A 288358-nucleotide genomic window follows, 5' to 3' on the forward strand; every position below is an offset into this window, starting at 1 on the left:
AAAATGTATCATATGTTGAATGAAATGAGCAGCAAATAATTTTACAGGTTAGTATTTGAAAATAAAAAACCCGCCATTTTTTAAAATTGGATTGTCCTGAAGTATGAGTGAATGTAATGATCCTGAAGTTAGCAGACAATTAAAATTTTTTGGATTTTCGTATTTCAATAAATCAATTGTAAAAAAATAAACTAAAAATATATGATACTGAAGTTAGCAGACGTCTAATAATTTTTGGATTTTCTTTTAGATGGTAAATTTGCAAAAAAAAAAATTTGAAAAAATTGCACCTGTAGTTTTTTAAATTTTCTACATGTGCATATTTTTATGTTATTTTTTTGCAATTGATTTATTGAAAAACGAAAATTTAAAAATTTTTAAATGTCTGCTAACTTCAGGATCATTAAAAATATGCATGATCCTGAAGTTAACAGACAATTTATAATTTTAAGAATTTTTTTTGCAACAAATTTATGAGAAAAAAAAAAAACTAAAAAAATGCACATGTAGAAAATTCAAAAAACTATATGTGCAATTTTTCAAAATATTTTTTTTTTATGTTTTATCATCTAAAAAAAAAATCCAAAAATTATTAGACAACTGCTAACTTCAGTATCATAAATATGCTCATGTAAAAAATTTAAAAAACTACAGGCGCAATTTTTTCAAATATTTTTTTTTTATCTTCTATCGTCTAAAAAAAAATCCAAAAATTATTAGACGTCTGCTAACTTCAGTGTCATGTGAATGTAGCAGTCATGAGACAATTTATAAATTTTAAATAAATAAATAGGGAATTAAAAAATGCGCATATAGATTTTGCATTACCTAAATATCCATTTTTTTATTTTTACTCTGCTTACATTTTATTCATTTATTTTGAAATTTTAAAAAGTGACATATAAAGTATCAATTTCAAATAAAAAAATTAATATTATCAAATAATCAATATAAAATCAAAATGACTTAGAAACAATCATTTTCTATTGAAAAAATATTAATTTATTTAAAACCGTAAGATAGACAAAGGAGTTTGAAAAGTTCATCTATCGTGGAAAATTGTCTGCCTGGTTAGGATTTGAAAATCTTTCATGTCTATCATATGAAATATCACCGAACACATTAAAGTGTCATGGTCAATCTTTTTCTATGATAAATAAGCAATCATTTTCTATAGAAAAAATATTAATTCATTTAAAACCGTAAGATAGACAAAGGAGTTTGAAAAGTTCATCTATCATGGAAAATTGTCTGCCTGGTTAGGATTTGAAAATCTTTCGTGATGTCTATCATATGAAATATCACCCAACACATTAAAGTGTCATGGTCAATCTTTTTCTATGATAAATAAGCAATCATTTTCTATAGAAAAAATATTAATTTATTTAAAACCAAATTGATTTGCTTATGTCAGCAAGACAAAGCCAGGACGAAACGTGTCATCGTTTTCGATATTCCTGGCCTCGAGGGACTGGAGAGTCGAACAAAATCGAGTCAACCATCGGTAGAGACGAGGTGGATTTCATCGGTAACGTCCACCTTCATGCAGTATGTAAGCCAGCGTCAAGAATACTACAAGTTCCAACAATTGCGGTCGATGATGCAGCTCCAAAATAAAAGAAACGGTGAAAAACTGAAAATAATATTCGAAAAAGAAAAATGTGACAATGTTTAATTATTGATGAGTTGTGATGGTTTTTCTTTTGGTAATTAAGTGATAATATTTATTGATATCACGATTCATTAATTTTTGAAAAAGAAGAGGAAATCGGTGTACGATATCGTGTAATATTACACATGTCACCAGAAAATTTAAAATTTCAAAAAATCATCCAGAAGATATAATTGAAAAATGGGAATTATATCTTAAAGAAAAAAAGTAAGAGGAAAATATCGACCCTCATAAATTTTCAATCTATGAAAATTATATTTACAATTTAAAACATATACTATGTCATCATGAAAATAGATAATTTTCATTCTGACAAACAATAGATAATTAATTACGATGAAATTGCATCCAACATTGGAATATATAAACTCTGAAATAAGTATCTCACCAGGGACACCACAAATGGTGGGCGCGATCTAGTGGCGAGCATCGAACTATACACATATATGTCTTTACTCAAAAGTTATTCTGATTATTTTCAGAATAATGTCCGAGTGTATGTATGTATGTATGTATGTATGTGTGTGTGTATGTGTGTGTGTGTGTGTGGTATCATCAGATTCTTTGACATATAATTTTTTTTTTTTAAGTACAATTTTTTTTTATCAGATTTTAATTCAAAATTATTATCTTGATAATCAATAATTTTCAATTATTAAATTTTACTTAAATTACTAATTAATTAATGAAAAAAAAAAAAAAAAAAATATCGCGGCCTGGATTCGAACCAGGAACCTCCGAGTTGACCAGGCAGGCAATTTCCCATGATAGGTGAACCCTTTCACTCCACCGTCCATCTTACGGTTTTAAATAAATTAATATTTTTTATCATTGAAATTTAATCTTTATTCATCATAGAATATGACTCAACTAATGGATGAATTAGCGAAGTCCATATAATATGAAATGACACCATAGAAGATTGCCAAATCCTATGGTCTCGGCGCCTTACCAATTCGGCCACCGCGACTTCTGACAAAATCGTTTTCTAAATATCTATATAATGAAAATTTCAATAGTAATTTAAAGAAAACGTAGATGTCAGCACTCCTTCTTTGAACTCTGAAGGCATAAGGCAAATAATAAGTGCGAAAGAGAGGAGACGTCAGCTAACTATGAGCGTGAATGATGATACTGAAGTTAGTCGACGTCTGATAATTTTTTGATTAGTTTCAAAACGATAAATTAATGATGCTGATGTTAGCAGACAATTAACAAATTTTTGATTTTTTTTTCAACAATTTAATTTTAAAAAAAAGAAAACTAAAAAAATGCACAAGTAGAAAATTTAAAAATCTATAGGTGCAATTTTTTCGAATATATTTTTTTTTTATAATTTATCGTTTAAAAAAAATTCAAAAATTATTAGACGGCGACTAACTTCAGTCTCATAAATTATAAAAAAAAAATATTTAAAAAAATTGCAATTGTAGTTTTTAAAATTTTCTACTTGTGCATTTTTTTTTTTTTTTTTTTTTTTTTTTTGTAATTGATCTGTTGAAAAAAAAATTCAAAAATTGTTAATTGACTGCTAACTTCAGGATCATGCGTAATGTAGCTGCTGTCAATTTTTTAAATTTTTATGTAAGTGAATTAAATGTAAATCGAATAAAATTAAAAAAATGCGCATGTATAAAATTTAAAAATCAGTATGTGTATTTTTTCAATTTTTATATTTTAAATTGTTATGACAATAAAGTTAGCAGACATTTAAAAATTTTTTGATTTTTTTTAACAATAAAACAAACATTAAAAAAAATATTTTGAAAAATTGCGCGTATAGTTTATGAAATTTCCGACATGTGCATTTTTTTAGAATTATTTTTTTTTCATTATTTATCTGTTAAAAAAAATTTTTCTTAATTTCAAATGTCTGCTAAATTTACTATCATGAAAATATGACAATAAAGTTAGCAGACATTTAAAAATTTTTTGATTTTTATTAACAAAAAAACAAACATTAAAAAAATATTTTGAAAAATTGCGCGTATAGTTTATGAAATTTTCGACATGTGCATTTTTTTAGAAATATTTTTTTTTCATTATTTATCTGTCAAAAAAATTTTTTTTTTAATTTCAAATGTCTGCTAACTTTACTATCATTAAATTGTTTAATTAATTTATTTTTAATTTAAAGTTTGTTTCATATTTACTACATTACACTCATCGGCTATCTTCAGTACCATTGAATTGGTGGCCTTATTTTGAACCAGCTGTCATTTCGCGCGCAACTTCATTGTAAATAACAGCAGTAATGTGTCAGTTGTCGATCTAAACAATGGATCAAGTGTTTTTGCTTGATTTTATTGTTTATTTTATTGTAATGTTTAATTATTGATGAGTTGTGATGGTTTTTATTTTGGTAATTAAGTGATAATATTTATTGATATTATTAATGATGAATAAAATTTATTGTTTTTATGGTTTATGCCAAATTATCATGATTTTGCAATTTTCACGTGAGTCATTTTAATTACAAATTATTATTATTATTAAAAATTTATTTAAAAATTATCTATAATATCTGGATATTTAAATTTAATAAAATATCCCGCGAAAAATATTATTTTTAAATAAATTATTTTTAAAATTTTTAATGAGAAATTAAAATATAATTACAGGAACTTTAGACCAAAATCTTAAGTATTATGAGACACTTAATGTCCAGCACCTGGACCACAAAATAGTAAAACGCGGCACCGAGCACGGGAGCCATCCGTACAACAAAATAAACCAGGTGGAATTTTACGCCCACGGTCGTCACTTTCGTCTGATTCTGACCCCGCGAAAAGAAGTAATCCACTCAAAATTCAAAGCATACGAAGTAAATGCAGACGGAGAAGAGAAGTCCGTTCACCTGGACCACGAGAGTTTCTACCACGGGCGCGTGTTCGGGGAACTGGACTCCCACGCCCAGGTCCACATTGACGAGGGTGTCATTACTGGCAGCATCACAATTTCAGACGAAACTTATCATATTGAGCCATCATGGAGACACCTCCCGCAGCTGGGCAACAAGTCGATGATCATCTACAAGGCCTCGGATGTTAAACTGAGCTGGGAACACGTCGAAAACGGGCAGGGACATACTCACGGTGTCCCGAAAACCTGCGGCTACATAAAGGCATCAGCAGATGATCCAGGTGACGACGATGACTCTGATTATGTCGATGAACTGGAGCTCACTTCTGATGACCTGGGAATTTATGCGAATGAGTCAAGACCATCAAGAGTTAAAAGACAGACGGAAACGTACGAATACACGCCAACGAAAACTCGATGCCCGCTGCTGCTGGTCGCTGACTACAGATTTTATCAGGAAATGGGGGCGAGCAGTACCAAGACGACGATCAATTACCTGATAAGTTTAATTGATCGTGTGCATAAAATTTACAATGACACTCTCTGGCAGGATCGTCTCGAGCAAGACGGATTCAAAGGCATGGGATTTGTCATCAAAAAGATTGTCGTTCACAGCGAGCCGACGCGTGTACGTGGGGGTGATACTCACTACAATATGATACGGGAAAAATGGGACGTTCGCACACTTCTTGAAGTGTTCAGTCGCGAGTACAGCCACAAAGATTTTTGTCTCGCTCATTTGTTCACTGATTTGAAGTTTGAAGGCGGGATACTTGGTCTTGCTTACGTTGGCTCTCCGCGGAGAAATTCAGTAGGTGGGATTTGTACTCCGGAGTATTTTAAAAACGGGTATACGTTGTACTTAAATTCAGGATTGAGCAGCAGTAGGAATCATTACGGTCAGCGGGTGATAACGCGAGAAGCTGATCTGGTGACAGCGCATGAATTCGGACACAACTGGGGCTCGGAGCATGACCCGGACGTGACGGAATGCAGCCCTAGTGCCAGCCAAGGAGGATCTTATTTGATGTACACCTACAGCGTCAGCGGATATGACGTCAATAACAAGAGATTTTCCCCATGTAGCTTGAGGTCCATCAAGAAAGTCCTGCAAGCTAAGTCTGGGAGATGCTTCAGCGAACCAGAGGAGTCGTTCTGTGGGAATCTTAGGGTCGAGGGGGACGAGGAGTGCGACGCAGGACTGCTGGGCACCGAAGACAACGATGCGTGTTGTGATAAAAATTGCAAGTTGAGGAGAAACCAGGGGGCTGTTTGCAGTGACAAGAATTCTCCTTGCTGTCAGAATTGTTTATTTATGCGGCTTGGCACCAAGTGCAGAGATGCTCAGTACGCGACTTGCGAACAGGAGTCGAGGTGCACTGGAGCTTCGAGTGAATGTCCGAGGTCGCCACCGATGAAAAATGGAACCGCTTGTCTGGAAAGAGGACAGTGCAGATTAGGAAAGTGTGTTCCTTATTGTGAGACTCAGGGGCTGCAGAGTTGCATGTGTGATACCAGTATGTATATTTTTAAATTACGCGGGAAAAAATATTCATATATGATCAGATATTTACATACACGATAATTTATGATCATACATGTGCAGAAATGATGAAATATGCGTACGAATAATCATGTATGCTTATATAAGATCAGATATGAACATATATGTGATCAATGATCTGCTTCAACTTCATATATGATCATATATAAGCATACCTTAAAATATTTTTTCATATTTGAGTATTTTTCCTTGGATTAGCTAAACTATTACCATCATATATGATCACATATTAATATATATGATCATCTATGAGTATGTGTAAATTTTAACCAGATATGGACATTAGAGTGTCTCAAAAAAATTGACTTTTTTTTTTCTTGAAGAACATTGAAAAATCGACAGAGTATCTCTAGACAAAGACCCTGTTAAAATATGAGACCTTAATATTAATATTTAAAGGTGACGATTCACGATTTTCTATTTTCCATTTAAATAACATGGGAAAAAAAAAATTTTAATTTTGGAATTTTATACCTCGGCGATGGCTTATTGAACAGATAAGTTCAGAATATATTTTTGTAGGGAATTGAACGCTCTACAAAAAAAGTCTCTTATCATTTTTTGATAAATCCATCTGTTCAAAAGTTATTGGAGCTCGAAGTGAAGTTAGAGTAAATTTCGAGATCTTTTTACTTTTCCGGCGATACTATCGGACTTATCATAAAATGTCATGAGATCTTTTTTGTAGACAATTTTATTTCCTACAAATTATCATTGATAAATTTTTTTCAAATTCTGCATTGTTTTCTAGTTATTTCCATTTTTATGCCAAGCTTCTAAAAAAGTAGTGTTCTGATCGATTTTAAGAGCTTGGCATTAAAATGGAAACAACTAGAAAACAATGCAGAATTTGAAAAAAATTTATCAATGATAATTTGTAGGAAATAAAATTGTCTACAAAAAAGATCTCATGACATTTTATGATAAGTCCGATAGTATCGCCGGAAAAGTAAAAAGATCTCGAAATTTACTCTAACTTCACTTCGAGCTCCAATAACTTTTGAACAGATGGATTTATCAAAAAATGATAAGAGACTTTTTTTGTAGAGCGTTCAATTCCCTACAAAAATATATTCTGAACTTATCTGTTCAATAAGCCATCGCCGAGGTATAAAATTCCAAAATTAAGATATTTTTTTTCCCATGTTATTTAAATGGAAAATAGAAAATCGTGAATCGCCACCTTTAAATATTAATATTAAGGTCTCATATTTTAACAGGGTCTTTGTCTAGAGATACTCTGTCGATTTTTCAATGTTCTTCAAGAAAAAAAAAAAGTCGATTTTTTTGAGACACTCTAATGGTCATATATGGACTCATTCTGATCATATCTGAACATATTTTGTAATACCTGAGTATTATTCTGAGTATAAAAATAAAATGAATTAATAAAATTACAGTTGGCGACGCTTGTAAAAGATGCTGCAGAATGAATCTTAATGAAACATGTTTTCCAATTGACCCACCTGACCTCCTACCAGACGGTACTCCATGTATTCAAGGCTTTTGCAATAAGGTAGAGCTAAACTAATAAAAATAACGATTATAAAAAATTATTATCTTGAAACCCGAGCACTAACTCGATAATTTTCGCAATATTTCTGCAGGGAATATGTGAAAAAACAATTCAGGATGTCGTTGAACGTTTTTGGGACATAATAGAGGACATAAACATAAATAAAGTAATAAGATTTTTGAAGGACAATATTGTCGGGGCCGTTATCATCAGCACAGCAATAATATGGATTCCCGCGAGCTGTGTTGTCAGTTACATCGACAGCAGACGCGTTAAGGAAAATGACAAGAAATGGAGATGGAAAAATACTGATCAGCTGATACACCCGGATGATCAGAGACAAGTGATACATGTCGGGTTACCGAGACGCTTGGAGCAATCCAAAGTTACCTAATTAATTATTTAAGTTTTTTTAAAGAGGGAGAGAGGGAGAGAGTCTAGTCAAGCCTCTTGCAATATTATCTCTCAATGTGTTCATATTAAATTGAATTTTGTACTTAATTTTAAACCAAACATTCCTTGCCATCTAAATTAATAAGACGTAATTTTAAATTATCTTTCAATTAGACATTCCAAATTTTTTTTAATGCCAACTTTTTTATTTGTTGATTTAAAATCATGATCTCCGTCAGTTTTTTTAAAAAAATTTTTTACTAGTCAACATTGTTACCAGCATTTTTTTAATCGAACAAATTTTTTTTTGTTTATTTAAATGACTAATGGGTTTTGCATTTGTAATTTTTTTTTCAAATTACATAATTATTAGTATTAATTATTGTGTAAATAAAAATAACAAATATATTGAATAAATAATTGAAAAATTTTTTAATTCAATTAAAAAAATATTTAAGGGGGATAGCCACTGTGAGGATCGAAAAAATAGGTAATTTTCGGGAATTTTTTTGACTGGAATAATAAAGGAATTTGGGGATCGGGTTTTTTTTGTTTTCTAAAGTATACATTGAAGATAATTCTCCTAAATTTTCATTTAAAAATATCATGCTGTTACAAAGTTATAAGCATTTTTGTGGAGCAACAAAAAAATTTCCCCCACCACGGTGTCATCTCTAACTCAAAAACGGATTATCAGAAACAAAAAAACCAAACGGCGTTGTAATCTGTATGCATGTGGTCATCGTTGCACATGAGGGATTTTGAAAATTTTGATTTGAAAAAAAATGGCGACATATTAAAAATTTTTTCGTTATTTTTTCTCATTTTTTTGGATTCAAACAGCCCTGAAAAATTTTCAAAATCAAAATTTTCAAAATCCCCTACGTGCAACTTTAGCTGCTGAATAGACGAATACGGCAAAAAAAAAAGTTGCGAATCGGTTGATATTTATGCAAATTACAGATGCCACCAGTTCAAAAAAAGTAGTTTCGAGAAAAATGCGTTTAAAGTTTTTAGTCGATGCAACAGTCAGTTGACGCACTGTCACAAAAATGACTATAACTTTAAAAATATTCGGAATTTTCATATAAAACTCTAGATACATATTTTTGAACATATACACTTTGATTCAATAAAAAAAAAAAAATTTTTTTCTTTTAAATTTCACAGTGGCTATCCCCATTAAACTAGACAATCTCGCCATTTATTGGTAATTTTTTTATTCCTCTCTTAGACTTCCCCTTCTTTTAATAAAATACTCGTACCACGAGCACTAGACAGTATTTATACCGGCGATCGCGATTATTTGCGCGCTAGTTTCTAGTAACTACAAATAATAAAATGTTCGGTGTACTAATTACTATTTTAGTTTTTCAGAGCTTCTGTACTCACGCCCAAATCTTCAGGTATTTATTTTATTTAATTACATTTTTTTTAAATATTCAAATTTTTTAAATTTCCCGCCTAAATATTTTTTTTATTTTAAAAAATTTTTAAGTCAATTGTCGGAATTAATTAGTAGAAAAATTCAATGAAATTTTAATTAATTTTTTTTAATTGTCAAAAATATAAAAATTTTTTTTTAAATTTACAATTTCCATTAAAAATTTTAAGTGATAAATTTTTATTACTTAGAATTTTACTTAAAAAAAAAATAAATCTAATAAATTTTGAAAATAAAATAAAATAATTTTTTTTTATTAGAACAATATTTTGAAAGCTGTTCAAATAAATTTAAAATTACAAAAATCAAAATAGTTCCCGCTCATTATTTTTGTATTTAACAGATTTGACCTTGATTTTGTTTGAATTAATTATAATTATCACATGTGGGAAGTATTCGTATCAAATAATTTTTCATAAAATAATTAGATAGTACTCATATCTATATATATATATATATATATATATATATATATATATATATATATATATATATTTATAATACAATACTCTAAGCATCTGAGCAAAGCATAATTAGCATGATAAAAAAAATATTTAAAAATCGTATCACACATGCGCGCATGTGCTAACAATCAATTTATTTATCTACTAAAATCAAGGATTAATCAAAACTCATTAATAAATTTACTTATACTATATATTTAAAATATATACAGATATAATTATCACTTAAAATAAATTTAAAATTACACGTGTCAATAAAAAAAAAATATGGCCATACATCAGATACTTAATGATTTCTTTAAAGAAATACGGCAATTTATTACAAAAGCGGATTTTATTTTTTTTCTAATTACTGTCATTAAATTAATTAAAAAAACTTCTTATCATTAACGACATTAATCCATTACTCATCAATACTTTTAGCTCGCCATGGAATTACAAATGTACTAATGGACAGTGCGTTAAATTCGAAAAAATTAAAAACGAGTCGATATCTTCTTTGGAAGCTTGTCAACTTATTTGCGGCGATGGCGGATTGTGGCCCAAACCAACAGGCCCTTATTATATCGGCAACTCTTTGGTTAACTTGAATCCTAGTAAAATAAAATTACATATGATCAACTCGACTTCAGTTGCCGGAGTTCTGCTTAAGCGCAAAGTCAACGCGCTCAAGATAAACCTCAAGAAATTGGTCCGAAACCCGCGAAGACTCGGGGGGTTGGGTCTTGATATATATATCAAAGGATTGATAAATTCCAGCGACGTGACTCTTAGGCTAAGTACCAAAGAAAATTATAAATTGAAAATAAATAAGCGCAGAAGTTCAGTGAGCGTAATAATAAGAGGGGAAAATTACTTTGGAGTCCGGAATGCCCTGGAGACTTTGTCCCAGCTGATAGTTTTCAATGACTTTGTTGATAAAATTCAAATAGCGACGAATGCTTCTATAATTGACGGTCCAGTTTACCCCTATCGCGGAATTTTACTGGATACGAGTCGTAATTATATCAGCAAAGAAGAAATATTAAAGACTATTGAAGCCATGGGAATGTCGAAACTTAATACATTCCATTGGCATTTGTCAGACTCACAGAGTTTCCCTTACGTCAGTCGATCCCGGCCGAATATGTCCAGATACGGAGCCTATTCGTCGAAAAAAATCTACACTGATAAAGATATCAAGGAGATCATTAACTTTGGGATTTATCAGGGCGTCCGTGTGATTCCGGAGCTGGATGCCCCGGCACACGTTGGCGAGGGCTGGCAATGGGTCGGCGATGATGCTCTGGCTTGTTTTCGGGCCGAGCCTTGGCCGTCATACTGCCAGGAACCACCTTGTGGTCAATTGAATCCCGCTAGCGACAGAGTCTATGAAGTACTGGAAAGTCTTTACAAAGATTTGATGGACGACTTCAAGCCGGTGATCTTTCACATGGGCGGGGACGAAGTGAACATCAACTGCTGGAACTCATCGGAGTCTATTAGAAAATTTGTCAGCAAAAAAGGATGGAGTTTAGACGCATCTGGTTTTGTAAAACTTTGGAATTTATTCCAACAGCGCGCGTATGATAAATTAAAATTGGCTGGTGGTGGGGAAGAAGTCAAAGCTGTTTTGTGGACGAGTAAACTCACTGATGAAAATAATATTGAATATTTGGACCCTGATAAATATATAATTCAAATATGGACGGCAGTTTATGATCAAACGATCCGCAGACTTTTGCAGAATGACTTTCAAGTCATTTTTTCAAACTACGACGCGCTTTATCTCGACTGCGGGTAAGTCGAGCGTTCTGATGATTTGCTAATTGACGCGGTCAATTAAATCGCTAATGATTTTAACTTTTTATTTACAGCTTCGGAGCTTGGATTGGCGAAGGGTCCAACTGGTGTTCGCCTTACAAAGGATGGAAAAGAATTTACGAAAACTCTCCTCTGAAAATCGTTGAGAATCACGGGGTTGAAAATAAAAAACATCTGATTCTTGGTAAATATCAAAGATTTTATTTTTACTCCAATGACTTTGTCCTCAGGAAAAAAAATTTCTACTTTGGTATCAAGTCTGTAAAATTTCTTATCAGTGAAATAGTTTTCGGTTTTTATTTCCACTCTAGGTGTTCTTAGTCGGTCCATTATCTCGGAACTGCCCCTGAAGTTTGACCCCCACTACGCGCTACGGTCTCCCACCCGATAAATTTATCTATGCGTCATTCATATAAATGTAAGAGCGCATGGGCTGTAGATTACTTTTTAAAGAAAGAGGGGCAACCGTTAATTCGGAAATTTTATTTCTTCTGTGGACTAACTGTCCGAGATAATGAAATTCTACTGTCCTAAATATCCTCCCACTTTTCCTTACGCATCCGAAATTTGTGTAGAAATAATCGGCAGTGGAAGTGATTTCCGGGAGAAGTTCCCGGGTAAAAAAAAGTCCAAAAAAGTTCCGCATGTGGAACTTCTAAATATGAGACAGATTTGAACTTCGAATGGAACTTTTTTGAAACGTTACACGGAAAGAAAATATTGGAAGTTTTCCTATGCATTATGGGAATGGTTCCCATAATGGTATGGGAATAGTACCTATACTACTATAGGAATGGTTCTCATATATTATGGGAACCATTCCTATATCATTATGGGAACCATTCCCATAATGGTATGGGAACCATTCCCATAATGGTATGGGAACCATTCCCATACTATTATGGGAATCATTCCCATACTATTATGGGAATGGTTCCCATATTGGTATAGGAACTATTCCTATAATATTATGGGAACTATTCCCATAATGTTATGGGAACCATCCCTATAATATCATAAATTTTTTTTTTTGCACAATAGTGCAGAAATTTCCCAAAATTTGAATTTTCTTGAATGTTTTGTGCTGACAAAAAATTCTTGTTAAAAATTTTAATGTTTTTTTGCCAAATACGATTTTTTTTTTCAATGTTTGAATTTTTGTTTTTATGTTTAATAATATTTCTGTGTATTGTAGAAGTGATTACTACACTTCTTTAAATTAATTTTTTTATGATAATATGGGAACCATTCCCATAATATTATAGGAATGGTTCCTATAATAGTATGGGAACTATTCCCATAATATTATGGGAATCATTCCCATAATATTATGGGAATGGTTCCTATAAATTATAGGAACCATTCCCATAAATTATAGGAATGATTCCCATAATATTATAGAAAGTATTCCTATAAATTATAGGAACTATTTCTATAATTATAGGAACCATTCCTATAGTGTTATGGGTATCATTCCCATAATTATAGGAACTATTCCTATAATTATGGGAAACATTCCTATAATTATAGGAACCGCTCCCATAATTTATGGTCGTAATTCCTATGATGGTATAGGAAAAAATTTCACAAAATTATGGGAACCGCTGCCATAATTTTCTTTCCGTGTAGTAATTTTGATGGTAAAAAAAAAGTTTTTATGAGAAAATTTAGATTAAAAAAAAGACGTTCTTGGAACTTTTTTTTAATTCTATAAAAAATTCAAAAGTAGTGATTTTGGAACGTTTTGGAATGTCTTTTTTAGTCGATGAAAAAGTTAAAAGTGGTGATTCTAGAACTTTTTCGGAATGTCCATATAAAATTCCAAAGAAGTTCCAAAATCGTCCTTTTTTGACTCTAAATTTCCTCAAAAAACTTTTTTTTTACCATCAAAATTACTAACGTTCCAAAAAAGTTCCATTCGAAGTTCTAATCTGTCTCATGTTTACAAGTTCCACATGCGGAACTTTTTTGGAATCTTTTTGGAACTAATTTTTTTTACACGGAATTTCGGGGGCTAAAAAATCTTCCGAGGAAATTCGTCTTGTGCATTTTTCCGAAAGCTGGAAAAATCGCTGTAATGATAATCAATTAATAAATAAATATAAATCTAAAGTTCGATGATTTTCTGAGTACGGCCCAGCCTCAAGCAAGACTAGAAAAGTTAAAATTGAATGAATGATTAAATTTACAGGTGGAGAAGCTGCGCTGTGGACGGAACAAGTTGACAGTACTTCAGTAGATTCACGTCTGTGGCCCAGATCAGCAGCTCTGGCCGAAAGATTGTGGGCGGAGCCATCATCATCATGGAAAAACGCAGAATCCCGCATGCTCCGTCATCGCGAACGTTTAGTAAACCGCGGAATTTTAGCTGATAGTTTGGAACCCGAATGGTGCAGACAAAATCCAGGGAACTGCACTTAGAATTTTAAAAAATCTACACATTTAATTTATTTTTTCACAAAAAAATTGACCGATAATTTCGATATCAATAATAAAAAAATAGTCCGGTAAAAAAAAAAATCATTACGCGCCTAAACTTTTCAAAGACGTCCACAATTAATTGGTCTTATCTGTTATTAATTAATTTTAATGAGTTTATTTTTTCTAGTTTGACGTAGATCATTAACTTCTGAGAAATAATTGACGCTGGTAGTTTAATTTATCAGTAAATTACGTGACATATACCCACGTTAAATCAATCCCCCCAAGTTAATAATAATTAGTTTAAAACCAGGTTTTATTTAAACAAGTCTTCACTCAACAGTCCGAGTTTAACTGCTGCGTATTAACGATACTAGTAATTAATTATAAATATTTAAGATGGCGAGCAAGTGTTATATATTTGAAATACTATTTGTGTGCATACTGTTACAAGTATTCAAAACTGCGACGTCATCATCACGAGTTTTATATACAACTACACTTCCGAAGGATAATCAAGAAGTCCAATACTTCACTAAGGAGGCTTTGAAAACACTTCCGGCGTATCGAAAAAGTAAAAGGGAGATGATAGTTTTTAAAACCTTCGACACATTCTTGGGTCTCACTTCTGATGAAAGGCAGTATGAAATTTTTGTTATATATAAAACAACTGGGTGCCCGAAAGGAAAATTAAGCGATTCTTGCTTGGAAAAAAGATCCGGAGTTCGAAAACAGTACTGCAGAATTAAAGTTTTTACGAAAGCTGCTGAACCTATTACGTCTAGATGTAGCAGCCAAATGGATTTATATTTCTATGATAAATTATTTGTTCGCCCTGAAGAATAAATTTTTACTGACTGTAATTATCTCGCACTACATTGTCAATAATAAGATACTACTTTGTCTTCGATGCATGTCTTGAAATTTCTTTATCAAGGAGATTTTCGTCTGAGAAGAGTTGAAATAATTATTGGATTGAAAACGAGTTTTTAAAATTTTATTTTATCTTGAAAGCTGAAAGTGTCGAGTATAAAAATTTATAGAAAGGATTGAAAAGTCGAATTTTTTGTTTTCCAGAAAATTATTAAAACTCAGCAGAAATTTTCATGAAAGCAAAAAAAATCTTTTTCGGTAACTTAATAATAGACTTAATTTTATTAGATTTATCAGAATTTTTGAAAAAATTTTTTTCATTTTCATGAAAATTTTCTGTCAATTTAATAATTTTTCTGGAAAATGAGATTTCCAAAATTTTTATCCTGACTTCTCAGAAGTTATAAATTTAGTAAAATTTTGGGTTTTCCAAAAAATTATCAAAAGTTGAGTAGAAAATTTTCATGACAGTAAAAAAATATTTTTTCGGTAACTTAATAATAGACAATTTTATCAGAATTTTTGAAAAAATTTTTTTTATTTCCATCGAAATTTTCTGCCAATTTTAATAATTTTTCTGGAAAATAAAATTTCCAAATTTATTTTTTCCTGACTTCTCAAAAGTCATATATTTAGAAAAATTTGTAGTTTTTCAGAAAATTATCAAAAGTTGAGTAGAAAATTTTCATGGCAGTGAAAAAATATTTTTTCGGTAACTTAATAATAGACAATTTTATCAGAATTTTTGAAAAAATTTTTTTATTTCCATGGAAATTTTCTGCCAATTTAATAATTTTTCTGGAAAATAAGATTTCCAAATTTTTTATCTTGACTTCTCAAAAGTCATATATTTTGAAAAATTTGTAGTTTTCCAGAAAATTATCAAAAGTTGAGTAGAAAATTTTCATGGCAGTAAAAAAATATTTTTTCGGTAACTTAATAATAGACTTAATTTCATTAGATTTATCAGAATTTTTGAAAAAAATTTTTTTCATTTCCATGAAAATTTTCTGTCAATTTAATAATTTTTCTAGAAAATGAGATTTCCAAATTTTTTATCCTGACTTCTCAAAAGTCACATATTTAGAAAAATTTGTAGTTTTTCAGAAAATTATCAAAAGTTGAGTAGAAAATTTTCATGGCGTAAAAATTATTTTTAAAATTCCATGAAAATTTTCAGCCTAAAGTTTAAAAAATTTTTCTGTAAAATAAATTTTGAAATTCTGTTTGAATTAATTTTAAATCTCAAACTTTTTTCAGACAAAAATTTCCACAAGGACTTCAACTAAAAATTATAAAATTTATTTTCATTTAAATATTTAAATTTTATGTACTTCACCCGCGCATTTTCAAATTCACATTTCATTTATAAAAAAACTATTGTGTTCATAAATTATTATAATTGTAAAAAAATAAAAAAATTATAATTATTAATTAAATAAAAAATAAAAAAACATTTATAAATTACTTTTTATTACTCTAATTAAAAATAATAATAATATCCTCTTTATAATTAAGTATTTTATTATCAAATTATAGATTTAAAAAATTTTTTAATTAAATAATTAGACCTAAAATTAAAAATTAAAAAAACAAAATTTTTTTTCCACAAAAAGTACGCGTATAAATTTTTCTAAACTCTAAACTGGTAATCAATCAATTTCTGCTTACGTATGAGGTCAATTACCAAAATAATTAATTTTATTTTTTATCAACAAGTCAACTGATAAATTTTCAATTTCGTCTCTCCGTAAACGCAACCCGTCAAATTAAAATAATTGCCGTAAATTAAACCAGCGCTTGTTACTCAACAGTGACAAAAATTGCGCATTAATAATTGCCAGTTAATTAACAATTACGCAATAGCCGATAAAATAAATTGTAAGTATTACAGATAATAAAAATATAAATAACAACAATTAGCAGGTACATAACCTCATGTTATTGAACCGGTACAATTTTCAGCGGGTGAATTATAAAAAATGCGGGAAAAATTGCCCGAGACGATAAACTTTCCCCAGGAAGAAGAGAAACTTCTTAAATTCTGGGCTGACAATGACGTTTTTCAAAACAGCCTGCAATTGTCAAAAGGTCGCCCGCGGTTTTCATTCTACGACGGGCCGCCTTTTGCTACGGGTCTGCCCCACTATGGACACATACTAGCCGGCACAATAAAAGACGTGGTGACACGATATGCCCACCAGGACGGCTACTACGTGGAGCGACGTTTTGGTTGGGACACCCACGGCCTGCCAGTCGAATTCGAGGTAGAGAAAGCGCTGGGCATCAAAGGTCCTGAGGATGTCGCGAAAATGGGCATCGATAATTACAACAAAGAGTGCCGTAGCATTGTGATGAAGTACTCTGGGGACTGGGAGAAAATAGTGGGACGTATGGGCCGTTGGATCGACTTCAAAAACGACTACAAGACTTTGTACCCCTGGTTCATGGAGTCTGTCTGGTGGGTCTTCAAAGAACTGTACAACAAAGGGCTGGTTTATCAGGGAGTCAAGGTGATGCCCTTCTCCACGGGCTGCAACACTCCTCTGTCCAACTTTGAAGCGGGTTTAAATTACAAAGAAGTTATTGACCCGTCAATTTACGTGGCCTTCCCACTTAAAGACGAGCCGGGCGTATCACTGATCGCTTGGACGACAACTCCATGGACATTACCCAGCAACTTGGCGCTCTGTTGTAATCAAAACTTCGAGTACGTGCTGGTAAAAGACAAGGTGTCACGCAAGACTTACATTCTGCTGGAGTCTGCGCTGGCTCAGGTCTACAAGTCTGATGATCTTTACGAAATAATCGGCAAGAAAATGGGCTCTGAGCTTAAAGGAAAACGATACGAGCCGCCGTTCAATTACTTTGAGCACTTTAGATCCCAAGGAGCTTTCCAGGTGCTCAATGACTCGTATGTTACTGCCGAAACTGGTACTGGAATTGTCCATCAGGCTCCGTACTTTGGTGAGGACGATTACCGGTGCAATTTGCAAGCTGGCATCATCACCAAGGATCAGAATCCCATTTGTCCAGTTGACAGTTGCGGTAAATTTACTGAACAAGTAAAAGACTTTAGCGGGATGTATGTAAAAGATGCAGATAAAGAAATTATCAAGGTTCTGCTGGCTAATGGCAAGTGCCTCAAGTACGCGGGATGCAGTCACAGTTATCCGTACTGCTGGAGATCAGACACTCCGCTGATCTACAAAGCCGTGCCCTCCTGGTTCATCAGAGTCGAGAGCATCAAGGACAAGTTGCTGTCAACGACAGCCGAGACTTACTGGGTGCCGGATTATGTAAAGGACAAACGTTTTGGAAACTGGTTACGCGACGCACGTGACTGGGCTGTCAGTCGCAATCGTTACTGGGGCAATCCGATGCCTCTTTGGATCTCTGATGACAAGAAGGAGGTTGTCTGCGTGGGAAGCATCGCCGAGCTCGAGGAATTGACTGGTACCAAAGTGACGGACATCCATCGCGAAAGTATTGACCACTTGACAATTCCATCAAGACGTGGCCCAAACTTCGGAGTCCTCAAACGTATTCCCGAAATATTCGACTGCTGGTTCGAATCGGGGTCGATGCCGTACGCCCAGATGCACTATCCGTTTGATAGAGTCAAAGATTTCGAAGAAAGTTTCCCAGCAGATTTCATTGCCGAGGGTATTGATCAAACCCGCGGGTGGTTCTACACACTCTTGGTCATCTCTACAGCTCTGTTTGATAAGCCGCCGTTCAAAAATCTCGTCTGCAATGGATTAGTCCTGGCAGCTGACGGACAAAAAATGTCCAAGAGTAAGAAAAATTATCCTGACCCCATGGAAATTATCAACCGTTTCGGTGCCGATGCGCTGAGATTATATTTGATAAACTCCCCGGTCGTAAGAGCAGAAAATTTACGTTTCAAGGAGGAAGGAGTTCGCGATGTCATCAAAGACGTTTTTCTCCCCTGGTTCAATGCCTTCCGGTTTCTAAATCAAAATATCGAGCGATTTGAGACTGAAGAAAAGTGTAAATTTGTCTTCCATGATGACGAGATGATCAAGGTCTCGGATAACATCATGGACAAGTGGATTCTGTCGTTCACTCAGACGCTGCTGAAGCTCCTGAAAGAAGAGATGAAGGCTTACAAGCTGTACAACGTTGTCCCGAAGCTGGTTAAGTACATCGACAATCTGACCAACTGGTACGTGCGCATGAACCGGAAACGTATCAAGGGCGATGGCGGAACCAAAGACTGCGAGCATGCTTTGAACACACTTTTCTACGTGATCTACACGATGGTGCGTATCAACGCTCCATTCACGCCGTTCCTCAGTGAATTTATGTATCAGCGACTGCTGCCCTGGTTGCCCAAGACGAAGAACAACGAGAGTGTGCACTACCAAATGATTCCAGCCCCGCGAGAACAATTGATCAATGAGGAAATAGAACGTGCTGTCTATCACATGCAAACTGTTATTGATCTCGGTCGCATTGTACGTGATCGCAAGACCATTCCAGTAAAGTATCCACTGCCAGAGGTAGTCATCATTCATCAGGATCCGCGGATTCTCGAGGAAATAGTTCGGCTCAAGTCGTACATCCTGGAAGAGCTCAATGTCAAGGAGATGACTGTGACGACGGACAAACAAAAGTACGGAGTCGTCTTGCGTGCTGAGCCGGACCACAAGACTCTGGGAGTCAGACTACGAGGGGAATTCAAAGCTATGATTAAAGCCATCAAAGAACTTACTGATGATCAGCTGCAAGAGTTTCTGGTGAAGAAAGAGATCGTTGTAAACCAGCATGTACTTGAAGAGGAAGACTTGAGGCTGATGTTCAGTTTCTCTGGACCGACTGCCGATCAACTGTCCCAGAGGTACGAGGCCCATAGCGAAGGAAATATTTTGATTCTGCTGGACATCACGCCGGATGAGTCAATGCAGCATGAAGGTATTGCCAGAGAAATAATTAACAGAGTACAGAAATTGAGGAAGAAGGCCCAGTTGGTACCTACTGATGCTGTTGATGTCTACTACGAGATAAAAGACTCCTCTAGCATGCTGAAGAAAGTCATTGACAGCTACAAAGAATTTATTGAGAGCACCACCAAGACACCGCAGCGTGAGTTGAAGGAGATGGCCAGCGATGCTGATGTTATTGTTGAAGAAATGCAGAAGATCAAGGGAGTGGACATGAACTTGGTGTTGGTCAAGAGAGCCGGCAGTGGAAGAAAGAGACGGAGCGACTCGTTCCTGAAGTTTGTTAATGTCAAGCTCGTTGACGTCCAGTCAGCTGATGCCAAGTCTGGCGAACTCGGAGTTGTTTTGCTCCAGAGTCCGAGAACTGGTGGCACCATTGGCTATCAGCAGCTCCGAGATGAGATTCGCGTCCTGTTTGGACTCTATGACAAAACATTCGAGCTGTATGATGAAAAGAACTCGCTCTCTGAGACGACGGATTTGTTGGCGCTGCACCGGAAGTGTATTCTGGTGGCCAACTCGTCAAAAACTGATGCTGGTGACGAGAAGGCCAGTGCTCCAGCTTGCGCGTTCGTTAACGTCAAGTGTGACAGCAAACAGATCACGGTGATGTTGGAAAATCCCCGAGGAAAATATCCAGTCAGCTCGGGGCAGCTGAAGAAAAAATTGGACTCTCTGTTTTCGGGATTTGAATTTCGGGTTCCTGATGCTGATTCTCTTGTTGCTCTGCTTGACGGATCGGTCTTGGAGCCTTCTAAATAATTTTTTCTTGGGTTTGTAAAAAAATATGGCGGATTTCTATATATAGAGAAGAAGAATTGGGAGTTTGTTTATTTAAATTTGAACGAGGTATCAAATAAATTATTTATTACTACTTTAAAATAATTTTACAATGAAAATAATATTAATTAAAAGAGTCTTATTTAATAAATTTAATTTAAGAAAAAAAAAAAAAGAAAATTAATCTAAAATAACGGTGACGTAATAATTTTTTTTTAACTATTTCTTCATAATTAACAATTATTGTTCAAAAATTACGTGACTTTTTCGTATAGATGGATAGTAGTACGAATAAACAATAAAAAATACAACATTGTTACATATATATATTAATTTTTAATATAACTATTTGAACATTATGATGATAATTTATGTAGTGTTGATGACCGGACAAACTCAAACTTTTGCATAGATTTATTTGTAGTTTAATAATTAATTTGGCCAGTAATTATTTTAATTAATACAGATTATTATTTTTCGACTCATAAATAAACATTTCAATAGATTTATATAAATTACTCAATAGCTTTTTTTTACAACTAAGTACAACAAAACAAATTTGTTTTATTCAATCACATAAAATATTTTTTTTTCTCTCTATTTTTTATTTAAATGCTTTAAGCAAAAAAAAAAAAATTACAAGAAAGCTGTCAATTGACAATTATATTTTCTGATTGTCTTCAGGAAAAAAATTACCTGATACGATCATATAAATGGTCATTTATATCTGATCAAATATTGAAAGTTTCCCTATTTAATTATTTATAGACATGATTATATATGACCATATCTGATATATGATAATATCTGATATATATGATCATATGTCAGGTGTGATCATATATTGCTATATATACGGTCACGTATGGGTAATTCTATCTGATCAGATATTTGAAATCCCCCTATCTGATAATATTCACAAATACGTGATCATATATGATTCTATTTGATATTAACATGGTTCTATCTGACATCATATGTGATCATATATAACATATTTTCATGGATATAATCACATATGGTAATTTATATCTGATCAAATATTAAAAATCGCCCTATTTAATTATTTATAGACATGATTATATATGACCATATCTGATATATGACCATATCTGATATATGACCATATCTGATATATATCATATCTGACATCTGATCATATCTTGCTGAATATATGGTCACGTATGGGCAATTATACCTGATCAGATATTTAAAATCGTTTTATCTGATTGTTTATATAGACATGATTAGATATGACCACATTTGATATATGATCATATCTGATATATATGATCATATGTCAGATGTGATCATACATTGCAATTTATATGGTCACGTATGGGCAATTATATAAAACCATATCTGACATCTAATCATATATTGCTAAATATATGGTCACATATGAGTAATTCTATCTGATCAGATATTTTAAATAACCCTATCTGATAATATTCACAAATACGTGATCATATATGATCATATCTGATATTAATATGGTTCTATCTGACATCATATGTGATCATATATAACATATTTTCATGGATATATTCACATATAGACATTTATATCTGATCAGATATTCAAAACGTCCCTATCTGATAATATTCTTATAGACATGATCAAATATGGTCACACTTGGTGTCATATATGGGCATTTATGCCTGATCAGATACTAAAAATGGCCCTATGTAATAATATTTATACAGACGTGATTATATATGATCATATCTGATATCATATAATCATATCTGACACATATGATCATATATTTCCACTACATATTCAAATATTGACATTTATATCTGATCAGCTATTAAAAATAATCATATCTGATATCATATATGATCATATCTGATACATAATCATGTATTGCCCCTATATAGTCACATATTGACATTTATATCTGATCAGATACTAAAAATGGCCCTATGTATTAATATTTATACAGACGTGATCATATATGACCATATCTGATATCATATGATGATATCTGACACATATGATCATATATTTCCACTACATATTCAAATATTGATAATCATATCTGATCAGATATTAAAAATGATCATATCTGATATCATATACAATCATATCTGATACATAATCATATATTGCTTTATATAGTCACATATTGACATTTATATATGATCAGATACTAAAAATGGCCCTATGTATTAATATTTATACAGACGTGATCATATATGACCATATCTGATATCATATGATAATATCTGACACATATGATCATATATTTCCACTACATATTCAAATATTGATAATCATATCTGATCAGATATTAAAAATGATCATATCTGATATCATATACAATCATATCTGATACATAATCATATATTGCCCTATATAGTCACATATTGACATTTATATCTGATCAGATATTAAAAACGTCCACATCTGATATTATATGTGACCATATCTGATATTACGTATAACACGATCACATATATCAGATATAAAGCTATATCTACTCCTGTGACTTCATATATGACAGTAAATCAGATCAAACATGATTAAATATATCAGATATGATCATATATAAATTATTTACTAAAATTTTCTTGAGAACAGTATTAGTAAATAATTTTTTAAATACAAAAACTGTCAACTGACAGCTCAAATTGACACCAAAAAATTAAAAAAACAAAATCAGTCGTGCAGCTGGTGCCTCGATACCGACAAATGATTTAAACATAAAAATTTATAATTCCACGACAGCAAATTGTTCATAAAAAAAAAAAAATTAAATAATTATTTATTCAACTTCTCTCAAGCTCTCTTGATCAGGAAAAAAATTACCAAAGAGAGCCAGAGTAAACAATGCAGTGAGTGCATACAACGCCATGGTAGTTGTTACTGTAAATAGTTGGGCGTAATGATACCGTGAGTACCACGCGATAGCCAATACCAGAGTTAAAATACTGACTAATAATCTACTTAAATCCCACTCCTGGTGCAGTGAACTGATACCAGGACCATCACCGCCCGGTAAATTTTGAAATGACTGATTACTGTTACCGTTACTTGAATACCGCGATGAACTTGTGCTCGATTGTGTCGATGTCGGTATCAGTGGCTGATGAACAAGACAATGGACAACACAATTATGAAACAGTCCACATTTTTCCAGTGTCTCACTGTCTGGTTGTAATACTTGTCCATTGAATACTAAGCGCACCCGCTTCTGGGCATCCAATTCAACTTGAAAATGTCGTCTGCAATAAATAAATTAATTTATTAAAAATTCTAGATCATCTACTAATTACTCTGGACTCGTCACCTTTTAAATTCACTCAACATTTCTTTCAAACGTCCGGTGACTATTTTCTGATCATCATTTATAAATTTCAACTTAATCGTTATCTCATTGTCTTCATTGCAAATATCCTGAGGGGAGTCACCAGCTAGCGCTGGTTCAGGTCCTGACTGTTCAGCTTCGTCAGGTTTATCGCTATCACTGCTCGCTGATAACTTTACGGGTCTGTGCAATAAATTGCTGTCATCATTCAATGAATCCATAGCTTCTATAAGTACTTGCTCTGAAGTTGCTGTCCCTGTTGCCAGCGAACCTGTGGCTTCTGCCGTAGCTTAAATAAGAAATAAATTCAATCTGCTGTCAAGTTTACACCAACAATGAGCGCGAATTTTACTGCAGGTCAATGTAAATTTACTAGCGCAATTTGAAGTCAAGTTGACATAAATTTTAAATTAAGCGACGTAGAAAAAAAATCAACAGCAGAAGTTACTTTCATATTGACGTCATTTAATGTTTAAGTAAAAATTTAGTAGTCAAATTGCGGCAGTAAATTTACATCAACTTTAAGATGGAAAATTCTTCAGAATGAGCGAAAATTTTACTGCAGATCAACGTAAATTTACTGGCGCAATTTGAAGCAAAATTTAATTTTTAAATCTCCCGCAAATTGACGTCATTGAATTTTGAAGAAAAAATTTAATAGTCAAATTGCACCAGCAAATTTACGTCAATTTTAAGCTGAAAATTTTTCAGAATGAGCGAAAATTTTACTGCAGGTCAACGTAACTTTACTGGCGCAATTTGAAGCAAAATTTAATTTTTAAATTTCCTACGAATTGACGTCATTGAATTTTGAAGTAAAAATTCAGTGGTCAAATTGCACCAGCAAATTCACGTCAATTTAAGGCTGAAAATTTTTCAGAATGAGCGAAAATTTTACTGCAGGTTAATGTAAATTTATTGGCACAATTTGAAGCAAAATTTAATTTTTAAATCTCCCGCAAATTGACGTCATTGAATTTTGAAGTAAAAATTTAGTAGTCAAATTGCACCAGCAAATTTACGTCAATTTTAAGCTGAAAATTCTTCAGAATGAGCGAAAATTTACTGGTACAATTTGAAGCAAAATTTAATTTTTAAATCTCCCGCAAATGGTAGTCATTTAATTTTGAAGCAAAAATTTAGTCAGATTGCGGCAGCGGATTTACGTCAACTTGACATTCCACATGACTGTGATTAATTACCTTGTTGATTATCAACAGGACAATTTTCCTCGGGCTCATTACTGCTGCTATTACTTGGTACGATCGTTTCTTCACTCGACTCTTCTGCACTCGAATTTCTGTTATCAATAATTCTACTTGATGAATTATTGGCACGTAATTCAGCTATACGTGTACGTGTTCTATGCTGTAATATTAATACTGTACGTATCAATGGTTGTTCGGATATATTTGTTGAACACCATGCTATCCAACCAATTAATATCACACCAACAACAATGAAAAAATCTGTCACTTCATCACCAACTCCTTCAATTAAAGTCATTTTTCAGTTTATTATTTTTTATCTGTAACAAATTATACTATCAATTTTTATGACAGTAAAAATATTTGTTTTATTATTAATAATGATAAATATAAAAATATGTTATTGATATATGTAATAAATTTATTGGAAAAAAAATAATAATAATAATGATTTAATGAAAGTATTGAAAAGTGGAAACCTACTTACTGGTAATTGCTGTTATATATTTTGTAATATCAATATTGTAGAGAATAAATATGAATAATTTAATATTTTATATTTATATTATAGATTTTTATTTATATCTGACACTTACAACTAGAACGTAATATAATTTTACAAACTATATTTATTTTAACTGATAAATAATGATATATTTGGTTATTCTTATATATTATTACTCTATGGTCATAGATTTTAATTTAACATGACATGCGTCATCGCTTATTATTATTTTTAATTACAAATTCTACCGCCATTGCGCTCTTTTTAAAAATTCCCGCGCTTTTTTTAATTTTAATTTTTAAATAAATAAATTAATTAATTAATTAATTGATTGACAGCTGGTTAAAAATTTATCACTCATTATCATATTTGATTAAAAATTCTGTCACCATTGCGCTCTTTTTAAAAATTCCCGCGCTTTTTTTTTAATTTAAATTTTTAAATAAATAAATTAATTAATTAAATGATTATTTGGCAGCCGGTTAAAAATTTATCACTTATTATTATTTTTGTTAAAAATTCTGTCACCATTGCGCTCTTTTTAAAAATTCCCGCGCTTTTTTAAAATTTTAATTTTTAAATAAATAAATTAATTTAATAAATAATTAGTTGGCAGCTGGTTAAAAATTTATCACTCATTATTACATTCGATTAAAAATTCCGTTGCCATTGCGCTCTTTTTAAAAATTCCCGCGCTTTTTTTAAATTTCAATTTTTAAATAAATAAATAAATTAATTAATTAAATAAATAATTAATTGACAGCTGGTTAAAAATTTATCACTTATTATTATTTTTGTTAAAAATTCTGTCGCCATTGCGCTCTTTTTAAAAATTCCCGCGCTTTTTTTAAATTTGAATTTTTAAATAAAAATAAACAAATTAATTAATTAAATAATAAATTGACAGCTGCCTAAAAATTTATGAGAAATTTTTCTATTTAATAAAAATATTTGCAATTAAAATAATTGCGCGAAAACTTGCGCGCATGCGCGGGAAAAAAGTAAAAATACCACAACCTAAAATTCTTAATAATTAAATAAAAAATCCACTTGTGATTATTGTAAAAATTTAAAAAAATAATTAAAAGTACGTATGTAATTATAATAATAATTATAATTAAGTAATTAACTATTAATAAATGTATCCATTAATGAAATTAATAAGCAACAAACAATTAAAATTGTTACTACGAAAATGTTCAACTGCAGCAAAAATAAATAATAATAATTGTAAAAAATATTTACCAGAAATAGAATTAATAGGCCGCAAATATAAAACCGATGAATGGACGAATTTGACATCTAAAATAACATCAAAGTTAAATAAAAATCTTCATACAACTGAGTACCACCCGCTGTCACATGTCCGTCAAAAAATAGTCAATTACTTCTACAAAAATTACCGTAATAAATGTGGGAACCCATTATTCAGCGTGTGCGATAATTTATCACCAGTCGTAAGTGTCCAGCAGAATTTCGATTCCCTCTTGATACCTGGGGATCACATCAGTCGCAGCAAGAATGACTGCTATTATGTCAACAGCGAGACAATTTTGCGAGCGCACACGACAGCACATCAAGCAGAACTGATAGCGATGGGTCTCGATAATTTTTTGATAATCGGTGACGTTTATCGGCGAGATGAAATAGATGCCACTCATTACCCGGTCTTCCATCAGGTTGACGCTGTCAGACTCTGCACGCGGGACGAAGTATTCAAAAATGTCAATAACTCGGACAATCTGCAGCTGTTTGAGTCAAATGGCCGAGAGAGTGATGAGAAGCAAACAGTCCATACTCTGGAAGCTGTCAAAATAATGGAACACGAACTCAAAAGTGTTCTCGTCGGTCTCGCTCAAGCACTTTTTGGTCAAGGTGATTTTTTTTAACATCAATCTGATATTCTTGTAGCTGATAAAATTCCCAGTTGAATGAGTACCCACAACAATATATTTTGATCAAGTAATTGGTCACTTGTTAGTATGACTAAGTGACCAATTACCCCAGGATATTAATTCCCAAAGCAAATATATCGATGTTGGTACTCTTTCGAGAGGAAATTTCATCACGGATTCAAATGTCCTGTCAATTATTTCCAGATGTCAAATACCGTTGGGTCGTTCAGTATTTTCCATTCACTCACCCGTCGTGGGAGCTGGAGGTGTTTTATAACGACCAGTGGATCGAAGTCCTGGGCTGCGGTATCGTCAGACACGAAATTTTGAAAAACTGCGGAGTTACTGATCGCATCGGTTGGGCATTTGGTCTAGGTCTTGAAAGATTGGCCATGTGCTTTTACAATATCTCGGACATCAGGCTCTTCTGGAGCCAAGACTCTGGATTTTTAAATCAGTTCAAGTTTGACGATCCTGATACGCCAGTTAAATACAAGGTACCAGTTAATAGACTCATTTTTTTATATTTTTATTTACTTTGTAATTTTTTTAGCCCATCAGCGTTTACCCGCAACTTGCTAATGACATAAGTTTCTGGCTACCGGACAATGAGTACTCGCCGAACGATTTCTACGACCTAGCCCGCGAGCACGGCGGTGATATAATAGAGCAAATAACGCTGATAGATGAATTTACTCATCCGAAAACCAAAAAAGTGTCGCATTGCTACAGAATTATTTACCGGCACATGGAACGAACTCTTACCCAAAAAGAAGTCACTTCTGTACATAAAAAAATCCAGGAAGCTGCTGCTAGTGAACTCAACGTCACTCTTCGTATTAAATAATTATCGGTTACTGTAAATTACATTCGTTATTTTATTTTAATTGAGAGGTAGATTAATAAAAATTATTTTATTTAATATAATACTTTATTAATTGCAATTATTAAGAACAATAAAGCAAATTATAATATTTTATCTATATAAAAAAAATCAAATTAATTATAATTATAATTATAATTTAACAATAATTTTTAGTTTTATTTTTTATCACATCTATTACATTATTATTTTTACATTCAGGTATGAAAAGTTACGTAAAAAAATACATGATAAAAATTAATCAAAAAAAAATTTATCATTAGATAATGAATTATTAAAAATATAAATAAATATCATGTACTTTTTATTTATTTCCGGTATTTACAATGTACAGTTTAATTATTTAGCAATTAGTTCATTGATTAATAAATTTATTAATTAATCTGCGACAAAATGGCTGTTGAAAAAACAAAATGGCGGTCTCGCAAACCGCCAAATTAATTCCCAGCCCCCCCCCCCTCCACACTTTTTAAAAATATTTAATTTTGCCAAAATATGAATTTGAAAAAAAATTAGTTATTAATCCGGAGTTAAAATTTTCGTCTTTTACCCCCACTCTGAGTGTTCTCTATACGAAATATTCTCCCACTTTTCTTAGCGCATGCGCAGTTCAAAATAATTCAGTAGTGGGGGAGACTTTTAGTTCATTCCCTCTCTGAGCGAAGTTCACGCAACAGTAAATAAATTTCCGTAAAATTTTCATGTCAACAGTCTGGGACTGCTCTAGTTAATTAATAAATTTATTAATTTTAATGAATGCATTTATGAGAGCTTAGAGTAACTAGGAGGTGAAAATTTCTTTCTTAAAAATTTCAAAATATAAAGAGGCAAACAAGACACCAGAGTAATGACCAGAACCTTCCATAGAAAATCTGTCGTTGTTATAAAATCCGAGTCAAAGTCTTTGAGAACAAACAGAGAAAGTAAATAAAGCGCAAGTGATAAAAATTCAGCCAGCACCATAATATGGTGCCATGTACGTATCGTAAGTGCGACCATTATCAACTCGGTCAGTACCAGTGCTGAGAAACTTATCGCGACAATATGAATGAACTCATCCTCAAACATAATTAACGCGCCGTACATAATTATGCCTCCCTGATAAATGCTAATTAGTACCCACATAAAAAATGTCTTGTAGGACAAACTTCTGCCTTTGCTCAACTCTTTGTACAGCTCGGGAAATCTCAAGGCCACGTCGCGAGACACGTCTTTGTCCAGAACAAGTGAAAATACCGGGAACATTGTGAATACAGTCGCGTAACCCACCATCAAAAATCCCTGATAGAGGGCGACAGAAGACAGATAAAATACCGCTGAGAAAACCGCTTGCATGGTTGATATGATCAGCCCGCGGTGGATGACGAATTGACTTAGCGCAGCTGAGCGTTTGTAGCTGCGTCGGCCGTGGACTATAAGCAGGTTCGAGAGATGACTGAATTGGGGAATGGAGAAGTCAGCAGCCAGCGAAGCTTGACGGCCTTCGAGCCCTTCGATCCCGATTCCTGCATCAGCAGCTTGGATCATCGAGACGTCGTTGCCTCCGTCGCCAACGGCGGCTGTTCTCTTTCCCGTGTGACTCTTTATCAGGGTCACGACTTCGGCTTTTTGAGTCGGGGAACAGCGACAGCAGACAACTGCCGGTGATCCGCATGCGAGTTCCATAAATTCCTGCTGGTAATATTGAAGGCATACTTCTAGGGAATCCCCGCTGATTACCAGAGCGCAGTCTTGTTTTTTACGGAATGTATTAAGCTCTAGATGAGCATCAGTACGTGTGACAACGGGTTTAAATACATGGAGGCTTTGAGTCCGCGATACGAGTCTTGATGACTTGGCAATACAGGTTGCGGTTTCTAATTTATCACCCGTCAGCATCCATATTTTAATCCCAGCATTTCTCAGGAGTTCTAGAGTTGGTCTTACGCGGTCTTGCAGACGATCTTCGACTCCAGTAACGCAGATCAGTTCCATCTCACGCTCAAGAGACTCAATGACAGCAGCGACTCGCGACGGGCGATCATTTGTCGCACATCTGGCGGCATTGTACCGGGTCTCGAAATCCTGATACTGTTCCTCAGTGAGATGTTTCTTGGCAATCACCAGGGTACGGAAACCCTCACGCGCCATATTCCCGCACTCCTCATCCAGCCAATCATTATACTGAACTATTCCCGACATGACGACATCCGCGCCTTTGAGATAAAACGTTATCTCACTGTTAGCCTCGTCCTTGACAATAATTCCCATGCGTTTCGTCTCAGAAGTAAATGGAAATACTTGCAAAATAGTGTAAGATAAAATCTGGCTATTATTAATCGCTTTGAGTTGGATGGTAGTGCGGTCGCGTTTAAATAACGCGAGTCCTACATCCTCAGTCCATTTAACCAAAGCCACTTCGTCTGGGCTAGATGCCTGGTAATTGCGCTTCTGTTCTGGGTAATAATGTTGGTCTGATTCCGTCTGGCTCTGTATTGATCCCGTCTCAGTTGTCTCTGTTTCAACGCTGACGCTGTCCAGCTGTTTGTTATTAACACTATTAACGTTATTCATGTCGTCATAAACCGGCGTTACGTTGTGACATAACGCGAGAGCGTGAATAGCTTCGTAGATACGCGTGCTTTCACTTCTCCGTACCTTGCCGCGATTCAAAGTAGTTTTTGTCGGTGAATTTTCACCACCAACTGGATAATAATTTTTTAAGACACTCGTTATTTCGTCAAAGGTTTCTTGGCCGTAGGATGCGGTGCCCAGATGAAGTTTTTTGAAGACCATTTTGTTCTGAGTAAGTGTTCCAGTTTTGTCACTAAGTAGGTAAGAAATACGTCCCAGTTCTTCGGGAATTGTCGTGGTCCGGACTACAGTCCCTGCTATTTCTTTGTCCCGCTGGATGCACCCGGCGTAGAAAAATTTACCCATGTCGAGATTTATGCGCAAGCTGATGGGGATGATGTAGGAAAACAGAAGAACGAAGCGGAACATGTAGATGTACCAGTGGCCATTGAATCCTTTCAGACACATCATCACCAAGGAGAGACCGATCACCGCGCAAAAGAGGACTTTGGTGAGTTGGTTTATCTCTTTATCTAGAAGACCAACTTTAGACCGTGGCGCCGAATGATTCATCAGCGATCGCGTCTCGTGGCCGGTGTAGACGACGATTCCTAGCGCTGATCCGGATGCCACTGCGGTGTTGGCCCACAGAGTGTTGTCGACACCCAGACTTTCTTCGCTATTAACCTCGTCCTCGCGCGTGAACGTACCGATGAACCCGTGGATGTCTTTCTGCGGTTTCTCAACATACAGACTGGCCTTTATGTCGAACAACTGGCTGTCGTGATCCAATTTCTGCGTCAACGGCACCGCGAGTCGCAACTTCCAATCCGTCTCTCCGTCCAGCTGATCCGTCTGGACGAAACATGCACCGGATTTCTCAGTCGTTCGGAGCAGGACCAGGTCCGCGGGAACCCTCTGACCTTTCTCGACAATTATCATGTCCCCGACTTTAAGTTTTGAGCTGGGAGTCAATTCTGGCTGATCTGTACCGCGGATCAGACGCTGGTACTTCTGTCCGTTAACTTCTTTGTCCCGTTTGTACCGGCGGTAATCGTCGACGGCTTCTCGACATGTTGTTACTGATAGTACGAAGCAAAGTGGTCCCCAGTAGGTGTACAAATGACCTATTTTCATATCTGATATAAATTGTGAGCTGGCCATTATAAGAAAGTAGAGATTCAGAAAAAATTTAAATTGTTGATATAGTACCTGGTGATAAATATCATATATTTATTTATACTTGTCATTCATTTTTAATCACAATTAAATAAAAAAGCGTCTGGTTTAAAATCTTTTGAAAAAAATTTCAAACTCGTAATAATCCTGGGATTTAATGATCCCGAAGTTAGCAGACAATTTTTAAATTTCCAATTTTTTTTCCAACAAATCAATTACAAAAAAAACAAAATCTAAAAAAATGCACATGTAGAAAATTTAAAAAACTACAAGTGCAATTTTTTCAAATATTTTTTTTTTTACAACTTATTTTTTTCAAAAGAATCCAAAAATTATTAAACGTCGGCTAACTTATGATCCTGAAGTTAGCAGACAATTCAAAATTTTTTGATTTTTTTTTGAACAATTAAATTTGAAGAAAAAAAAAACTAAAAATATGCACATGTAGAAAATTTAAAAAACTACAAGTGCAATTTTTTCAAATATTTTTTTCAAAAGAATCCAAAAATTATTAGACGTCGGCTAACTTATGATCCTGAAGTTAACAGACAATTCAAAATTTTTGGATTTTTTTTTGAACAATTAAATTTGAAGAAAAAAAAAACTAAAAATATGCACATGTAGAAAATTTAAAAAACTACAGGTGCATTATTTTCAAATATTTTTTTTCTTCTGGATCATCGTCTAAAAAAAAATTCAAAAATTATTAGACGTCTGCTAACTTCAGTATCATGCTAACTTCAGTATCATGGGATTTAAAATTTTTTTATTTGATTTTTAAACTGGACGCTCATAAAATAATTTTTTTACAAACTTACCAATGGTAAAAAAGTAATAATGTTATATTTCTGATTCCTAATGACGTTTGTAGGAAATTTTTCCGTCATTGGCATGCCGATTATTATCGTCCTTGACTGATATTCTCTTTCACGGCAGCATCTTCTCCACATCCACGTACAGCACCTGAATAAATAAATTAATTAATTAGTTAAATTAAAGACAACAATTAAAAACAATAACAATAACTGTCAAAAAAAGTAAACTGAAGCTGTCATATTTTGACATGACCGATTTAAAATTTTAAAAAATAATTCACCTGCTCCATGATCCAGAATTACGTGGTTTTGTTATCAGAGGAATGTCTTCCTTGGACATTCTTATGACATTACTTTGATTTTCCATTTCTATATTTATTTTTACTCCAATACTTTCTTTTATTACATTACTAATTTTATTATTATTATGAAACTCAATAAATTAAAAACAAAAAAAAACACTAATTAAGAATTTAAAACGTCACAATTGATGACTAAAATAAAACAGAGTACTTGCGATATTGAATTAGTAATTTTTTTATTGACAACTGACGTAAACTAACACAATAATTTATATATAATATATGCGACATTTTCTATACATTATATATATATAAATATATTTGTTCTGTGAAAATAACATGCGTCATTTCAACCACAATCGATTGTATGAACAAACGATACTTTGTAAATCGATACTTACATATTTATTATTTATAAAATATATATATATTTTTTTTAATTAATTAATTATCGTAATTAATAATTAAAGAAAGTTATAAGTAAGTAAAATTAATTTACTGAGGAATTGGAAATTAAATTTGACAGGGCGGGAAATTTGAATTTGGAAATTTAAAATGCGAATAAATAAAAGGAAAATGACTTACCCGCAAAAAAAACATTTAAGAAAATGTGTGCAGGCATTAAGTCGACGGTTTCGTTTTAAAATGGGACGAAAATTTTCATCAGAAGGTTGAATTAAATAATCGGTCTCCTCGTCCATGTCAAAATTACGATCCTCTGTTGTCATTCGCAATGGCATCTCTTCTAACCTCATACTGCCAAAACAATTGAATTTTTACATACCATCGAAATGCCTTATCAGCTTTGATTTTTTTTTTTTTAATTAGAACACTGGTCGTTAATTATTATTTTAAATTTTTATTTATTAAATATTAATAATTTAAATTTAATTGCCGTCACTTTTCGATGGGAAGACTAAAAATTTTTTTGGAACTCAAATTTATTTTTATTTTATTTATTAATGTCTTAATTAATTAGGAAATTGATTAGTTTTAATTACAAGTTACTTTTTCGTGGAAGATTACGATAATTTACTGATAAAAATAATACTAAGTACTACGGGGGCCGCCATATTTGTTTTATATTTTTAAATTACGCCATTTTGTCGGCGCATGCGCGCTAATTATTTTAAATAATTCACGAGTTTTCAAATAATTTCAATTTTATTTTTTTATTTTTACATTCAATTTACCCCTGCCTCTAATAATTTACTAAAAAATATTAATTATTAATTAATTCGTGTGAATTTAAATTTTAATTCAAATTTATTTTAAATTTGTCGCTCAGTTCAATGAAATTTATTGAACTATCAGGAATTAATTTTCCAAACAATTGTTTACATATAAATTTATCATCCTCACTCATAAATGTTACTGTCAATTTAAATCTATTGCACTGAGTTATTTTATTGAGAATATCGATGACAGCTGAATTTTTTCCCGCCAAATTATTTAAACAAATAATCAAAAATTCATTGAGAATTTCCACTGGTAGTTCAATTTTGAATATTTCCGGTAACTCATTTCTGAAATCAATTCCATATTATTGACTTATTAACTTTTAATTAAATTAATCATTACCTTTTACTGTACAACAAATTAAATTTATCAGTTTCATTTAATTGGACCCATTGGCAATAAAATTCTTTGCCATTTTTAGACAATTTATCGCAATAGGAATTTTTAATTTCACCTGAAGGCGATTTATTGATATTTTTATTTAATAAACTCGGGGCCTGTCTGTCAGAAAGATTCCAAGGAATTTTTATCTTTTCCATTTTGTCTTTTGGTCCCAATGGTTTCAAATGGGCGCCATTAACCTAAAATTAATTTATTAAGCAATTTAATAAATTAAGATATTAATTATAATATTTCATAAGATTTTATATGAAATATATAATAAATATAAGCACCATTTGTCTGAAGTCTTCATAAGTGGGTACACTTTGTTCAATGGCCCTTATCTTTGCTTTGTTTCGTAGTTCGTATAATGAATCTTCTTTTAATGCCTCTTCAAGTTCTTCTTCTAGACCCTCGTGATCAATTTTATTTTTTAAAACACTCATTGTATATTTTAATTGTTTTATATTAATTTTTAATTCAAAACTAAACCACTACATTACTCTGTAATGTAAATATTTAATCGATTTATTTATTGTTGCCATGGCAACCCCTGATAAAAAACTCCAATTAAATTTGATTGGAAAAATCTAATCAGATTTAATTGGAAATTTCAGAGTGAACAGAGTTTCGATCTATTCTACAAGTGCAATAAGGATAAAACAAAAAGTTTAAGACGTAGCCCATCACATTTTTCGATTTTCGATTTAAATAACATAGGAAAAAATTACAGTTTAGAATTTTATCACTCACCAGGGAATTAGTGCAAATTGAAACAATATTACATTTTCTTGTTTGAATACAATAAATTTTCTCAGAGTCGGTACTATTTGTTAAACGGAAAAATTTTTGTATGTTCCAACCAAGAAAAAAAGCGTAAACTAAGAGAAAAATAACTTTTGAGTAAAGATATATATGTGTATATGTAGGAAAGGGAGGTCACCAGTGATATAAGCAGCAGCGGAAGTAGTTCGATGCTCGCCACGAGATCGCGCCTACCAGTGCTAGTGTCCCTGGTAAGAAACTCATTTCAAAAGTATTATATTTCGATGTCATAATCAATTTTGGGAATTTTGATCTAATGGTTTTTTTCAATTTTTTACCACGATCACCCTACATATCTAAAATAACTATAATAGAAAAATATAAAGTGAATATAAAAACAATTGGTAGAGTTCCACAGGAACAGGAACAATTTATATAAAGCTACAAATTATAAAACATATGTAAACCATTTGTATGGATTTATTAATAGATATTTTAAAACTGAAACAAACTGAATTTTGGCAATATTAAGTTTAAAAATATACAATTGTTTAAGACATGGAGAATAGAGTCTTTATTCTCGATGATTCAAGAGGAAAACGTGAACAAAGTTTCTATCATTTCCACAAGTGTATTAAGGAAAGAACCGTTCGTCGACTTGAGTATGAAAAAAAGAAAAGAGCTCTGGGCCCTATAAAGTTTTTTTAAAAACCATTTGTCTCTCTTTGACTTTCTCAGTCGCCGTTTCGTTTTATCTCTGGCGCATTTATTATTCGCCTTATGTCCGTAGCTTTCGGAGGTCAATAAGGAAGTGCTAACGTCTATGATTTCTTTCAATACTATTGAAATTTCTATTATATAGACTATGGAGACTATATACTACATTTTTTTATTGTATCTATTTAATTAATACAATCAAATGTTTATTATATCGACATAATTCTTGATGGTAAAAAATGTACCGACAGTTTGATAAATAAAATTTTTTTATAGAATTTCCAGTTGCTTACTTTTAAAAACTAAACGATGATTTGTTAGTTCTTTCAATATCTCCATACTTTACACTTTTAGTTATTAATAACTCTTATATTTGAGAATGGCAAGAGCTATTGGACTTAAAATAACAAAATTTTAGTCTTCGCCGAAAAACTGAAGTTTGTTTACGAAGGTCTTGATCCTACACACAAATTCTGTTATTATTTTATTTAAGTATAATAGAATTTTATAAATAAATTCACGTTAGTGATTTATCTTTTTCAATCCGGGCCATACGTTTTTTGTATAACCGATCGTGCGTACGTTTCATTTCTAATATTTCCTTCATTTCTTCTTTATCATCTTCCTGAAAGTGAAATAAATTTATCATTCAAGATAAAAAATTTCAATTTAAAAAAAAAATAATTACGGATTGATGTAATCGAAGAACTAAAGCTCGTCGTCCGTCAGACATTGGCTGAGAATAATCCATAAGTTTTTTCAATCTCTCAGCAGGACTGACCCCTCGTTCAACCACGAGAACAATTCTCGCCCACTAGAAAAAGATTTTTTTTTCACTCTGAATATCATTAGAAAAAAAATTAACGTTTTTATCCCCGAAATTTTAGTATTTAAGTGTCCCGTTTTCCCCCTCTGTGGTATTTTTATAACAAAGAACCAAAATATTATGAGGAAATTTATTTGAAGTCGCGTAATGGGAACAAATGCCATAGAATTTAAATATAAAAAAAATTAACCAAAAAGATCCGCGACTTTTCATCGCGAGCTAACAATAACAAGATGACAAAATGCACTTAGAGAATTGAGTCATCATCGTCATCATCATCAACATCAACCTTATAAAATTACCGTGTCCATCAAGTGAATTTAGTTTAGCGAATACTTCAGCGTGCCAACATGTGATAAGTTTTTTAAAATCTGTCCTACATTACATTACTGAAGTTTACGTAAACTAAGTGAGTTCTACTTTCACACAATGAACATAAAGAAAAAAGTTTATTGTTATTACAATGGAAAGTTATATTTTTATCGGCGCATGCGGTAGATGTTTATATTTAATCATGAACTTGCAATATAAATATATTGTTATTTATAAATTTTAAAATCCGCGGTTGATTTTTTATGTCAATTACCTGTCGCTGCCACTCGTTGCGGGTCTCAGCTATTTTTTGATACGTATTTCCCATCATAGCGATCAACATATTTACTAATAATATTGCCACGATCGCCATGTAGACTACAAAGAGACACTGGAATTTATTTATTTTTTTATTATAAAAAATTACTGATAAATTTTATATTTTTTTACCTTCGCTTCGAGTTCATAAGCAGTGCGCTCAAATGTACTGTAGTAATCACCGAAATTTGATAAACTTATTAAAAACATCGCCATTATACTTTCCATTGGTGAGGGCATCGGATTACTTACGGTGTCATCTACACCCTCGGGTGTTTGTGGATCATCGAATGATAAATATATTATATAATAAGCTGTAATTATTTATTTTTTAATTAATTGTGGAGTAAAATGACCACTGGAAATTTTTTTATCTGGTCCATTTTACCCCATAAGAAATATTTTTGTTAAATTTACAAAATTATTTTTAAATTAATAGTCAAATAAAATGGCCACTAGAAATTACTTTATCTAGTCCATTTTGCCCCACAAAAATTTTTTTGTAAAGTTTATAAAATTATTTAAATTAATAATGGGGTAAAATGACCATCCAAAATTTTTTTTCCGGTCCATTTTACCTCATAAAAAATACTGACATAAAATTTACAAAATTATTTTTAAATTAATAATGGGGTAAAATGACTACGCATAATTTTTTTTCCGGTTCATTTTACCCCATAAGAAATATTTTTGTTAAATTTACAAAATTATTTTTAAATTAATAGTCAAGTAAAATGGCCACTAGAAATTACTTTATCTAGTCCATTTTGCCCCACAAAAATTTTTTTGTAAAGTTTATAAAATTATTTAAATTAATAATGGGGTAAAATGACCATCCAAAATTTTTTTTCCGGTCCATTTTACCTCATAAAAAATACTGACATAAAATTTACAAAATTATTTTTAAATTAATAATGGGGTAAAATGACTACGCATAATTTTTTTTCCGGTTCATTTTACCCCATAAGAAATATTTTTGTTAAATTTACAAAATTATTTTTAAATTAATAGTCAAGTAAAATGGCCACTAGAAATTACTTTATCTAGTCCATTTTGCCCCACAAAAATTTTTTTGTAAAGTTTATAAAATTATTTAAATTAATAATGGGGTAAAATGACCATCCAAAATTTTTTTTCCGGTCCATTTTACCTCATAAAAAATACTGACATAAAATTTACAAAATTATTTTTAAATTAATAATGGGGTAAAATGACTACGCATAATTTTTTTTCCGGTTCATTTTACCCCATAAGAAATATTTTTGTTAAATTTACAAAATTATTTTTAAATTAATAGTCAAGTAAAATGGCCACTAGAAATTACTTTATTTAGTCCATTTTGCCCCACAAAAATTTTTTTGTAAAGTTTATAAAATTATTTAAATTAATAATGGGGTAAAATGACCATCCAAAATTTTTTTTCCGGTCCATTTTACCTCATAAAAAATACTGACATAAAATTTACAAAATTATTTTTAAATTAATAATGGGGTAAAATGACTACGCATAATTTTTTTTCCGGTTCATTTTACCCCATAAGAAATATTTTTGTTAAATTTACAAAATTATTTTTAAATTAATAGTCAAGTAAAATGGCCACTAGAAATTACTTTATTTAGTCCATTTTGCCCCACAAAAATTTTTTTGTAAAGTTTATAAAATTATTTAAATTAATAATGGGGTAAAATGACCATCCAAAATTTTTTTTCCGGTCCATTTTACCTCATAAAAAATACTGACATAAAATTTACAAAATTATTTTTAAATTAATAATGGGGTAAAATGACTACGCATAATTTTTTTTCCGGTTCATTTTACCCCATAAGAAATATTTTTGTTAAATTTACAAAATTATTTTTAAATTAATAGTCAAGTAAAATGGCCACTAGAAATTACTTTATTTAGTCCATTTTGCCCCACAAAAATTTTTTTGTAAAGTTTATAAAATTATTTAAATTAATAATGGGGTAAAATGACCATCCAAAATTTTTTTTCCGGTCCATTTTACCTCATAAAAAATACTGACATAAAATTTACAAAATTATTTTTAAATTAATAATGGGGTAAAATGACTACGCATAATTTTTTTTCCGGTTCATTTTACCCCATAAGAAATATTTTTGTTAAATTTACAAAATTATTTTTAAATTAATAGTCAAGTAAAATGGCCACTAGAAATTACTTTATTTAGTCCATTTTGCCCCACAAAAATTTTTTTGTAAAGTTTATAAAATTATTTAAATTAATAATGGGGTAAAATGACCATCCAAAATTTTTTTTCCGGTCCATTTTACCTCATAAAAAATACTGACATAAAATTTACAAAATTATTTTTAAATTAATAATGGGGTAAAATGACTACGCATAATTTTTTTTCCGGTTCATTTTACCCCATAAGAAATATTTTTGTTAAATTTACAAAATTATTTTTAAATTAATAGTCAAGTAAAATGGCCACTAGAAATTACTTTATTTAGTCCATTTTGCCCCACAAAAATTTTTTTGTAAAGTTTATAAAATTATTTAAATTAATAATGGGGTAAAATGACCATCCAAAATTTTTTTTCCGGTCCATTTTACCTCATAAAAAATACTGACATAAAATTTACAAAATTATTTTTAAATTAATAATGGGGTAAAATGACTACGCATAATTTTTTTTCCGGTTCATTTTACCCCATAAGAAATATTTTTGTTAAATTTACAAAATTATTTTTAAATTAATAGTCAAGTAAAATGGCCACTAGAAATTACTTTATTTAGTCCATTTTGCCCCACAAAAATTTTTTTGTAAAGTTTATAAAATTATTTAAATTAATAATGGGGTAAAATGACCATCCAAAATTTTTTTTCCGGTCCATTTTACCTCATAAAAAATACTGACATAAAATTTACAAAATTATTTTTAAATTAATAATGGGGTAAAATGACTACGCATAATTTTTTTTCCGGTTCATTTTACCCCATAAGAAATATTTTTGTTAAATTTACAAAATTATTTTTAAATTAATAGTCAAATAAAATGGCCACTAGAAATTACTTTATCTAGTCCATTTTGCCCCACAAAAATTTTTTTGTAAAGTTTATAAAATTATTTAAATTAATAATGGGGTAAAATGACCATCCAAAATTTTTTTTCCGGTCCATTTTACCTCATAAAAAATACTGACATAAAATTTACAAAATTATTTTTAAATTAATAATGGGGTAAAATGACTACGCATAATTTTTTTTCCGGTTCATTTTACCCCATAAGAAATATTTTTGTTAAATTTACAAAATTATTTTTAAATTAATAGTCAAGTAAAATGGCCACTAGAAATTACTTTATCTAGTCCATTTTGCCCCACAAAAATTTTTTTGTAAAGTTTATAAAATTATTTAAATTAATAATGGGGTAAAATGACCATCCAAAATTTTTTTTCCGGTCCATTTTACCTCATAAAAAATACTGACATAAAATTTACAAAATTATTTTTAAATTAATAATGGGGTAAAATGACTACGCATAATTTTTTTTCCGGTTCATTTTACCCCATAAGAAATATTTTTGTTAAATTTACAAAATTATTTTTAAATTAATAGTCAAGTAAAATGGCCACTAGAAATTACTTTATTTAGTCCATTTTGCCCCACAAAAATTTTTTTGTAAAGTTTATAAAATTATTTAAATTAATAATGGGGTAAAATGACCATCCAAAATTTTTTTTCCGGTCCATTTTACCTCATAAAAAATACTGACATAAAATTTACAAAATTATTTTTAAATTAATAATGGGGTAAAATGACTACGCATAATTTTTTTTCCGGTTCATTTTACCCCATAAGAAATATTTTTGTTAAATTTACAAAATTATTTTTAAATTAATAGTCAAGTAAAATGGCCACTAGAAATTACTTTATTTAGTCCATTTTGCCCCACAAAAATTTTTTTGTAAAGTTTATAAAATTATTTAAATTAATAATGGGGTAAAATGACCATCCAAAATTTTTTTTCCGGTCCATTTTACCTCATAAAAAATACTGACATAAAATTTACAAAATTATTTTTAAATTAATAATGGGGTAAAATGACTACGCATAATTTTTTTTCCGGTTCATTTTACCCCATAAGAAATATTTTTGTTAAATTTACAAAATTATTTTTAAATTAATAGTCAAGTAAAATGGCCACTAGAAATTACTTTATTTAGTCCATTTTGCCCCACAAAAATTTTTTTGTAAAGTTTATAAAATTATTTAAATTAATAATGGGGTAAAATGACCATCCAAAATTTTTTTTCCGGTCCATTTTACCTCATAAAAAATACTGACATAAAATTTACAAAATTATTTTTAAATTAATAATGGGGTAAAATGACTACGCATAATTTTTTTTCCGGTTCATTTTACCCCATAAGAAATATTTTTGTTAAATTTACAAAATTATTTTTAAATTAATAGTCAAATAAAATGGCCACTAGAAATTACTTTATCTAGTCCATTTTGCCCCACAAAAATTTTTTTGTAAAGTTTATAAAATTATTTAAATTAATAATGGGGTAAAATGACCATCCAAAATTTTTTTTCCGGTCCATTTTACCTCATAAAAAATACTGACATAAAATTTACAAAATTATTTTTAAATTAATAATGGGGTAAAATGACTACGCATAATTTTTTTTCCGGTTCATTTTACCCCATAAGAAATATTTTTGTTAAATTTACAAAATTATTTTTAAATTAATAGTCAAGTAAAATGGCCACTAGAAATTACTTTATCTAGTCCATTTTGCCCCACAAAAATTTTTTTGTAAAGTTTATAAAATTATTTAAATTAATAATGGGGTAAAATGACCATCCAAAATTTTTTTTCCGGTCCATTTTACCTCATAAAAAATACTGACATAAAATTTACAAAATTATTTTTAAATTAATAATGGGGTAAAATGACTACGCATAATTTTTTTTCCGGTTCATTTTACCCCATAAGAAATATTTTTGTTAAATTTACAAAATTATTTTTAAATTAATAGTCAAGTAAAATGGCCACTAGAAATTACTTTATTTAGTCCATTTTGCCCCACAAAAATTTTTTTGTAAAGTTTATAAAATTATTTAAATTAATAATGGGGTAAAATGACCATCCAAAATTTTTTTTCCGGTCCATTTTACCTCATAAAAAATACTGACATAAAATTTACAAAATTATTTTTAAATTAATAATGGGGTAAAATGACTACGCATAATTTTTTTTCCGGTTCATTTTACCCCATAAGAAATATTTTTGTTAAATTTACAAAATTATTTTTAAATTAATAGTCAAATAAAATGGCCACTAGAAATTACTTTATCTAGTCCATTTTGCCCCACAAAAATTTTTTTGTAAAGTTTATAAAATTATTTAAATTAATAATGGGGTAAAATGACCATCCAAAATTTTTTTTCCGGTCCATTTTACCTCATAAAAAATACTGACATAAAATTTACAAAATTATTTTTAAATTAATAATGGGGTAAAATGACTACGCATAATTTTTTTTCCGGTTCATTTTACCCCATAAGAAATATTTTTGTTAAATTTACAAAATTATTTTTAAATTAATAGTCAAGTAAAATGGCCACTAGAAATTACTTTATCTAGTCCATTTTGCCCCACAAAAATTTTTTTGTAAAGTTTATAAAATTATTTAAATTAATAATGGGGTAAAATGACCATCCAAAATTTTTTTTCCGGTCCATTTTACCTCATAAAAAATACTGACATAAAATTTACAAAATTATTTTTAAATTAATAATGGGGTAAAATGACTACGCATAATTTTTTTTCCGGTTCATTTTACCCCATAAGAAATATTTTTGTTAAATTTACAAAATTATTTTTAAATTAATAGTCAAGTAAAATGGCCACTAGAAATTACTTTATTTAGTCCATTTTGCCCCACAAAAATTTTTTTGTAAAGTTTATAAAATTATTTAAATTAATAATGGGGTAAAATGACCATCCAAAATTTTTTTTCCGGTCCATTTTACCTCATAAAAAATACTGACATAAAATTTACAAAATTATTTTTAAATTAATAATGGGGTAAAATGACTACGCATAATTTTTTTTCCGGTTCATTTTACCCCATAAGAAATATTTTTGTTAAATTTACAAAATTATTTTTAAATTAATAGTCAAATAAAATGGCCACTAGAAATTACTTTATCTAGTCCATTTTGCCCCACAAAAATTTTTTTGTAAAGTTTATAAAATTATTTAAATTAATAATGGGGTAAAATGACCATCCAAAATTTTTTTTCCGGTCCATTTTACCTCATAAAAAATACTGACATAAAATTTACAAAATTATTTTTAAATTAATAATGGGGTAAAATGACTACGCATAATTTTTTTTCCGGTTCATTTTACCCCATAAGAAATATTTTTGTTAAATTTACAAAATTATTTTTAAATTAATAGTCAAGTAAAATGGCCACTAGAAATTACTTTATCTAGTCCATTTTGCCCCACAAAAATTTTTTTGTAAAGTTTATAAAATTATTTAAATTAATAATGGGGTAAAATGACCATCCAAAATTTTTTTTCCGGTCCATTTTACCTCATAAAAAATACTGACATAAAATTTACAAAATTATTTTTAAATTAATAATGGGGTAAAATGACTACGCATAATTTTTTTTCCGGTTCATTTTACCCCATAAGAAATATTTTTGTTAAATTTACAAAATTATTTTTAAATTAATAGTCAAGTAAAATGGCCACTAGAAATTACTTTATTTAGTCCATTTTGCCCCACAAAAATTTTTTTGTAAAGTTTATAAAATTATTTAAATTAATAATGGGGTAAAATGACCATCCAAAATTTTTTTTCCGGTCCATTTTACCTCATAAAAAATACTGACATAAAATTTACAAAATTATTTTTAAATTAATAATGGGGTAAAATGACTACGCATAATTTTTTTTCCGGTTCATTTTACCCCATAAGAAATATTTTTGTTAAATTTACAAAATTATTTTTAAATTAATAGTCAAGTAAAATGGCCACTAGAAATTACTTTATTTAGTCCATTTTGCCCCACAAAAATTTTTTTGTAAAGTTTATAAAATTATTTAAATTAATAATGGGGTAAAATGACCATCCAAAATTTTTTTTCCGGTCCATTTTACCTCATAAAAAATACTGACATAAAATTTACAAAATTATTTTTAAATTAATAATGGGGTAAAATGACTACGCATAATTTTTTTTCCGGTTCATTTTACCCCATAAGAAATATTTTTGTTAAATTTACAAAATTATTTTTAAATTAATAGTCAAGTAAAATGGCCACTAGAAATTACTTTATTTAGTCCATTTTGCCCCACAAAAATTTTTTTGTAAAGTTTATAAAATTATTTAAATTAATAATGGGGTAAAATGACCATCCAAAATTTTTTTTCCGGTCCATTTTACCTCATAAAAAATACTGACATAAAATTTACAAAATTATTTTTAAATTAATAATGGGGTAAAATGACTACGCATAATTTTTTTTCCGGTTCATTTTACCCCATAAGAAATATTTTTGTTAAATTTACAAAATTATTTTTAAATTAATAGTCAAGTAAAATGGCCACTAGAAATTACTTTATTTAGTCCATTTTGCCCCACAAAAATTTTTTTGTAAAGTTTATAAAATTATTTAAATTAATAATGGGGTAAAATGACCATCCAAAATTTTTTTTCCGGTCCATTTTACCTCATAAAAAATACTGACATAAAATTTACAAAATTATTTTTAAATTAATAATGGGGTAAAATGACTACGCATAATTTTTTTTCCGGTTCATTTTACCCCATAAGAAATATTTTTGTTAAATTTACAAAATTATTTTTAAATTAATAGTCAAGTAAAATGGCCACTAGAAATTACTTTATTTAGTCCATTTTGCCCCACAAAAATTTTTTTGTAAAGTTTATAAAATTATTTAAATTAATAATGGGGTAAAATGACCATCCAAAATTTTTTTTCCGGTCCATTTTACCTCATAAAAAATACTGACATAAAATTTACAAAATTATTTTTAAATTAATAATGGGGTAAAATGACTACGCATAATTTTTTTTCCGGTTCATTTTACCCCATAAGAAATATTTTTGTTAAATTTACAAAATTATTTTTAAATTAATAGTCAAGTAAAATGGCCACTAGAAATTACTTTATTTAGTCCATTTTGCCCCACAAAAATTTTTTTGTAAAGTTTATAAAATTATTTAAATTAATAATGGGGTAAAATGACCATCCAAAATTTTTTTTCCGGTCCATTTTACCTCATAAAAAATACTGACATAAAATTTACAAAATTATTTTTAAATTAATAATGGGGTAAAATGACTACGCATAATTTTTTTTCCGGTTCATTTTACCCCATAAGAAATATTTTTGTTAAATTTACAAAATTATTTTTAAATTAATAGTCAAGTAAAATGGCCACTAGAAATTACTTTATTTAGTCCATTTTGCCCCACAAAAATTTTTTTGTAAAGTTTATAAAATTATTTAAATTAATAATGGGGTAAAATGACCATCCAAAATTTTTTTTCCGGTCCATTTTACCTCATAAAAAATACTGACATAAAATTTACAAAATTATTTTTAAATTAATAATGGGGTAAAATGACTACGCATAATTTTTTTTCCGGTTCATTTTACCCCATAAGAAATATTTTTGTTAAATTTACAAAATTATTTTTAAATTAATAGTCAAATAAAATGGCCACTAGAAATTACTTTATCTAGTCCATTTTGCCCCACAAAAATTTTTTTGTAAAGTTTATAAAATTATTTAAATTAATAATGGGGTAAAATGACCATCCAAAATTTTTTTTCCGGTCCATTTTACCTCATAAAAAATACTGACATAAAATTTACAAAATTATTTTTAAATTAATAATGGGGTAAAATGACTACGCATAATTTTTTTTCCGGTTCATTTTACCCCATAAGAAATATTTTTGTTAAATTTACAAAATTATTTTTAAATTAATAGTCAAGTAAAATGGCCACTAGAAATTACTTTATCTAGTCCATTTTGCCCCACAAAAATTTTTTTGTAAAGTTTATAAAATTATTTAAATTAATAATGGGGTAAAATGACCATCCAAAATTTTTTTTCCGGTCCATTTTACCTCATAAAAAATACTGACATAAAATTTACAAAATTATTTTTAAATTAATAATGGGGTAAAATGACTACGCATAATTTTTTTTCCGGTTCATTTTACCCCATAAGAAATATTTTTGTTAAATTTACAAAATTATTTTTAAATTAATAGTCAAGTAAAATGGCCACTAGAAATTACTTTATTTAGTCCATTTTGCCCCACAAAAATTTTTTTGTAAAGTTTATAAAATTATTTAAATTAATAATGGGGTAAAATGACCATCCAAAATTTTTTTTCCGGTCCATTTTACCTCATAAAAAATACTGACATAAAATTTACAAAATTATTTTTAAATTAATAATGGGGTAAAATGACTACGCATAATTTTTTTTCCGGTTCATTTTACCCCATAAGAAATATTTTTGTTAAATTTACAAAATTATTTTTAAATTAATAGTCAAATAAAATGGCCACTAGAAATTACTTTATCTAGTCCATTTTGCCCCACAAAAATTTTTTTGTAAAGTTTATAAAATTATTTAAATTAATAATGGGGTAAAATGACCATCCAAAATTTTTTTTCCGGTCCATTTTACCTCATAAAAAATACTGACATAAAATTTACAAAATTATTTTTAAATTAATAATGGGGTAAAATGACTACGCATAATTTTTTTTCCGGTTCATTTTACCCCATAAGAAATATTTTTGTTAAATTTACAAAATTATTTTTAAATTAATAGTCAAGTAAAATGGCCACTAGAAATTACTTTATCTAGTCCATTTTGCCCCACAAAAATTTTTTTGTAAAGTTTATAAAATTATTTAAATTAATAATGGGGTAAAATGACCATCCAAAATTTTTTTTCCGGTCCATTTTACCTCATAAAAAATACTGACATAAAATTTACAAAATTATTTTTAAATTAATAATGGGGTAAAATGACTACGCATAATTTTTTTTCCGGTTCATTTTACCCCATAAGAAATATTTTTGTTAAATTTACAAAATTATTTTTAAATTAATAGTCAAGTAAAATGGCCACTAGAAATTACTTTATTTAGTCCATTTTGCCCCACAAAAATTTTTTTGTAAAGTTTATAAAATTATTTAAATTAATAATGGGGTAAAATGACCATCCAAAATTTTTTTTCCGGTCCATTTTACCTCATAAAAAATACTGACATAAAATTTACAAAATTATTTTTAAATTAATAATGGGGTAAAATGACTACGCATAATTTTTTTTCCGGTTCATTTTACCCCATAAGAAATATTTTTGTTAAATTTACAAAATTATTTTTAAATTAATAGTCAAGTAAAATGGCCACTAGAAATTACTTTATTTAGTCCATTTTGCCCCACAAAAATTTTTTTGTAAAGTTTATAAAATTATTTAAATTAATAATGGGGTAAAATGACCATCCAAAATTTTTTTTCCGGTCCATTTTACCTCATAAAAAATACTGACATAAAATTTACAAAATTATTTTTAAATTAATAATGGGGTAAAATGACTACGCATAATTTTTTTTCCGGTTCATTTTACCCCATAAGAAATATTTTTGTTAAATTTACAAAATTATTTTTAAATTAATAGTCAAGTAAAATGGCCACTAGAAATTACTTTATTTAGTCCATTTTGCCCCACAAAAATTTTTTTGTAAAGTTTATAAAATTATTTAAATTAATAATGGGGTAAAATGACCATCCAAAATTTTTTTTCCGGTCCATTTTACCTCATAAAAAATACTGACATAAAATTTACAAAATTATTTTTAAATTAATAATGGGGTAAAATGACTACGCATAATTTTTTTTCCGGTTCATTTTACCCCATAAGAAATATTTTTGTTAAATTTACAAAATTATTTTTAAATTAATAGTCAAGTAAAATGGCCACTAGAAATTACTTTATTTAGTCCATTTTGCACCACAAAAATTTTTTTGTAAAGTTTATAAAATTATTTAAATTAATAATGGGGTAAAATGACCATCCAAAATTTTTTTTCCGGTCCATTTTACCTCATAAAAAATACTGACATAAAATTTACAAAATTATTTTTAAATTAATAATGGGGTAAAATGACTACGCATAATTTTTTTTCCGGTTCATTTTACCCCATAAGAAATATTTTTGTTAAATTTACAAAATTATTTTTAAATTAATAGTCAAATAAAATGGCCACTAGAAATTACTTTATCTAGTCCATTTTGCCCCACAAAAATTTTTTTGTAAAGTTTATAAAATTATTTAAATTAATAATGGGGTAAAATGACCATCCAAAATTTTTTTTCCGGTCCATTTTACCTCATAAAAAATACTGACATAAAATTTACAAAATTATTTTTAAATTAATAATGGGGTAAAATGACTACGCATAATTTTTTTTCCGGTTCATTTTACCCCATAAGAAATATTTTTGTTAAATTTACAAAATTATTTTTAAATTAATAGTCAAGTAAAATGGCCACTAGAAATTACTTTATCTAGTCCATTTTGCCCCACAAAAATTTTTTTGTAAAGTTTATAAAATTATTTAAATTAATAATGGGGTAAAATGACCATCCAAAATTTTTTTTCCGGTCCATTTTACCTCATAAAAAATACTGACATAAAATTTACAAAATTATTTTTAAATTAATAATGGGGTAAAATGACTACGCATAATTTTTTTTCCGGTTCATTTTACCCCATAAGAAATATTTTTGTTAAATTTACAAAATTATTTTTAAATTAATAGTCAAGTAAAATGGCCACTAGAAATTACTTTATTTAGTCCATTTTGCCCCACAAAAATTTTTTTGTAAAGTTTATAAAATTATTTAAATTAATAATGGGGTAAAATGACCATCCAAAATTTTTTTTCCGGTCCATTTTACCTCATAAAAAATACTGACATAAAATTTACAAAATTATTTTTAAATTAATAATGGGGTAAAATGACTACGCATAATTTTTTTTCCGGTTCATTTTACCCCATAAGAAATATTTTTGTTAAATTTACAAAATTATTTTTAAATTAATAGTCAAGTAAAATGGCCACTAGAAATTACTTTATCTAGTCCATTTTGCCCCACAAAAATTTTTTTGTAAAGTTTATAAAATTATTTAAATTAATAATGGGGTAAAATGACCATCCAAAATTTTTTTTCCGGTCCATTTTACCTCATAAAAAATACTGACATAAAATTTACAAAATTATTTTTAAATTAATAATGGGGTAAAATGACTACGCATAATTTTTTTTCCGGTTCATTTTACCCCATAAGAAATATTTTTGTTAAATTTACAAAATTATTTTTAAATTAATAGTCAAGTAAAATGGCCACTAGAAATTACTTTATTTAGTCCATTTTGCCCCACAAAAATTTTTTTGTAAAGTTTATAAAATTATTTAAATTAATAATGGGGTAAAATGACCATCCAAAATTTTTTTTCCGGTCCATTTTACCTCATAAAAAATACTGACATAAAATTTACAAAATTATTTTTAAATTAATAATGGGGTAAAATGACTACGCATAATTTTTTTTCCGGTTCATTTTACCCCATAAGAAATATTTTTGTTAAATTTACAAAATTATTTTTAAATTAATAGTCAAGTAAAATGGCCACTAGAAATTACTTTATCTAGTCCATTTTGCCCCACAAAAATTTTTTTGTAAAGTTTATAAAATTATTTAAATTAATAATGGGGTAAAATGACCATCCAAAATTTTTTTTCCGGTCCATTTTACCTCATAAAAAATACTGACATAAAATTTACAAAATTATTTTTAAATTAATAATGGGGTAAAATGACTACGCATAATTTTTTTTCCGGTTCATTTTACCCCATAAGAAATATTTTTGTTAAATTTACAAAATTATTTTTAAATTAATAGTCAAGTAAAATGGCCACTAGAAATTACTTTATCTAGTCCATTTTGCCCCACAAAAATTTTTTTGTAAAGTTTATAAAATTATTTAAATTAATAATGGGGTAAAATGACCATCCAAAATTTTTTTTCCGGTCCATTTTACCTCATAAAAAATACTGACATAAAATTTACAAAATTATTTTTAAATTAATAATGGGGTAAAATGACTACGCATAATTTTTTTTCCGGTTCATTTTACCCCATAAGAAATATTTTTGTTAAATTTACAAAATTATTTTTAAATTAATAGTCAAGTAAAATGGCCACTAGAAATTACTTTATTTAGTCCATTTTGCCCCACAAAAATTTTTTTGTAAAGTTTATAAAATTATTTAAATTAATAATGGGGTAAAATGACCATCCAAAATTTTTTTTCCGGTCCATTTTACCTCATAAAAAATACTGACATAAAATTTACAAAATTATTTTTAAATTAATAATGGGGTAAAATGACTACGCATAATTTTTTTTCCGGTTCATTTTACCCCATAAGAAATATTTTTGTTAAATTTACAAAATTATTTTTAAATTAATAGTCAAGTAAAATGGCCACTAGAAATTACTTTATTTAGTCCATTTTGCCCCACAAAAATTTTTTTGTAAAGTTTATAAAATTATTTAAATTAATAATGGGGTAAAATGACCATCCAAAATTTTTTTTCCGGTCCATTTTACCTCATAAAAAATACTGACATAAAATTTACAAAATTATTTTTAAATTAATAATGGGGTAAAATGACTACGCATAATTTTTTTTCCGGTTCATTTTACCCCATAAGAAATATTTTTGTTAAATTTACAAAATTATTTTTAAATTAATAGTCAAATAAAATGGCCACTAGAAATTACTTTATCTAGTCCATTTTGCCCCACAAAAATTTTTTTGTAAAGTTTATAAAATTATTTAAATTAATAATGGGGTAAAATGACCATCCAAAATTTTTTTTCCGGTCCATTTTACCTCATAAAAAATACTGACATAAAATTTACAAAATTATTTTTAAATTAATAATGGGGTAAAATGACTACGCATAATTTTTTTTCCGGTTCATTTTACCCCATAAGAAATATTTTTGTTAAATTTACAAAATTATTTTTAAATTAATAGTCAAGTAAAATGGCCACTAGAAATTACTTTATCTAGTCCATTTTGCCCCACAAAAATTTTTTTGTAAAGTTTATAAAATTATTTAAATTAATAATGGGGTAAAATGACCATCCAAAATTTTTTTTCCGGTCCATTTTACCTCATAAAAAATACTGACATAAAATTTACAAAATTATTTTTAAATTAATAATGGGGTAAAATGACTACGCATAATTTTTTTTCCGGTTCATTTTACCCCATAAGAAATATTTTTGTTAAATTTACAAAATTATTTTTAAATTAATAGTCAAGTAAAATGGCCACTAGAAATTACTTTATCTAGTCCATTTTGCCCCACAAAAATTTTTTTGTAAAGTTTATAAAATTATTTAAATTAATAATGGGGTAAAATGACCATCCAAAATTTTTTTTCCGGTCCATTTTACCTCATAAAAAATACTGACATAAAATTTACAAAATTATTTTTAAATTAATAATGGGGTAAAATGACTACGCATAATTTTTTTTCCGGTTCATTTTACCCCATAAGAAATATTTTTGTTAAATTTACAAAATTATTTTTAAATTAATAGTCAAGTAAAATGGCCACTAGAAATTACTTTATTTAGTCCATTTTGCCCCACAAAAATTTTTTTGTAAAGTTTATAAAATTATTTAAATTAATAATGGGGTAAAATGACCATCCAAAATTTTTTTTCCGGTCCATTTTACCTCATAAAAAATACTGACATAAAATTTACAAAATTATTTTTAAATTAATAATGGGGTAAAATGACTACGCATAATTTTTTTTCCGGTTCATTTTACCCCATAAGAAATATTTTTGTTAAATTTACAAAATTATTTTTAAATTAATAGTCAAGTAAAATGGCCACTAGAAATTACTTTATTTAGTCCATTTTGCCCCACAAAAATTTTTTTGTAAAGTTTATAAAATTATTTAAATTAATAATGGGGTAAAATGACCATCCAAAATTTTTTTTCCGGTCCATTTTACCTCATAAAAAATACTGACATAAAATTTACAAAATTATTTTTAAATTAATAATGGGGTAAAATGACTACGCATAATTTTTTTTCCGGTTCATTTTACCCCATAAGAAATATTTTTGTTAAATTTACAAAATTATTTTTAAATTAATAGTCAAGTAAAATGGCCACTAGAAATTACTTTATCTAGTCCATTTTGCCCCACAAAAATTTTTTTGTAAAGTTTATAAAATTATTTAAATTAATAATGGGGTAAAATGACCATCCAAAATTTTTTTTCCGGTCCATTTTACCTCATAAAAAATACTGACATAAAATTTACAAAATTATTTTTAAATTAATAATGGGGTAAAATGACTACGCATAATTTTTTTTCCGGTTCATTTTACCCCATAAGAAATATTTTTGTTAAATTTACAAAATTATTTTTAAATTAATAGTCAAGTAAAATGGCCACTAGAAATTACTTTATTTAGTCCATTTTGCCCCACAAAAATTTTTTTGTAAAGTTTATAAAATTATTTAAATTAATAATGGGGTAAAATGACCATCCAAAATTTTTTTTCCGGTCCATTTTACCTCATAAAAAATACTGACATAAAATTTACAAAATTATTTTTAAATTAATAATGGGGTAAAATGACTACGCATAATTTTTTTTCCGGTTCATTTTACCCCATAAGAAATATTTTTGTTAAATTTACAAAATTATTTTTAAATTAATAGTCAAGTAAAATGGCCACTAGAAATTACTTTATCTAGTCCATTTTGCCCCACAAAAATTTTTTTGTAAAGTTTATAAAATTATTTAAATTAATAATGGGGTAAAATGACCATCCAAAATTTTTTTTCCGGTCCATTTTACCTCATAAAAAATACTGACATAAAATTTACAAAATTATTTTTAAATTAATAATGGGGTAAAATGACTACGCATAATTTTTTTTCCGGTTCATTTTACCCCATAAGAAATATTTTTGTTAAATTTACAAAATTATTTTTAAATTAATAGTCAAGTAAAATGGCCACTAGAAATTACTTTATTTAGTCCATTTTGCCCCACAAAAATTTTTTTGTAAAGTTTATAAAATTATTTAAATTAATAATGGGGTAAAATGACCATCCAAAATTTTTTTTCCGGTCCATTTTACCTCATAAAAAATACTGACATAAAATTTACAAAATTATTTTTAAATTAATAATGGGGTAAAATGACTACGCATAATTTTTTTTCCGGTTCATTTTACCCCATAAGAAATATTTTTGTTAAATTTACAAAATTATTTTTAAATTAATAGTCAAGTAAAATGGCCACTAGAAATTACTTTATCTAGTCCATTTTACCCTACAAAAATTTTTTTGTAAAATTTATAAAATTATTTTCAAATCAATAATAGGGTAAAATGACCAGCTTAAATTTTTTTTTCGGTCCATTTTACCCCATAAAAATTAATTTTGTAAAATTTATAAAATAAAAATTTTTTAAAAATGATCTAAGATATGGCGGGAAATAAATTAAGTATTTAAAAAATAAATAATTTGTTTAGTAAATTGCGCGCATGTTAATTCTTTTTACATGACATTACATAGAAGCTGATTCGTATTGACAGTACGCGATTATTACTAATCATTAATTATATATAATTATATATATTGATATTTAAATACTTGTGTACTTTTGTTGACATTTATTTATGCCACTAAATAATTTAATGAATTAAAATTTTAAATATTTATGACTATATACACATACATAAATTACTTAAGTGTAAATAAAAAAATGTCAACGCAAAATTAAAAAAAAAAATTAACCAATTATTAATATTAATGACAACAATAAACAGCAACTTGCACAATATAGAATAAAATGATAAAGATCATCTGCCACATTCCTTATAATTTGTATATACTTCTAACCTTGGCACAGTAGAAAAAAAACTTACGTTATATTCCGCAATCGAATATTATAAATCGTATCATACTTTTGCGTTATTGTCATTCTAATATACATATATATACTAATAATAATAATAGCAAACATAAATATAAGCATGTCAATGTTAATCATAGAGACTTAGATCATAATTGTCATGACAATGACTGAAGACTGATCAATAATTACCTCATAAATTATACTACTTTATGACATATATATACATAATATACAATGATATCATTTATTCGAGATTGTAGATAAACAAAACACGTGTAAAATATATTCTCCAAAACCGTTATATTGTGTGCTAAGATCCAGTGAACCTTGATCTTTATGGTTTCTCTACATATTTATTATTCACGGTACTAAATCAATATATGTATAGTTTATATTTATATAAGAACCATGATCTAACTCAACACCGCCTTTGGTAGTTTAAAAAGGATTTAACGGTTTGACGTCCAATGTCGCGCTAATGTGGAACCTTTTAGTCTTGCTCTCTACTCAACAATTCCACCCTCGGGCGCAGTAATAAATATGTTGGTTTAAAATATCTTGACCTAAATATCAAATGATATGCAGTCACCATCACCGATATTTATAAATATACTAATGCAGGGTTTTATGAGAATTTATGTTGTCTATCGCGGTAATAACCAGCAATTGTACGTACGAACTAAAGATTTCTATGAATTAGAATATTAAATAATATGAGGACGGCTGTTTTATACGCGGGATAAATTAGTCGGTCAATAGATCAAGTTTAAGTTGTGCTCTGGTTTCCCGCTTTATTTTCCGGGTTATTTATATATTATATAGCGTGCACTTATGGTATCAGGGTGTAAAAACCTTGAGAAAATCCCATTACGAAGACTAGATAGATTGAGACGAAACGTAACAGGTCTCCCATTATCATGCGGTAAATCATCACGACGAATGGCCCGACTGTTTTGAATCCTCGGCAAAAGAAGAGGAAGTACGGAGCCGTTGTCAGCATCACTGCTACAGCGAGAATGTCTTCGACTTTGTCTTCGCACGCGAGACGGAGGAATGGAAATGACAGGAGGATGCAGCAGGAAAAGAGAAACATTACGCGCGATGGTGCGGTCATCTGTAATTTATTTATTTGTTAAGGGGGATAGCCACTGTGAAATTTAAAAAAAAAATTTTTTTTTTTTTTATTAAATCAAAGTGTGTATGTTCAAAAATATGTATCTAGAGTTTTATATGAAAATTCCGAATATTTTTAAAGTTATAGTCATTTTTGTGACGGCGCGTCAACTGACTGTTGCATTGACTAAAAACTTTAAACGCATTTTTCTCGAAACTACTTTTTTTGAACTGGTGGCATCTGTAATTTGCATAAATATCAACCGATTCGCAACTTTTTTGTTTGCCGTATTCGTCTATTCAGTAGCTAAAGTTGCACGTAGGGGATTTTGAAAATTTTGATTTTTAAGATTTTTTAGAGCTGTTTGAATCTAAAAAAATGAGAAAAAATAACAAAAAAATTTTTAATATGTCACCATTTTTTTTCAAATCCAAATTTTCAAAATCTCCTATGTGCAACGATAACCACATGCATACAGATTACAACGCCGTTTGGTTTTTTTGTTTCTGATAATCCGTTTTTGAGTTAGAGATGACACCGTGGTGGGAGAAATTTTTTTGTTGCTCCACAAAAATGCTTATAACTTTGTAACAACATGATATTTTTAAATGAAAATTTAGGAGAATTATCTTCAATGTATACTTTAGAAAACAAAAAAACCCGATCCCCAAATTTCTTTATTATTCCAGTCAAAAAAATTCCCGAAAATCACCTATTTTTTCGATCCTCACAGTGGCTAACCCCTTAATTAGAGTGATAGCTCTGATTAAAAACTCCGATCGGAGTTTTTAGTAGGGGAATTAAAGTAGAATGTAATTTACTTACGAGGTTTTCAATAAACATATTGAGACCTAGAAATCGCGCCTCGCGTAAAGCTGCCGCGATATACAAAATAGCGCCAAATTCCATGAAAACTTCGGCAGTCAAACGAATTTTAGCGGTTGAACTTTCTAAGTGCATTAGTCTGCATTCTTCAGTTAAATCTTCCCACCTTAATTTAAATTTTTAAAAATAAATTTAAAAAAAATCAAGATTTTTTATTTTTCCTATTAGTCCATAAATAAATTAATACCAATTTTCAGTAAAACCCCAGCCAGGTAAAGTTGGCAATAAATCGAGCAACGATTCCGTCACAGCACTTTTGTCATCAAATTCTTTTAATTTGCCAATTTTATTGTCATCCGTATTATTGTGGAGGGAAAAAAAATCTGTTGGATTTTCTTTTGAAGTATTAAAAGTCCCGCTCAAAATTGCGCTGGCATTTGAAGACATTTGGGTCAGAAAATTTTCTAATTCTGTAGACGTTAAATTGACGTTTGCAAAGTTAGACGTCAAAGAAGTTGCCAAAACGTCTATTAATTGCGACAATTGAGAAGAATCTTGAGTAGTTGCATCGGTCGTAACTGATGTGTCGATGTAAGAAATTGTTGACTTGGTGGAATTTTGAGCTGATGACGAAGATGAAGGACCTGGACGCAGCGTGAAACTTATTAATGACAAGACGAAGTAGAAGCAGAATAAAAAAAATTGACGGTAAAATCGTGATTTTATGAATGTATTCCATTTAGCATTTAATAAGTCGACTAATACGCCGTCCATTAGTTCTAAATGCTCGTCTTTGTCGCCAAACACCACGAGATTTAGCGCTGAGTTATTATTTATCGTTCCGGTATTTACGTCTATCGTGTCAACTTGTCCGAGTGGGTATGCTGCGCATGTTATGCTGCCTATTTGCCAATATATTTCACGTTCTATATTCATTATATGAAAAAACATTTCGATTCTCGCTAATTTTGCCGATAATGTTAATGGTGTTAATTGCTGATTATTGCGTATCGGCAGAGAGGCGCCTACTTCGTATGCCATGTCAAAGGTTGCCTGAAAATTATATTATTAAGATGTTAATTTATTTATAGATAAGGATTTTATTCAATTATTGCGGTGATTCATTTATTTGATAATAATTAATTACGTAAGTGGACTCTTACTTTTTGCGAGAGAACTATTGGATTTGAGAAAAAAAATATAGAGATGTTTTTTGTAGAGAATTGAATTTCCTACAAAATTAGAACTTATAAATTTTTCGATAAAACCAGCGGTTTTAAAGTTACGAGCTTTTAAAAGTGTATATATAGTTAGGATTCAAAAATCCTGCTCCAAATTAATTATAGTAGGTTTTATGGCTATAACTTTTGAAATATTGATTTTTCCGGGAAACTTACACTGAGAAAAAAATTCTCTTTGGACAAGTAAATTGGTTTTGTTGAATTCTATTAAACTAAAATTTATTTGGGACAACTAAATTTTATTACGTCAATATAATCTATTTTATCGTTTTTAACAAATGATTTAATAGACTTTATTTGGTTGACATTAATATTTCTCTCTCTAAGATAATAAAATCATTTGGTAAAGTTAAGAAAATATTTATTTAAGGGACAACTTAACTATTGTGTAGTGCCAACAAATCAAAATATTTAAAGCAAAATATTATTATATTAACTCTAATGAATACTAACTTAAACTCAAAAATATATATTCATTTAGAATAAATATATATATTTGTTCGAGGTTAATAAATATATATTTGAACCTAATGATTATTGATTTAAAAGTTATGGTATTAGGCAGCAGCAGCTGGAGTAGTTCGGTGCTCGCCACTAGATCGCGCCCACCATTTGTGGTGTCCCTGGTAAGAAACTCATTCAGAGTTTATATATTCCGAGCTTGAAGCATTTATGGGACGAGATATCCGCTGAAAATTTTTGATAATGATGTAGAGGTATATTGTATTACACTATGACATTAATGTTTAATATTAATATTTTTCTTGAACAATTTTTGTCACAGTTGAATAAATATTCTGTTATTTCAAAATAATATTCAATTATTATTAATAACTCGTTCTCTATAATGATCTCTTATACATTTCATTATGACTTCTTTATAAACTCTACAGGTAATCAATTTGATTTTATGCTTGCTACTAAATGCGTATAAATCTTTACCAAATATTTTATAGTTTCTAATAATTTGTTTTGTTGGTGGATTACAAAAGATTTAGTTAAAACAAGCAAATATATGATTGGCAATTGGCAATCAAATCATTTTCTTGTCATAACTAAAATTTAGTTGTCAGGAGAAAATTTTTTTCTCAGTGTATAAGACCCTCTTTTGTAAAGAATAAAATTTCCTACAAAATTAGTTCTTATAAATTTTTCGATAAAACCAACGGTTTGAAAGTTACGAGCTTTTAAAGATGTATAATATAGTTAGGATTCAAAAATCCTACTCCAATTTAATTACTGTAGGTTTTATGGCTATAACTTTTGAAATATTGATTTTTCCGGAAAACTTACAAGAACCTTTTTTGTAAAGAATAAAATTTCCTACAAAATTTGTTCTTACAAATTTTTCGATAAAACCAGCGGGTCAAAAGTTACGGGCTTTTAAAGATGTATACATAGTTGGGATTCAAAAATTATGCTCCAATTTAATTATAGTAGGTTTTATGGCTATAACTTTTGAAATATTGATTTTTCCGGAAAACTTACAAGACCCTTTTTTGTAAAGAATAAAATTTCCTACAAAATTTGTTCTTATAAATTTTTCAATAAAACCAGCGGTTTAAAAGTTACGAGCTTTTAAAGATGTATATATAGTTAGGATTCAAAAATCCTGCTCCAATTTAATTACTGTAGGTTTTATAGCTATAACTTTTGAAATATTGATTTTTCCGGAAAACTTACAAGACCCTTTTTTGTAAAGAATAAAATTTCCTACAAAATTTGTTCTTATAAATTTTTTGATAGAGTCATCGGCTTAAAAGTTGTGTGGAATCGAAACAAGTTTCATAATAAATAAAACTCACAAGTTTTTGGTAAATAACAAGCATATGAAGCACAGTATTGCCATTAGTGTCTTGTTTGTCAGGATCAGCACCTCTGGCAAGCATCAAACGATAGCACTCTTCTTGACCTAAGCATGCAGCAAAACTCAGCGGATATTCACCCCAGTAGACGTATCTATTAAACGCAATGAGTATAATTCAACCATATACACTGCGCATATTTAACGATAGTTTTACATTAGCAATGCGACTGGTCATGTGGTTAAATAATCATGTAATGCAACACAACACACAACCCACTCTCGGAAAGTGATTCATAACATAAATAATTATTTTTTATATTCCTGATAATAAATTATTAGTCATACCCATCGTAATTTGTTTCCACAGCAACAGAAACCCATTCATGATCCAGACTATCAGTCCGTGATGCTTTTTGGTCTTCAGGGCACATGAAATTGCCGAAACAACGTTCGTGTACATCCGCCCCACTGTCCAACAAGTATTTTACCATCGCTGGATCTTCATTTACTATCGCGATGTGTAAAACATTCTCACCTTTAAATTTGATTAACAATAAGCTCCACATACCCTCTGCTATATTTAATGCGCAATAAAAACTAATTGTTGATATAAATATGAGTAATGTATAATAATAATAACCATAATACTCATCGCTGATGTAAATATCGTTAATGAGCTTTGGATAAAAACGTAATAATCGTTTAGCAAGATCAGCATGAAGCGCCGTTGCATTCAACATACATAAATGTAATATTGTTTCACCAACAGCACCACGTTCACTTAAATTCCAACATACTTCTCTATATTTACTTTTATCTAATTGTAAACAATAAACCCATTAAATTCATCATTTTTTTAAATACTCTATTGTTTTATAGATAAATTTTTTAACGCTGTATATATATATTAGGGTGTTTCAAAAAAAAAAAAACAATTTTTTATTTTTTTTATGGTATCCAAAAATTGAAAGTATAACAAAAAATAAAAATTTTGGTACTATTTCGAACTCTTAATAATGATATTAAGGTTTGCCTCAATCCATTTTTATATTTTCCATTTAAATAACACGGGAAAAAAATTTTTTTTTTTTAGAATTTTCCAGCCCATAAACCAATCAACGGATTTTTATGCACAAAAAATTTTTTTGTAGGAAATTGAACGCTCTACAAAAAAAGTCTCTTATCATTTTTTGATAAATCTCATTGTTCAAAAGTTATTTAAGCTTCAAGTTAAATTTATAGTAAATTTTGAGATTTTTTTACTTTTCCGGCGAAACTATCAGTCTTATCAAAAAATATCATAGGAACTATTTTGTAGATAATTTTATTCCTTACAAATTATTACGAATAAAGTTTTTCGAAATTCTGCGTTGTTTTCAAGTTCTTTCCATTTCAATGTCAAGCTCTCAAAAAAATAGATTTTTGATTAATTTTAAGAGCTTGACATTGAAATGACAATAAATTGAAAACAATGCGGAATTTCGAAAAATTTTATCTGTAATAATTTGTAAGGAATGAAATTATCTACAAAAAGTTCTTGTGATATTTTTTGATAAGACTGATAGTTTCGCCGGAAAAGTGAAAAGATCTCAAAATTTACTATAAATTTGACTTGAAGCTCAAATAACTTTTGAACAGTGGGATTTATCAAAAAATTATAAGAGACTTTTTTTGTAGAGCGTTCAATTCCCTACACAAAGTTTGATTGCACATAAAAATCCGTTGATTGGTTTATGAGCTGGAAAATTCTAAAAAAAAAAAATTTTTTTCCCGAGTTATTTAAATGGAAAATAGAGAAATGGATTGAGGCAAACCTTAATATTATTATTAAGAGCTCGAATTGGCGCCAAAATTTTTATTTTCAGGTATACTTTCAATTTTTCAATACCAAAAAAAAATTTGTTTTTTCTGAAACACCCTAATATATATATATATTTTTTAAATTCAATTTTCAAAAATATTTTGGAAATCATTAAAATAAAAAATTTTTTACAGACGATTTTTATTTGAACTTGCTGCGCGTTTATTTAAAATTTTTCAGCTGGAAAATTTTCGCGCCAAAAGGTAAAATTTAAATTAAAAAAGTTAAAATTCTTCTTATAAATTTTCAAAATACTGTTTAATAAATTTGAATTTATAATATATTTTGCGTAATAAATTACCAATTTTACTGCCATCGACGATACTATCGTCAATTTCTTTAGTTACGTCATACTCTGACGGATTTTCCATAGCTTTCAATACAGGCAACTAAAAATAAATACTTGTGTAATTTTAAATTCTATTAAACTGACAAATAAAAAAAATAAATGAATCACATAATTATAAAATGAAATTAATTACCAATTTATGTCGCGGGCGTTCTTTATTTCTTAGTAAAACAAGTTTAGCAATAGGTATCCAAGCACCTTTGCCTTTATTGTAAAGAAAGGGTTCAACTTTAGTTCTTATCGCATGATCTAATTCTGCATATTGTTTCGTTTGTGTTGCCCTTTTCATCATATCAACTAACAAACCTCCACCTATTGCATTAAAAAAATTTTTTATAAACTATTTCCAGAAAGAGATTGTACTTCAATCATTCCCACTACCATGAGAAGTACGATCACTTGATTGGACAATTTTAACCTCCAAGTGCAATTTATCTACGAAATATGAAAACACATTTTTTTTAAAGCGAATTATAAAAAAAAAATATTTCAAAAAATTGCACTTATAATTTCTCCAATTTTCTACATGTGCATATTTTTATTTTATTTTTTTTTTTAATTGAATCGCTGCAAAATAATCCAAAAACTGTTAATTGTCGGCACGGAAAAAAATTAATCGTGAATGCAACATGATGCAGTCTTGGTAAATAAACATGATGAAATCATGTTGCATTCACATGATTTGTCATGTTTCGGTTACATGATAATCATGTTTCGGTTACATGATAATCATGTTGCAGTAACATGAGAAAATCATGTGGCATTCACATGATTTGTCATGTTTCGGCTACATGACAATATGTGGCAGCAACATGATTTTCATGTAGCCGAAACATGACAAATCATGTGAATGCCACATGATTTTCTCATGTTACCACAACATGATTATCATGTAGCCGAAACATGACAAATCATGTTAATGCAACATGATTTCATCATGTTTATTTACCAAGACTGCATCATGTTGCATTCACGATTAATTTTTTTCCGTGGGCTAACTTTAGAATCTTTAAATTAAAAATTTTTCTCTTTCAAAATCCGTAAGAAAAAATTATTTCATAGTATTGAGGTCAGAAAATGCAAGCAAGGGCTTGGGAAATGTTACCAATAAATAAAACTGAAAAATATCGGAAGTGTCTGTTATTTTTTTACCATTAAAAATGTAATGAATGTTAAATGATTGCGTCACGAGACGGTCAATTATTTGTACGGCTAAAATTAATTCGTGCACTTGTTAATGTTAAGGTACTTGACGTATAAAAATTAGCAGATGACTCATTTTAATGTGTGTAATACCCACATATACAATGTAATTGTACATATACCCGAACAAATATTTGTTATGTAAATAATCCAATTGTCATTTAAACTGGCGTTTTAAGCTTTTTATTTCAACATTTTATTAAAACTTGTAAAATTAATGCTAATAAATATTATACTTAATGACGATTACGTAATGTTTTAGTTTTGCCGATTAGATAATTTTGAAAATAATAATAAACTTCGCGCTGAATTGTAGGAGTGGTAATTCAGTGTTACATTACTTGCAAGTATTTATTTATTTTAAATAAATTTGAGTAATCAATTAATTAGTCAGTAATTACTGTCACGTTAAGAAGACGTAATTATTTACTGGGGTGTAATTATGGCTGTATGATAAAAAATTATTCAATTATTTTTGCTTACCTTTAAGGTCAACTAATTTGTAAAGTAAAATTGACGAGGTGTCGGTCTGTTTTTTTACCCCACTCGTAACATTACTCTCAGTATTTCCCATTATTTGTTTATTTAATTATTCAAATATTATAAATTATTTATTTGTTCGTTTAAAATATTTGTTAATTATTTAAGAGCATGTTTTAAGAAAGTAACTATGCTTATATCGATCAAACAATCGTGTTATTTTAAAATATATATTACACAGGATATCCTGTTTTTTATTCAAATATTTATTTTAACCACTGAATTTATCATTATTTTTTTTATTTATCTTAAAATATTCAGATTAAAAATTAAATATAATTTTTTTTATAAATAATTTAATTTTTTAATTCAATTTTGTATTTAATACTCAGCAAATTTTTCGTGGGGAATTTAAATTTTTTACTTGAAGTCAATTAAGAGTAAAACAAATTTTACTGAAAATAAATTTAAAATAGTTATATATAAATATGTAATATATTTATAAATTTTTTATAGTCGCAGTTGCATGTAAAATGTGTAATATATTTTTTTTACGAGGTCTTATTATTGAGTACCAGATAATTTAACGATTTTTAAAAAACGAAAGTAAAAAAAAATTTTATGTCGGATTAAGAGATTAGACTGATGATGGGGTTTTTAAATTTAACAACTCCGTGTGAAACAACGTGTTGTTTTGACGCTAAACGTGTTAACGGCGGCGACTAGACATTTATATATTATTTTACATATATACATATATATACACACATATGTCAATGTCTTGGATCAGTAACATGTGTATTTATTTTATTTATTTTTTTACCCGACATAAAAACAAATTTTTTTCGACTAATTAAATTTATCTCGACTTTTTTTTATTTTAAAAATAAATTCAAAAATTAATTACTTGCATTTTTGATTTTTTTCGCGCCAATTTTTTTTTTTTTCAACTCAATCTTTACTTGTAACCAAAATATCTCGGTAATTACCGAAGATATGAAAAAATGTATAGACAATAATTTTGTAGGAAATTAAATTTTCTACAAATTTGATAAGAACAAAAAATTGCGTAGGATCGATAGTTTTAAAGTTACGGTGGTTTTATTTAAACGATAACGAGAGTAGAATCAAATTTGATCGTGTTAATTTATTCTTTGAATTTAAAATAACTCATGAATTATTGGGTTTAAGTGAAAATTTTTATAAATCAATTTTGTAGGAAATTCAATTTTCTATAAAATTGATAAGAACAAAAAATTGCGTAGGACTGATAGTTTAAAAGTTACAGCGGTTTAAAGAGAAGGGTAACGAAAGTCTAATAAAAATACGCGGGAAATTTTTTTCCTGATTTATTAAATTTTTGAAACTTAAGTGAATTATAAATTTTTAATTTTTCAGTAATAAAAACTATTGTAATTAAGAATAAAATAAAAATAGTATAAAATTTATTAGCCATATTTATGTTTTTTTTAAACCAACAAACTCTCATCCAATAAATTTATTAAGCAATTAATTATTTTCACAAATGGGTCAAGATTATTTTAAATTGTATATGTATAACACCCGAGAATAATTCATCGTTAAATTTAAAATAAAATATAAAGTTAGTCATGATTATAATTATAATCACAATGATCGCGATCCAGTGAGTCGTTACTCGAGACGTGTCCGCACTGAGAGAAAAATTCTCTTTGGACAATTAAATTGGTTTTGTTGAATTCTATTAAACTAAAATTTATTTGGGACAACTAAATTTTATTACGTCAATATAATCTATTTTATCATTTTTAACAAATGATTTAATTTGGTTGACATTAATATTTCTCTCTCTAAGATAATAAAATCATTTGGTAGAGTTAAGAAAATATTTATTTAATGGACAACTTAACTATTGTGTAGTGCCAACAAATCAAAATATTTAAAGCAAAATATTATTATATTAACTCTAATGAATACTAACTTAGACTCAAAAATATATATTCATTTAGAATAAATATATATATTTGTTCGAGGTTAATAAATATATATTTGAACCTAATGATTATTGATTTAAAAGTTATGGTGTTAGGCAGCAGCAGCTGGAGTAGTTCGGTGCTCGCCACTAGATCGCGCCCACCATTTGTGGTGTCTCTGGTAAGATACTTATTTCAGAGTTTATATATTCCGAGCTTGAAGCATTTATGGGACGATATATTCGCTGAAAACTTTTGATAGTAATATCGAGGTATATTGTATTACACTATGACATTAATGTTTAATATTAATATTTTTCTTGAACAATTTTTGTCACAGTTGAATAAATATTCTGTTATTTCAATATTATATTCAATTATTATTAATAACTCGTTCTCTATAATCACTTATACATTTTATTATGACTCCTTTAAAAACTCTACAGGTAATTAATTTGATTATATCCTTGCTACTAAACGCGTATCAATCTTTACCAAATATTTTATAGTTTCTATTAATATTTTATAATTTGTTTTGTTGGTGGATTACAAAAGATTTAGTTAAAACAACCAAATATGGCAATGGGCAATCAAATCATTTTCTTGTCATAACTAAAATTTAGTTGGCAGGAGAAAATTTGTTTCTCAGTGCGGCTTTTGATAATCGCTATTTTAAATTTCCGTAAAATTATAGTAATTCTTTATGTGTTTTATTTAATAGGGCGTGAACTCTCTTTCTTCCTCTATTATATACACACTAAAGTTATTCTTTAGAGTTTCGAGTTATTAATACAACTGTTTGTATTCACAATAGTTTAGTGTAGTGTGTGATTCTTTTATAAGTCGCTGGAATGCCGGTTAAGTCTGTCGTAGTTTTAAGACCTACTAAAAAGAATCCTGAAAAAAAACTACGTGTGTATGTATGTAATAATAACTAACAATAAAATATAAAAACAGGAAATTGAAGTTGTTTTAACATTAAAGAGATTTAAATTTAAAATTTTTATGTTACTTTTGTGGTACACATAAAAATCAGAGGTTTATTTTTAATTTAAATTGACTCTGGCACTCTGATTATGCAGTTTTAATATTTGAGTTAATTTATATAAAAAAAAAAATTAATATAAATATGAATTTCTACTCCTTGTATTTAACTCCGCAATTTTAATATCAGTTAAAAATTTCTACTTGGAATAAAAAAAGCATCGAATCCGCACAGGTTCAAATTGCCCCCATTGGATCCACTCTCACTCATAATTTGCACTCCAGTTAATCCTTATTGACTCCGTAAAAATTTTTGCAGAGTAAATTTGCAAACGGAAGCTGTCAGTTGAATTTAAAAATAATTAAGTGGAATGACGGATTATTGTAATGCAGTAAGTAAGTAAATGCAAATAAAATTAAACGACAAGTTGTTTATATATTTACACTATAATATGAACGAGGATTTAACTATTAAAAAGCTCATTAAATGTACATTAAATTAGTGGCCTTGTCAGTCACAGTGAATTTTTAAACTCCGTCATACCTTTACGCATATTTTGTTTAACTTGTACAGATGTGTATGTATGCAAACCTTAATGCGACATACTATATCATCTATATCTATAGCTACGAGATCACTGTTTGCATAATTCCGTGACAAATTTAATTGCCGTGTGCTTTGAATGACTGTTAAATTGTACGTGGATTTATTATTAGTTATATTTGTCATTGTCGTTGATTTCTTTTATTTTGTTATTGTACAAATTCAATAATGCAATTCAATGGGTTTTTTAAACTAGCTTTGTTATTTAAATTAGTTTCGATTTATTAGAATTTTTTTTTATTTTTAAGATTTTCGTTAATTAAATAATAAAGATTTTTATCAAGTATAAAAAACTTTTATTTCTTAAGTATTTTAAACTTTATCGATTTTACAGCAATTTCGTTCAATTAATTTAAATTCATTTTTAACATAAACTTTAAATACATTTGATACTTCCATCTTACATCAATATTCGCATAATTTAGTATCCACATCTTACAGCAAGCTTTAAAATTATATACCTATCTTACGGCATTTCTTTGTCGCTTTGATTTCATCTTACAGCAATTTTTGGCATTTTTTTTACTACACTGAGAAAAATATTTTCTCCTGACAACTAAATATTAGTTATGACAAGAAAATGATTTGATTGCCCGTTGCCAATCATATATTTGGTAGTTTTAACTCAATATTTTATAATACACTAACAAAACTAGTTTTTAGAAACTATAAAATATTTAGTAAAGATATAAAGTAAAGCTACGCGTTCAGTAGAAAGAATAAAATCAAATTGATTACCTGTAGAGTCTATAAAGTAGTCATAATGAAATATATGAGTGATCTTTAGAGAATGTGTTATTAATAATAATTGAATATTATTTTAAAATGACAGGATATTTATTTAACAGTTAACTAAATGCATATTTAAAAGAATAATTTATTTCCTTGCCACGTACTTTTTCGCACTATGACCAAGATTGTTCAGAAAAACCTTAGCATGAAACATTTAAGTCATAGTGTAATACAGGATACCACTATAATCGATAATATTCCACGGATAATCCGTCCCATGAATGCTTTAAGCTGGCGAATATAAGAACTCTGAAATAAGTATCTTACCAGGGACACCATAAATGGTGGGCGCGATCTAGTGGCGAGCACCGAACTACTCCCGCTGCTGCTGCCTAACACCATAACTTTTTAAATCAATAATCATTAGGTTCAAATATATATTTATTAACCTCGAACAAATATATGTATTTATTGTCAATGAATAAATTTTTTTGTATCTAAGTAATGTTTATTAGAGTTAATAAAATAATACTTTACTTTAATATTTGGATTTGTTGGTACTATAAAATAGTTTAGTTGTCCATTAAATAAATATTTTATTATCTTAGAGAGAGAAATATTAATGTCAACCAAATAGAGTCTATTAAATCATTTGTTAAAAATGATAAAATAGATTATATTGACGTAATAAAATGTAGTTGTCCCAAATAAATTTTAGTTTAACAGAATTTAATAAAACCAATTTAATTGTCCAAAGAGAAATTTTTTCTCAGTGTATACCATCTTACAGCGATATTTGATCTGTATATTACTTCCATCTTACGGCATTCATTTGCCACTTCGATTTTCATCTTACAGCAATTTTTGGCATATTTTTTACTACCATCTTACAGCCACCTTTGGCATGTAAATCGCTTCCATCTTACGGCATTTATTTGCCGCTTTGATTTCCATCTTACAGCAATTTTTGGTATATTTTTTTACTACCATCTTACAGCGATATTTGACCTGTATATTACTTCCATCTTACGGCATTTATTTGCCGCTTCAATTTTCATCTTTCAGCAATTTTTGGCATATTTTTTACTACCATCTTACAGCCACTTTTGGCATGTAAATCGCTTCCATCTTACGGCATTTTTTTGCCGCTTCGATTTTCATCTTACAGCAATTTTTGGCATATTTTTTTACTACCATCTTACAGCGATATTTGACCTGTATATTACTTCCATCTTACAGCAATTTTAAAAAATAAAATTCGCCAAAAAAAATTATAAAAATTTTAATTTAAGAATGCAAGTAACTAAATCTAAAAAAAAAAACAATATTAAATATACTTCCAAGGCTTTCTCATCCCCACCATCATCTTACAGTAAATATGCACCGACCATTACGTACATCAATAACCAATTATTCCGACACATTTAACCCGAAATATTCCCCTCCACCTCAGACACCTCATGCCACTTGATCCTCTTCAGAGACTTATCAGTCCCAAGTAAAAAAAAAACAATTACCAATATTAATTACTCCTCACGACCAATACGATGACCTCACCAAAATAGTCACAGTAAAGTTCCCAGTATGAATAAAATAAAATAACCGAGAAAACAATGATAATTTCATTGAAGAAAATCCAATGAATCATTTAAATATATAATAAAAAAATACTGATAAGACGTCATACATACAAATGGCATGTCACTTAAAAATTAATTCCATATAAATATACAAATGATATAATCAATAAAGAATTTTATCTTTATCGATATATATATTTATATTATTAATTTATTATCGATCGTTACCCAGTATGACGAGATGATTTTAGTTTTGATCAGACGTTCTCCAATAAAACTTATTCTCTCTCATATATTTATATATATACATATGTGTATTCATACCGCGATAATATATATAATAATAATAACAAGAGTGTGTGATATTACATATATGACGCGCGGGAAGAAATGCCTCGACGTCGACGAGTTTAAATCGAATACTTAAAGTTTAGTTTGATAGTTTACCTCCGCTACTGTAGATCATAGTCAGTGCGGCTCGTGATTTCAACCCGCTAACATCTCGATCATTTAAATTCTTTTTTATTATTTTTTTTTTTTTTATTAATTTATTTATTAATTAATTATTAGAAGAAAATTTTTTTAAATTTAAATAAGTGATTTTCGAAAATTTTGCTACTTAATTTTTTTATGTAAGTAAAGTAATTAATTATTGTGTACACTGCTTAATTATTAAACAATTAACGATTTTTTAAAATTTAAATTAATTTACTTTCGGAGTGAATTCAGTCGAGTTTTTACTGGCGAATGCAAATATCTTGTTAATTATTAAAGATACGTAAAAAATTGTTGGGAGTAATTTTGTAGGAAATTTCATTCTCTGTAAAAATGATAAGATCTAAAAATCGCGTGGGATCGATAGTTTAAGAGTTATGGCGGTTTTATTTAAACGATAACGAGAGTAGAATAAAAATTGATTGTGTTAATTGATTTTGAATTTAAAATAACTCATGAATTACTGGGTTTGAGTAAAAATTTAAAGAGATCAATTTTGTAGGAAATTTAATTCTCTATAAAATTGATAAGAACACAAAATTGCATGGGATCGATATTTTAAAAGTTATGGCGGTTTTATTTGAACGATATCGGAAATAGACTCAAAATAGATTGTTAATTTATTTTGAATTTAAAATAACTCATGAATCATTGGGTTTGAGTAAATTTTATAGAGATCAATTTTGTAGGAAATTTAATTTTCTATAAAATTGACAGAGACACAAAATTGCGTGGGATCGATATTTTAAAAGTTATGGCGGTTTTATTTGAATGATATCGGAAATAGACTCAAAATAGATTGTTAATTTATTTTTAATTTAAAATAACTCATGAATTACTGGGTTTGAGTAAAAATTTAAAGAGATCAATTTTGCAGGAAATTTAATTCTCTACAAAATTGATGAGAGCACAAAATTGCGTGGGATCAATATTTTAAAAGTTATGGCGGTTTTATTTGAACGATATCGGAAATAGACTCAAAATAGATTGTTAATTTATTTTGAATTTAAAATAACTCATGAATTACTGGGTTTGAGTAAAAATTTAAAGAGATCAATTTTGCAGGAAATTTAATTTTCTACAAAATTGATGAGAGCACAAAATTGCGTGGGATCAATATTTTAAAAGTTATGGCGGTTTTATTTGAACGATATCGGAAATAGACTCAAAATAGATTGTTAATTTATTTTTAATTTAAAATAACTCATGAATTACTGGGTTTGAGTAAAAATTTAAAGAGATCAATTTTGCAGGAAATTTAATTCTCTACAAAATTGATGAGAGCACAAAATTGCGTGGGATCAATATTTTAAAAGTTATGGCGGTTTTATTTGAACGATATCGGAAATAGACTCAAAATAGATTGTTAATTTATTTTGAATTTAAAATAACTCATGAATTACTGGGTTTGAGTAAAAATTTACCGAGATCAATTTTGTAGGAAATTTAATTCTCTATAAAATTGACAAGAACACAAAATTGCGTGGGATCGATATTTTAAAAGTTTTGGCGGTTTTATTTGAACGATATCGGAAATAGACTAAAAATTGATTGTTAATTTATTTTGAATTTAAAATAACTCACGAACTTTTGAGTTTAAGTAAAAATTTATAGAGATCAATTTTGTAGGAAATTTAATTCTCTATAAAATTAATAAGGATACAAAATTGCGTAGGAGCGATAGTTTTAAAGAAATCGCGTAAATAAAGTAAACGTTAATGAAATAAAAAATGCAATTAAGGTTTTATTGATGTTTTTTTTTAACTCGCGAGTCATAACGTTAATTAAAAACAAGATCTCACTTATCAATTAGCGAACAATTTATAAATATTTGCATACTAAATATAATTTATATCATTTATCATTTTATCATTTTAACGGCATTTTATCAAGTAAACATTAGCAATGTTATGAAATAAAATGGAGTATTTAATCTATTTTTTTTTTTTTTTCTAATTCCATTTCGACATCGGCACATTGTTTAAATTATTCAGTCAATAAATAATAAAAAAAAAATATAAATAAATAAATATCCTGGTTCAGCGCGTCCTCGTAATAAACCAGTTATTAAATTACTAATTGTTTAAAATTTTTCACCCAAGGATTTATTTTTTTTTTTTCGCTCTGCAGCCCAGCATTTTTTTTTTACTGTAGAATTTTTTATCTGACTTTTTTTTCTTTACTTAACTTTCGTCTTACTGCTGATTTTGTATTCATGCTTTGCAAGTTGTCACTGAATTTGAATCGTGTTTTTAAAACTAAACCGCAATACCGCAATATAAATATTTAACTTTTTTTTTTTTTATGTAAATAATTTTTTTTTTATTTTATTAATTTTTTTAAAAATTTAATTTCACATTTAAAAAAAATTTTTTTTATTTTTATTTTTATTAAAGAATTTATATTTCGTAAATGATAAATATAGAAAATTGTTATCATTTACTAAAGAATGCGGAGATTTATTATGTCAATATCTAGATTAATTACGATAAATCACAAGGTCACTGAATACTTAAAATTTTTTCTATTAAATCATAATTAATAAAAAAAAAAAAATATTTTAATTGCCAATCAATTTTTTATTCATCCAAAAAAAAGTAGATAAGAACATAAATGAATAATTATCTAATTATTAAATCCATAAGTGATACATAATTTAATTGGAATGTTAATTGACGATCGGATGAATGAGTGTATGATCAAACGTACCGATTATCTTATTACTTACTATATATATAAATATGTACATATATGTAGACACTAAAGTACTAGAGATTAGACAATATTATATCATAGAGCAATAAAAAGAGTCATTTTTTAAATTTACACGATGACTTAATCCTGGTTATCGACATCGCGGAGCCGCGAAAGGGCGGGAGGGGGAAATAAGCAAACTTGTAATCGGTATTTTCTTTTATGCTTGTACACAGATTACTATTACCGGATGTTCTATTAAATTATTTATACGGTCTAACTAATAAATGCTTGTAAATTTTATTTTTTCAAAAATAACAGACTACAGGTGAATTATTTTATAATTTTTTAATCGTCCGTGAGAATTGTCCGGAAACGGTATCGTGTTCAAGTATCATATCAACAATCCACTTACTTATTGTAATTTAATATGAGTTACTTACATTTTTTTATTATTATCATAAATATAAAATTAGATTTTTAATTTTCTTTTAATTTTAATTAGGAATTTTATTGTTTTTTTGTTAATTTGTGACGTCAGCGGGTAAGTAAAAAGTGCGAGAAGCCGCGCTTTAATTTCTAGCACAGAGAAACTATAGAGAGCTTTAATTACGGGGTAATTAGACAGATCGGTGTCATCGATAGGCGGGAATTTTTTTTTTTTTTTTTAAGGAAAAGATTTTAGTATTTTAATTTTTGCATGGAAAATATTAACTCTAGGGGAAAAGACCATAGGACCTTTTTTGTGGGAAATTTAATTCTCTAAAAAAAAGTATCTATACATTTTTATTGTAACTGTGATACTTTTGATGAAATTTCAATCCAAAGACCATGGAAGTAAAAAAATATTTATTTTAAAAAAGTGAATCTGACTTTTAAATAAAAATTGCACGTGAACTGTCAACTTTACAGCAAAAGTCGATCATAGACTTTTTGTAGGAAATTTAATTCTCTAAAAAAAAAGCATCTATACATTTTTACTGTATCTGTAATATTTTTGATGCAATTTCAATTCAAAGTCCATGGAAGTAAAAAATCATTTGTTTATTCATTAAAAAAAATTAATTATAATTCCATAGGAAATAAAATAATCAATTTTTATTAAAATATTAATTATTCATACGCTAAACAATGTGCGATAAAATTACAGATTAAAATTAAACCGCGCAGTTCACTAAATTAACAACAGAAAAGTTTCTTATGACCCAGTGTTCAAATTGTATAGCCGAGAACAATTAGCAAAAAAAAAAATGCAACGTAAACATATCTATTGACATTGCTGAGTACACTTACATATAACTTGTTCCTTATTTTAATTGTTTTAATACTTAATCTCTTATCTGACATAATAGGGTAGATTAAGTCACTGATAATAAATAAGAAAAACAAAATTACCCAAGTGTTAGTCAACAAGTTTATGTCTACATATAATATACATTAGGGTGTTTCAGAAAAAACCATTTTTTTTTGAGTATTCAAAAATTGAAAGTATACCTGAAAATAAAAATTTTGGTGCCAATCCGAGCTCTTAATAATAATATTAAGGTTTGCCTCAATCCATTTTTCTATTTTCCATTTAAATAACATAGGAAAAAATTTTTTTGTTTTTTAGAATTTTCTAGCTTACAGACCACTCAACGAATTTTTATGCGCAATGAAACTTTGTGTAGGAAATTGAACGCTCTACAAAAAAAGTTTCTTATAATTTTTTGATAAATCCCACTGTTCAAAAGTTATTTAAGTTTCAAGTCAAATTTATAGTAAATTTTGAGATCTTTTCACTTTTCCGGCGAAACTATCAGTCTTATTACAAAATGTCATAGAAACTTTTTTGTAGGAAATTTTATTCCTAACAAATTTTTACGAATAAAATTTTTCGAAATTCCGCATTGTTTTCAATTTATTTTCATTTCAATGTCAAGCATTAAAATTAATCAGAAATCTATTTTTTTAAGAGCTTGATATTGAAATGGATATAACTTGAAAACAACGCAGAATTTCGAAAAACTTTATCTGTAATAATTTGTAAGGAATAAAATTATCTACAAAAAAGTTCCTATGATATTTTTTGATAAGACTGATAGTTTCGCCGGAAAAGTAAAAAAATCTCAAAATTTACTATAAATTTGACTTGAAGCTTAAATAACTTTTGAACCGTGAGATTTATCAAAAAATGATAAGAGACTTTTTTTGAAGAGCGTTCAATTTCCTACAAAAAAATTTGTTGTGCATAAAAATCCGTTGATTGGCTTATGAGCTGAAAAATTCTGAAAATAAAAAATCTTTTTTCCCGTGTTATTTAAATGGAAACTATAAAAATGGATTGAGGCAAACCTTAATATCATTATTAAGAGCTCGGAATGCTACCAAAATTTTTATTTTTAATTATGCTTTCAATTTTTGGATACCATAAAAAAAAACAAAAATTGTGTTTTTTTTTTTTAAACACCCATATATATACATACATACACAAAAAAAGACTTCTTAGCGCAAAAATATTTTGCATTTTGACATGAACACAAAAAATTTCTCAGCCCTAAAAATTCATTTTGGCCCTAAAAAAATTTTTTTTTCGCGCCTAGAAAATTTTTGTGTTCAATTCATACTACAAAAAATTTTTTGCGCCCAGAAATTCTTGTTTTCTGTGGACATTAAACATAAAAATACCGGAAATAAAATCGATGAATTATTAATTGCATTCATGAATACATATATGCATTGAATATATATATATATAGATATATATACAGATGACTAGATAAATATATGACTAAATGATGATGAAGTGCATCATCAATAAATTAACGTGGGCGTTATATTTATATGCATATTTTATAAAATGCATCACAACAACGCGTGTCCACCGCCCACTTGTCGTTAATGAAACTAAATGGGTCAAGAACAATGTATGTAGTGTAGTATATATATGTGATGAGTACATAGTATATAGTATTTGCTATTATGCCAACAAATAAAATCGGCCTGAGCTGGTTTGACTGACACGAGGTTTAATTGATTGCACATTTTCTGCGCCAGATTAAATTAGCCGCTAAAATTTTCTATTTAAAATATCACCAGATGGAAATACTTTATTTCAAAATCAAGATCAAAGGCATTGTAATTGTAGTTATTATTGAGAATTATGTGTACGGGTTTATTAGTGATGATGTGATAGCGATTACGAGGATGATGTTGACGATGATGGAATGCTATTACGTGGCATCGTTGGATAAATGCCAAAAATTAAATCATGATTCATGACAAATATACTAAATGTCTCTTAATTCCTCACATATTTTTTTTTTTTTTTTTTTTTTAGACAAATTGATTTTTTTTTAATTACAAAATAAAAATTTTAAATTGATTTTTTTTTAAAGCTGACATTTAAATCAACGTAATGAATTTAAATTACCATTTTTATTTTCGTAATTCAGTCACTTTTTTTATTTACTATCAATAAATTAATTAAATTATTGATCAGTGAAAATAAAAAAATTCTAATTTAAATTTTAAATAAATTTTTGCCAAAGTTAAAATAGCGCGTAAATAACTGAGTTTACGTGAAAAATGAATCAGATGTTTTATAAAGAAAATTCAATTCTCAACAACAATGACCTGATACATTTTTATCGTATCTCTAAAAATTGGCGCGTAAATGCGATTTTAAAATACGCGGTAAACTTTTGTCTTGACGTTCGCTTTAAAGGGAAATTGCGTCTAAAGCAAGCGAGATATGATAAAAATGTATGAGAGCATTTTTTTAGATAATTAAATTTCCTACAAAAAATATGTTATTGACGTTTTACGTCAAGTTGACAGTTTGCTCAGAATCTTCATTCAAAGGTTACTCATTTTTTTTAACTTTTAAATAGTTGTTTTTTTTATTTCATAATATAAATATATATAATATATACATATATATGTGTATGTTTTAATAATCTAGTCTATAAATAAAAGATCAAAAGTACATTGCCTTGATATAAATATAGCCGGTATTAAAAGTTTAAACAAAAGAGATTAATTGGCCCTAGGATTAGTATCTTATGTGCATACAATACTAATAATAATAATAATAATAATAATAATAATAATAATAATAAAGTATGTTTGATGTTGCGTAAAAAATGGCTCCGAGATTTTTAAAATAAACCTCATACTCAATAATATGTATATATATATTACGCATGTTATAAATTATCGTAGATATAAATCTATATGTTCCAGTCTAGTAAACTGCCATAAATATATAAACATATATACTTCTAATATAAATTGTTAATTAATTTATAATTTTTTTTCTTTAGAATGCAGTCTATTTACAACTACAGCAATATGCGATACTACTTATCATTATTTATTGTCGTCCATTTTTGCGCGATCGCAATATACGCGATTCCGAATTACGCGGGGCTTCCCCCGGGACCCTACTGCGCTAGTCGGTTCAACAACGGCAAATGTTGTCCCGGAAGACATGACGATTGCAGCGCGCCAATTTTACAAACCACTTGTTACTGTGACGAATTTTGTAACCGGACACGAGAGGAAGACTGCTGTCCCGATTACTGGTCTCATTGTCACGGGATAACTTTGACGACACCGTCACCGGATTTTGAAGAATTTAGACGTAATTATTCTTAAATAATAAATATGAGTTCTAGTAAAATTCTAATTTACTCTGAGCGTAAAAAATATGAAATAATATGATACTGAAGTTAGCAGACGTCTAATAATTTTTGGATTTTTTTTTAGACCGTAAATTTTGAAAAAAGAAAAATTTGAAAAAATTGCATAGATAGTTTTTTAAATTTTCTACATGTGCATTTTTTTAGTTTTTTTTTTTTTCTTAATTAAATTGTTAGAAAAAAAATCCGAAAATTTTGAATTGTCTGCTAACTTCAGGCATGATACTGAAGTTAGCAGACGTCTAATAATTTTTAGATTTTTTTTTAGACCGTAAATTTGCAAAAAAAAAAAATTTGAAAAAATTGCATAGATAGTTTTTTAAATTTTCTACATGTGCATTTTTTTAGTTTTTTTTTTTTCTTAATTAAATTGTTAGAAAAAAAATCCGAAAATTTTGAATTGTCTGCTAACTTCAGACATGATACTGAAGTTAGCAGACGTCTAATAATTTTTGGATTTTTTTTTAGACCGTAAATTTTGAAAAAAAAAAATTTGGAAAAATTACACATGTAGTTTTTTAAATTTTCTACATGTGAATTTTTTTAGTTTCTTTTTTTTCTTACTTAAATTGTTAGAAAAAAAATCCGAAAATTTTGAATTGTCTGCTAACTTCAGTATCATGTCTGAAGTTAGCAGACGTCTAATAATTTTTGGATTTTTTTTTAGACCGTAAATTTTGAAAAAAGAAAAATTTGAAAAATTGCATAGATAGTTTTTTAAATTTTCTACATGTGCATTTTTTTAGTTTTGTTTTTTCTTGATTAAATTGTTAGAAAAAAAATCCGAAAATTTTGAATTGTCTGCTAACTTCAGGCATGATACTGAAGTTAGCAGACGTCTAATAACTTTTGGATTTTCTTTTAGACGGTAAATTTGCAAAAAAAAAAAATTTGAAAAAATTGCATAGATAGTTTTTTAAATTTTCTACATGTGCATTTTTTTAGTTTTTTTTTTTTCTTGATTGAATTGTTAGAAAAAAAATCCGAAAATTTTGAATTGTCTGCTAACTTCAGACATGATACTGAAGTTAGCAGACGTCTAATAATTTTTGGATTTTCTTTTAGAACGTAAATTTGAAAAAAAAAAATTTGAAAAAATTGCACTTTCAGCTTTTTAAATTTTCTACATGTGCATATTTTTAGATTTTTTTTTTGTAATTTATTTTTTTAAAAAAAAGTCCGAAAATTTTTAATTGTCGGCTAACTTGAGGATCATAAAATAATCCGCGTTTACGAAAAAATTTTTTCACTTAAATTTTTGTATTTTTAAAAAATATATTTTTTTAGGATGTACCTTCAGGGGAAAATATTACAATCATGGACAGACGTTTAAATTGAATTGCAATGTTTGGTAATTATTCAGTTTTTTTTTTTTTTTTAAATAAATTATTATTATTAATAAAATTTTTAAAAAATAGTAAATGTTCGTCAATTGGACAACGTGCTGACGTACTTTGTGAAGAAAATCGTTGTCTGATAGATCAAGATTTACTGAGCTCACTATATTTGGAATCAGAAAGATTGGGATGGACGGCAACAAATTACTCTGACTTGTGGGGACGAACCCTCGACGAAGGTATCAAACTTAAATTGGGAACTCTTGACCCTGCGAAATCGGTAGCTATTTTATTTACAATAATTTACTAATGAGAACTTTAATTAATGAGTAAAAATAAACAGATTCACAACATGAATCCCGTAAGGAGGATCTACGACCCCGAGGCACTGCCCCGGGAGTTCGATTCGCGGTCGCGGTGGCCTAGAGATATTTCTGGTGTCAAAGACCAAGGATGGTGTGGGGCATCTTGGGCCATCTCCACAGCAGACGTTGCCTCAGACCGGTTCGCTCTGATGAGCAAAGGCTCTGAAGACGTCGATTTAAGTCCGCAGCACCTGATTTCCTGTAACGTTCGCGGTCAGCTGGGATGCAGCGGCGGTTACTTAGACCGCGCTTGGCACTTCGTACGCAAATTCGGGTGAGTAAATTTTTTAATTTTCATTACTTGGAGACGTAATTAATTTATTTGTTTAATTAACAGTCTCGTTGACGAGGAATGTTACCCGTGGTCGGGAAAAAATGACAAATGTAAGTTACGTAGGAAGACAAATTTAGAAAACGCTGGGTGTCGTGCTCCGAAAAATCCATTGAGGACAGAACTATATAAAGTTGGACCCGCTTATAGACTTGGCAATGAAACAGATATTATGCAAGAAATTTTAACATCTGGTCCCGTACAAGGTATTTGATTCAATTAAATAATTATTTTAATTCTTTTTAAAAAATTCTTGATTAGTCTTAAGGGGCCACTGTGAAATTTAAAAAAAAAAATTTTTTTGTTTTTTATTAAATGAAAGTTTATATGTTCAAAAATATGTATCTAAAGTTTTATATGAAAATTCCGAATGTTTTTCAAGTTATAGTCATTTTTGTGACTTCGCGTCAACTGACTAAAAACTTTAAACGCATTTTTCTCGAAACTACTTTTTTTGAACTGGTGGCATCTGTAATTTGCATAAATATCAACCGATTCGCAACTTTTTTTTTTGCCGTATTCGTCTATTCAGTAGCTAAAGTTGCACGTAGGGTATTTTGAAAATTTTGATTTTTAAGATTTTTTACGGCTGTTTGATTCCAAAAAAAATGAGAAAAAATAACGAAAAAATTTTTAATATGTCGCCATTTTTTTTCAAATTCAAATTTTCAAAATCCCCTATGTGCAACGATAACCACATGCATACAGATTACAACGCCGTTTGGTTTTTTTGTTTCTGATAATCCGTTTTTGAGTTAGAGATGACACCGTGGTGGGGGAAATTTTTTTGTTGCTCCACAAAAATGCTTATAACTTTGTAACAACATGATATTTTTAAATGAAAATTTATGAGAATTATCTTCAATGTATACTTTAGAAAAAAAAAAAACCCGATCCCCAAATTCCTTTATTATTCCAGTCAAAAAAATTACCGAAAATCACCTATTTTTTCGATCCTCACAGTGGCTATCCCCCTTAAAAATTTTTGAATTTTTTTTTCAATTAAGTTAAAAAAAAAAAACTAAAAATATGCACAGGTAGAAAATTTAAAAAACTGTAGGTGCAATTTTTAAAATTTATCGTTTTGAGAAAAATCCAAAAACTATGAGACGTCCACTGACTTCAGTATCATTGTTTCGAGCGCTTCGGCGCTCTTGAAAACTCGTTCCTATTTCGAATTTCAGTTTCAAATTTTCATAGTAGTCTCAATATATTATATTGTACTTTGGAATCAAGCAAATTAAATTTTTAAATCCAAGTTACCAGACTACCACCTTAAATAAAATAAAAAATTGGAGTAATTAACATTCATTTTTTTTTTTACAGCAACAATGCGAGTGTACCAAGACTTCTTTACTTACCAAAGCGGAATTTACAAGCATTCAACCCTAACAGCAAATTATCCTAGCGGTTATCATTCCGTCAGAATACTAGGATGGGGCGAAGAACTCCAAGGAAATTATCAACCGACAAAATACTGGGTAAGTAAAATTACCACCCGCTATTTTTCATCCAAATAATTAAATAATAAATTAATTTCCAGCTGGTCGCGAACTCCTGGGGAAGAAATTGGGGCGAGAACGGACTTTTCAAAATCGTAAAAGGAACAAACGAGTGCGAAATAGAAACTTATGTCCTTGGAATATGGGCAAAAACAATGTAGCCAAAGTTAAACTTATTTATACTTAATAAATATTAATATTAATAATATATATGTATAATATAAAGTGTAATGAAAGCATTTAATGAATCTCTTGTTGTTCAATTGGTCTACTAAATTTATTATTATTATTATTATAAAGTAATAATAATAAAGTCAATTAAATAACTCAAGAGATGTGTGATTCAGTGCTCGCGTGTATTATTTTTTTAAAATGTATGTGTTAATTATTTATGTAGTTTACCGAATGAGTAATTCAATAATATGATTGTATGTATAATAAATATACCAACTAATTATTAAAATCTTAGATCTAATAAATTTATATATATATATTTATAAGGTATCGCCAAAATTTCTCCCTACGGGTGACTGCCATTCTGTCAGACCGGGAAAAATTAAAAAAATTGTTTAGCAACCGAGTTGAGCAATTGAATGAATTAAAATAAAAGCTAAGCTTGAAAAGTAAATAAAAGTTAATACGATACCGGATGGAATGGAGTTTGTTTTTTATTAAAAAAAAATATTTAACTGTTTAATGGTTTTATGTAGTATATTTATCGGCATCATATCAATTTTAAAAAGATTATTATCGTTTTCTACGGAGAGAAAGCGAATTTCTTCTGAGCCAAGCGGCACGTCGTGATCCACCAATGGTTTGCGAGAAACGATGTCCCTTGCCAAGACCTCGGGAGCTTCTACCGGCGGATGTTTTGCCACGAAGTTCACGGTGCTTGTGGACTGGATTGCAGAGCCAGTTTACTTTAGGGTCGTTACGTATCGCCTGTAATTTTTTAAAAATTTTTATTACTTACGATTCTTATGTCAGTGGAGTAGTAAAAGATCTAGAACCTGATCAGCCAACTATCCAATCACTCCATGAATTTTTACATCGATACTTAGAAAGTAAATGAATGAGTGATCGGGTATTAGTTCCCTGATCAGGTACTGGGTCTCTCCCTTACTTGGAAGTTTTATTATTCAAATTTTATATATATATTTATTAGGGTGTTTCAGAAAAAACAAATTTTTTTTTGGCATCCAAAAATTGAAAGTATAACTAAAAATAAAAATTTTGGTGCCAATCCGAGCTCTTAATAATAATATTAAGGTTTGCCTCAATCCATTTTTCTATTTTAGAATTTTCCAGCTCATAAACCAATCAACGGATTTTTATGTGCAATAAAACTTTGTGTAGGAAATTGAACGCTCTACAAAAAAAGTCTCTTACCATTTTTTGATAAATCCCACTGTTCAAAAGTTATTTAAGTTTCAAGTCAAATTTATAGTAAATTTTGAGATCTTTTCACTTTTCCGGCGAAACTATCAGTCTTATTACAAAATGTCATAGAAACTTTTTTGTAGGTAATTTTATTCCTAACGAATTATTACGAATAAAATTTTTCGAAATTCCGCATTGTTTTCAATTTATTTTCATTTCAATGTCAAGCTCTTAAAATTAATCAGAAATCTATTTTTTTAACAGCTTGACATTGAATTGGAAAGAACTCGAAAACAACGCAGAATTTCGAAAAACTTTATCTGTAATAATTTGTAAGGAATAAAATTATCTACAAAAAAGTTCCTGTAATATTTTTTGATAAGACTGATAGTTTCGCCGGAACAGTAAAAAAATCTCAAAATTTACTATAAATTTGACTTGAAGCTCAAATAACTTTTGAACAGTGGGATTTATCAAAAAATGATAAGAGACTTTTTTTGAAGAGCGTTCAATTTCCGACAAAAACATTTGTTGTGCATAAAAATCCGTAATTGGTTTATGAGCTAGAAAATTCTAAAAAAAAAAAATTTTTTTCCCGTGTTATTTAAATGGAAAATATAAAAATGGATTCAGGCAAACCTTAATATCATTATTAAGGGGTAACGGTAACCGATTTTCAATTAAACTCAATTCACGGACAAACACTGGAAACCTAAAATAGAGAGTCTTTAGCGTTTTTTAAAACCTTAACAGAGGACTAGAAATCTCGTATTTTCAAAAATTCTAATTCGTCTCCGAGAAAAATTGTTTTAAAATTCTCATTTACTCTACGAGTGCAACAAAGACAGTCCTGTTTATTTTTCAGAGTGTGAGAAAGAGGTCCGGTAGCGTATCCCCTTAAGAGCTCGTAATGGTACCAAAATTTTTATTTTTAGTCATACTTTCAATTTTTGGATACCACAAAAAAAAAAAAATTGTTTTTTTTCTTAGAAACACCCTCATATTTATATGTAAATTTACCTTGTGGGCTGGATCAACGAGAATGACCTCATAATATTTGTACGACGAGTCTTGGGCGACCCAATAACTGTTGAGAACTCTCAAGCCTCCACACCGTCTTCCAACTCGTTCCTAAAATAAATCATTTCATAATTAATTTCTCATATTTATAACTTTTTAAAAATTCTACTCCAGATTATTTAAATTTTCAGACATCCAAGGAAGTTATACATCAATCACTGAATGATCATCGATATAAAGGTAATTGTCATCATTGTAATGTTTAAATTTTAAAATTTATCCCGGGAATTTTTAAAAATTTTACCTCAGCGACTGATTGCAGTTTGCGTGTTGGTTTCAACTCATTTACTCCATGACTTTTAGGTTTGCCGAAGGTCGCTCCCTTGGGTACTGGACGTTTTCTGCCACCACGACGTACACGGATGCGGTAGATAACGAAACCTGGAATCAATTTAAAATAATTAGTGACAGAGTTCATTGCACTTAAAATATAAACTCAAATAATTGTAAATATATCAGTCGGACATAATCTCCATTATTTCGTAAGAGTGGTGCATGTTACAGTTCATCATTTAAATTTAATTCCTCTTCCAATCGAGTTAATTAATTAATTAAATAAGTAAATGAAAGCTGATATTTATTGATACCTTGCTTAGCTTTGTATCCTAGACGACGAGCTTTGTCAGGACGCGATGGTCTAGGTGCGCGATGTAATTTGGTAAGTTGACGGTATTGCCAGCAACGGACACGAAGAACAAAACGCATAACATCGCCTTGTTTTTTGCGGTACAGCTCACTCATGTAACTGTAGGCTCCCATCGTGAACGCCTGTAAATAATTAACAGAAAATTAATTAATCAATAAACGATACAAACAATATGATCTTGACTGATTGTCAAGACGTTGATACACGTGGAGGTTAAGTCGGCAATTTTTATTGATAGCGGGGATTTTAAAAAACTGTGACGAAAATCACTGGGTAATTAGACTGATTGTCAATTAATTAGTTTTTATAGCAAAAGGTTTAAAGTTTGGGAATTGCGATTGCAATTATTTATGAGGATTAATAAATTTTGAACTTACGGTGCACGATGCGGCTACAAGGCTAGAAAGAAAAGAAACAGGCTATGATTTTGTTCTGCGCCCTCTCTAAAGCCATTAATTTAGTAAACATGTAGAAGGTATGCGCGCAAGTTACTTTTTTGTAATTTAACACTAGCGCCATTTTCAAATTTTTAAAATGGCGGCTGTCAGATCAGAAATTTTAAAATGTTGTGTTTTTAATTTTTATTAATTAATTATTTAGTTGGGTAGAGTAAAGTTTTTTGAATATAATCGAGATAATTCAAGTACTATAATTACTAGGGGTGTGCGAATATCGTTCGAATCGAATCGAATCGAATATTAATATAAATTCTCTATAAAAAAACTTGTAGAAATTAATTTCGAGAATTTTAAAATATTTCATGTGTAACCTTTTTCTTATTTATTTTTTTTCAAACGGAAATTAATAATTATAAAAACCAAAATGAATTGAAAAGATCTCTTGCCAATAATAATATCTAGATTTTTTATGTTACTAACAGAGATGAACATACATTGAAATTGAGCAATTGTTTTCTCCGGATAATTGATTTTTAATCAAAAAGTATACTATTATTCGTAAGTAGAATATTTTGATACACGATGTAATGGGATTCAAATTAGAAACAATAGAAAATCCAGTGATATTTCGATAATTCGCGAATTGTTCGAACTATTCGCGAATTATTCGAAAATTTTCGAATTATTCGTGAACTTTCGAATTATTCGAATTTTTTCGAATTATTCGGGAACTTTCGAATAATTCGGAAATTCGAATTATTCGATTCGGATTTCGAATCGAATATTAATATTCGATTCGGAACGAATAATTCGTAAGTTCGAATTATTCGCACACCCCTAATAATTAGAATTTTCTAATTTTGTCGGTTGGAATTTATTTGTCAAATTTGTTTGACTTACCAATTCAAAACAACTGTCAGTTATTTTCATTTATTTATTTATTTATTAAATTTTCATGCCAAGGCATAGGCCAAATGGCAAAGTAAAATCATGCAGATGATCTTACAGCAGTAGAACAAATTTGAAAATGATCAAACAACAACAATACTATTTATTTAAATTTGAATCAATCATATAGACAAAAGCTAAAATAAAAAATAAGAAATGAAAAATTCAACGATATACCGTTACAAATTTCGTCAATTAAAATCTTGATTTAGTAGATAATCACCCTGATTAAACAACTGAATTCGATCGAATTAAACAGAATTAAATTTTTAAATGATACTGAAGTTAGCAGACGTCTAATAATTTTTTTATTTTTTTTTTAGAAGATAAACCAGAAGAAAAAAAATATTTGAAAAAATTGCACCTGTAGTTTTTTAAATTTTCTACATGTGCATATTTTTAGTTTTTTTTTTCTTCAAATTTAATTGTTCAAAAAAAAATCCAAAAATTTTGAATTGTCTGCTAACTTCAGGATCATAATTTTTAATTCTATTTAGTTCAGATAAATTCTGTTAATTCGGTACGTAACTTAAAAATGAATTCTGTCTAATTCGGCAGGAAAACCCGAATTTGTCAAAATTAAAACGAGTTTAAATAATTCTATTCGATTTAATTCTCATTAATTCAAAAGTAATTCTCCAATTTCTGGTTCTGAATCCGAATTAAACTGAATTAAAATGAATTTGAAATTTTTAAATCGGTTTTATTCTGTTTAATTCAAATTCAAATTTTCAATTCAGTTGAATTCTGTTATGCAGAATTTGACAAAATATAACAGAATTAAAATTTTTAATTCGGTCGGATTCAGTTGTTTAATCAGGGTGAATATCTAGTCACTCGCACTCGGTAAATTAATATTACGTGAATCTGTACGTCCACGTAATTAAAAAATAGAATAAGGCCCAAAGTCCCAAAAGTTCAAAAATCCACCGAGTACAACCAAAACATCAAAATAGATTTCAAAAATGGCTGCAGCTATGGATCCCGTATGTGAAAAATCTGTTCAAGATGATAGAGAAAAACTAATGGAACATAAAGAAACTGAGTCACCATTAAAAGAAAGTACGTATATTATTTTATTTACTTTTTTTCCATTTTCTATGACTAATCCAAAATAGTTTTGGTTCCTAACCTCACAATTTGGATCATGATTCTGTAAATTTTCAAATTTACTGCACATGAAAACAATTATGTGACATAAATACAATTCGTTGAAGTATTTAAAAGTATGTATGATAAAATTATTTATTGATTTTTAGATCTTGAAGATTCGGAGGATCTTGACGATTCGGAGGATCTTGAAGATTTGGAGGATCTTGCCAATTGGCTTAAGCAGTATGACGAATCAGAAAATGAATTTGAAGCCGAAGAAAGTGAAAGCCAGGTGAGTAGTTCAGATTTAGTTATTTATTTTGTCTTTAAAAAAAGTATAATATTAAAAATTTTATTTTCAGACCGTGGGAGAAGCATTGGAAGAGCCGACTGACCATGAAAGTAAGATTTAAATAAAATTTAATGATTAAATAATACACGATTGCTTGATCACGTTTGTAAAAATATAAATTTGACTATTATGCGGTATTTACCCTGTAAAATTAATCCTCTGATATTCAATATGTCCATAGAAGAGCCTGGTAATGTAACTTATGCAGATATTGGAGGACTGAGTGATCAAATTCTTGAGCTGCAAGACGTCATAGAGTATGATTTAATACGTTCTAAATTCTTCAAGCGATCAAAGTGTATGATTCCAAAAGGATATCTTTTATATGGACCTCCTGGAACGGGAAAAACACTTTTAGTTCAAGCTCTTGCCAGTCAACTTAAGGCTAATTTTATCAAAGTTGTCTCGAGTGATATACTTGATAAGTCCGTCCGTGATCCATCTGGATTTATTTATGAAATATTTACTTATGCTATCCGAAATCAGCCTTGCATTATATTCATGGATGAAATTGATGCTATTGGTGAATATTATTTAATGTTATATGCATTAGGGTGATCCAAAAAATAACAATTTTTTTTTTTTCTCGGAAACAGGTTCAAAAGTTTCATTGAGATAAAAAACGACGCCTGTGAAAATTAGAGCTCTTAATATTAATATTAAGAGGTTCCTCATCGCACTTTTTTATTTTCCATAAGAATAACATGGAAAAAATTTTTTTTACGTCTTCTGATTTTTACAAGTAGCTAACGATGCGTCATAGGAACGATTGGCAGGCATATTTTTGTAGGGAATTGAATGCTCTACAAAAAAAGATTCTTATCATTTTTTGAAGAATCTATTTGTTCAAAAGTTATTTGAGGTTGAAGTCGAATTCATATTAAATTTTGAGATTTTCTTACTTTTCCGGCGAAACTATCAGACCTATTACAAAATATCATTGGACTTTTTTTGTAGACAATTTTATTCCCTAGAAGTTTTTCTTATAAAGTTTTTTTGAATTCCGCATTGTTTTCTATTTATTTTTATTTTAATGTCAAGCTCTTAAAATCGATCAGAAGACTATTTTTTTTATGAGCATGACATTCAAATAAAAATAACTAGAAAACAATGCGGAATTCGAAAAAACTTTATTAGAAATAACTTCTAGGGAATAAAATTGTCTACAAAAAAAGTCCAATGATATTTTGTAATAGGTCTGATAGTTTCGCCGTAAAAGTAAGAAAATCTCAAAATTTAATACGAATTCGACTTCAACCTCAAATAACTTTTGAACAAATAGATTCCTCAAAAAATGATAAGAATCTTTTTTTGTAGAGCATTTAATTCCCTACAAAAATATGCCTGCCAATTATTTCTATGACGCATCGTTAGCTACTTAGAAAAATCAGAAGACGTAAAAAAAATTTTTTCCATGTTATTCTTATGGAAAATAGAAAAGTGCGATGAGGAACCTCTTAATGTTAATATTAAGAGCTCTAATTTTCACAGGCGTCTTTTTTTATCTAAATGAAACTTTTGAACCTGTTTCCGAGAAAAAAAAAAATTTGTTTTTTTTTGGATCACCCTAATATGCATGAGTTAATAATAATTAATTTGAATAAAAATAATATTTGTATAATGATTTTTTTTTTTTTCAGGTCGTCGAAGATTACCTGAGGGTACTAAGACTACTAAACTTGATCGTAAAAATCACAGAACGCTTATGGAGTTATTGAAGCGAATAGACGGTATTGGTAACCGGCATCGAATTCTAATAATTGCGACGACTAATAAACTAGATACTCTTGACGAAGCTTTATTATCATCGGAAAGATTATCCAGGAAAATTGAAATCCCATTGCCAAATGAAGAGGCGAGATTAGAAATTTTGAAAATTTATGCACCGAAAACCGCTAAAGAATTTGGTAAGGAATTTTAATTATAATCAATATGTTAAATATGAAATATTCAATACAATATTATTGAGATTATATTTTTTTATTTTAATAAGTTTTTTATATTGACAGTTTCATTAGTAAATCTCTTAGTTTTTTTTTTTTTAAACATTTTGATTACATTAAATATTGTAACATGATTTTTGGAAATTTTTGAAAATTATAGTTAGAGGGTCTCGTGATGAGGTCGCAGATGTTTTAGTCGCCTTAAAAATAGCATCTACTTTATAATATTTATAAAATTTCAGTTAACTATTTAAAAATATTTGAAAGTTTGAAATTTCTGGGAATTCAAGATCCTTAAAATTAGGTGTTACAATATTTAAATTTAAAAAATTATCATTTTATTGTCTTGAAATGTTATTTCAACAAACAAAAAAAAAACAATATTCAAAATCATTTTTATTGATTGCTCTCCATTCAGGGGTTATCAGATATTTTCCGCTGGATTTTTTTCGGAACCAAAATCTCTCAATTCAAAACACAGACCGCACTTTGATGCATGACTGTCTAATAGGGTGGCCCAAAAAAACCGACTATTTTTTTTTTTTAAGTCTCTAATGAAAATTTGTTGGTTTAAGATGTTTCAAGACGCCTCTCCAAAAATTAGTTCGATAAAAAATTTTCAAGAGGTCGCTCACGAATTTTGAAAATATCAAAAATGATCGAAATTAGGATTTTTTTGTTCTAAATTTCTTCTTTTTCGTGGCAGCTATAGTTTATATTTATGAAATCATGACTACCCTGAAAATTTCAGCTCAAAATTGAAATATTTAAACGTCGCTCAAGAATTTTGAATGTTTCCGAGTACTGTCTCTTGGATGTTTTCGAGCGACCCTTGAATATTAATAATAAACCTTCTCAATTTTTTTACCATCAATTTGTATCATAATAAATAAAAATACAACCCGAGAAATAGAAATAATAAATTCCCGTGTAAAAAAAATTCGTTCCGAAAAAATTCCAAAAAAGTTCCGCACATGGAACTTCTAAACATGAGACAGATTAGAACTTCGAATGGAACTTTTTTGGAACGTTAGTAATTTTGATGGTAAAAAAAAAGTTTTTATGAGCAAATTTAGAGTCAAAAAAGGACGTTCTTGGAACTTTTTTGGAATTTTTTATGGACGTTTTTTTTTAGTTCTATAAAAAATACAAAAGTAGTGATTTTTGAACTATTTTGGAAGCTTCTGGAACGTCTTTATTCTACAAAAGATGCAAAAGAAGTGATTTTGGAAAGTTTTTGAACGCCTTTTTTAGTCCATAAAAAGTCAAAAGTGGTAATTCCGGAACTTTTTTGGAATGTTTTTGGAACATCTACTTTAGTTCTATAATAAGTTGTAAAGTAACGATTTTTGAACCATTTTTTTGAATGTTTTTGGAACGTCTTTTTTAGCTTTCGAAAAAGTCCAAAAGTGGTGATTATGGAACTTTTTTTGGAATGTCCATTTAAAATTCCAAAAATTTCTAAGAACGTTCTTTTTTTACTCTAAATTCACTCATAAAAACTTTTTATTTATCATCAAAATGACTAACGTTCAAAAAAAGTTCCATTCGAAGTTCTAATCTGTCTCATGTTTAGAAGTTCCACATGCAGAACTTTTTTGGAATCTTTTTGGAACAAATTTTTTTTACACGGGTTATTTACATACTTTTTTATTTTTTAATTCAATTTTTAGGTTTTTTTGCTTATTCAAATCTTACCCAATTTTATTGTTTAAGACTGTTCTGTATATTTTCGGTTATGCAAAAGTTATATTTAAGTGAAATGACAGTAATTGAGTTATAAAAAAATACAAAAACTAATTCAAAGTATGAGTTACATATTATCAGTTAATATTCAAAATTCTTGAGCGCCGTTTAAATATTTAAATATTGGGCTGAAATTTTCAGCATAGTCATAATTTTACAGATACAAAATATTGCTGCCACGAGGAAGAAAAAATTCAGAAAAAAAAAATTCCAATCATTTTTGATATTTTCAAAATTCGTGAGCGACCTCTTGAAAATTTTTTATCGAGCTGATTTTTGGAGAGGCTTCTTAAAACATCTTAAACCAACAAATTTTCATAAGAGACTCGAAAAAATAAATAGTCGGTTTTTTTGGGCCACCCTACTGTCTAATCTAGCGAAGTGCGCTTTAATTGTTTGATAATATTCGTTTGTTTAAGAGAAAAACTCGGCCAAAGTTTCCATTTACTGTATACATAAGTGCAACAAAGATAGTACAGTTCGTGGGTTTGAGTGTAATAGAGAGAAAAGTGCGAACCTCTGTTAAGAAAAAAATTTTTTTAATCAATATTTCATCAAAGTTGAAACCGGATTTTTTTTTTAATTTTCACAAACTTTTGTATTGAATTTTCTTTACCTTTAATTTAAATAAAAAAGTAAAAATCGTTAACACAAAATATAATATTACCCAAAAAATAGTCTGTACCTTTATCATAACCGCTACTTATTATAAAAAAATTGCAACATGATAATTCGGAGGTTGAAAATTTGAAAATAATTTATTAAACTTAATATTAAAAAATAATAATTTATTGCAGATTATGAAGCTATTGTTAAACTAACAGATGGATTTAACGGAGTTGATTTAAGAAATGTATGCACAGTGGCAGGATACTATGCAATACATTTACAACACAGTTGCGTTACTCAGGAAGACTTTATGAAGGCGATTATAAATGTATCTGGTCCTAATCCTTATCTGGACTAATCATACAACAAAAAAATTGGAGTCGAAATTAAATGACAAGCCAGTTTAACTTTTTTTTTTTTAAGTTTTCTTATATTATATCTATGCGTTTTATTATAAAAATAATTTAAATAAATAGTGAATTTACTATCAACTTTACTTACCAACCCGAATTAGTTTCTATATTACTCAAATTAATCATTGTATCATTAATTTGTAGTGTATGTTGATAATTTTTATTGGAAGTAAAATAATAAATTTCATAAATTAAATAAAAATTTGTTAATAACTTCGACAATTCCTTAAATTATTGTTATTCATTAATATATACGCTTTGTGGAAGCAAATAAATTATCAATAATTTTTAATTAAATTAACAAAAATTTAATTTATTAGCAATAATTACAGTAGTATTAATTTTAGTATAAAATAATTAACAATCATCAGTCCTTATATGTGGGGCATTCTAGTCAAATCGACCACTTTTGACCCCGACCCCTTTTTATTTGGCTAAAAATTTTTTTTCCTTTTCTACCCCATTAAAAAAATTTTTCAGGAAATTTTCAAATTTTTTTACTCAACCCAAAAAAAGTTATGAGTTTTTCAAAAATAAAGCTTTTATTTTATCTAATAGCTATAACTTGTTCAAAATTGACTAATTGGGATGTTTTTTTTTTCAAAATTTTTGTCTTTGAATGTACTTTTCAAAAAAAAAATACAAAAAATTTTTAAGATAATAAACTCTATGAAATTTTCGGCTTTTTTGAGAAAAACTATCATTTTCTCAAAGTATGTCATTTTTTAATTTTTTTTTTTATTTTCTCAAAAAAAACTTCAATCAATTCTGCAAGTTTTCCCGCCAGTCCCAGAGTGGGTTGACTTTTCCTTCTATTTTTTTTTATCAATTGAAAAAAATATTTTTGCCCAGTTGGACTTATTTTACAAAACATCACTCAGGAAATTTTTGAGGATTTATAGATGACTTCAGACTTTGAAGAATTGAGACGGAAAAATTTATTGAAAGTCGTAAACCTCGAAAAAATTTTGATTTTTTTCAAAAAGTGAAAAATAAATTGAAGATAGATTTGGTTCATTTTTGGCCAAGTCACAGACTTTCGAAAAATAAATCTAACGCCCCTCGCTATTTCAAAAGCCTGTGACTTGGTCAAAAATGAACCAAATGTCAACTTTTTTTTTCATTTTCTTTGTTTTCAGGTGTAGTTTAAAAAAAAAATTACAACAAAATTATTTGTAGGTATCTTCAATTTTTTTTTCACTTTTTTGAAAAAAATCCAAATTTTTTCGAGGATTACGACTTTCAATAAATTTTTCCGTCTCAATTCTTCAAAGTCTGAAGTCATCTATAAATCCTCAAAAATTTCCAGTGAATGCAGATCATAAATTTCTAAGTGCCGCGTTTTTAATTTTAATTAATTAATTAAGTAAAATAAAATTTTTAAAAAGTAATTTAAATAATTTACTGACTTAAACTTTTGAATATTTAAATTTATCGACATTTAATAATTGCCGCCATCAGAATTAAATTTCTTTTATCGTGTCCATAAGTTACCATCCTGGGATATAGATTTTTACTTTCAAAAGTGTGAATGTAGCCGACAATTGGAAATTTTTTTAGTTTTTAAATAAATAAATAAAATTTAAGAATAAAAATTTAAAAATTCGTATTTAAATAATTTAAAAATTAGTGCGCGCTTTTTTAAAATTAATTATTGATTTAAAATTTATAAGTTTTCTTATATCTGCTACATTCACACTCGTTCTATTTATCAGCTGTCATTTTCTTAACCTATTTCATTTTTTATCATCACTGACATAAAAAAAAAATGTCGTGATTCAGTCATCAGTTGTGACAAATAATAAAAATCACTACTCCACCTCTCTCATAATAATAATAAATAAATTAATTAATTAATTAACCGTACCACTGACATTAAAAAAATAATGCCGGTAAGTAAAATCTCAAGTGACAGTTCCCTAAATTTAAAAAAATATTAAAATTTTTAAATTATAATAAATTTTTTCCAGGCTTATCATTCAAGTTTCACTAAATGCGATGCATTACTTGGTAACACAGCATTGTTGCCATTAAAAACAAGTTTCCGAGGACCAGCACCAACTTGCCCACCTGATACTGAGCTTGACATCATTGACGAAGCCCTTTACTTTTTCAAAGCCAATGTGTTCTTCAGAACTTATGAAATTAAGGTGAGTCCGTTGAAAAGTTTATCAAACGTCATTTTAAGGGTAATAGCCACTGTGAAATTTCAAAAAAAAAAATTTTTTTTTTTTTTTAAATGAAAGTGTATATGTTCAAAAATATGTATCTAAAGTTTCATATGAAAATTCCGAATATTTTTAAAGTTATAGTCATTTTTGTGACAGCGCGTCAACTGACCGCTGCATCGACTAAAAACTTTAAACGCATTTTTCTCGAAACTACTTTTTTTGAACTGGCGGCATCTGTAATTTGCATAAATATCAACCGATTCGCAACTTTTTTTTTTGCCGTATTCGTCTATTCAGTAGCTAAAGTTGCACGTAGGGGATTTTGAAAATTTTGATTTTTAAGATTTTTTAGGGCTGTTTGAATCCAAAAAAATGAGAAAAAATAACGAAAAAATTTTTAATATGTCGCGATTTTTTTTCAAATCAAAATTTTCAAAATCCCCTATGTGCAACGATAACCACATGCATACAGATTGCAACGCCGTTTGGTTTTTTTGTTTCTGATAATCCGTTTTTGAGTTAGAGATGACACCGTGGTGGGGGAAATTTTTTTGTTGCTCCACAAAAATGCTTATAACTTTGTAACAACATGATATTTTTAAATGAAAATTTATGAGAATTATCTTCAATGTATACTTTATAAAACAAAAAGAAACCCGATCCCCAAATTCCTTTATTATTCCAGTCAAAAAAATTCCCGAAAATCACCTATTTTTTCGATCCTCGCAGTGGCTATCCCCCTTTAATTATTTGGTGACGTCATGGTAATTTTTGTGGTTAATTTCAGAGTGAAGCTGACAGATTGCTGATTTACATAACTCTGTACATTACTGAATGTCTGAAACGCTTGCAAAAATGTGCGACTCAAAATCAAGCATTAACGGAAATGTATTCATTGGCAATATCGAAATTTGATATTCCTGGTGATCCTGGATTTCCATTGAACTCCGTTTATGCCAAACCCAATAGTCCTGCTGAAGCTGGTAATTATTTTCTTAATCTAGTCAGGTCCGATTCAACCCCAGATAAAGACCCCATCTTATGATCGTCAAGAAAAAGTTTAACCCTAGCACTTGACATCACTCAGATTAACTCAACACTTGAACAAAGACCTGTATCCTGATAGCAAGACTTTTTGCTCAGAAAGTTGATGTCAATTAGTTGCGGTCAAGTTGATGACAATTTTCAGCTTTTGTAACTTTTGACAAGTCATCAATTTTCTGAGAAAATTTAAGGCAACTTTCCCTCAACGAATGGAATGCGGCCAACTTGGTAACAAGTTGATGCAGTAGGTCACTATGCTGTCAACTTGGCTATCAGGACAACTAAACCTGGATCAGTAGTTAAATCAAGCGCCTAAACCTAGCTGTCAAAATTAAAAAAACCACTGGATAATTTTTTTATCAATAAAAACCTAAACTACTTGACATCTTATAGAATAGATTGTATTTTTCCAATGATAAATTTTATTTTTCAGATCAAATGAGACACTACTTACAACAAGTGCGTCAAGAAACATCAGCAAGACTTGTAGAAAAAGTTTACAGCGACAATGGGAAGCCAAGCAAATGGTGGCTGTGTTTTGCCAAAAAGAAATTCATGGACAAGTCTCTCTCTGGACCCGGTCAATAAATAATTAAATTGTTATCAACTATTACTTCTAATTAATCATTTTTTTTTAAATGTTGAAAATACTTGAATTTTTTTTTTTAAAAACTTCAACTGCCAGTTCCTTTTTACCATAAATAAAAATAATTTTTATTAACATTAAATATACAGTATAAAAAAAAAAACTTTTTACAAGGACTTAGATTTTTGGTAGACGGTAGAGTCCTCCAGAGTAAAGCAGCTGGTGCTCGCGTACTTTTTTATCAAGGAACTGCCTGAGTTCCGGGAGCCCGCACTCAACAGCACCGGGTCCTTGGGAGGCGAACATTTTTAGCATCTGGTGGATCCGTTCGAGCGGCATCGAGTCGAGATTCGTCAGCATCCCGACGATGTACGACCAGAAGACCTGGAGTTCTTCTTCCCGCTGGTCGCTCGCTGAGGCCATCGCACTCTCAACTTCTTCTTCTTCGATTATTTCCGCGACTGACCGGTTCTTAGTCGTGCTCTCTTCCTGCAAGTGGAACACGTCAGTGGACGTCTGCTTCAGCAGACCCTGAGAAACCCAGAATGTTATCTTGCGACGAATTACTGTCGCCGGAATGTGCATCGCTTCTGATAATTCTTCAATAGTCCACTCATCTAAATAATTAATTTATCATATAATATATTTACATGTATATTATATTTATGTTTATAATATATACATTAGGGTGATCTAAAAAATAATAAATTTTTTTTTTTCTCGGAAACAGGTTCAAAAGTTTCATTTAGATAAAAAAAGACGCCTGTGAAAATTAGAGCTCTTAAAATTAACATTAAGAGATTTCTCATCGCACTTTTCTATTTTCCATAAAAATAACATGGAAAAAATTTTTTTTACGTCTTCTGATTTTTATAGGTAGCTAACGATGCGTCATAGGAATAATTGGCAGGCATATTTTTGTAGGGAATTAAATGCTCTACAAAAAAAGATTCTTATCATTTTTTGAGGAATCTATTTGTTCAAAAGTTATTTGAGGTTGAAGTCGAATTCATATTAAATTTTGAGATTTTCTTACTTTTCCGGCGAAACTATCAGACCTATTACAAAATATCATTGGACTTTTTTTGTAGACAATTTTATTCCCTAGAAGTTTTTCTTATAAAGTTTTTTCGAATTCCGCATTGTTTTCTATTTATTTTTATTTTAATGTCAAGCTCTTAAAATCGATCAGAAGACTATTTTTTATATGAGCATGACATTAAAATAAAAATAACTAGAAAACAATGCGGAATTCGAAAAAACTTTATTAGAAATAACTTCTAGGGAATAAAATTGTCTACAAAAAAGGTCCGATAATATTTTGTAATAGGTCTGATAGTTTCGCCGGAAAAGTAAGAAAATCTCAAAATTTAATATGAATTCGACTTCAACCTCAAATAACTTTTGAACAAATAGATTCCTCAAAAAATGATAAGAATCTTTTTTTGTAGAGCATTCAATTCCCTACAAAAATATGCCTGCCAATTATTTCTATGACGCATCGTTAGCTACTTATAAAAATCAGAAGACGTAAAAAAAATTTTTTCCATGTTATTCTTATGGAAAATAAAAAAGTGCGATGAGGAACCTCTTAATGTTAATATTAAGAGCTCTAATTTTCACAGGCGTCTTTTTTTATCTAAATGAAACTTTCGAACCTGTTTCCGAGAAAAAAAAAAAAATTATTATTTTTTGGATCACCCTAATATACATCATATTCGTCATCATGCACGGTCCCTATAATTATTTGAAAGCTTCAACAGAACTTACTTTTATCTTGGAACAGTACGATGATAGTCGCGTGTATCGGAGCAACATTGAGATCGAGCTTGCGATCCTTCAGTTCAATTTCCAGATGAACGTTACCCAAGTGCGGTTTCCAACACAGTGTCCTGTTGCCTTTCAAGGTTTCAAAAGCTTTTACATACTTGTCCAAGTGGTCCTGAACAAATTTAGGCAGCTGCAATTTCCACTCTTCTTTGAACGGCGGCCAGAATTGCGCGGAAAGTATCAAAGCCGAGGTTGCAAATGGGGGTTTTTCTGTCGTGTAATTAACATTTGATTGGATCAATCCATCAATGCGCTTTGAGTCATAAATATCTTTGAGCATAACTTCACAGAAGTGCAATTGGTTTTCTCCAAACCGACGTTTCAGTAATTCAAGATGTCGAACTTCACGCTCAGTATGATAATTTAATTGTGATAACAAACGATCCGCTAATTGCGTGCGGTACTCGTTGACAAATAAATCTTGACTGCCGTAAACATTAACGAGCATTGATATTATATCCGACATTCGTCTCTGAGTCGATTTAGCTGTTGACGAATAGGAAAATTAAAATTTATATAAAATGGCGGTAAATAAAAAAAATAATTACCGGGATCAGCATCAACTGGATCTGGCATCCATTTTTCCCAGTCCTCATTCTCTTCATCGACTGACCCGTCGTCCAGTTGCAGAGACTCGCCTTTGACCAATTCGTCGGCTAAATCGCTTGGAAAATCGTCGAGCAATCCGCTGACGACACAACGTACGGTATCACTACGACTGCGTAAATACGATTTTATTGGCTCTGATACTGTTTCTAGCAGAACACCAGTTGGATCCAATTGACGCAGTGCTTTTATCGCTGCTATATAAGCGGTCAGTATGTCTGGGGTATTGACACCCGCGTGCAGCAATCGGGTCTTTAATGCGTTTTGCAAATTAACGATCAAAGCTTTTTGTAAATCGGTCCTCTCTAAGCAAATCCGTAGATCATCGATCGCTGGTTGTGAGTCAGGATACTCTGATTTATCAATTAAATTTTTTATTAATAAATATTCAAGTTTACTTGGCATTCATTGATTACTTACCGATTATTATATCAAATAATTGTTCGATTCTTATTTTAGTATAAGTTTCATATAAATAATGGGATAGTTTTCTTTTGAATTTGAAAATTGCTTCGCGTATGTTTTCGCTTAAACTTTCTGTTTTTGATGAACCGCCGGAATATATTCTTGTTAACCAGCTCAATACAACTGTTTCAAGCCACTAGAAAAATTTATATTTTCAAGATAAAATATTTAATTCAAGTACTTTAGTTACTTGAACAGTGCCAAGTAATTATTTTCCTCAATGAACTAAAATGATTTATTCAAGTATTTTATTTATTTAAATAATGCCAAGTAATAAAATCATTTAATAAAGTAAAATAATTGATTCAAGTATTTTTCTTACTTAAATAATGCCAAGTAATTATTTTCTTTAATTAAGTCAAATAATTGAGTCAACAACTTGACTTACTTGAATAGTGCCAAGTAATTTTTTTTTAATGTAGTAAAATAATTGAAACAAGTATTTTATTTATTTAAATAATGCCAAGTAATTATTTCCTTTAATAAAGTAAAATAATTGACACAAGTATGTTATTTACTTGAATAATGCCAAGTAATTATTTTCTTTAATTAAGTCAAATAATTGAGTCAAGTACTTGACTTACTTGAATAGTGCCAAGTATTTTTTTTTTAATGTAGTAAAATAATTGAAATAAATATTTTATTTATTCAAATAATGCCAAGTAATTATTTCCTTTAATAAAGTAAAATAATTGATTCAAGTATTTTTCTTACTTAAATAATGCCAAATAATTATTTTCTTTAATTAAGTCAAATAATTGAGTCAAGTACTTGACTTACTTGAATAGTGCCAAGTATTTTTTTTTTAATGTAGTAAAATAATTGAAATAAATATTTTATTTATTCAAATAATGCCAAGTAATTATTTCCTTTAATAAAGTAAAATAATTGACACAAGTATTTTATTTACTTGAATAATGCCAAGTAATTATTTACTTTAATTAAGTCAAATAATTGAGTCAAGTACTTGACTTACTTGAATAGTGCCAAGTATTTTTTTTAATGTAGTAAAATAATTGAAATAAATATTTTATTTATTTAAATAATGCCAAGTAATTATTTTCTTTAATAAAGTAAAATAATTGACACAAGTATTTTATTTATTTAAATAATGCCAAGTAATTATTTCCTTTAATAAAGTAAAATAATTGACACAAGTATGTTATTTACTTGAATAATGCCAAGTAATTATTTCCTTTAATAAAGTAAAATAATTGACACAAGTATTTTATTTACTTGAATAATGCCAAGTAATTATTTTTCTCAATGAAAAAAAATAATTGAGTCAAGTATTTGACTTACTTGAATAGTGCAAAGTAATTATTTTCTTTAATAAAGTAAAATAATTGATTCAAGTATTTTTCTAACTTGAATAATGCAAAGTAATTCTTCTTTTTAATGAAGTAAAATAATTGACACAAGTATTTTATTTACTTGAATAATGCCAAGTAATTATTTTCTTTAATAAAGTAAAATAATTGATTCAAGTATTTTTCTTACTTGAATAATGCAAAGTAATTCTTCTTTTTAATTAAGTAAAATAATTGATTCAAGTATGTTATTTACTTGAATAATGCCAAGTAATTATTTTTCTCAATGAAAAAATATAATTGAGTCAAGTATTTGACGTATTGAATAGTGCAAAGTAATTCTTCTTTTTAATGAAGTAAAATAATTGATTCAAGTATGTTATTTACTTGAATAATGCCAAGTAATTATTTTTTTCAATGAAAAAAAAATAATTGAGTCAAGTATTTGACTTACTTGAATAGTGCAAAGTAATTCTTTTTTTTAATGAAGTAAAATAATTGATTCAAGTATTTTATTAACTTGAATAATGCCAAGTAATTATTTTCTTCTATAGGAGTGTGCACATAATTCGAACTTACGAATTGTTCGTCTCGAATCAAATCCAATAATTCGATTTTTTAAAATTTCAATATAAAATTTTCAAATAACTCGAAACTTTCAAAATAACTCATAAGTTTTCCAATAATTCAAAAATTTTATTTTCAACGACTTAAAATTTCAACACTCTTTCCAATAATTCAAATTTTTGTCTGAGGTAAATAGAGCTCAGACACGAATCTTTAAAATTATTCGCAGTTACTTTAAAAACTAATATCAGTCCTCCATTAAATAAAAATTTAATATCTGAAAGCTGATCAGAATTTTCTCATTCAAAAATTCAAATTATTTTATTCGATTCGACCACGACTCGCACACCCTAAGAATCAGCATTGGAAATTAAAAATAAATAATAAATTTCCCTAATTACTTACATTATCCAGCGTATTAAGCTGAGACACATCAAATAATTTATCACACATGCGATGTACATGTTCTTTAATTCGTATATGAATCAATGACGTAAGTACATTACCCACTAATCTTTCGAGTAATTCCAGTTCTATTAATTTTCTATTAGTGTCATGAAACATAAATACAATTGACTGGCACTCGCAATTATCCAGTTCTTTACTGCAGCCGCGACATTCTGATCCATCATCATTTGAATCTGTAATTAATTATTTAATAAATAAAATATTTAATTCCCTAATGAGAAAATAATTACCAGAGATGTCAGTGTTACAGAAAACATTGAACGCGACTTTGTAAAATAATTCGATGATGGTCTCGTGTGACAGCGGCAACTGGTTTGACAACGTGGCGCGCAAAATTAATTTGAATTGCGCTAAATGATTTGTCTGCCCGTATAATAAGTAATTGGACTCGTTGACGTCAGTCAATTCTTCCAATCGTTTTAGCAACGGCAAGAATTCAATTGAATCTGAGTATAAATTATCAACAGCGCGTTTGAATCTTTCGAATCCAAACTTTTCTGCATCGACGTCAGTCTCGATGGACCGAAATTCCTTCCAAAATTTGGGGACTATTTTTTCCCGGATGTGACGTTTCATCTCCTCGATGACTAATTGTTTTATGTGACGGGTCACATTGAATGCCTTTAATTCGCTTGATATTTTGATGAATTCTTCATCAGTGCAGTCGGAATTTATCTGAGGAAATTAAATTATTTAAATTTTTATAATATTGAGGGTAAGTAGAAAAATTATTACCTGGCCATTGAGGATTGGAAATGCGTATTCTATTTTATTTACGACTTCGTTGCAGCAGAATAAATCAGCCATTATTTTTTTTACTGGTTTTTAGGTGAGGAAAGAAATATTTTTGCTGCTGGATCCTGGATGTTGATGTTTGTTGTTATGAGAATCATAACCTATTACTCGTGTCATGTTTTTATTTAGGTTATTATATGCTGGTAAGATGGACTTCTGCTTGTGAAATTTTTTGACACGTGCGCATGACTTGTGGAGCCGAGGATAGAATCTGAAAGATAAGACGGCGGTGCCTCCAGAAAATTGTGAAGAATGGCATAAAATGTCTGATCTGGAGGAGATAACTCAGGAATATTAACGTTTTCTGTTCATTATGATGTCCTTTAGGAGGAGAAACCCAAAAGAGTCAGGAGAAAAATTATTTCTTTGAATTATGATGGCACCTTTGATCAGAGAGGATGCAGTCCATGATTTCCTATGAAGAGTGGCCTGTAACTTTGCTTCCCCTAGCGGTTTCACCGCGACGGTGAAAGCACGGTCGAATTACGGTGTTTTTACCGTGAAAACACGTCTTCCGTGTTTTGACAGTGAAGCGGCGGAGATTCGACGGTGAATTTACGGTGGTTTCTGTGCAGTCACGCTACTATGTACCGACCGAGTCCACACTGTGTTTTTACGGTGGTTTAAGGGTGTTTCGAAAGCGAGTTCACAGTGTTCTGACGGTGAATTTCCAGTGTTTTCATAGTGGTTTCACAGTGGTTGGCAGTAATTTCCACGGTGAGCTCACGGTGGTCCCACGATGGCCTCACAGTATTTTCGCGTGGATTTTTCAGTGTTTTCTCTGTGGTAGTTCAGTATTTCCTCGTTGTTTTCACGATGATTTCATGGTGTCTTCACCATTGATATATTTTTTTCTTATAGTTTCCAAATCTCTGTCAATCATATTTTCTTATTTTCTCAGTACTTTTGATAATTATCTTTTCTAAAGTGTATTGTTAAATTATTAAAATGAACAAAGCTTATCATTTTAAGTTATCTTATCAATATGAGTACACAGAAAAAAGGAATTTCTTGGCGCCAAAAAGTTGCACTCACCCCAAGAAAATTTTGACTTGCCCTAAAGAAATCTAAGCATAATGAATTGAAAACAAAAATTTTTTTGTGGCGACAAAGAATTTTCTGAATTCAAGAAAAAATTTTTTTAGGCGAAAATAAAATGTTATTGCGTCAAAAAATTTTTCTAGTCCCGAAGTGAATTTTGTTTTTATTCAATAATGCAAAATTTTATATAATTGAGTTCTAGCAAATTCTATTTAATAGCGATTTCTGAGTAAATATGCCGCGCAGGTTTGTGAATCATTATATTTTGTAATATACTTTAGATACGACTAAATAATGTAACATTATTCGAAAAAAATGATTTTACAATGATTCATAAATCTTATAAAGTCTATGAAATTTTTCAATTTACCGCATTCATAAATGTTGTAAAGTACGCAAACTTTTTTAAAATTTTTGAAAATAAGCTAATAAGATCATTAGTGAGATAGTTAAGGACATTTCGATGTTTGAATAATGAATTTAGTTATAAAAAACTTAGATTTCAAATTTAAAATATTGTATGGTTAAGTTTGAAAAATTTTAACTTCTCATTTACATAATTTACCAAAAAAAGTATTTATTGCCCCGCTACTAGTGGGTATACCGGTATTGGTCTCGTTACCCTATAAACAATTATATAATTGAATGTAATACAAATCAGAAAATCAATCATTTATTAAATATCTTTAATTTTCTAAAGTTCATTTGTGCTTATATAAATACAATCAATCCCCACAATCAAGGGTGTGATTTGGCACAGTGGATAGCAGATCAGACTTTGAATGCGAAGGCGCTGGGATCGATCCTCCGAGTAGGCGTTAATTTTTTTTTTTTTTTTTTTCGCTATAAAATTTATGGACGCATCATGAAACGATGAGCTGACTGTGGAAATACGGTGAATTCATGGTTAAAAAACCGTCAAGCCATCGGAAAGCCGTTGTAAACTCACCGTGGATATCGCTGAAAACCACTGTGGAGCGCACCGTAGTTTTACGGTGGTTTCACCGTAAAACCACCGTGAGATTACTGTGACCTTACGATCGAAACACCGTGGAAACACTCTTTAAGTGCAATGGAAACGCGGTCGGAATACAGTGGCGTGACTGCACAAAAAATACCGTGATTTCACTGCATTACAACCACGTTTTCACAGTCGTTCCACGGTGTTTTAACGGTGTTTTTACTGTAAGGTCACCGTGGCGCTAAAATCGCCAGGGTCTGTTGGGAATAACTCAGCACAATAGGGGAGGGTGGGGCAGAGCGGCCCCCCTGAAATTTTGACCAAAAAAAAAATTTTTTTTTTTCGACTAATTACTATAAATCCGATATGTTTGCGCATTTTTACCCCTACGCATGACATTTGGGGCAAAATGGACAAGCCCAAAATTTTGAAAAAGCGATTTTTTCATATTTTTATCGTCAAATTAAAAAAAAATTGTTATAATTCCACATTTCTAGCTCGCGCATAACACCTGGGGCAAAATGGACCAGCCGAAACTTCCGAAAAAATTATTTTTTCATATTTTTCGGCCGTTTCTCGATGTAAGAGGCAAATTTGGTCACTAAAAATTTATAAAAATTAAATTTTTTTTTTTAGTTGATAAATTTTTGAAATAAAGTAAAATTATAGAATTGATGTTTTTTTTTATTAAATAACAATTAGTAATTAAGGTAATCGAGAGTGAACGATTTTTTACGCTTTAAAAAATTTTTTTCGAGTAATATAAAACCAAAAATAGTTGTCAAGAGAAAGAAATACATTCTTAATGATGCAAACAATTTAAAAAAAGAAAAAACGAAAAAAAAAATTTTTTTTATCACTTTTTGAAGGGGGGCCGCTCTGCCCCACAAAACAAAAAAATTTTTTTTTCAGAATTTTGGCAAAATGTCCATAAATTTGTTCGAAATAGGACAAAAGTATAAGTGATCTTATGGTTGAAAGCCACAAAAAATAATTATTGGCTTAGGGGGGCCGCTCTGCCCCACCCTCCCCTATAAACATTTTTTGTCCCTAATGGTGTCCTTTAGTAGGAGAAACCATGAACAGTCCTCAGAAAAATTTATTTTTTTAGTTCAGACCCATATGAGGCGGATGGACATGGGTGGAAATGATTCTCTATGAAGAGTGGCCTGTAATTTTGCTCCTGTTGGGAATAACTCAGCACAATATAAACGTTTTTTGTTCCTAATGGGGTCCTTTAGTAGGAGAAACCATGAACAGTACTCAGAAAAATTTATTTTTTTAGTTCAGACCCATATGAGGCGGGTGGACATGGGTGGAAATGATTCTCTATGAAGAGTGGCCTGTAATTTTGCTCCTGTTGGGAATAACTCAGCACAATATAAACGTTTTTTGTTCCTAATGGTGTCCTTTAGTAGGAGAAACCATGAACAGTCCTCAGAAAAATTTATTTTTTTAGTTCAGACCCATATGAGGCGGATGGACATGGGTGGAAATGATTCTCTATGAAGAGTGGCCTGTAATTTTGCTCCTGTTGGGAATAACTCAGCACAATATAAACGTTTTTTGTTCCTAATGGGGTCCTTTAGTAGGAGAAACCATGAACAGTACTCAGAAAAATTTATTTTTTTAGTTCAGACCCATATGAGGCGGGTGGACATGGGTGGAAATGATTCTCTATGAAGAGTGGCCTGTAATTTTGCTCCTGTTGGGAATAACTCAGCACAATATAAACGTTTTTTGTTCCTAATGGTGTCCTTTAGTAGGAGAAACCATGAACAGTCCTCAGAAAAATTTATTTTTTTAGTTCAGACCCATATGAGGCGGATGGACATGGGTGGAAATGATTCTCTATGAAGAGTGGCCTGTAATTTTGCTCCTGTTGGGAATATCTCAGCACAATATAAACGTTTTTTGTTCCTGATGATGTCCTGTAGTAGAAATAAATGCAGAGCCTACAGAAAACAATTTATTTTTTGAGTATTTGATGTCAGGCAGATGACAGTTTCTATGTATTTTTAAAAAACTAACCCGTAACTTTACTCCTGCTGGAAATATCGCGACAAAATACGAAAATTTTCTCTTCTTTAGTGTTCTCTGCCTACAGTAATTCCGTACCTGGGAATTCGTTTCACTCCCAACATAAATCACTCCAATTTAAATTTATTTTCCAAAAAAAAACCATTTTATACTCCGCGCGCGAAATTCAAACGGAGCGCTTAATTTAACACTAGCGTCATTTTCAAATTTTTTTAAACGGCGGCTGTCAGATCATAAATTTTTAAATGCCGCGTTTTTAATTTTAATTAATTAATTGAGTAGACTAAAATTTTTAAAAAATGATTAAAATAATTTAAGTACTACAATCAAGATCTTCTAATTTTGTCGGTCGAAATTTATTTATCAAATTTGTTTCATACTCAATTGAAATTAACTGTCAGTTATTTTTATTTACATCTTTACATCGGTGGAATTGGAAACTACGTTTTTTTTTGTTTTGTTTTTTAATTAATGTCCTCTAATTGTTTACAAAATTTATTTATTAGAAATAATTACAATAACAATAATAATAATTTTAGTATAAAATAATTAACAATCGTCAATCCTTATCTATTTAAGTCTACAATTTTGACAACTTATCTTTTTATCAATTTTTTTTACAAGTACAGTCTCTACTTTTATTAGAATTTAATTTAAATTATTTTTTACATTTTTACACTCAGTAGGATTGGACTCAATTGACTTGCATACTTTATTTATTTCTAATGGTAGTTTACTTTCTTTAACTTCCAGATTTGAATTAATTGAAGTACTCTGATTTATTAAATTAATTTTAACAATGTCAATCAGTTTAATACGTTTTTATTTTTTTTAATTTTAATTAAAAAAAAAAATCTAAAATTTACTTGTCGCATTATTTGTTTTTTTTTTTTTTGACCCAACAGGTGTGACCACACATGTCGCTAACATTTTAGACAGCGCCTGTGCTGGAGTCACTTGAAGAAATGGGTTTTCAATCATTGTTTCGTAATATTTACGACGTTTATCTACAGATATAATAATAAGTATATAATTTACACAAATAATTATAAATTATTAAATAGTATTAATAATCCAACTTTCTTGGAATCATAGTTCAGCTTAGCAGTACCATCAGACAAAATATCAACAACTAATTCCCAAATGGTGATTCTCATTGTCCTTATCTCCGGTTGCATTGATTGTAAATGAACTGGACTACCAAACGTTAGTCTTTGAACCTGTTTCTTTTGACTGTTAGTTAACTGGTTCTTCAATCTAAATACTGATACTACAATAAATTTACTCATGAATTCATGATGATCTGAAGACGAATGATTCAAAAAACTTTTGTCCCCCCAGATGTTTATCATTTTGATGACTAAATCAACAAGCAGGTTTTTGTCACCAACTGACGATAAATAGTAGACGATATTTTTGATAAGTTTATCACTGTCATGATAAGACAGCAGTGGAATTTTAACAGTCAGGACATAACGCCAGTGATCATTTACCAGAAGGTTGCCGAGTATCAACTCAACATTACTCGGGTTGCTGATTCTCTTTAGGAGTAAAGTAGCAACTGCTTCAACGGATGATCTCTCCAGGTTGCATAAAATTTTGTGAATAAATTTCCTTATATTTTTTGAATTTTTTAAAGACCAGGACATAAAAATATCTAACAGGTGGACGAAGTGACCAGAGCCGAGGCTGCTGATGCTTTTGCTGATCAGCAGAGAAATTAATTTTACATTCAGGCTGATGTTAAATTCTCTGGAGACGTCATTTAAAAATTTGACAGCACGCGCTGTGTGATAAATAATTATTTTTGTGTAAACGTCAAGAGAAAAATACTTGCTAATATTTCCCTGAGTTTTGTTTGCTATCAATGGTGGCAGTGAGACCAAAAGCTGTAGGAAGTTGCGCCAGTTTTCATCAAATACAGTTTGCTCGATGGCTGTCAGAGGTTCTGGTCTGCAAGCTGTCACTATTGACGAGTACAGAGTCTCACTTTTTATTATTTTTTCCAGCAATGATGTGATTAAATTGATGATATTTCTGTCTGTCGACTTTTTCAAGTGATCTGTCAGCACTTGGAGTGACTCGTACAGCATCGGATATAACGGCGAGAGGCGAATTTGCCACATGAGAAAATGCAATTTCTTCTGTGCTGCATGAAGCGCCTCTACGTAAGGGCAAACGTGCTTTCGACAATGCAATTCATCCATTCCAAAGATAATTACGCGTTTAGTAGAAAGCATTAAATCAAATTAATTACCTGTAAAGTTTATAAAGTAGTCATAATGAAATATATGAGTGATCTTTAGAGAATGTGTTATTAATAATAATTGAATATTATTTTAAAATGACAGAACATTTAATTAACAGTTAAATAAATGCATATTTAAAAGAATAATTTATTTCCTTGCCACTTAATTTTTTTCGTACTATGACAAAAAATGTTCAGAAAAAACATTAATATTAACCATTAATGTCCTAGTCTAAAACAGGATACCTATATAATCAAAAATTTTCAGCAGATATTTCGTCCCATGAATGCTTCAAGCTGGCGAATATAAAAACTCTGAAATAAGTATCTTACCAGGGACACCACAAATGGTGGGCGCGATCTAGTGGCGAGCACCGAACTACTCCCGCTGCTGCTGCCTAACATTATAACTTTTTAAATCAATAATCATTAGGTTCAAATATATATTTATTAACCTCGAACAAACATATATATTTATTCTGAATGAATATATTTTTTAGTATCTAAGTAATGTTTATTAGAGTTAATATAACAATACTTTGCTTTAATATTTGGATTTATCGGGACTAGAAAATAGTTTAGTTGTCCCTTAAATAAATATTTTCTTAACTTTACCAAATGATTTTATTATCTTAGAGAGAGAAATATTAATGTCAACCAAATAGAGTCTATTAAATCATTTGTTAAAAATGATAAAATAGATTATATTGACGTAATAAAATTTAGTTGTCCCAAATAAATTTTAGTTTAACCGAATTTAATAAAACCAATTTAATTGTCCAAAGAGAAATTTTTTCTCAGTGTAGATCTTTATATAATTTTAAGCGATTTTGAATGAATTTATGCAAATGAAAGGGATTTTCGTTTAATAATTATATAAGAATGTATAATAAATTAACTGCAATGTTCCTATGAGGTTTTATATGGAAGTAGTCATCACATATTATTTCCAGAGATTTTGAATGAATTTATAAGATTGAAAGGGATTTTCGTCTTATAATTATATGAGAACGTATAATAAATTAACTGTAATGTTCCTATGGGATTTCATATGAAAGTAGTCATCTTATATCATTTCCAGCGATTAATCGTTTTCATTATTAATTCCATTATTATTTCATATTAATTCCAAGATCATAAAAATAATAATCTTCTAACCGATTTTAAGAGCTTGACATTAAAATAATAATAACTAGAAAACAATGTGGAATTCAAAAAAAATTCATTCAAAATAACTTGTAGGGAATGAAATTGTCTACAAAAGAGGTCCTATGATATTTTGTAATAAGTCTGATAGTTTCGCCGGAAAAGTAAAAAGATCTCAAAATCTAATATGAATTTGACTTCAACCTCAAATAACTTTTGAACAAATAGATTTATCAAAAAATGATAAGCAACTTTTTTTGTAGAGCATTTAATTTCCTACCAAAATATATCTGCCAATTATTCCTATGACGCATCGTTAGCTACTTATAAAAATCAGAAGACGTAAAAATAATATTGCAATTCCTGGTCCCGCATGAAGATTAAAAACGATCCATGACAATTTGAAATTTTCATCGTCATCTATCGTTTTTAATCGTAAAATAATAACTCATCTCTTGACGATTAGAAACGATTAAATGTGAAAAACCATGACGGTTATGACTGTTAAAAACGATTGATGACGATTAAATTTTTAATGGTTTTTAATCGTCACAAATTGTATTTTCTAATCAGGGAACATATACTTGGCGTACTTTTTTACAGATGAAATCTGCTTTTTGACTGATTAAAATCTACTATTACATTTAGCTCTACATCACGAAAGCTTATCGAGAAACAAAAGAATTACAAATTATTTTTGTAAATTTTATAATCACATCGTCCTATTGATCTTCAAATTCAGAACCGGTTGCTCAATATGTCTGTGAAAGTGAGGGGTCGGGCCGATAAAAACCCCCCGAAACTTGCGCACGCATCGAGTTACTGAGAATACTCTGACGTGGTACAATTGTACGTCGTAATGGTTTAGTATAGAATGAATATTCAACCGTGCGTATTCGACTTTCTTAAATTTACAAATGAGAAAACAATTTTCTGATGGAAAGTTTTTTAAATTTATATTTTTATGTCCTAATAAATTCTTGTTTCACAGCTATAAATATACCAAGTGGTATACTCATATAGCTGTGAAATAGTGTATATACACTATTTTTAAGTGGTTTCCACTGTTCCAGATTTAGAGAGCTTATAGCTTTTCTTGTTTTTGTGAAACTTGAATTATCAAGTTGGAATATTCAAAGTACTGTGCTGCTAAATACGCAAAAGAATTTCATAAAATAATAAAATCAGTAAGTAATTAATTTTAAATAGTAGTAAAATTATCAAAATAATTGTCTTAGGTCAGAGTTTAAACTCTTCAAATCAGTAAGCTTATGACTCAATATTAAATACTATAATAATGAAAATAAATTGCACAGTTCAATTTTATTCAATATAGATTTTTCAACGTAAAGTATTTAAATAGCTAAGCTTGAACATCTGGCAAATATAGTGGCAACGCTGGAACAAAATTATCACAAAGTTAATATTGATACTCATAGGCTCACTGCGGCGTTGTTGGGTCTAGTGGGGTCTAGTGAGTGTCAGGTAGATTTTGTATCATAGATATGTCGGAAAAAAATTATAAGACATAGGTACAAGAAAATTTTTGAAACACAAATTTTACAAGAATTAGTTGTAAAGAGAAAGTTTGGGAAAATACGTCGACATTTTAATGTTTTAAATTCACAGTCCGGAAAAAATGATTATAGACGATGTCACAAACAAGTTTGATCTTATTAATTAATAGCATTCATTAGACCTGCTACTTGCAAATGCAGGGTTGTAAATTTGTTAATTAAAAAAAATTTCAATTATTATTATTGGCTACCCCCCTTTACATCTCAGAAATAACATCTCGAGACAATAATATCTCAACAATAAAATCTTAGACAAAAATATCTCGGTCCAAAAATATCTCAGACATAAATGTCTCGTTGCAAAAATATCTTTGACAAATTGTTCTTCCTATCATTATCGGAAATAGGCTAACAAAAACGCGCGTAATCGTGTTGCGCCTTTTTAACAAGATTTGAACGTATTTTTACTCGAAAACAGTCTAAAACGTGCGTTTAAGGAAGTTAAACATCAAATAATGCATATATCATATTGAAATTAATATAGCGTGCTAGTCATCATATAGTCGAGTCTTTAAAAAAATTACAAACAATATAATATTTCTTTTCATTATACCGGCATAATAAAATTTAAAAAAAAAATATTTTTAATGTGGGGGTCTTCGCCCCCCAACCCCCACCGAGGCTTCGCCTCTGAACCCCAGCTACCCCTTTTTACATCTGAGAAATAAGATCTCGAGATAATAATGTCTTAACAATAACATCTCAGACATAAATGTTAATTCTGGAGATCATACTAGCTGAGAAAATAATAATTGAGATATTTTTATACAGAGACTTTTTTGTTCGAGAGATATTATTAACAAAGATAAGATTGATGAGATATTATTTCAGAGATATTATTGCAAGAGATATTATTGGGGGTCACCATGTAAATTATATTAATGAATTATTTTGTCCAAAATTGTTAATTGAAACGATTTAAATGATTAATTTTTTCAAAAATGGCTAATTAAAAGTATTTCAATTTTTAATTTTTTGAAAAATGAATATTTAAAATTATTTCAATTTTTAATTTTTTGAAAAATAAGTAATTAAAAGTGTTTTAATTTTTAATTTTTTGGAAAATGGATAATTAAAACACTTTTACTTTAGTAGTCTTGAAAGGACGAATCGTTCAACTATTCATTATAATAAAATATTGATTATTTAATAGAAAAAAAAAACACACTTTACTTTTTAGAAATTAATAATTAACATTAAAAACATTTTTTAAGTTAAGCTTTTTTTATTTTTATACAAATTTAAGAAATATATATAAAATGGAATTACAAGTTTTGACAACAAATACACTTGTATTCAAATTGAATTTCAAAGTTACAGACAATTTATTGTCAACTTAAGGCTCGGCCGTACCTAGAGAAATCTCGAATTTAAGAATTCGAATTACTTTTTGAATATTTATGGGATTTGGATGATGAAAATCTTCCGAGGAAGTTCATCTTCTGCTTTTAGTCGGAAGCTAAGAAAATTGCTGTTATGATAATTATTTAATAAATAATTAGAATTCTTAAATTCGAGATTTCGTTAGGTGTGACCCAGCTTTAAAGGTAACTGCTTGCTCTCCAACACTTTCCTGTGAGTTGGCTTCAGAATACGGCAGTAGCTAGCTTGTTAATTTACGGTTAGGATGGCTATCAGGATCTGATTATCTGGGTATCTTCGATGGATAACTCTCGCGTCTTGACCCGGAACTATTTTATCTTCAATCAATACTATCAAATTCTTCAAACAAAACACTTACCCTACCCTGATAGCCACCTTAATCACTCTGATAGCACGAGTTACCCCTGATTATGGAGGGTAGAGGTACCTCTACCCTCCATAATGTACTCTAATAGCAAGGCTTGCTTAGCAAAAATTTACTTAACATAAGTTTCCTTGAATTTTTTATGTAAAATTCTACCATTAATTTTACTAATTATTAATTTATTACGGTTGGTTTAGTCGCGTGACCTATTTGTACCAATCAGTGCTGCCAGATCGTGGGATATTTTTACCCCTTCCCGCGGTAAAATAGCATGGAGTGTAAGGGCAGGAGGGGGTAAAAATATCCCACGATCTGGCTGCACTGATTACCAATCGCCAAATGGTGGCGTTTATTCCGATGAAATATAACTATCGAAAAAAAATTCAAGTTTTATCATGCTACAATTTGAATGACTTCGGCAATGACTCATGAAATTTGATGAATTTTAGTCATGAATATGCAGTTCATTATTCTTATTTGCTAGTAGCTTAACTCTAACAAAAAATTTACAGGGAACTAGAAGTTGCACTCTGGCGTAGTAAACTTTTCACACACTTCCGGTCGACTAGACCATCCTGAAAGTCGTTTAAACTGGTCCCAGTAAGAGAATACACCTCGGAAATTGCCCCTACCACCGAACATTTATGAACTGCGCATGCGCACAGAAAAGTGGGAGAACATTTAACACATAAAACATCCAGAGTGGGAGTAAAAACCGACGACACCCGAGGTGCATTCTCTGATATGAGTGCTCTAGAGTATAGACTGTGGCCGCGGTAGTTTAGCCATCCTCCGTTTTGAAGACCCCAAGAATATTTGAATGATATATTGGCGGGAAAATTTAAATTTTTTCTAGAATTAGTCGTGTTTCGAGACGATTCTTGTGTTTCAAAAGTATTTTTTAAGAAAAACCGAGTTTTGAATAATAAAATACTGAAAATATTACAAATATATGTATTTTAAACATTTGATTTTGAGAAAAAATATAAAGTTTTGAGAATTACATTTAATCGTTTTCATAGATATGTACTCTGGTTAAAATATCGAATTAGTCTTAAAACTCGCTACTTTTAGCAGAAAATTCAATTTGCTATAAAATTTTAATTATCCATTTTCAGTACACTATTTTTTGTTGTAGCACTTAAATTTTTTGAGTACGCGTATCGATTGAATACGATTGAAATTTAAAATTCGTGGTATAGAAAATAGATTTATGGTTTCGATTTATTCTTAATTATTTATTTTTCAGATTACACTCATTGCAAGATTGGATGTCGGGCGAGACGGAAAAATGGGTCAAAATATTTTTATTTTACAGTCAAAAATGTTAGATCCAAGGAAAGATTTCTAATGATCTTTTGTTATAAAATATTAAACTTTCTCGTGAATTTCTCGTAAAATTTATGACACTAACATAATAAATTTAACGCGACTTTTCTTTTCTTTGTAAATTCAATATTGCACGAATCGTGAAATTAATTTTTGAAATATATTGTCAACTAATTACCAATACCAATGCTGCTAAAAAAATATAAAATAAAAAATACAGTGTTTTGTGTTGATATTCTCATATGTTTCTATCAATTATCTTTAATAGTCTTATATGTATATACAAAAACGTATAGTATAAATATTAAATGAAATTGATAAAAACATATATATGAGAATATCAACACAAAACACTGTATCTTTTATTTTATATTAATTTTATATTTTTTTAGCAGCATTGGTATTGGTAGTTAGTTGACAATATATTTCAAAAATTAATTTTACGATTCGTACAATATTGAATTTACAGAGCAAAGAAAAGTCTCGTTAAAATTATTATATTAATAATATAAATTTTACAAAAAGTCTTATAACTACTTATCTAACTTAATGAACATTTATCAGGATATAAAATAAATAAAAATACATCTAATTTTCCATAAAATTAAAATCCATGCGGTTTACATTTATTACACACAATGATACATCAAATAGTTTTTTATTTTATTAAAACAAAAAAAATATAATTTATTGTTATTCGTAAGTGTGTAATTTATTATCAAACGTAAAAATAGTTATGCATACAAATCTCATTAGCATAATAATATTAAAATCAATAAGAATAAAGATTTTCACAATCACACAACCCCATAAAACTCAACTGAATAATTGACACTTGCTAAATAAAAAAGATGCTTCTTGAATTCCCGCGGAGTACTGATCAGAAAAATAACCAAATAAATCCGAACATTCAGAACGAAAGATTATTTTGTTTAAACACCGTTGTAAAAATTACTCAAAGACAAACAAAAATTATTGTCAAAAAATTATAAATAGCTGTAATTCAATGAAATTTTATTAAATGGGTGTAAAGACTGTTATTAATTATTTAAACTTTAATGATTTTCTATAAGTGTTGTTCCTCAACTGAGTAAATATCAGTTTAAATTTAACAAATTTTATTATGCTGGCACGAGAAATTTTGCATTACTGATAAAGTAGAATTTCTACCGATCATATAATGAAACTTATCAACTGACAAAACTAAAAGTTTTAAAATTTTAAGAATTTTTATTATGCTAGCTTTAGAATTTTCAATTGAATCAATGTTCGAGAATTTATACCCAGTAAATAATAACAAAAATTGAAGTAAATATAAATATCATGACAAAATCTGTAAATTTTTTTATTCTATTGTGGCAATTATTATTTTTAGTTCTTATTAATTCTTGTGTGATTAAAAATTATAAAATTTATATAATATAAAACAAAAAAACCATTTTTTCATAGAAAAAATTTTACACAGGAGTTTAAAATCTGACGGATGAATATAAAGCGGACTGCCACTTCTTTATCGAGGATAATGTTTTTAAAGGACTTTTTTTTGCCACACCAGAGATGAAGTCAGCCATGGACGCATATCCAGAATATGTTGGGATAGACGCGACATTCAAATTATTAAATATACGTGCACCAGTCTATTTAATGATAGTAGAAGATCCCAATGGCTGTACGGAAATTGTTGGAGTGAGCATATTAATTAATGAAAATAAAGTATCGCTTGAATGGATGATGGATAGCTTTAAAAAGTGCCATCCATCGTGGGAAAAAATAAAATGTGTTATGACTGATAAGGACCTCACCGAAAGAGACGCTATCCGAAGTAGCTTATTACCTGTCGAAGTTAATTTAATTATGTGTGCGTTTCATACTTTGAGGACGTTCAACAGGGAAATTACGACAGAAAAAAGAAGAATTACACCGACAGAAAGAGATGAAGCAAAAAGAATTTTACAGCAAATGGTGTATGCTGAGACAGAAGACCGTTATAATGAGCTGTACGATGAATTAAGACGCTTGCCAAAATCAATTCTGGATTATTTCAATGAAAACTGGCATGATTGTCGGAATGAGTGGTCCTTGTCAAGTGATTACATGCAACATAACTTTGGTAATGACACAAACAATCGTTTGGAGTCAATAAATGCCAAAATTAAAAAAGATCTTGATCGTTTCATGTCACTGGAAGAATTTATTAAACAGTTTTTAACTTTTCTGGAATGCTCACAAAGAGAACGAGATCATAAAGCTGCTTCAGATTATCAGAAGAGAAAAGTGTTGAGTTATTCCAAAAATTCTCCAGAAAATTGTTATGCTAATTATTTAACGAATTACGCTTTTAAATTCATAATAAAAGAATTTAATAAAATAGATCACTTGGAGCTGGAATACAATGATAAATTAAATATTTATGAAGAAATTATTTCGCCAACAGTGAAAGTATCTTCCACTTCCACTTCCTGCAGTTGTCTGGAGCGAACATCAATGAACTTGCCTTGCAGGTAAATTTTTTTAATTGTTTTATTTGACAAAAATACTGAATATTTTTTTAATATTTATTTAGACACATATTATTGGTTAGAAAAATAGAGAAAAAAAATTTATTTGAAGAAACTTTATGTAATGAAAGATGGACCCGCAATTATTATTTTGAGACTCAAAGAGTTTTTAAATCTTCCGATGAACAAATCCCTGTTCCAGAATCCATTATTTCTTCCATTGAATATAAAAAAAAAATTTTGTCGGAAAACGAAAAATTCAGAAAAGCAAATGAAATAGCTAAAAAATTACCGAGTCTAGCCGCAGAAGTTGGTACGAAATTGTTCACAAGTAGATTTAAAGTTCTAGTTGATTTATTAGAAGCGTGGCAAAATAATGAAGAGGTGGAAATAATAAAAATAACAAACAGAAATAAGCAAAAAATTAATAATTCTAGACTAAGTAGAATAAACCTACATCACGACAGCAATAACAGCAACAACAACGAGAACGATACAATTATTGAGGATAGCGACTGCGATAATAATAATAATAATTTTAATAACAATAATAATAATAATAATGATGATGATAATAGTGAAATGCTAAATCAATTAGAATCTTCAAAATCAAGTGATCACGAATTTATAGATAATAATACTACTGGTGGACTTGATTATCATGATGTACCAGAGACCAATTTATTGAAAATTAAGGTAATTAATGAAAAATCAACAAGAAAGAATTATGATCTCCAGAGAGACTCAAGTAATGACGATTCCGAGTCTATGAAAATTATGGTTCATGAACCACCACAACCAAATAATAATTATGCTGACAGTTCTGATGATGATGAAGATGATATTGATCGTTACTTGAAATTAAAAAGACATAAAAATTTGTTACCAGACAGTTCAGAAGATGATGATCAAATGATAAATAAAAATGATGAATTGAAAGAAAATGAAATAAATTTAAACACATTAGATCGGTGCAAAGATAATAGTTTAAATAAATCGCCACTCGAAAATAGGGTTTCAACTATGCCAAAAATTTTAAATGAAACGAAAACTTCCTCAACGATAAGAAAAGATATTAATGTCCTTTCAAATATTATAGTACAACCTTCATTAAAGCGAAGAGGACGGCCGAAAGGCACTGATAAGACTGTTATTGGACTGCCCAGAAAAGTAAAACGTGCTAAAAAAGAAAAAGAAATTCCATTTATCGAAAAGTCATCAATCGAAAAATCAAAAATTATTTTAAAATGGTTGATGCCACGAAATAATATTGATGAAATATTAAATAACCAAAGAAGAATAAGTGAATCGGACGTAACAATATCGATTAACGAATTATCTTTTGCAATTATTGATGATAAAAATATCAATTTATCATCAATAAAACAATATTTCACCAATGAGGGGTGGGAAAAAGTGAATCATTTGTGTGATCAAAAAAAAAAAATTGAATGGCAATGTAAATATTGTAAAATAGATTTAAATAAGACGGTCGATAATGACGATGACAATGATGGTGGTGATGACATAGACGAAATAAAAAAATTTAAAATAAGCATAGGATGTGACTATTGTCTTGAATGGTACCATTTGAAATGTGCTGGTCTGGTGAAAAAACCCAAGTACCGATTATGGATGTGTGCTGGCTGCAAGAGCACACGATAATTGTCATAATTTATTGCACTTTATTATAGTTGATATTTTTCCTTGATAATAATACACTTTTTCCTGTGAATTAAAATAAATAAAAATCGTTAAAATTATAATTATAACCTATAAGTTTTTTTACTTAATTTTATATAAACATAAATTAATTATGATACTGTCCTCTTAGAGCTGTGATTTCCAAACTTCGTTTCAGGATCCATGGTAACTCATCAAAACTACAATTAAAATTTATTGGGTATAACTTTATGCATAAAAAAATATTTTATTATTTTTTTTTATACTGTTAGCAAATTATTTTTTGTAAATAAATTATTAAGTTAGATAGTATAATACTTACTTTATTAATTATAAAACAATTATTTTGATTTTTAACTAAATTTCAAATTTTTTTATAACCATAATCAATTTATTAATTTTTGAATAGTAATTTTTACTTTTCATTAACTTTTTAATTTTTTTATAATGATAAATAATAAGATATGAATTATTATTTCGGGTGTGTTTACACTGTAAAATCTTGTAAAGCTTATAAAAGCAGTTTACATTAATGGGGAAGTACATGACCCAACCGTGTGAATTAGTACATAAAATAAATCATATTTAAATAAAAATTTTCTATTTTTTAAAGCGATATGATAAAATTTTAGTTTTAAAATTAACGGACGAATAAAATAAATTAATCATCCGATTATTGGACGAGAATAAAAAATTAATACTCCGATTATCGGACGAATAAAATAAATTAATACTCCGATTATCGGACGAATAAAAAATTCATGCTCCGATAATTGGACGAATAAAATAAATTAATACTCCGATTATCGGACGAATAAAATAAATTAATCATCCGATTATTGGACGAGAATAAAAAATTCATGCTCCGATTATTGGACGAATAAAATAAATTAGTTATCCGATAATTGGGCGAGAAAAAAAGTTAAAGATAAGATTATCGTAGAAATAAATATTAGTAATGACTGTTAAAAAATCGTACAAGTTATTTTAAAAATTTTTAAGTCATAATATCGGACGAATAAAATAAACTAATTGTCCGATTATAGGACGAATAAATATTTATCATTCATACGATTAGCGGACGACTAGCAACAGCCTTTTGAATTATTCACAAAAAAATTCTTGAAACGGATTGTTATAAATTATTACCTATAAGTATTTTATTTATTTATTAGTCGAAAGCACTAAAAATTAAAACGATGAACAATAACAAATGTCACTGATGCTTTGGCTACAAAGGCTACGTATTATTATGAAGCATAACCTACATCTTAGATAACTCATGAAAACACACGTTGAAGTAAAACTTACCAAGTAGCGTGATAACAAAATGATTGGAAATATATTTTTCAAACAAAAATTATAATATTTCATTAAAAAGCTGAAGATTTAACCGAATTAATTAATTAAAAACAAAATTAAAAAACAATTTTTTAGTTCGACTAATCAGATATAGGTGGCATTTATTGTCATGAAAAGTATTTAGAAAAAAAAAAATTCAAATTTAATTACTTAATTTTTTAAATAACTGGGGAAAATTCACTAAATCTAATAATTGCAATAAAAAATATAAATTGAAAATATTATTGGAAACTTAAGAAATAGTATTTCCAAGCTCGATCATTTACTTTATAGTCGTCAATTTGGACATATTTAAAGTAAAATAAAACCTTGGTACAGTCATGTGACCATGTTTAAATACTAATCACCAAAATGGTTGTAGTTATTCTCACAAAATAACAATAGAAAAAAAATTTGAATTTTTCAAACGACGATTTGAATGACTGACATAGAAACAGCTAAATTAATAAAATTGTAATTAAAATTGTATAATGATAATTGCTGGTGACAACTTTACAAGGGAAATTAAAAATAACTGGGAGTAAAACTCTCGGCGTAGTGATACATCCTGAACATACTTCCGGTTGTCTCGATTATCCTAGAAGATGCTTAGTACAGGCTCAGACGATACTCAGTATTCATACAGAGCACTGTGTTTCATCTTTTATTTGCGACATTTTTTATTTGCGACATTTTTTATTTTTTTTATTAATTAAATTAATTTAGATAGCTTAATTATAAGTAGATTTAAATTTACAGTAGTTTATTACTTAATTATTATTAATTAATAGGATTAGAATTTTAATTATTAACAATTTAATTGTACCTTTGGGATAAAAACGACGCCAACAGAAGATATTGAATTCAACTCGGAAGATGGCACAGCAAAATCACGTAAGTTAAAAATTTTTATATATTTTTTTTTAACTTCCCGCTAAGAAAATCGACGGTTTTCGAAAAATTGGGAAGTTATTGTTTTCACCCCGATTTTCGAAAGTCGAGTTTTCATCAGATGACATGTTGAGAGTAGAGCAACTACCTCAACGCTTCGCTTATGAGGCGTGCAAAAGTCGTTCGTCGCTGTATCATCGTATTAAACCTTCATCACCCGCGCTATGAGTTTTTTTCTCACACCTGACTTCAAATATTTTTTTCTGAGTAATTTGAAATGGAATAACCTAGTGAAATTTTTTCTATCTTAATAAAATTGTATGCTTTTTATGATTTTTAAATTTAAAAATTATTTCGAACATGAAAAATATTTTTAAAAGATTTATTTTAAAAAGCCCTGAGACTTTTTCTCATCACGCGAACAAAGTAAAGCGTAAAAATTAATACGGTTCGGCTCAGTTCGGACAGTTCCGAATCTTTTCGGCAATCATCGCCATTTTTTTTAGCCGTTACATCTGTCATTACTTACAAAGTTAAAAAATAAAAAACAAGTACATACTAGAAAATTTAAAAATAAAAACAAGCGAAATATTTAAATAAATTATAATGACGTCATTACTGGGAAAGTGTATAATATTTTTGTTTTATTTAACTCAAAATTTATGATGCGCCAAAGCGTGGGACTTTTTCTCATCACGCGGGTAATGTTTTACGTTGCTCTAACGCGGGTGCTGAAGGGTTAACCCTTTAGAGTCAGAGGTCAGAGGATCTCGAAACGTCTCCGTGTGAGACTAGTGGGGAGAGCGTGAATCATAGAGTCCCGTGAGCATGTATAGTATGAGTGACATGTGAAGTAGTAGTGTGTCTGTGAGTACCCTTCCACTCGTTTGAATCTCGCGTTGCTTTCATCAACAGTGCCGTAGTTAGTATTGTTGACGTGAGGAAAAATTTAAAAAAGTTTATACATCGCTAGGTAATTGCAATATTGCTTAATTATATTTATAATGAAACCAAATATTGTTCTTACTGTGAATTTAAGTCCTTCGATATTTATTATTCAATAAATTAAAAAAATAAAATAAAATAATTTTTAATTCCCGCTTAGGTGAAATTTTTTCTCTTATAATACGGCCCTGTCAGATGTGTTTCGCGCTCTTTCTCATTCTATCGGGCTCTGCTAGACCGGAAAGTGGGGTTTCAAGGTCAGACACTGAAGGGTTAATATTCGAACTAAAACGTAAACCAAAATTAATGATGATCCTGGAGTTAGAAAACCGTTCACGATTTTTAGAGTTTTTTTTCCACAATTGAATTTAAAACAAAAAAAAAATTAATAAAAATATACTCGCGCAGAAAATTAAAAAACTATAGGTGCAATCATTTAGAATATTTATTTCTTTTATAATTTATCGTTTTTCAAAACTCCGAAAATTATTGGATGTCGGCTAAATTCAGTATCGTAAATTAAAAATCGATACTGAAAAAAAAAAAAAAAATTTTAAAAACACCATTTAGAAATTTTGAATACATTGGGACACAATTTTTAAAAATAATTTAATGATTTTTTCTATTCTGCGATATTTATCACGACGACGCCACAAAAACTAAAAAAATTTATGGAAAGTTAAAAATGGTTTAAAACGTTTTTTTTTTTTTTTTTTTTCCGAAAATCATGGCATACAAGAGTATTTTCGAGTTCGAAGGGCTTGAAAATCTATTGATTCACATCAATGTCTTCGAGTTAAAAGAGCTCAAAAACAGCGGAAGTTTTTGAGGCTGGCCCGCAGGGTCAACTGATCGACAGACTTTTGTTCTTGATTTCCTTAAATTTCGACCCTCTACTTTTTCTAACTGCGTAGGTTTCAGTTCTGTTAATTTCCTTTAAATTACAACCATGTACTCAGAAAATTAAATAATAGGAGTTACTGTCTAGTTGTGGTAAAAATTTCTACCATCAATCAGATAGTATTGAATATTATCTAGATGATTGTATAATTCATCTAGATTGTAATATTCACTATATTTATGATAATTTTTACGATCCTGTATGTTAACTAGAGTTAATTAGTATTATTATTCTAAATAGTTATATTTATAATCTAGATGATAACAGTTATCATCAAAAATTATAAATGTTACCATCCTGATAGTAACTGTTACAAAATTTATTGCAGAAATTATCATCCAATAATTATTGATCCTATTAAAAAATACTATAACACTATTTTTGCATTGAAAAACGTTTCAATCATTCTACTCTCTAACTTGAAATAGTTAAATTTTCATTGTTTTTTCCAGTGATCAACTAATTCACTGGAAAAGTGAATTTTACGTATAAATAGCGAAAATTTTACTTTTTACACAGTAGATTTAAAACATAACTCATTAATAAGTAATTATCATTAGAACTATTTACTACAGTGAATTTCAATGTTTTCATAAGTGCATCATTTCACTGGGTATATGAGTGTATATGCACTAATTCTAAGTGGCCGAGTTTAGCTGTGGCAAATAGTGAATACCCGGGAAAAAATATTCTGATCAGGCTTGATATGAGCTGATAAGGCCATATCAAAATTTTTGATATATTCATATCTGGCCTGATATGATCTGATATGTCCATATTTGATTTTTGATAGGTCCTGATCTGGCCTGATATAAAAATTGGCCATATCAGGCCAGATCAAGCCTTATCAATTTGATATGTCTATATCAGACTTGATATAACTTGATAAGCTCATATATAATGTTATATTTATTTCTAATAGGTCCTGAAATGGCCTGATATAACCTTATAAAGTTATATATATACTTTGATATACTTAAAAAAAAAATCCCTAATCAGGCTTGATATAACTTGATATGACTTTATATAGTCTGAAATATATATATATATATATATATATATATAAATTGATATACCTGTGAATAAAAATCCTGATCAGACTTGATATAATTTGATAAGCCTTTATAGAGGTTAAAAATATCAAGTTACCTCAAATTGTATTCGAAAAGATGTGTCATGAAAGTTGAACACGATAGATTTTTTTATACACAATAAAAATTTATTGATATTTATTTTTTACATATTTTTTTTAAATAAATTTGGTCTGATATATAGTCTGATATACTTATATCAAAGCATATATAGTCTGATATGGCCAATTTCCATATCAGGTCTGATATAGTCTGATCAGAATATTTTTTCACGGGTATACACTGTGAATTAGTGATAATTCACTATTTCAGGTTTAGAGGGTAGATGATTGGAGTTAAAAATTTAGCATAATAAACACAATTACTTAATTATCTGAGTGTAGGTAGTCTGTATGACCCAAAAGTTGAAATTTCTATTTCTCGTCTTCTGACTGCTAGGCATGTTTTTTTTTTTTTGACAATGAAGTGTTTCCGATATAGTTTAGTTTTTTAAATTGCAGTTTTGAAAGGTTGTATCTACGATTACGCAAGTCTTATTTACATTTTCGTACGTCAACTGCGTCTAAAATAGGTTTTTACAGCTATTTACGTTTTCAAAGGTATAATTTACGTTTTCAACGTCGAGTACGTTCGATGATCAACGATTTAAATTTCGACTCGGGAGACTTAAAAAATTTATACGTCTCATATTGTCCTTTTTAGCTTTCGAATTATTTAGAAGATTTGTTGCTAAATACCCAATTTACAAAATAAAGAACAAAACTCTTTTCCGAATTTTATTTACTTTGAAATTGATGATTTTTTTTTAAATTTTAAGAACCGTGGACTTAAAAAATTTATATTTTCCAAACTATTCACTCTAGACATGCGAACCACTTACCAAATTTGTTGCTGAATACTCGAGTGACGTAATAAAGAAAATCTCTCTTTGAAATTTTAATTATTTAGAGAGTAATGATTTTATCAGAAATTCCGAATTTTTTTTGTCTTCGCGTTTTTTATTCCAACGACTCGTGGTCTTCTAAAAACCGTATTTTCCAAACAATTTTAATTCAGACCTGCAAGCCATGAACAACTTTGTTCTGAACGTCTGCAGCAATTAATATGGAGCAACCTGACTTTTGCATTTTCGAGGATGCCGAGGTGATGATATTTTGGAAAATTTCAAATCTCGTCCTTATTGTACAGAAATAGGCGTTGGCTCCATTCATATTTTAACTGTATCCACTTCAGATATCTGAAGTATATACAAAATTTTCTTTTATAAATCCCCGTTTCAAGTATTAGATAAACTCCATCTTTCTATAATAACTACACGGAGAGAATTTTCCGATAAAATTTACCCTGCAATTTGAAGTAAACTTAGATCGAAAACAAAATAAAAACAGAAAGAATAAGAACAGATTCGTTTTGTTTTATTTTTTATTCTTATTTATTTAAAAATCATTGAAAATTTGGTATTTTTAGGGGTGTGCGAATACTCGGAACTTCGAATTATTCGAGGCGGATCGAATCGAACAATTCGATTCGAGATTCGCCTCGAAGATTCGACATGTTCGAATAGTTCGAGAGGTTCGAAAGGTAGTAAATTGATAGGAATTAATAATTTTTTTTCTGTCATAGAAAATCGATAGAAAATTAATAGTAAATTGATAGAAATTAATAATTTTTTTTCTATGATAGAAAATCGATAGAAAATTCATAGTAAATTGATAGAAATTAATAATTTTTTTTCTATGATAGAAAATCGATAGAAAATTCATAGTAAATTGATAGAAATTAATAATTTTTTTTCTATGATAGAAAATCGATAGAAAATTCAAAGTAAATTGATAGAAATTAATAATTTTTTTTCTATGATAGAAAATCGATAGAAAATTCATAGTAAATTGATAGAAATTAATAATTTTTTTTCTATGATAGAAAATCGATAGAAAATTCAAAGTAAATTGATAGAAATTAATAATTTTTTTTCTATGATAGAAAATCGATAGAAAATTAGAGGTAAATTGATAGAAATTAATAATTTTTTTTCTATGATAGAAAATCGATAGAAAATTAATAGTAAATTGATAGAAATTAATAATTTTTTTTCTATGATAGAAAATCGATAGAAAATTCATAGTAAATTGATAGACATTAATAATTTTTTTTCTGTCAAAAAATCGATAGAAAATTCATAGTAAATTAATAGAAATAAATAATTTTTTTTCTATGATAGAAAATCGATAAAAAATTCATGGTAAATTGATAGAAATTGATAATTTTTTTTCTATGATAGAGAATCGATAGAAAATTCATAGTAAATTGATAGAAATTAATAATTTTTTTTCTATGATAGAAAATCGATAGAAAATTCAAAGTAAATTGATAGAAATTAATAATTTTTTTTCTATGATAGAAAATCGATAGAAAATTCATAGTAAATTGATAGAAATTAATAATTTTTTTTCTATGATAGAAAATCGATATGAAATTCATAGTAAATTGATAGACATTAATAATTTTTTTTCTGTCAAAAAATCGATAGAAAATTCATAGTAAATTAATAGAAATAAATGATTTTTTTTCTATGATAGAAAATCGATAAAAAATTCATGGTAAATTGATAGAAATTAATAATTTTTTTTCTATGATAGAAAATCGATAGAAAATTCATAGTAAATTGATAGACATTAATAATTTTTTTTCTGTCAAAAAATCGATAGAAAATTCATAGTAAATTAATAGAAATAAATAATTTTTTTTCTATGATAGAAAATCGATAAAAAATTCATGGTAAATTGATAGAAATTAATAATTTTTTTTCTATGATAGAAAATCGATAGAAAATTCATAGTAAATTGATAGAAATTAATAATTTTTTTTCTATGATAGAAAATCGATAGAAAATTCAAAGTAAATTGATAGAAATTAATAATTTTTTTTCTATGATAGAAAATCGATAGAAAATTCATAGTAAATTGATAGAAATTAATAATTTTTTTTCTATGATAGAAAATCGATATGAAATTCATAGTAAATTGATAGACATTAATAATTTTTTTTCTGTCAAAAAATCGATAGAAAATTCATAGTAAATTAATAGAAATAAATGATTTTTTTTCTATGATAGAAAATCGATAAAAAATTCATGGTAAATTGATAGAAATTAATAATTTTTTTTCTATGATAGAAAATCGATAGAAAATTCATAGTAAATTGATAGAAATTAATAATTTTTTTTCTATGATAGAAAATCGATAGAAAATTCAAAGTAAATTGATAGAAATTAATAATTTTTTTTCTATGATAGAAAATCGATAGAAAATTCATAGTAAATTGATAGAAATTAATAATTTTTTTTCTATGATAGAAAATCGATAGAAAATTCAAAGTAAATTGATAGAAATTAATAATTTTTTTTCTATGATAGAAAATCGATAGAAAATTCATAGTAAATTGATAGAAATTAATAATTTTTTTTCTATGATAGAAAATCGATAGAAAATTCATAGTAAATTGATAGAAATTAATAATTTTTTTTCTATGATAGAAAATCGATAGAAAATTCAAAGTAAATTGATAGAAATTAATAATTTTTTTTCTATGATAGAAAATCGATAGAAAATTCATAGTAAATTGATAGAAATTAATAATTTTTTTTCTATGATAGAAAATCGATAGAAAATTCATAGTAAATTGATAGACATTAATAATTTTTTTTCTGTCAAAAAATCGATAGAAAATTCATAGTAAATTAATAGAAATAAATAATTTTTTTTCTATGATAGAAAATCGATAGAAAATTAATAGTAAATTGATAGAAATTAATAATTTTTTTTCTATGATAGAAAATCGATAGAAAATTCATAGTAAATTAATAGAAATAAATAATTTTTTTTCTATGATAGAAAATCGATAGAAAATTCACAGTAAATTGATAGAAATTAATAATTTTTTTTCTATGATAGAAAATCGATAGAAAATTCACAGTAAATTGATAGAAATTAATAATTTTTTTTCTACGATAGATAATCGATAGAAAATTCATAGTAAATTGATAGAAATTGATAATTTTTTTTCTATGATAGAAAATCGATAGAAAATTCAAAGTAAATTGATAGAAATTAATAATTTTTTTCTATGATAGAAAATCGATAGAAAATTCAAAGTAAATTGATAGAAATTAATAATTTTTTTCTATGATAGAAAATCGATAGAAAATTCATGGTAAATTGATAGAAATTAATAATTTTTTTTCTATGATAGAAAATCGATAGAAAATTCAAAGTAAATTGATAGAAATTAATAATTTTTTTCTATGATAGAAAATCGATAGAAAATTCAAAGTAAATTGATAGAAATTAATAATTTTTTTCTACGATAGATAATCGATAGAAAATTCATAGTAAATTAATAGAAATAAATAATTTTTTTTCTATGATAGAAAATCGATAGAAAATTCACAGTAAATTGATAGAAATTAATAATTTTTTTCTATGATAGAAAATCGATAGAAAATTCATGGTAAATTGATAGAAATTAATAATTTTTTTTCTATGATAGAAAATCGATAGAAAATTCACAGTAAATTGATAGAAATTAATAATTTTTTTTCTATGATAGAAAATCGATAGAAAATTCATGGTAAATTGATAGAAATTAATAATTTTTTTTCTACGATAGATAATCGATAGAAAATTCATAGTAAATTGATAGAAATTAATAATTTTTTTTCTATGATAGAAAATCGATAGAAAATTCATAGTAAATTGATAGAAATTAATAATTTTTTTTCTATGATAGAAAATCGATAGAAAATTCATAGTAAATTGATAGAAATTAATAATTTTTTTTCTATGATAGATAATCGATAGAAAATTCATAGTAAATTGATAGAAATTAATAATTTTTTTTCTATGATAGAAAATCGATAGAAAATTCATAGTAAATTGATAGAAATTAATAATTTTTTTTCTGTCATAGAAAATCGATAGAAAATTCATAGTAAATTGATAGAAATTAATAATTTTTTTTCTATGATAGATAATCGATAGAAAATTCATAGTAAATTGATAGAAATTAATAATTTTTTTTCTATGATAGAAAATCGATAGAAAATTCACAGTAAATTGATAGAAATTAATAATTTTTTTTCTATGATAGAAAATCGATAGAAAATTCACAGTAAATTGATAGAAATTAATAATTTTTTTTCTACGATAGATAATCGATAGAAAATTCATAGTAAATTGATAGAAATTGATAATTTTTTTTCTATGATAGAAAATCGATAGAAAATTCAAAGTAAATTGATAGAAATTAATAATTTTTTTCTATGATAGAAAATCGATAGAAAATTCAAAGTAAATTGATAGAAATTAATAATTTTTTTCTATGATAGAAAATCGATAGAAAATTCATGGTAAATTGATAGAAATTAATAATTTTTTTTCTATGATAGAAAATCGATAGAAAATTCAAAGTAAATTGATAGAAATTAATAATTTTTTTCTATGATAGAAAATCGATAGAAAATTCAAAGTAAATTGATAGAAATTAATAATTTTTTTCTACGATAGATAATCGATAGAAAATTCATAGTAAATTAATAGAAATAAATAATTTTTTTTCTATGATAGAAAATCGATAGAAAATTCACAGTAAATTGATAGAAATTAATAATTTTTTTCTATGATAGAAAATCGATAGAAAATTCATGGTAAATTGATAGAAATTAATAATTTTTTTTCTATGATAGAAAATCGATAGAAAATTCACAGTAAATTGATAGAAATTAATAATTTTTTTTCTATGATAGAAAATCGATAGAAAATTCATGGTAAATTGATAGAAATTAATAATTTTTTTTCTACGATAGATAATCGATAGAAAATTCATAGTAAATTGATAGAAATTAATAATTTTTTTTCTATGATAGAAAATCGATAGAAAATTCATAGTAAATTGATAGAAATTAATAATTTTTTTTCTATGATAGAAAATCGATAGAAAATTCATAGTAAATTGATAGAAATTAATAATTTTTTTTCTATGATAGAAAATCGATAGAAAATTCATAGTAAATTGATAGAAATTAATAATTTTTTTTCTGTCATAGAAAATCGATAGAAAATTAATAGTAAATTGATAGAAATTAATAATTTTTTTTCTATGATAGAAAATCGATAGAAAATTCATAGTAAATTGATAGACATTAATAATTTTTTTTCTGTCAAAAAATCGATAGAAAATTCATAGTAAATTAATAGAAATAAATAATTTTTTTTCTATGATAGAAAATCGATAGAAAATTCATAGTAAATTGATAGAAATTAATAATTTTTTTTCTATGATAGAAAATCGATAGAAAATTCATAGTAAATTGATAGAAACTAATAATTTTTTTTCTATGATAGAAAATCGATAAAAAATTCATGGTAAATTGATAGAAATTAATAATTTTTTTTCTATGATAGAAAATCGATAGAAAATTCATAGTAAATTGATAGAAATTAATAATTTTTTTTCTATGATAGAAAATCGATAGAAAATTCAAAGTAAATTGATAGAAATTAATAATTTTTTTTCTATGATAGAAAATCGATAGAAAATTCATAGTAAATTGATAGAAATTAATAATTTTTTTTCTATGATAGAAAATCGATAGAAAATTCATAGTAAATTGATAGAAATTAATAATTTTTTTTCTATGATAGAAAATCGATAGAAAATTCATAGTAAATTGATAGAAATTAATAATTTTTTTTCTGTCAAAAAATCGATAGAAAATTCATAGTAAATTAATAGAAATAATTAATTTTTTTATATGATAGAAAATCGATCGAAAATTCATGGTAAATTGATAGAAATTAATAATTTTTTTTCTATGATAGAAAATCGATAGAAAATTCATAGTAAATTGATAGAAATTAATAATTTTTTTTCTATGATAGAAAATCGATAGAAAATTCATAGTAAATTGATAGAAATTAATAATTTTTTTTCTGTCATAGAAAATCGATAGAAAATTCATAGTAAATTGATAGACATTAATAATTTTTTTTCTGTCAAAAAATCGATAGAAAATTCATGGTAAATTGATAGAAATTAATAATTTTTGTTCTATGATAGAAAATCGATAGAAAATTCATAGTAAATTGATAGAAATTAATAATTTATTTTCTATGATAGAAAATCGATAGAAAATTCAAAGTAAATTGATAGAAATTAATAATTTTTTTTCTATGATAGAAAATCGATAGAAAATTCATAGTAAATTGATAGAAATTAATAATTTTTTTTCTATGATAGAAAATCGATAGAAAATTCATAGTAAATTGATAGAAATTAATAATTTTTTTTCTGTCATAGAAAATCGATAGAAAATTCATAGTAAATTGATAGACATTAATAATTTTTTTTCTGTCAAAAAATCGATAGAAAATTCATGGTAAATTGATAGAAATTAATAATTTTTGTTCTATGATAGAAAATCGATAGAAAATTCATAGTAAATTGATAGAAATTAATAATTTTTTTTCTATGATAGAAAATCGATAGAAAATTCAAAGTAAATTGATAGAAATTAATAATTTTTTTTCTATGATAGAAAATCGATAGAAAATTCATAGTAAATTAATAGAAATAATTAATTTTTTTATATGATAGAAAATCGATAGAAAATTCATAGTAAATTGATAGAAATTAATAATTTTTTTTCTGTCATAGAAAATCGATAGAAAATGAATAGTAAATTGATAGAAATTAATAATTTTTTTTCTATGATAGAAAATCGATAGAAAATTCATAGTAAATTGATAGAAATTAATAATTTTTTTTCTATGATAAAAATCGATAGAAAATTCATAGTAAATTGATAGACATTAATAATTTTTTTTCTGTCAATAAATCGATAGAAAATTCATAGTAAATTAATAGAAATAAATAATTTTTTTTCTATGATAGAAAATCGATAAAAAATTCATGGTAAATTGATAGAAATTAATAATTTTTTTTCTATGATAGAAAATCGATAGAAAATTCATAGTAAATTGATAGAAATTAATAATTTTTTTTCTATGATAGAAAATCGATAGAAAATTCAAAGTAAATTGATAGAAATCAATAATTTTTTTTCTATGATAGAAAATCGATAGAAAATTCATAGTAAATTGATAGACATTAATAATTTTTTTTCTATGATAGAAAATCGATAGAAAATTCAAAGTAAATTGATAGAAATCAATAATTTTTTTTCTATGATAGAAAATCGATAAAAAATTCATGGTAAATTGATAGAAATTAATAATTTTTTTTCTATGATAGAAAATCGATAGAAAATTCAAAGTAAATTGATAGAAATTAATAATTTTTTTTCTATGATAGAAAATCGATAGAAAATTCATAGTAAATTGATAGAAATTGATAATTTTTTTTCTATGATAGAAAATCGATAGAAAATTCATAGTAAATTGATAGAAATTGATAATTTTTTTTCTATGATAGAAAATCGATAGAAAATTCAAAGTAAATTGATAGAAATTAATAATTTTTTTTCTATGATAGAAAATCGATAGAAAATTCATAGTAAATTGATAGAAATTGATAATTTTTTTTCTGTCATAGAAAATCGATAGAAAATTAATAGTGAATTGATAGACATTAATAATTTTTTTTCTGTCAAAAAATCGATAGAAAATTCATAGTAAATTAATAGAAATAAATAATTTTTTTTCTATGATAGAAAATCGATAGAAAATTCATGGTAAATTGATAGAAATTAATAATTTTTTTTCTATGATAGAAAATCGATAGAAAATTCATAGTAAATTGATAGACATTAATAATTTTTTTTCTGTCAAAAAATCGATAGAAAATTCATAGTAAATTAATAGAAATTAATAATTTTTTTTCTATGATAGAAAATCGATAGAAAATTCATAGTAAATTGATAGAAATTAATAATTTTTTTTCTATGATAAAAATCGATAGAAAATTCATAGTAAATTGATAGACATTAATAATTTTTTTTCTGTCAATAAATCGATAGAAAATTCATAGTAAATTAATAGAAATAAATAATTTTTTTTCTATGATAGAAAATCGATAGAAAATTCATAGTAAATTGATAGAAATTAATAATTTTTTTTCTATGATAGAAAATCGATAGAAAATTCATTGTAAATTGATAGAAATTGATAATTTTTTTTCTATGATAGAAAATCGATAGAAAATTCAAAGTAAATTGATAGAAATTAATAATTTTTTTTCTATGATAGAAAATCGATAGAAAATTCATAGTAAATTGATAGAAATTGATAATTTTTTTTCTGTCATAGAAAATCGATAGAAAATTAATAGTAAATTGATAGACATTAATAATTTTTTTTCTGTCAAAAAATCGATAGAAAATTCATAGTAAATTAATAGAAATAAATAATTTTTTTTCTATGATAGAAAATCGATAGAAAATTCATAGTAAATTGATAGAAATTGATAATTTTTTTTCTATGATAGAAAATCGATAGAAAATTCATAGTAAATTGATAGAAATTAATAATTTTTTTTCTATGATAGAAAATCGATAGAAAATTCAAAGTAAATTGATAGAAATTAATAATTTTTTTTCTATGATAGAAAATCGATAGAAAATTCATAGTAAATTGATAGAAATTGATAATTTTTTTTCTATGATAGAAAATCGATAGAAAATTCATAGTAAATTGATAGAAATTGATAATTTTTTTTCTATGATAGAAAATCGATAGAAAATTCAAAGTAAATTGATAGAAATTAATAATTTTTTTTCTATGATAGAAAATCGATAGAAAATTCATAGTAAATTGATAGAAATTGATAATTTTTTTTCTGTCATAGAAAATCGATAGAAAATTAATAGTAAATTGATAGACATTAATAATTTTTTTTCTGTCAAAAAACCGATAGAAAATTCATAGTAAATTAATAGAAATAAATAATTTTTTTTCTATGATAGAAAATCGATAGAAAATTCATGGTAAATTGATAGAAATTAATAATTTTTTTTCTATGATAGAAAATCGATAGAAAATTCATAGTAAATTGATAGAAATTAATAATTTTTTTTCTATGATAGAAAATCGATAGAAAATTCATAGTAAATTGATAGAAATTGATAATTTTTTTTCTATGATAGAAAATCGATAGAAAATTCAAAGTAAATTGATAGAAATTAATAATTTTTTTTCTATGATAGAAAATCGATAGAAAATTCATAGTAAATTGATAGAAATTGATAATTTTTTTTCTATGATAGAAAATCGATAGAAAATTCATAGTAAATTGATAGAAATTGATAATTTCTTTTCTATGATAGAAAATCGATAGAAAATTCAAAGTAAATTGATAGAAATTAATAATTTTTTTTCTATGATAGAAAATCGATAGAAAATTAATAGTAAATTGATAGACATTAATAATTTTTTTTCTGTCAAAACATCGATAGAAAATTCATAGTAAATTAATAGAAATAAATAATTTTTTTTCTATGATAGAAAATCGATAGAAAATTCATGGTAAATTGATAGAAATTAATAATTTTTTTTCTATGATAGAAAATCGATAGAAAATTCATAGTAAATTGATAGAAATTAATAATTTTTTTTCTATGATAGAAAATCGATAGAAAATTCAAAGTAAATTGATAGAAATTAATAATTTTTTTTCTATGATAGAAAATCGATAGAAAATTCATAGTAAATTGATAGAAATTGATAATTTTTTTTCTGTCATAGAAAATCGATAGAAAATTAATAGTAAATTGATAGACATTAATAATTTTTTTTCTGTCAAAAAATCGATAGAAAATTCATAGTAAATTAATAGAAATAAATAATTTTTTTTCTATGATAGAAAATCGATCGAAAATTCATGGTAAATTGATAGAAATTGATAATTTTTTTTCTATGATAGAAAATCGATAGAAAATTCATAGTAAATTGATAGAAATTAATAATTTTTTTTCTATGATAGAAAATCGATAGAAAATTCAAAGTAAATTGATAGAAATTAATAATTTTTTTTCCGTCATAGAAAATCGATAGAAAATTAATAGTAAATTGATAGAAATTAATAATTTTTTTTCTATGATAGAAAATCGATAGAAAATTCATAGTAAATTGATAGAAATTAATAATTTTTTTTCTATGATAGAAAACCGATAGAAAATTCATAGTAAATTGATAGAAATTAATAATTTTTTTCTATGATAGAAAATCGATAGAAAATTCATAGTAAATTGATAGAAATTAATAATTTTTTTTCCGTCATAGAAAATCGATAGAAAATTAATAGTAAATTGATAGAAATTAATAATTTTTTTTCTATGATAGAAAATCGATAGAAAATTCATAGTAAATTAATAGAAATAAATAATTTTTTTTCTATGATAGAAAATCGATAGAAAATTTATGGTAAATTGATAGAAATAAATAATTTTTTTTCTATGATAGAAAATCGATAGAAAATTCATGGTAAATTGATAGAAATTAATAATTTTTTTTCTACGATAGAAAATCGATAGAAAATTCACAGTAAATTGATAGAAATTAATAATTTTTTTTCTATGATAGAAAATCGATAGAAAATTCATAGTAAATTAATAGAAATAAATAATTTTTTTTCTATGATAGAAAATCGATAGAAAATTCACAGTAAATTGATAGAAATTAATAATTTTTTTTCTATGATAGAAAATCGATAGAAAATTCATAGTAAATTGATAGAAATTAATAATTTTTTTTCTATGATAGATAATCGATAGAAAATTCATAGTAAATTGATAGAAATTAATAATTTTTTTTCTATGATAGAAAATCGATAGAAAATTCATAGTAAATTGATAGAAATTAATAATTTTTTTTCTGTCATAGAAAATCGATAGAAAATTAATAGTTAATTGATAGAAATTAATAATTTTTTTTCTATGATAGAAAATCGATAGAAAATTCATAGTTAATTGATAGACATTAATAATTTTTTTTCTGTCAAAAAATCGATAGAAAATTCATAGTTAATTGATAGAAATTAATAATTTTTTTTCTATGATAGAAAATCGATAGAAAATTCATAGTAAATTAATAGAAATAAATAATTTTTTTTCTATGATAGAAAATCGATAGAAAATTCACAGTAAATTGATAGAAATTAATAATTTTTTTTCTATGATAGAAAATCGATAGAAAATTCATGGTAAATTGATAGAAATTAATAATTTTTTTTCTACGATAGAAAATCGATAGAAAATTCACAGTAAATTGATAGAAATTAATAATTTTTTTTCTATGATAGAAAATCGATAGAAAATTCATAGTAAATTAATAGAAATAAATAATTTTTTTTCTATGATAGAAAATCGATAGAAAATTCACAGTAAATTGATAGAAATTAATAATTTTTTTTCTATGATAGAAAATCGATAGAAAATTTATGGTAAATTGATAGAAATTAATAATTTTTTTTCTATGATAGAAAATCGATAGAAAATTCACAGTAAATTGATAGAAATTAATAATTTTTTTTCTATGATAGAAAATCGATAGAAAATTCACAGTAAATTGATAGAAATAAATAATTTTTTTTCTATGATAGATAATCGATAGAAAATTCATAGTAAATTGATAGAAATTAATAATTTTTTTTCTATGATAGATAATCGATAGAAAATTCATAGTAAATTGATAGAAATTAATAATTTTTTTTCTATGATAGAAAATCGATAGAAAATTCATAGTAAATTGATAGAAATTGATAATTTTTTTTCTATGATAGAAAATCGATAGAAAATTCAAAGTAAATTGATAGAAATTAATAATTTTTTTTCTATGATAGAAAATCGATAGAAAATTCATAGTAAATTGATAGAAATTGATAATTTTTTTTCTATGATAGAAAATCGATAGAAAATTCATAGTAAATTGATAGAAATTGATAATTTTTTTTCTATGATAGAAAATCGATAGAAAATTCATAGTAAATTGATAGAAATTGATAATTTTTTTTCTGTCATAGAAAATCGATAGAAAATTAATAGTAAATTGATAGACATTAATAATTTTTTTTCTGTCAAAAAATCGATAGAAAATTCATAGTAAATTAATAGAAATAAATAATTTTTTTTCTATGATAGAAAATCGATAGAAAATTCATGGTAAATTGATAGAAATTAATAATTTTTTTTCTATGATCGAAAATCGATAGAAAATTCATAGTAAATTGATAGAAATTGATAATTTTTTTTCTGTCATAGAAAATCGATAGAAAATTAATAGTAAATTGATAGACATTAATAATTTTTTTTCTGTCAAAAAATCGATAGAAAATTCATAGTAAATTAATAGAAATAAATAATTTTTTTTCTATGATAGAAAATCGATAGAAAATTCATAGTAAATTGATAGAAATTGATAATTTTTTTTCTATGATAGAAAATCGATAGAAAATTCAAAGTAAATTGATAGAAATTAATAATTTTTTTTCTATGATAGAAAATCGATAGAAAATTCATAGTAAATTGATAGAAATTAATAATTTTTTTTCTATGATAGAAAATCGATAGAAAATTCATAGTAAATTGATAGAAATTAATAATTTTTTTTCTATGATAGAAAATCGATAGAAAATTCATAGTAAATTGATAGAAATTGATAATTTTTTTTCTATGATAGAAAATCGATAGAAAATTCAAAGTAAATTGATAGACATTAATAATTTTTTTTCTGTCAAAAAATCGATAGAAAATTCATAGTAAATTAATAGAAATAAATAATTTTTTTTCTATGATAGAAAATCGATAGAAAATTCATGGTAAATTGATAGAAATTAATAATTTTTTTTCTATGATAGAAAATCGATAGAAAATTCATAGTAAATTGATAGAAATTAATAATTTTTTTTCTATGATAGAAAATCGATAGAAAATTCATAGTAAATTGATAGAAATTAATAATTTTTTTTCTATGATAGAAAATCGATAGAAAATTCATAGTAAATTGATAGAAATTAATAATTTTTTTTCTATGATAGAAAATCGATAGAAAATTCATAGTAAATTGATAGACATTAATAATTTTTTTTCTATGATAGAAAATCGATAGAAAATTCATAGTAAATTGATAGAAATTAATAATTTTTTTTCTATGATAGAAAATCGATAGAAAATTAGAGGTAAATTGATAGAAATTAATAATTTTTTTTCTATGATAGAAAATCGATAGAAAATTAATAGTAAATTGATAGAAATTAATAATTTTTTTTCTATGATAGAAAATCGATAGAAAATTCATAGTAAATTGATAGACATTAATAATTTTTTTTCTGTCAAAAAATCGATAGAAAATTCATAGTAAATTGATAGAAATTAATAATTTTTTTTCTATGATAGAAAATCGATAGAAAATTCATAGCAAATTGATAGAAATTAATAATTTTTTTTCTATGATAGAAAATCGATAGAAAATTCATAGTAAATTGATAGACATTAATAATTTTTTTTCTGTCAAAAAATCGATAGAAAATTCATAGTAAATTAATAGAAATAAATAATTTTTTTTCTATGATAGAAAATCGATAGAAAATTCATGGTAAATTGATAGAAATTAATAATTTTTTTTCTATGATAGAGAATCGATAGAAAATTCATAGTAAATTGATAGAAATTAATAATTTTTTTTCTATGATAGAAAATCGATAGAAAATTCAAAGTAAATTGATAGAAATTAATAATTTTTTTTCTATGATAGAAAATCGATAGAAAATTCATAGTAAATTGATAGAAATTAATAATTTTTTTTCTATGATAGAAAATCGATAGAAAATTCATAGTAAATTGATAGACATTAATAATTTTTTTTCTGTCAAAAAATCGATAGAAAATTCATAGTAAATTAATAGAAATAAATAATTTTTTTTCTATGATAGAAAATCGATAAAAAATTCATGGTAAATTGATAGAAATTAATAATTTTTTTTCTATGATAGAAAATCGATAGAAAATTCAAAGTAAATTGATAGAAATTAATAATTTTTTTTCTATGATAGAAAATCGATAGAAAATTCATAGTAAATTGATAGAAATTAATAATTTTTTTTCTATGATAGAAAATCGATAGAAAATTCATAGTAAATTGATAGACATTAATAATTTTTTTTCTGTCAAAAAATCGATAGAAAATTCATAGTAAATTAATAGAAATAAATGATTTTTTTTCTATGATAGAAAATCGATAAAAAATTCATGGTAAATTGATAGAAATTAATAATTTTTTTTCTATGATAGAAAATCGATAGAAAATTCATAGTAAATTGATAGAAATTAATAATTTTTTTTCTATGATAGAAAATCGATAGAAAATTCAAAGTAAATTGATAGAAATTAATAATTTTTTTTCTATGATAGAAAATCGATAGAAAATTCATAGTAAATTGATAGAAATTAATAATTTTTTTTCTATGATAGAAAATCGATAGAAATTTCATAGTAAATTGATAGACATTAATAATTTTTTTTCTATGATAGAAAATCGATAGAAAATTCAAAGTAAATTGATAGAAATTAATAATTTTTTTTCTATGATAGAAAATCGATAGAAAATTCATAGTAAATTGATAGAAATTAATAATTTTTTTTCTATGATAGAAAATCGATAGAAAATTCATAGTGAATTGATAGAAATTAATAATTTTTTTTCTATGATAGAAAATCGATAGAAAATTCAAAGTAAATTGATAGAAATTAATAATTTTTTTTCTATGATAGAAAATCGATAGAAAATTCATAGTAAATTGATAGACATTAATAATTTTTTTTCTGTCAAAAAATCGATAGAAAATTCATAGTAAATTAATAGAAATAAATGATTTTTTCTCTATGATAGAAAATCGATAAAAAATTCATGGTAAATTGATAGAAATTAATAATTTTTTTTCTATGATAGAAAATCGATAGAAAATTCATAGTAAATTGATAGAAATTAATAATTTTTTTTCTATGATAGAAAATCGATAGAAAATTCAAAGTAAATTGATAGAAATCAATAATTTTTTTTCTATGATAGAAAATCGATAGAAAATTCATAGTAAATTGATAGACATTAATAATTTTTTTTCTATGATAGAAAATCGATAGAAAATTCAAAGTAAATTGATAGAAATCAATAATTTTTTTTCTATGATAGAAAATCGATAAAAAATTCATGGTAAATTGATAGAAATTAATAATTTTTTTTCTATGATAGAAAATCGATAGAAAATTCAAAGTAAATTGATAGAAATTAATAATTTTTTTTCTATGATAGAAAATCGATAGAAAATTCATAGTAAATTGATAGAAATTGATAATTTTTTTTCTATGATAGAAAATCGATAGAAAATTCATAGTAAATTGATAGAAATTGATAATTTTTTTTCTATGATAGAAAATCGATAGAAAATTCAAAGTAAATTGATAGAAATTAATAATTTTTTTTCTATGATAGAAAATCGATAGAAAATTCATAGTAAATTGATAGAAATTGATAATTTTTTTTCTGTCATAGAAAATCGATAGAAAATTAATAGTGAATTGATAGACATTAATATTTTTTTTTCTGTCAAAAAATCGATAGAAAATTCATAGTAAATTAATAGAAATAAATAATTTTTTTTCTATGATAGAAAATCGATAGAAAATTCATGGTAAATTGATAGAAATTAATAATTTTTTTTCTATGATAGAAAATCGATAGAAAATTCATAGTAAATTGATAGACATTAATAATTTTTTTTCTGTCAAAAAATCGATAGAAAATTCATAGTAAATTAATAGAAATTAATAATTTTTTTTCTATGATAGAAAATCGATAGAAAATTCATAGTAAATTGATAGAAATTAATAATTTTTTTTCTATGATAAAAATCGATAGAAAATTCATAGTAAATTGATAGACATTAATAATTTTTTTTCTGTCAATAAATCGATAGAAAATTCATAGTAAATTAATAGAAATAAATAATTTTTTTTCTATGATAGAAAATCGATAGAAAATTCATAGTAAATTGATAGAAATTAATAATTTTTTTTCTATGATAGAAAATCGATAGAAAATTCATTGTAAATTGATAGAAATTGATAATTTTTTTTCTATGATAGAAAATCGATAGAAAATTCAAAGTAAATTGATAGAAATTAATAATTTTTTTTCTATGATAGAAAATCGATAGAAAATTCATAGTAAATTGATAGAAATTGATAATTTTTTTTCTGTCATAGAAAATCGATAGAAAATTAATAGTAAATTGATAGACATTAATAATTTTTTTTCTGTCAAAAAATCGATAGAAAATTCATAGTAAATTAATAGAAATAAATAATTTTTTTTCTATGATAGAAAATCGATAGAAAATTCATAGTAAATTGATAGAAATTGATAATTTTTTTTCTATGATAGAAAATCGATAGAAAATTCATAGTAAATTGATAGAAATTAATAATTTTTTTTCTATGATAGAAAATCGATAGAAAATTCAAAGTAAATTGATAGAAATTAATAATTTTTTTTCTATGATAGAAAATCGATAGAAAATTCATAGTAAATTGATAGAAATTGATAATTTTTTTTCTATGATAGAAAATCGATAGAAAATTCATAGTAAATTGATAGAAATTGATAATTTTTTTTCTATGATAGAAAATCGATAGAAAATTCAAAGTAAATTGATAGAAATTAATAATTTTTTTTCTATGATAGAAAATCGATAGAAAATTCATAGTAAATTGATAGAAATTGATAATTTTTTTTCTGTCATAGAAAATCGATAGAAAATTAATAGTAAATTGATAGACATTAATAATTTTTTTTCTGTCAAAAAACCGATAGAAAATTCATAGTAAATTAATAGAAATAAATAATTTTTTTTCTATGATAGAAAATCGATAGAAAATTCATGGTAAATTGATAGAAATTAATAATTTTTTTTCTATGATAGAAAATCGATAGAAAATTCATAGTAAATTGATAGAAATTAATAATTTTTTTTCTATGATAGAAAATCGATAGAAAATTCATAGTAAATTGATAGAAATTGATAATTTTTTTTCTATGATAGAAAATCGATAGAAAATTCAAAGTAAATTGATAGAAATTAATAATTTTTTTTCTATGATAGAAAATCGATAGAAAATTCATAGTAAATTGATAGAAATTGATAATTTTTTTTCTATGATAGAAAATCGATAGAAAATTCAAAGTAAATTGATAGAAATTAATAATTTTTTTTCTATGATAGAAAATCGATAGAAAATTAATAGTAAATTGATAGACATTAATAATTTTTTTTCTGTCAAAACATCGATAGAAAATTCATAGTAAATTAATAGAAATAAATAATTTTTTTTCTATGATAGAAAATCGATAGAAAATTCATGGTAAATTGATAGAAATTAATAATTTTTTTTCTATGATAGAAAATCGATAGAAAATTCATAGTAAATTGATAGAAATTAATAATTTTTTTTCTATGATAGAAAATCGATAGAAAATTCAAAGTAAATTGATAGAAATTAATAATTTTTTTTCTATGATAGAAAATCGATAGAAAATTCATAGTAAATTGATAGAAATTGATAATTTTTTTTCTGTCATAGAAAATCGATAGAAAATTAATAGTAAATTGATAGACATTAATAATTTTTTTTCTGTCAAAAAATCGATAGAAAATTCATAGTAAATTAATAGAAATAAATAATTTTTTTTCTATGATAGAAAATCGATAGAAAATTCAAAGTAAATTGATAGAAATTAATAATTTTTTTTCTATGATAGAAAATCGATAGAAAATTCAAAGTAAATTGATAGAAATTAATAATTTTTTTTCCGTCATAGAAAATCGATAGAAAATTAATAGTAAATTGATAGAAATTAATAATTTTTTTTCTATGATAGAAAATCGATAGAAAATTCATAGTAAATTAATAGAAATAAATAATTTTTTTTCTATGATAGAAAATCGAAAGAAAATTTATGGTAAATTGATAGAAATAAATAATTTTTTTTCTATGATAGAAAATCGATAGAAAATTCATGGTAAATTGATAGAAATTAATAATTTTTTTTCTACGATAGAAAATCGATAGAAAATTCACAGTAAATTGATAGAAATTAATAATTTTTTTTCTATGATAGAAAATCGATAGAAAATTCATAGTAAATTAATAGAAATAAATAATTTTTTTTCTATGATAGAAAATCGATAGAAAATTCACAGTAAATTGATAGAAATTAATAATTTTTTTTCTATGATAGAAAATCGATAGAAAATTCATAGTAAATTGATAGAAATTAATAATTTTTTTTCTATGATAGATAATCGATAGAAAATTCATAGTAAATTGATAGAAATTAATAATTTTTTTTCTATGATAGAAAATCGATAGAAAATTCATAGTAAATTGATAGAAATTAATAATTTTTTTTCTGTCATAGAAAATCGATAGAAAATTAATAGTTAATTGATAGAAATTAATAATTTTTTTTCTATGATAGAAAATCGATAGAAAATTCATAGTTAATTGATAGACATTAATAATTTTTTTTCTGTCAAAAAATCGATAGAAAATTCATAGTTAATTGATAGAAATTAATAATTTTTTTTCTATGATAGAAAATCGATAGAAAATTCATAGTAAATTAATAGAAATAAATAATTTTTTTTCTATGATAGAAAATCGATAGAAAATTCACAGTAAATTGATAGAAATTAATAATTTTTTTTCTATGATAGAAAATCGATAGAAAATTCATGGTAAATTGATAGAAATTAATAATTTTTTTTCTACGATAGAAAATCGATAGAAAATTCACAGTAAATTGATAGAAATTAATAATTTTTTTTCTATGATAGAAAATCGATAGAAAATTCATAGTAAATTAATAGAAATAAATAATTTTTTTTCTATGATAGAAAATCGATAGAAAATTCACAGTAAATTGATAGAAATTAATAATTTTTTTTCTATGATAGAAAATCGATAGAAAATTTATGGTAAATTGATAGAAATTAATAATTTTTTTTCTATGATAGAAAATCGATAGAAAATTCACAGTAAATTGATAGAAATTAATAATTTTTTTTCTATGATAGAAAATCGATAGAAAATTCACAGTAAATTGATAGAAATAAATAATTTTTTTTCTATGATAGATAATCGATAGAAAATTCATAGTAAATTGATAGAAATTAATAATTTTTTTTCTATGATAGATAATCGATAGAAAATTCATAGTAAATTGATAGAAATTAATAATTTTTTTTCTATGATAGAAAATCGATAGAAAATTCATAGTAAATTGATAGAAATTGATAATTTTTTTTCTATGATAGAAAATCGATAGAAAATTCAAAGTAAATTGATAGAAATTAATAATTTTTTTTCTATGATAGAAAATCGATAGAAAATTCATAGTAAATTGATAGAAATTGATAATTTTTTTTCTATGATAGAAAATCGATAGAAAATTCATAGTAAATTGATAGAAATTGATAATTTTTTTTCTATGATAGAAAATCGATAGAAAATTCATAGTAAATTGATAGAAATTGATAATTTTTTTTCTGTCATAGAAAATCGATAGAAAATTAATAGTAAATTGATAGACATTAATAATTTTTTTTCTGTCAAAAAATCGATAGAAAATTCATAGTAAATTAATAGAAATAAATAATTTTTTTTCTATGATAGAAAATCGATAGAAAATTCATGGTAAATTGATAGAAATTAATAATTTTTTTTCTATGATCGAAAATCGATAGAAAATTCATAGTAAATTGATAGAAATTGATAATTTTTTTTCTGTCATAGAAAATCGATAGAAAATTAATAGTAAATTGATAGACATTAATAATTTTTTTTCTGTCAAAAAATCGATAGAAAATTCATAGTAAATTAATAGAAATAAATAATTTTTTTTCTATGATAGAAAATCGATAGAAAATTCATAGTAAATTGATAGAAATTGATAATTTTTTTTCTATGATAGAAAATCGATAGAAAATTCAAAGTAAATTGATAGAAATTAATAATTTTTTTTCTATGATAGAAAATCGATAGAAAATTCATAGTAAATTGATAGAAATTAATAATTTTTTTTCTATGATAGAAAATCGATAGAAAATTCATAGTAAATTGATAGAAATTAATAATTTTTTTTCTATGATAGAAAATCGATAGAAAATTCATAGTAAATTGATAGAAATTGATAATTTTTTTTCTATGATAGAAAATCGATAGAAAATTCAAAGTAAATTGATAGACATTAATAATTTTTTTTCTGTCAAAAAATCGATAGAAAATTCATAGTAAATTAATAGAAATAAATAATTTTTTTTCTATGATAGAAAATCGATAGAAAATTCATGGTAAATTGATAGAAATTAATAATTTTTTTTCTATGATAGAAAATCGATAGAAAATTCATAGTAAATTGATAGAAATTAATAATTTTTTTTCTATGATAGAAAATCGATAGAAAATTCATAGTAAATTGATAGAAATTAATAATTTTTTTTCTATGATAGAAAATCGATAGAAAATTCATAGTAAATTGATAGAAATTAATAATTTTTTTTCTATGATAGAAAATCGATAGAAAATTCATAGTAAATTGATAGACATTAATAATTTTTTTTCTATGATAGAAAATCGATAGAAAATTCATAGTAAATTGATAGAAATTAATAATTTTTTTTCTATGATAGAAAATCGATAGAAAATTAATAGTAAATTGATAGAAATTAATAATTTTTTTTCTATGATAGAAAATCGATAGAAAATTCATAGTAAATTGATAGACATTAATAATTTTTTTTCTGTCAAAAAATCGATAGAAAATTCATAGTAAATTAATAGAAATAAATAATTTTTTTTCTATGATAGAAAATCGATAGAAAATTCAAAGTAAATTGATAGAAATTAATAATTTTTTTTCTATGATAGAAAATCGATAGAAAATTCATAGCAAATTGATAGAAATTAATAATTTTTTTTCTATGATAGAAAATCGATAGAAAATTCATAGTAAATTGATAGACATTAATAATTTTTTTTCTGTCAAAAAATCGATAGAAAATTCATAGTAAATTAATAGAAATAAATAATTTTTTTTCTATGATAGAAAATCGATAGAAAATTCATGGTAAATTGATAGAAATTAATAATTTTTTTTCTATGATAGAGAATCGATAGAAAATTCATAGTAAATTGATAGAAATTAATAATTTTTTTTCTATGATAGAAAATCGATAGAAAATTCAAAGTAAATTGATAGAAATTAATAATTTTTTTTCTATGATAGAAAATCGATAGAAAATTCATAGTAAATTGATAGAAATTAATAATTTTTTTTCTATGATAGAAAATCGATAGAAAATTCATAGTAAATTGATAGACATTAATAATTTTTTTTCTGTCAAAAAATCGATAGAAAATTCATAGTAAATTAATAGAAATAAATAATTTTTTTTCTATGATAGAAAATCGATAAAAAATTCATGGTAAATTGATAGAAATTAATAATTTTTTTTCTATGATAGAAAATCGATAGAAAATTCAAAGTAAATTGATAGAAATTAATAATTTTTTTTCTATGATAGAAAATCGATAGAAAATTCATAGTAAATTGATAGAAATTAATAATTTTTTTTCTATGATAGAAAATCGATAGAAAATTCATAGTAAATTGATAGACATTAATAATTTTTTTTCTGTCAAAAAATCGATAGAAAATTCATAGTAAATTAATAGAAATAAATGATTTTTTTTCTATGATAGAAAATCGATAAAAAATTCATGGTAAATTGATAGAAATTAATAATTTTTTTTCTATGATAGAAAATCGATAGAAAATTCATAGTAAATTGATAGAAATTAATAATTTTTTTTCTATGATAGAAAATCGATAGAAAATTCAAAGTAAATTGATAGAAATTAATAATTTTTTTTCTATGATAGAAAATCGATAGAAAATTCATAGTAAATTGATAGAAATTAATAATTTTTTTTCTATGATAGAAAATCGATAGAAATTTCATAGTAAATTGATAGACATTAATAATTTTTTTTCTATGATAGAAAATCGATAGAAAATTCAAAGTAAATTGATAGAAATTAATAATTTTTTTTCTATGATAGAAAATCGATAGAAAATTCATAGTAAATTGATAGAAATTAATAATTTTTTTTCTATGATAGAAAATCGATAGAAAATTCATAGTGAATTGATAGAAATTAATAATTTTTTTTCTATGATAGAAAATCGATAGAAAATTCAAAGTAAATTGATAGAAATTAATAATTTTTTTTCTATGATAGAAAATCGATAGAAAATTCATAGTAAATTGATAGACATTAATAATTTTTTTTCTGTCAAAAAATCGATAGAAAATTCATAGTAAATTAATAGAAATAAATGATTTTTTCTCTATGATAGAAAATCGATAAAAAATTCATGGTAAATTGATAGAAATTAATAATTTTTTTTCTATGATAGAAAATCGATAGAAAATTCATAGTAAATTGATAGAAATTAATAATTTTTTTTCTGTCATAGAAAATCGATAGAAAATTAATAGTTAATTGATAGAAATTAATAATTTTTTTTCTATGATAGAAAATCGATAGAAAATTCATAGTTAATTGATAGACATTAATAATTTTTTTTCTGTCAAAAAATCGATAGAAAATTCATAGTTAATTGATAGAAATTAATAATTTTTTTTCTATGATAGAAAATCGATAGAAAATTCATGGTAAATTGATAGAAATTAATAATTTTTTTTCTACGATAGAAAATCGATAGAAAATTCACAGTAAATTGATAGAAATTAATAATTTTTTTTCTATGATAGAAAATCGATAGAAAATTCATAGTAAATTAATAGAAATAAATAATTTTTTTTCTATGATAGAAAATCGATAGAAAATTCACAGTAAATTGATAGAAATTAATAATTTTTTTTCTATGATAGAAAATCGATAGAAAATTCATGGTAAATTGATAGAAATTAATAATTTTTTTTCTATGATAGAAAATCGATAGAAAATTCACAGTAAATTGATAGAAATTAATAATTTTTTTTCTATGATAGAAAATCGATAGAAAATTCACAGTAAATTGATAGAAATAAATAATTTTTTTTCTATGATAGATAATCGATAGAAAATTCATAGTAAATTGATAGAAATTAATAATTTTTTTTCTATGATAGATAATCGATAGAAAATTCATAGTAAATTGATAGAAATTAATAATTTTTTTTCTATGATAGAAAATCGATAGAAAATTCATAGTAAATTGATAGAAATTGATAATTTTTTTTCTATGATAGAAAATCGATAGAAAATTCAAAGTAAATTGATAGAAATTAATAATTTTTTTTCTATGATAGAAAATCGATAGAAAATTCATAGTAAATTGATAGAAATTGATAATTTTTTTTCTATGATAGAAAATCGATAGAAAATTCATAGTAAATTGATAGAAATTGATAATTTTTTTTCTATGATAGAAAATCGATAGAAAATTCATAGTAAATTGATAGAAATTGATAATTTTTTTTCTGTCATAGAAAATCGATAGAAAATTAATAGTAAATTGATAGACATTAATAATTTTTTTTCTGTCAAAAAATCGATAGAAAATTCATAGTAAATTAATAGAAATAAATAATTTTTTTTCTATGATAGAAAATCGATAGAAAATTCATGGTAAATTGATAGAAATTAATAATTTTTTTTCTATGATAGAAAATCGATAGAAAATTCATAGTAAATTGATAGAAATTGATAATTTTTTTTCTGTCATAGAAAATCGATAGAAAATTAATAGTAAATTGATAGACATTAATAATTTTTTTTCTGTCAAAAAATCGATAGAAAATTCATAGTAAATTAATAGAAATAAATAATTTTTTTTCTATGATAGAAAATCGATAGAAAATTCATAGTAAATTGATAGAAATTAATAATTTTTTTTCTATGATAGAAAATCGATAGAAAATTCATAGTAAATTGATAGAAATTGATAATTTTTTTTCTATGATAGAAAATCGATAGAAAATTCAAAGTAAATTGATAGAAATTAATAATTTTTTTTCTATGATAGAAAATCGATAGAAAATTCATAGTAAATTGATAGAAATTAATAATTTTTTTTCTATGATAGAAAATCGATAGAAAATTCATAGTAAATTGATAGAAATTAATAATTTTTTTTCTATGATAGAAAATCGATAGAAAATTAGAGGTAAATTGATAGAAATTAATAATTTTTTTTCTATGATAGAAAATCGATAGAAAATTAATAGTAAATTGATAGAAATTAATAATTTTTTTTCTATGATAGAAAATCGATAGAAAATTCATAGTAAATTGATAGAAATTAATAATTTTTTTTCTATGATAGAAAATCGATAGAAAATTAGAGGTAAATTGATAGAAATTAATAATTTTTTTTCTATGATAGAAAATCGATAGAAAATTAATAGTAAATTGATAGAAATTAATAATTTTTTTTCTATGATAGAAAATCGATAGAAAATTCATAGTAAATTGATAGACATTAATAATTTTTTTTCTGTCAAAAAATCGATAGAAAATTCATAGTAAATTAATAGAAATAAATAATTTTTTTTCTATGATAGAAAATCGATAGAAAATTCAAAGTAAATTGATAGAAATTAATAATTTTTTTTCTATGATAGAAAATCGATAGAAAATTCAAAGTAAATTGATAGAAATTAATAATTTTTTTTCTATGATAGAAAATCGATAGAAAATTCATAGCAAATTGATAGAAATTAATAATTTTTTTTCTATGATAGAGAATCGATAGAAAATTCATAGTAAATTGATAGAAATTAATAATTTTTTTTCTATGATAGAAAATCGATAGAAAATTCAAAGTAAATTGATAGAAATTAATAATTTTTTTTCTATGATAGAAAATCGATAGAAAATTCATAGTAAATTGATAGAAATTAATAATTTTTTTTCTATGATAGAAAATCGATAGAAAATTCATAGTAAATTGATAGACATTAATAATTTTTTTTCTGTCAAAAAATCGATAGAAAATTCATAGTAAATTAATAGAAATAAATGATTTTTTTTCTATGATAGAAAATCGATAAAAAATTCATGGTAAATTGATAGAAATTAATAATTTTTTTTCTATGATAGAAAATCGATAGAAAATTCATAGTAAATTGATAGAAATTAATAATTTTTTTTCTATGATAGAAAATCGATAGAAAATTCATAGTAAATTGATAGACATTAATAATTTTTTTTCTGTCAAAAAATCGATAGAAAATTCATAGTAAATTAATAGAAATAAATAATTTTTTTTCTATGATAGAAAATCGATAAAAAATTCATGGTAAATTGATAGAAATTAATAATTTTTTTTCTATGATAGAAAATCGATAGAAAATTCAAAGTAAATTGATAGAAATTAATAATTTTTTTTCTATGATAGAAAATCGATAGAAAATTCATAGTAAATTGATAGAAATTAATAATTTTTTTTCTATGATAGAAAATCGATAGAAAATTCATAGTAAATTGATAGACATTAATAATTTTTTTTCTGTCAAAAAATCGATAGAAAATTCATAGTAAATTAATAGAAATAAATGATTTTTTTTCTATGATAGAAAATCGATAAAAAATTCATGGTAAATTGATAGAAATTAATAATTTTTTTTCTATGATAGAAAATCGATAGAAAATTCATAGTAAATTGATAGAAATTAATAATTTTTTTTCTATGATAGAAAATCGATAGAAAATTCAAAGTAAATTGATAGAAATTAATAATTTTTTTTCTATGATAGAAAATCGATAGAAAATTCATAGTAAATTGATAGAAATTAATAATTTTTTTTCTATGATAGAAAATCGATAGAAATTTCATAGTAAATTGATAGACATTAATAATTTTTTTTCTGTCAAAAAATCGATAGAAAATTCATAGTAAATTAATAGAAATAAATAATTTTTTTTCTATGATAGAAAATCGATAAAAAATTCATGGTAAATTGATAGAAATTAATAATTTTTTTTCTATGATAGAAAATCGATAGAAAATTCATAGTAAATTGATAGAAATTAATAATTTTTTTTCTATGATAGAAAATCGATAGAAAATTCAAAGTAAATTGATAGAAATTAATAATTTTTTTTCTATGATAGAAAATCGATAGAAAATTCATAGTAAATTGATAGACATTAATAATTTTTTTTCTGTCAAAAAATCGATAGAAAATTCATAGTAAATTAATAGAAATAAATGATTTTTTCTCTATGATAGAAAATCGATAAAAAATTCATGGTAAATTGATAGAAATTAATAATTTTTTTTCTATGATAGAAAATCGATAGAAAATTCATAGTAAATTGATAGAAATTAATAATTTTTTTTCTATGATAGAAAATCGATAGAAAATTCATAGTAAATTGATAGACATTAATAATTTTTTTTCTGTCAAAAAATCGATAGAAAATTCATAGTAAATTAATAGAAATAAATAATTTTTTTTCTATGATAGAAAATCGATAAAAAATTCATGGTAAATTGATAGAAATTAATAATTTTTTTTCTATGATAGAAAATCGATAGAAAATTCATAGTAAATTGATAGAAATTAATAATTTTTTTTCTATGATAGAAAATCGATAGAAAATTCATAGTAAATTGATAGACATTAATAATTTTTTTTCTGTCAAAAAATCGATAGAAAATTCATAGTAAATTAATAGAAATAAATGATTTTTTTTCTATGATAGAAAATCGATAAAAAATTCATGGTAAATTGATAGAAATTAATAATTTTTTTTCTATGATAGAAAATCGATAGAAAATTCATAGTAAATTGATAGAAATTAATAATTGTTTTTCTATGATAGAAAATCGATAGAAAATTCAAAGTAAATTGATAGAAATTAATAATTTTTTTTCTATGATAGAAAATCGATAGAAAATTCATAGTAAATTGATAGAAATTAATAATTTTTTTTCTATGATAGAAAATCGATAGAAAATTCATAGTAAATTGATAGACATTAATAATTTTTTTTCTGTCAAAAAATCGATAGAAAATTCATAGTAAATTAATAGAAATAAATGATTTTTTTTCTATGATAGAAAATCGATAAAAAATTCATGGTAAATTGATAGAAATTAATAATTTTTTTTCTATGATAGAAAATCGATAGAAAATTCATAGTAAATTGATAGAAATTAATAATTTTTTTTCTATGATAGAAAATCGATAGAAAATTCAAAGTAAATTGATAGAAATTAATAATTTTTTTTCTATGATAGAAAATCGATAGAAAATTCATAGTAAATTGATAGAAATTAATAATTTTTTTTCTATGATAGAAAATCGATAGAAATTTCATAGTAAATTGATAGACATTAATAATTTTTTTTCTGTCAAAAAATCGATAGAAAATTCATAGTAAATTAATAGAAATAAATAATTTTTTTTCTATGATAGAAAATCGATAAAAAATTCATGGTAAATTGATAGAAATTAATAATTTTTTTTCTATGATAGAAAATCGATAGAAAATTCATAGTAAATTGATAGAAATTAATAATTTTTTTTCTATGATAGAAAATCGATAGAAAATTCATAGTAAATTGATAGAAATTAATAATTTTTTTTCTATGATAGAAAATCGATAAAAAATTCATGGTAAATTGATAGAAATTAATAATTTTTTTTCTATGATAGAATATCGATAGAAAATTCATAGTAAATTGATAGAAATTAATAATTTTTTTTCTATGATAGAAAATCGATAGAAAATTCAAAGTAAATTGATAGAAATTAATAATTTTTTTTCTATGATAGAAAATCGATAGAAAATTCATAGTAAATTGATAGAAATTAATAATTTTTTTTCTATGATAGAAAATCGATAGAAAATTCATAGTAAATTGATAGAAATAAATGATTTTTTTTCTATGATAGAAAATCGATAAAAAATTCATGGTAAATTGATAGAAATTAATAATTTTTTTTCTATGATAGAAAATCGATAGAAAATTCATAGTAAATTGATAGAAATTAATAATTTTTTTTCTATGATAGAAAATCGATAGAAAATTCAAAGTAAATTGATAGAAATTAATAATTTTTTTTCTATGATAGAAAATCGATAGAAAATTCATAGTAAATTGATAGAAATTAATAATTTTTTTTCTATGATAGAAAATCGATAGAAATTTCATAGTAAATTGATAGACATTAATAATTTTTTTTCTGTCAAAAAATCGATAGAAAATTCATAGTAAATTAATAGAAATAAATAATTTTTTTTCTATGATAGAAAATCGATAAAAAATTCATGGTAAATTGATAGAAATTAATAATTTTCTTTCTATGATAGAAAATCGATAGAAAATTCATAGTAAATTGATAGAAATTGATAATTTTTTTTCTGTCATAGAAAATCGATAGAAAATTAATAGTAAATTGATAGACATTAATAATTTTTTTTCTGTCAAAAAATCGATAGAAAATTCATAGTAAATTAATAGAAATAAATAATTTTTTTTCTATGATAGAAAATCGATAAAAAATTCATGGTAAATTGATAGAAATTAATAATTTTTTTTCTATGATAGAAAATCGATAGAAAATTCATAGTCAATTGATAGAAATTAATAATTTTTTTTCTATGATAGAAAATCGATAGAAAATTCATAGTAAATTGATAGACATTAATAATTTTTTTTCTGTCAAAAAATCGATAGAAAATTCATAGTAAATTAATAGAAATAAATAATTTTTTTTCTATGATAGAAAATCGATAAAAAATTCATGGTAAATTGATAGAAATTAATAATTTTTTTTCTATGATAGAAAATCGATAGAAAATTCATAGTAAATTGATAGAAATTAATAATTTTTTTTCTATGATAGAAAATCGATAAAAAATTCATGGTAAATTGATAGAAATTAATAATTTTTTTTCTATGATAGAAAATCGATAGAAAATTCATAGTAAATTGATAGAAATTAATAATTTTTTTTCTATGATAGAAAATCGATAGAAAATTCAAAGTAAATTGATAGAAATTAATAATTTTTTTTCTATGATAGAAAATCGATAGAAAATTCATAGTAAATTGATAGAAATTAATAATTTTTTTTCTATGATAGAAAATCGATAGAAAATTCATAGTAAATTGATAGAAATTAATAATTTTTTTTCTATGATAGAAAATCGATAGAAAATTCAAAGTAAATTGATAGAAATTAATAATTTTTTTTCTATGATAGAAAATCGATAGAAAATTCATAGTAAATTGATAGAAATTAATAATTTTTTTTCTATGATAGAAAATCGATAGAAAATTCATAGTAAATTGATAGACATTAATAATTTTTTTTCTGTCAAAAAATCGATAGAAAATTCATAGTAAATTAATAGAAATAAATAATTTTTTTTCTATGATAGAAAATCGATAGAAAATTAATAGTAAATTGATAGAAATTAATAATTTTTTTTCTATGATAGAAAATCGATAGAAAATTCATAGTAAATTAATAGAAATTAATAATTTTTTTTCTATGATAGAAAATCGATAGAAAATTCATAGTAAATTGATAGAAATTAATAATTTTTTTTCTGTCATAGAAAATCGATAGAAAATTAATAGTAAATTGATAGAAATTAATAATTTTTTTTCTATGATAGAAAATCGATAGAAAATTCATAGTTAATTGATAGACATTAATAATTTTTTTTCTGTCAAAAAATCGATAGAAAATTCATAGTTAATTGATAGAAATTAATAATTTTTTTTCTGTCATAGAAAATCGATAGAAAATTAATAGTAAATTGATAGAAATTAATAATTTTTTTTCTATGATAGAAAATCGATAGAAAATTCATAGTAAATTGATAGAAATTAATAATTTTTTTTCTATGATAGAAAATCGATAGAAAATTCATAGTAAATTGATAGACATTAATAATTTTTTTTCTGTCAAAAAATCGATAGAAAATTCATAGTAAATTAATAGAAATAAATAATTTTTTTTCTATGATAGAAAATCGATAAAAAATTCATGGTAAATTGATAGAAATTAATAATTTTTTTTCTATGATAGAAAATCGATAGAAAATTCATAGTAAATTGATAGAAATTAATAATTTTTTTTCTATGATAGAAAATCGATAGAAAATTCAAAGTAAATTGATAGAAATTAATAATTTTTTTTCTATGATAGAAAATCGATAGAAAATTCATAGTAAATTGATAGAAATTAATAATTTTTTTTCTATGATAGAAAATCGATAGAAAATTCAAAGTAAATTGATAGAAATTAATAATTTTTTTTCTATGATAGAAAATCGATAGAAAATTCATAGTAAATTGATAGAAATTAATAATTTTTTTTTTATGATAGAAAATCGATAAAAAATTCATGGTAAATTGATAGAAATTAATAATTTTTTTTCTATGATAGAAAATCGATAGAAAATTCATAGTAAATTGATAGAAATTGATAATTTTTTTTCTGTCATAGAAAATCGATAGAAAATTAATAGTAAATTGATAGACATTAATAATTTTTTTTCTGTCAAAAAATCGATAGAAAATTCATAGTAAATTAATAGAAATAAATAATTTTTTTTCTATGATAGAAAATCGATAAAAAATTCATGGTAAATTGATAGAAATTAATAATTTTTTTTCTATGATAGAAAATCGATAGAAAATTCATAGTCAATTGATAGAAATTAATAATTTTTTTTCTATGATAGAAAATCGATAGAAAATTCATAGTAAATTGATAGACATTAATAATTTTTTTTCTGTCAAAAAATCGATAGAAAATTCATAGTAAATTAATAGAAATAAATAATTTTTTTTCTATGATAGAAAATCGATAAAAAATTCATGGTAAATTGATAGAAATTAATAATTTTTTTTCTATGATAGAAAATCGATAGAAAATTCATAGTAAATTGATAGAAATTAATAATTTTTTTTCTATGATAGAAAATCGATAAAAAATTCATGGTAAATTGATAGAAATTAATAATTTTCTTTCTATGATAGAAAATCGATAGAAAATTCATAGTAAATTGATAGAAATTGATAATTTTTTTTCTGTCATAGAAAATCGATAGAAAATTAATAGTAAATTGATAGACATTAATAATTTTTTTTCTGTCAAAAAATCGATAGAAAATTCATAGTAAATTAATAGAAATAAATAATTTTTTTTCTATGATAGAAAATCGATAAAAAATTCATGGTAAATTGATAGAAATTAATAATTTTTTTTCTATGATAGAAAATCGATAGAAAATTCATAGTCAATTGATAGAAATTAATAATTTTTTTTCTATGATAGAAAATCGATAGAAAATTCATAGTAAATTGATAGACATTAATAATTTTTTTTCTGTCAAAAAATCGATAGAAAATTCATAGTAAATTAATAGAAATAAATAATTTTTTTTCTATGATAGAAAATCGATAAAAAATTCATGGTAAATTGATAGAAATTAATAATTTTTTTTCTATGATAGAAAATCGATAGAAAATTCATAGTAAATTGATAGAAATTAATAATTTTTTTTCTATGATAGAAAATCGATAAAAAATTCATGGTAAATTGATAGAAATTAATAATTTTTTTTCTATGATAGAAAATCGATAGAAAATTCATAGTAAATTGATAGAAATTAATAATTTTTTTTCTATGATAGAAAATCGATAGAAAATTCAAAGTAAATTGATAGAAATTAATAATTTTTTTTCTATGATAGAAAATCGATAGAAAATTCATAGTAAATTGATAGAAATTAATAATTTTTTTTCTATGATAGAAAATCGATAGAAAATTCATAGTAAATTGATAGAAATTAATAATTTTTTTTCTATGATAGAAAATCGATAGAAAATTCAAAGTAAATTGATAGAAATTAATAATTTTTTTTCTATGATAGAAAATCGATAGAAAATTCATAGTAAATTGATAGAAATTAATAATTTTTTTTCTATGATAGAAAATCGATAGAAAATTCATAGTAAATTGATAGACATTAATAATTTTTTTTCTGTCAAAAAATCGATAGAAAATTCATAGTAAATTAATAGAAATAAATAATTTTTTTTCTATGATAGAAAATCGATAGAAAATTAATAGTAAATTGATAGAAATTAATAATTTTTTTTCTATGATAGAAAATCGATAGAAAATTCATAGTAAATTAATAGAAATTAATAATTTTTTTTCTATGATAGAAAATCGATAGAAAATTCATAGTAAATTGATAGAAATTAATAATTTTTTTTCTGTCATAGAAAATCGATAGAAAATTAATAGTAAATTGATAGAAATTAATAATTTTTTTTCTATGATAGAAAATCGATAGAAAATTCATAGTTAATTGATAGACATTAATAATTTTTTTTCTGTCAAAAAATCGATAGAAAATTCATAGTTAATTGATAGAAATTAATAATTTTTTTTCTGTCATAGAAAATCGATAGAAAATTAATAGTAAATTGATAGAAATTAATAATTTTTTTTCTATGATAGAAAATCGATAGAAAATTCATAGTAAATTGATAGAAATTAATAATTTTTTTTCTATGATAGAAAATCGATAGAAAATTCATAGTAAATTGATAGACATTAATAATTTTTTTTCTGTCAAAAAATCGATAGAAAATTCATAGTAAATTAATAGAAATAAATAATTTTTTTTCTATGATAGAAAATCGATAAAAAATTCATGGTAAATTGATAGAAATTAATAATTTTTTTTCTATGATAGAAAATCGATAGAAAATTCATAGTAAATTGATAGAAATTAATAATTTTTTTTCTATGATAGAAAATCGATAGAAAATTCAAAGTAAATTGATAGAAATTAATAATTTTTTTTCTATGATAGAAAATCGATAGAAAATTCATAGTAAATTGATAGAAATTAATAATTTTTTTTCTATGATAGAAAATCGATAGAAAATTCAAAGTAAATTGATAGAAATTAATAATTTTTTTTCTATGATAGAAAATCGATAGAAAATTCATAGTAAATTGATAGAAATTAATAATTTTTTTTTTATGATAGAAAATCGATAAAAAATTCATGGTAAATTGATAGAAATTAATAATTTTTTTTCTATGATAGAAAATCGATAGAAAATTCATAGTAAATTGATAGAAATTGATAATTTTTTTTCTGTCATAGAAAATCGATAGAAAATTAATAGTAAATTGATAGACATTAATAATTTTTTTTCTGTCAAAAAATCGATAGAAAATTCATAGTAAATTAATAGAAATAAATAATTTTTTTTCTATGATAGAAAATCGATAAAAAATTCATGGTAAATTGATAGAAATTAATAATTTTTTTTCTATGATAGAAAATCGATAGAAAATTCATAGTCAATTGATAGAAATTAATAATTTTTTTTCTATGATAGAAAATCGATAGAAAATTCATAGTAAATTGATAGACATTAATAATTTTTTTTCTGTCAAAAAATCGATAGAAAATTCATAGTAAATTAATAGAAATAAATAATTTTTTTTCTATGATAGAAAATCGATAAAAAATTCATGGTAAATTGATAGAAATTAATAATTTTTTTTCTATGATAGAAAATCGATAGAAAATTCATAGTAAATTGATAGAAATTAATAATTTTTTTTCTATGATAGAAAATCGATAAAAAATTCATGGTAAATTGATAGAAATTAATAATTTTTTTTCTATGATAGAAAATCGATAGAAAATTCATAGTAAATTGATAGAAATTAATAATTTTTTTTCTATGATAGAAAATCGATAGAAAATTCAAAGTAAATTGATAGAAATTAATAATTTTTTTTCTATGATAGAAAATCGATAGAAAATTCATAGTAAATTGATAGAAATTAATAATTTTTTTTCTATGATAGAAAATCGATAGAAAATTCATAGTAAATTGATAGAAATTAATAATTTTTTTTCTATGATAGAAAATCGATAGAAAATTCAAAGTAAATTGATAGAAATTAATAATTTTTTTTCTATGATAGAAAATCGATAGAAAATTCATAGTAAATTGATAGAAATTAATAATTTTTTTTCTATGATAGAAAATCGATAGAAAATTCATAGTAAATTGATAGACATTAATAATTTTTTTTCTGTCAAAAAATCGATAGAAAATTCATAGTAAATTAATAGAAATAAATAATTTTTTTTCTATGATAGAAAATCGATAGAAAATTAATAGTAAATTGATAGAAATTAATAATTTTTTTTCTATGATAGAAAATCGATAGAAAATTCATAGTAAATTAATAGAAATTAATAATTTTTTTTCTATGATAGAAAATCGATAGAAAATTCATAGTAAATTGATAGAAATTAATAATTTTTTTTCTGTCATAGAAAATCGATAGAAAATTAATAGTAAATTGATAGAAATTAATAATTTTTTTTCTATGATAGAAAATCGATAGAAAATTCATAGTTAATTGATAGACATTAATAATTTTTTTTCTGTCAAAAAATCGATAGAAAATTCATAGTTAATTGATAGAAATTAATAATTTTTTTTCTATGATAGAAATTCGATAGAAAATTCATAGTAAATTGATAGAAATTAATAATTTTTTTTCTATGATAGAAAATCGATAGAAAATTCATGGTAAATTGATAGAAATTAATAATTTTTTTTCTACGATAGAAAATCGATAGAAAATTCACAGTAAATTGATAGAAATTAATAATTTTTTTTCTATGATAGAAAATCGATAGAAAATTCATGGTAAATTGATAGAAATTAATAATTTTTTTTCTATGATAGAAAATCGATAGAAAATTCACAGTAAATTGATAGAAATTAATAATTTTTTTCTATGATAGAAAATCGATAGAAAATTCATGGTAAATTGATAGAAATTAATAATTTTTTTTCTATGATAGAAAATCGATAGAAAATTCACAGTAAATTGATAGAAATTAATAATTTTTTTCTATGATAGAAAATCGATAGAAAATTCATGGTAAATTGATAGAAATTAATAATTTTTTTTCTACGATAGATAATCGATAGAAAATTCATAGTAAATTGATAGAAATTAATAATTTTTTTTCTATGATAGAAAATCGATAGAAAATTCATAGTAAATTGATAGAAATTAATAATTTTTTTTCTATGATAGAAAATCGATAGAAAATTCATAGTAAATTGATAGAAATTAATAATTTTTTTTCTATGATAGATAATCGATAGAATATTCATAGTAAATTGATAGAAATTAATAATTTTTTTTCTATGATAGAAAATCGATAGAAAATTCATAGTAAATTGATAGAAATTAATAATTTTTTTTCTGTCATAGAAAATCGATAGAAAATTAGTAGTTAATTGATAGAAATTTATAATTTTTTTTCTATGATAGAAAATCGATAGAAAATTCATAGTAAATTGATAGAAATTAATAATTTTTTTTCTATGATAGATAATCGATAGAAAATTCATAGTAAATTGATAGAAATTAATAATTTTTTTTCTATGATAGAAAATCGATAGAAAATTCATAGTAAATTGATAGAAATTAATAATTTTTTTTCTATGATAGATAATCGATAGAAAATTCATAGTAAATTGATAGAAATTAATAATTTTTTTTCTATGATAGATAATCGATAGAAAATTCATAGTAAATTGATAGAAATTAATAATTTTTTTTCTATGATAGAAAATCGATAGAAAATTCATAGTAAATTGATAGACATTAATAATTTTTTTTCTGTCAAAAAATCGATAGAAAATTCATAGTTAATTGATAGAAATTAATAATTTTTTTTCTATGATAGAAAATCGATAGAAAATTCATAGTAAATTGATAGAAATTAATAATTTTTTTTCTATGATAGAAAATCGATAGAAAATTCAAAGTAAATTGATAGAAATTAATAATTTTTTTTCCGTCATAGAAAATCGATAGAAAATTAATAGTAAATTGATAGAAATTAATAATTTTTTTTCTATGATAGAAAATCGATAGAAAATTCATAGTAAATTGATAGAAATTAATAATTTTTTTTCTATGATAGAAAATCGATAGAAAATTCATAGTAAATTGATAGAAATTAATAATTTTTTTTCTATGATAGAAAATCGATAGAAAATTCAAAGTAAATTGATAGAAATTAATAATTTTTTTTCCGTCATAGAAAATCGATAGAAAATTAATAGTAAATTGATAGAAATTAATAATTTTTTTTCTATGATAGAAAATCGATAGAAAATTCATAGTAAATTGATAGAAATTAATAATTTTTTTTCTATGATAGAAAACCGATAGAAAATTCATAGTAAATTGATAGAAATTAATAATTTTTTTCTATGATAGAAAATCGATAGAAAATTCATAGTAAATTGATAGAAATTAATAATTTTTTTTCCGTCATAGAAAATCGATAGAAAATTCATAGTAAATTGATAGAAATTAATAATTTTTTTTCTATGATAGAAAATCGATAGAAAATTCAAAGTAAATTGATAGAAATTAATAATTTTTTTTCCGTCATAGAAAATCGATAGAAAATTCAAAGTAAATTGATAGAAATTAATAATTTTTTTTCCGTCATAGAAAATCGATAGAAAATTAATAGTAAATTGATAGAAATTAATAATTTTTTTTCTATGATAGAAAACCGATAGAAAATTCATAGTAAATTGATAGAAATTAATAATTTTTTTCTATGATAGAAAATCGATAGAAAATTCATAGTAAATTGATAGAAATTAATAATTTTTTTTCCGTCATAGAAAATCGATAGAAAATTAATAGTAAATTGATAGAAATTAATAATTTTTTTTCTATGATAGAAAATCGATAGAAAATTCATAGTAAATTGATAGAAATTAATAATTTTTTTTCCGTCATAGAAAATCGATAGAAAATTAATAGTAAATTGATAGAAATTAATAATTTTTTTTCTATGATAGAAAATCGATAGAAAATTCATAGTAAATTAATAGAAATAAATAATTTTTTTTCTATGATAGAAAATCGATAGAAAATTTATGGTAAATTGATAGAAATAAATAATTTTTTTTCTATGATAGAAAATCGATAGAAAATTCATGGTAAATTGATAGAAATTAATAATTTTTTTTCTACGATAGAAAATCGATAGAAAATTCACAGTAAATTGATAGAAATTAATAATTTTTTTTCTATGATAGAAAATCGATAGAAAATTCATAGTAAATTAATAGAAATAAATAATTTTTTTTCTATGATAGAAAATCGATAGAAAATTCACAGTAAATTGATAGAAATTAATAATTTTTTTTCTATGATAGAAAATCGATAGAAAATTCATAGTAAATTGATAGAAATTAATAATTTTTTTTCTATGATAGATAATCGATAGAAAATTCATAGTAAATTGATAGAAATTAATAATTTTTTTTCTATGATAGAAAATCGATAGAAAATTCATAGTAAATTGATAGAAATTAATAATTTTTTTTCTGTCATAGAAAATCGATAGAAAATTAATAGTTAATTGATAGAAATTAATAATTTTTTTTCTATGATAGAAAATCGATAGAAAATTCATAGTTAATTGATAGACATTAATAATTTTTTTTCTGTCAAAAAATCGATAGAAAATTCATAGTTAATTGATAGAAATTAATAATTTTTTTTCTATGATAGAAAATCGATAGAAAATTCATGGTAAATTGATAGAAATTAATAATTTTTTTTCTACGATAGAAAATCGATAGAAAATTCACAGTAAATTGATAGAAATTAATAATTTTTTTTCTATGATAGAAAATCGATAGAAAATTCATAGTAAATTGATAGAAATTAATCATTTTTTTTCTGTGATAGAAAATCGATAGAAAATTCATAGTAAATTGATAGAAATTAGGGGTGTGCGAATACTCGAAACTTCGAATTATCCGAGGCGAATCGAATCGAACAATTCGATTCGAGATTCGCCGCGAAGATTCGAAATGTTTGAATAGTTCGAAAGATTTGAATAGTTTCGAAACTTTACCTAATCTTCGGTAAATAGGGGGCCTGGGACACGAATGCCCCCCTCAAAAATTAGGTAAAAAATTTTTTTTTATTTTTCGTCGTTATGACCTCTATAATGTTTTTACCATATTTTAGTCCAATATGTGATATGTGGGGTAAAATGGACCACTTAAAAAACTTTTAATTTTAGAATAATTTTTAATTCAATTCTTTTTTAACAAAACGTTGATAAAAGAAAAAATATAAAATTACTTGTGTCTGAATATTTATTTCAATTGCCTTTTGTTATTATTTATTACCATCAATTTGATTGTTTTTTTTTACCTCTCCCTATTTGTGACTCCTTTATCCTTCTCACAATATTAATTATAAGAAATTTTCAAACCTATTAATCATCGAGTTTCAACGAAAGGTAAGATTTTATTTTTTTTTTCGTGATAATTTTTGCTTCAAGTTATGACAATTTTTCCACGGTATGTTAGAATCTAGACTTAACGGCGTACACGTATAAAGATGTGCGTAATGTGAATAAAAATTCCGTGGAAATTTTAGCAAATAAACATAAGAATATTTGCGTTACCGAAAGTTTTATGTTGGACAAGTTCGTACACAATTTTACGTTATCTAGATCTAGATCTAGAGCTAGCTAGCTCTCTGAGCTTGAATAAAAGCGAAAATTTAGTTGTTGGCTCACAACAATTACAGCTTTCCAAAATGTTTTATTTTATTGGAGGATATTGTTTAATAAATTTGTTTAAGATTTACTCGGTTTTAGAGAATTTTTTTGTTTTTGGATTTACAGAGATTCCAGTTCAACGCCATCTTCCAAACCTTCGCTGGAGCCTATCGTGAGGTTCAGAATGCCCCGCCGGAACAACAGAAAACGTTTTCAATTTCGGAGCCGTCGTCTCCCCAAAAGCATAACCGAGTAATTACTTTGAGCCAAAATTGGCAAATCAAAGTAAATAAATATTCGGAAAGTCCTGATGACACGCTCAGTCATATCAGGCGCTATATTTGCCGTAAGAGAAATTTAGAAGAAGAAGAACAACAACAACAACAGCAGCAGCACGAGCAAGAGCCACAGCAACAGCAACAACAAATTAAACCATGCTGTGTCATCGTATATGGAATCAGCGGATCCGGCAAATCGACAACCCTTTTCGGCGACGAAGCGACGAACATCAAAGGATTCATTCCAAGCTGGTTTCCGGATGCCAGCGAAGAGGATATCGCTTTCCGGTACATATTAATATATGCTATTATACTTCAATATTAATATTGAGAACTTCCCGATTGCGATTTTATATTTTTATATTTGCCATTAAAATAACACGGGGAAATTATTTCTGTAAATTCGGAATTTTATCACTGATCAGCTAATTATTGCACCGGAAAAGATCAATACATTTTCTTGTTTAAAATTAAAAGCTCTACGAAAAAAGTCTCTTATCATTTTTTGATAAATCCATTTATTCAAAAGTTATTGGAGCTTGATCTCAAATCTATAGCCAATTTCCGAGATCTTTTTAATCTTGCGTTGAAACTATCAGATTTATCACAAACTTTCATTTCATTTTTTTGTAGACAATTTTAGTTCCTGCAAATTATCTCTGATAAAGTTTTTTCAAATTTTGCATAACTTCCTAGTTATATCCATTTTAATGTCAAACTCTTGAAATCGATGAGAACCCTATTTTTTAAGAACTTGACATTTAAATGTAAATAACTGGGAAGTTATGCAAAATGTTAAAAAACTTTATCAGAGATAATTTGCAGGGAATGGAATCGCCTACAGAAAAGATTAAATCAAATTTTGTGATAAATCTGATAGTTTCGACAAAAAATTAAAAAGATCTCGAAATTGGCTATAGATTTGAGTTCAAGCTCCAATAACTTTTGAACAAATGGATTTATTAAAAAATCATAAGCGACTTTTTCTGTAGAGCGTTCAATCCTCGAAAATATTATATTTTGAACTTATCTGTACAATGAGCCATTTCCGAGGTATCAAATTTCAAACAACAATTTTTATTTCCTATGTTATTTAAATGAGAAATAGAAAGTCGCGACGAGACACCTGTTAATATTAATATTAAGGGCTCTAATTTTATCAGGCATCTTATTTTAACTCCCTGCAAGTATAGAAGCTGTTAGTGCGTTGAAAAAAAAAAAGTTGTCCTAAAATTGCACGCCCTAGTATATATATATATTTCCTGTATTTTTATATTATTTTTATATTTCATTACAGTGCCGCAGAATTTTCATTGGAAAAGGGAGTTCGTGATTTAGTTCATTCATCGACCCCTACTATTAAATTATCTTCGAGTACCTCGTGGGATACTTTCAAGACCAAGAACGTCGTTGCTGGCTTGAAAGATACTTTGAAGAAGAGAATCGTATGTGGAACCAAGTTCAACAAGTTCTCTTCGAGAAGTATCTTGGTTGTCCAATTGGTATGTAATTTTTTGAATTTTTCATTTTCTTTTGATCATCTTAGATACTCAACTCAAATTTTTTGTTTAATGTTTGTTTCAGATTAATTCAAGAACGGCAGAAACAGCCTTTTTCATTGATTTGCCGGGGACAGAAGACCTCAAAAAATTGGCCCCAGAAGGATGTGATGCTGCAACAACACGCTTGTTGGCAGATCAATCCAAATTTATCAAGGAGCGGCTATTTGAGCTGACCAATGGATTCAGGAAACAATCCACTGTTTTCACTGACCATGTATTTTGGTTGCTCATCCGAAGAACTCTTCAAGAGAAGGCGGTACGAAGACTTTTCTGGGTTTCGTGTGCGAAGAAGCCACTAACCCATGAGAACTGCTTCCCAGCAGTTTACGTTTTGTCGACGATACCGATCTGCCAAGGCAGTCAAAATCTCCAAGGGAACTTTATCCGACCGAACAGTTCCCGACAACGAGTGGAAGGGCAAGGAAATACGCCAGTTGCAAGAAGTGCAACCACTCTTCAAGTTCCCGTTCGACAGAGAAAAATGACTCAATCGGACAGATTGCTTCGTGAGAATGAAGAAAAATTAACTCGTGAGAAAGAAGAGCTTGCTATTGAAAAACGAAAAATAGCTCAGAAAGAGCAAGAACTAGCTCAAAAAGAGCAAGAACGAAAAATAGCTCAGAAAGAGCAAGAACGAAAAATAGCTCAGAAAGAGCAAGAACTAGCTCAGGAAGAGCAAGAACGAAAAATAGCTCAGAAAGAGCTTGCTATTGAAAAACGAAAAATAGCTCAGAAAGAGCAAGAACTAGCTCAGGAAGAGCAAGAACGAAAAATAGCTCAGAAAGAGCAAGAACGAAAAATAGCTCAGAAAGAGCAAGAACTAGCTCAGAAAGAGCAACAACTAGCTCAGGAAGAGCAAGAACGAAAAATAGCTCAGAAAGAGCTTGCTATTGAAAAACGAAAAATAGCTCAGAAAGAGCAAGAACTAGCTCAGAAAGAGCAAGAGTTAGCTCGACAACTAGAGGAAAGAGCTCGAATCACACCTCCTAGAGTTCAACCGCCAGTAATCGATTTAACGACTCCACCTGTTGTTATAAAAGAAGAGAAGGAAGACAGTCCGGACACAGAGGCCGAAGCATCAAGGATTTCAATTCCTGTGCCAACAGTTGATCACGAAAGAAGTGACGACGAAGAGTCAGATGACGAAGGAAGTCACGAGGACATTGACGCTGAAGACACTCTAATCGAGATGAGTGGAGACGAACGAGATGATAGCCAGCCGCATGACGATGGAGAGAATAACCCCGAAGAGAGTGTCAATGAAGACGATAATCCTCAAAGAGATGACGACGAAGAGGATGACAATGAAGAGGATGACAATGAAGAGGATGACGATGAAGAGGATGACGATGAAGAGGATGACGATGAAGAGGATGACGATGAAGAGGATGACGATGAGGATGACAGTGAAGAGAGTGACGATGCAAATGTTGGCAACCCAAGGGATCCAACACCACCTCATCCTGCCCGACGTTACAGATTAAGGGGACAGGCAGATGCAGACGCTTCTCCTTTTGTTCGATTGCCGACTCCACGTAGGCGAAGAATAAATCAAAGTCTCACACCAGAACAGAGAAAGATTGATTTATTCAGAAGAACACACTTGGACAGTGTGCAATCTGGAAAAATTTGGATTTACTGCAAGCCCTATGATGTGAGCAATCCAGAAAGATTCAAAAACACTAACTGGGAAGAATTGATTGAACCGATAGAAAATAGTCGTCACGCGCGCTGCAAAAGATGTGAGAAGGTGTTTTCACCGGCATTCATCGTTAATCATGTATGGGGCAAACATCTTAGAGGAAAATTACTCTGTCCAGTTTGTAACAGAGGGAATTTCAAATATCTCTCTCGGGTTTTAGAACATCAAAAACGTGATAACTGTTGGCCGGAATAATCATCATGGAGGGAATCAACAACAAGGATCATCTTCAAAAGCCGAAAATTATAATACCAAATTATATACCAAAAGTACAATTAGATTATATGCATGTTTACTTCGATAGATAATATTTAGATAATAGACATAATAATAGATAATATTTATAATAAATTAGAATAAATAATTTGCATGAATAATTTAAAAAAAAAAACAAAAAACCAAAAAAAAAAACAAAAAACAAAAAACCAAAAAAAAATCATAAAATATAAAACAAAAAAAAATGAATAGATTTAAGATACTGGTGATGGTTATACTATAAGTGCACGTACTCAGGGAGAAAGAAATACTTTCAACTCGAATATTTTTTAATTAAAGAATTTTTTTAGTAGATATTAAAAAATTACAAGTCAGATCTTTACTCATGATAATATTTATTTAACAGTATTTCTTTGTCTGCCTACTGAGTTAATATAATTAAGTGTAGAGTAAGCTATTAATATGGTGGCAGAATAGTATAATTGATAATCTTAACAGATCTAGTATAATATCGTAATATACAATTAATATTTTCCTCCCACAAGCATAGCGCAGGCCAGGACCAATCGAAGCAGTTGATGGGACATCCAGATTAACGCGAAAAAAAAAAAACATTTGAATAAGTATAAATAAATAAATTTTATATGTTCCAGCAACATGTAGGAGATCAAGGAGCTGGGGGCTGGGGGCTGGGGGCTGTAGGTTGGGGAGGGTAGCAAAATTCGTTTAAAATGCGATATTCATAAAGTTTTTAATTTTAACTTCATTTAAAGAAATATTATCAGAAAATATTTTTATTAAATTTCATGCGATGTTGTAATGATACTGAAGTTTGCTGAAGTCCAATCATTTTTGGAGTTTTTTTTAACTTATAAATTATAAATAAAAAAATATTCGAAAAAATTGCACCTGTAGTTTTTTTAATTTTCTACATGTGCATTTTTTTAGTTTTTTTTTTTTTTGTAATTTATTTGTGGAAATAAAACTCTGAAAATTATTAATTGTCTACTAACTTCAGGATCATTTATGACAATTATGAGTATCGCGTTTTGAACGAATTTTGCTTAGGGGGTTGTGGGTGGGGGGGGGGCCCTGCCGAATCCGAATAGAGGTACATTATAGCCTTTATTCGGATTCGGCAGGGGGGGTGGGCAGGTGGTTTTAGTGAGTAAAAATCTCACACTATTGAGTAGTACGGGCTACACATTGTCTTTTGAAGATTTCCACCTGCCCTCGTAAAACAAAAAAAAAAAAAAAAAAAAATCATTAGTAATTTTCCAGAAATGCCCATCTTAGAAATTATTCAATTAATGATTTTTATCGAATTGAATTTTGTAATTATATATTTTTTTATTAATTTATGAAATTATCGTTTGAATATTCACGGGAAAATTTTTAATTTTTATAAGAAAAAAATTTGTTTTTTTAAATAAATGGAAGTGAGTACTTAAACTAGAATAAATTTATCACTTAATATGAATACAAAAATAATATTTTATCATAACAATTATTTTGAAAATAATCGAGTCGATAAAACTTTTTACATGATTCACTTTTTACGTTTTACTTTTAATTTAAATTATAGAAATTATGAAAAAATTTAGGGAAACATTTTATATAGAAAATCAAATTCTCTTTAAATTTATACCAATACATTTTTAAAATATCTTTAATAGTTTAGCCAGAATTTCAATTTCCACGACAAAAGTTTATGAGGACAGTCCCTTCGAAATTTCACTGTGGAAGGGAAAAAAATTTTAAATCTATTGAAATTAATGTGGATTTAAAATTTGGCCTAATTCAATCTTGTAAAATTTAAATGACTTTTTCCCGGTTTAAAATTTCAAATCATTTTTATAAACTTTATTCTATAAGTTACTACTTAATATAAAATATATTTTATGTATGAACACAAGTTAATTTATAATATACACTAATTAAATAAGTGATACTTATTCATTTAATTATTAAATTTTAACCTTTTTTTAGTAAAATAGATTCTGGTTTAAAATTTTAAGAATATTTTTTTTAAAAGAATCTAATAAGAAAAGGCAATAACAAACGTGTTACAATATGAAATTGTGTATTACATATATTGAGAAAAAATATATTTAAAAAGAAAAATTAACTCAAGTCCTATCTAATCGTATTAATGATTTGAAAAGTTAAAAACAATTAAAATTTAATTTTCTATAATAATGTATTTATTTCCATGATTCCCGGACGAAAGTCCAAGTTTCATCCCTAAAGTGAGTAAATTTTGTGTAAATATTAATTTATTTCAAGCCGTAAGATGGACGGTAGAGTGTGTGCATTCATCCAGATCCTCCCTGGTCAGACATCATCTTCTAGTTATAAAAAATAACTTTTCTCAAGTGTGATTTTAAGAGGCATTCGAAAAACGTGTGGACCTCTATCACGGTCCTAACTCACTTCGTGTCTTAGTCTCTATTCATCTCACCCAAGACACGAGGTTTGAATTTTTATATTTATCCTAATTTTACTATAACCATTCGAATAAAATTAATAGCTCGATTACTCAAGTGATCTAATTATTTTCCATTAAACTATTAATAAGTTGAATTTAAAATAATTGTTGGCTTGCAGATGTTGAATTATAAATTTTAAATGAATCCTGATTATTTTGAATTAACTAATAAAAATCTTGTGTTTACTGTGATGTCACTGTTGACGTGTTGATGAAACTTGTCAGGAATTTAGGGCAATCTACTTCCTGATTTATCATTACCGTGTTATAGGGGAAGGCGGGCAAAAGGGGGTACCCCAAAAATTTTATAAAAAAAAAAAAATTTTTTTTTTTCGTCTAATTAGTATAAATTCGACATAATTGTGCACTTTAAGCCCTACGCATGACACCTGAGGCAAAATGGACCAGCCAAAAATCCTGAAAAAATGATTCTTTTAAATTTTTATGGTTAAATTAAAAGAAATTTGATATATGTCCGCATTTTTGGCCCTACTCATAACACCTAGGGCAAAATGGACCAGCCGAAAATTTTTAAAAAATGATTCTTTTATATTTTTATCGTCAAATTAAAAAAAATATAATACATTAATCCATTTTTCGGCTGATTTGTTATAGCTGGGGCAAATTTGGCCACTAAAAATATTCGAAAATAATATTTTGTTTTTTTATTGATAAAGAACATAAATCAAGCGATTTTAATCTTGGCACGAATCAAGTAGTAGAATTTATTTAAAAATTATGATCGACATTATCATCAAAGTACTTGTACTTGCACTTGTATTTTTCTAGATATATATATTAGGGTGGGTTGAAAAAAAACTTTTTTTTTTTGTTTTTCTTAGCATGGGGGTAGAATTTGTACCTTATAAAAAAAAAAAAATTTTTAAGGAAAAAAAAATTTTTTTACTCAACATTTTGAGGTGACCCATCGTTTTTAAAATAAATAATTGATCAATCGGGGTAGTCCCAACGAAAAAAATTACATGGTGTTCTAGAATCTGTAGGGTGTCCCCTTAAAAGCTAATTGAAAGTCAGGAGTTGAAAAAATTTTTTTCCTATAATTTTTGTAATTTAAGTAAAAAATTCAAAAATGAAAAGCATTTCCTTTTGAATTAAAATGGAAGCGAAGTAAAAAAAAATCACATTCGACAATTATTAGATGTTTTCCACGATTTCGGACAAAAAAAAATTTTTTTCGTTGGAACCACCCCGTTTAATCAATTATTTATTTAAAAAACGAGTGGGCCACCTCAAAATGTTGAGTAAAAAAATTATTTTTTTCTTAAAATTTTTTTTTTTTTTATAAGTTACAAATTCTACCCCCATGCTAAGAAAAACAAACAAAAAGTTTTTTTTCGACCCACCCTAATATATATATATATATATATTTATATGTAGTAATAAAGAGTATTTTTAACTCATCGAGATACTGGTGAACTGGCAGTAGGTGAAAAAATAGAAGAAAATATTATGAAAAATCACCACATACATTTTATTTTATTTTATGACGTAGGGGAGGGTGGGGCAGAGCGGCCCCCCTGAAATTTTGATCAAAAAAAAATTTTTTTTTTTTGACTAATTACTATAAATCTGATATGTTTACGCGTTTTTATCCCTACGCATGACATTTGGGGCAAAATGAACAAGCCCAAAATTTTGAAAAAGTGATTTTTTCATATTTTTATCATCAAATTAAAAAAAAATGATTATAATTCCACATTTCTAGCCCTACGCATAACACCTGGGGCAAAATGGACCAGCCGAAACTTCCGAAAAAATTATTTTTTCATATTTTTCGGCCGTTTCTCGATGTAAGAGGCAAATTTGGTCACTAAAAATTGATAAAAATAAAATTTTTTTTTTTAGTTAATAAATTTTTGAAATAAAGTAAAACTATAGAATTGTTTTTTTTTTTTTTATTAAATAACAGTTAGTAATTAAGGTAATCGAGAGTGAACGATTTATTACACCTTAAATAATTTTTTTCGAGTAATATAAAACCAAAAACAGTTGTCAAGAGAAAGAAATACATTCTTAATGACGAAAACAATTTAAAAAAAAAAAAAAACGAAAAAAAAAATTTTTTTATCACTTTTTGGAGGGGGGCCGCTCTGCCCCACAAAAAAAAAAAAAATTGTTCAGAATTTTGGCAAAATGTCCATAAATTTGTTCGAAATAGGACAAAAGTAAAGTGATCTTATGGTTGAAATCCACAAAAAATAATAATTGGCTTAGGGGGGCCGCTCTGCCCCACCCTCCCCTATGTTTATTTTTGTAATTCGAATTTATATTTTATTTAAATCATTTATCAACTGACATACTTTTTAAAGTCAGTGTAGTGCATTAGTCTGGCTCTTTATTTGAATGCTTTTAATTATTAAAAAAAAAAAGACCTTGGAATTTTTATTTGTTTGAGTAAATAAATAATTTAATTTTTATATTTTGAAAGAATGGAGGGTGGGAGAGTTTAAATAAAAGTAATTATAATAAGTGACCTAATTAAAAAAGAAAATTGAAAGAAAATGCGGTCAAGCCTGCGGCCAATCGGGAGTACCATCTTCTATCGGAAATAGATTTCATTGGAGCTTTCTCCGACGAATCAAGTGGACAAAGTCATCATTTTAACCCAAAGCTATTCAACCCATATATAATTTCAACGTTCTTACATTATAATTATCAATTATTTTACTCATGCAATTCAACATAAATAATAGTAATTAACAGCTGATTGATTAATTGATTAATTATTTTCAGTTACACGGAGTGGGTCAAATTCATCAAATCGCCATTAAAAATACAATCGAGGACAACTTGACATCAGTTGATTCCAAAGCTGATAAATCTGATTCGCTTGAAAGAAGTATACAGGCGTTTAAAAATAATGGGCATGATGTTGAAATTAATTAAATAAAATCGAGTACTTTAGATAATTCAAATATTTATGTTAAAGAAAGTAAACTAGCATTAGAGCAAGTTTACTTTTTTCAAGTCGATGATTAATTAATAAAATATGGTCAAGTAATTTTAAATGTCACACAAAGTTGTTAGTCCAGTAAAATCATTCTCCGTTTTTTTTGCCTTTTTCAATTTGCCTTCCATACAGTAATTTCATGTAATATGTTTATGTATAACAACAATAAAGTTGAAAAATATTTTTTACTAATATACTTTATACTTATTATTGTAAGCAAATAACTCATAAATTTATTTATAATAATCGCCTTTATTGAATCATTTGTAAAAATTTATTTATTATAATAATTTTATAAATTCATAATTGTGAGTATTTTCATAACTAACAATCGTTTGATAAAAAAATACTTATTTAATTATTTACTCTGTAAAAATTAGTCTACTCAGGTACTTGTAGAGCCACCCGATAAAAAAAGATTTTGTACAATTGTATAAAATTATATACAAAAAATGGCCCGATCCAATTGTATACAACTGTATAAAAATTGTATACAATTCTACACAAAATGTATACAATTGGATCGGGCCATATTTTCTATCCAATTTATATATAGTCTATATATAATTTTATATAATCTTTTTTCTTCGGGCACTTAAGTGTGAAAAAAAAATATATCTCATTTAAGAATTAAATGCTTATATGGCGTTGTAACAAACGATAATACTTTTTTTAAATCAAAGGTTTGAAATTAATAAAATAATAATGGTAACGATAATGAAAAATAATAATAAAATGATGGAGATTAGTAACCTGCTAACTTATTAGACGTCAGCTAACTTTAGTGTCATATAAAAATGTATGTGCAAGTTATGAATAATGTCGAGTACTTCACCAGTATGCGAATAAACGTAATAACCTGATAACTTATTTAATTTTTTTTTTTTTTTTACGTAAAGTATACTGTAATTTTTTAAAACGTTTTTATATCATAAATAATAAGATAAAAATAATTATTTATACTTGCACAGATATCTTTTTAAAAGTTCAAATAAATAATATGAATTATAAGTTATATGGAAATTTATATCAAAATGTTTAGAAATAATGTGTAGTTAATTTTTAAAAATAAGTGTCAGGTATTTTTCATCTAGCTTATTATCATAAATAATAATAATAATGATGTGTAATGAACAATTCTTTGTATCTTTTACAAGTTTAATAAAAATTTATATCTGTGTAATTTACTCTATTAATAATTTTTAATTATTCCATTACTATTTATTATTTTATTTTAATCTAATTAATTATTTTTTTAATTATTATTATTATTGTTAAATATATGACAAATTTAATCATTAAATGTTTTAATTTTAATTTTTGTTTAAAAATAGAAAACAAATTTTTTATAGAAACTTTGATATCAATTTTTTTTTTAAGTTCCGATTGTTTAGAACTAGAAGTATATACATATTAGAGTGTTTCAAAAAATCGACTTTTTTTTTTTTCTTGAAGAACATTGTAAAATCGACAGAGTATCTCTAGACAAAGATCCTGTTAAAATATGAGACCTTAAGATTAATATTTAAAGGTGGCGATTCACGATTTTCTATTTTCCATTTAAATAACATGGGAAAAAAAAAATTTTAATTTTGGAATTTTATACCTCGGCGATGGCTTATTGAACAGATAAGTGCAAGATCTAATTTTGTAGGGAATTGAACGCTCTACAAAAAAAGTCTCTTATCATTTTTTGATAAATCCATCTGTTCAAAAGTTATTGGAGCTCGAAGTCAAGATAGAGTAAATTTCGAGATCTTTTTACTTTTTCGGCGAAACTATCAGACTTATCATAAAATGTCGTGAAATCTTTTTTGTAGACAATTTTATTTCCTACAAATTATCATGAATAAATTTTTTTCAAATTCTGCATTTTTTTCTAGTTATTTCCATTTTAATGCCAAGCTCTTAAAATCGATCAGAACTCTACTTTTTTAGGAGCTTGGCATTAAAATGGAAATAACTAGAAAACAATGCAGAATTTGAAAAAAATTTAGCAATGATGATTTGTAGAAAATAAAATTGTCTACAAAAAAGATCTCACGACATTTTATGATAAGTCCGATAGTTTCGCCGGAAAAGTAAAAAGATCTCGAAATTTACTCTATCTTGACTTCGAGCTCCAATAACTTTTGAACAGATGGATTTATCAAAAAATGATAAGAGACTTTTTTTGTAGAGCGTTCAATTCCCTACAAAATTAGATCTTGCACTTATCTGTTCAATAAGCCATCGCCGAGGTATAAAATTCCAAAATTAAAATTTTTTTTTTCCCATGTTATTTAAATGGAAAATAGAAAATCGTGAATCGCCACCTTTAAATATTAATCTTAAGGTCTCATATTTTAACAGGATCTTTGTCTAGAGATACTCTGTCGATTTTTCAATGTTCTTCAAGAAAAAAAAAAAAGTCGATTTTTTGAAACACTCTAATACATATATGTTATATGTCAACCCAAGTAGCACAGAGACAACTTTAAGATGTCTTTTAAAAGGACAAGACAAATTTTTTTTTGTTCCAAAGTCATCTTTTTTGGTATAAATCCGACATTCAAATGTTGGTTCCGAAGACAGAGAAAAATTGTGTCGTTTTTCCTGTCTCATTTCAATTAAAAAGTCATTTAGATGACTTATTTTACCACTATTTGTAATTTACTTTTTGTCGTCACTTGTGTTAAGTTCTTTAAGGCCATACTAAGACAATGCCTCCCATTTTTTAAAAATTTTCAATGACTTTCAATTGTCATAAGCGTATCAAAATTTAATTAATTAATTAAAAAAAATTTGAAACTTTAATTGAAAAAAGGGCAACGTAGAAGTAATTTCGACGAGATATAAAATTAAAAAAAAAACTAATTACAGTTGATATCAATTACAAGTTAAACGTAATTTGTTGAATAAATTTTAGCCTAAAAAATTCAAAAATTCGAATTATAAAATTGAAATGAAGATTTTACTGAAACTTATTTAACAAATTTTGATTAACTTTCGATTGATGTCAACTGTAAGTAATTTTTTTTAAATTCTATGCCTAGGTGGAATTACTTCTACGTTGTCCTTTTTTCATTAAAATTTTAATTTTTTTTTAATTAATTAATTAAATGTTAATACGGTTATGACAGTTGAAAGTCATTATACATATTTGTAAAAAGTGGGGGTTATTGTCTGAGAATACCCTTAAGCAGACATTGTTTCGGTGACATAAATTTTTGATCGTATTGTCAACATATTGCTGCCTTTTCGATATGTCAAAAAGTTTCCTAAAAACTGATATCTTATAGATGTCACAAAGGCAAGTGTGCTCCTTGGGAAATAATAAAAGTCATATAAATTTAAATACTAGAATTTTAAATTTCAGAATAATTAAACAATTGTATGGAAAATTTTTTACACATATATTCGACAGTCGCGGTGGCCGAATTGGTAAGGCGACGAGACCATAGGATTTGGCAACCTTCCATGATGTCGATAATTTTATATGGACTTCGATGCAATATAGTCACCGTTGATTCATATTGTATGAAGAATAAAAATAAGATTTCAATGATAAAAAATATTAATTTATTTAAAACCGTAAGATGGACAGAGGAGTTTGAAAGGGTTCACCTATCATGGGAAATTGCCTGCCTGGATAACTCGGAGGTTCCTGGTTCGAATTCAGGCCGCGATATTTTTTTTTTCTTACTTAATTAATTGATAATTAAAATAAAACTTAATTATTAAAAATTATTTATTATCAAGATAATAATTTTGAATTAAAATCTGATAAAAAAAAGAAATTGTACTTGAAAAAAAAAAAAAAAATGATACATCAAAGAATCTGATAATACCTGAAGGTAGCCGACGTCTTATAATTTTCGGATTTTTTTTCAAAACGATAAATTGAAAAAAAAGTATTTCGAAAAATTGCACCCCGATTTTCGAAAGTCGAGTTTTCATCAGATGTCAACGTTTTGAGGTCCTAGGAAGCTATTCTGACTATTTTCAGAATGATGTCCAAGTGTATGTATGTATGTGTGTACGTACATACGTACGTACGTACGTATGTACCTGTATCTCTTGAACGGATGAACCGATTTTGAACTTTAAGGTGTCATTCGACGCGGATTGTCAATATCTTGAAGCCGTGAGAAATTGAGCTTGATCGGTAGGGCTCGTTTAGAAATATTCCAAAAATAAAATTTTTTCAAAAATGTTTTTTTTGGATAACTTTTAATGTGCTCGATGGATTGATTCCAAAATGGACTGGGCTCTAGATCTTTATACGCCGCGTCGAATGCCACCTCAACCATCAAAATCGGTTCATTCGTTCAAGAGAAACCGTTGTCGAAAGAATTAAAAAAAAAAATTTTTTTATTTTTTCTGAAATATCTCAAAAACGACTCGATAAATCGAATTCGAAATTTGATCAGCTTTAGAACTTGATAAAACGCGTCGATTGTCACCTTAACCGTCTCAATCGGTTTATTCGTTTAAGAGATATCGTTGGAGAAAAAATGGTGAAAAACGTTTAATTTTCGAAAACAACAGCATACAAACGTATTTTCAAGCTCGAAGAGCTCGAAAATGTATTCACAATAATGTTTTCGAGGTTCTTGAGCTCGAAAACAGCGGGAAGTTTTGGGGCTGGCCCGCAGGGTCAACTGACAGACCGATTTTTTAACATAAATTGTTGTAAATAATTCTCTTGATGATTATATGTGAGTCAATTATGGATAATGATAATTTTAAATCTGATAGTGATTCAAAAAATTATAATTTCAATTACAAATTATTTATTTTTTTAACTTCCTATTAAGAAAATCGAAGATCTCGGGAAGTTATTGTTTTTATTCCAATTGTGGGAAATCGAGTTTTCATCAGATGTCGATATTTTGAGGTCCTCAAAAATTTTTTTATTAATTTTTTATAAATTTCATTTGTTTAAGAGATATCGTGGAAAACAAAATTTTAAAATTGCATGTTTTTTTATTTTTTTTTAATTTTCGTAGATCAAGGCAGGAAATAATTTTTTTTTAAGCTCGAAGAGTACTCAAAATTATTTTCGAGCTTGAAAATCCATTCACAATATTGTTTTTAAGCTTAAGAAGCTCCAAAGCAGCAATAAGTTTTGGGGCTGGCCCGTAGAGTCAACTGGTTTTCAAATTTTTTTTTTCGAGAAATCATTGTTTTTATAATCTAGTATCTATAGTGAGGCTACTGAGAGCTTGCTCATCATTTAATGGTGGGGGTATGGGAATTGCATGCAAACTGAAGGGAACGCTCTCAGTAGCTCCAGTATATTAGAGGGCCTCAACATACTCATGATCGTAAGAAACTAAGTAAAGGTTGTGAAAAAAATTTGATCCCAAAGTAACCTTGATCCAACCCATCCAACCTTATGACAGCACATGAGCACATCTCTACATCTCTTGATATTTTTTTTTTTTTTTTCCCTCTTGCTGGGTTTTGTGCCTAGCTGGCCTTTGAAAGAATCGAACAGCCAAAGTCTTGATATTTAATCACTGTAGTGACTAAGTAAATAATTGCGATGGTTGTCACTAAAGTTTGTGGCAGCACTAGATGTCTTGTCTGATTCTGTTTCTGATTAGCAGAGTATCAGCTGAAATGAAATCACGTTGAAAGTTTGAGGTTGGGGATGGGACATCAACTTTATAATATTTAATTGTTTACTGTCAATTGTTCATTTAAATGAAAGTAATTGTGGTTATTTAAATTGAACAAAAGAAAAATTGATAAAATAGAAGATTTGAAAAAAAAACTTTCGCGGACTTTAAGTGAAATTTTAAATTGAGGTCAATTTTGGAAATGGAGGATAATTCCAAAGAGTTTGCTAATGATGTCAATATCATTAAACCATTGAAAAATTTTAATGAAGCTATTGTTAATATCTAGAAAGTTTTAAAGATGACGGAGGATCCAACTTTGTATTAAAAATTGACAACTGAAGGAAAAATATAATATAATACACTGATGTCATTTAATTTGAATAGTTTTTGGATGCACTTGAGAGTACAAGGTTTGTTTTTTTATTTCATTCAAGTCCTAGTTGATATGAATCCTAGTAAACTGAATTAGACACTTGTCATTTTTAAAATTTAAATCATTTTCATGAGTGTGAATGTAACAGACATCAGTCAAATTTATGATTATAAATAAATGGAATAAATAATTAATAAAATAAAATTTGAAAAAAATGCGCATTTAAAAAATTTAAAAATTGACAAGCGCATTTTTTATATATATCGTTTTTTTGATTATTTACTCCATTTATTAATAATTTAAAATTTGTCTGATGTCTGCTATATTCACACTCATTCATTTTTCCATAAAATTTCATTCGGATTTTAAATCTGAATGAGATTTTTTGATACCAGGAATTTATTTTTTTTATAAATAAGTGGACTACTTAAATGGTGTAATTTTTTGTTGATAAATTTTTTTAGGTGCTGAGCCAGGAGTTGACGAAATAAGAAATGAAAATGACAGATTGAAAAAAGTTATGGGAATAGCGCAAGAATTATTTAATATATACATACACATGTATCCAATAATAATCACTCATAACATGAAAATATATGACGTATAAAAACAAGTATAAACACGTGCTTATATTTTTATCTGTCAAAACATTTAAAAAAATGGAAAAATGTTTGAAATTAATGACAATTTAAAAATATTTATTGTCTTATTGATATGTAAGCAGTCATTCAATGCGTTTAATGTCAACATAAATCTCTAAAATGAGTTTCCAGATGATGTATTCTCTCGTAGATTCATTAATTTGTTACTCAAGGCAACATCTTTCGAGGTAATTTTATTTAAATTAAATAATTACTACAATTAATCAATTAATTGTTTAATTATTTATGAGTGTAAATGTAGCAGACACAAGACAATTTTTAAATTACATGTAAAAAAATTAAACAATTAAATTGATAAAATAAAAAAAACGCATGTACTGATTTTAGAATTTTCTAAAAGTCCATTTTTTAATTTTTTTGTTGAAAGAATTTCATTTCATTATTTAAAAATCTTAGAAATAGTCAGATGTCTGCCAACTTTACTGTCATTAATTATTTTCAGAAAAATGACAATTTGTTGACATCAAGTCTAACAGTCGAATTAACGACGACAGATTTAATCAAATTAAAAAATTTTGCCATCGGGAAATCTACCATGCGTGAAATAGATTCAATTATTGGTCATATTTTTATAAAACCAGAAAAAATTTATACACAAGATACTTATTTATTTATCAAAGAATTTATATATTTTTTAATAATACACGTAAGTATTTTATGTGATCTTGAAGTAAAACAGTAAAGTTATTATTCTGAAGTTAGCATGAGTGTGAATGTAGCAGACATCAGACAAATTTTAAATTATTAATCAATAGAGTAAATAATAAATTGAAATTAAATTTAAAAAAAAAGCGCATTTAAAAAATTTTGAAGTTGATGAGTGCATTTTTTATAAATATTATTATTTTTATTATTTACTCTATTTATTGATAATTTTGAATTTGTCTGATGTCTGCTACATTCACACACGATCCTGAAGTTGGCAGACAATTAAAAATTTTTGGATTTTTTTTTGAACAATTAAATTTGAAGAAAAAAAAAACCAAAAATATGCACATGTAGAAAATTTTAAAAACTACAAGTGCAATTTTTCAAAATAACATATTTTTTTAAGTTTATTGTTTTGAGAAAAAAAGTTCAAAAATTATTAGACGGCTAATTTCAGAATCATGTTAAGTTCGCGGACTTCTGAAGACTTTTGAAACTTTAAAATAATAAAATAAAATGTTTTTAAAATATAAACACTAAGGTGGGTTGAAAAAAAACTTTTTTTTTGTTTTTCTTAGCATGGGGGTAGAATTTGTACCTTATAGAAAAAAAAAATTTTTTTATTCAACATTTTGAGGTGGCCCACTCGTTTTTTGAATAAATAATTGATTAAACGGGGTAATTCCGACGAAAAAAATTTTTTTTTGTCCAAAATCGTGGAAAACATCTATTAATTGTCGAATGTGATTTTTTTTTATTTCACTTTCATTTTAATTCATAAGAAAATGCTTTTCATTTTTGAATTTTTTACTAAAATTACAAAAATAATAGGAAAAAAATTTTTTCAACTCCTGACTTTCAATTAGCTTTCAAGGGGACACCCTACAGATTCTAGAACACCATGTAATTTTTTTCGTTGGGACTACCCCGTTTGATCAATTATTTATTTTAAAAACGATTGGGCCACCTCAAAATGTTGAGTAAAAAAATTTTTTTTTCCTTCAAAATTTTTTTTTTTCTATAAGGTACAAATTCTACCCCCATGCTAAGAAAAACAAAAAAAAAGTTTTTTTTCAACCCACCCTAATAAACACATTTAGACAATTCAAAAATCCATACATGCATTTTTTTAAATTTTGCTATTTTATTTTTTTAGATGTAATTAAAGAATTATCTTATGTCTGCTACATTTACACTTATTCCTGAAGTTAGTAGACAATAAACAATTTTTAGATTTTTTTAAACAAATCAATTAATAAAAAAAATGTACACGTAGAAAATTTTAAAAACTATTAGTGCAATTTTTTTAAATAATTTTTTTTTGTTATTTATCGATTTAAAAAAAATCTATAAATTATTAGACGCCTGCTAACTTCATTATCATGAATTTTATTACTAATAAATTACTGCAATCAAATAATTAATTATTACAATTTATATATTTGTTTTTTAACAGAAGGAAATAACGTTAATAACAATAATTGTCCTGTGGATTGCATGGATAATATTGACAACAAAATGGAATATGTTAAAAATAACTCTTATCATTTTATTGACAGTATTCGCAGCGAGTTTTATTATTACGTGGTTACAATTATTACATGTAAGTAATTAATCATTACACTTTCTCTTCAACGATTTGCTGTTTAGTTTTTTCCGTCAGCTAAACGTCAAGTTCTCCTGTTCTTAGTCTTGACTGTAATTTGATGACAACATAAACTACAAGTTGACAGAAATCTACAGCGTAATAAATATGCATTGAATCAAAAAATTGCGGGACAAAAAACTTGCAGAGCATAAGTTGGATTAAATCTGACAGAAAAAAGCTGACAAGTTGAAGTTTTGAACTATTTGTATTATCAACTTTTAGCAGTCAACTTGATATCTTCAATTGTAGATTTTTGTCAATTATCAGGATACTTATTATGTATTTAAATAATTATATTTATAAGATAATATTTAAATTTATTAGGAAGCTGAGATAAAGCTGACAATGAAGCAGGTTCAGTTTGCGCAGGCACCAATTCAATGTAATCCACACAAAATGTCCTGGTGGGATAAATTATAGACAGCATGTAGTTGTAATTATAATAATTACTAATTATTAATACTATTATTAATTGTAATTATTTATGTAATTTATATATTTATTATTACAGCTGTAGATGAACATCAAAAATATTACGAAGCGATGATGGAAAATCCATTTCTTCAAGTGACTTCAGCACAGGCGCTGTCTAAAATGATAGCGGCATGTGTGGTAACATCTGTTGGGTTAATTGGTCATGCTATCGGAGATTTTGTCAATAATGCGAAAAAAAAATCAATGAAATAAAATCAATTTTTTTTTTGTTTTAGAAAATCTTTGGTTCCCAATTCAAATGGTCGTTGCGCCATTATTAATAATCGGAACAATATAAGTTACTGGAATGGTATTGGCTATACTCGGAGGTGAATCTTTGAACCTTTGGGGCTTTGGGCCTTTTCCTGGTCTTTCATTACGCGGACGTACAGAGTCACGCAATAGTAATTTACCAAGTACTGATTCACGAAATACCGGTACCAATTCAATGTAATCCACATAAAATGTCATGGTGGAATAAATTATGGACAGTATGGATTTGTTATTATAATAATTACTAATTATTAATACTATTATTAGTTGTAATTATTTATGTAATTTATATATTTATTATTACAGCTGTAGATGAATGTCAAAAATATTACAAAACGATTTTTAAAATTTTAATTAAGTTGTAAACATTTTACTTACATCGATAAGGACTGATGATTGTCAATAATTTCATACTAAAACTAATACTACTGTAATTATTGCTAATAAATTAATTTTTTTCTTAATTTAATTTAAAATTAGTGATCATTTATTCACTCCCGGAAAGCGCATATATTATTAGTTATTTACAATAATTGAAATAAAAGATAATAGAAATTATAAACAAATTGTTTTTTTAATTATATATGAAATATCCATGAAAAATATTAAAACTGTGTTTTTTTCTATTTTTTGTTAATAATATGGTTATTTTTTTAACGTTTCAACGCCGATATATTTTGAAATAATTAACGTTTTTTGACGTTTTAGATGGTAATCGACGTATTTAAGTTCTAGAGCTGCTGAGGTTTCGAAGTCGATAATTAATTAATAAAATATGGTCAAGACGTCAGCTAATTTTAGTGTCATATAAAAATGTAAGTGCAAGTTATGAATAATGCCAAGTACTTCAACAGTATGCCAATAAACGTGATAACCTGATAACATTTAATTTTTTTTTGTTTTGTACGTAAAGTATACTGTAATTTTTTTAAAAATTTTTATATCGTAAATAATAAGATGAAAGTAGTTATTTAAACTTGCACAGATATCTTTTTGAAAGTTCAAATAAATAATATGAATTATAAGTTATATGGAAATTTATATCAAAATGTTTACAAGTAATGTGTAGTTAATTTTTAAAAATGTGTCAGGTATTTTTCATCTAGCTTATTATTATGAATAATTATAATAATGATGTGTAATGAACAATTATTTGTATCTTTTACAAGTTTAATAAAAATTTATAACTGTGTAATTTATTCTATTAATAATTTTAAAATTTTTCATTATTATTTATTATTTTATTTTCCTCTGTTTAATTTTTTTTTTATTTATTATTATTATTGTTAAAAATACGAATATCATAAAATACAAATTAAAATGAAGGATTATAAAAATTATTAACAAATAGTTTTTTGAATTCATAAAATTTATTATATTACTTTTAATAAAAATTATCAACATAAGCTACAAATTAAAAATAAAGTGATTAAATAAATTCTTAAGTATTAGTATTGTAAATTAATGAATTAACTTTATTGGAATTCGATGATTTGAGAAAAATTCACAAATTTGATCTACAAAAAAAAAATTTCATTAGACGATTTGATATCTAAATCGCTTAATAAATAATGATCTGAACGATTTACGCCACAGTTTTTAAAAAATTAATTTTAATATTGTGATTACTCGTCCTAATAAATTAAAATGTAAAGTCGTAGGACCTTTATAAATTAAAATTCTTATAACTCCTGGACTTTATCTAAATTTTCAATGACATGACATTGATTTTGGAGATGATTGATCAAATGTCATCTTTATCTAAATTTTCAATGGCATGACATTGATTTTGGAGATGATTGATCATATGTCATCTTTATCTAAATTTTCAATGACATGACATTGATTTCAAATATTATCTTGATCATCTATCTGTATGTCAAGAGTACAATAGTCATCTGACAATCATCAATAATAATCTGTCAATAAAGGTAAAACAATTTAATAGTTAATTATTTAATTATTATTATCAATTGAAAATTAAAAAAAAATTTTTTTTTTCAATTTTTTAAATAAAAATTTTAAAAACACGTACTCTTTTACTTGAAGAGCGCGTCTAGACTAAATAACCTAGAAAATGATAAATAATTATTTTTTTTTGATCCACAGACTCCAAAAAGCGATTTTTTGAATTTTTTGCCAAGATGTCATCACAAAGGTGAGCTTTTAAAAAAATTAATCATTTAAAAAAAAATTTTAAAAATCACGTACATATAAATTAAATGAGTGTGAACGTAACAGACATCAGACAAGTTTCAACTTATAAATAAATAGAGTAAATAATCAAAAAAATAATAATTATAAAAAATGCACTTATTAATTTTTAAATTTTTTAAATTCTCATTTTTTAAAAATTTAATTTGATTAATTATTTACTCTATTCATTAATAATTTTATATTTGTCTGATGTTTCCGATGTTTTAGTAGATAACGTCTACTCATTTGATTTTTTTCACTTCAGCCTTTTTTTTTATGAATAAAAATAAAAAATTCTTTCAACTCCCCTTTTACGCAGCCCCAATATTAAATGATTAATTTTTAAAAAATTACCTAATCGTTGAAATAAAACCATCAAAAAAATTAAATACACTTAAATGGCTTCACACTGATGTTAAACTGGTGATTGTCATGCAGGCGCTATTCAGTTATTTGAATAATTATAATTTTACGCATCATAAACCAGCTCTCACAGAACATTGTTATGTTCCTTTCTCGATGTGGATAAATTTTGTTTATATCTTTTCTTGCTTTTATCGTTTAGTGACTGAGCTGCTCTTATCACCGCAGCCATTTCATTCATTATCTGCTTGATGGATAATTATCTAAAAATATTTTATATTATTTTTTATTTTATTTAAAAAGAAATATAAAAAAATATGATTAGTAATCCTATTCAAATTACGTACAGAACTTTAAATTTATATTTTACTTGTGAGTTACATACTTACATATGCAATAAAGTTATTTTATGGATCTGAATCAACCTAGTGCTGTGCTAATGATGACCATCTCAATTGTCAGCGTTTCTTTGGGCTTTGGGGTACTACAGACGTTATGAGTAGAGGCCACGGTAGCTGCTGCTGCTGCTGCTGCTGCTCGTCCCCACTCTTCACCATTTCGATCTCCTCATTACTGTTCTAAATTATCAAACTGATAATACATTACACCCAAACTGGTTCTCGGTTATCGATTGTCTGCCATTTTACTAAAAATCAATAAATTTAGAATTTAATATAGAAATTTTTTATGATTGTGAATAAAGCAAACTTTTGTCAATTGCTATAATTTTGAAATAAATTAAAGAAATGAAAATCGAGTAAAAATAATGACACTGAAGTTCGCCGACGTTTAATAATTTTTTGATTTTTTTTTAGGCAATTAATTATAAAAAAAAAAAATTTTTTTAAATATTCGCTAATTTTTTTTATTATATTTATTATTTGGTCAACGAAAATTTAAACATTAATTATGATTATAAATAAACTAAGAAATTTCAATGAATGTGAATGTAGTAGACATCAGACAAATTTAAAATTATAAATAAATATGGTACTGAAGTGCACAGAAAATAAAAAATTTTTGAATTTTTTTTCGTTCATTTAAATTTAAAAAAAAAATTAAAAATATGCACATGTAGAAAATTTGAGAGACAACAAGTGCATTTTTTAAAAATATTTTGTTATTTATAATTTTTTTTTTAAATCCAAAAATTATTAGACGTTGGCTAATCTCAGTATCATAAATAAATGGAGTAAATAATCAAAAAAATAATATTTATAAAAAATGCACTCCTTAGATTTAAAATTTTTTAAACGTAGATTTTGTTTCTAAATTTTATTTCATTGATTAGTTACTTTATTTATTAATAATTTTAAATTTGTCTGATGTCGGCTACATTCGCACTCGTAAAATTTTAAACTTTAAATTTATAATTAATAATAAACTCGTGTCAAAATTTGTCCAAGAATAATTAATATTTTTTTCAATTTTAAGTTAGGAATAAAAAGGAGGCGAAAAAAAATTTTCAATCGTGAAGCGCTCTCTAATGCTTCGAATTATGAGTCGTGTAAGAATGATGTTTTCAGGTTCGTTAGTTTGTCCTCTATCTTAATGCCTATGTAATCTGTAGCTGTCGGAATTGTAATCAACGAACTTAATTTTATATTTCAAATTTCAAGTCTGAGACGTTAAAATATTGGAATTCTGGTTACTTACCAATTTCTTTTTTATTCTTCCTCTTTTGTTGAATATATTTTTTGGCCAGACCCGAGAGCTTTAGTAGCTTTAGTTCAAGGTCCGACATGTTGTTTTTTAACGGTCTCTCCTCCTTCCATTCCTTCGTCGCTGAGGTAATTGAATAGAGATAAAAGATATCTGTATCCTCCGTATGAAAAAAGCATATTCTGTACATAAAAAAATAGTGAATTAAATTTGTACAGTAAGTCGGTTATAGTCGTCCCATAGAAAGTTATAATTGTAAATGTAGCAGACATAAGATAATTTTTAAATTGCATTTAAAAAATTAAACAATTAAATTGATAAAATAAAAAAAATGCATCTATTGATTTTATGATTTTTTAAAAGTCCATTTTTTTATTTTTTTGTTAAAAAAATGTTATTTTATTATTTTAAAATTTAAAAAATGGCAGATATTCATCAAATTTACTCCTGTATTGTCATAAGAAAGTTTGGAATTTTGACCTACACCATTATTCCATGATAGTAAAGTTAGCAGACATTTGAAATTAAGAAAAATTTTTTTTGACAGATAAATAATGAAAAAAAAATATTTCTAAAAAAATGCACATGTCGAAAATTTCATAAACTATACGCGAAATTTTTCAAAATATTTTTTTAATGTTTGTTTTTTTGTTAAAAAAAATCAAAAAATTTTTAAATGTCTGCTAACTTTATTGTCATCATTATTCCTCCTCTATGAATCTGAATAGACGCTCTGTCTACGGCTGTAGGCAGGTATACGACAACCATAAGCGACCCTACCAAAAATAAAACTCTACCCAATTGAAGTCAGCCGCATCATACCTACCTAGAAAATTCCCGCTCCAATAAAATTATCTAGCATCTCAAAACTCTACCAATGAAAAAATCTACCATGATATAATCACTACCAGAAAAAAAAACACTACTAAGTTGCATTTATGAATAAACTCTACCGCGTTTGAAATCCCTACCATCAACTTTAGAATGTATATTTTACAGACATTGAATTTATTTTTAATTAATTGGAAATCATTTGGAAAGATTTAGGAATATAACTCTATTATTTAGGGCCAGTTTTTCAAACCGAGTTTATTTCAGTGATGGGCATACTTAAGTACATTTGTATTTTAAGTACTAATTAAGTAATAAATACTTTGATATATAATAATTTTTTTTTTGTAGAGTAAAAATATGTAAGTAATTAGTATTTCGAGCAAATACTAAATACGACATACCGAAGTACTTAGTAATTTATTTATTATCTAATTACAAATACTTTTATACTTGATACTTTTAATTTTTTCTAGTACTAAATACAATAGTATTTAGTATTTGATTATTCAATTAAATAAGAATACTTTTGTACTCATAGAACGGTTCAAGTACTAAGTACATTTGTACTGAGATTATAAGTTGCATTTAAGTACTAGATCATTGGTATTTCTAACAAAAAATAATTAAAAACTCCGAGAGTATTTTTTAGATTGACGATAGAAGTTAAGCCAATAATAAATTAAAACGATTCAACTTTTTAACTCTAAAATAACTTTTTATTTAAAATTTTATCTCAATAGAAAAAAGTTTTTTTTTTTTTTTTAAGAACCCGTAAAGAAATGATGTTATAAAATTTCATATAATCATTTTTGCACGGGTATATAAAAATGATTGATTAGATTACTGCTTGAAGCTGAAACATAAACTGTACGCGTGCACTTATTTTAACTAAACAGTATAAATTTGACAATAATATATTAATATCATCTAATGAATAAATTTGACTATTAAAATCTTAGGAGTGCAATAGTATATTTAAAAATTATAATTTTAAGTCTCCATCGTTGTATGTAAAGTTCTGGTAGTGATAGAATAAGTCAAAATTTATTTTTTTTTTAATAAATACTGTGGCAATTATAAGTTCTAATTACAATTATGCTTAGTACTTATATCAAATTTAAGTAAAAAGTACAATAGTCTTTAGTACTTACTACAACTTTCAAGTACCAAGTACAATGTATTTAGTATAGATAAATCATAAAAAATATTAAGTTACAAACTATTCAGTACTTTTTCTGTTTCTGAGGATAAGTATTTTTTAGACACGTACCAATAATTAATTTGGGTTTCAAGTCAAATTTTACTTAAATACTCAGTGTTTATTAAATCCTATTTTGCCCATCCCTGGTTTATTTTTATCTGGGTTTTAATTATCATTGCTGGTATATCTATATGAGGGTGAGCCAAAAAAACCAACCTATCGAATTTATGTCTCAAAAAGGACCTATATATCGAGAAAAAAATTCTTCCATTGGGCAAAATTTTTAGCTCAATTTTGAAAGGTGTCGGTAGTCATTTAAAATTTCCCATTTAAATAACATGCAAAAAAATTTTTTTTGATTAAAAATATTATAACTTTTGAACCGTGTGAGCTAAAAATTCGGCTCTACACTGTTAAAAAAATTGTTTGAATTTTCAAAACATTGTATATAACGCAATAAACACATACATTTGTGCTTGAAATTTCATTACTAATTTCATATAGAATTTAAAATACATGGTTTTGAATTTTCAAATTAAAACGTTGGATTTTCAAATACTTCTTTTTGAATTTTCAAATACAAGTTTTTTAATATTCAAATACTTTTTTTATAATATTCAAATACTTTTTTTTTTTTTTTCAAATACTTCCTTTTTAATTTTTAAATAAATGTATTTGAAAATCTGAAGCGTTCATTTGAAAATTCAAAAGCGTGTATTTTAAATTCTATACGATCGTTACAATGAAATTTCAAACACAATTGTATGTGTTTATTGCGTTATATACAATGTTTTGAAAATTCAAACAATTATTTTAACAGTGTATATCACATTTAACACTCTATCATTTTATCATTTATCATACTGTCAATGATGTTCAGTTCAGTCACAAGTTTTATTAACTTTTTATTATTAAGGAATGAAGAACTTAACAACAATAAAGTCTGATGTACACCGCTCACATTATACTCACACAGATATTATATATTTCACTATACACAATCCTTGATTACTGAACGCGCAGCACGTCACGCGCAGAAATTTCATATACAAGCATTTGAATTTTCAAATAAGTATTATGAAATTTCAAATGGAATAATTAAAATTCAATATGGGTTAGAATTTTCAATACTTGGTTTTAAAATTCAAAAAACAAGTATAAATTTTAAGTACGTTTATTAAAATTCATATTTTTTATCTTAATTTTAAATACCAGCTTGATTCTTAAATTACGTATATTAAATTTGAAGCATTTTTTATTGAAAATACAATTCAAATACCTAGTTATGAAAATTCAATTCCTTTTGTATTGTAATTTTCAAATTATTTTTAACAGTGTAGAATATTCTTGTATAGCATTAAATTTCTTTAAAAAAAGTCCTGGGAGTCGAATTTGTAAACTTGATATTTCGTATACTAACAGGCCATCAAAATCTAGAGTAAACAGAATCATACAAATTTGAGGCTTTATTATTAAAAATATCAATACTACGAGAAAATTTGTTCTACATGTTAATTAAAATTTTTTTGTAGCACCTACCAAACAACAAATGTTTTTATGAATTCGATTAATATAAATGAGTAGGGGAAGAGAGGGCAAAATGGGCCCCCTAAAATTTTGGATGCCTCAAAATATTTGGGGCCAAAATGCCCCCCCCCCAAATTTTTAACATAAATAGTGTTTGGGCGGGGGAGGGGCAAAATGGGATATTGAGGCAAAACGGTGTCCCGAAAGTTTTCAACAAAAGTGTTGGGAGGGGGGGGGGGGGTAAATGGGCTGCTTAGACTTTGAAAACCGAAAAATATTTTTTAGCCAAACGGGTTCCTAAAATTTTTGTAACAGAAATGATCAAATAGTAATTCAACAGAAAACTTTGAATTAAGTTATTATAAGGTCTAAATCTTCACTGCACTGTAAAAAATTCGCGGAGTGAATGCGGAGTGAATTAATTTTTAATTATTCACTCTCCTCGGAGTGAAATTCACTCCGCAGGGGAGTTTTTTGCAGAGTAGATAATTTTTTATTAATTTAATTCCTCCGGAGTGAAATTCACTCCGGGGAGGAGTTTTGAAAATATTATTAATAATAAATTACTCCACTCAATAAAATTGAAGTAAAAACTCGCGTATTACATTATTGATCAGCTGATACGCACGCACACATTTGCACATACGCACATCACACCTGCACACACATTCGCACACACACACACACACACACACACACACACACACACACACACACACACACACACACACACACACACACACACACACACACATGCACGCAAACAGATTGTTTAACAATTTAATATAAATTTATCTATCTATTAAAACTCCGGACTGGAGTAAATTGGAAAGTGAAATAAAATCCGCGTCACTCCGCGATCACTCTGCTAAAAAAAAAACTCCGCATGCGGAGTAATTTTCTTTAAACTCCGGAACTCTGAGTGGTGGAGTGAATTCGGATTGAAATTAAATCCGAATTCACTCCGGATTTTTTACAGTGTATCAACTCTTTTTGATACTAAATACAGAGCAAAAAGTTTCATAAACATAAAGCAAGCAAGAAACATACATTAAGTTTTGTTGGAGGCCCGTTTTACCCAACTTTACAGGATTTTTTAATTTTGATAGACACAACAAATTAACACCAGAAACTCAGTAGAAGGAAAAAAAAGTGAAACAAGCCGAAAAACTCACATTTTAAAAATTTTTTAAGGGGGGCCTATTTCGCCCCACATTTTTCAAGTTTTCATTTTCAATGGACAGAACAAATTTAGATTAAATACTTGGCAAGGGAGTAATAAAAAGTAAAACAAGTAAAAAAAACTGAGGATTTGAAAATTTTTTTCTTGAGGGACCCATTTTGCCTCCCTCTCTTCCCCTATATAATCATCAATTCAATTAATTAATTTTGATTAACTTAATAATAATAACTTACGTAAAAAAAACATCAATTTACAAATATTTTACTTTTATATACATGGAAATTTCTACTTTGTTAACATGGGAATTTTCCCCATGTTAACATTGGAATTGTTCCTATATTACATAGTTATTTTTCCAATGTTGATATGGGAAAATTTACATGTTCAATATAGGAATAATTCCTATGTAACGAAGTAAAATTTACCATGTGACATAGTTACAATTCACATGGTGACATAGTAAAATTTACAATGCCAACAAAGGAATTTTCCCCATGTAAAATTGGAAAAATTCCCATTTTTTTCTTTCCGTGTACTAACTAACGAAAATGTCGTATTGACACAATTTTCTAATATGCGCACTAAACGCTCAAACAATATTAAATAATTACCCTTTGATTAATTAGTGTTTAACCCTTTCCCCGGTTGATCTTGAGTCCCTACTCTCAATTTGAATTGTACGTCTTCGTTTTAAAGCGAGAGAGCGCTAGCCTGTTGAGAAGAGAAGGGACAGAAAAAATAGTAGAAGGGGGCGCATGCATGCACTACTACGATTAAACTGTTACTCACACGATTAAACCGTTACTCACACAGCCTTAACAACGAACTTTGATTGGCGCTACCCCCGTAGAGCTCACACCGATTCATTTCGATTCACACTTTCGGGAAAGGGTTAATAATAAAATTATATTCCTGAATCTTCCCAAATGATTCCCAATTAATTAAAAATAAATTTAATGTCTGTAAACATACATTCTAAAGTTGATGATAGGGATTTCAAACGCGGTACACGGAGAAAAATGTTGGCTCGAAACTTACCAATTTTTATTATACTGCCGACCAAACTTGAAACAGGAAGTAAAGCATCCAACAAGTTAGTATGTTCTTATTAAAAATTATTAAGCCGCATTACAATTATAATAATGTATGAAAGTAATTTTTATTAAAGCTTATCGATAAGTTTCTTGCGCATAGTAAGTATCGTGATACAGCATAATAATTTTTCGTATAAGCATATTTATTTTTTGGATGCTTCAATTCCTGTTTCAAGTTTGGTCGACAGCATAACAAAAATTGGTTGGCTTCGAACCAACGTTTTTCTCCGTGTAGAGTTTATTCATAAATGCCGCTTGGTACACAGAAAAAAAAACTATCTTGGCTGAATATAAATTTTCTTGAGTCAAGAAAATTTTTGGGTCAAAGAAGAAAGGCCAGAATTTTCTTCGAGCAAGTATTAAATTTACTTGAATTTTAAATCTTACGTCAATAAATCATTTCTTAAGTCAAAACTCTTTTACGATTGAATTAAAATACTTATTTATAGGGGTGTGCGAATCTTGTTCGAATCGAATCGAGTCGAATAGTTAGATTCGATTCGATATTCGAGTCGAATATCGAATAGTTCGAAAGGTTCGAATAGTTCGAAAGGTTCAAATAGTTCGAGAGGTTCGAATAGTTCGAATAGTTCGAATAGTTCGAGAGGTTCGAATAATTCGAATAGTTTCGAAACTTTACCGAATCTTCGGTAAATAGGGGAGCCTGGGGCACGAATGCCTCCCTCATGCGGGGTAAACGGGACCACTCGAAAAAAATTTTTTTTTTTCGTTTTCCGTCAAGTTAATTGTTTTTTAAGTGGTCTATTTTACCCCACATATCACATATTGGCCTAAAATATGGTAAAAACATTATAGAGGTCATAACTTGACGGAAAATAAAAAAAAATTTTTTACCTAATTTTTTAAGGGGGGGCATTCGTGTCCCAGGCCCCCTATTTACCGAAGATTCGGTAAAGTTTCGAAACTATTCAAATCTTTCGAACTATTCGAACCTTTCGAACTATTCGAACCTTTCGAACTATTCGAACTATTCGAACATTTCGAATCTTCGAGGCGAATCTCGAATCGAATTGTTCGATTCGATTCGCCTCGAATATTTCGAAGTTTCGAGTATTCGCACACCCCTACTTATTTATTAATTCAAGATACTTGATTTTCTCAATTCAAGAAAAATTTTATTTATCCAAGATTTGCTATTTACTTGTATTAAAAGTGAACTTATTTATCCGAAGTTAATACATTTATTAAGATAAATAATTTTTTTTTTAAAACAAGAATCTTAATTTACTTCATTCAATAACAATATCTTTTGATTGAAGAAAATAAATTCGTTGTACCAACAAAATTCTGTTCTTCTGTTGGTAATATAGTTTCTCCAGACAAGCTGTATGAACGACTTGAGCATAGAGTAAATTTTCTTGGCTGAAGAAAATTTTGTTCTTAAGAAATGAATTCTAACTTACTCTCTCTTTCTCGCACTAGCATAGTAAATTGATACCGAGTCCACATTTTTTATCGAAATAAATTAAAATTAAATAATTGAATTATATTATTTATAATAAGTTAACTAATTTATATAATTAAATAAATTTGTAATTTTTTTTCTAACCGAATTTTTTTTTTATTAAAAATTTTTATATTCTTATATCGATATAAGAATATTAAAATTTCGATCGAAATTGTTTTATGAAAAATTTATATAATCTGTTCAGTATTTTGCTAAAATGTAATATTTTTCCAAATTATAGTCAAAAATCTTTTTATTTTAAATTCTGTGTTTAAGATTGAAAAATATGACTGACTGCAAAGACAGTGTGGGTTAATAGATGTAGGCAAAAGAAACGGAACTTGGCAGAGGATGGGATGGCTTAGTTGGTAAAGCTCTCGCGCGACGCCGAATCAATCTGGGTTCGATTCCTGCGTTAAGCGATAATTGTTTTTCTCAATTTGTTACAATGTATAACTCATAGAGAAAATGTTCTATCCTCTGATAAAATGCCTCTAATTTAAGTATTTATCTGCTTCACATTATTGTTAATAATATTGAAATCGAAAAATAATTTTTTCGATAAAAAATAAAAAGTTTCTTAGCTCAATAAATTTCTTTACTCAACTGAAGAGATTTATTTCTTAACTGAAATTATATTTTTGATTGCGACAAAAAAAATTTATTGGTCCAAGAAAGTTTTCTCATGATTTATAAAGTTATTTTTCTTAGTTTAAAAACATTTTCGTATTAACTCAAGACATTTTTTCTTAACGACAAGATAAAAACATTTTGGAGTAAGAGAGTAAATTTTCTTGAAAGAAGAACATTATCTTGAAACAAAATTAAATAATTTTGGAACGAGAAAGTAAATTTTCTTGAGAGGAGAACATTTTCTTGGAACAAAATAAAAACGCTTTAGAGCAAAAAACTAAATTTTCTTGAGAGAAGAAAATTTTCTTGAAACAAAATCAAAACATTTTGGAGCAAGAAATTAAATTTTCTTCAGAAAAGAACATTTTCTTGAAAGAAAATAAAAACATTTTAAAGCAAGAAACTAAATTTTCTTGAGAGAAGAACATTTTCTATGATGAAGATCAAATCAATTAGATCCAGAAATTAAATTTTCTCGAAAAAAGAACATTTTTTTAAAACAAGAGAAACTTCTCAAAACGAAATACGAATTTATTAAAACAACAAAAAAAAATTTCTTAAAGCAAGAAACTTTTCTAAAAACAAGAAACGATTTTTTCTTCATTCAAGAATAAAATTTTGAAGTAAATATTTTACTTGAACCAAGTAAATCTTTTTTTCTGTGTAGTGTTTTTTTTCTGGTAAGGTAAAGAACCCAGTAGTTGAACAGGTTTCAAAGTAAAACGTATTTGACCCTACTTTTAATATATAAAGTTGTAATTCTTAGTTCAAATTAATGATTTTCATGAAAATATAAACAGTTTTGAATTGATTGAAGCGCAAAACAACTCAGATGATTAAATATTTATATTTTGACAACGATTTTGAGATAGACTATGGAAGGAGTAGTAGTTAAACGATCAACTCTGACAAGCCGCAGTAGTTGAACACTCCGGGAGCAGTAGTTGGACTAATAAAGTATATGGCAATAGGCACACCAAAATTTTTCAACGTTTCGTTGAAATTTTAATCGAATGCCTATGACAAGCTTAAAGCTCATATCATGGCTGTAAGTTCGTTTCAGTATTTCTAATATCATTGGAATCTAACTTAGTTATAGGTCATTTAGCTCAGAATTTTATCTCCCAGAAGCTTCAGATCACGTCAAACGTTCATAAGCTTTGTAAGTCCCTGAAATAGCAATCGAATGCGTATGAAAAGCTCCGAGCCTATCTTATGGCTGTAAGTTCGTATCAGTATTCTTAAAATCATTAGAATCTAACTAAGTTATCGGTTATTTTCCTCAGAACTTTATCCTGAACAAGCTTCCGATAACGTCAAACGACAATAATCTTTGTAAATCCCTGAAATTTTAGTCGAATGCCTATGAGAAGCTCAAAGTCTATCGTATGGCTGCACAGAAAAAAAGGATTACTTGAACTAAGGAATTTACGTTCTTCCCAAATTTTTTCTTGAATCAAGCTTACATTTTGTTTTTGATTCAAATAACAACAAAATTTGGATTTAGAAGCTAATTTCTTTATTGAATAAATAACTATCTCGATTCAAGAATAGAATTATTCAGCTTGAAAAACTTTTGTTTTTGTTTAAAAACATTTCAGACTTATCTCAAGTATTTTTTTATTCGGTTTAAAGTATTTAGATTTTTGATTCCAGTATTTTTTCTTGGCTTAATATAATTTAATTTTCGACTCAATTATTTTTTTTTCTTGGTTTAAAGAGATTTGATTCTTAGCCCAAGTATTTTTTTTCTTGGTTTTTCAAGAAATAATTTTTCCTGTTTAAAAAAATTATTTAACTCTGTACGACTTATTTATCCCTCCCTGGAGAGGTTAAATGTCATTTTTTTACCATCGGTAAAGATGGAATTTTAATTTTTTTGACGTATGATGGGACTCGAACCGCCGACCCTTAGAGAGAGAGATCCAGTTTAAGTCATGTGCTTTAGACCACTCGGCCACCACACGCATTTGAAAGTAAAAATTTATTCTTTTACTTAAAGCTATTCAGTATTATATATATTTAAGACTAAGCTAAAAAAAATTCCTTTATTGGATAATAATAAAAAAAATTTTGCCTTCATTTGTAAACCATCAAGTTTTCTTAATTTAAGAATATTTTATTTTAAATTAGAATAAAACAAATATAGTTTCACTCGGAAATTCCGAAAATAGCTGAATTTATAATAATTAAAATATGTACTTGCTAAACTTACAAATAATTATAACATATATGAAATAATTATTATTATCTTGCTTTTTAAATTTTATCTACTAAACCTTATAGCATGGACAAAATATTCATTTCTTGTGTAGGAGCGACAAAGATAGAGTACTGAGAAAAGAGTGGGAGAACCTCTGCGTGAATCCAAGAGAAAACTTACTTGGCTTAAGCTCGCAGTGCTCTTGGTTCGAGATTTGTATTTTAGTTCAAGTTATAACTGTTTATTGACTTAAAACATCGCATTATTTTATTCAACGTTGTAGCTTTCTTGTACTGAACATTTATATTTTTTGGTTAAAGTAACAAATATATTACAGTAAGGAACAATATTTATTAAATCAAGAAATTTTAATTATTAAATTAAGTAACTCAACTGTTGAATCAATCTTTGAAAATGTATTGAGTCGAAAATTTTTTTTTTTCGTTCAAGATTTAAAATCCAAGAAATTTTTTTACTTGCGTCAAGAAAATCTCGTTTTTCATTCCATACCTTCAAAAGTTTCTTGACTTAAGAAAAATTTCTTTGAGCCAAATAATTTTTTTTTCTGTGTGTAAATTTGTATCAGTATTCCCAATATCATTGGAATCTAACTTAGTTATAGGTCATTTAGCTCAGAATTTAATCTCCCAGAAGCTTCAGATCACGTCAAACGTCAATAAGCTTTGTAAATCCCTAAAATTTTAATCGAATGCCTATGTAAAGCTCAAAGCACATATCGCGTTACAGATGCCATAAGGGCATATAACAAGTTATATGCCCTTATGGCACCCCGGAACCATAAGGGCATATAAATTTTTTTTTTTGCATTTCTGCACATTTCGGACGAAAATACATCGATTCCCGAAAAAAATTTTTTTAATATGCCCTTATGGCTCCCGGGACCCACCTCGGATGCCATAAGGGCATATAAAAAAAATTCTGTTATTTTTTCTAAGTCCAAGAAAATTTTTAGTTAAGCGAAAATTTTTTTTTCGCATTTCTACACGTTTCATACAAAAGTACGACGATTCCCAAAAAAAAATTTTTTTTATATGCCCTTATGGCATCCGAGGTGGGTCCCGGGAGCCATAAGGGCATAGCAAAAAAATTTTTTTTCGGGAATCAACGTACTTTTGTATGAAACGTGTAGAAATGCAAAAAAAAAATGTTTGCCTAACTAAAAATTTTCTTGGACTTAGAAATAAAAACAGAATTTTTTTTATATGCCCTTATGGCATCCGAGGTGGGTCCCGGGAGCCATAAGGGCATATAAAATATTTTTTTTGCATTTCTGCACATTTCGGATGAAAATACATCTATTCCCGAAAAAAAATTTTTTTGCTATGCCCTTCTGGCATCCGAAGTGGGTCACGGAAGCCATAAGGGCATATAAAATTTTTTTTTAGCATTTCTCCACATTTCGGACAAAACTACGTCGATTCCCGAAAAAAAATTTTTTATATGCCCTTATGGCTTTTCACCAGGACCTTTTGCCGGTATATGCCCTTATGGCATCTGTAACGCGATATCATGGCTGTAAGTTCGTTTCAGTATACCTAAAATCATTGGCATCTAAGATAGGTCATTTTGCTCAGAATTTTATCTTCAACAAGCTTTCGATAACGCCAAACGATAATAAGCTTTGTAAATCCCTGAAATTTTAATCGAATGCCTATGAAAAGCTCAAAGCACATATCATGGCTGTAAGTTCGTTTCAGTATTCCAAAAATCATTGGAATCTAACTTAGTTATAGGTCATTTAGCTCAGAATTTTATCTCCAAGAAGCTTCAGATCACGTCAAACGACAATAATCTTTGTAAATCCGCGAAATTTGAATCGAATGCCTTATGAAAAGCTCAGTGCGCAAATCATGGCTGTATGTTGCTATCAGTATTTTTCAAATTATTGGAATCTAACTTAGTCATAAGTCGTTTTGCTCGAAATTATATCCCCAACAAACTTCAGATAACGTCAAATGATAATATATGATCATTTAAAAATAAGAAACATTTGTATTTAATTTTTTAATTACATTTTTTATTACTAATTAATTAATTATTATGAACTAAAAACAACACAAAAAATCGGTCTGTCAGTTGACCCTGCGGGCCAGCCCCAAAACTTCCCGCTGTTTTCGAGCTCAACGAGCTCGAAAACATTATTGTGAATACATTTTCGAGCTCTTCGAGATCGCAAATACTTTTGTATGCCATTGTTTTGTAAAAAAACCATTTTTTAGCATTTCTTTCTTCCACGATATCTCGCGAACGAATTAACCGATTTTGATGGTTGGGTCGGCAATCGACGTGTTTTATCAAGTTCTAAAGCTGATCAAATTTTGAAATCGATTTATCTAGTCGTTTTTGAGAAATTTCGAAAAAACCAAAAAAAAATTTTTTTTTGAATTCTTTCGTCAACGGTTTCTCTTGAACGAATGAACCGATTTTGATGGTTGAGGTGGCATTCGACGCGGCTTATAGAGTTTTAGAGCTGATTAGATTTTGGAATAAATCCATCGAGCAAATTAAAAGTTATCCAAATAAAACATTTTCGAAAAAATTTTATTTTTGAAATATCTCTGAACGCACCCTACCGATTAAGTTCAAATTTTCACGGCTTCAAGACATTAACAAGCCACGTCGAATGACACCTCAACGATCAAAATCGGTTCATCCGTTCAAGAGTTATGAATATTTACATACATACATACGTACGTACACACATACATACACTCGGACATCATCGTGAAATTAGTCAGGATAGCTTCCTACACGGAAAAAAAAAATAGTTGTGGCTACTCTCTGGGATAGTACTGAGTACTTTCTGTAAAAAAAAAATTTCAGACAGTACTGTATGCTATCTAGAATGTATCCACTACTGTCTAGACTATATCCACTACTGTCCGGGATAGTACTCAGTACTTTCCAGAGAGTAGTGGATATAGTCTAGATAGCATACAGTACTGTCTGAAATTTTTTTTTTACAGAAAGAACTCAGTACTATCTCAGAGAGTAGCCACTACTATTTTTTTTTTTCCGTGTAGGACCTCGAAACGTCGACATCTGATGGAAATTCGATTTTCGTAAATCGGACCGAAACCAATAACTTCCCGAATTTTTGAAAATTTACAATTTTCTTAGCGGGAAGTTAATAACTTCCCGAATTTTTGAATATTTACAATTTTCTTAGCGGGAAGTTAAAAATGAACTGTTACCTGAATTTAAAATCATAAATACTTTTATTTATTGATCATAAATATAATTTTTTTATTACAAGGACAGAACAAGAATTTAAACTTCTAGATCTAAATAGTTTCTTGATTAATTTTTTAAGTTTTTTGTAACGTTTTTAAGTCGTGAAATTTTATGGATTTAACAAACTTTATCGTAAATTTTACTAATTGTAACGGATTATTTTTTATTAACAGATAAATGTTATTCGCAATTTTCATCTTACCTCTATGTTGTGAACTTTTTTTTTGTTAGAAAATAATAAAAATTTATTTTGATGAAATAGATACGTTTTCACACGAAATCACTTAAAATTATTACACTAATTGTTGATGAATCACTCATACTTTATTTTCGTATATCTTTTTCATAAACAAATAAATAACCAAATTAAATTATTTGTCATTGCACTACCCTCGCGGACTCGGAATTACTCCGAAATCATGGTGAAATTTCGGTGAAATCATAGTGAAATGACAGTGAAATCACTGTAACTTTGTGCCGTTTGCTTACTGTGTGATAATTATCATCCGATGGTAATTTTATGATGATTTCACCATCGATTCATAGTAGAATCACAATAGCATAACAGTCAATTTACAGTAGTATAGCTGTAAGTTGACAGTAGTATTACTGTGTATTTACAGTGATTTCACTATCAGTTTATGCTGGATCTGCAGTGCTTCAGTCATGCTTTCTCAGTAATAATACCGTGATCATACAGTGATTTCACAGCAGTCTTACTATAGATTCTTCGCGAAATCACAATAATATCGCTGTGAATTGACAGTAATATTAGTGTGATTTCTTAATCATTTAATCCTGGATCTGCTTAGTTTTCATCGAGATTTAAGGGCAATATTGAGATCCTATTTTATTGATTCAAAGATAATAATAATAATATTATAACAGCAACAATAATCTTAATCTTGGTTTTTCAATAAATAATTTTTCTTGTTTAAAAAAATTATTTATTATTTCTTTGTACGACTTCATGTGTGATTCCTCTGGAGGATTAAATGCTATTTTTTTACCCTCGGTAAAGAAGGAATTTTATTTTTTTTAACGCATGATGGGACTCGAACTGCCGACCCTTCGATTGAGAGAATCTTAAGTCATGTACTTTAGCCCGCTCGGCCACCACACGCATTCGGAACTAAATATTTAATCTGTTACTTCATGCTATTCAATACTATATATACTCAAGACTAAGCTATAAGAAAAATTATTTTATTAAATACTATAAAATTAAAAGAATTCGATATTTATAAAAAAAAAATTTTTGCCTTCATTTGTAAATCATCAAGTTTTCTTAATTTAAGAATATTTTATTTTAAATTATGATAAATAATAAATATTTACTATTGAAATATTAATCTAAATGATATTCTCTTTATTTTTTGCAGTAGTTTAAATTCAATTTATACAGTTTTGAAAAAAAAGTTATTCAATTTTTTTATTTATTTATTTTTTTTCATAATTCTGAAGAATTTTACCGTCTTAAGCTTTTATAAAATTAACTAAATTAGATAATTACAGATAAAGTTTCGCTCGGAAATTCCTAAAATAGCTAAATTTATAATAAATAAAATACATATGTGCCCAAATATTTGCTAAACTTACAAATAATTATAGGAGCATTTATGAAATAATTGATATTATTTTTTTTTTTAATTCCATTTCTATCGATTAATGAAATTAAAAATTCAAATTTTGATTTTGAAATTGGATTAATGATAGATGTACCGTATCAGATCACTATCAAGGTAGAGTTAAATCATGGAGAAAACGCTAATAATTTGCTGTGAAAATATCATAGAGTCACAGTGCTAATACTACTAGGTTGTCATGGGATCACGGTAAATTCATGGTTAAACCACTATGAACTGACTGTGAAACTATTGTAAAGTCACCGAGTTAACACTATCAGATTACTATGGAATCACAGTGAATTCGTAGTGAAATCACGATAAACTGACTGTGAACCCATGATAAAGCCTCAGTGTTACCATTGTTGGGTTACCATAAATCGATAGCTGATCGATAGAAAAATTATCATGAAAGTATGGTAATTTAATTGTAAACCTACAAAAGAATCACAGGTGAAATCACTATGGAACTACCATAAAATTACTGTAAAATTACTATATAACCAGAGTGACGAAATGGCACAAAACGACTGTGAATTCACTATGAAATTACCATCAATACACAGTAAACTTACGGTAAAATTGATTTCACTGTGATTTCACTGTGATTTCACAGTAACCCCGAATCCGCGAGGGTAGAATAAATTTTACGCTGTTCACCTACTGCCACCATGAAAATAACATGGACCCAATACTTGAACATGTGACGCTATCTCGTTCAAGTTTTGGGTACCGGTTTGAACATTGGGAGGTATAGTTAGACGCTAAAATTTAATATAAGAATTTTAGTTTATGTATTTGCAAAAATATATAGTATTTAGAAAAGACTATTTCATTGGATGGTATAATTTTTTTTACTTAAAATGATGATATACCGTTTTTTTTACTGATTATTCGGCTTACGGTATATAGTATCTTTTTTATGAAAAAAATAGCATCTATCGGCTATTCCCGACATGTCAACTTTAAAGTTAAAAAATATATAATTTTTTTGAGTTATAATTGAAAAAACTTACAGTAATCAATTTCTGTATCATTGAATAATTATAACATGCGCATATTACTCATAATATATATACGGATTTTGTATAACAAGAGTTTTAAAAGTCTGTTCAACTACTGGTCCCATTTTTAGAAGTGTTCAAGTACTGGGTACTTTACATTAGTGATTATATCATGGTAGATTTTTTTATTGGTAGAGTTTTGAGATGCTAGATAATTTTATTGAAGCGGGAATTTTCTAGGTAGGTATGATGCGGTATGATGCGGCTGACCTAGGTTGATCCAAGTGACAAGTATTTATTTTGAAAATTTTCTAACAAGTAATAATCTGATTTTCATTGAAATGGTACAGTATTATTGAAATCGCATGGGTGTATATATATTCGATATGTCCACGCACACAAATCCCCTGAATAAAAAAGCACCGTAATATTTCAAGCCTTTAGGTTTACATAATTTATATTTCCACGCACACAAAACCTGAGAAAAAAGAGATACTGTATTATTAATTTGTAGATGTTTTAATCTTGAAGATATTTTATCCAGAGTTATTTTGTCGTGGGATATTATGTCGCAGAAAAATTGTGTCGATTGTCGATTTACATGTATGAGGTATCTTTGGATAAATTGACTTAAGAATCATTTGCCCGTTGATATAATGTCGTGCGGACCCAATGTCGTACGGATCAAATATCGCGGATTAAATGTCTGGATAAATTGTTACGTAACCGTTATTTCGTGCCTACTAGGGTCTAATTTATCGCGTCCAAGAGTGACTATAATATGTCAGGGCTTCAAAACTGCTTCAGATCCTTTTAACTTATCGATATAGGCAATTTTTTCGTAATTTTCTGTTCTTCGAAGTTTTAAAATTAATTGTGTCGTTTCGTGCTTACTCGAGTCTTCGTCGTTGCACGGAAAGATTGGAACCCGACTTGTTACTGTTCTGCACCAAACTCAGTATGGTGCCCGAAGGAATTGCCCGATTGTGGTGCAGCGCTACACTGATGACTATGCTGAACCTGACTGAGTCATGTGTTTACTCGTGTTTATCACTTATCATACTTTAACTTGCTAAATAAGAGCAGATATCTGAAATTAAGGATTTATTCTATATTTTGATGTTCTTCCAATTACTTAAAGAATTTATAGCTAATTCGACGTTATAATTGCGGAGATGTAATTACTTTTGGCGTCGAATCTACGGTTCCTATAAGTTACTATTCTTGAACATCTGGAAATCGCTCACGATGGAAAAATTAATTGCGAAAAACGTTAGTCCGAAAGAAAAGTATTTTTTGAAAAATTATTATTATTAATAGTTTAAACTTTATTTACTTACCATCAGTTTGTAACATATTTCTTTAAACCATATAGGTTTTTAGAAAATTCAATTTAATGATTTTTGTACATAGTATAATAATCTGTTTGTAGGCGTTTAATAATACATAGAAATCTAAGTTTAGAAGAAATTCAGGCTTAAGTGACTCCAGAGAATGAGGGGTTTGTTTGTTTCATTCTATCAAAAGTTACTTTCGGAGAGATTTTAACCCCCTATTAAACCGCACCTTGGTCGTTTTTTCATCAGTTATATTCGATGATTTGTTGAACATCAAGTTGGGATTGTAAAATTTTTTACCTGAAAATTTGTATGTACTCGACTTTACTCGAGACGTAGACATATCGAGATGTCATTCTAACATTTTTTTTTGCCATCAGAAACATTGAGAAAAAAATTCCGATTTTATTTTGCACAGTCTAATACATATACTTACTCAATGTATATATATTCACATAATATACATATATATACCTCATAATATATACTTCCATTCATAACTTATATCACTAAATCTTTAATTTCTCTAAATTTTATATAGTGATAGCACCAAGCTGAACGTGATCGTTCAGGGTTGGGAATCAAACCCCTCCCCGCTTGAACCTGAGATCCTCCAGATTCATGGTAATCGGCTCGTCCTCGAAAATCTAGACATCACGGTGGGGTGTTACTCCGAGAGTTTCCACTCCACCTTTGAACATTGTCGACGAGTGATTAAAGAAATCAATAAACCTGGAGCGGACACCACTTTTACGCCGGTAATTTATGCGTTTGGTCGCACGGGTACCGGCAAATCGACAACTTTGTTCGGCGACCCAACACGGGACATTTCGGGCCTTACAAGTTGTTTGTTTGCCGGTATTTCTTCCGCAAATATGGAGTTCTGGTAAGTAGCATATGTTTTCTTTTTATTTTCAGTAAACTTACATAGTACCCGGGTCAAAAAATTAGATCTGTCCTAAAAAAAATTATAAATTCAAATATTTTTCCTTCAATTCAAGTTTATAAATCGTATTTATTTTATATCAGTATTTAATCTGTTTTTGTCCGTACTAGTCCAGTATCCAGGCCAATATCAGACTTTTTTTTCGTATGATATTTAGTCTGTTCTAAATTGGGTTTAGACTAAAAACAGACTTTTTTATAATAATTATTAGTCTGTGTTCAATTGTTTTTAAGGACAAATACAGGACTTTTTATAAATATAAACAATAATAATAATAATCTAGATTTATTAATTTATTTCAATTTTCTTGGTATTTTAAAAACATGCTAATGCGCTTCCATAATAAGATGTCACCCAGAGAATAATGTTGGCTCGAAACCTACCAATTTTTACAATGCTGTCGACCACATTTAAAACACGAAGTAAAGCATCCAAAAAATTATCGTGCTCTTACAAAAAATAATTATACTGTATCACATTACTTATTACGCGCGAGAAACTTATCGATAAGCTCCAATATCAATTACTTTTATACATTATATTAATTTTCATGCAGCATAATAATTTTTTACAAGAGCATCGAATTTTTTGGATACTTTACTTTCTGTTTCAAGTTTGGTCGACAGCATAATAAAAATTGGTAGATCTCGAGCCAACATTTTTCTCCGTAGCACAAGAATTTTGATGTTTTCTTATGCCAAAATATTTTCAATTTTATCCAGTAAATGAGAGAAAATTTTTGACATTTTAAGAGTTGTTTTATCACTTTTATTCAATGATATAAATATTCAATGAAGACAACTAAAAAATTAAGCTGTCAAATTTTCATTAACTGCCGACATTTTTAAACAAAAGATAGTAAATAAATAGTAAATAAAACATAATCAATTCTGCAACTTAATATTTTTTCATAAATATTGCCTATAAATAAAAATTTTACAAGTCCATGATTTAATCTAGTTTTGTCCTTGTAAATTTTCAGAACTAAAATTTTTTAAAGTTCACGAATTAATCTAAATTAATCTGCCCGTAACGCAATTATTTTTTAAAACAGCAGGTCGAAAACAGCTCAAAATTTTCATAAAAGATTAAAAACAGATAAAATAGTCCAATTAGACTAAAATCAGGTCAAATTTTTCAGTCCGGGTGGATCAATAACCGATTAAAATTTTTATAGAAGTTCAATAACAGACCAAATAGTCCAAATACAGTCCAGTTAGACTAAAATCAGATCAAATTTTTCGACCCGGGATAACAAAGCGGTATTTAGACAACTGAATCTCTCAATTAACTGGAGTATTTTTGAAATTATTAATTCCTTTCTATCTCAGTTCCATAATATCCTAATTTATTGAGTATAGATTCGACACTGTTTAACACTAGAAATATACATCATCATTGTCATGAGTGTTATTCAAATTTCGTATACGTAATTAAATTAGCACCGACATTTAATATCAAACACCGCGTCCGTTTACACTACACTCGATATTATTGAAAGTGTAAAGCCATGTATTTTATTTTCATTTCTTTCTCTACGTTACTTTACAGGGCACAAGAATGGTCCATAAACAAGTCCCACCAACACGTTTACCGGGATTTGGTTGGGTACCACCAAACATCGGTGGATAATTGGACCCGGAACTTCATCAGCTGGGAGAAATTGGTCCCGGGTTGCTACAGGGATTTCCGGACCATCATCGCCAAACGGCGTTGCCACACAAATGACGTCCATGCCAATGCATCCTGTGGCATTTTAATTATTGACGTGGTAAGTCATACTTAAAATAAATTTATTTATACTGAAAAGTTATAAATTATACGTATGATATCTTGATATAAGTATATAGATTATTCCGAAATCATACATAAGTTTTTTCTCCCAGATGCATGTATTATGATATCCATTTTGCTCATTTATATGCATCTAGAAAAACATCTTTCGAATACCCATTTAATCCTTTCTCTTGCGGATCCAATTCACGGTAAAATCATAGTGATTTTATGACGGTAAAATCATAGTGATCATAGTCACCGTGTGACTTCACCGTGACTCACAATAAAATCTCTGGACTTTCACCGTTAATCTCAGCAATTTTACTGTGAATTAATATACTTTAACCGTGATACACTCAAATTCACGCGTGCCTGCATAATCGGGATTCGCTTTGAACCACTGTGAAAATCACTGAGACTTAATGTAAGTTGCCGTAAGATTTCACCGTGATACACAGTGAAATTCCAGTGATTTTACCATTGAATAGCGTAATTTAAATCTTGATTCATGGTGGTCCAATCGAAATCAATTCTAAAATAGAGGTAATTTACGTAGGTATTTAAATATAGTGGAAACCTAAACATGCAAACATGCAAATAACCTTCTCAATAAGACAATTTATAGATAAATTGAGAAAAATATAGATAGCCCGAACTGGGAATCGAACCCAGACCGATTCGGTATCGCGCCGAGTGCTCTACCAGTTGAGCTATCCCGCACTATACTGTATTCCATTCAATTTGATCTATAACTTATTGAGCCACACCGTCCATCGTACGGTAATACACCATTTAAATATAGTGAAACCTAAACTGCAAACATGCAAATAACCTTCTCAATTATCTAATACAATCATTATTATTGCAAAAAACATAGTGTCTCAACTGCATAGAAATCTATAATATCGAATTCATTTAAATTCAAATAATAACGCGTATCAGAAGGTTTCTCAATAAGGCTCAAAAAGAAACCTAAACACTCATAAGACTTTAAGCTTATTAACAAGATGAGTTGTTTTCTCAAAATTACTTCCTTTATTCTATACTTACAAATAGAATGTTTAATTTAGCTTATATTCACTTTTTTAATCCGTGACGTTAAGAAAAATTCTTTATGATTTTTTTTTTATTTTGATTATTCCTCAAATATTAGATAAAATAAATTTTATCCAATAGAGTCTATCCCGGACATTGAGATTTTGTTGTTATACGTATTACTAGCCAGGGTATATTGGTGAGTGTGATATAAATTTATCGGTTGTATCTTTAATAATAAATTTTCTAACAATCACCTGAAGTCATCGTAATATTTGAATTTAACATTACAAAGTTTTAACACTCTTAAAGTTCCATTGATGTAATATAAGTACGTCGCTGAAGAAAAGCCTCTTAATAGAACTCTAGTAAAACCAAATAGAATATATTTTGTCACTAAAAATCCATGTATCATCTCTAAAATCACGGTAATTTACTGTAATACTATGAATCATTGTGAATTACCGTAAATTTGAGTGAATTCACCGTAAAGTCACCGTGATAATCTCATATTATCGTTTCTGTGAATCACACCCGTGTAAAAAAATTTTTATTCATAATGAACTTAGATCTAAATTTCATCACGAAATTCAGATCGTGACACAAATATGACTTTCGTCATGAATTTGTATCAACAATTTCAATCACGACAAAATTATGACTCAGTCAAATTTTTACCCAAGTGATCCGAAGTTCATTCACTAAATTAATTTTACAATCGAAACTGATTTACGATAATCGAGTACTTGATAGAAGAAATTTATTGGTAATTTCTGAGTCGATAAATTTGACAAAAGGTTTAATTCAGTCAAGTTTCTATCGAAGTCATCCCAAGTCCAATTCAAAAACATAATAATAAATTTTTAGAAGTGATACGGATTTACTAGACGAAAAATCGTGGGAGCAAATTCATGATGAAAGTCATATTTGTGTCACGATCTGAGTTTCGTTATGAAATTCAGATCTAAATTCATTAGGAACAAAAATTTTTTTTACACGGGCAGTAATTTACGGTGTTTTACCGTAAATTCACTGTATTATTTCGGTATACTTGCGTGAATTTGGCGTCATTCACTTTTCCAAAGTAAATTACCGTAATCCCGGGTCAAAAAATTAGATCTGTTTTCAAATAAATGATAAATTCAAATATTTTTCCTTTAATTCAAGTTTATAAATCGTATTTATTTTATATAAGAATTTAATCTGTTTTTGCCCGTACTATTCCTTATCCAGGCCAATATCAGACTCATTTTCGTATGATATTTAGTCTGTTTTAAATCGCGTTTAGACTAAAAACAGACTTTTTTATTATAATATTTAGTCTGTGTTCAATTGTTTTTAAGGACAAATACAGGACTTTTTATAAATATAAATAATAATAATAATCTAGATTTATTGATTTATTTTAATTTTCTTGGTATTTAAAACATGCTAATGCGCTTACATAATAAGATGTCACACAGAGAAAATGTTGGCTCGAAACCTACCAATTTTTACAATGCTGTCGACTAAACTTGAAACAGGAAGTAAAGCATCAAAAAAGTTAACGTGCTTTTACAAAAAATGATTATACTGTATCACATTACTTATTACGCGCGAGAAACTTATCGATGAGCTTCAATATCAATTACTTCCATACATTATAATAATTTTGATGCAGCATAATAATTTTTTACAGGAGCATATAGTAATTTTTTGGATACTTTACTTTCTGTTTCAAGTTTGGTCGACAGCATAATAAAAATTGGTAGATTTCGAGCCAACATTTTTCTCCGTAGCACAAGAATTTTGATGTTTTCTTATGCCAAAATATTTTCAATTTTATCCAGTAAATAAGAAAAAATTCTTGACATTTTAAGAGTTGTTTTATCACTTTTATTCAATGATATAAATATTCAATGAAGACAACTAAAAAATTAAGCTGGCAAATTTTCATTAACTGCCGACATTTTTAAACAAAAGATAGTAAATAAATAGTAAATAAAACATAATCAATTCTGCAACTTAATATTTTTTCATAAATATTGCCCATAAATAAAAATTTTATAAGTCCATGATTTAATCTAGTTTTGTCCTTGTAAATTTTCAGAACTAAAATTTTTTAAAGTTCACGAATTAATCTGATTTAGTCTGCTCGTAACGCGTTTGTTTTTTAAAGTAGCAGGTCGAAAACAGCTTAAAATTTTCATAAAAGATCAAAATCAGATCAAATAGTCCAATCAGACTAAAATCAGGTCAAATTTTTCAGTCCGGGTAAATCAAAAACAGATTAAAATTTTTATCGAAGTTCAATAACAGACCAAGTAGTCCAAATACAGTCCAGTTAGACTAAAATCAGATCAAATTTTTCGACCCGGGTAAGTACGTCGCTGAAGAAAAGCCTCTTAATAGAACTCTCGTAAAACCAAATAGAATATATTTTGTCACTAAAAATCCATCTATCATTTCTAAAATCACGGTAATTTACTGTAATACTATGAATCATTGTGAATTACCGTAAATTTGAGTGAATTCACCGTTAAGTCACCGTGATAATCACATATTATCGTTTCTGTGAATCACAGTAATTTACGGTGTTTTACCGTAAATTCACTGTATTATTTCGGTATACTTGCGTGAATTTGGCGTCATTCACTTTTCCAAAGTAAATTACCGTAATTCACTGTGAATCGGATCCGCCAGGGATTTTATTTTAAACGCACAAAAAATGTTATGGAATTTGTGTTTATTTTCTCTACACAACGTTGTTTTTATATATGTATTTTATTATTCTCTTTCTTATTTGTTTATGTTAGCAAGACAAAGCCAGGACGAAGCGGGTTATCGTTTTTGACATTCCTGGCCTCGACGGACTGGAGAGTCGTCCAAAATCGGCTCAACCATCAGTCGAAACGAGGTGGATTTCATCAATAACGTCCACCTTTATGCAATACATTAGCCAGCAGCAATCATCAAAAAAACCGACCGACAAACGCTGGTTGGAGATTGATGCCTTTTTGCCGCCGAAGAAGATATCTCTCCTTTTGGCATGCATAAAGCGGCCATACAAGAGGGATAATGTATTTTCCACCATCGACTTTCTCCATTCCATCCAAGAGTTGCGGAATCCCGGATATGTTCGTGGTGGGTCAAGGCGAAAGATTTCTCCTGCGCGACAGGAAGCACAGGAGCCAGCACGGCAGCCAGATCAAGGTGTATCAACACCAAACACACTGCAAGTTCCAGCGATTGCAGTTAATGATGCAGCTCCAGGACCATCCAATGCGGGTAGCGATGATATCGTGGCTGAGTTGAAGCTATTGAACCTCAATGTGGCATCGGGTTTTAACCGATTAGACACCACAGTCGGCCAACTCAGCACCACGGTCGGCCAACTCAGCACCACGGTCGGCCAACTCAGCAACACGGTCGGCCAACTCAGCATCCAACAAACCCAAACCGAAGCTGCGTTACGGCAACTAAGGACTGATTTCGAGGAGCATTGTAGGGGGCAGCACCAAGCTGAAGCTGTCATACCACCTAGGGCATCACCTCCACTTCATGATGTTCGAGAGTCGCCAGCCCATGCAGCTCCAGCCTCAGACGAGCCTGAAGAACACAATCGGCCGTCTGGTTCTGCTCGAGGGTCTAGTTCAGATCGGTCATCAACTCCAGCTGAAGCCCCATCACAGCATGACAGTCCGGTTTCGTCATCAGAATCAGCTCCAGCATCACCTCAACGCAACATTCCTGATTCTGATGAGTCATCTAGTGATGATCCAGTTCCACCAGTATCTGGTGACTCGGACGAATCGGCAGCTCGTTTTCGGCGATCAATGTATCAGCTGAGATCACGAGCTCGGGTACCGGATGATATCGTCCACAAGTTTGTGAGATCTGGCCGTGAAAGAGAACAACCCGTAGTTCCCGAGGACTCCAGTGATGAAGAACTGACAGACGCAGAAAGAAAACAAGATATGCTGCGTCGTTTAGGGTTGGATGATCCTCAACGTGCTAGAATCCAAGTTTCATCAACGATGTCCTTTGCCGTTGATGACCCAGGTGTGTACGCGAACACCGATTTCGCGGCCTATATCACTTGGATTGGTACAAGCGACAAGCATTGGAAGTGCACAGAATGCGGAAATACTTATCGCACATGGGATATGCCAACCCATGTTTGGTCAACTGAAATGGAGAGAAATCTTGTATGCGATGTCGAAGGGTGCGACTTCGTTTGCCGTGGCGTCAGTAAAATGAGAAAACACATGAAGCAACACCACTAGGTGAGTAACTACATAAATATACGACATTAAATGTATAATTTTGTTTTTTTAAGTAAAAATAAAACTTTTGTACCTATTTTTATAGATGTAAATGTAAATTTATTAAATTCACATAATTTTTAAATTTTTCTGGTCATCAAAAAATTTTATAAATATTTAAATATGTAGTTTTCAAAATAAGCTGTTATAAAATTTTTACTATGAACAATCCCACGGTAAAAATATTATAGCCGAGAGTAATCGAGAGTTATGATAATAATTTCAGATATTGGTATTTTTCTAGCAATGTCCTGGTCAAGTGCAAACGGTCCTCAACGCAAAAAATAATAACAATAATCATAGTAATAATAATAAAAATAATAATAATCATCATCTTCATCATCATAATAAATAACAATGGTGGCTAAATTTTCTCAAAATTGTCAGTTTTAAATCATTATGAAGGAAAATTGAACACAAAAGTTGGAGTGAGCCATAATGTGATTAAGGTAATTACTTTCTTTTTATTACAGATATTGAGGGTTTGCTCCAATTTACGCAATCGTATAAGACTAGGGTTTCAGAAATAAATTTATAAATACAAAAAAAAGGATATTTATATTTTTAACTTTTATATAAATTTTTAAAAACTACTAGGATATTAAACTTCAATTTTTCTTTCTTTTTCTAACTGGAAGTTTTTTAAATGACTTAGATTGCAGAAATATTTTTTACGAGTTTGCAAATAGTGTAAAATTACGAACTATAGTATCGAATCAAATCAAACTATTCGATTTGACTTTCAACCGGATAATTTAAAAGTTCCAAATTATTAAAAAATTCACAAAATAATTCAAACATTTTCTTTCGAACGACTTAAAATTTTGATGTATTTTCCAAAAATTACTTTACAATCTATGAAATGATTACTTTTGGTTACTTTAAAAAATTAAGCTGATCATAAAATAAAAATTGAATATTTGAAAGCTAAGATTTTCAGATTCAAATCGAATAATTCAAAAAGATACGAATAATTCGAGTTATTCAAATATTTATTCAATGTGTCTCAATTATGTGGTAATTCACCTATTCATATTTTTTCAGAAGTTTTCTCATTGCAGTGATGTCATGGCAAATTTTGTCACTATTCACTTCGACCTCGTATTGGAAACTTCTCCCCATTTACGTTGACCAGACATGAGATGGAATATTCACTGTAAGGAAAAGTATTTCACATCCTTTGCACTTCCATTCCTCAATGCTTTTATCAACTTAAGTGATGTAGTCCGCGAAATTGGTTTTCGCTTACACACCTGGGTCGTCGATGGCAAAGGATGACGCTGTTGTTAGGCGTATTCTAGGACGTCGAGGATTAACCAACATCAAATGACGCAACATATCTTGTGTTTTTTTCTGCGTCGTTGTTGTCATCACTGGAAACCTCGGAAACTGAAATTATGGGTTGTTCTTTTTCATTGCGATCCTCGAGATACTTCTTGACAATAGTATCCCGTATCCAAACTCGTGATCTCAGATGATACATAGATCGCCGAGAATTACCCACCGATTATTCCGAGAAACTAGATACTGGTGAAACTGGAGCTTCACTAGATAACTCATCAGAATCAGGAATGTCACGTTGAGGTGTTGGAGCTGATTCTGATGACGGATTAGGACTATCATTCTGTGACAGGGCTTCAACTGAAGGAGATGACCGATCAGAGTCTCGAGCAGAACCAAGTGGCCGATTGTGTTCTTTAGACTCGACTGCAGATGGGGCTGCATAAGCTGGTGAATCTTGAACATCATGAGGTGGTGATATCCTAGGTGTCATGTCGGCCATAAGCCATCGGTGCTCCTTACAATTCTTCTCGAAGTCGGTTTTTAGTTGTTGTAACTCAGCATTGGTTTAAATCTGTTGGTTGCTGAGTGGCCGACTGTGGTACTGAGTTGTCTGACTGTGGTGTTTAACTGGTTCAAACTCAATCCCACATTGAGATTCATTTGTCTCAACTCAGCCACAACATCATTGATACCCGCATTGGAACTTCTTGGACTTGCAGCATTGACTGCAATCGCTGGAACTTGCAGTCTGCTTGGTGGTGAAGTACCTTGATCTGGCTGCTGTGCTGCTTGCCGTGCTGGAGAAATCATTTTTCTTGAACCACAAAGAACATATCCGTACTTCCGCAACTCTTGAACATATGGAGGAAGTCTATAGTTGAAAATACATTATCTCTCTTATATGGCCGCTTTATACATGCCAAAAGGAGAGGTATCTTTTCATGCAGAAAAAAGGCGTCGATCTCTAACCAGCGTTTATTAGTCGGTTTTTTTTTTACTATTGCTGCTGGCTTACATACTGCATGAAGGTGGACGTTATCGATGAATTCCACCTCGTTTCGACAGATGGTTGATTTATACGACATTCCAGTCCCTCGAGGCCAGGAATATCGAACATTGGGCTGTCGAACACAGTTATTAATGATTGGCTGGAAATCACTTAATACTTCTCAAGTCAACGTTCTCCATTCGATAAATGAACTTTGCTTCGAGTTTGGGTCCTACGTTGCAACCATGTCTTGGAAACTATGGCATATAGACTCATGTAATGACCTTTCTTCACTGTGCTATCCTTTGATTATTACGTGCATCCTTCAACATGCAACATCTAAAAACTATATATTTATGAACATTCAGTAGAATATCAAAGTGCGCAATATTTTGAATGATACTAAGAAGAAAAGAGATGAAATTTCGTCTCAGCATATGGCAGTTGGAATGGCGTGATCTGTTTTATATTAAGACAGGAATACAGACGAGTCACTGCGGCAGGCTTTTTGCGGAGTGGAGCCAAACCACCACATGAATTTCCTTCTTGAAGACAACTTTGAAATTGGAAAGCCGAAGACTTTTGATAATTCAAAAATTTTAAATCAACTGTCAGTGACTTAGAGATTACATCTTATCAACTTGCAGCTGTCATGTGGACATATGAAATTACATGAGTCATGTTATTGTTGATGTTGCAATATGTTGACAAAAAAAAAATTTGCATATGTGTATATAAAATTGAAATTGATAAAATCAATGCGCGTATGCAAAATGAAGATAACAAAAGCAAGCAAAAAAATTAAAATATTATCAACGTTACAACAAGTGAGGCCAATGGTCAAGGACAAGGATAAAGAAGCGATAAACATACACAATGTGAGAAATAAAAACAAGCATTCAATTCAACGGGCAATTGTATTCAGAAAATTGGTCTTGCTACAAAGTGTTTACCATTGATTGTTAAACTATTGATTTATTTTGTGATAGCTTCTTTATTCCAACAGTATGATATCCACATAAAATGTCATGGTGGGATCAATTATGGACAGCATGGAATTGTAATTATAATAATTAATTATTATTATTATTACTGTTATAAATTATAATCATTTATGTAAATTATATATTTATTATTACAGCTGTAGATGAATGTCAAAAATATTACGAAGCGATGATGGAAAATCCATTCCTTCAAGTGGCTCCATAAGTGCTGTCTAAAATAATAGCGACATGTGTGGTAATACCTTCTGGATTAATTAGTCATGCTGTTGGTGATTTTGTTAATAATACGACGAGTATATTTTTTTTTTTTTTTTTTAATTAAAAGAAAAGTTTTATTAAATTAATTTATGACATTAAAGAAAATTTTTTTTTTTTTAGAGAATCTTTAATTCGCAAATCAAATGCTCGTATAGGAATGATATTAATTACTGGAATGGTATTAGTTGTACTCGAAGGTGAATCATTGAATCTTTGAGGATTTGGACCTTTTTCGATTACTTCATTACGCGGACGTACAGAGTCACATAATAGTAATTTACCGAGTTTTTATTTAAAACCAAAAGTAAGTAAAACATAATTTCAACTCAAAATTTGAATATTTGTAATACATAAATAATTATTTCAGATACAATAGGGGCAGCTAAAAATTTAATTGAAACTCTAAATAGATTTCAAGATCTAAATAATAGCAAATTTAAAAAACTCGAAATCCGTGTGCTGGTGTATTTGAAATCGTTTCCTGTTATCGGGCTGCAAAATTACACTAGTGATACCGAAGTTGACTGATTCCTCCATGGAGAAATTATTAAAAGGGATCTGGCCCTCTTAGAAAAATGTCCTGATGATACCCTAGTATCTCTAGTCGACAAATTGATCCAAGGCCCGTTGTATTCGATGCTGTACGAGTCACTCCAAGTGCTGACAGATCACTTGAAAAAGTCGACAGACAGAAATATCATCAATTTAATCACATCATTGCTGGAAAAAATAATAAAAAGTGAGACTCTGTACTCGTCAATAGTGACAGCTGGCAGACCAGAACCTCTGACAGCCATCGAGCAAACCGTATTTGATGAAAACTGGCGCAACTTCCTACAGGTTTTGGTCTCACTGCCACCATTGATATCAAACAAAACTCAGGGAAACATTAGCAAGTATTTTTCTCTTGACGTTTACACAAAAATAATTATTTATCACACAACGCGTGCTGTCAAATTTTTAAATGACGTCTCCAGAGAATTTAACATCAGCCCGAATGTAAAATTGATTTCTCTGCTGATCAGCAAAAGCATCAGCAGCCTCGGCTCTGGTCACTTCGTCCACCTGCTAGATATTTTTATGTCCTGGTCTTTAAAAAATTCAAAAAATATAAGGGAATTTATTCACAAAATTTTATGCAACCTGGAGAGATCATCCGTTGAAGCAGTTGCTACTTTACTCCTAAAGAGAATCAGCAACCCGAGTAATGTTGAGTTGATACTCGGCAACCTTCTGGTAAATGATCACTGGCGTTATGTCCTGACTGTTAAAATTCCACTGCTGTCTTATCATGACAGTGATAAAAAAAGTTGTCAAAAGTGTAGACTTAAATAGATAAGGATTGATGATTGTTAATTATTTCATGCTAAAATTATTATTATTATTATTGTAATTATTTCTAATAAATAAATTTTGTAAACAATTGGATAACATTAATTAAAAAAAAAAAAAAACGTAGTTTCCAATTCCACCGATGTAAAGATGTAAATAAAAATAACTGACAGTTAATTTCAATTGAGAATGAAACAAATTTGATAAATAAATTTCGACCGAAAAAATTAGAAGATCTTGATTGTAGTACTTAAATTATTTCAATTATTTTTTAAAAATTTTAGTCTACTCAATTAATTAATTAAAATTAAAAACGCGGCATTTAAAAAGTTATGATTTGACAGCCGCTGTTTAAAAAAATTTGAAAATGACGCTAGTGTTAAATTACAGCGCTCCGTTTAAATTTCGCGCGCGGAGTATAAAATGGTTTTTTTTTGGAAAATAAATTTAAATTGGAGTGATTTATGTTGGGAGTGAAACGAATTCCCAAGTACGGAATTACTGTAGGCAGAGAACACTAATACATCAAAGAATCTGATAATACCTGAAGGTAGCCGACGTCTTATAATTTTCGGATTTTTTTTAAAACGATAAATTACAAAAAAAAAAATGTATTTGAAAAAATTGCACTTATAGTTTTTAAAATTTTCTACTTGTGCATATTTTTATTTTTTATTTCTGTAAAATCCGAAAATTAATCATTGAACCTCAGGAATGAGTGTCAATGTATCTGACAACTGTCACTTTTTTAAATTTTAAAATAAATGAATAAAATGTAAGCAGTGTAAAAATAAAAAAATTGAAAATTCATAAGGTTAAGTACCCACCCAGTGAACACACCAACGTAACAATGATATCACATCTAGAGAACATGTAACGTAACAAATACAACGTAAATTTTACATTCTGATGATATAAATTGTAATGTAAATGGTACGTCAAATTTGTGACGTTAATGTGACATTACGATTACATGCATGTTACTGACCGAGTGATATCACATTGGTGACCTAAATGTGACGTTATATTTATATCACATACTAACGTTAGCTTTACATTCTAGATATTACCTCGGATTTACGAAACAAAATCGACTTATAAGTGACATAGTCTTGGTGATTCTATTTTATCGTCACATTCACATCACAATGTAATGTTTCGGATATGTTCATATTGTTACAGTACTCTCACATAAAAAATTGTTATATTTATTTTACATCGAAACATTTCATCACATTTATGTAAAAAATTTTACTTTAAAATGATGTATGTATTTTGACGGCATTGCGATAGAAAGGGTTGTGCAAAAAAATTCGATATTTGTTATAATTAATATTTTTACATTAAATTTATGTAAAAAATAATATTTGATATTGAAACCCACTGAGTTTTATGTCGAATCGGTGGAGTAACTTTTTTTTTTTATTTATATAAATTTTCATCTGTATTTTCATTTGCTTATAAATAATTGAAATAATTATTTTTATTGTTATTGATATATTTATTTTATGATTAGTCATTTTATTTGGTTTTTCTAATTTTTATTGTTATTATTCTTTTTTATTAAATTAAATAGGGGAGGGGGGGGGGCAAAACGGGGTACCTAAGGAAATACTAAGTTTTCGAGGACTAAAATACGCTAAATCTTTTTGTTTTTAGTGATATTCAAGGTAAATAGACAAAATTTTTAGCTGCCGTTAAAAAATAAAATTTTTATTTTTGGCGGGCAAAACGGGGTACCCTTAAAAAAAGTTGAAAAAAAAAAATTTCTGAAAATTGATCAAATTTTATTACTTGAATCTTTTATATGTAATATACATAAAGAAAAATTACATTTCACATCATTGGTGGACACGAAGGCAAAACAAAAAATTTTTGTGGGGCAGAGAGGCCTCCCTCCAAAAAATGATATTTTTTTTTTTTTTTTTAAATTGTTTTCATTATTAAGAATGTATTTCTTTCTCTTGACAACTATTTTTGGTTTTATAGTACTCAAGAAAAATTTTTTTAAGTGTAATAAATCGTTTCCCCTCGATTAGCTTAATTACTATTTGCTATTTAATAAAAAAAAAACAATTCTGTATTTCTTATTTGTCATTATTGTGAACCCAAAAAACGTGTTTTTTGATTTTTTAGATTGAGATTATTTTGCATTATTTAAAATATTTTATCAATAAAAAAATAAAATATTATTTTCGAATATTTTTAGTGGCCAAATTTGACCCAGCTATAACAAATCAGCCGAAAAATGGATTAATGTATTATATTTTATTTAATTTGACGATAAAAATATAAAAGAATCATTTTTTAAAAATTTTCGGCTGGTCCATTTTGCCCTAGGTGTTATGGGTAAGGCTAAAAATGCGGAATTATATCAAATTTTTTTTAATTTAACGATAAAAATTTGAAAGAATCATTTTTTCAGGATTTTCGGCTGGTCCATTTTGCTCCAGGTGTCATGCGTAGGGCTAAATGTGCGCAAATATATCGGAGTTATACTAATTAGACGAAAAAAAAAAATTTTTTTTTTTTCATAAAATTTTGAGGGTACCCCGTTTTGCCCACCCTACCCCGTTTTGCCCCCCCCCCCTTCCCCTACAAATAAAAAACAATAAAAATGATTATTTACAAGCAGGCAGAAAAATTAATAGTGTCTGACGTGAGGACATGCAGTCGCTGCGCAATAAATATTAAGTTCATAACATATATAATGACTTTCAACTGTCATAACCGTATTAAAATTTAATTAATTAATTAAAAAAAAATTAAAACTTTAATTGAAAAAAGGACAACGTAGAAGTAATTCCACATAGGCATAGAATTTAAAAAAAATTACTTACAGTTGACATCAATCAAAATATAATCAAAATTTGTTAAATAAGTTTCAGTAAAATCTTCATTTCAATTTTATAATTCGAATTTTTGAATTTTTTAGGCTAAAATTTATTCAACAAATTACGTTTAACTTATAATTGATATCAACTGTAATTAGTTTTTTTTTTAATTTTATATCTCGTCGAAATTACTTCTACGTTGCCCTTTTTTCAATTAAAGTTTCAAATTTTTTTTAATTAATTAATTAAATTTTGATACGCTTATGACAATTGAAAGTCATTGAAAATTTTTAAAAAATGGGAGGCATTGTCTTAGTATGGCCTTAAAGAACTTAACACAAGTGACGACAAAAAGTAAATTACAAATGGTGGTAAAATAAGTCATCTAAATGACTTTTTAATTGAAATGAGACAGGAAAAACGACACAATTTTTCTCTGTCTTCGGAACCAACATTTGAATGTCGGATTTATACCAAAAAAGATGACTTTGGAACAAAAAAAAATTCGTCTTGTCCTTTTAAAAGACATCTTAAAAATGTCTCTGTGCTACTTGGGTTGACATATAACATATATGTAAATACTTCTAGTTCTATACAATCGGAACTTAAAAAAAATTGATATCAAATTTTCTATAAAAAATTTGTTTTCTATTTTTAAACAAAAATTAAAATTAAAACATTTAATAATTAAATTTGTCATATTTTTAACAATAATAATAATAATTAAAAAATTAATTAATTAGATTAAAATAAAATAATAAATAGTAATGGAATAATTAAAAATTATTAATAGAGTAAATTACACAGTTATAAATTTTTATTAAACTTGTAAAAGATACAAATAATTGTTCATTACACATCATTATTATTATTATTTATAATAATAAGCTAGATGAAAAATACCTGACACTTATTTTTAAAAATTAACTACACATTATTTCTAAACATTTTGATATAAATTTCCATATAACTTATAATTCATATCATTTATTTGAACTTTCAAAAAGATATCTGTGCAAGTATAAATAATTATTTTTATCTTATTATTTATGATATAAAAAATTACAGTATACTTTACGTAAAAAAAAAAAAATTAAATAAGTTATCAGGTTATTACGTTTATTCGCATACTGGTGAAGTACTCGACATTATTCATAACTTGCACATACATTTTTATATGACACTAAAGTTAGCGGACGTCTAATAATTTTTGCAGGTTTCTAATCTGCATCATTTTATTATTATTTTTCATTATCGTTACCGTTATTATTTTATTAATTTCAATCCTTTGATTTAAAAAAAATATTATCGTTTGTTACAATGCTAGTAAGCATTTAATTCTTAAATGAGATATATTTTTTTTTCACACTTAAGTGCCCGAAGAAAAAAGATTATATAAAATTATATATAGACTATATATAAATTGGATAGAAAATATGGCCCGATCCAATTGTATACATTTTGTGGAGAATTGTATACAATTTTGATACAGTTGTATACAATTGGATCGGGCCATTTTTTGTATATAATTTTATACAATTGTATAAAATCTTTTTTCATCGGGTGGCTCTACAAGTACCTGAGTAGACTAATTTTTACAGAGTAAATAATTAAATAAGTATTTTTTTATCAAACGATTATTAGTTATGAAAATACTCACAATTATGAATTTCTAAAATTATTATAATAAATAAATTTTTACAAATGATTCAATAAAGGCGATTATTATAAATAAATTTATGAGTTATTTGCTTACAATAATAAGTATAAAGTATATTAGTAAAAAATATTTTTCAACTTTATTGTTGTTATACATAAACATATTACATGAAATTACTGTATGGAAGGCAAATTGAAAAAGGCAAAAAAAACGGAGAATGATTTTACTGGACTACCAACTTTGTGTGACATTTAAAATTACTTGACCATATTTTATTAATTAATTATCGACTTGAAAAAAGTAAACTAGCTCTAATGCTAGTTTACTTTCTTTAACATAAATATTTGAATTATCTAAAGTACTCGGTTTTATTTAATTAATTTCAACATCATGCCCATTATTTTTAAACGCCTGTATACTTCTTTCAAGCGAATCAGATTTATCAGTTTTGGAATCAACTGATGTCAAGTTGTCCTCGATTGTATTTTTAATGGCGATTTGATGAATTTGACCTACTCCGTGTAACTGAAAATAATTAATCAATTAATCAATCAGCTGTTAATTACTATTATTTATGTTGAATTGCATGAGTAAAATAATTGATAATTAATGTAAGTACGTTGAAATTATATATGGGTTGAATAGCTTTGGGTTAAAATGATGACTTTGTCCACTTGATTCGTCGTAAAATCTATAATTATGATTCGATTCGGCTGAAAATTGGTTTGGAAGTAGAAATATATCCCCTCTATCGAATCCAGGCAGAGGATGACATAAGAATTAACAACAAAGCCATATACAAGCGCTTTAAGGGGTAAAAGTGGGTTAAAATGATGACTTAGTCCACTTGATTCGTCGGAGAAAGCTCCAATGAAATCTATTTCCGATAGAAGATTGTACTCCCGATTGGCCGCAGGCTTGACCGCATTTTCTTTCAATTTTCTTTTTTAATTAGTTCACTTATTATAATTACTTTTATTTAAACTCTCCCACCCTCCATTCTTTCAAAATATAAAAATTAAATTATTTATTTACTCACAAAAAATAAAAATTCCAAGGTCTTTTTTTTTTTTTAATAATTAAAAGCATTCAAATAGAGAGCCAGACTAATGCACTGCACTAACTTTAAAAAGTATGTCAGTTGATAAATGATTTAAATAAAATATAAATTCGAATTACAAAAATAAACAAACGTCATAAAATCTCTGCTGCTGCTGTCTAGCATCGGTGACTTTCCCCTTCTCTATATCGATCTTTTCTCCCAAGAAATTTTTTCTCTTGGCTTGAGCAACTTTTGTTTTCTTGGTCGGAGAATACAAAAATTCTTGCGTGAAATAGAATAGCACTTGTTCCGAGAAATTATATTTTCTTTAACCAAAAAAATGCAATGTTGCTACAAAAAAATAATGTATCTTGCTCCAAAATAAATATCTCTAACTTTAAGAAATATAAACTCTTGGAACAAGTGAAAATTTTTTTATTTAAGCGTAAAAATATGTTGACGTGAGAAATAAAATTTTGATTCAAGATAAAGATATGAAGATAATTGTTTACTTGAGGCAAGTAAATTTTTATCTTCCGAATCGATCAAAAAAAATTTCTTGAATCAAGAATATTTTCCTTGATTCAAGTTAATTGTTTTTTCTGTGTAGAAAATTTCTCTACTGAGCAACAAATGGATGAGGATATCACTATCTATGTATTTTTGAGAAAAGCAGTTCGTAATTTTTTTCCTGTTAGGAACGACCCATTACAATACAAACGTTTTTTGTTCATTATGATGTCCTCTAGTAGGAAAGACTCAAAAAAGTCCTAAGAAAAATTTATTTTTCAAGCCCAGACTCATATGAGGATAAATAAAGATGAATTAGGATAGATGAGGATGACTATCCATGAAGAGTAGCCCGTAACTTTGATCCTGTTGGGAATAAACCATCACAATATTAACGTTTTTTGTTTTTTATGATGTCCTCTAGTAGGAGAACCCCAAAGAAGTCTTGAGAAAAATTATTTTTTATAATTAGAAGATGATGTCTGACCAGGGAGGATCTGGATGAATGCACACACTCCACCGTCCATCTTACGGCTTGAAATAAATTAATATTTACACAAAATTTACTCACTTTAGGGATGAAACTTGGACTTTCGTCCGAGAATCATGGAAATAAATACATTATTATAGAAAATTAAATTTTAATTGCTTTTAACTTTTCAAATCATTAATACGATTAGATAGGACTTGAGTTAATTTATCTTTGTAAAAATATTTTTTCTCGATATATGTAATACACAATTTCATATTGTAACACGTTTGTTATTGCCTTTTCTTATTAGATACTTTTAAAAAAAAATATTCTTAAAATTTTAAACCAGAATCTATTTTACTAAAAAAAGGTTAAAATTTAATAATTAAATTAATAAGTATCACTTATTTAATTAGTGTATATTATAAATTAACTTGTGTTCATATATAAAATATATTTTATATTAAGTAGTAACTTATAGAATAAAGTTTATGAAAATGATTTGAAATTTTAAACCGGGAAAAAGTCATTTAAATTTTACAAGATTGAATTAGGCCAGATTTTAAATCCACATTAATTTCAATAGATTTAAAATTTTTTTCCCTTCCACAGTGAAATTTCCAAGGGACTGTCCTCATAAACTTTTGTCGTGGAAATTGAAATTCTGCCTAAACTATTAAAGATATTTTAGAAATGTATTGGTATAGGGGAGGGTAGGGCAGAGCGGCCCTCCTGAAATTTTGATTAAAAAAAAAATTTTTTTTTTTTCCACTAATTACTATAAATCCGATGTTTGCGCATTTTTACCCCTACGCATGACAATTGGGGCAAAATGGACAAGCCCAAAATTTTGAAAAAGTGATTTTTCCATATTTTTATCGTCAAATTAAAAAAAAATTATTATAATTCCACATTTCTAGCCCTACGCATAACACCTGGGGCAAAATGGACCAGCCGAAACTTCCGAAAAAATTATTTTTTCATATTTTTCGGCCGTTTCTCTATGTAAGAGGCAAATTTGGTCACTAAAAATTTATAAAAATTAAATTTTTTTTTTTACTTGATAACACCGGCACACAAAAAAAAATAAGTTCTCTGTACTTTTGACGGGACCGATTTATTCCCATGTATTTTGACCCGCTGAATCCGAATTCGAGGTCCGTTTAACCCGTACACCCTCAGATTTTTAGAAAACTTTAAAAAACCTCAAAAATACACAAAAATCGACCGTTTTTTTAATTTATAAATTTTTTTAACCCTAACTAAGCATGATTTTTATGTATTTCGGTCCTCCACATACTAACCTGAAGTTTATTTAAAACATTAGCCATTCAAAGTCTGAGTAAATTCCAAAAAACCCCAAAAAATTGCAAAAAAGCAAAAAAATTCTTAGTATTGTGATGAAAAAAATTTTATAGGGCTAAATAAATAATTATTTTCATGTATGTTTATCTGTCACATATAATTCTCGAACATCCATGGCTCAGACATCTCTAAAATTTTAAATAAATGGCAAAAATTCCCAAAAAATCGAAAAAACTAAAATTTGGTATAACAAAAATCAATTTTTAAATCAAAATAAATAAAAGAAATCATATTGTTCGATCTGTGATATATATATACAACTATGATACTTTGGGTTGCTTAATGAATTCCAAATTGCACTATTGACATTCTCACCTTTCACACTTTCCTGAAAATCTTGGTGACTATAGTAAAGAGCAAGGTGAAAGATTCCATCAGGACATCAGTGTAATGGAAAAACGTTATCAAGGTAAGTGGGATGTCAATATGATGGCAGATTGTTGGACACTACAGAGAGATCTACCTGAAGAAATGAGGAAACGAAAGAGAAACCCTTTATGTAGGACATTTGAGGACAAAAGGGTTAGATATAAGCGGAGAACGAATTAATATTGAAATAACGTTTCTATAAAGATTTTTTGAAGCACAGTAAAATTTTTTTATGTTTTAGGCCAAAATATTTTTTATATATATATCACAGATCAAACAATATGATTTCTTTTATTTATTTCGATTTAAAAATTGATTTTTGTTATACCAAATTTTAGTTTTTTCGATTTTTTGGGAATGTTTGCCATTTATTTAAAATTTTAGAGATGTCTGAGCCATGGATGTTCGAGAATTATATGTGACAGATAAACATACATGAAAATAATTATTTATTTAGCCCTATAAAATTTTTTTCATCACAATACTAAGAATTTTTTTGCTTTTTTGCAATTTTTTGGGGTTTTTTGGAATTTACTCAGACTTTGAATGGCTAATGTTTTAAATAAACTTCAGGTTAGTATGTGGAGGACCGAAATACATAAAAATCATGCTTAATTAGGGTTAAAAAAATTTATAAATTAAAAAAACGGTCGATTTTTGTGTATTTTTGAGGTTTTTTAAAGTTTTCTAAAAATCTGAGGGTGTACGGGTTAAACGGACCTCGGATTCGGATTCAGCGGGTCAAAATACATGGGAATAAATCGGTCCCGTCAAAAGTACAGAGAACTTATTTTTTTTTGTGTGCCGGTGTAAATTTTTGAAAAAAAGTAAAATTATAGAATTGATTTTTTTTTTATTAAATAACAATTAGTAATTAAGGTAATCAAGAGTGAACGATTTTTTACGCTTTAAAAAATTTTGTTTCGAGTAATATAAAACCAAAAATAGTTGTCAAGAGAAAGAAATACATTCTTAATGATGAAAACAATTTAAAAAAAAAAAAAAAAACGAAAAAAAAAATTTTTTTCATCACTTTTTGGAAGGGGGCCGCTCTGCCCCACAAAAAAAAAATTTTTTTTTCAAAATTTTGGCAAAATGTCCATAAATTTGTTCGAAATAGGACAAAAGTAAAGTGATCTTATGGTTGAAAGCCACAAAATATAATAATTGGCTTAGGGGGGCCGCTCTGCCCCACCCTCCCCTAAATTTAAAGAGAATTTGATTTTCTATATTAAATGTTTCCTTAAATTTTTTCATAATTTCTATAATTTTAATTAAAAGCAAAACGCAAAAAGTGAATCGTATAAAAAGTTTTATCGACTCGATTATTTTCAAAATAATTGTTATGATAAAATATTATTTTTGTATTCATATTAAGTGATAAATTTATTCTAGTTTAAGTACTCACTTCCATTTATTTAATTAAAAATTTTCCCGTGAATATTCAAACGATAATTTTATAAATTAATAAAAAAATATATAATTACAAAATTCAATTCGATAAAAATCATTAATTGAATAATTTCTAAGATGGGCATTTCTGGAAAATTACTAATGATTTTTTTTTTTTTTTTTGTTTTGTTTTACGAGGGCAGGTGGAAATATTCAAAAGACAATGTGTAGCCCGTACTACTCAACCCGTGAAAAAATATTCTGATCAGGCTTGATATGAGCTGATAAGGCCATATCAAAATTTTTGATATATTCATATCTGGCCTGATATGATCTGATATGTCCATATTTGATTTTTGATAGGTCCTGATCTGGCCTGATATGAAAATTGGCCATATCAGACCAGATCAAGCCTTATCAATTTGATATGTCTATATCAGACTTGATATAACTTGATAAGCTCATATATAATGTTATATTTATTTCTAATAGGTCCTGATATGGCCTGATATAACCTTATAAAGTTATATATACTTTGATATACTTAAAAAAAAAATCCCTGATCAGGCTTGATATAACTTGATATGACTTTATATAGTCTGATATATATATATATAAATTGATATACCTGTGAATAAAAATCCTGATCAGACTTGATATAATTTGATAAGCCTTTATAGAGGTTAAAAATATCAAGTTACCTCAAATTGTATTCGAAAAGATGTGTCATGAAAGTTGAACACGATAGATTTTTTTATACACAATAAAAATTTATTGATATTTATTTTTTACATATTTTTTTTAAATAAATTTGGTCTGATATATAGTCTGATATACTTATATCAAAGCATATATAGTCTGATATGGCCAATTTCCATATCAGGCCTGATATAGTCTGATCAGAATATTTTTTCACGGGAATAGTGTGAGATTTTTACTCACTAAAACCACCTGCCCACCCCCCCTGCCGAATCCGAATAAAGGCTATAATGTACCTCTATTCGGATTCGGCAGGGCCCCCCCCCCCCCACCACAACCCCCTAAGCAAAATTCGTTCAAAACGCGATACTCATAATTGTCATAAAACCACCAACTACTTTTTATTTACTTTGATTTATCATCTTCTATAATTTGCCCGTTGAAAAATTATTTTATAAATTATTGTACCACATTTTAAAATTCAATAAAAATTCGACATATATTAATAAAAATAATGACTATAAAATTTTACAACATCATGATCCTGAAGTTAGTAGACAATTAATAATTTTCAGAGTTTTATTTCCACAAATAAATTACAAAAAAAAAAAAAAACTAAAAAAATGCACATGTAGAAAATTAAAAAAACTACAGGTGCAATTTTTTCGAATATTTTTTTATTTATAATTTATAAGTTAAAAAAAACTCCAAAAATGATTGGACTTCAGCAAACTTCAGTATCATTACAACATCGCATGAAATTTAATAAAAATATTTTCTGATAATATTTCGTTAAATGAAGTTAAAATTAAAAACTTTATGAATATCGCATTTTAAACGAATTTTGCTACCTTCCCCAACCTACAGCCCCCAGCCCCCAGCTCCTTGATCTCCTACATGTTGCTGGAACATATAAAATTTATTTATTTATACTTACGTATTCAAATGTTTTTTTTTTTCGCGTCAATCTGGATGTCCCATCAACTGCTTCGATTGGTCCTGGCCTGCGCTATGCTTGTGGGAGGAAAATATTAATTGTATTACGATTATTATACTAGATCTGTTAAGATTATCAATTACACTATTCTGCCACCATATTAATAACTTACTCTACACTTAATTATATTAACTCAGTAGGCAGACAAAGAAATACTGTTAAATAAATATTATCATGAGTAAAGATCTGATTTGTAATTTTTTAATATCTACTAAAAAAATTCTTTAATTAAAAAATATTCGAGTTGAAAGTATTTCTTTCTCTCTGAGTACGTGCACTTATAGTATAACCATCACCAGTATCTTAAATCTATTCATTTTTTTTTGTTTTATATTTTATGATTTTTTTTTGGTTTTTTGTTTTTTTTTTGGTTTTTTGTTTTTTTTTTTAAATTATTCATGCAAATTATTTATTCTAATTTATTATAAATATTATCTATTATTATGTCTATTATCTAAATATTATCTATCGAAGTAAACATGCATATAATCTAATTGTACTTTTGGTATATAATTTGGTATTATAATTTTCGGCTTTTGAAGATGATCCTTGTTGTTGATTCCCTCCATGATGATTATTCCGGCCAACAGTTATCACGTTTTTGATGTTTTATAACCCGAGAGAGATATTTGAAATTCCCTCTGTTACAAACTGGACAGTGTAATTTTCCTCTAAGATGTTTGCCCCATACATGACTAACGACGAATGACGGTGATAACACCTTCTCACATCTTTTGCAGCGCCCTTGACGACTATTTTCTACCGGTTCAATCAATTCTTCCCAGTTAGTGTTTTTGAATCTTTCTGGATTGCTCACATCATAGGGTTTGGAGTAAATCCAAATTTTCCCAGATTGTACACTGTCCAAGTGTGTTGTTCTAAATAACTCAATTTTTCTCTGTTCTGGGGTGAGATTTGCATTTCTTCTTCGGTAACGTGGAGTCTCCAATCGAAGAAGAGGAGAAGCGTCTGCCTCTGCCTGTCCCCTTAGTCTGTAACGTCGGGCTGCACGAGGTGGTGTTGGATCCCTTGGGTTGCCAACATTTGCATCGTCACCCTCTTCACTGTCATCCTCTTCGTCATCTTCCGACTGGTCGTTTTCATCGTCATCCTCTTCATCGTCATCCTCTTCATCGTCATCCTCTTCGTCGTCATCCTCTTCATTGTCATCCTCTTCGTCGTCATCTCTTTGAGGATTATCGTCTTCATTGACACTCTCTTCGGGGTTATTCTCTCCATCGTCATTCGGCTGGCTATCATCTCGTTCGTCTCCACTCATCTCGATTAGAGTGTCTTCAGCGTCAATGTCCTCGTGACTTCCTTCGTCATCTGACTCTTCGTCGTCACTTCTTTCGCGATCAACTGTTGGCACAGGAATTGAAATCCTTGATGCTTCGGCCTCTGTGTCCGGACTGTCTTCCTTCTCTTCTTTTATAACAACAGGTGGAGTCGTTAAATCGATTACTGGCGGTTGAACTCTAGGAGGTGTGATTCGAGCTCCTTCCTCTAGTTGTCGAGCTAACTCTTGCTCTTTCTGAGCTAGTTCTTGCTCTTTCTGAGCTATTTTTCGTTTTTCAATAGCAAGCTCTTTCTGAGCTATTTTTCGTTCTTGCTCTTCCTGAGCTAGTTGTTGCTCTTTCTGAGCTAGTTCTTGCTCTTTCTGAGCTATTTTTCGTTCTTGCTCTTGCGCTATTTGAGCTAGTTCTTGCTCTTTCTGAGCTATTTTTCGTTCTTGCTCTTTCTGAGCTATTTTTCGTTCTTGCTCTTCCTGAGCTATTTTTCGTTTTTCAAGAGCTAATTTCTCTTCTACTTTCTAAGCTATTTTTCGTTCTTGCTCTTGCTCTATTTGAGCTAATTCTTGCTCTTTCTGAGCTATTTTTCGTTTTTCAATAGCAAGCTCTTCTTTTTCACGAGCTAATTTTTCTTCATTCTCACGAAGCAATCTGTCCGATTGAGTCATTTTTCTCTGTCGAACGGGAACTTGAAGAGTGGTTGCACTTCTTGCAACTGGCGTATTATTTTGCCCTTCCACTCGTTGTCGGGAACTATTCGGTCGGATAAAGTTCCCTTGGAGATTTTGACTGCCTTGGCAGTTCGGTATCGTCGACAAAACGTAAACTGCTGGGAAGCAGTTCTCATGGGTTAGTGGCTTCTTCTCACACGAAACCCAGAAAAGTTTTCGCACCGCCTTCTCTTGAAGAGTTCTTCGGACGAGCAACCAAAATACATGGTCAGTGAAAACAGTGGATTGTTTCCTGAATCCATTGGTCAGTTCAAATACCCGCTCCTTTAAAAATTTGGATTGATCTGTCAACAAGCGTGTTGTTGCAGCATCACATCCTTCTGGGGCCAATTTTTTAAGGTCTCCTGTTCCCGGCAAATCAACGAAGAAGGCTGTTTCTGCCGTTCTTGAATTAATCTGAAACAAATATTAAACAAAAAATTTGAGTTGAGTATCTAAGATGATCAAAAGAAAATGAAAAATTCAAAAAATTACATACCAATTGGACAACCAAGATACTTCTCGAAGAGAACTTGTTGAACTTGGTTCCACATACGATTCTCTTCTTCAAAGTATCTTTCAATCCAGCAACGACGTTCTTTGTCGTGAAAGTATCCCATGAGGTACTCGAAGATAATTTAATCGTAGGGGTCGATGAATGATCTAAATCACGAACTCCCTTTTCTAATGAAAATTCTGCGGCACTGTAATGAAATATAAAAATAATATAAAAATACAGGAAATATATCTATATATATACTAGGGCGTGCAATTTTAGGACAACTTTTTTTTTTTCAACGCACTAACAGCTTCTATACTTGCAGAGAGTTAAAATAAGATGCCTGATAAAATTAGAGCCCTTAATATTAATATTAACAGGTGTCTCGTCGCGACTTTCTATTTCTCATTTAAATAACATAGGAAATAAAAATTGTTGTTTGAAATTTGATACCTCGTAAATGGCTCATTGTACAGATATGTTCAGAATATAATTTTTCAGGGGATTAAACGCTCTACAAAAAAAGTCGCTTATGATTTTTTAATAAATCCATTTGTTCAAAAGTTATTGGAGCTTGAACTCAAATCTATAGCCAATTTCGAGATCTTTTTAATTTTTCGTCGAAACTATCAGATTTATCACAAAATTTTATTCAATCTTTTTTGTAGGCGATTCCATTCCCTGCAAATTAACTCTAATAAAGTTTTTTAACATTTTACATAACTTCCCAGTTATTTACATTTAAATGTCAAGTTCTTAAAAAATAGGGTTCTCATCGATTTCAAGAGTTTGACATTAAAATGGATATAACTAGGAAGTTATGCAAAATTTGAAAAAACTTTATCAGAGATAATATGCAGAAAATAAAATTGTCTACAAAAAAATGAAATGAAAGTTTGTGATAAATCTGATAGTTTCAACACAAGATTAAAAAGATCTCGGAAATTGGCTATAGATTTGAGTTCAAGCTCCAATAACTTTTGAATAAATAGATTTATCAAAAAATGATAAGAGACTTTTTTCGTAGAGCTTTAAATTTTAAACAAGAAAATGTATTGATCTTTTCCGGTACAATAATTAGCTGATCAGTGATAAAATTCCGAATTTACAGAAATAATTTCCCCGTGTTATTTTAATGGCAAATATAAAAATATAAAATCGCAAACGGGAAGTACTCAATATTAATATTGAAGTATAATAACATATATTAATATGTACCGGAAAGCGATATCCTCTTCGCTGGCACCCGGAAACCAGCTTTGAATAAATCCTTTGATGTTCCTCGCTTCGTCACCGAAAAGGGTTGTCGATTTGCCGGATCCGCTGATTCCATATACGATGATACAGCATGGTTTAATTTGTTGTTGCTGTTGCTGTGGCTCTTGCTCGTGCTGCTGCTGTTGTTGTTGTTGTTGTTGTTGTTGTTCTTCTTCTTCTTCTAAATTTCTCTTACGGCAAATATAGCGCCTGATAAAACTGAGCGTGTCATCAGGACTTTCCGAATATTTATTTACTTTGATTTGCCAATTTTGGCTCAAAGTAATTACTCGGTTATGACTTTGGGGAGACGACGGCTCCGAAATTGAAAACGTTTTCTGTTGTTCCGGCGGGGCATTCTGAACCTCACGATAGGCTCCAGCGAAGGTTTGGAAAATGGCGTTGAACTGGAATCTCTGTAAATCCAAAAACAAAAAAATTCTCTAAAACCGACTAAATCTTGAACAAATTTATTAAAGAATATCTTCCAATAAAATAAAACATTTTGAAAAGCTGTAATTGTTGTGAGCCAACAACTAAATTTTCGCCTTTATTCAAGCTCAGAGAGCTAGCTAGCTCTAGATCTAGATCTAGATAACGTAAAATTGTGTACAAACTTGTCCAAGATAAAACTTTCGGTAACGCAGATATTCTTACGTTTATTTGCTGAAATTTCCACGGAATTTTTATTCACATTACGCACATCTTTATACGTGTACGCCGTTAAGTCTAGATTCTAACATACCGTGGAAAAATTGTCATAACTTAAAGCAATAATTATCACGAAAAAAAAAATAAAATCTTACCTTTCGTTGAAACTCGATGATTAATAGGTTTGAAAATTTCTTATAATTAATATTGTGAGAAGGATAAAGGAGTCACAAATAGGAAAAGGTAAAAAAAAAACAATCAAATTAATGGTAATAAATAATAACAAAAGGCGATTGAAATAAATATTAAGACACAAGTAATTTTATATTTTTTTTTTATCAACGTTTTGTTAAATAAGAATTGAATTAATAAATATTCTGAAATTAAAAGACATAATTTTAAAGAAAACCTTTTGTACTATACAAGTTAATGTATTACTGTAGATTGATAGATTAAAGGGTTGAATATATGAGGGCATTAATAGAGTATTGTATGAGAAGACGAAATCACGTGATTTAGTCGAATTAGAGATTTTGTGTCCGTATAATTATACGAATAAAGTCTTATTATCGTAAAATACTTAAACAATTCAAAATATAAATAATTTGAACCACCAACTTTTGGAGAGATAAAAATCATAAAGACATAATTTGCGATTGAAATTTTTGAAAATCCAACGATTTAAGAATACTTGATAGCAGGGGATGGAGTGTGTTTCAATTGAACATATAAACCTACGGGAAATATTCCATTTCTACTCTCTTAACATAAATAAGTGAAAATAAGTGAATATTCACTAATTCCAAGTGGAAACCGAACGAATAATTTCAAAAAGTGGTTCGGTTAGCACTCAGAATTAGTAAATATTCACTTATTTCACTTATTCATGTTTAGAGAGTACTGTAAAAATAAAAAAATAAAAATGCACCGAAAAAAAAAATCTATTCAGTATATTTAGGAAAAAAAACAACATCGAAAATACATGGGGAAAATTATCTAATAAATTTTACTCGTTAATTGTGAGTAAAACTGGGCCTGCATGAATAATTACTCGTCCGTTTTTAGATAGCATTCAATTATGGGGTAAAAATTGGAAATGTCAGAGAAATCCCATAGAAATTATAGACCCAGCACTCGGTGTTGTAAAAAAAAATAAACTTATCGCCGGTTAAATTCTCTGAAAATGTCAGAGAAATCCCATAGAAATCCTATAGAAATTATAGACCGAGCACTCGGTGTTGTAAAAAAAAATAAACTTATCGCCGGTTAAATTCTCTAGAAATGCCAGAGAAATCCTATAGAAATCCCATAGAAATTATAGACCGAGCACTCGGTGTTGTAAAAAAAAATAAACTTATCGCCGGTTAAATTCTCTGCAAATGTCAGAGAAATCCCATAGAAATTATAGACCGAGCACTCGGTGTTGTAAAAAAAAATGAACTTATCGCCGGTTAAATTCTTTGAAAATGTCAGAGAAATCCCATAGAAATCCCATCGAAATTATAGACCGAGCACTCGGTGTTGTAAAAAAAAATAAACTTATCGCCGGTTAAATTCTCTGAAAATGTCAGAGAAATCCCATAGAAATCCCATAGAAATTATAGACCGAGCACTCGGTGTTGTAAAAAAAAATGAACTTATCGCCGGTTAAATTCTCTAGAAATGTCAGAGAAATCCCATCGAAATTATAGACCGAGCACTCGGTGTTGTAAAAAAAATTAAAATTATCGCCGGTTTAATTCTCTGAAAATGTCAGAGAAATCCTAGAGAAATCCCATAGAAATTAAAGACCCAGCACTCGGTGTTGTAAAAAAAATTAAAATTATCGCCGGTTAAATTCTCTGAAAATGTCAGAGAAATCCCATAGAAATCCCATCGAAATTATAGACCGAGCACTCGGTGTTGTAAAAAAAAATGAACTTATCGCCGGTTAAATTCTCTGAAAATGTCAGAGAAATCCCATAGAACTCCCATAGAAATTATAGACCGAGCACTCGGTGTTGTAAAAAAAAATAAACTTATCGCCGGTTAAATTCTCTGAAAATGTCAGAGAAATCCTAGAGAAATCCCATAGAAATTAAAGACCCAGCACTCGGTGTTGTAAAAAAAAATGAACTTATCGCCGGTTAAATTCTCTGAAAATGTCAGAGAAATCCCATAGAACTCCCATAGAAATTATAGACCGAGCACTCGGTGTTGTAAAAAAAAATAAACTTATCGCCGGTTAAATTCTCTGAAAATGTCAGAGAAATCCTATAGAAATCCCATCGAAATTATAGACCGAGCACTCGGTGTTGTAAAAAAAATTAAAATTATCGCCGGTTTAATTCTCTGAAAATGTCAGAGAAATCCTAGAGAAATCCCATAGAAATTAAAGACCCAGCACTCGGTGTTGTAAAAAAAATTAAAATTATCGCCGGTTAAATTCTCTGAAAATGTCAGAGAAATCCCATAGAAATCCCATAGAAATTATAGACCGAGCACTCGGTGTTGTAAAAAAAAATAAAATTATCGCCGGTTTAATTCTCTGAAAATGTCAGAGAAATCCCATAGAAATCCCATCGAAATTATAGACCCAGCACTCGGTGTTGTAAAAAAAAATAAACTTATCGCCGGTTAAATTCTCTGGAAATTAGGGGTGTGCGAATCTTGTTCGAATTGAATCGAGTCGAATAGTTAGATTCGATTCGATATTCGAGACGAATATCGAATAGTTCGAAAGATTCGAATAGTTCGAAAGGTTCGAATAGTTCGAATAGTTCGAGAGGTTCGAATAATTTGAATAGTTTCGAAACTTCACCGAATCTTCAGTAAATAGGGGAGCCTGGGGCACGAATGCCTCCCTCATGCGGGGTAAACGGGACCACTCGAAAAAAAAATTTTTTTTTCGTTTTCCGTCAAGTTAATTGTTTTCTAAGTGGTCCATTTTACCCTACATATCACATATTGGCCTGAAATATGGTAAAAACATTATAGAGGTCATAACTTGACGGAAAATAAAAAACAATTTCCTACCTAATTTTTGAGGGGGGCAATTTGTGTCCCAGGCCCCCTATTTACCGAAGATTCGGTAAAGTTTCGAAACTATTCAAATCTTTCGAACTATTCGAACCTCTCGAACTATTCGAACCTTTCGAACTATTCGAATAATTCGAAGTTTCGAGTATTCGCACACTCCTAAAAAATACCCAATTTTAAATGATTTTTAAATAAAAAAAAAATAAAAAATAAAACAAAACGAATCTGTTTTTATTCTTTCCGTATTCATTTTGTTTTCGATCCAAGTTTACTTCAAATTGTAGGGTAAATTTTATCGAAAAATTCTCTCCGTGTAGTTATTATAGAAAGATGGAGTTAATCTAATACCTGAAACGGGGATTTATAAAAGAAAATTTTGTATATACTTCAGATATCTGAAGTGGATACAGTTAAAATATGAATTGAGCCAACGCCTATTTCTGTACAATAAGGAAGAGATTTGAAATTTTCCAAAATATCATCACCTCGGCATCCTTGAAAATGCAAAAGTCAGGTTGCTTCAAATTAATTGCTTGCAGGTCTGAATTAAAAATGTTTGGAAAATACGGTTTTTAGAAGACCACGAGTCGTTGGGATAAAAAACGCGAAGACAAAAAAAATTCGAAATTTCTGACAAAATCATTACTCTCAAAATAATTGAAATTTCAAAAAGAGATTTTCTTTATTACGTCACTCGAGTATTCAGCAACAAATTTGGTAAGTGGTTCGCAAGTCTAGAGTGAATAGTTTGGTTCTTAAAATTTAAAAAAAAATCATAAATTTCAAAGTAAATAAAATTCGGAAATGAGTTTTGTTCTCTATTTTGTAAATTGGGTATTTAGCAACAAATCTTTTAAATAATTCGAAAGCTAAAAAGGACAATATGAGACGTATAAATTTCTTAAGTCTCCCGAGTCGAAATTTAAATCGTAGATCATCGAACGTACTCGACGTTGAAAACGTAAATTATACCTTTGAAAACGTAAATAGCTATAAAATAGTAGTTTATCTATCGAGTGCGATCGTGTTTAAGACGCGAGTGTGAAGATTGGTGCCCGAGCCGAAGGCGAGGGTACCAACACACAAGCGTCTTAGACTCGATTGTACTAGATAAATACATTAGTTTTTGTGACAGATATTTGAAATTTACTACATTTAGTGCCTATAAATGGCAGGTTATAAATCCGCGTTTATTTATCTGGTAAGATTGTTTTGAGAATTTGTTGAAAATTAGAGAGAAGTCGGTAAGTGGACGAATCAAAATGATGATAAATTTTGTCACAAGATGGCTCGTTAAGTTACTTCGATATTTTTTGGTCGTTTGCTATCGCACATGTAACCAAAAAATATGTTTTGATCCGATGATGACGTCACTATTAGAACGATTAGGTATCTTTTTTACCAGCTGTATCTTATCTAATATTTTTAGCTGCCGGCTATAGGCGCTAAATGTCGTAGATTTCAAGTGTCTGTCACAAAAACGTATTTTAGACGCAGTTGACGTACGAAAATGTGAATAAGACTCGCGTAATCGAAGATACAACCTTTCAAAACTGCAATTTAAAAAACTAAACTATATCGGAAACACTTCATTGTCAAAAAAAAAAAAAACATGCCTAGCAGTCAGAAGACGAGAAATAGAAATTTCAACTTTTGGGTCATACAGACTACCTACACTCAGATAATTAAGTAATTGTGTTTATTATGCTAAATTTTTAACTCCAATCATCTACCCTCTAAACCTGAAATAGTGAATTATCACTAATTCACAGTGTATATTCACTATTTGCCACAGCTAAACTCGGCCACTTGGAATTAGTGCATATACACTCATATACACGGAGAGAAAAAAATAGTAATGATTACTATGTTACATAGTAACCAGACTCATTTTTTGTAAAATGGTAAATAATGCTATGTAGAATAGGACTCATTACCATTTTTCTGGTAATGATTACTATGTTACATTGAAACAACTAAAATGGTAAAAATCGCTATCTAGCATGGGAATCAGGGCTATGTAGAATGGTACTCAGTCCCATGCTGGAATAGCTGTCGTTACAGTTTAATAAGTGAGACAAGAAAGTAAACATGCGCGGACGTTTGCGCAGTAACCTATGTGTATGTGTTACATGTATATGTGCGAAGTATATTATTAAATATTTTAATTTATTTAATTATTATTTATCTGTTATCAAAAAATGATATTTCATTTTGAGCAATATCTTAATTATTTCAATAGATTAATTCAATTTCTACATATATCTATTTATAGTAACCTGAGTTATTTGTTTTGTCATAACCTTATTTACTAAAAATGAAATAAATAAAACATCGTAAACGTTACTAGGTAACATTGTAGCCATATCCATTGACATAGTTCGCTCGTCAATGTAGAATAGTAATCAGTCCTATGCTAGCATAGCCACCGTTACTATGTAGAATGGGGGGGGGATTACTCTGCCCGGTGACTCTCGATGTTAAAAAATCCTCGTTTCTATGTAACATAGTAATGGTTACCATTCTACATAGGAATTATAACTATTTTTTTCTCTCCGTGTACCCAGTGAAATGATGCACTTATGAAAACATTGAAATTCACTGTAGTAAATAGTTCTAATGATAATTACTTATTAATGAGTTATGTTTTAAATCTACTGTGTAAAAAGTAAAATTTTCACTATTTATACGTAAAATTCACTTTTCCAGTGAATTAGTTGATCACTGGAAAAAACAATGAAAATTTAACTATTTCAAGTTAGAGAGTAGAATGATTGGGACGTTTTACAATGCAAAAATAGTGTTATAGTATTTTTTAATAGGATCAATAATTATTGGATGATAATTTCTGCAATAAATTTCGTAACAGTTACTATCAGGATGGTAACATTTGTAATTTCTGATGATAACTGTTATCATCTAGATTATAAATATAACTATTTAGAATAATAATACTAATTAACTCTAGTTAACATACAGGATCGTAAAAATTATCATAAATATAGTGAATATTACAATCTAGATGAATTATACAATCATCTAGATAATATTCAATACTATCTGATTGATGGTAGAAATTTTTACCACAACTACACTGTAAAAAAAGATTCCTGACGTCAAACCAGATTCGTTTGGCTCAAGTACTCCGTGCGTTTGAATACAGCCAAGCGCGTCAAGTGATTGAGTCTACCGCCCTCTACGTTTGACAGTATATTTTGCTCCAACTGAGAGTTTCTTGAGGGAAGGTACCAAGTCGTTTGAACTAACTCTATAGTATTTGATATAACTCAATAACTTTTTTCATTTAAAAAAAAATAGACATTAGTTCAAGTCATTGAAACTGTTGATACAATAATGATTTTTGTTTTATATAAAATAATCAAAAATTTCAATCAAAGTAATTTGTAAGGTCATTGAAGGTATGAAGAATTTTCAGTTAAGTCATAATTTTATTAAAGCAAATGAATTTTAGTGTTAAAAGTAATATTTTTTTAGGTCCGTAGAAACTCTCCTTGCAATTGATTCAATAAAAAATCGAATTATTTCAAATTGCTGTATTGCATTGATCCAAAAAAACAGTAATCTGAATCAATTGAATATTGCCTTTAATTGTTTCATCACTAATTAATTCAACAAAATTTTTTTTATTTTTGATATCACTTTTATTATTATTATTATTATTGTTGTTTTTTTTTTTTTTTTATCAAGTATTGAGACAATTAAATTATATTATTGTTATTATTATTACATTATATATATAATACTTTACAAATAATTCTGACACACTCAGTTTTTAGTGAAAAATTAAATAATCGTAAATATTGGTAAGGTAAAGTACCCAGTAGTTGAACAGGTTTCAAAGTAAAACGTATTTAACCCTACTTTTAATATATAAAGTAGTAATTATAAGTTGAAATTAATGATTTTTATGAAAATATAAACAATTTCGAATTGATTGAAGCGCAAAATAACGCAGATAATTGAATATTTATATTTTGACAACGTTTTTAAGATAGACTATGAAAGGAGTAGTAGTTGAACGATCAACTCCGACAAGGCGCAGTAGTGGAACACTCCGGGAGCAGTAGTTGAACTAATAAAATATATGGCAATAGGCACACCAAAATTTTTCGATGTTTTATTGAAATATCAAAAGAATTACAACATATTATTGAATAATATTAAAAATAATACTGTAAATACTTAATATGATCATTTAAAAATGAGAAATATTTGTATTTAATTTGTTAATTACATTTTTTATTGCTAATGAGTTGATTATTCTGAACTAAAAACAACATAAAAAATGAACTGTTACGTGAATTGAAAATCATAAATACTTTTATTTATTTATTATAAATATAATTTTTTTATTACAAAGATAGAACAATATTTTAAACATTTAAATCTAAATAGTTTCTTGTTTAATTTGTAAAGTTTTTTGTAAAGTTGTTAACTCGTGAAATTTAATGATCTAAAAAACCAAAAAAATATAACATTTAACAAACATAATTGTAAATTTTACTAATTTTAACGGATTATTTTTTATTAACAAATAAATGTTATTCACAATTTTCATCTTACCTATATGTTGTGAACTTTTTTTGGTTAGGAAATTAAAAAAATTTATTTTTATGAAATAGATATGTTTTCACATGAAATCACTTAAAATTATGACACTAATTGTTGATAAATCACTTATACTTTATTTTCGTATATTTTTTTTAAAATATAAATAATTAAATTAAATTATTTGTTATTGCACTAGAATAAATTTCACGCTGTTCACATACTGCTCCCATGAAAATAACATATACCCAATACTGAAACGCGTAACGCCATCTTGTTCAAGTTTTGGGTATCCCTTTGAACATTGGGAGGTATAGTGAGACGCTAAAATTTAATATAAAAATTTTAGTTTATGTCTTTACAAAAAATATATGGTATTTAGAAAAGACTATTTCATTGGGTGGTACAATTATTTTTACTTGAAATGATGATGTACCGTTTTTTTTACTGATTGTTCGGTTTACGGTATAGTATCTTTTTCATGAAAAAAATAGCATCTATCGGCTGTTCTCGACATGTCAACTTTAAAGTTAAAAAATTTATAATTTTTTTGATTTATAATTGAAAAAAATTTCAGAAATCAATTACTGTATCATTGAATAATTATAACATGCGCATATTACTCATAATATATATACGGATTTTATATAACAACAATTCTAAAAGTATGTTCAACTACTGGTCCCATTTTTAGAAGTGTTCCAGTACTGGGTACTTTACCTTATCCGGAGGATTCGAACCCAGTACCCTACGCGTGAGAGTCAGACGCTTTACCGCTACGCTACGGAGCCAGTCGCAAATTTTTAGTTTAGTTGTGCTTCTAGTACTTTGTTTTCATATTGCATGGATATATACAGTCAATTGCTTATACATTGATCTAAACGAGATAAATATGTGACTCTTTTTATAAATAAATTTTTCTATTTAATCGATATTATAAAGACTTTCATTCAAATATAATTCAATATTTTGTAATAAATACATTTATATTCTTGTCGAATATTTTTCAGTTTTCATGTGAGTGCGTCAAATTACTCCTACACCTCGTCGGATTCTCTCCCCAAGAAACTTGTCGGTTGACACGACACGTTCGGTATTATAGGAAACTACTTTTGTTTCATTGAAACAAGTGAAATTGTCAAACTAAACGTTTCAAGAGTTTCAGTTAAATTTCTAAAAATTGAAGAGTTTGCGTTAACAAGTTTTTATTTTTAAATCAAGTACATCCAAAATTTAATTAAAATATATTTTACGTTTCAATCAAATGTTACTTTCATTACGGTCAAACTTAAAAACTTTTAACATAAACGCTTAAGCAATTTCTCATAATCGAGTAGAAATTTTCATTCAATAAAAATGATTTTCTTGAGACAAACTAGTTTTCGTTGGTTCAAACGAATTTGGTTTCACTGAAGATGAAATTTGTCAAACTCTTAGGGAGTTTGATGTCAGTACCTTATTTTTTACAGTGTAGACAGTAACTCCTATTATTTAATTTTCTGAGTACATGGTTGTAATTTAAGGGAAATTAACAGAACTGAAACCTACGCAGTTAGAAAAAGTAGAGGGTCGAAATTTAAGGAAATCAAGAACAAAAATCTGTCGATCAGTTGACCCTGCGGGCCAGCCTCAAAAACTCCCGCTGTTTTTGAGCTCTTTTAACTCGAAGACATTGATGTGAATCAATAGATTTTCAAGCCCTTCGAGCTCGAAAATACTGTTGTATGCCATGATTTTCGAAAAAAAAAAAAAAAAAAAAGTTTTAAACCATTTTTAACTTTCCATAAATTTTTTTAGTCTTTGTGGCGTCGTCGTGATAAATATCGCAGAATAGAAAAAATCAATAAATTATTTTTAAAAATTGTGTCCCAATGTATTCAAAATTTCTAAATGGTGTTTTTAAAATTTTTTTTTTTTTTTTTTTTTTTTCAGTATCGATTTTTAATTTACGATACTGAATTTAGCCGACACCCGATAATTTTCGGAGTTTTGAAAAACGATAAATTATAAAAGAAATAAATATTCTTAATAATTGCACCTATAGTTTTGTAATTTTCTGCGCGAGTATATTTTTGTTAATTTTTTTTTTTTGTTTTAAATTCAATTGTGGAAAAAAAACTCTAAAAATCGTGAACGGTTTTCTAACTCCAGGATCATCATTAATTTTGGTTTACGTTTTAGTTTGAATATTAACCCTTTAGTGTCTGACCTTGAAACCCCACTCCGGTCTGGCAGAGCCCGATAGAATTAGAAAGAGCGCGAAGCAAATGTGACAGGGCCGTATTATAAGAGAAAACATTTCACCTAAGCGGGAATTAAAAATTATTTTATTTTATTTTTTTAATTTATTAAATAATAAATATCGAAGGACTTAAATTCACAGTAAGAACAATATTTGGTTTAATTATAAATATAATTAAGCAATATTGCAATTACCTAGCGATGTATAAACTTTTTTAAATTTTTCCTCACGTCAACAATACTAACTACGGCACTGTTGATGAAAGCAACGCGAGATTCAAACGAGTGGAAGGGTACTCACAGACACACTACTACTTCACATGTCACTCATACTATACATGCTCACGGGACTCTATGATTCACGCTCTCCCCACTAGTCTCACACGGAGACGTTTCGAGATCCTCTGACCTCTGATTCTAAAGGGTTAACCCTTCAGCACCCGCGTTAGAGCAACGTAAAACATTACCCGCGTGATGAGAAAAAGTCTCACGCTTTGGCGCATCATAAATTTTGAGTTAAATAAAACAAAAAAATTATACACTTTCCCAGTAATGACGTCATTATAATTTATTTGAATACTTCGCTTGTTTTTATTTTTAAATTTTCTAGTATGTACTTGTTTTTTATTTTTTAACTTTGTAAGTAATGACAGATGTAACGGCTAAAAAAAATGGCGATGATTGCCGAAAAGATTCGGAACTGTCCGAACTGAGCCGAACCGTATGAGTTTTTACGCCTTACTTTACTCGCGTGATGAGAAAAAGTCTCATGGCTTTTTAAAATAAATCTTTTAAAAATATTTTTTATGTTCGAAATAATTTTTAAATTTCAAAATCATAAAAAGCATACAATTTTATTAAGATAGAAAAAATTTCACTAGATTATTCCATTTCAAATTACTCAGAAAAAAATATTTGAAGTCAGGTGTGAGAAAAAAACTCATAGCGCGGGTGCTGAAGGGTGAATACGATGATACAGCGATGAACGACTTTTAGACGCCTCATAAGCGAAGCGTTGAGGTAGTGCTCTACTCTCAACACGTCATCTGATGCAAACTCGACTTTTGAAAATCGGGGTGAAAACAATAACTTCCCAATATTTCGAAAATCGTCGATTTTCTTATCGGGAAGTTAAAAAAAAATAAATAAAAATTTTCAACTTACGTGATTTTGCTGTGCCATCTTCCGAGTTGAATTGAATATCTTCTGAATAACTTGGCGTCGTTTTTATCACAAAAGTACAATTAGACTGTTAATAATTAAAATTCTAATCCTATTAATTAATAATAATTAAAAATTAATTAAGTAATAAACTACACTGAGAAAAAATTTCTCTTTGGACTTTTAAATTGGTTTTATTAAATTCTGTTAAACTAAAATTTATTTGGGACAACTACATTTTATTACGTCAATATAATCTATTTTGTCATTTTTAACAAATGAATTAATAGACTCTATTTGGTTGACATTAATATTTCTCTCTCTAAGATAATAAAATCATTTGGTAGAGTTAAGAAAATATTTATTTAATGGACAACTAAACTATTTTATAGTCCCGATAAATCCAAATATTAAAGCAAAGTATTGTTATATTAACTCTAATAAACATTACTTAGATACAAAAAAATATATTCATTCAGAATAAATATATATGTTTGTTCGAGGTTAATAAATATATATTTGAACCTAATGATTATTGATTTAAAAAGTTATAATGTTAGGCAGCAGCAGCGGGAGTAGTTCGGTGCTCGCCACTAGATCGCGCCCACCATTTGTGGTGTCCCTGGTAAGATACTTATTTCAGAGTTCTTATATTCGCCAGCTTAAAGCATTCATGGGACGGATTATCCGTGGAATATTATCGATTATAGTGGTATCCTGTATTACACTATCACTTAAATGTTTAATGTTAAGGTTTTTCTGAACAATCTTTGTCATAGTGCGAAAAAAGTACGTGGCAAGGAAATAAATTATTCTTCTAAATATGCATTTAGTTAACTGTTAAATAAATATCCTGTTATTTTAAAATAATATTCAATTATTATTAATAACACATTCTCTAAAGATCACTCATATATTTCATTATGACTACTTTATAGACTCTACAGGTAATCAATTTGATTTTGTTCTTTCTACTGAACGCGTAGCTATCTTTACTAAATATTTTATAGTTTCTAATAACTAGTTTTGTTGGTGTATTATAAAATATTGAGTTAAAACTACCAAATATATGATTGGCAATGGGCAATCGAATCATTTTCTTGTCATAACTAATATTTAGTTGTCAAGAGAAAATTTTTTTCTCAGTGTACTGTAAATTTAAATCTACTTATGACTAAACTATCTAAGTTAATTTAATTAATAAAAAAAATTAAAAATGTCGCAATGGAAAATGAACGCTTGAATATTTGGAGCGTAGTAGATGAAACACAGTGTTCTATAAGAATGCTGAGTATCGTCTGAGCCTGTACTAAGCATCTTCTAGGATAATCGAGACAACCGGAAGTATGTTCAGGATGTATCACTACGCCGAGAATTTTACTCCCAGTTATTTTTAATTTCCCTTGTAAAGTTGCCACCAGCAATTATTATACAATTTTAATTACAATTTTATTAATTTAGCTGTTTCTATGTCAGTCATTCAAATCGCCGCTTGAAAAATTCAAATTTTTTTTCTATTGTTATTTTGTGAGAATAACTGCAACCATTTTGGTGATTAGTATCTAAACATGGTCACATGACTGTACCAAGGTTTTATTTTACTTTAGATATGTCCAAATTGACGACTATAAAGTAAATGATCGAGCTTGGAAATACTATTTCTTAAGTTTCCAATAATATTTTCAATTTATATTTTTTATTGCAATTATTAGATTTAGTGAATTTTCCCCAGTTATTTAAAAAATTAAGTAATTAAATTTGAATTTTTTTTTTTCTAAATACTTTTCATGACAATAAATGCCACCTATATCTGATTAGTCGAGCTAAAAAATTGTTTCTTAATTTAGTTTTTAATTAATTTATTCGGTTAAATCTTCAGTTTTTTAATGAAATATTATAATTTTTGTTTGAAAAATATATTTCCAATCATTTTGTTATCACGCTACTTGGTAAGTTTTACTTCAACGTGTGTTTTCATGAGTTATCTAAGATGTAGGTTATGCTTCATAATAATACGTAGCCTTTGTAGCCAAAGCATCAGTGACATTTGTTATTGTTCATCGTTTTAATTTTTAGTGCTTTCGACTAATAAATAAATAAAATACTTACAGGTAAAAATTTATAAAAATCCGTTTCAAGAAATTTTTTGTGAATAATTCAAAAAATGATCCTGAAGTTAACCGACGTCTAATAATTTTTGGATTTTTTGTTTAACGATAAATTATGAAAAAAGAAATATTTAAAAAAATTACAGCTATAGTTTTTTTTATTTTCTACATGTGCATTTTTTTGTAATTGATTTGTTGAAAAAAAATTCCGAAAATTTTTAATTGTCTGTTAACTTCAGGATCATTTCAAAAACAGGTTTTTTAAATTTCTATTATTTATTCAAAGCTAACATGTCATATTTCTAATGGGATCTTTTGCTCAACTGTTTATTTTTTTAATCTCAAAAGTTCAATAACTTTAGTCTAAAAATTTTATTTTTAGTTTTTAATTTAATTATTTATGGCACGCCGTTTTACTATTTAATGTTAACAAATAAATTAGAGAAAAAATAAATTGTCATAAAAAAATTGAAATAATTTTAATCGAGGCATAATTGAAATGCGACACATTAATTTTATTATCATGCATAATTTTTATTAAAAATAATTATGATCTCCTGACATAATAATAATCTGGTTATTTATAATTATGTTCTGACATAAATATTTTTGATTATTTAAAATTATGGTGCCACATAATAAAAATGAATTACATTATCATTATGTGTTTAGATAATTTTAATCATGATATATTATTATGTACTGACATAATTGTAATGAGTTCTATTAAAATTATGATCTTCATACTGAAAATATGTTGAATTTAAACTATACTATCCTATAAAAATAATTGGAAGATTTTGAGTTATGAGAGCTAATAATATATTAATTTTTTAGATATTCAGGCATTCTGAATTAAAATTATGTACATAATGGAAATTCAGAATTAAAATTATGTACATAATGAAAATGCGAGAATTAAAATAATGTACATAATGGAAATGCGAGAATTAAAATTATGTACATAATAAAAATTCAAAATTAAAATTATGTACATAATGGAAATGCGGAATTAAAATTATGTACATAATAAAAATTCGGAATCAAAATTCTGTACATAATAAAAATGCAAGAATTAAAATTATGTACATAATGGAAATTCGGAATTAAAATTATGTACATAATGAAAATTCGGAATTAAAATTATGTACATAATGAAAATTTGGATTTAAAATTATGTACATAATAAAAATTCGGAATTAAAATTATGTACATAATGAAAATGGTAGAGTTAAAATTATGTACATAATGAAAATGGTAGAATTAAAATTATGTACATAATAAAAATTTGGAATTAAAATTATGTACATAATAAAAATTTTGAATTAAAATTCTGTACATAATAAAAATTTGGAATTAAAATTATGTACATAATAAAAATTCGAGAATTAAAATTATGTACATAATAAAAATGCAAGAATTAAAATTATGTACATAATGGAAATTCGGAATTAAAATTATGTACACAATGAAAATGGTAGAATTAAAATTATGTACATAATGAAAATGGAAGAATTAAAATTATGTACATAATGAAAATGCGAGAATTAAAATTATGTACATAATGAAAATTCGGATTTAAAATTATATTCACAATAAAAGCTGTGTATATGGGTTAGTATCTGTATGTGTACAAGCGTGAGCGTGTATTTGAGTATATGTAGCGTGAAAAACTAATCATAGGGGGGCTTACATAGCTATTTATAGAACATGTATGGTCTTGTATGGTTCGTACAGAACTATACATAGGTACATCTGGCTACTCTGGTAGAAAGGGACCATTGGACAAGGCTCGGACCAGGCATTGACTGGTCGTCATGCCAGAGTTCCGAGCCTTGGCGCAAGCCTTAGTCAAGCCTTTGCTGAACCAATGGGTGAGCGCTGGTCTATAACAGGGCTAAGCTGCTACTCTGGTCGTCCTTACAAAGGGCGTTACTGGAAGTAATAATGGCCTCCCAGAGCCGGATCTTAGATCATCAGGGTCGGCGTAATATTGATTTGTAAGAGAAGGAAGAGAAAGGATAATTTACAATTAATTAATTTATTTCACAACTAACAATTTTAACCTTTATTTATTGAACCTTGACAATATTTATTTAAACCTTTATTTTATAAACCTTATTACCTTTTTAAATCTTATAAACTTTATTACCTAATGTCAACTACCTTTGACTATATCACACACACACTCACACTGAGCCCCCTGGGCTATAATACACACACTCGACTTGACTCTATTTTCCACGCGGTCGACAAGACCCTCTACGTGGCTAACATTTTCCCGCGCGGTCCCCTGGACCCTCTACGCGATATAACTTCTTTGCAACAAATTCACGCGGTCCCCTGGACCCTCTACGTGATATAACCTTATTTACGCATCCATAAATTTCCTAAGTACACTATCCACATTCACACACTTTACAACATAGAACTCCATTATACCTATTTTCTGATTTAAATTAATTCCCATATAATTAATTACTACACTTTAAAATCACTATCAATTAACCACAACTAATTTCTTATAGACGTTAACCTTTCTTTTACCAACTATTTTGTTAAGCCGGTTTTAGGATTTATTTTATTTTACCGCTTAACAATTTATTCACTGACTCTATATCCAATACTCAAAACTTGAACACGTTTTACTTTACAACACATTTAACATTTATATTTTGGTTATTTGATTTGATTTAATTTTATTCAACTTCATTATAATTAATTTATCCTATTATTAGTGATCCGACTAGAATTTCTTCCTGATTTGCCTGAAGTACCATAAGGACCTTATCAGGTTAATATAAGGTTTGCCTTATTAGGGCAAACCTGACAAGTTCCTTGTCAGGACCTCATCAGGATATCCCTATTCAAAAAAAGGTTATTTGCCATCGGGTCAACCCGACGAGTTCCTGATCAGGCCCTCATCAGGATATCCTTATTCAAAAAAAAGTTACTTGTTATCGGGTCAACCTGACAAGTTCCTTGTCCAGGACCTCATCAGGATATCCTTATTCAAAAAATAGTTATTTGCCATCAGATCCACCTGACAAGTTCCTGATCAGGACCTCGTCAGGATATCCTTATTCAAAAAAAAAGTTATCCCATCCCTTTAAATATTCCATTTACAGGCTGAAAATTATATAAAGTACAAAAGAATATTATATAAAAATCACCTCAATCATTGCAGCACAGATTTTTTACTTCTTCATCAGTTTTTCTTTGACATCATAATAACTATTATATTTACACTTTCAAGATCACATGTGTATGTCAGCGCAGTGGATAGCATCGAGGACTTTGAATCGGAAGGACGCAGGTTCGAGCCCAGCAGTCATCGGGATTTTTTCATCAATAAAAAACATGTTTACTTCCTCTAATTAATGCTCTCAATACGATAGATAACATTCTCGATCAAATTAAAATTATCTTATTTTTTTTTGCAATTTAATATTTTTTTAAAAATAATTACTAATAAGGTAATCCTGATAAGGATTTGATGAGGATATCCTGGTAAGGTCCTGATAAGGCAATCCCGATAAGGACCTCATGGGTCTTAAGCGTTACATCCATATCAGGATCCTCGTCAGGATATCCTGATCGGGACCTTATTTGAAATAAGGTTAACCCGATAAGGACCTCGTCAGGCCCTTATGAAATATTCTAGTCGGGGACTAGATAATTCTGACTAGATCGCAATTGCTTTTCCGGCGAATGCCTTACGCAACCTGCCTGGGAAATTCCAGAAGAATTTTCCGGCAATGCTTTATACAACCTGCCTGGAAATAACAAAGCTAATTATGTTGAGACTGGTTTTTTATTGAATATTACACGAAAATAGGCACGACAATACTTCACGGACACGACGTTTAACTGCGTATTTGATTAATAAATATTCTGGGAATATTCTATAAAATATCTATTACGACGTTCGATTTGTCCTGGTCCGTGTAGTTTGTTCCGTGGTTACTTGGTCATCCCGGCTCTATCCTTCCTGGTTGTAACTTTGTGCGTCTAGATGGTTGCCTGATCCTATGGACTCTGTCCTGAACATCTGTTCAGTCTGGTCGTTCCGGTCACTACTCTTTTATTCGCTGTTGTCTTGTAGTTTTATTAATTTCGCTCGATTATTTCCGGCAATGATCGGAAAGCTCCTCCCTTACTTAATAATGATTGGGCCTAGTGTGAGAGTATTTTCAATTAGCGCGCCCGGCGACAAGTCGAAAAACTTAATCGAATGCTCAATTGGGGTAGCAGGTAAGGTAAGTGGCCATCAGTGATAAATCACGATTTTGGTCAATAGAATTACCCAATTTACCCCGTTACAGGTCCAAACCTTGAATGATGTCCATGTTCCAAGCCTTGAGAAACAAAATTTCAACCCTCGGCCAAGGCTTGGGAAACAAAAAATCAAGCCTCGGCCAAACCTCGGGGAGTAAAAAATCTAAGGCTCACCCAATGCTCTATCTAAAATATTATCATTTAAATTGATAAATATAATTAAAAAAAAAGTTTGATCACACTTTTGTCGACATTATATTGGAGTGTAATTAACTAATTACTGAATTAATGGGAAATAACGAATAAAATTATTCGGGGGCTACCGGGGTTCGAACTGAGATCCTTCTGATTACTAGGCCGGGACGCTATCCACTGTGCTAAATCTGATGTTCAGATAATCATGAGTTTTTTGTTTGCTAATTATTTAAATATAATTTAATCTAGAAATACTAGATAGACGTATATTTTTTATTTATTTATTTTTTTATTTATTAATTTGTAATTTTATGATTTGATATATCCCGACTAAAATTTTTCATAAGGGCCTGACGAGGTCCTTATCGGGTTAACCTAATTTCAAATAAGGTCCCGATCAGGATATCCTGACGAGGATCCTGATATGGATGTAACGCTTAAGACCCATGAGGTCCTTATCGGGATTGCCTTATCAGGACCTTACCAGGATATCCTCATCAAATCCTTATCAGGATTACCTTATTATTAATTATTTTTAAAAAAATATTAAATTGCATATAAAAATAAGAGAATTTTAATTTGATCGAGAATGTTATCTATCGTATTGAGAGCATTAATTAGAGGAATTAAACATGTTTTTTATTGATGAAAAAATCCCGATGACTGCTGGGCTCGAACCTGCGTCCTTCCGATTCAAAGTCCTCGATGCTATCCACTGCGCTGACATACACATGTGATCTTGAGATGTAAATATAATATTTATTATGATGTCAAAGAAAAACTGATGAAGAAGTAAAAAATCTGTGCTGCAATGATTGAGGTGATTTTTATATAATATTCTTTTGTACTTTGTATAATTTTTAGCCTGTAAATGGAATATTTAAAGGGATGGGATAACTTTTTTTAGAGATATCGTTGGAGAAAAAATGGTAAGAAACTATTTTTTTCGAAAAGAACGGCATACAAAAGTATTTTCGAGCTCGAAGAGCTCGAAAATGCATTCACGACAAAGTTTTCGAGCTCAAGGAGCTCGAAAACAGCAGGAAGTTTTTGGGCTGGCCCGCAGGGTCAACCGATAGACAGATTTTTTTAACAGGGGTACCCTTGTAGGATCTCTTGGGGATTTTCCTATTAGGACTGTCCAATAAGGGAATTGAGAAATTACCTTGATCAAGTTCGAAGATGAGCAAAATCGATCAGATAGTTTAGAAGATGTGGGTGTTTGAAATTTTTGTTGAGTTACTTTAAAATAGCATTTTTTACTTTATCCTTATAGAACTGTTGAACCAAAAGCGATAACTTAATATTAGCTTGAGCTGTTTCTAGCAGAAATCGACGTGTTTCATTAAGTTCTACACCTGATTAGATTTTAGGATCAATTCATCAAATCATTCCTGAGCAATTTCAAAAAATCTAGGCAACGGTTGGCCCTGCAGGCCAGCCCTAAAACTTTCCGCTGTTTTCGTGTTCCAGGATCTCGAAAACGTTCAAGCCTAGGCCCTATGGTTTGATTTTTGTTAAATCGAGCCTTGGCCGCTGACCATTGGCCAATGCCTCAGCCTAGGTTAAATTTTTATTTAATATTAAAATTAGCAACTTTACATGTATCCATATAAAATATATGTATATAGAGAAGACCAGGGCAAAACGGTTCACCGAGTATACGATTAATATCAAGAGTTGAAATTTTCTAAAAAGGAAAATTATTTGATATACAATAATTTTCATTTAATTTGTTTTTGCTATGTACAAAACTTTAGTTAACATAAATGTTAAAGTTCAATAAACAATATAGTAGAGCTACTTGATCTTACTCTTAATTCATTCATTTATATCAAATCGTACACTGTAAAAAATTCGCGGAGTGAATGCGGATAAAATCCGGAGTGAATGCGGAGTGAATGAATTTTGAATTATTCACTCCCCTCGGAGTGAAATTTACTCCGGAGGGGTTGAAAAATGTTATTAATAAAATATAACTCCCCTCAATAAAATCGAAGTAAAAATTCGCGTATTACATTATTGATCAGCTGATATGCACACACATACGCACATACATATTTAGGCACACACGCGCACTCGCACACACACACACACACACACACACACACACACACACACACACACACACACACACACACACACACACACACACACACACACACACACACACATTGTTTAGCAGTTTAATATAAATTAATATAAATTTATTTAAGTATTAAAACTCCGGACCGGAGTGAATTAGGAGTGAAATAAAATCCGCGTCACTCCGAGATTACTCTGCTAAAAAAAACTCCCAATTCACTCTGCATGCGGAGTGATTTTTTTCAAAACTCCAGAACTCCGAGTGGCGGAGTGAATGCGGAGTGAATTCAGATTTAATTTCGGTCCGAATTCACTCCGGATTCATTCCGGATTTTTTACAGTGTAAAATTACAAATTAATAAATATATGTAATTACTCATCAGACAATTTTAACTTCATTGAATAAAACTACATTTCACCTCATCTTTACGATCTAATATTTCTGAATTAAATTGTATTTAAATAATTAATAAGCAAAAAAATCAGGATTATCTGAATATCAGATTTAGCACAGTGGATAGCATCCTGGCCTAGTAACCAGAAGGATCTCAGTTTGAACCCCGGTAACCCCCAAATAATTTTATTCGTTATTTCCCGGTAATTCAGTGATTAGTTATCACACTCCAATGTAATGTCGATAAAAGTCTGATCAAACTTTTTTTTAATTATATTTAATAATTTAAATAATGATATTTTAGATCGAGCATTGGGTGAGTCTTAGATTTTTGCTCCCCGAGGTTTGGCCGAGGCTTGATTTTTTGTTTCCCAAGCCTTGGCCAAGGCTCAATTTTTCGTTTTCCAAGACTCGGCCGAGGCTTGATATTTTCGTTTTCCAAGACTCGGCCGAGGCTTGATATTTTAGTCTACCAAGGCTTGGAACATGGCTACCATCCAAGGCTTGAACCATGGCTCGCCCAATGATCAGCCAAGGCTTGACCCAAGCCTTGCTCTAAGTCGAGGAGCATTGACTGACGACGGACCAAGGCTTGGTCCAAGCTTTGGCCAATGGTTCCTTCCAACCAGGGATATGTTCGACATATAGCCACATATCGGCATAAATAGTCCATCGACAACGAAAAATTTTTTAACAAGTCTACCCATAGAGGAAAATACGACGGGGCCAGATATGGGCCACGCTTGGCGCAATGCTGTCAATCTCTGGCCCATGCTTGTAAACCCGCTTTGGCCCAGCTTTGGTAAAAGTCTGGGATGATAACAGGGTGCCAGGCTTGGTTGTTACCATTGGCCCAGGCATCATTGCCAAGGCTGGCCCATGCGTGGTGGCCAGATCTGAGCCATACTTGTTTTCCAGACCTGGCCCATGCTTGCTTGCCAGACTTTGCCCATGCATCGACAAAACAAATAAGTATAATTTAAAAAAAATTTTATTATTATTATCCTAATAGAGTTTGTGATCATTAACGTTTAAACTATTTAAGTGAGGTTAATGACGTGAAAAAACTCGGTGAAAATTTTGCTGGGCTCTGGGCACGAACTGCCGTCCTTCTGATCGCTAGGTTTGAACGGTAGCTACTGGACGAACCTACTAATGTTGAACTGAAACTTTTATATGTTGTACTTATTCATTTTACTACAACCACTTGGTTTTATGAAATATAAAGAGCTATTAAATAAATGTTTTCGATTAAGAAAAAAATAATAATTTCGTATTATTTTTATTATAATTACATAATTTTTAAAAATAAAATTTATTAAATTTAATTGATTCTTTATCAAGAACCCAGTTGAATTGTCTTGCTCTACCACCAATATTAAAAATAACATTTTTTATAAAAATTCATAGGTTATTTCTTACTTAAATTAATTTTTATAACTAAAATTATAAAATTACGGTTGTTGATTGCAAATAACAACGAACTAAAAAATATTTAAATTATTAGTTGTAAATAATTTTATCCGCAATATTATAATATTTATTGATTGAAACTTATTTCAATTAAAAATAAATAATTATTAATTTAAAAAACCATAATAATGAGTTAATTGAATAATTAATAATAAACGTGGGTTAACCAATTCTGGCCCAAGGATGGGGAAACTATAGGTATAGCTGAACTTGGATAATACTACCTTGGCCCAAATCTGGTTTGCCATTGAATGATCAAGACAGGGGAACCATTTTTATATAGTGGGAACCTAAACATGCAAACATGCAAATAACCTTCTCAATAAGACAATTTATAGATAAATTGAGAAAAATATTGACCTAAGCTCGGGTAATGATTGGACCCAAGAATGGGCCAATATAGACGTGCCAAAGCTAGGTTCCCCAGTGCTGAGCCAAGGAGGGCCCCTTCGTTCAACTTTGGCAGCTCCTGCATGGGGTGCAGTGGGCTGGCCTTCACAAGGTCCGTGATTCGACTACTGAACGAACGTCAGTTTTTTTTTTCTCGGCCGATATGCATAATAATTTACATATAATTTCATTTTTTATTTAATTATATAAATTTCTTTTCTCCTGGCAAATCTAATCAACACAAATTACCTGGATGTAAGAAAATATTATAAAATGACTTTTCATAAGAAATGGGTTGTTCAGTCTAAGCCCGTGTTAGGTTTACCACTCAACGGCCAAGGCTAGGTCATTCAGTCTTGGTCCATGTTAGGGTTACCATTCAACGGCCATGGTTAGGTTTCACAAACTTGGCCCAAGTTAGGGTGACTCTAGACTTGGCTAAGGCTAGGTTATTCAGTCTTGGCCCATTTTAGGGTTACCATCCAACGGCCGAGGTTAGGTTACGCAAACTTGGCCCAAGTTACGGTGACTCTAGGCTTGGCCAAAGCTAGGTTATTCAGTCTTGGCCCAAGCCTGGGTAATCATTGGAATGGCCAAGACTAATTACCCAGTTATGGCCCGGGCATGGGACAGTATAGGTTTGCCAAGATGGGCTTCCCAATAATGTCCCAGGCATGGCCCCGTCGTTCAACTCTGGGGCTTCCTGTATGGGTATACATTGCCATAAAAGAAGCATACATGGACCATGCATGTCTATATGCTGTAAGTTACCATGTACAGAACATATATGCTCCATAGATACTTCCTACATGCCTATATATGCACTATACATGGACATGTATATCAGTTTTTTTACGGGTATGCATCATGAAAACTAAGAATATTAATATTATGAACATGATAAAAAAGGTAGAATTAAAATTATGTACATAATGAAAATTCTAGAATTAAAATTATGTACATAATGAAAATTCTAAAATTAAAATTATGTACATAATGAAAATGGTAGAATTAAAATTATGTACATAATGAAAATGGTAGAATTAAAATTATGTACATAATGAAAATTCTAGAATTAAAATTATGTACATAATGAAAATTCTAGAATTAAAATTATGTACATAATGAAAATGCTAGATTTAAAATTATGTACATAATGAAAATGGTAGAATTAAAATTATGTACATAATGAAAATTCTAGAATTAAAATTATGTACATAATGAAAATTCTAGAATTAAAATTATGTACATAATGAAAATGCTAGATTTAAAATTATGTACATAATAAAAATGTAATAATTATATTTATATGCTATCATAATATTTATATATCTAATTATTATTATGTAGCACAATAATTTTTATTAGCTTAGTTATTTTTATGCCATTGGAAAATGTTTAGTTGGAATTAAAATTATGTTAGAAGATAATAAAAATTCGTCCGTGACAATAAAAATTATGTTAGTACATGATAAAAATTTTTAAATTTAAATTATGACTGTACATAATATTATTCTAAATTAAAATTATGAGCTGTGACACAAAGTTTTTTCATTAATTTTTTTTTATATCAACGCATAATAAAATTAAACCATTCCGTTTATGTAGGGAAAGAAATTTTAATGTTCTAGTTATTATTATGTACTAGCATAATTTTAAATATTTCTATTGTCGAAAAGTTTGGTGAACCGAATAGATATTTAGTCTACACATAATTATAATACAATGTTTTTTTTTATGTGGGGACATAATAAAATTTATATATTATTATGTCCCGACATAATAATAAATAATTAAATTTATCTCTGAACATAATGATAACTTAGAATATTTTGTATCTCTTACTATGCATTTTGATTTAATTTTATGTCGGGACATAATAATATATAAATTTTATTATGTTCCCACATAAAAAAAAATATAATTTAAAATATTTCTTCAAATTTTAAAAATAGAATTATTTTTTATTTCGATGAAAAATTTTAAGGCATTAAATAGTAAAACGGCGTGCCATAATTATTTGAGTAACGATTTCATCTGCAATTAAACATTTTCTGTATCATTTCGTTTTTTTTTTCACAGATTTAACAAAAACAATGGCAGCGTATATGTTTTTTCATTTTACAACTCAAGTATATATCTATCAATTTGTCGCTTATTCAGATTGTGGTTCTCATACTTGCACAGATCATCTCCTTCACAGTCTGTGTCTTATATTAAAATTCCTATAGATGTGACATCAACTCAAGAAGGCATTTGAGTATCAATTAGAATGGTAATTTCAATATTTCAATTGAAAGTTTTCATATCGAATAATTATCCTAATCATAAGCTCATGAATGCTAGAATTTTGATATATTTCAATAAATATTTCATATGACTTTCTAGCAAATTTGATGACAAGTGTGTCAGTTTATTTTAAAAATGACGATTTTTCGGCTGAAGAAATCGCTTGTGTTTTTTATAAGTAAATAACTAGTCTCAATGAATCTTGTTGATTTTTGTCGAGATTGCGAACTGGTGAGGTTTTTTTTTTCAAATAAAACTTCAATAATTTTTTTGCATTATCATATTTATTGGTTTCATTAATTACAGTGTCAATTTAGTGTTGAAATTGATGAAATGACTTCTGGTCTAGATATATCTGGATGTGGTCTGGGACTGGAGAAAACAATATTTTACCATGATGGCTACATTTCTGGAAAACCTGAAAAATCAGGAAAAAGCCAGGGAATTTCGTCACAAAGCTGGAAAAATTGTTACTTTCTTACTTTTTTAGACTGAAAAAATCCGATAAATTTTTTTTTTCTGTCAAAACTTTTTTAAAAGTAGTGCCGCTTAAATGCAATTGTAATACCATCTTGAAAAACAATTGGTAAAAATTAATTTTAGTAGCAAAAAAGTGAAGCAGTTAGAATTAAAGTCTTAGTAGAAACCGACTGTCAGGAACTTGAAGCTATTAATATGCATAGTGACAAGTTAAAAAACCAAAAACATTGAAAGTATGCATAAGTATTGAACTAATAAGTTTCACTACATCCATTATTCGCGTGCTTTATTAATATTTTATTAATATTCTATAAAACATTTCTATTTATGAAATTTATTCTAGTGAAAATGAAAGTAATTTATATTTTATAATAGAGTAAGTTATATAAAAATATAATAGGTTTTAAATAAAAAATTATCCATTTAATAAATAAAAAAAAACTTACCATAAAAATTACCATCAAAAAAGGTACTTATCACTCTATCAAATAACGGAGGAGTACCCGCGCCAGAATGGTCACAATTTCGGAATATAAGACTTCTGAAATAAGTTTCTTACCAGGGACACTACAAATCGTAGGCGCTACCTAGTGGCGCGCACCGAACTATTCTCGCTGCTGCTGCCTAGCACCAGTGACTTCCCTTCCTTCCCTTCCTCTCTTCCATATATATCTTTTCTCCCAAGAAATTTTTCTCTCGGTTTGAGTAACTTTTTTTTTTTTGGTTGGAGCATACGAAAATTCTTTTGTTAAACAAATAGTAATTATTCCAAGAAATTTTATTTTTTTCAAACAAAAAAATGCAATATTGCTACAATAACCTGGCACGGCTTTCTTCAATAAAATATTTCTTATTTTAAGAAATAAAAACTTTTAAAACAATTAAAAATTTTTCGACTAAAGCATAAAAATATGTTAACTTGAGGAAAAAAAATTTTGATTCAAAGTAAAGATTTCAAAATAATTATTTATTTGATGTAAAAAAATTTTTATTTTCCGAATTGTTAAAAAAAATTTTCTTGTATCAAGAATATTTTTCTTAGTTCAAGTTAACTGTATTTTCTGTGTAGAGAAACTAAAATTTAAAAGACGCGTGAAGGTTTTTATAATGTACAAATAAAGAACTTTATGAGCTAAAAAAAGACTTTTATGTCAAAATACCCATACGACATAAACACTGCAGTGTTTAGACATGTTTCAATTGAAGAATGTAATTTTTAATCATAAAATAATCCTAGTTATTAATATTGATCCTAAATGTATTTCAAAATTATCTGATGTTCTTGCGAATCATTACTACATAGAAAAAACAGTTAACTCGAATCAAGAAAACAATTCCTGATTCAAGAAATTTTGTTTTAACGATTCGGAAAAGTAAAATTTTCTTGCACCAAGTAAATAATTATCTTGAAATTTTAATCTTGAATCAAAATTTTTTTTCCTCAAGTAAACATATTTTTATGTTTAAATTGAAAAATTTTTACTAGTTTCAAGAGTTTTTATTTGTTAATGAGAGAAATTTTTTTGAAAAAAATTTTTTTGTGAAAGTAAAAATGAACTAATTCATTTTTACAGCTGTACTTTTTTATTGAAAAATTGAAAGCAGAACATAGTGAAGAGATGAGCCATTTAAGAATGCAAGTAGTAGTAAAACATATTGTATCTGTTATAGAATCTGAAGATTGTTTGTTAATAAAACTGAAAGATATGAAAAGTATTTTTCAGCCTGTAAGAGTGAGACGGCATAATCACTGTATAAATGCGGCATAACCACCATATTTATACCGCATAAATACCGTTTAAATACGGTGCGAACATTATATGAATACCGTGTAACCACTGTTTAAATGAGGTATAGCAACCGTATAAATACGGTATAACCAACGTTTAAGTACAGCATAAAAACCATATAAATGGAGTATAATCATTGTACAAATACGGTATAGCGAGAGCGTAAATACGGTATAAACACAGTATAAATACGGTACAGTCCCTATATAAATTTGGTATCAACACAATATATTTACGGTATTAATACGGTAATAAAATTTCACAAACATACCGCATTTATACCTAGGGTATACCGTAATAATACTTATACCCAAAAAATACTCGGAAAATACCGTAGAAATACCGTTATGGCAATTCCGCGAGGGTGATCAGTCAGGTAATTCTACACAGAAAAAAAAATTATTTGGCTCAAAGAAATTTTTCTTGAGCCAAGAAACTTTTGAGGGCATGGAATGAAAACCGAGATTTTCTTGACGGAAGTAAAAAAATTCCTTGGATTTCAAATCTTGAACGAAGAAAAAAAAATTTTGACTCAATATATCTTCAAAGATTGATTCAACAGTTGAGTTACTTAATTAAATAATTAAAATTATTTGATTTAATAAATATTGTTCCTTACTGTAATATAATTGTTACTTTAACCAAAAAATATAAATGTTCAGTACAAGAAAGTTACAATCTTGAATAAAGTAATGCGATGTTTTGAGTCAATAAACAGTGATAACTTGAATTAAAATACAAATTTCGAACCAAGAGTACTGCGAGCTTAAGCCAAGTAAGTTTTCTCTTGGTTTCACGCAAAGGTTCTCCCACTCTTTTCTCACTACTCTATCTTTGTCGCTCCTGCACAAGAAATTAAAATTTCGTCCACGTTATAAGGTTAAGTAGATAAAATTTAAAAAGCAAGATAATAATAATTATTTCATAAATGTTATAATTATTTGTAAGTTTAGCAAATATTTGGGCACATATGTATTCTATTTATTATAAATTCAGCTATTTAAGGAATTTCCGAATGAAACTATATTTGTTTTTTTTTTTATTTTGAAATAAAATATTCTTAAATTAAGAAAACTTGATGGTTTACAAATGAAGGCTAAATTTTTTTTATTATAAATATAGAACTCTTTCAAATTTTTATTGTTCAATAAAGGAATTTTTTGTTAGCTTAGTCTTGAATATATATAATACTGAATAGCTTTAAGTAACAGAATAAATTTTTATTTCCAAATGCGTGTGGTGGCCGAGTGGTCTAAAGTACATGACTTAAACCACTCTGAATCGAAGGGTCGGCGGTTCGAGTCCCATCACACGTCAAAAAAATTAAAATCCCTTCTTTATCGAAGGTGGAAAAAATGACATTTACCCCTTCCAGATGGATAAAATAAGTCGTACAGTTAAATAATTTTTTTAAACAGAAAAAATTATTTCTTGAAAAACCAAGAGAAAAAATACTTGGGCTGAGAATCGAATCACTTTAAACCAAGAAAAAAATACTTGGGCTGAGAATCGAATCACTTTAAACCAAGAAAAAAATACTTGGGCCGGGAATTAAATCACTTTAAACCAAGAAAAAAAATACTTGTGTCAAAAATTAAATTATATTAAGCCAAGAAAAAAATACTGGAATGAAAAATCTAAATACTTTAAACCGAGTAAAAAAATACTTGAGATGAGCCTGAAATGTTTCTAAACAAAAACAAAAATTTTTCAAGCTGAATAATTCTATTCTTGAATCGAGATAGTTATTTATTCAATAAAGAAATTAGCTTCTAAATCCAAATTTTGTTGTTATTTGAATCAAATACAAATTGTAAGCTTGATTCAAGAAAAAATATGGGAAGAACGTAAATTCCTTAGTTCAAGTAATCCTTTTTTTCTGTGTACATACGGTCAGGGAATTTTTAATTACCTGACTGGAATACCTGACAAAGCCTGGAAATATTAGTTTCACAAATCTGTGGTCATCATGTTTACAGATTTGGAATCGATTCTAATTTTCGAGTTAAAATATGGGAAATTTATTTTTAATTTTTTTTAGAGAAATTATGAAATCGATTCACGAGAAAGTTTAATATTTTATAACAAAAGATCATTAGAAATCTTTCCTTGGATCTAACATTTTTGACTGTAAAATAAAAATATTTTGACCCATTTTTCCGTCTCGCCCGACATCCAATCTTGCAATGAGTGTAATCTGAAAAATAAATAATTAAGAATAAATCTAAACCATAAATCTATTTTCTACACTGAGAGAAAAAATCGGTTTTCTGAACTAAGGAATCGTAGTTCACAGACGACTCAGCTATTGAAGTCAGTTTCAGTAACTAATACGCCACAGTAAAGTGCTCTACGACTACATAGTCGTTCTTAATATTTTTAGTTACATATACTAAGATAGCAATAATGAACATAACTAGTTTAGGGAAAGTTTTTATTACTATCAGTTTAAAGTTAACATAACTATAATTTATATTGTAGTAAGCAATTTATTCTTAGTCTAATAAACATAAAGATTATTGTGATGTTAATAATGTACACTTAGTTCTTCAGATCATTTATAATAGTAGCAATAAGTATTTGTGTCTAGATGTACACACTAGAAAATCGAACTTTCTGCGAATTTACTATTTTGACTTATTGTAATTAAACATTCATAGTTACCATTGCCATAATTTAGTATTGCAAGAAACAAATTTATTTAGCGATCTGTAGTGCAAATTTTGTTTTATTGTTACTGAATTCTTTTTTCTTTAATAGCCAACATTTATATGATAAATACAGAAAATTTTTTTTCTATTACATTAAATGTACTTGATGTTTTTCTATTATTACAAAAATTATTTTAGGAAACATTAATGTTAAACATTAATGTCATAATGTAATTTAGTACATACTATATTACAATCAAAAATGGTACTAGTCACTCTGTCAAATAACAGCGAAATTCTAATGCCAGAATTGTTCTCAAGCTTGGAATATAATACTTCTGAAATAAATTTCTTACCAGGGACACTACAAAAGGTGGGCGCGATCTAGTGGCGAGCACCGAACTACTCCCAATGCTGTTGCCTTGCTCTGGTGACCTCTCTCCTCCATATAGATGTTTTCTCCCAAGAAATTTATCCCTTAGTTTAAGCAACTATTCTGTTTTGGTTGGAGCATAAAAAGTTCTTGCGTTAAATAATAGTACTCATTCCGAGATATTTTATTTTCTTTAAACAAAAAAGTGCAGATTGCTACAAAAAACTATTACATCTTGCTTCAAAAATATCTAATATTAAGAAATAAAAACTTCTGTAACATGTAAAAATTTATCTTGAATTTTTATCTCGAATCGAAATATTTTTTTTCAAGTAAACGTATTCTCACGCTTAAATCGAAAAATTTTTACTTATTTAAAGAGTTTTAATTTCTTAATATAGGAGATATGTTTTGTAGCAAGATATGTTAGTTTTTAGTAACAATTGCATTTTTTAGTTTGAAGAAAATAAATTTTCTCAGAATAACTACTATTTTTTTAACGCGAGAATTTTTGTATGCTTCAACCAAAAAAAAAAAAAAAAAAGTTGTTTAAGCTAAAAGGAAAATTTATTGGGAGAAAAGATATAAATTATCTTGATTGATTTTCATTTTAATAAATAATTCCGAATTGATTGACAACAAAAAATTTTTACACGCCCTTTTGGTATAAAAAAAAATTTTTTTTCACTTTTTTAATCGATCTTCACATTTTTAACAATTCGGAATTGCTAAGCAAAAAAAATGTTTGATACGCTTCTTTGGCTCAGCAGAACCAATAAGGTGTATATTTTGCAGTACGCACTTTTGGCATTAGGATCGGAACTTATAGCCAGGGAAACTAAATATTAAGGATATCCATAACTATATTCTCCTTTGAATTTTTTTTTACAGTTGATTATTAGTCAGTAGAAATATTCTATAATTATTAAATTAACTGGAAATTGGTTGTTTAGACAACTAAGATGAAATAGTACGGTTGATACTTTTGTCAGTAGTAAAAGAAACTAAATAAATGCAGTTCTATGAGACGACGACTAAACTCTTAGTTGAGTCAACTATTAAAATTATTTCTACCAACTATCACACAGTCACTAAGCTAACATAGTTACTGTATCTATATTATGTTAATCGACCCAATGATAAAGGTAATATTGTGTTCACTACTAAGTCTTGATTTAAAAAGATTGAAGTTTTGTAGTGACCATAATGAGGCAAAAATAGTTTCTTAAGTTTAGTTAATGTAACTATTTTTTCGTGCTGATTCACACTAGTATATAGTTCCAGTAACAATAAAAATTGGTTAAGAAGACTATATTTTTATATCTGTCGCTGAATAGTTCAGGTTACTAAGCACTTTTCTCTCAGTGTATACCACGAATTTTAAATTTCAATCGTATTCAATCGATACGCCTACTCAAAAAATTTAAGTGCTACAACAAAAAATAGTGTACTGAAAATGGATAATTAAAATTTTATAGCAAATTGAATTTTCTGCTAAAAGTAGCGAGTTTTAAGACTAATTCGATATTTTAACCAGAGTACATATCTATGAAAACGATTAAATGTAATTCTCAAAACTTTATTTTTAACTTCCCGCTAAGAAAATTGTAAATTTTCAAAAATTCGGGAAGTTATTGGTTTCGGTCCGATTTACGAAAATCGAATTTCCATCAGATGTCGACGTTTCGAGGTCCTAGGAAGCTATCCTGACTAATTTCACGATGATGTCCGAGTGTATGTATGTGTGTACGTACGTACGTACGTACGTACGTACGTACGTACGTACGTACGTACGTATGTATGTATGTAAATATTCATAACTCTTGAACGGATGAACCGATTTTGATCGTTGAGGTGTCATTCGACGCGGCTTGTTAATGTCTTGAGGCCGTAGAAATTTGAACTTAATCGGTAGGGTGCGTTCAGAGATATTTCAAAAATAAAATTTTTTTAAAAATGTTTTATTTGGATAACTTCCAATTTGCTCGATGGATTGATTCCAAAATCTAATCAGCTCTAAAACTCTATAAGCCGCGTCGAATGCCACCTCAACCATCAAAATCGGTTTATTCGTTCAAGAGAAACCGTTGACGAAAGAATTCAAAAAAAATTTTTTCCTTGGTTTTTTTGAAATTTCTCAAAAACGGCTGAATAAATCAATTTCAAAATTCGACCAGCTTTAGAACTTGATAAAACGCGTCGATTGCCACCTCAACCATCAAAATCGGTTAATTCGTTCGCGAGATATCGTGGAAGAAAGAAATGCTAAAAAATGGTTTTTTACAAAACAATGGCATACAAAAGTATTTGCGAGCTCGAAGAGCTCGAAAATATATTCACAATAATGTTTTCGAGCTCAGCGAGCTCGAAAACAGCGGGAAGTTTTGGGGCTGGCCCGCAGGGTCAACTGACAGACCGATTTTTTTTCTCAAAATCAAATGTTTAAAATACATATATTTGTAATATTTTCAGTATTTTATTATTCAAAACTCGGTTTTTCTTAAAAAATACTTTTGAAACACAAGAATCGTCTCGAAACACGACTAATTCTAGAAAAAATTTTAATTTTTCCCGCCAATATATCATTCAAATATATTCTTGGGGTCTTCAAAACGGAGGATGGCTAAACTACCGCGGCGACAGTCTATACTCTAGAGCACTCATATCAGAGAATGCACCTCGGGTGTCGTCGGTTTTTACTCCCACTCTGGGTGTTTTATGTGTTAAATGTTCTCCCACTTTTCTGTGCGCATGCGCAGTTCATAAATGTTCGGTGGTAGGGGCAATTTCCGAGGTGTATTCTCTTACTGGGACCAGTTTAAACGACTTTCAGGATGGTCTAGTCGACCGGAAGTGTGTGAAAAGTTTACTACGCCAGAGTGCTACTTCTAGTTCCCTGTAAATTTTTTGTTAGAGTTAAGCTACTGGCAAATAAGATTAATGAACTGCATATTCATTACTAAAATTCATCAAATTTCATGAGTCATTGCCGAAGTCATTCAAATTGTAGCATGATAAAACTTGAATTTTTTTTCGATAGTTATATTTCATCGGAATAAACACCACCATTTGGCGATTGGTATCAGTGCAGCCAGATCGTGGGATATTTTTACCCCCTCCTGCCATTACACTCCATGCTATTTTACCGCGGGAAGGGGTAAAAATATCCCACGATCTGGCAGCACTGATTGGTACAAATAGGTCACGCGACTAGACCAACCGTAATAGATCATTTAACCTGAAACTAACATAAAATTAATGAATTTTACATAAAAAATTTAAGGAAACTTATGTTAAGTAAATTTTTGCTAAGCAAGCCTTGCTATTAGAGTACATTATGGGGGGTAGAGGTACCTCTAGCCTCCATAATCAGGGGTAACTCGTGCTATCAGAGTGATTAAGGTGGCTATCAGGGTAGGGTAAGTGTTTTGTTTGAAGAATTTGATAGTATTGATTGAAGATAAAATAGTTCCGGGTCATGACGCGAGAGTTATCCATCGAAGATACCCAGATAATCAGACCCTGATAGCCATCCTAACCGTAAATTAAAAAGCTAGCTACTGCCGTATTCTGAAGCCAACTCACAGGAAAGTGTTGGAGAGCAAGCAGTTACCTTTAAAGCTGGGTCACACCTAACGAAATCTCGAATTTAAGAATTCTAATTATTTATTAAATAATTATCATAACAGCAATTTTCTTAGCTTCCGACTAAAAGCAGAAGATGAACTTCCTCGGAAGATTTTCATCATCCAAATCCCATAAATATTCAAAAAGTAATTCGAATTCTTAAATTCGAGATTTCTTTAGGTACGGCCGAGCCTTAAGTTGACAATAAATTGTCTGTAACTTTGAAATTCAATTTGAATACAAGTGTATTTGTTGTCAAAACTTGTAATTCCATTTTATATATATTTCTTAAATTTGTATAAAAATAAAAAAAGCTTAACTTAAAAAATGTTTTTAATGTTAATTATTAATTTATAAAAAGTAAAGTGTGTTTTTTTTTCTATTAAATAATCAATATTTTATTATAATGAATAGTTGAACGATTCGTCCTTTCAAGACTACTAAAGTAAAAGTGTTTTAATTATCCATTTTCCAAATAATTAAAAATTAAAACACTTTTAATAACTTATTTTTCAAAAAATTAAAAATTGAAATACTTTTACACTGAGAGAAAAAAAAATTTTTTTCAAGTATTTTTTTTACTTATTTCTGTGAATACTTAAAACAAGAAATTTTTCCTAAATTGAATTAAATATTTCTTATTTTTAGCAACTATTGCTTCGATCTAGTAATATATTACTAGATACATGAGTTACTTGTAACAAGCAATTATTTCTTGAATTAAGTTGACATATTTCTATATTCAAGAAAGCAATTACGTAAGCCAAGAAAAATCTTTTTTTGACCAAGCAATTTTTTTCCAAGTTCGAGAATATATTTTCTCAAGTCAAGAAACTTTATTCTTGGCTAAAGACATTTTTCGTATTGAGTCAAATAAAAAAGTTCTTGAACTAAAACAAAAAAAATTTTAAACTTAGTAAAAAATTTCTCATCTTAAGTGATTTTTTTTTTCAGTTTGAGAATATTTTGTTCTCAAGTCAAGAATCTTTATTCTTGGCTAAAGACATTTTTTGTATTAAGTCAACAAAAAAAGTTCTCGAACTAAAACAAAAAAAAAATTTTAAACTAAGTAATAAAATTTCTCAGCCCAAGTGATTTTTTTTCCAGTTGGAGAATATTTTTTTCTCAACTTAAGGAATTTTTTATCATGGTGTGACGAGTCACAATATTTTCATATATAAAAAAAAAAAGTTATTAAAAGAAAAAAAAATAAACGCAAAAAAATATAATGCGTGTAAAAAAAAATAAATAAAAATAAATAAATTTAAATGAATAAAGAGATAGAGAAAAAATAAGGCGAGTGAAAATAACAAAGTGTGCAAACGCAGAGTGCGAAAGAAAAAATTAGTACCAGGAGTCACCGCTAGGCGCAGAAGAGCGCTGCAACATTTTCCTAGTTGGACAGTTAGAATAGAAGTAATAAGTTCCGTTCAAAGGAGTGGAAAAGTCACTCTGTCAACTACTCCCAACAGAATAATATCCTAGTAGAAAAGTACAAGTACTAATGACGTAAATACTTGTGAGTAGATTTTTGGAATGCTTTTCAGTCATAACTATAACAGTGCAGGGGAATCCGAAGAAGCATCCATACGGATTAAATTTAAATACTAAATGTAAAAAATTAAATTTTGAATTGATCATTTCATATACTAAATAAGAAGATTTAATTATTAAATTTAAGTATTTTTAATTACTAAATATAAATTTTTAATTACTGAACTTAAGTCGTTCAAATACTGAATGAAAATTTCCAATTATTATACTTTGATGTTTTAAGTAGTAAATAAAAACTTATAATTATTAGCTTCTGTTTCTTATAGATTCTGATAATTTATATGAGAATTTTAAGAAAAAATTTTTTTTGATGCACCATCAATGAGAAAATAATTGTATCAGAATTTGTGAGATTTTTCGTGGACAAATACTGATCGTTTTCTCATAGCCAATTTTTTTTATGAGATTTTATAAGACCTTTTCCACAGGGTAAAACATTAAAATGTCGACGTATTTTCCCAAACTTTCTCTTTACAACTAATTCTTGTAAAATTTGTGTTTCAAAAATTTTCTTATACCTATGTCTTATAATTTTTTTCCGACATATCTATGATACAAAATCTACCTGACACTCACTAGACCCCACTAGACCCGACAACGCCGCAGTGAGCCTATGAGTATCAATATTAACTTTGTGATAATTTCGTTCCAGCGTTGCCACTATATTTGCCAGATGTTCAAGCTTAGCTATTTAAATATTTTACGTTGAAAATTCTATATTGAATAAAATTAAACTGTGCAATTTATTTTCATTATTATAGTATTTAATATTGAGTCATAAGCTTACTCATTTGAGGAGTTTAAACTCTGGCCTAAGACAATTATTTTAATAATTTTACTACTATTTAAAATTAATTACTTACTGATTTTATTATTTTATGAAATTCTTTTGCGTATTTAGCAGCACAGTATTTTGAATATTCCAACTTGATAATTCAAGTTTCACAAAAATAAGAAAAGCTATAAGCTCTCTAAATCTGGAACAGTGGAAACCACTTAAAAAAAGTTTGGAAAATCCAAAAGTGCACGACTCATAATGCTTATTTGATCGTAAACATTAAAATATTCCGAAAGGGTAATGTCGCAGGCAAAATAAAAAAAATAAAAATAAATAAAATTTGAAGGACAAATGTTATTTATTTATATAAAAATGATAAAAAAAATAATTTTATTTAAAATAAAAAAAAAAAAATAATAAATTTCAAACGTAAAAAATTCCGAAATTTTTCGCCGTACGATCTGTGAAAAATTTTACTTTTTTTTTCTATTTTTATTTTTCACTTGTTTATTTATTATTTTTATTTATTTATTTATTCGTCTAATCTCAATTTTTTATATTTTTATTTTCGAAATACCCGCGCCAAATGAATCGGTTAAAAGTATGGCGCAGGCACACTGGGTGATAGTATGAGAAAAAAAATACCACGCATGCGCACTTGTTAAGACGAATGTCCACACATATTTTTTAGGCTAAAATTAAAGAAAATGCGATTTAATTTTTTATTAATTACAATTGCATAACACAAAGTTAGATAGCCATTTTCGAAAGCAAATCCTTCTAGGGCAAAACGAGTCATTTAAAAAAAAAATGGAGTTAAATTATGGATTCTTTTTCGAGATATTGTGTTTTCAAGCTACAAAATTTTTTTACTGCTTGACGGGAAAATATTTTAGTTTATTTTAATGATTTTCTCGTTTCTATTGCACTGAATTTGTTTTTGAAAATCGCAGAAATAATCTTTATTACATTGTCTGTAAATTGGTGCATCATGTGAGATGTTTCTGTTCACTAATAAGACGATAATAACAGAAATAGTTGTAGAAAGGAGGCGAATAAAAATTTTCGATCGTAAAGCACTCCCTAATGCTTCGCATTATGAGTCGTGCAATAGTGTATATACACTATTTCACAGCTATATGAGTATACCACTTGGTATATTTATAGCTGTGAAACAGTGAATAGTCACTGTTTTAGATTTAGAGAAAAAGATTCGATTTATAAATGAATAATTTATTAGGATATTAAAAATATAAATTTAAAAAACTTTCCATCAGAAAATTGTTTTCTCATTTGTAAATTTAAGAAAGTCGAATACGCACGGTTGAATATTCATTCTATACTAAACCATTACTACGTACAATTGTACCACGTCAGAGTATTCTCAGTAACTCGATGCGTGCGCAAGTTTCGGGGGGTTTTCATCGGCCCGACCCCTCACTTTCACAGATATATTGAGCAACCGGTTCTGAATTTGAAGATCAATAGGACGATGTAATTATAAAATTTACAAAAATAATTTGTAATTCTTTTGTTTCTCGATAAGCTTTCGTTATGTAGAGCTAAAAGTAATAGTAGATTTTAATCAGTCAAAAAGCAGATTTCATCTGTAAAAAAGTGCGCCAAGTATATGTTCCCTGATTAGAAAATACAATTTGTGACGATTAAAAACCATTAAAAATTTAATCGTCATCAATCGTTTTTGACAGTCATAATCGTCATGGTTTTTCACATTTAATCGTTTCTAATCGTCAAGAGATGAGTTATTTTACGATTAAAAACGATAGATGACGATGAAAATTTCAAATTGTCATGGATCGTTTTTAATCTTCATGCGGGACCAGGAATTGCAATATTATTTTTACGTCTTCTGATTTTTATAAGTAGCTAACGATGCGTCATAGGAATAATTGGCAGGCATATTTTGGTAGGAAATTAAATGCTCTACAAAAAAAGTTGCTTATCATTTTTTGATAAATCTATTTGTTCAAAAGTTATTTGAGGTTGAAGTCAAATTCATATTAGATTTTGAGATCTTTTTACTTTTCCGGCGAAACTATCAGACTTATTACAAAATATCATAGGACTTCTTTTGTAGACAATTTCATTCCCTACAAGTTATTTCGAATGAAGTTTTTTTGAATTCCACATTGTTTTCTAGTTATTATTATTTTAATGTCAAGCTCTTAAAATCGGTTAGAAGATTATTATTTTTATGAGCTTGGAATTAATATGAAATAATAATGGAATTAATAATGAAAACGATTAATCGCTGGAAATGCTATAAGATGCACTGATAGAAGGATTTGTTTAGGAGTAATAAATTGATTTATTAAATTTTTCTCAATTGACTTTTTTGGATTTAACAAATATTTAGTAATTATTAACAATATTTATTATAATGAAATAAGTAACTTCTTTATTATTAAGAAATATTTTTTATGCTAACAAAGCCTTATTAACATAAAAGAAATATTTGTTAGCACCAAACAAGATTTGTTAATATTTAATAAATATTTCTGAGGAGAATTTGTCGGTAGAGGGCTACACACGAGCCTGTAGTGGTGTACACGTATTAACTTAACCATTAAAAACACATATACTATCAAACGGATTTTATGTTATTCCTCAGCGTAGTTTAATATAAAAAATTTTAATTTGTTTATTCTAGTTATAGTGTTAATTACTATGAAATTGTATTTTGAAATTGAAAGAATAGAAAATTTTATACGATGGTTGTTTTAGTTATTTTTGTTTATAAATATAAATATTAATGAATGTGTGTAGCTGCATGCAAAAACATATATACATATATATATTCTTGAACTGTGTGATTTTATGAATTAAATGTTAATAAATAAGTTAATAGATAATTTCTTAAATATAAAAAAAAATTTGTTCAAATAATAAAAAATTTATTAAATATAAAATATTCAATTATTAATCATTAAAAAGTGATTCATTAAATGTTAAAAAGTAATTTATTAAATATTAATAAATCATTTTTTAAATGGAAAGAAATCGTTTATTAAATATTAACAAACCGTTTATTAGATGCTAAGAAATATTTATTAAATACAAAAAAATGATGTTTAAGAAATGATTTGTTAAATATTAATAAATATTTCTTAAATAAGGCTCCGTTAAGAAATCATTTGTTAAATATTAACAAATCTTGTTTAATACAAAGAAATCCCTCTATCAGTGTGACTACTTTCATATGAAAACCCATAGGAACATTACAGTTAATTTATTATACGTTCTCAGATAATTATAAGACGAAAATCCCTTTCAATCTTATAAATTCATTCAAAATCTCTGGAAATAATATGTGATGACTACTTCCATATAAAACCTCATAGGAACATTGCAGTTAATTTATTATACATTCTTATATAATTATCAAACGAAAATCCCTTTCATTCGCATAAATTCATTCAAAATTGCTTAAAATTATGTAAAGATCTACACTGAGAAAAAATTTCTCTGGACAATTAAATTGGTTCTGTTAAATTCTGTTAAACTAAAATTTATTTGGGACAACTAAATTTTATTACGTCAATATAATCTATTTTATCATTTTTAACAAATGATATAATAGACTCTATTTGGTTGACATTAATATTTCTCTCTCTAAGATAATAAAATCGTTTGGTAAAGTTAAGAAAATATTTATTTAAGGGACAACTAAACTATTTTATAGTCCCGATAAATCCAAATATTAAAGCAAAGTATTGTTATATTAACTCTAATAAACATTACTAAGATACAAAAAAATATATTCATTCAGAATAAATATATATGTTTGTTCGAGGTTAATAAATATATATTTGAACCTAATGATTATTGATTTAAAAAGTTATAATGTTAGGCAGCAGCAGCTGGAGTAGTTCGGTGCTCGCCACTAGATCGCGCCCACCATTTGTGGTGTCCCTGGTAAGATACTTATTTCAGAGTTTTTATATTCGACAGCTTGGAGCATTCATGGGACGGAATATCCGCTGAAAATTTTTGATTACAGTGGTATCCTGTATTAGACTATGACATTAATGTTTAATATTAATGTTTTTTCTGAACTTTTTTTGTCATAGTACGAAAAAAATTAAGTGGCAAGGAAATAAATTATTCTTTTGAATATGCATTCATTTAACTGTTAATTAAATATTCTGTCATTTTAAAATAATATTCAATTATTAGTAATAACACATTCTCTAAAGATCACTCATATATTTCATTATGACTACTTTATAAACTCTACAGGTAATTAATTTGATTTTATGCTTTCTACGAAACGCGTAATTATCTTTGAAATGGATGAATTGCATTGTCGAAAGCACGATTGCCCTTACGTAGGGGCGCTTTATGCAGCACAAAAGAAATTGCATTTTCTCATGTGGCAAATTTGCGTCAACATCGAGCCAGGAGGTCTTCGGCAGTTCCTTTGTTGGTCGGTTGATGTACTGCATGAAAGACGAAGTTACTAACGAAATCCAATTTGTTTCATTGGATGGTTTCGTCTTTGCGCTGCTATTTTCTGGCCCCTCCAATCCAGGAATATCTAGCATTATAATTCGCTTGGTTTCAGCTTGGTTTTGCTAAGATAAACATATGAAGAAAAGCATAATGAAATATGTATATATAGACTTTTATTTTCCATAAAATGAATCCCATTATAGATCAATGGGATTATATATTTCTGGAGTTATTACAACCTCAGCATTAGTTTGAATCTGTTGGTTGCTGAGTTGGGCGACTGTGATGTTGAGTTGTCCGATTGTGGTGTCGACATTATCAAATTTGTTGGTTAATTTCCGAAAATTGAGATTCATGTTTCTCAATTCAGCCACGACATCGTCGAGACTCGCATTGGAACTTCCTGTGCATGCATCATTGACTGCAATAGCTGGAACTTGCAGTATGCTTCGTGCTGTTGATGCACCTTGATCTTGCTGCTGTGCTGCTTGTCGTGCCTTTGTTATTTTTTCTATCTCTTTTCCTTCTTTCCTTTTTTCACCAGTTCTATAAGTTCATGTTCTCCTGTTCCTTCTACCGCACTCTATACTCTTCCGCCCACGGTGATGGGTTGCCATTCATTAAGTTCCTCATTTCCTCTTGTAGGCATATTTGCTTATTCATCCATCTTCTCTCATATTTAATACATCCATAAAATACTTTGCCGCTCTTTTTCTTGCCTCAATTTCCACACTCATCCTTTCTGCCTCCACTTTCCATATGTATCCATGTGTATTCATGCGAAAATTGATATAAAACAAACACTTGTTGCTGTCATAGAAAATTGATAGAAAACCCATAGAAAATTGATATAAAACAAACACTTGTTGCTGTCATAGAAAATCGATAGAAAACCCATAGAAAATTGATAGAAAACAAAAACTTTTAGCTGTCATAGAAAATCGATAGAAAACCCATAGAAAATCGATATTAAAAAACAAATTTGTTGCTGTCATAGAAAATCGATAGAAAACCTATAGAAAATTGATATAAAACAAAAACTTGTTGCTGTCCCTCGCGGATTCGGAATTACTTCGAAATCATGGTGAAATTTCGGTGAGATTATAGTGGAAAGATAGTGAACCCATGGTGAAATGACAGTGAAATCACTGTGATTTTGTGCCATTTGCTTATTGTGATTTTATTACCATCCGATGGTAATTTTATGATGATTTTTTTAACGCATGATGGGACTCGAACTGCCGACCCTCCGATTGAGAGCAGCTTCAAGTCATGTACTTTAGCCCGCTCGGCCACCACACGTATTCGGAACTAAATATTTAATCTGTTACTTCATGCTATTCAATACTGTATATACTCAAGACTAAGCTATAAGAAAAATTATTTTATTAAATACTATAATATTAAAAGAATTCGATATTTATAAAAAAAAAATTTTTGCCTTCATTTGTAAATCATCAAGTTTTCTTAATTTAAGAATATTTTATTTTCAATTATGATAAATAATAAATATTTACTATTGAAATATTAATCTAAATGACGTTTTCTTTATTTTTTGCAGTAGTTTAAATTCAATTTATGCAGTTTTGAAAAAAACGTTATTCAATTTTTTTATTTATTTATTTTTTTTCATAATTCTGAAGAATTTTACCGTCTTAAGCTTTTATAAAATTAACTAAATTAGATAAACACAGATGAAGTTTCGCTCGGAAATTCCTAATATAGCTAAATTTATAATAAATAAAATACATACGTGCCCAAATACTTGCTAAACTTACAAATAATTATAAGAGCATTTATGAAATAATTGATGTTATTTTTTTTTTTAATTCCATTTCTATCGATTAATGACATTAAAAATTCAAATTTTGATTTCGAAATTGGATTAATGATAGATGTACCGTATCAGATCACTATCAAAGTAGAGTAAAATCATGGAGAAAACGCTAATAATTTGCTGTGAAAATATCATAGAGTCACAGTGGTAATACTACTAGGTTGTCATGGGATCACGGTAAATTCATGGTTAAACCACTATGAACTGACTGTGAAACTATTGTAAAGTCACAGAGTTAACACTATCAGATTACTATGGAATCACAGTAAATTCGTAGTGAAATCACGATAAACTGACTGTGAACCCATGAGAAAGCCTCAGTGTTACCATTATTGGGTTACCTCGATAGCTGATCGACAGTAAAATTATCATGAAAGTATGGTAATTTAATTGTAAACCTACAAAAGAATCACAAGTGAAATCACTATGGAACTACCATAAAATTACTGTAAAATTACTATATAACCAGAGTGACGAAATGGCACAAAACGACTGTGAATTCACTATGAAATTACCATCAATACACAGTAAACTTACGGTAAAATTGATTTCAATGTGATTTCACTGTGATTTCACAGTAACCCCGAATCCGCGAGGGACTGACGATAAATAGTAGACGATATTTTTGATAAGTTTATCACTGTCATGATAAGACAGCAGTGGAATTTTAACAGTCAGGACATAACGCCAGTGATCATTTACCAGAAGGTTGCCGAGTATCAACTCAACATTACTTGGGTTGCTGATTCTCTTTAGGAGTAAAGTAGCAACTGCTTCAACGGATGATCTCTCCAGGTTGCATAAAATTTTGTGAATAAATTTCCTTATATTTTTTGAATTTTTTAAAGACCAGGACATAAAAATATCTAACAGGTGGACGAAGTGACCAGAGCCGAGGCTGCTGATGCTTTTGCTGATCAGCAGAGAAATTAATTTTACATTCGGGCTGATGTTAAATTCACTGGAGACGTCATTTAAAAATTTGACAGCACGCGCTGTGTGATAAATAATTATTTTAGTGTAAACGTCAAGAGAAAAATACTTGCTAATGTTTCCCTGAGTTTTGTTTGCTATCAATGGTGGCAGTGAGACCAAAAGCTGTAGGAAGTTGCGCCAGTTTTCATCAAATACAATTTGCTCGATGGCTGTCAGAGGTTCTGGTCTGCCAGCTGTCACTATTGACGAGTACAGAGTCTCACTTTTTATTATTTTTTCCAGCAATGATGTGATTAAATTGATGATATTTCTGTCTGTCGACTTTTTCAAGTGATCTGTCAGCACTTGGAGTGTCTCGTACAGCATCGGATACAACGGGCCTTGGATCAATCTGTCAACTAGAGACACTAGGGTATCATCAGGACACTTTTCTAAGAGGGCCAGTGCCCCTTCAATAATTTCTCCATGGATGAATCCGTCAACTTTGGTATCACTCGTGTAATTGTCCAGCCCGATGACAGGAAACGATTTCAAATAAACCAGCACATGGACCTCGAGTTTTTTAATTACGTTGTTATTTAGATCTTGAAATCTATTAAGTAATGTGTATTTTATTATAAAATTGCTTACAATCATAAATTTTACAATTAATGTTACACTGAGAAAAAATTTCTCTTTGGACAATTAAATTGGTTTTGTTGAAGTCTATTAAACTAAAATTTAATTGGGACAACTAAATTTTATTACATCAATATAATCTATTTTATCATTTTTAACAAATGATTTAATAGACTCCATTTGGTTGACATTAATATTTCTCTCTCTAAGATAATAAAATCATTTGGTAGAGTTAAGAAAATATTTATTTAATGGACAACTAAACTATTTTATAGTGCCAACAAATTCAAATATTAGAGCAAAATATTATTATATTAACTCTAATAAATATTAATTAGACACAAAAAAATATATTCATTTAGAAAAAATATATATATATGTTCGAGGTTAATAAATATATATTTGAACTTAATGATTATTGATTTAAAAGTTATGGTGTTAGGCAGTAGCAGCTGGAGTAGTTCGATGCTCGCCACTAGATCGCGCCCACCATTTGTGGTGTCCCTGGTAAGATACTTATTTCAGAGTTTTTATATTCCGAGCTTGAAGCATTTATGGGACAGGTTGTCCGCTGAAAATTTTTGATAGTAATATAGGGATACCCTGTATGACACTATGACAATAATATTTAATGTTAATATTTTTCCTGAACAATTTTTTCCATAGTACGATAAAAATTACGTGTGAAGGAAATAAATTATTTTTCTAAATATGCATTTAATGAACTGTTAAATAAATATTCTGTCATTTCAAAATAATATTTAATTATTGTTAATAACTCATTCTCTATAACGATCACGCATACATTTCATTATGACTACTTTATAAACTCTACAGGTAATCAATTTGATTTCACGTTTTTTTGGTGGATTATAAAATATTTAGTTAAAACAACCAAATATATGATTGGCAATGGGCAATCCAATCATTTTCTTGTCATAACTAAAATTTAGTTGTCAGGAGAAAATTTTTTTCTCAGTGTAATTATCACCAGATTCTGATATCAGTTTATCAATTATTTTTTACAAATACAGTCTTTATTTTTAATTACAAATTATTTTCTTCATGTCGCAGAACTGGAATCAATCAGATTCATCAGCTTTTAAATAAACTGATGTAAAGTTTTCTTCGTTTGTATTTTTAATGACGATTTAATTAACCCTTCGTCACTCGCTCAATGAGCGCGGCGCCGCCTTTTTTACAATTATGCAATTTTCTCATAATTACGGTGACGGATGACGTCGAAAAAATTAGAATGCTTAAGCATATATAAAATATTCTTAAATTAAGAAAACTTGATGATTTACAAATGAAGGCAAAAATTTTTTTTTGATAAATATCGAATTCTTTTAATTTTATAGTATTTAATAAAATAATTTTTCTTATAGCTTAATCTTGAGTATATATAGTATTGAATAGCATGAAGTAACAGATTAAATATTTAGATCCGAATGCGTGTGGTGGCCGAGCGGGCTAAAGTACATGACTTAAGCTACTCTCAATCGAAGGGTCGGCAGTTCGAGTCCCATCATGCGTTAAAAAAAAATAAAATTCCTTCTTTACCGAGGGTAAAAAAATAGCATTTAATCCTCCAGAGGAATAATTACATGAAGCCGTACAAAGGGATGGATACTAAATAATTTTTTTAAACAAGAAAAATTATTTATTGAAAAACCAAGATTAGGATTATTGTTGCTATTATAATATTATTATTAATTTTATTATTATTATCTTTGAATCAATAAATATAGGATCTCAATATTGCCCCTAAATCTCGATGAAAACTAAGCAGATCCAGGATTAAATGATTAAGAAATCACAGTAATATTACTGTCAATTCACAGCGATATTATTGTGATTTCACGAAGAATCTATAGTAAGACTGCTGTGAAATCACTGTATGATCACGGTATTATTACTGAGAAAGCATGACTGAAGCACTGCAGATCCAGCATAAACTGATAGTGAAATCACTGTAAATACACAGTAATACTACTGTCAACTTACAGCTATACTACTGTAAATTGACTGTTATGCTATTGTGATTCTACTATGAATCGATGGTGAAATCATCATAAAATTACCATCGGATGATAATTATCACACAGTAAGCAAATGGCACAAAGTTACAGTGATTTCACTGTCATTTCACTATGATTTCACCGAAATTTCACCATGATTTCGGAGTAATCCCGAGTCCGCGAGGGTTGAATTAGACATTCTAAAAGAATTTCTAGCATTAGCCGCTCCTAAGAAATAAATTATTTTGTTAAAAAAAAATATTTTCATGCGAAAGAAATTGAAAAGCGGCGCGACGCCGCCCAGTGCAAGTTAGTAACCGGTAAATGTCCGCCGCGCGCTGCTGCCTACTTGTGTGTGGTAATATTCTCTTGTACGATATAGATATATAAATATTTAGGTTTGACATTTAGGTATTCTCTCTTAATAGAGATACATTTTTTATTAATAATTAAGAATAATTCTACGCGTAATAAGTATTTTGTCAAAAAGTAATGATTTGTAGAAAAGAAGGGAGAAAAAGTAAGAAAGAAAGGTGGAACATAAATGGATAGCAGCTACAAATGGTGGAAAACTACAAGTATCTGGGATACTGGATCAATTCAAGAGGAAAACCAGAGAAACGTGTGACAGAACAATGGGAATAACCAGAATACACATGGATACTTATGGAAAGTGGAGGCAGAAAGGATGAGTGTGGAAATAGAGGCAAGAAAAAGAGCGGCAAAGTATTTTATGGATGTATTAAATATGAGAGAAGATGGATGAATAAGCAAATATGCCTACAAGAGGAAATGAGGAACTTAATGAATGGCAACCCATCACCGTGGGCGGAAGAGTATAGAGTGCGGTAGAAGGAACAGGAGAACATGAACTTATAGAACTGGTGAAAAAAGGAAAGAAGGAAAAGAGATAGAAAAAATAACAAAGGCACGACAAGCAGCACAGCAGCAAGATCAAGGTGCATCAACAGCACGAAGCATACTGCAAGTTCCAGCTATTGCAGTCAATGATGCATGCACAGGAAGTTCCAATGCGAGTCTCGACGATGTCGTGGCTGAATTGAGAAACATGAATCTCAATTTTCGGAAATTAACCAACAAATTTGATAATGTCGACACCACAATCGGACAACTCAACATCACAGTCGCCCAACTCAGCAACCAACAGATTCAAACTAATGCTGAGGTTGTAATAACTCCAGAAATATATAATCCCATTGATCTATAATGGGATTCATTTTATGGAAAATAAAAGTCTATATATACATATTTCATTATGCTTTTCTTCATATGTTTATCTTAGCAAAACCAAGCTGAAACCAAGCGAATTATAATGCTAGATATTCCTGGATTGGAGGGGCCAGAAAATAGCAGCGCAAAGACGAAACCATCCAATGAAACAAATTGGATTTCGTTAGTAACTTCGTCTTTCATGCAGTACATCAACCGACCAACAAAGGAACTGCCGAAGACCTCCTGGCTCGATGTTGACGCAAATTTGCCACATGAGAAAATGCAATTTCTTTTGTGCTGCATAAAGCGCCCCTACGTAAGGGCAAACGTGCTTTCGACAATGCAATTCATCCATTTCAAAGATAATTACGCGTTTAGTAGAAAGCATAAAATCAAATTAATTACCTGTAGAGTTTATAAAGTAGTCATAATGAAATATATGAGTGATCTTTAGAGAATGTGTTATTACTAATAATTGAATATTATTTTAAAATGACAGAATATTTAATTAACAGTTAAATGAATGCATATTCAAAAGAATAATTTATTTCCTTGCCACTTAATTTTTTTCGTACTATGACAAAAAAAGTTCAGAAAAAACATTAATATTAAACATTAATGTCATAGTCTAATACAGGATACCACTGTAATCAAAAATTTTCAGCGGATATTCCGTCCCATGAATGCTCCAAGCTGTCGAATATAAAAACTCTGAAATAAGTATCTTACCAGGGACACCACAAATGGTGGGCGCGATCTAGTGGCGAGCACCGAACTACTCCCGCTGCTGCTGCCTAACATTATAACTTTTTAAATCAATAATCATTAGGTTCAAATATATATTTATTAACCTCGAACAAATATATATATTTATTCTAAATGAATATATTTTTTGTATCTAAGTAATGTTTATTAGAGTTAATATAACAATACTTTGCTTTAATATTTGGATTTATTGGGACTATAAAATAGTTTAGTTGTCCCTTAAATAAATATTTTCTTAACTCTACCAAATGATTTTATTATCTTAGAGAGAGAAATATTAATGTCATCCAAAAAGGGTCTATTAAATCATTTGTTAAAAATGATAAAACAGATTATACTAATTTTAACGGATTACTTTTTCTTAACAAATAAATGTTATTCACAATTTTCATCTTACCTATATGTTATGAACTGAATGTTTATTGCGCAGCGACTGCATGTTCTCACGTCAGACACTTTATTAATTTTTCCGCCTGCTTGTAAATAATCATTTTTATTGTTTTTTATTTGTATTTAATTTAATAAATAAAAATAATAACAATAAAAATTAGAAAAACCAAATAAAATGACTAATCATAAAATATAGTATATTACACACTGAGGGAAGTAAAGTAAGAAATGTCGCAGAGCACATGTAATTGTTGGCCGAGGCGAAGCCGAGGTCAACAAACATGTGATCTGAGGCTTTCTTATTTACTTCCCGAGGAGTGTATGCTATTTTTCTCCTCGACGGAGGCGGAAAGCGGCAACTTCGTTTTGCACAGCGGGACGAAAGTTGACGCTTTCCGCCCGTCGAGGAGAAAAATATATTAATAACAATAAAAATAATTATTTCAATTATTTATAATCAAATGAAAATACAGATGAAAATTTATATAAATAAAAAAAAAAGGTTACTCCACCGATTCGACATAAAACTCTGCGGGTTTCAATATCAAATATTATTTTTTACATAAATTTAATGTAAAAGTATTAATTATAACAAATATCGAATTTTAATGCATAACTCTTTCTATCGCAATGCCGTCAAAATACATACATCATTTTAAAGTAAAATTTTTTACATAAATGTGATGAAATGTTTCGATGTAAAATAAATATAACAATTTTTTATGTGAGAGTGCTGTAACAATATGAACATATCCGAAACATTACATTGTGATGTGAATGTGACGATAAAATAGAATCACCAAGATTATGTCACTTATAAGTCGATTTTGTTTCGTAAATCCGAGGTCATATCTAGAATGTAAAGCTAACGTTAGTATGTGATATAAATATAACGTCACTTTTAGGTCATCAATGTGATATCACTCGGTCAGTAACATGCATGTAATCGTAATGTCACATTTACGTCACACATTTGACGTACCATTTACATTACAATTTATATCATCAGAATGTAAAATTTACGTTGTATTTGTTACGTTACATGTTCTCTAGATGTGATATCACTGTTACGTTGGTGTGTTCACTGGGTGGGTACTTTACCTTATGGATTTTCCATTTTTTTATTTTTACTCTGCTTACATTTTATTCATTTATTTTAAAATTTAAAAAAGTGACAGTTGTCAGATACATTGACACTCATTCCTGAGGTTCAATAATTAATTTTCGGATTTTACGAAAATAAAAAACTAAAAATATGCATAAGTAGAAAATTTTAAAAACTATAAGTGCAATTTTTTCAAATACATTTTTTTTTTGTAATTTATCGTTTAAAAAAAAAATCCAAAAATTATAAGACGTCGGCTACCTTCAGGTATCATCAGATTCTTTGACGTATCATTTTTTTTTTTTTTTTTCAAGTACAATTTCTTTTTTTATCAGATTTTAACTCAAAATTATTATCTTGATAATAAATAATTTTTAATTATTAAATTTTATTTTGATTATTAATTAATTAAGTAAAAAAAAAAAAAAAAAATATCGCGGCCTGGATTCGAACCAGGAACCTCCGAGTTGACCAGGCAGGCAATTTCCCATGATAGGTGAACCCTTTCACTCCTCCGTCCATCTTACGGTTTTAAATAAATTAATATTTTTTATCATTGAAATCTAATCTTTATTCATCATAGAATATGACTCAACTAAAATATCACTTAGCGAAGGCCATATAATATGGATAAAATTTATTTATCAAATTTGTTTCATACTCAATTGAAATTAACTGTCAGTTATTTTTATTTACATCGGTGGAATTGGAAACTACGTTTTTTTTTGTTTTTTTTTTAATTAATGTTCTCTAATTGTTTACAAAATTTATTTATTAGAAATAATTACAATAATAATAATAATAATAATTTTAGTATAAAATAATTAACAATCATCAATCCTTATCAACTTAAGTCAACAATTTTGACGACTTATCTTTTTATCAATTTTTTTTTTACAAGTATACACTGAGAGAAAAGTCGATAGTCATTTTAACTAAAAAGACTTCAACTATTAAAAATTAGTTATTGGTACTAATGCGTTAGTATGGCTAACTATTCAGTAGTTGCTCAAACTAAAAAACAATTAATTAAAGCAACTAAAATTTTTCAGTCTCCGAAAATTGTTGTTTTAACTAAATAAATTTAGTTGATTGTATATGAATTTTAAAATTAACTATAACTCTAACTATTAAGTATAACTTAATTTTTTTAGTGTATGTAAATAAAAATTGTTTTTATTATAACTGCTGATTTAAAGTTAAAATAAAATAGTTGTTTTAAACATAAATCTAGTTAATGGAACTAAAATTTTCAAGTTACTGTAATTGAGTTAAATGTAGGCAGGAAATGGATTTTTAATTTTTTTTCAAAACTTAATGATTGAGTAAATAAATGTTTTTAAATCGCCAAAAAGTTTTTATCAAAAACTTTTTCTCAAACATATTTTTTTTTGCAAAATTATTTTTTTCTAAAAAAATTATTTTTCAAAGAATTTTTTTTTCCAAAAAATTTGTTATCTTAATTTTTTTAGAAAACTTCAGTTGTTAAAAATATGTTGAAAATAGAAATACATATTTATATCAATTATTTAAGATAAATTGGAATACTTAAACTGAACTGTCGTACAAAAATTTTCGATTTAAGCATAAAAATATGTTGACTTGAGAAAAAAAATTTTGATTCAAGATAAAAATTGTAAGATAGTTATTTATTTAGTGCAAGAAAATTCTGATGTTCCGAATCGTTAAAAAAAAAAGTGTTCTTGAATTAAGAACATTTTTATTTGATTCGAGTTAACTTTTTTCGATGTAGTTATAATTCGCAAAAATATCGGATAATTTTAAAAAACATTTAGGATCAATATTAATAGCTGACAAAAGTTTTTCCTTTAGCTAATAAAGTTCTTCATTTGTACGTTATCAAAACCTAAATGCATCTTTCAAATTTTAGTTTCTCTACACTGTAAAATATTATTGGACTCGGTGTAGTGTAAATGTTTGTGTAAAAATTGTGGTGTGAAAATTACACTAAGTATTGTATTAAATTTAAGCGGTGTGAATTAGAAATTTTTCCTCCGTCAAGCGTGTATATGTGTAATTTATGTTTAAATTTTGCGTTTAAGGCAAATAATCATAATAAAATTAAAATGTTCAAAACACAAGTTAATATCTAAATAAAATTGCTCAAACCAAGAGAAAAATTTCTTGAGAGAAAACATATGTATGGAGGAGAGGAAAGTCACCGGTACCAGACAGCAGTAGCGGGAGTAGTTCGATGCTCGCCACGAGATCGCGCCCAGCCGCTGTGTAGTGTCCCTGGCAAGATATATGTCTCAGAAGTGTTAAATTCCAATGTTAAAAATAATTTAGGCATCAGTACAACTCTGTCATTTGACAAAGTGACAATTACATTTTTGGATTGTATTATAGTTTATCCTATATTACATCAAGACATTAATATTTATTATTAATGGTTCAATAAATAATTTATCTTTAAAATTTAACTTGAACTTTCAAAACAAAATTAATTCTAATCAAAACTCTATAGAGTCTCTACTTAATAATTAAAACCATGTGAATGGTATATTTGTACGAAAAAAAATTATTTATTTAATGGATTTAACTAAAAAAAATTCATTGAATTAACTAAAAAACATTGTAATGATACTTAATATTTTTGTTTGATTTAATGAAAAAGTTATAGATGAATTAACTGCCTAAGTTCAGTTTAAAAAATTGAAAATTCTTAATTGAATACAAGTTTAAAAATCAGTTACATTAACTTTCTATATAGTTAATTGAACTAAAAAATATTTAACATAACTACTTAGAGATATTTATAATAACTATCTATTGGTGTTGTAGTAACTTCGAAAAAATAGTTAAAGCGCTATTTAACTGTCATTTTATAGTTAGATTTACTGGATTTTTCTCTCAGTGTACAGTTTCTACTTTTATTAGAATTTAATTTAAATTATTTTTTCCATTTTTACACTCCGTAGGACTGGACTCAATTGACTTGCATACTTTATTTATTTCTAATGGTAGTTTACTTCCTTTCACTTCAAGATTCGAATTATCTGAAGTACTCTGATTTATGAAATTAATTTTAATAATGTCAATCAATTTAATACGTTTTTATTTTTTTCAATTTTAATTAAAAAAAAAAAATCTAAAATTTACTTGTGACGTTATTAATAAAGTCACAAATAGTATGTTGGTGACAAAAACCTGCTTGTTGATTTAGTCATCAAAATGATAAACATCTTGGAGGACAAAAGTTTTTTGAATCATTCGTCTTCAGATCATCATGAATTCATGAGTAAATTTATTGTAGTATCAGTATTTAAATTAAAGAACCAGTTAACTAACAGCCAGAAGGAACAGATTCAAAGACTGATATTTGACGGCACTCCAGTCCATTTACAATCAATGCAACCGGAGATAAGGACAATGAGAATCACCATTTGGGAATTGGTTGTTGATATTTTGTCTGATGGTACTGCTAAGCTGAACTATGATTCCAAGAAAGTTGGATTATTAATACTATTTAATAATTTATAATTATTTATGTGACTTATATACTTATTATTATAGCTGTAGATAAACGTCGTAAATATTACGAAACAATGATTGAAAACCCATTTCTTCAAGTGACTCCAGCACAGGCGCTGTCTAAAATGTTAGCGACATGTGTGGTCACACCTGTTGGGTCAAAAAAAAAAAAAATTGGACATACTATTTGTGACTTTATTAATAATGTGACAAGTAAATTTTAGATTTTTTTTTTTTAATTAAAATTGAAAAAAATAAAGACATATTAAATTGATTGAAATTGTTAAAATTAATTTAATAAATCAGATTACTTCAGATAATTCAAGTCTTGAAGTGAAAGAAAGTAAACTACCATTAGAAATAAATAAAGTATGCAAGTCAATTGAGTCCAGTCCTACTGAGTGTAAAAATGAAAAAAATAATTAAAATTAAATTCTAATAAAAGTAGAGACTGTACTTGTAAAAAAAATTGATAAAAAGATAAGTTGTCAAAATTGTAGACTTAAATAGATAAGGATTGATGATTGTTAATTATTTTATACTAAAATTATTATTATTATTATTGTAATTATTTCTAATAAATAAATTTTGTAAACAATTAGAGAACATTAATTAAAAAAAAAACAAAAAAAAACGTAGTTTCCAATTCCACCGATGTAAAGATGTAAATAAAAATAACTGACAGTTAATTTCAATTGAGTATGAAACAAATTTGATAAATAAATTTCAACCGACAAAATTAAAAGATCTTGATTGTAGTACTTAAATTATTTCAATTATTTTTTAAAAATTTTAGTCTACTCAATTAATTAATTAAAATTAAAAACGCGGCATTTAAAAATTTATGATTTGACAGCCGCTGTAAAAAAACCGTATACAGGCGCTATAAGGGGTAAAAATAGGTTAAAATCATGACTTTGTCCACTTGATTCGTCGTAGAAACTATAATTACGATACGATTCGGCTGAAAATTGGTTTGGAAGTAGAAATCGATTTCCTCTATCGAAATCAGGCAGAGGATAACATAAGAAATAACAACAAAGCCGTTTAAAGGCGCGAAAAGGGGTAAAAATAGGTTAAAATGATGACTTTGTCCACTTGATTCGTCGTAGAAACTACAATTACGATTTGATTCGGCTGAAAATTGGTTTGGAAGTAGAAATTGATTCCCTCTATCAAAATCAGGCAGGGGATAACATGAGAATTAACAACGAATCCGTATACAGGCGCTATGAGGGGTAAAAATAGGTTAAAATCATGACTTTGTCCACTTGATTCGTCGTAGTAACTATAATTACGATTTGATTCGGCTGAAAATTGGTTTGGAAGTAGAAATCGATTCCCTCTATCGAAATCAGGCAGAGGATAACATAAGAATTAACAACAAAGCCGTAGACAGGCGCTTTAAGGGGTAAAAGTAGGTTGAAATGATGACTTTGTCAAATTGATTCGTCGTAGGATCTATAATTAAAGTTTAATTCGGCTGAAAATTGGTTTGGAAGTAGAAATTGATCCCCTCTATCGAAATCAGGCAAAGGATAACATAAGAATTAACAACAAAGCCGTATACAGGCGCAAAAAGGCGTAAAAATAGGTTAAAATGATGACTTTGTCCACTTGATTCGTCGTAGAAATTGTAATTACATTTTGATTCGGCTGAAAATCTGTTTGGAAGTAGAAATTGATTCTCTCTATCAAAATCAGGAAGAGGATAACATAAGAATTAACAACAAATCCGTATACAGGCGCTAAAAGGGGTAAAAATAGGTTAAAATGATGACTTTGTCAACTTGATTCGTCATAGAAACTATAACTTAGATTCGATTCGGCTGAAAATTGGTTTGGAAGTAGACATTAATCCCCTCTATCGAAATCAGGCAGAGGATAACATAAAAATTACCAACAAAGCCCTCTACAGGCGCTAAAAGGGGTAAAAGTGGGTTAAAATGATGACTTTGTCCACTTGATTCGTCGTAGAAACTATAATTACGATTCGATTCGGCTGAAAGTTGGTTTGGAAGTAGAAATTGATCCCCTTTATCGAAATCAGAAAGAGGATAACATAAGAATCAACAACAAAACCGTATACAGGCGCTTTAAGGGGTAAAAGTGGGTTGAAATGATGACTTTGTCAACTTGATTCGTCGTAGGATCTATAATTACAATTCAATTCGGCTAAAAATTGGTTTGGAAGTAGAAATTGATCCCTTCTATCGAAATCAGGCAGAGGATAACATAAGAATGAACAATAAAGCCGTAGACAGGCACTTTAACGGGTAAAAGTGGGTTGAAATGATGACTTTGTCAAATTGATTCGTCGTAGGATCGATAATTATAATTCATTTCGGCTGAAAATTGGTTTAGAAGTAGAAATTGATTCCCTCTATCAAAATCAGGAAGAGGATAACATAAGAATTAACAACGAATATGTATACAGGCGCTAAAAGGGGTAAAAATAGGTTAAAATGATGACTTTGTCAACTTGATTCGTCATAGAAACTATAACTTAGATTCGATTCGGCTGGAAATTGGTTTGGAAGTAGACATTAATCCCCTCTATCGAAATCAGGCAGAGGATAACATAAGCATTAACAACAAAGACGTATACGGGCGCTAAAAGGGGTAAAAATAGGTTAAAATGATGACTTTGTCCACTTGATTCGTCGTAGAAACTATGATTACGATTCGATTCAGCTGAAAATTGGTTTGGAAGAAGAAATCGATTCCCTCTATCGAAACCAGGCAGAGGATAACATAAGAATCAACAACAAAACCGTATACAGGCGCTAAAAGGGGCAAAAGTGGGATAAAATGATGACTTTGTCCACTTGATTAATCGTAGAATCAATAATTATAATTCGAATCGGCTAAAAATTGGTGAGGAAGTAGAAATTGATCCCCTCTATCGAAATCAGGAAGAGGATAACATCAGAATCAACAACAAAACCGTATACAGGCGCTAAAAGGGGTAAGAGTAGGTTAAAATGATGCCTTTGTCCACTTGATTCGTCGTAGAAACTATAATTATGATTCGATTCAGCTGAATATGAGTTTGGAAGTAGAAATTGATCCCCTCTATCGAAATCAGGCAAAGGATAACGTAAGAATCAACAACAAAGCCGTATACAGGCGCTTCAACGGGTAAAAGTGGGATAAAATAATGTATTTGTCCACTTGATTAATCGTAGAATCTATAATTATAATTCTAATCGGCTAAAAATTGGTTTGGAAGTAGAAATTAATCCCCTCTGTCGAAATCAGGCTGAGGAAAACGTACGAATTAACAACAAAACCGTATACAGGCGCTAAAAGGGGTGAAAGTAGGTTAAAATGATGCCTTTGTCCACTTGATTCGTCGTAGAAACTATAATTATGATTCGATACAGCTGAAAATGAGTTTGGAAGTAGAAATTGATCCCCTCTATCGAAATCAGGCAGAGGATAACATTAGAATTAACAATAAAGGCGTATACAGGCGCTAAAAGGGGTAAAAGTGGGATAAAATGATGACTTTGTCTACTTGATTCGTCGTAGAATCTATAATTATAATTCTAATCGGCTAAAAATTGGTTTGGAAGTAGAAATTAATCCCCTCTGTCGAAATCAGGCTGAGGATAACGTACGAATTAACAACAAAACCGTATACAGGCGCTAAAAGGGGTAAAAGTGGGATAAAATGATGACTTTGTCCACTTGATTCGTCGTAGAATCTATAATTACGATTCGATGCGGTTGAAAATTGGTTTGGAAGTAGGAATTGGTCCCCTCTATCGAAATCAGAAAGGGGATAACATAAGAATCGACAACAAAACCGTATACAGGCGCTTGAAGGGGTAAAAGTGGGTTGAAATGATGACTTTGTCAACTTGATTCGTCGTAGTATCTATAATTATAATTCAATTCGCCTAAAAATTGGTTTGGAAGTGGAAATTGATCCCTTCTATCGGAATCAGGCAGAGGATAACATGAGAATTAACAACGAATTCGTATACAGGCGCT

General features: G+C 28.0%; 20 protein-coding genes and 2 long non-coding RNA genes across 33 annotated transcripts in view; 11 read left to right on the forward strand and 11 right to left on the reverse strand.

Annotated features, from left to right (window-relative positions):
* Positions 1 to 23, reverse strand: part of LOC130674484 (cysteine and histidine-rich domain-containing protein morgana) — a 3529-nt gene extending 3506 nt beyond the window's left edge. The window contains exon 1 of the mRNA XM_057479827.1: positions 1 to 23. This exon is cut by the window's left edge and continues 208 nt beyond it. The gene's annotated coding sequence lies outside the window, so the exon portion shown is untranslated.
* Positions 24 to 3888: 3865 nt separating this feature from the next.
* Positions 3889 to 8355, forward strand: LOC130674723 (ADAM 17-like protease). The gene is made up of 4 exons (XM_057480135.1): positions 3889 to 4131; positions 4294 to 6051; positions 7499 to 7614; positions 7706 to 8355. Exons 1-4 carry the CDS (start codon positions 4068 to 4070, stop codon positions 8006 to 8008), a joined length of 2241 nt encoding a protein of 746 aa, XP_057336118.1. The 5' UTR covers positions 3889 to 4067; the 3' UTR covers positions 8009 to 8355.
* Positions 8356 to 9244: 889 nt separating this feature from the next.
* On the forward strand, positions 9245 to 15495 carry LOC130674830 (chitooligosaccharidolytic beta-N-acetylglucosaminidase-like). Its single transcript, XM_057480253.1, has 4 exons — positions 9245 to 9413; positions 10339 to 11694; positions 11772 to 11902; positions 13910 to 15495. Exons 1-4 carry the CDS (start codon positions 9349 to 9351, stop codon positions 14137 to 14139), a joined length of 1782 nt encoding a protein of 593 aa, XP_057336236.1. The 5' UTR covers positions 9245 to 9348; the 3' UTR covers positions 14140 to 15495.
* A 1245-nt stretch (positions 15496 to 16740) lies between these two features.
* Positions 16741 to 21152, forward strand: LOC130674281 (isoleucine--tRNA ligase, cytoplasmic-like). Its single transcript, XM_057479569.1, has 2 exons — positions 16741 to 16893; positions 16978 to 21152. The coding sequence occupies exon 2, from the start codon at positions 16995 to 16997 to the stop codon at positions 20739 to 20741; it is 3747 nt and encodes a 1248-aa protein (XP_057335552.1). The 5' UTR covers positions 16741 to 16893; positions 16978 to 16994; the 3' UTR covers positions 20742 to 21152.
* A 2359-nt stretch (positions 21153 to 23511) lies between these two features.
* LOC130674282 (transmembrane and ubiquitin-like domain-containing protein 1) lies at positions 23512 to 25937 on the reverse strand. Of its 3 annotated transcripts, none has more exons than XM_057479570.1 (4): positions 25768 to 25937; positions 25275 to 25600; positions 24055 to 24361; positions 23512 to 23989 (listed from the first exon to the last, which is right to left on the reverse strand). In XM_057479570.1, exons 2-4 carry the CDS (start codon positions 25576 to 25578, stop codon positions 23530 to 23532), a joined length of 1071 nt encoding a protein of 356 aa, XP_057335553.1. In that variant the 5' UTR covers positions 25579 to 25600; positions 25768 to 25937; the 3' UTR covers positions 23512 to 23529. The 3 variants fall into 3 exon arrangements, with proteins under 3 accessions (XP_057335553.1, XP_057335555.1, XP_057335554.1); XM_057479572.1 differs by having other exon boundaries at positions 25275 to 25615; XM_057479571.1 differs by having other exon boundaries at positions 25764 to 25937.
* Positions 25938 to 26789: 852 nt separating this feature from the next.
* Positions 26790 to 28607, forward strand: LOC130674890 (probable phenylalanine--tRNA ligase, mitochondrial). Its single transcript, XM_057480339.1, has 3 exons — positions 26790 to 27660; positions 27885 to 28177; positions 28234 to 28607. Exons 1-3 carry the CDS (start codon positions 26925 to 26927, stop codon positions 28525 to 28527), a joined length of 1323 nt encoding a protein of 440 aa, XP_057336322.1. The 5' UTR covers positions 26790 to 26924; the 3' UTR covers positions 28528 to 28607.
* A 151-nt stretch (positions 28608 to 28758) lies between these two features.
* On the reverse strand, positions 28759 to 34481 carry LOC130674887 (probable phospholipid-transporting ATPase IIB). 2 transcript variants are annotated; one of them, XM_057480334.1, is made up of 3 exons: positions 33998 to 34481; positions 33114 to 33258; positions 28759 to 32328 (listed from the first exon to the last, which is right to left on the reverse strand). In XM_057480334.1, exons 1-3 carry the CDS (start codon positions 34165 to 34167, stop codon positions 29326 to 29328), a joined length of 3318 nt encoding a protein of 1105 aa, XP_057336317.1. In that variant the 5' UTR covers positions 34168 to 34481; the 3' UTR covers positions 28759 to 29325. The 2 variants fall into 2 exon arrangements, with proteins under 2 accessions (XP_057336317.1, XP_057336318.1); XM_057480335.1 differs by lacking the exon at positions 33998 to 34481 and adding an exon at positions 33392 to 33660.
* A 105-nt stretch (positions 34482 to 34586) lies between these two features.
* LOC130674891 (coiled-coil domain-containing protein 103) lies at positions 34587 to 35926 on the reverse strand. The gene is made up of 4 exons (XM_057480340.1): positions 35786 to 35926; positions 35326 to 35536; positions 34994 to 35232; positions 34587 to 34938 (listed from the first exon to the last, which is right to left on the reverse strand). Exons 2-4 carry the CDS (start codon positions 35476 to 35478, stop codon positions 34668 to 34670), a joined length of 663 nt encoding a protein of 220 aa, XP_057336323.1. The 5' UTR covers positions 35479 to 35536; positions 35786 to 35926; the 3' UTR covers positions 34587 to 34667.
* A 320-nt stretch (positions 35927 to 36246) lies between these two features.
* On the reverse strand, positions 36247 to 64078 carry LOC130674888 (transient receptor potential cation channel subfamily V member 5). The gene is made up of 13 exons (XM_057480336.1): positions 63944 to 64078; positions 62391 to 62569; positions 62210 to 62297; positions 60688 to 60864; positions 60393 to 60582; positions 60046 to 60199; positions 57247 to 58052; positions 57000 to 57165; positions 55913 to 56174; positions 38103 to 38284; positions 37927 to 38043; positions 37203 to 37328; positions 36247 to 37139 (listed from the first exon to the last, which is right to left on the reverse strand). The coding sequence occupies exons 1-13, from the start codon at positions 64032 to 64034 to the stop codon at positions 37032 to 37034; spliced, it is 2646 nt and encodes an 881-aa protein (XP_057336319.1). The 5' UTR covers positions 64035 to 64078; the 3' UTR covers positions 36247 to 37031.
* Positions 64079 to 70210: 6132 nt separating this feature from the next.
* On the forward strand, positions 70211 to 81491 carry LOC130674889 (tubulointerstitial nephritis antigen-like). Its single transcript, XM_057480337.1, has 8 exons — positions 70211 to 70424; positions 77286 to 77605; positions 78951 to 79014; positions 79082 to 79280; positions 79344 to 79639; positions 79703 to 79902; positions 81023 to 81177; positions 81240 to 81491. The coding sequence occupies exons 2-8, from the start codon at positions 77287 to 77289 to the stop codon at positions 81357 to 81359; spliced, it is 1353 nt and encodes a 450-aa protein (XP_057336320.1). The 5' UTR covers positions 70211 to 70424; position 77286; the 3' UTR covers positions 81360 to 81491.
* A 399-nt stretch (positions 81492 to 81890) lies between these two features.
* LOC130674892 (60S ribosomal protein L15) lies at positions 81891 to 84809 on the reverse strand. The gene is made up of 5 exons (XM_057480341.1): positions 84682 to 84809; positions 84246 to 84426; positions 83903 to 84039; positions 83599 to 83709; positions 81891 to 82140 (listed from the first exon to the last, which is right to left on the reverse strand). Exons 2-5 carry the CDS (start codon positions 84415 to 84417, stop codon positions 81946 to 81948), a joined length of 615 nt encoding a protein of 204 aa, XP_057336324.1. The 5' UTR covers positions 84418 to 84426; positions 84682 to 84809; the 3' UTR covers positions 81891 to 81945.
* A 1548-nt stretch (positions 84810 to 86357) lies between these two features.
* On the forward strand, positions 86358 to 91921 carry LOC130674893 (26S proteasome regulatory subunit 10B-like). 2 transcript variants are annotated; one of them, XM_057480343.1, is made up of 6 exons: positions 86358 to 86712; positions 86910 to 87034; positions 87105 to 87144; positions 87279 to 87617; positions 88735 to 89001; positions 91581 to 91921. In XM_057480343.1, the coding sequence occupies exons 1-6, from the start codon at positions 86616 to 86618 to the stop codon at positions 91748 to 91750; spliced, it is 1038 nt and encodes a 345-aa protein (XP_057336326.1). In that variant the 5' UTR covers positions 86358 to 86615; the 3' UTR covers positions 91751 to 91921. The 2 variants fall into 2 exon arrangements, with proteins under 2 accessions (XP_057336326.1, XP_057336325.1); XM_057480342.1 differs by having other exon boundaries at positions 86372 to 86712; positions 87276 to 87617; positions 91581 to 91920.
* Positions 91922 to 93482: 1561 nt separating this feature from the next.
* LOC130674895 (actin-related protein 2/3 complex subunit 3-like) lies at positions 93483 to 95679 on the forward strand. Its single transcript, XM_057480345.1, has 4 exons — positions 93483 to 93697; positions 93776 to 93955; positions 94764 to 94959; positions 95454 to 95679. Exons 1-4 carry the CDS (start codon positions 93692 to 93694, stop codon positions 95606 to 95608), a joined length of 537 nt encoding a protein of 178 aa, XP_057336328.1. The 5' UTR covers positions 93483 to 93691; the 3' UTR covers positions 95609 to 95679.
* LOC130674894 (anaphase-promoting complex subunit 2) lies at positions 95674 to 101803 on the reverse strand. The gene is made up of 7 exons (XM_057480344.1): positions 101588 to 101803; positions 101083 to 101527; positions 100790 to 101025; positions 98463 to 98643; positions 97985 to 98395; positions 97377 to 97922; positions 95674 to 96223 (listed from the first exon to the last, which is right to left on the reverse strand). The coding sequence occupies exons 1-7, from the start codon at positions 101657 to 101659 to the stop codon at positions 95784 to 95786; spliced, it is 2331 nt and encodes a 776-aa protein (XP_057336327.1). The 5' UTR covers positions 101660 to 101803; the 3' UTR covers positions 95674 to 95783.
* A 4533-nt stretch (positions 101804 to 106336) lies between these two features.
* LOC130674696 (uncharacterized) lies at positions 106337 to 119316 on the reverse strand. Its single transcript, XM_057480108.1, has 2 exons — positions 119229 to 119316; positions 106337 to 107946 (listed from the first exon to the last, which is right to left on the reverse strand). The coding sequence occupies exon 2, from the start codon at positions 107927 to 107929 to the stop codon at positions 106736 to 106738; it is 1194 nt and encodes a 397-aa protein (XP_057336091.1). The 5' UTR covers positions 107930 to 107946; positions 119229 to 119316; the 3' UTR covers positions 106337 to 106735.
* Positions 109916 to 118513, forward strand: LOC130674695 (MATH and LRR domain-containing protein PFE0570w-like). 3 transcript variants are annotated; one of them, XM_057480106.1, is made up of 4 exons: positions 109917 to 110270; positions 113657 to 113733; positions 115202 to 116237; positions 116300 to 118513. In XM_057480106.1, the coding sequence occupies exons 3-4, from the start codon at positions 115294 to 115296 to the stop codon at positions 117897 to 117899; spliced, it is 2544 nt and encodes an 847-aa protein (XP_057336089.1). In that variant the 5' UTR covers positions 109917 to 110270; positions 113657 to 113733; positions 115202 to 115293; the 3' UTR covers positions 117900 to 118513. The 3 variants fall into 3 exon arrangements, 2 of the variants coding, with proteins under 2 accessions (XP_057336089.1, XP_057336090.1); XR_008991103.1 differs by lacking the exons at positions 115202 to 116237; positions 116300 to 118513 and adding an exon at positions 114301 to 114780 and having other exon boundaries at positions 109916 to 110270; XM_057480107.1 differs by lacking the exons at positions 109917 to 110270; positions 113657 to 113733 and adding an exon at positions 114301 to 114435.
* Positions 119317 to 119938: 622 nt separating the features above from the next.
* On the forward strand, positions 119939 to 166644 carry LOC130674591 (uncharacterized). The gene is made up of 4 exons (XM_057479962.1): positions 119939 to 120152; positions 162994 to 163433; positions 164443 to 164647; positions 164730 to 166644. The coding sequence occupies exons 1-4, from the start codon at positions 120135 to 120137 to the stop codon at positions 166602 to 166604; spliced, it is 2538 nt and encodes an 845-aa protein (XP_057335945.1). The 5' UTR covers positions 119939 to 120134; the 3' UTR covers positions 166605 to 166644.
* Positions 166645 to 177375: 10731 nt separating this feature from the next.
* On the forward strand, positions 177376 to 182890 carry LOC130674322 (uncharacterized). Of its 4 annotated transcripts, none has more exons than XR_008991026.1 (8): positions 177376 to 178103; positions 178531 to 178895; positions 179171 to 179374; positions 180833 to 180979; positions 181027 to 181269; positions 181349 to 181457; positions 181536 to 181989; positions 182078 to 182890. It is a non-coding gene; the product is annotated as an uncharacterized LOC130674322 (long non-coding RNA). The 4 variants fall into 4 exon arrangements; XR_008991023.1 differs by lacking the exon at positions 181027 to 181269 and having other exon boundaries at positions 182078 to 182201; positions 182480 to 182884; XR_008991025.1 differs by lacking the exon at positions 181027 to 181269 and having other exon boundaries at positions 181536 to 181636; positions 181735 to 181989; positions 182078 to 182299.
* Positions 182891 to 183176: 286 nt separating this feature from the next.
* On the reverse strand, positions 183177 to 185797 carry LOC130674554 (uncharacterized). Its single transcript, XR_008991069.1, has 3 exons — positions 185626 to 185797; positions 184720 to 184976; positions 183177 to 184593 (listed from the first exon to the last, which is right to left on the reverse strand). It is a non-coding gene; the product is annotated as an uncharacterized LOC130674554 (long non-coding RNA).
* An 18121-nt stretch (positions 185798 to 203918) lies between these two features.
* Positions 203919 to 217599, forward strand: LOC130674552 (uncharacterized). 3 transcript variants are annotated; one of them, XM_057479910.1, is made up of 8 exons: positions 203919 to 204242; positions 205854 to 206073; positions 209909 to 211378; positions 211662 to 211866; positions 212462 to 214749; positions 214831 to 214958; positions 215072 to 215255; positions 215319 to 217599. In XM_057479910.1, exons 1-3 carry the CDS (start codon positions 204232 to 204234, stop codon positions 211376 to 211378), a joined length of 1701 nt encoding a protein of 566 aa, XP_057335893.1. In that variant the 5' UTR covers positions 203919 to 204231; the 3' UTR covers positions 211662 to 211866; positions 212462 to 214749; positions 214831 to 214958; positions 215072 to 215255; positions 215319 to 217599. The 3 variants fall into 3 exon arrangements, with proteins under 3 accessions (XP_057335893.1, XP_057335894.1, XP_057335892.1); XM_057479911.1 differs by having other exon boundaries at positions 214831 to 214928; XM_057479909.1 differs by having other exon boundaries at positions 214831 to 214986; positions 215319 to 217598.
* A 9888-nt stretch (positions 217600 to 227487) lies between these two features.
* Positions 227488 to 229430, reverse strand: LOC130674553 (uncharacterized). Its single transcript, XM_057479913.1, has one exon. The coding sequence runs from the start codon at positions 228900 to 228902 to the stop codon at positions 228198 to 228200; it is 705 nt and encodes a 234-aa protein (XP_057335896.1). The 5' UTR covers positions 228903 to 229430; the 3' UTR covers positions 227488 to 228197.
* Positions 229430 to 243042, reverse strand: LOC130674972 (uncharacterized). The gene is made up of 4 exons (XM_057480426.1): positions 243025 to 243042; positions 231343 to 231797; positions 230125 to 230329; positions 229430 to 230042 (listed from the first exon to the last, which is right to left on the reverse strand). Exons 1-4 carry the CDS (start codon positions 243040 to 243042, stop codon positions 229437 to 229439), a joined length of 1284 nt encoding a protein of 427 aa, XP_057336409.1. The 3' UTR covers positions 229430 to 229436.
* Positions 243043 to 288358: the final 45316 nt, after the last annotated feature.

This window comes from Microplitis mediator, chromosome 9, assembly GCF_029852145.1.
Source record: "Microplitis mediator isolate UGA2020A chromosome 9, iyMicMedi2.1, whole genome shotgun sequence".
NCBI lineage: Eukaryota > Metazoa > Arthropoda > Insecta > Hymenoptera > Braconidae > Microplitis > Microplitis mediator.

Coding starts and splice junctions, on each gene's coding strand:
- LOC130674723 (XM_057480135.1), top strand. CDS start 4,068: ATGATGAATAAAATTTATTGTTTTTATGGTTTATGCCAAATTATCATG. Junction 4,132..4,293: donor CATGATTTTGCAATTTTCAC/GTGAGTCATTTT, acceptor ATATAATTACAG/GAACTTTAGACCAAAATCTT. Junction 7,615..7,705: donor TTCAAGGCTTTTGCAATAAG/GTAGAGCTAAAC, acceptor ATATTTCTGCAG/GGAATATGTGAAAAAACAAT.
- LOC130674830 (XM_057480253.1), top strand. CDS start 9,349: ATGTTCGGTGTACTAATTACTATTTTAGTTTTTCAGAGCTTCTGTACT. Junction 11,695..11,771: donor GCGCTTTATCTCGACTGCGG/GTAAGTCGAGCG, acceptor TTTTATTTACAG/CTTCGGAGCTTGGATTGGCG. Junction 11,903..13,909: donor TAAAAAACATCTGATTCTTG/GTAAATATCAAA, acceptor TTAAATTTACAG/GTGGAGAAGCTGCGCTGTGG.
- LOC130674281 (XM_057479569.1), top strand. CDS start 16,995: ATGCGGGAAAAATTGCCCGAGACGATAAACTTTCCCCAGGAAGAAGAG.
- LOC130674282 (XM_057479570.1), bottom strand. CDS start 25,578: ATGACTTTAATTGAAGGAGTTGGTGATGAAGTGACAGATTTTTTCATT. Junction 24,362..25,274: donor TCCTGTTGATAATCAACAAG/GTAATTAATCAC, acceptor TTCTTATTTAAG/CTACGGCAGAAGCCACAGGT. Junction 23,990..24,054: donor ATGTTGAGTGAATTTAAAAG/GTGACGAGTCCA, acceptor TATTTATTGCAG/ACGACATTTTCAAGTTGAAT.
- LOC130674890 (XM_057480339.1), top strand. CDS start 26,925: ATGTATCCATTAATGAAATTAATAAGCAACAAACAATTAAAATTGTTA. Junction 27,661..27,884: donor TCAAGCACTTTTTGGTCAAG/GTGATTTTTTTT, acceptor AATTATTTCCAG/ATGTCAAATACCGTTGGGTC. Junction 28,178..28,233: donor ATACGCCAGTTAAATACAAG/GTACCAGTTAAT, acceptor TAATTTTTTTAG/CCCATCAGCGTTTACCCGCA.
- LOC130674887 (XM_057480334.1), bottom strand. CDS start 34,167: ATGAGGTTAGAAGAGATGCCATTGCGAATGACAACAGAGGATCGTAAT. Junction 33,259..33,997: donor CTTAAATGTTTTTTTTGCGG/GTAAGTCATTTT, acceptor TTATTTATTCAG/GTGCTGTACGTGGATGTGGA. Junction 32,329..33,113: donor TTATTACTTTTTTACCATTG/GTAAGTTTGTAA, acceptor ATTTATCACCAG/GTACTATATCAACAATTTAA.
- LOC130674891 (XM_057480340.1), bottom strand. CDS start 35,478: ATGAGTGTTTTAAAAAATAAAATTGATCACGAGGGTCTAGAAGAAGAA. Junction 35,233..35,325: donor ATGAAGACTTCAGACAAATG/GTGCTTATATTT, acceptor AATTAATTTTAG/GTTAATGGCGCCCATTTGAA. Junction 34,939..34,993: donor AATTTGTTGTACAGTAAAAG/GTAATGATTAAT, acceptor AATTGATTTCAG/AAATGAGTTACCGGAAATAT.
- LOC130674888 (XM_057480336.1), bottom strand. CDS start 64,034: ATGGGAAATACTGAGAGTAATGTTACGAGTGGGGTAAAAAAACAGACC. Junction 60,865..62,209: donor CGTCGATGGCAGTAAAATTG/GTAATTTATTAC, acceptor GTTTACAATTAG/ATAAAAGTAAATATAGAGAA. Junction 37,329..37,926: donor GCAACGAGTGGCAGCGACAG/GTAATTGACATA, acceptor ATCTTTTTCTAG/TGGGCGAGAATTGTTCTCGT.
- LOC130674889 (XM_057480337.1), top strand. CDS start 77,287: ATGCAGTCTATTTACAACTACAGCAATATGCGATACTACTTATCATTA. Junction 77,606..78,950: donor GGATTTTGAAGAATTTAGAC/GTAATTATTCTT, acceptor ATATTTTTTTAG/GATGTACCTTCAGGGGAAAA. Junction 79,640..79,702: donor CACTTCGTACGCAAATTCGG/GTGAGTAAATTT, acceptor TTTAATTAACAG/TCTCGTTGACGAGGAATGTT.
- LOC130674892 (XM_057480341.1), bottom strand. CDS start 84,417: ATGGGAGCCTACAGTTACATGAGTGAGCTGTACCGCAAAAAACAAGGC. Junction 84,040..84,245: donor AGGATACAAAGCTAAGCAAG/GTATCAATAAAT, acceptor AATTGATTCCAG/GTTTCGTTATCTACCGCATC. Junction 82,141..83,598: donor TCGTTGATCCAGCCCACAAG/GTAAATTTACAT, acceptor AAAAAATTACAG/GCGATACGTAACGACCCTAA.
- LOC130674893 (XM_057480342.1), top strand. CDS start 86,616: ATGGCTGCAGCTATGGATCCCGTATGTGAAAAATCTGTTCAAGATGAT. Junction 86,713..86,909: donor TGAGTCACCATTAAAAGAAA/GTACGTATATTA, acceptor ATTGATTTTTAG/ATCTTGAAGATTCGGAGGAT. Junction 87,145..87,275: donor AGAGCCGACTGACCATGAAA/GTAAGATTTAAA, acceptor ATATGTCCATAG/AAGAGCCTGGTAATGTAACT.
- LOC130674895 (XM_057480345.1), top strand. Junction 93,956..94,763: donor TCAGAACTTATGAAATTAAG/GTGAGTCCGTTG, acceptor GGTTAATTTCAG/AGTGAAGCTGACAGATTGCT. Junction 94,960..95,453: donor CAATAGTCCTGCTGAAGCTG/GTAATTATTTTC, acceptor TTTATTTTTCAG/ATCAAATGAGACACTACTTA.
- LOC130674894 (XM_057480344.1), bottom strand. CDS start 101,659: ATGGCTGATTTATTCTGCTGCAACGAAGTCGTAAATAAAATAGAATAC. Junction 98,644..100,789: donor AGCTTAATACGCTGGATAAT/GTAAGTAATTAG, acceptor AAATTTTTCTAG/TGGCTTGAAACAGTTGTATT. Junction 98,396..98,462: donor ATTATTTGATATAATAATCG/GTAAGTAATCAA, acceptor TTGATAAATCAG/AGTATCCTGACTCACAACCA.
- LOC130674696 (XM_057480108.1), bottom strand. CDS start 107,929: ATGCTTTCTACTAAACGCGTAATTATCTTTGGAATGGATGAATTGCAT.
- LOC130674695 (XM_057480106.1), top strand. CDS start 115,294: ATGAAGTCAGCCATGGACGCATATCCAGAATATGTTGGGATAGACGCG. Junction 116,238..116,299: donor TCAATGAACTTGCCTTGCAG/GTAAATTTTTTT, acceptor ATATTTATTTAG/ACACATATTATTGGTTAGAA.
- LOC130674591 (XM_057479962.1), top strand. Junction 163,434..164,442: donor GAAGAGGATATCGCTTTCCG/GTACATATTAAT, acceptor ATTTCATTACAG/TGCCGCAGAATTTTCATTGG. Junction 164,648..164,729: donor GTATCTTGGTTGTCCAATTG/GTATGTAATTTT, acceptor TGTTTGTTTCAG/ATTAATTCAAGAACGGCAGA.
- LOC130674552 (XM_057479910.1), top strand. Junction 206,074..209,908: donor GCATTTTAATTATTGACGTG/GTAAGTCATACT, acceptor TGTTTATGTTAG/CAAGACAAAGCCAGGACGAA.
- LOC130674553 (XM_057479913.1), bottom strand. CDS start 228,902: ATGAGTGGAGACGAACGAGATGATAGCCAGCCGAATGACGATGGAGAG.
- LOC130674972 (XM_057480426.1), bottom strand. Junction 230,330..231,342: donor GAAGAGGATATCGCTTTCCG/GTACATATTAAT, acceptor ATTTCATTACAG/TGCCGCAGAATTTTCATTAG. Junction 230,043..230,124: donor GTATCTTGGTTGTCCAATTG/GTATGTAATTTT, acceptor TATTTGTTTCAG/ATTAATTCAAGAACGGCAGA.